Source organism: Anser brachyrhynchus (genome assembly GCF_964034855.1).
Source record: "Anser brachyrhynchus genome assembly, chromosome: 1".
Taxonomy (NCBI): domain Eukaryota; kingdom Metazoa; phylum Chordata; class Aves; order Anseriformes; family Anatidae; genus Anser; species Anser brachyrhynchus.
This window is the reverse complement of record NC_137694.1, coordinates 185,598,061-185,844,396: the sequence shown is the minus strand read 5'-3', so window position 1 is coordinate 185,844,396 and position 246,336 is coordinate 185,598,061. Positions and strand designations below refer to the sequence as shown.

The window sequence follows — 246,336 nt, the reverse complement described above, 5'->3', positions numbered from 1 at the left end:
GGAAAACAAACAAACAAGCAAAAAACAAGCAAAACAAACAAACAAACAACAAACAATAACAACAACAACAACAACAACAACAAACACACAAAAACACTGCTGTGCAACAGCAGATGGGAGAGTGAGGAGTGAGCACCAGCTCTGCAGACCCCAGGGTCTGTGCAGCAGGAGGGCAGGAGGTGCTCCAGGCATGCAGCACAAGTTCCCCTGCGGCCCGTGGAGAGGCCCCTGGTGGAGCAGGCTGTCCCCCTGGAAATGAGGAGACATTTCTTCTCAGAAGGAGCAGTCAGGCATTGGAATGGGTTGCCCAGGGAGGTGGTGGAATCACCATCCCTTGGGGACGTTTAAGGAAAGGTTGGGCGTGGTGCTTAGGAGCATGGTTTAGTGGGTGACATTGGTGGTAGGGTGATGGTTGGGCCAGATGATCTTGGAGGCCTTTTCCAACCTTAATGATTCTATGGTTCTATGCTCCAGAGAGGATCCAGTATAAGCAACAACCTCAGTCCACAGAGTGTATCTGCTGGATGTGACTCAGCAGCACCTAGATCCCCTTGCACTTTCCAAATGTATTGGGCAGACTTTGGAGCCCTGAGCATGCCTCTGGTGGTAGGCTGCTTTGCTTCTTCCAGCACTGTGGTGAGAGGGGGCCCATCATCACTTGCTGGGAGACAGGGTGCAAACATAGCTTTCACTTCTTCTGTGGCTGTGAAGATGGATGCATGGTGGGTGCAGGGCTTCTTGGAGTTTGGGGAATGGCAGCTGTCCTATCTTGTCTTGTATCACTGTTTTCCCTGATGATCCGAAGGGCATCTCCTGCAGTCCTGTCAGCATCTGGCCCAGACATCTAACGAGAAACATCTCATCCAACCAGAACTATGCCACGGCAATGGGTCTGTCTAAACCACACATCTGGTATCCATCTGAAAGCGGTGGGGAAAGACCTGCCCCATTCCAGCCCAAACCAATCCTATCAGAAATAGCTGGAAGACTAATAGTGGATCACATCTTTCTTAATAGGCATTGCCTAAGAAAGGGCAGGAGACACTGTAAACAATTACATTATTAAAGGACCATTTTCTATTCCCCCTTTATGGATAAGACAGGGGTGCCTTCAGGAGCTGGATCTGGATTTGAGTAACTCAATTTGAGTGACCGTTCTACTCTCAAAGATAATTTTTCTTGTTAATTGTGTTCCAGGGCAGAGAACACAGAACAGGGGTATTCTGCCCCTCTGCAGCTGTAGTTTTTCAATTGATAATCATTTGCTTGACTGGGCAACTAAAGACAATGTCTTGTGGCTTTTTCAACTCAGAGCTGCAGTTCTTTCATTCAGCTGGTAACTAAAATCATAGCTGCTTTATATGCATAGACAGTGAAGGAAAACATTCATTGACCGATTAACTATAACGCAGACAGTAATTTCATAGCTTTGATTGCAAATATAAATGTTTCCTACTACTAATTGACTTTGGTTTCTTGCTGTGAGTCTTCATGTTTTCCACTGATAGATTTTGAGTCTTCTATATGTGTGTTTGGAATTTAAACAGGTTGGGTGTATCAGTATCAAGGAAAGATGCCTGGTTTTGAAGAGGTGCAATTTTTTTTATAAGGAGATGCAAATAACACTTCAACAGCAATGGTGCAAACAATCTGGATTCTTTACTGTGGAAGTGGGATAGTTAAATAATTATTCTACACTTAAAAATGGCCTTCATGTTTTCTTCTTCAAACACAAGTAGGAAAAAAATTTATCAAGGATTTTGAAGTCTATTATTTCTGAATCGACATGTTAAAGGTTGAATGTGCTGATTTTACCTGTCATAAAAAAAAAAATTAAAAAATTAAAATGTTAAATGGAAAAATGCTTTATTGATGAGGAGGTGGAAATGATGAGCAGATAAGACAAGGACATAAAATAATTGCTATTTAGAGCAGAATTGATGGACTGTTGTGACAAGCCTGGATAGAAAGTAGGTACAGAACAAGAAAATACATTTTTTGAAAAGTATAAAAATTTAACAATTGTGATGACTTTAGGGTCTGGTGTGGAAAGATCATACTCATGATTATTTAAAAAAATAAAATTATTAAATAAATAAAGAATACCATTAACCTCATGTAGATTTAGACATTTTAAATCTAGGTACCTAAATCTTATCCATTTAACAGAGTGAATTGAGCATCTCCAGAGGGCCTAATTTAACTTGCTAAGGATCATGCTCTACTAATACACCTTCCCAATGAGTACAAAAGAAACCTACGGTGACATTTAACTTTTAACCAATTAAGTTGTGGTAGCTGAACATATAGTTAGTATAGTCTATGATAAAATAAACAGTTATAAGAAAAAAGAATGGAGAATATAGGAAACTGAAAATATATAGTATGAGAAGATGTGCTTTATAGCAAATCCAAAACAGAGATTTTGGAATTAAGACCACCACCACCAACAAAAACAGGAAGAAAATTTATTTATTTAATTATTTGTTTATTTATAATTAGAAAGAATAAATGGTACTGTGCTCCTGCTTTTTGCAGCCAGCCAAGAGGTCAATTATACACCCGTATAAAAATTCAAATGGATTTGAACTATCAGGCTATGAATTTTATACTGCTATTATACAAGGTGCATAGTACCCTGATAGAACTACAGGAAAACAGGAAAACTTTTTTTTTTTCTTTTTTTCTTTTTAAGTTAGGAGAAAATAATACTTGTGCCTTTAATGCCTAATCTGATTCTCATTCAAAATAATGGGAATGCCTTATCTTCCAGGAAGTCATGGATTGTTCTTTTAAACATTAAGGTAACAATACTGATTACTTAAATTATAAGGCTACTGCAGACACTTTTATGCAGTGTATTCACTTTCATTGGATTGAGAGAAAGAGAAAGAGGGAGGTTTTGAGTGAGTTCTGGTTAGTGTTTGATGACTTCTCATCTACAACTGGTTTTTAGTGTTGTGAGTTTTCAGAAGTTCCATCCATGTTTGTCACAAAAATGGATATAGAAATATTTATCGAATTCTTCAGTGACGACTTGCCACTTGCATGGATCAGGCAGCCCTTGTAAGAAATTACCATAATGATAAACAGGTGAAGGAAGAGAGATGCAAAATTCAAGCCACTGAGCCACAAGTTTTGCAGTGCACTATGTTACAAAGAACATATTTCCATTTATCCCAGTTATCATATGACTTTCTATGATACATGTCACACAAGAAGTGTACTGTGGGTAGCAGATATGTATCAAGATGGTTCTTGTTCTGTAGAATGTATATTGTAGAAAATTGACAAGAGAAGAATAACATTGAGTCCAGACAGTCATAAAAAAGTGGCTTCTCCTGAGTTGAGCACTCAGAGCTCCTGGGTTTGAGTTGGGATGATTTTTGTTTGTTTCAGGTTCCAATATTTGACCAGTTTGACGCAAACAAGTCCTTGATGTGAACATCATCAAATTTGTATGGAGTAATACTAAGTCAATATTATGACTTAAGTTACTTTTAACTGCACAATACTCTCCAGTTCTAGGTTGAGTAATAATAATTCAAGCATGAATAATTATCAGTTCCAAGGTTTCTTTTTTTAATAAGAGGTTGTGTTGAAATTAATGTAGAGTTTCTTCCTATGTTCAGTTCTCACAGGCCTAAATTTGGATATGATAATCCAGTCTGTAATTAAAAGCTGGAATTAAATAGGATGAAGAGCAAAAATGAGAAAGAGCAGTTCTGAAGATATTAAGACTGATATTTGTTTCTAACAGAAGGTGTAGGCATAGAGTTAATGCTTAAAAATGCAATGCTTTGCTCTGTCATTTTCAAGCAGTACTTTCAATTTCTTTGCCCTTTGTCACACCATTGCTTAAAAACACTTAAGACCTCCTTTATTTCATACAGCTCCCTCTGTCAGGATAAGGATGGCTAATGTGGAAATGAAACAGACCTGCACACACTTTAAGGAAGCCCTTTAGACTTTCAATGAAAAGTAACATGGAAGACATTGAAATGAGAATGAGGCTTTAGAAATAAATTGTAGTCAGTCCAAATTGTATATAAAGTTCACATCTGAATTTTAAATGCAGTGCTAACATTTAATGAGAGATGAAACTGCATATGGATTTTGAGTCACTGTAGGAAAACTGCACATTTATCTGATATCTTGATCAGACCTTTCTTAAAGCTCCAATTGAAGCTCCAATTGTTACCTTCTAAGAGCTGGGTAAAAAAAAAAAAAAAAATAACCACTTTGGAACCCCTGGACTTTTGAAGTGAATATAGCCATGAAATACGCAACAGAGGGCAGGACCCATCCTCTGAAACCCTGTGCACTGGACAGCCAGGTTCACATAATGTTTAGGAAACTTCCCTTTGCCTGAGGTGCCATCATAAATGGCAGTCTGGGTTGTTCTGGTTCTCTGCCATATCAATAGTTAATTATAAAATCTGGCCAACTCTGTTTTCCTTGCTCATTCCCAGAATCCATCACTTGGTTGACATTAAGTACCATGAAGCTGCTCCAAGTGTTACGCCACCATCTGGCTGCAATGGCATTGCTGTCTCCACTTGCCTTAGCTGGCTTAGCTAACATATGTGCAGGTCTCGAATAACTTCAGCAACATCAGGATCTGCACGTTACGTGGACTCTAATATTCAAGTATTTGAAAGCTTCCTCGAGCCAGGTGAAGCAAAAAGTGTTTTACTCTAATTAAGATCTCATAGCTTTTTTTTTTTTTTTTTTTTTTTTTTTTTTGAGTTGTTGCTCTACACCCTGCACCCTGGTGGACAGGAAGTGGAGTGGAGTTTGTCATGGAGACATGTTCAGACCCTTGCAGCATTCCTGGCTGTGTGTTTTCAGGGGTGACATGTGGCGTTTTACTGAGGCTGTGTATGCATCCTTAAAACATAAGTCCCTATGGCCTGGGAGCAAGGGTGGCATTTGTAATGGGTGCATGTTCAAACAGTTCTTAAATACCTGTTTTATGAAGCAGGGGGTGGGATGTGTTGGGCATCCTTTTGTCTTCCTCATTATTCATAGTGTACTGCTGAATTCTCCCACCCAAGATAATCCATAGCATTACCTGTCTCTAGAAATGTTTTATGCAATGAGCAGGATCTAACAATCCTGATAAAATTCATAGTCTTTTTTTTTTTTTTTAAATTATTTGTGTTTGAAGACAAGAATGGATTTTTTTCAATTTAAATCACAGGTTGTCTTGAGGGCTTTTCTTCTCCATAAGACTTGGCTTAATTTGACTTTGTCAGCACGGAGATTCTCATGAGGTATTTTTTCAGAGTTTACCTGGAGCTGTATGTTTTATTGAAAAAAAAAAAAGTATGCATGCATTTCAGCGAAGAAATCTAGCAAGTTATAGTTTATATTTACTTCTCAACCACTGTTTTACTTATTTTCAATTGAGTGCTAGCACTTGCCAATCATAGGTCCTGAATATCTAAAGACATAAGACTTGTGTCCCAGCTGTGATTATTTCTGCAGGCAAGGTTCCTTTTCAGAAACAACTTCTGAAAACAGCAAGTATTAATAAGGTAGATTTCAGAGAATGATTATGGAAAGTAAATTTGGTAAAACTCATCCTGCAAATACAACTGAGCCAATGAACTTTGTACTGGTCCTGGGTTGTGCTGTTAGTGCTGACACCTGTTGCAGAGGTGGAATGTGTGGGTTTGTGCTGATGTGCAGACAACAGAGGAGTTTTCTCCAGCTGCTTAGTGAAACTCACTAGCTCACGGTATTGGGTTTAGAAGGCAAGGTTTTGGTAGAGGGGGCTGCAGGGGTGGCCTCTGTGAAAAGAGTCCAGAAGCTGCCTCATGTTAGATAAGGGCCAGTTTCAGCCAGCTCCAAAAGGGGCCTGCCACTGGCCAGAGCTTAGCCAATAAGCGATGTTGTTTGCGCCTCTGGGAGAGCAGATTTAAGAAAGGAATAAAAACCAAAAAAAACGCTGCATGGATTCACCCACCATATGTATATATATATTCTTTTTCTGAAACCTAATACTTTTTAATACTTTTTAGGATACTTTCAAAGTCTTTAGCTAAACTTCTTTGGTTTTCATCATTCAGGCCTAATACAGGTGACAGACACACCAGTGTTGATAGTACCCATCTTTCCTGTTGGAACCTAAGCATCTCACATTTAGATAGCGTTCAGTTTCCTCTTCAGCCAAAGGGTTTGAACTCATCCATCTTGTTCCTCATAGTGACAAACATTAAACCCAAACTACTGATCAAGCAAATAGTGTTTGCATCCACAGAGCACAGACATGAAATCAGTTGGACTATTCAGATATACATTTCCTTAGCACCTGCAGGCTCAAGTCCAAATGTTTTCCACTGTAGTGATAATATAATGAGACTTCAGAGTATGTTCTTTGTGAATAAGATTCATATCAGGAATGTTAAATTCCTGCAATGATCTACCCAGAGATAGTAAGAGTTGCACAGTAAATTATTAGGAATCAGCTTTGGCAGGAAGCTCTCTACAGATGGGATCTACATAACATTCTGTGGGAAAATTCATCTGTGGTCTATCCAATGCTGCACAAACGTGGCATTCTCAGCATTTGAAGGGTTATAAAATTTACTCACGATATATATATATATTATATATATATTAGTATATCTTATTAAAATGGCTATTTTATTACACACTGGTTTATTTACATACTTTGTCCAGAAAGGCTGTGGCTGTCTCATCCCTGGAAGTGTTCAAAGACAAGTTGGATAGGGCTTTGTGCAACCTCGTCTAGTTGTAGGTGTCCCTGCCCATGGCTAGGGGGTTGGAACCAGATGATCTTTGAGGTCCCTTCTAACTTAAACCATTCTATGATTCTAGAATCTGTGATTGTTGTCAAGACTTTCTTACACAGATCCAGAAAGTGTCCTGTACAGAATCTCCCACTCCCTCCCGGTGTAGACTGATATGTCATGCTTGGAAGTATTTAAGACTGCTGAAATCTTAAGCTGAAAAAAAGCTAAATAACACCTACTGTAAATAAATAAGCCCTAAAATGCAAAGAAGTTTGACAATAAAATAAAAGATAGATCATTTGTGGTATTCTCACTAGAAAAGAGTAACAAGTCTGTCTGGCATTACAAGAAAATATGAACTCAGGAGTTACATTCAATGTGTTGGTGCTGTAACAATATGTTCACCTTCTTGTGTAATTAAATTTATTTATTTATTTATTTTTACAGTAGGCACTAGATTTGAGGTGCTGACTAGAGCTTGCTGTCTCAGTACAGAGTTCTTACATCAAGGGCCTGCAAAGAGTAGGAATCAGACAGATCTGCTCCTGTTACTCTCACTGTCCTCAGAGGAAAAGCTGTGTCTGAGGAGCTACGGCTATGGAGGACTGTATTCTAGTTTTCCAGTTATGTTGTTTGAGCAGCCCTCTGGGACTACTCAGAACTGATAAAGCTGCCCTTACTTGACTCTGGGCCAGTCGTGTGGCTTAGGATCAAGAAATTATAAATGGAGACTGTATGCAACATTTTATTTCAATCAGATTTACCCATTGTCTAACTGCCGCAGTTTATACATGTTGATAACTGTCATATAAAGGAGATATAAAGGAGTATAAAAATGTGAAGATGAAGTAATACACAGACAGCACAGAACTGAGAAAAGTTCCTTTTGACAATTATAAAAAAAATAAGTCTAGCAGCAGTTTGATATGAGTTAAATGGAAAAAAAAAAAAAAGAAAACAACAAAAAAAAACACTTCATGGTTAAATACTTAACGCTTAAGTATTTTTAAATTATTTTCAGAGAAACACCCTTAAATTTAGCAAAGTTTTTTTTTTTTGGTTGGTTGGTTGGTTTTGTTTTATATAAACTAGCTCATTTTGCTCTTCAACTTTATAGCCAATTTGTAGTTGGCTCATATTTAAAATAAGTGACCACATATAAACATGAAAAGGGAATTTCAAAGGCACTTACTCTATTAAAGAAGGTTATGTTCCAGAACAGAGAATTTTACTTAATTTGTTTTATACATTATAGCCTTATCAGGGTACTGTTTGGTGAAGAAAACATTTCTCTAGGGACTGCAGATATTGGAATAAGAGTAATGACTTAAACAACAGTGATAGTTAACTATGGCACGTGTCCTGTAGGAATTGTGTAAGTATCCTCTGACATAATGAATAGCAAGAGTTTTAAATGAATCATTTATAAAGTAAATAATAGTTGTCTTAACAAATATGTTACTGTATCATTGTCCATGGCAATGATTATGGAGTATCTGGAAAATACACAGTCTGCTGCAACATAAATAGCATGAAATTTAAAATATTTGTATGTATCTTAAATTCTACAGATGCACAAAACTCCTTCTATGCCCACCCTACTTATAAGAAAAAATGCATCACTTTAAAGAGGATTCCACAAGCCAGAAAAATCAGCTTCTTTGCTGTCACCCCATCTTCTGTATGGATGACTTGTTCTCAAGGAGGGAGAGTTGATTATACTGGACATAGACCCCCTCATGGATGAGTTTGTTTCAGCCTGCGCAGAAATTTAGGATTAGACATCTCAGAAGATGTTGGAAGACCTTTGAGGAGTGATCTAGAAGGAAAGGAGTAAGAGAATTGTGATATCAAGTCAGGTTCTGATATTAGACTCCCTTCTTTTTCTTTGATATTGTTAAAAAACAGAAATCCCTTGGAGAATATAAACATAATTTTAAGTTGAGGAAAACAGTTGTGTAAAGCAAAGCAGAAATTAAGAATAAAATACAGTCTAATAAAATAGTTTGCAGCCAGCTGCTTCTTCTGTGAAAAAATTCTGTACACCTAATTCCACAGAGTATATCACTTAGCCCTCTACCTGATTCCACAGGGGATTTTCATTGGAAAAAAAGCAGTAGTGCAAATGTCTTCTTGTTGGTCTGTATCCAGCCTGAACAACTGTGTTTGACTAACCCTGATTAGAGGCATTTGTGTATTAAAAAGTAAAGGACTGTTCAGTGATACAGTACAGGTTTTAAACCATTGTGTCATTTAGTATGAAGTAGCCTACACCACCAGACTCAATACTGTTCTTGTGGTAGGTGGACGAATGAGGGAACAAAAACTTAACTTCTAGGCTGTCTACAAGCATTTTTTTTTCCAAGTTTCCTCTATTGGAGGCTTCTAGGAAGTCATTGCATTATGAATCTAAATATTCAGTAATGAACTTGTCAGTGGAAAACAAATATTCATATGGTAACTCTCTTGTCCTGTTTGCATTTCAAGTTCTTGTGATTTAAAAGAATAGGGCAAGAAATGAATGAGGCTGAAAGGCTCCTCTGGAGATTGCCTACTTCAACCCCCTGCTCAGAGTAGCATCAGCTACAGCAGTTTGCTTGGAGCTGCAATATTCCTGTAATATCTCCAGGAATGAGTCTTAAGCTACATTAGACACCTCCCCATAAATAAGTATTAGATTTTTGTGAACAGTTTTTTAAAAAGCAAGAACAAAACCCACATATTTAAAAATTTGTTTTCCAGTAAAATATTAAAAGCACACACACTAAAAATACTTTATAGATGTGAAAAAAACTTTAAAAGCTGCTTGAAATACTCTGATTTCTCTGCCTTAGGTATGTGAAAGCTTACCAAGGATCAGCTGCTGTGAGACTTGGGTGACTCATCAGAGCCAGTCAAGACCAAAGAGGTCAGTCTTGGATACTGAGTACACAGAAGAAACTGCTTATATACAGAGTACAGACCAAGGTATGTTCATCAGATTTAGTAACCTGGATGGGTTTAAATAATTTAAATAAAGTAACAGGAAATGTATGGCCTGAGCAACAATGGAAATATTCATACCATTGTGTTATGAATTGTAATTACAAGGTAAATTAATACACCCATGTAAAAAGCTGCATGTAAACTGGTAAAAGTTCACTTCAGTCAATGTTATGTTTTAAAAAAAAGTCCTGTGGAATCATCTACATCTGTCTTTCTTCTCAATCTAGTACCTTCAGAGTATATATATATAAAATTAGGATCTCTCCTGCTCTGGCTTTCTAGTGCATAATTGTCTCTAATAATTGTATCAATTCAGATGGTGCCTGAAGAACAGAAAATAACATTTTAATCACATCACTAAGAACCAATATAGACTAATTTTTTAATACTTGATAATGTAACAGATCTCTATAGAAATTCCCTCAATCTATTTTTGCAATTGTAAAGTGAAAGACTTTTTTTCCACACCTATGCTATGTAATGAATGTTGTGGAACCATTATTGTAATAATGTCTTCTTGTTCTTTGGTAAATTGAAACTTATTAAAAAAAACTATGAATAGATTTGCAATGTCCCTATTTCCCGTGTTACCCATTTTGAAAGTAGGATCTGTCTACAGTGTGCCCTGTATTTGCTAGGTACATGTTTGTATTCATGTCTTTACTCACAATGAGAACCAGATATCATTCAGAAGAGGCTGAGCTCAGATCCAGAGTCATTCTTAATATTGTCCCAATACCAGTGCCCCAGATAATTCACTTGCAAGCTGAGAGGAAATTATAAACAGAGAAGAAGGAAATGGATTAAAAAAACAAACAACACTGTTCCTAAAAGCTGAAATAGTGCATCCATGTGTTGGCAACATAAAGCCATGCAGGGAATTCATACTGTTGATATTACTTTCAATGCACAACTTGATCTAAAGCTGGGGTCCCAGCACGACCTGTGGACGGACCTTGTTTTGTTATAATAGCTACCTATAAGTAGACCCTGAAGAAGGAGCAATGTAACAAACAAAAATGAGTCCTGGTCACTGTTATTCTTGACTCCTATATGTGAGACCTAGGGATGTGAAACAGTACATTTTGCAGGATTTCACTATAAAGGCAGAAATAAATCTTCCTGGTAGTCAGAAAGCACATATAGAATAGTACTCAGGAATTTCTGGGGTATTTTCTGTAAGGAGAGACTGAATTTTACATTCCTGTCTTTCCTCGGAGGCTTGGGGAGCAGCTTGTGCTGAAGTAAAAACTTCTGAGAAACATCAGAACAAACTATTTAGCACAAACTATGATGGCCTCCAGGCATCACAGCAGAAGTCTGCAGCTTTCTAGCAAAACCCTGGACAATTTCTGAGGGGAAATCTTCCCTCTGAGTTGCATAGAGCTAGGTACTTCTGAGATATCAGTTTTTCGATTTCATTGCATGGGGCTATCTCATGTTGTTCTTTTGACATAAAAAACTAGTTTTAACTGAAAAACTGAGATGTTGATGGTACCCTGTATTAAAGTGCAGAGAGTCTTCTGTTTCTTCATTGACTAGTTTACAAGTTAGCAATATAGAAATTAAAGAGGGCCAGTCATCTTCAGAGAGAAGCTGCATTCGTACATTCAATGCACAGTTCCATCCAGTTTCAATTTCAGTGGGAGTACTTGTATATGCAAAGCTAAACACACTCGTGTTTGTGGATTAAGGACTGTTTACTCTTGATAAGAGTAAAATCCTTTCAAAAGCAGAAAATAAACCTTTTTGTCAAAGCCTCCCTGAAATAACAAAGTTATCTGAAATAAATACAAGTTAGCAAGAACAGAATATACAAGTTATAATTTTCTGGAATAAAGAGAAGACATGTTTTTCAGTTTAAGTTGTTCTAAAAATAGAAAGTCAAACTTATTTTTCTGTTTATGTCCTAAAACTGTTTTGGAAATAGGACTTCGACTTCCAAGTGTGTTGGCATTAGACCTATAAAGCTGCTCCAATGCATAATTTATTTATTTATTTTTAAATCCATTACTGTAGGAGTGTTTAAAACATTTATTTTATCTTATAATCTTTTTTATCCTATCTGATTTTAAACTTTGTGAACACATTCAATAATTTCAGATGTTCTGAAAAGTTCCTTGAGGCTGAAAAGCCTCAAGTTACCTGGGGTCTGTACTTTCTCTACAAAAGTCTGAAAATTCAATCACTGAATTGATAAAAATAGGTAATAAATTCTTCTTAATAAACACCAAGACTAATCCATCAAAAAATAGCAGAGAATTTTAAAATGAAGGCAGCAATAGCTAGTCACCAAATTCTCTTCGCAGATTCATTTTTTCAAAGGCAAGGTCAAACCAATAGTACAATGCTGCAAATACCATGTTTCCGTCTCTTTCTCTCTCACAGGATATAAAACATAAATCCCATGAACTTGTTCAAGGCAGAAGCAAGGACAAGGGAGAAATGATTTAAAGCTACCTCTTAGCTTCTTTTTTTTTGTCTTTTTTTTTTTTTTTTTTCCCTCTGAGATTCAAATAAATGCTTAGCATCTGATACATTTCTGTTCCCAGGGATTTAGTGAGTGGAACTGTGAGGCTTTCAGAAATGCTTGTGGGCTCCAGCTCATAGCAGAGGTTCAGCTGACAAAGACAAACCAGCAAGTCAGTTCTTTACAAGTAAAGAACTCTCCACAGCTTGGACTAAGGTGCAGCTTCAAGTCAACCATGCCAGAGAGTAATGAACTCTTGGCAAGCCATGGATTTTCCCAGCTAAGTCTGGATTATGCTTGTCTTTCATCCCAGAATAGGTTAATGTTGAGAGAACTCCGGTAGTCTCAGGGGAGACCTAGCTACTTGCTGCTGATGATACTGTGATAAAGCCCCATTAGAGACAGTGTGTCGTATCTGAGACAAGAGCCAAATCCACTGGACTATTTTGAATTAATAAGCAACTTTCTTATATCCTCCTGTTAGATGTGTTCAATTTTACATTTTTTTTTGTTTTGTTTGTTTGTTTGTTTGTTTGTTTGTTTTGAATAAGTGGAGAGACTGTTGAGGGTGCTTAGCTGGAGTTAGTAACATCGTATTCCTTTACAGTATATATTTCATCTGAGAGTGGGAAGCTTGCCCTGGTCTAAAAGTCTTGAAGTATAGACAATCTCTTTGTAGATGTTCAACTCAGAGAAAGCAAGAATTGGAACCTATTCTTCTGAACTGAGTGTCTGTCAATATTTTGGAAGGAAGATCAGTCCTCTTCTTACCTAGGAATCTAAACCAGACAGAAACACCTCCTTCTCCTTTGTATCTTCAGTTTTGCCTGGAGTAACTGAGGTGACTTGACATTCAGAGGTTTTATTTCTAACTCTCATATGTTGTAAAGGAAACTTAGGTGCTAAACAATGAGGCAGCTAAATATCTACATGTTTTTTAATAACAATACCTAGGTCTGGTTCAAGGTATAGCACTGAATTATTTAATTTTCAATATTATATTTAGTTAATAGAACCATAGAATCATTAAGGTTGGAAAAGACCTCCAAGGTCATATGGTCCAACCGTCACCCTACCACCAATGTCACCCACTAAACCATGTCCCTAAGCACCACGCCCAACCTTTCCTTGAACATCCCCAGGGACGGTGATGCCACCACTTCCCTGGGCAACCCATCCCAATGCCTGACTACTCCTTCTGAGAGAAACATCTCCAGTTTCCAACCTAAACCTCCCCTGGTGCAACTTGATGCCATTCCTTCTATTGCTATCACTAGTTATCTGCGAGAAGAGGCTGACCCCCAGCTCCCCACGCCTTCCTTTCAGGTAGCTGTAGAGAGCAATAGGGTCTCCCCTGAGCCTCCTCTTCTCCAGACTAAACGACCCCAGTTCCCTCAGCCACTCCTCACTGCAGTAAAACAAACATTAACTTCTCAATAATGTTAATTTCAAGAACCTCTATGAAAAGAGACGGTCTAAATACTAGGCAGTATGCTTGGATATTAAAAGTATATGCTTGTTCACTGCCTTGATCTCAAATCAAAAGCACATCCTAAACAAGCCCAAGTCATTTGCTGAAAAAATACAAAGATCACAAGGTCACGATTAGCAAACAAAACGTGATCAAGAGCAGAAAATACACTACTAAAATACAAGATATTTCTGTTCCCATGTAAATCCTCTATTCCCAGGGAGTGGAAGGATAGAGCATTTCTGGGAAAGAGGTGAAAAGTGAAAACTTTGTTTCAGAGCCAACAAATAAAAGTATGAAACTAAAAGAAAAAGTGTGTAATTTATTTATTGTTATTATTATTAATCATTTGCATTTTAAAAGGTTAGAAAAGAAAAAAATATCATTTAGAAAATCCTTCTGCAAGCAATGAGAATGCTTTAGTCATTTTCACATTCACATCCTCCTACCATTAACTGAAATAGTTTTATCAGAAAGCACCAGTATGAACCTCAGATTGGAAGGTTTAAAACACAAAACAAGCCCCAAGCTGGAAATTCAAATGATGAAGTATAATCCTAAATCCTCAGTGCTTGTCATCATTAAAAAAACAGATGGTCTTGTTGTGTGAGTAGGTGTCTTAGACTGAAGGTCTTAAAACTGTACTGGAGGTAAATTCCAGCTGCAGTTTCAGGTGGATGTGGTGTTCTTCACTCTCAGCTTAAGCTTTTAGAGTGCTATTCAATATTTGTAGTGTCTGTTTAATGCATTATGTCAGATGAAAAAAGGCCGCAATAATATGAAAACACGGGTTAATGTTAGATTTAAGGTGGAAGAAAGGATTTTTGCACCACTTGAAGTGCCAGAGAATCCTATTACCTTGAACTGATTCATAGGAACATGTAGGCATGGGAAGTGAAGTATCTTCCCACCATCTACAACTGCATTATCAAAAATATAAAGATTTAAAAACAGACAAACAAACAAAGTCCTTTTGTGTTCTACCTCAGGATTAGTAAGAGGAAATACCTAAAAAAAACACAAAACAACAACTTTTGATCACATGACATGATTAATCAGAGAATAGGATAGTTCAGAAATTGTGTGTGAATAAATGATTGCATGAACATGGAGGACAGAGGAGGGAAAAAAATTATGAAAAATGACTAGTAGATAAGATGACAGGAAAAAGAATGGTGGAAGAAGAAGAGAAACTGAAGGACTAGATTTAGAAGTGGGGAAGAGTCATTAATAAATAAAGGTGGAAATGTAAGAAAATAGAATTTGGAATACTAGAGAGGAGCCTGGAAAATAAAGAACCAAATGAACACAGAGGTATGTGTACTGTTCGTCTATGCCATTTACTGATAGAATTGATTTTAAAGATTGAATTGAGTGATTGAATGATTTTGTGTGATTTCCAAAGCAGGTGATGAGGACATGACTTACCATGCTGTATTTTCCTCAAAAATTCTGTTCATTATGGTGTATTTCCAGTCACATTGCACGGGAATTGCTGTATAACCCTACTATTCAAACCATGCAGCTCAGCCTTGCATCAAATGAAGGTATAAATACTTCCCATAGGCAGCAGTTTTGGCTTGTAGATGAAGCAATAATACATTTTAATGTTACTGTAATTTACTTTTGAAGTTCCCAGCACATCTGTTCTCTTACACAGATATACCGAGAGAAGTTATTCCATCTTCCTTGGAAATGTACCTGTCTCTAGAATGAACCATTATCTTTGTTGAATGGGATAGTTACTCTACTCTGAAGTAATAAGATGTGAACTAAATAAATTATTTCTTTGAGTTGTATTCCCTCTCTGTTTTTCAAACTGAGAAAGAAATTTAGTCCAGAGAGGGAAATCAGCCAACATGAAACCTGAAATGTTGCTACTAGTTTGAAGAATCACTTTGGCAGAGTTATAAGATAACATAACTTGTTGGTATTATGCTTTCCTTGATGCTGGTTACAGTGTTAGAGGAGATCAGCAAGCAAATCCTGGATTTAGCTCCTGGAAAGAGTCCAGCGGAGGGCCACAAAGATGATACGGGGCCTGGAGCATCTTCCCTATGAGGAAGGGCTGAGAGACCTGGGTCTGTTCAGCCTGGAGAAAGGAAGACTGAGAGGGGATCTTATTAATATTTATAAATATCTCAAGTGTGGGAGACAGAGGGATTTGGTCAACCTCTTATCGGTGGTTTGTGGGGACAGGACAAGGGGCAATGGCCAAAAAACAGGAAGTTCCGCACCGACATGCGAAAGAACTTCTTGACTGTGAGGGTGATGGAGCACTGGAACAGGCTTCCCAGGGAGGTTGTGGAGTCTTCTTCTCTGGCGATATTCAAGGCCCATCTGGATGCCTACCTGGGCAACCTGCTCTAGGGAACCTGCTTTGGCAGGGGGGTTGGACCCAATGATCTTTTGAGGTCAATTCTGTGATTCTGTGAAATACCAGGTGAGATTTCAGAAGCTGACTAATGAGAATTCTTCAAATGAGATTTGTCTTGGTTTCAGCTGAGATAGGGTTAATTTTCTTCATAGAGGCTGGTATGATGCCACATTTTAGATTTAGGAGAAAATTAATGTTGACAACACACTGATGTTTTACTTGCTGAGCGGTGCTTACACTTACTCAGGGACTTACCAGCTTCTCATACCACCCTGACAGCCGGGAGGCTTGCGGTTGCACAAGGTTAGGGACAGAACCAGTACAACTGACCCAGACTGGCCAAAGGGATATCTCACACCATATGGCACCGTGTTAAACAATAAAACTGGGGTTGTTGGCTGGGGGGGGGAGGGGGAGTGGCTGCTGCTGCTTGGGGTCTGGCTGGGCATCAGTCAGTGGGTGATGAGCAATTGCATTCTGCATCACTTATTTTGTATATTCTTTATTATTATTATTATTATTATTGTTTTTGTTGTTGTTGCTGTTGTTGTTGTTGTTGTTAGTGTTTTCTCTTCTTTTTCAGTCTTATTAAAATGTCTTTATCTCAACCCACAAATTTTACCTTTTGCTGATTCTTTCCCTCATCCCACCGGCGAGTAGAGAGCAAACGGCTGTGTAGTGCTTAGCTGCCTGCCAGGTTAAACTACAGCAGATTTTAATAAATTTACATGAAAAAATATTTCCCCAGGCAAATTGCAATATAGTTCTTTATAAAAACTTTCATATTTTATAATACTTGCAGACAGTTTCAGGCTTATGATTGCTTTCACTCAGTCTTTCATCACTTACTTATCTTGACCATGCTGGATAACTCTTGGCTTGGTATCATACATCTGGTTCTCTCTTCATCAAAATCTGGGTGTGAGTGTGTGGGAATATGTCAGGTTTCAGAGTTTGTGTTAGCAGAAATAGAAAACAAACAAACAAGCAAAGCAGTAGCTTCCAAAATGAAGAGCTCTTTCGCCACCATACATGGTCCTTAATGTCCCTAATACTTTTGCAGTGTTCTTTTCTCTGGGGAAATTAGGGCCAGATTTGGGTTTGAGTGTGATTTTCCAAAAGTCTGGATGTTTGGACTGAGGTTTTGGGTGGGCCTGTTTTAGACAGTCCATTGCTTCAATACTAAAACATGGATCATCCTCTCTTTTATTCAGCATATATTGCTTGTGCCTATTTTTTGTATTGTTCTTTTGACACAATGTTAAATGATGATACTCAATAGGTGACCCTCCTGATAACAAATTCTTAGTGCAGACTCTCAAAATGAGCACAGCATATTTCTCTGTGGCTGAAATCTTAATGCTTCCTCTGTGTGAATCTGATTTCAGATCAGATCCATGTAATTCAAAGACTGTGATTTTATTTGGAATATGGTCAGTGAGTTTTATAACTCGGGGAGGTCACAGTTCTGTAAAAACAAAATCAGTGGGACCAGTTCTCAGATGAGATCTCCCTTAAGTCTCCTGATTTACAATCTCTCAGCTAATGAAACTTTCATTAACTATTAAATACAAATTCTGCATCTTTTGCAAAGCAAAACTAAAAAGAAACTATAATTTTAAAGATGAATACTGAAAAAAAAAAAAAAACCCACAACCTTAATATTACTTAATTAAAATGAAGGGAACTGAGGATACTAAAGCACACTATATGAAGTTTATATTTTTTTTTTTTTTAAATGTCTCTTTTTAAAGTTTATTTTTGCTGCTTACTTCTTGAGTTAGAACTGGATTCAATTGAATTAGTCTTGGAGAAAGATTATTTCCATGCTTTGGTGTCTGGATGTCAGTATTCATGTTTGTGATATAGCTGAATGATATCTCTCAGTATTAAATGTAATTGATCCAAACAAAAATATTTCTAGTATTTCCTAGTAAACTATTCTGTCATGCTATGGACACAAAGTCCTATGTTATACTCCAGATGATGCGACATAAAATATTGCACATGCATAAAATATTGTATCTTAGTATCTACATTTGCAAAGCATATACTGGAAAAATTTAAAAGGTATGGGGAAAAAACACATCCTCTGTATAAACAAATCATCAGAAAGAGAAGATGAAAGAAAGAAAAATGATGAAAATTATTGCAGAAATAAGCATTTGAGCAGAACTTTGTACTTTCTCTAAATGCATATGAATACTTACCATATTTATTTTAAGGCATACGTGACATTCATAAAATGTTGATGTATGCATCTCCCACCTTGTAAATTACATATTGTGTACTAAAACCATTAGTCATTTACCAGAATGAGTTATTCTGCAGTTGTTATTCTCACTTTGCTACATTTAAAGAGCAGTTTATGCTGTCCATTCAATTTATGAAAGGTTAGTTCAATGATTTCAGATGTTGTGAGGGTATTAATTATACTAAGAAAAACTATAAATCTCTGAAATCTGAAAAATCTTTTTTTTTCTTTTTTTGCTTTTTTCCTTTTTCCTTTTCCTTTTTTCTTTTTCTTTTTCCTTTTTCTTTTCTTTTTTTCCTTTTTTTCTTTTTCTTTTCTTCTTTTTTTTTTTGCCTTTCACCAAGCTACTAAATTGAAACACATGGATTTCTAGAAGATTATTATATAATGATGCTTTTTTTTTTTAAGTTGATCGTATGTAACATAGACAGTGTTATCCTTGCTTTTTCAGTTCCACTGAGTGAAAAGTGTGCAAGCTCTTTTGAATTAATTATCGATTTCATGTGATTGAATAATTTCTCATGAGTTCTGCTTGAGTGAGGTTCTATTACTAGTTTTCAGACTAGATAACATTAGTAATAGTAACGTCTTCTAACTCTCTAATGAGAGTCTGTTATCAACAAGCTAGAAGAGAAGAAGAGGTGAGAGAAAATACACTGAAGAAGCAACTTGTGGAACTGGTATCTAACATCAGCTGTTAGAAAGTTAAATTTCTAGTCATAGACAGCTATCTAAACTCCCTTTAGAAAGTACAAAGTGGGAAAGGATCTCTCAAAGTCAATTTGAAATGATAAGATGCATTGGCCTCTGAATGTACCAATTGATTTCCACAATAGAAGGATACTAGTTTACAAATGGCTAAAGGCCAGGCTGAAAAGCCATTGTGAACACCGTGACACCCAATGCTGCACAGCACTCAGCAGTAACTATGATGGTCAACTAAAGAGAGCAGAAAGTGTTTGCTAAAATGTAAACAGTATAATTTCTTTAAACCCAAAGAAAACCAAAGCTGAAGGGAGAAGAATGCTATCAGAAGAACAAATATTAGCTGGAGAAGAGCTGTAAAGTTAAAAGTTAGTGACCACCCAAAATGTATGAATATAAACAGCTGAAACATTTCATAAGTTCAGAACTATATTTAACAACAACAGAGGATTTGATTGATTTAGGATGATAATTATGTGATGGGGCGACTTGTAAAAAAAACCAAGTATATTGTAGGACTGGTTTCCTACAGCCCTATGTTCATGAAGGTGAAAGACTGCAACTTATTATTGTTGTTTAATATGAAGAGACTTCTCTGCTGCATTCTTTTAAACTCGTACAAGAAGGTAACTCTCAAGTATTAAATCAGTGGTTACTGAACTTGATTTGATGTTGTTCAATGGGTTCAATTCCTTTTCATATCTGGAGGGTTTGGACTCGTCCTTAACCCCGGTGATTTATTTTGGAGAACATCCAACTACTTAACTATGAACTGTCTCAGAGGATCTCTAATCTGATCCTGCTACAGTGGCTGTAGGGTTCAAAATTAAAGCTTCAGCTAGCCTAAGAACTGAAACACGGAGAAGTAAGACTTTTAGCCTAGAGGTTAAGAATACTTGTGTGGGAGGAAGAAACTCCAGGTTCCAGTCCCTGCCCCAAGGACAGTTTACTGGTATTATCAACCTCTAGTTTGATGTGGAAGACACAAAGTCTTTTGAATACGGATCAAAACTGAGGAGTTCTGTTTCCCAGGTAAATGTACAAGATTGCTATTATTACAATTACATTTAATATTGCTAGTAATAGTTATTACCATTGCCATTACTAATATTATTTTATGAGGTTGCCCTACTAAGCAAAGGTGTTGGATTTTACTAGGAGACTTTAAAATGAAGATGGGTTATATTCTTCTCCAACTTCTGTCTCCACATTCCCATAAAAAGTCTTGATACCAGATACATACAGATATTTTGAACTGGAAGCAAAAATGCATTGCCTCATCACCCTCTTTAAGCATTATGACTCACTTATTTTCTCTTTTGTGTTGCCTCCCTCACTATTCTCCCTACATTTCCATACCAGAATCTTATTGCTTATTGAAATCTAGAGAGGAAAAGGGGCGTTAGGGCCTGCAATCCATATGTATAGTAGAATTTGAGATGGACTTATAATTGTTTCTTTGCGTCTTTTGTCTACAATATATGTATGTGAGGAAACTATGCAGAAAATCTCCTGAAAGATTGGTTCAAGGATTCTCTTAGGAAGACATTCTTGTTTCAAACATTCTGTTTAAGAACTTTTTGGTGCCCATACCCCAGAATTTCCTTGCCTTTTATACCTCTCAACAATTATAGCTATGATAAAGATACACATTGTCCTGAAAGTAGACACTACTTATTCACAGAAAGTTTCAAATTAGGAAAGTCATCATGGAATGAGAAGGTGGAACTCTTCACAGTTCCTGTCTACTTGGGGCAAGCAATGCTCATGGACAGAAAAGAGCACAAAGTGTAGCCACACTTCACAGACTCATAAGTTCAAATTCTGCCATGATTACAGTAAAATTGCAGATGCCAGTTTGTGCCGTTGCACTCAAGCTGCACTCTACGTTCCCACAGGGAGAAATCTCCTGTAGTGAGATCCTACTCTTTTACATTTTTTAAACTGTTGTAGTCACCATCATTTGTCATTAACAAAGAACTTGTAGAGTCATTATGGTACTAATGCATTTTTCATTTGTTGTGATGGAAGAGGAAATCATTTACAATGACACCTATGCTATGGTTTTCTGTATGTCTATAAAACATCAGTGCTTGGCATGGATACATTTCTCTGTGTTGTGTTCGACTGCAAAAGATCAGGCAACCGTATGAGTTAGTCATCCCAATTGAAATGGGCAGAACTGCAAGGTGCCAAAGGGAAAGGAAAAGAAAGGAAAAGAAAGCTCATGGGAAATCAACCCAGTATCTCTAGGTAGCTGCATTTCTGGAGTAGCAAATTTTAGCATCCCAAATGGTTGTACAGGCCTTAATAAAATATGATGTATATGTTATATGAAATCAGTGATGGTGAAAGACTGTTAACTGGGATATAGAGAAGTTTGTGACAAAAGTTACATGGGAAACATTGGCTTTATGTCATTCTTAGCATAAATGTTACAGTAGAAAAGCGAACTCTCTAAAAGAGTTGACCTAGTAAAAATGATATGAAGTTATTCCACCATTATTATTATTATTATTATTATTTATTTCTTGTTATGCTTGTAATAATTCAGGTGCTTTCCAAACAGAAAAGCTTCAGGCCCTGCCCCAAGGAGCTCACAATCTAAAGGTGGATAAGGGGAGAGATGAGGAGAAGAGGTCCACAGAGCAATCAAGAGGCCAAGGTGGAAATCAACCATAACTTAGTAATCAAATGTGGTGTGAACACAGTGTTGCAAAGCTATACAAACTGTTTCCCAATTACTTTTCCATTTTGGTTCACCTAGTTCACTCCTAGGTCCCATGGCACAGGTACACGTACAGAAAGGAAGCTCTCAATATATGAACTCAGAGAGAGTAGTACATGTGTAAAGCAGAGCAGGAAAACACACCCAAATGTATAGCAATGAGAGGTTAGTCTGAATTTTCAAAACTCAGTAAAGTACAAGCATAGTTTAGGTGCAGAATGGTATGGCTTTAGGTCATGTCCTACACGGTGAGAGTTAATGTCATGGATTCCATCTGTTTTGTCCTCATTTTCTGCTTGTTTTATATTTATAGGGATATGTTATGTAAGTGTACTCTATGCATCTGCACATCCCTTAATACAGGGTAAAATGAACTTCAAAATCTATTATAGCAGGGCTAGGGAAGCTCAGAATGAAATGACCACACTGATGTGGTATATTCATGTTTCCATGGGAGAAGAAGGATGGTACTGGGAGCTCAAGGCTGGTCTTTCTTAGGTCAGTTGTAAACTTATTATTATTTTTTTTAATAATGTAGGACACCAGTCACTGATTAAAAAGCAACAGACTGTTTAATTTTAAAAATACTGGTTTTGACTACGACAATAAGTCACTCAGTTAAGAAAAATACTATTATGTTATCTTTATACATTTAAATGTCTAAATATTTTTTTTATAAAACCTCCAATCAGTTTCCCCCAAACTCTGAAGTTGTCAAAGAAACTCTCCTAAGTTTTACCTTTAAAAACTTCTCAGCAAATTGTCATGTCTTCCCAAGTACTCAGGGGATTGTTGTATGCTTGTTTGTTCCTGAAGTATCTTTCTCTTAGCAAATACAAGTGTATTGTGAAGGCAAAAGCTAATAAGCAGTTGAACATTAAAGTGCATAGGTTGTCCACATTTGGAAAAATAAATGGTTGAAGAAGCAGTAGCTGTTGTGGTTACGGATTCCTGAGGAGTAATCCGTCATCAAATTTTAGCAAGCCACAAATATTTCTTTTACTATAAGAAACGTTTTTACAGTCTTCGGATCCTGCAAAATGCATTTCTAACAGTGGTATCAGGAAGGTAATAGTCCTCTTCCTGGGTGGGAGAAGATGTAATTAAATAATCAAATGATGACTGATCATTCATAATTTACAGGTATTCATATTCCTTCAATAAATAAAAGAATATACTTTATATTTTGTTTCTTCATAGATTTTGAAGCAAATTAACTTTCTAGCAATTTAAATAAATGATTCTAATAGCTTGACATGAATTATGTTGACAGGAACCACTTATGGTAATGATGTTGTCCAGAATCTTTTAAGAATCTATAAAGTTAAATAAAGGCTTACAAGTCTCTTAAGCTACTTTTTATTTGCATAGAAAAATATTTATCATAGGAGTCAACTATCATATGAGAGAAATTGCATTTGTTGTAATTGAAAAAGATAGCTAAAAAGTTTCTGTGGGTTATTGCAACAGTACAAGAATACAAGATGCTTCCATTTATTAAAAAATGTAAAACAAATTGTGAAAGCTAAAGCAGGCTACAAAACAGAAGGTCCCTTTATTATCTTTCTCTTGACTACTATGTTACAAGATCATGTGCCACAGTTGAGTACTATAAAGTGTAATTCTGCATTTGCTAATATGTTCTTAAAACATTCCCCCCCAAAAGCACTATGCAAAATATATATATTTGTAAATGCTTCTTCCTGTAAGCATCACAACCTTGTTATCACATAGTCACCCTGATCAATTGTTTCCTGTTTCCCATCACCGTCAATGCTAATGTCCAACTCCGTGTCCTGCTGATCCTGTGGTGTGGCTGGTTCAGAGTTGTGTAACTCCATTTTCTCTGTTTCTAAAGCACAAATACTTCCCTCATCCTGCGAATCTGAAGTGTCGCTGTTATTTTGTGACTCAGCTAACATGCACTTTTCATCAGGACTTTGGGTGTTTACTTCACAGTTCATGGTCAGCTCTCCCTCTTCCAGTTCATCAGCTTTCTCACATTGTTCTTCTGCTTGTTGACGGGAAACTTCTTCAGAAACGGTGTATATTTTATTTGTACTCTGCTCCACAGAGTTTGTTTTTGACCGTCTGTGAAATAACCCAAAATTTTTTATGTCTGTTACAAAATTCACACGCTTTTGTTTCTCCTTAGAGGACTCTGACACCATCATTGCTGAGCCATTGCTTACATTATGTGCTTCAGAGGCAATAGTGGCTGATCTTGGGTGAATCATTGTAGTTATGTCAAAAAGACTGAAGGCCTTTTTCTTTCCTTTCTTGTTTCCCTCATTCTCACTCTTTTCTTCAGTTTCTGAGAGAGATGCTGCATCTTTGTTCATTTTTGGAGTCTGCAAATTAGAAAGCTTGCTTCCTTTTAGTAGACCCAGGACTTCAAAACGAAAGCTGGAAATATCTTGTTTTAACTCCTGAAAATGAGGAAGAAAGATGAAACATCAGAAGATGAACACTAATTTGACTTTTCATCTTGTAATTAAAAAAAGAAAAAAAAAATTCTTATGGTAGGGATAAATAAGAAGCCTCATCATCTGGACAATACCTGAGATCTTAGAGGTGCTTTGCATACTCTGTCTAATGGATTTCCAGGTGAGGCAAAAAAGTGATAACCAATGTTATCAGGGGAATCTTCAAAGGAAATGTACTTTGGTCTAGCACAGAAATCATCAACAGTGGTGGAGGAAGGAGCAAGGATAACTTAAAGACCTGTAGGTAATCTGCTAGACAGTGTTGTCCCATCATCATAATGGCCTTATGACCAGATGTTAACACTATCCCCAACATACAGACACACACAAAGAGGCATACAGAATCACTGAATGGTTTAGGTTGGAAGGAACCTTTGGAAATCATCTGGATCAAACCCCCTGCTCAAGCAGGGACACCCAGAGCAGGTCACCCAGAACCATGTCCAGGTGGCTTTTGAAAATCGCCAAGGAGGGAGATTCCACAATCTCTCTGAGCAACCCGGGCCAGTGTTTATCCACCCACATAGCACAGAAGAACTTCTTGATGCTCAGAGGGAACCTTCTGTGTACCATTTTATGCCTATTGCCTCTTGTCCTGGCACTGGTCACCTCTGGAAAGGGCCTGGCTCCAACCTCTTCGCACCTTTCCTTCAGGGATTTATAGACATTGATGAGATCCCTCTTAGCCTCCTCTTCTCCAGGCTGAAAGTCCCAGCTCTCTCCTCTCTCCTCTTAGGAGAGGTGCTCCAGTCCCTTGAGAATCTTGGTGGACCTCCATTGGACTCTCTCCAGTATGTCCAGGTCTCCCTTGTACTGGGAGGGGGGCAGAACTGGATCCAGCACTCCAAGTACAGCCTCAACAGTGCTGCGCAGAGGGGAAGAATCACCTCTCTGTACCTGCTGGCAACACTTCTCATAAGGCAGCCCAGGAAACCAATGGCTTTCTTAGTGGAAAAGGCATGTTGCTGACATATTCAACTTGGTGTCCACCAGGACCCCCAGCTCCTTTTCTGCATAGCTCCTTTCCATTTGGGTAGCTCCCAGCATGTGCTGGTGCCTGGGGTCATTTCTCCACAGGTGCAGTACTCTGTACTTCTCCTTGTTGAACTTCATGGGGTTCTTGTCAGTCTGTCAAGGTCCCTATGAATGGCAGCATGACCCTCTGGTTATCAGCCATTCCCCCCAGTTTCATATCATATTAATTTATTGAGGGTGCGTTCTACCCCATTGTCTAGATTTTTAATGAAGCTATTAAACAGGACTAGAACCAGTATTGACCCCTGAGGTACTCCACTCCAATTAGACATTGTACATTGACCACTTCTTTCTGGGTCTAGCAGTTCATCCAGTTTTTGATCCACCTTGCTGTCTGCTCATAGAGTCCATACTTCTACAGCTTCTCTGTGCGAATCTTATGAGGGACATGTGTGCATGCTTCCCTATGAGTAGCACGCAGGAACTGCATGCATTTCTCCTAAGTGTTGGGCAGCTGGCAGATCAGTCAAGAGCTAATCACTGCAGACTGCTTTCTGCCAGTGCATCCTCTATTTCTTAAAGACCTGTATTAGGAGAAAACTCCTTGCCTTTACAACATGCCTATTTCTCTTCATTTTCTGTAAAGGAATATTAGAGCAGCTAGCTCAGGCTCCGACTGTATCTTCTTGCCAAAGCTGAGACTGATGGATATAATTTTGGATATTTGAAGGTAGAGGCACTAATAGTAACAAAATATTTGATGCTAGAAATACACAGTGATTAATGTAAAAGTTGTGGTACATGTGGACCTGTTCACTTAATCTTCCAGATAAAACAGATTTTAATAGTTAACTCCTTATTTAAGTTTTCCATCTATTAAGCCTGAACATCCCCAGAGCTCTCAGCCTTTCTTCATAGGAGAGGTGCTCCAGACCGCTGATCTTCGTGGTCCTCCTCTGGACCTGTTCTAACATATCCACACCCTTCTCTGTACTGGGGGCCCTGGAATAGGATGCAGTACTCCAAGTGGGGCCTCACAAGAGCTGAGTAGAGGGGGACAATCCCCTCCCTCCACCTGCTGGCCACTCCTCTGTTGATGCAGCCAGGGATGCAGTTGGCCTTCTGGGCTGCAAGCACGCACTGCACACACATGCAGTGCTCCAGGTGGAATCTCACAAGAGCAGAGTGGAAGGGAAGGACCACCTCCCTTGCCCTGCTGGTTATGCTTCTTTGATGCAGCCCAGGATACAGTTAGCTTTTGGGGCTGCAAGTGCAAAAGATGTATGAACATATAATTAAATACATACCTTAAAATTTTCTTCTGTCAGTCCTTCCTCAGTTTTGGCATCTCTTATCATTGCTGCAACATATCTCTTAACCAGGTTTCTCATAACTTCCTAAAAACATAAAATATTGCGTTAGTTTTCTTGGTAATAGTTACTAAATCTACATTCACTGCGTCTTCTTGTGTTTAAGGAACATGACAAAAAATGTACAAACCTTTGATCTGGTTAAAAATTTGTCCTACTTTTCCATGGAAAGCGGTGATAATTATCCTAAGAATGGCTGCTTTGGCTTTGATCAAAGGTATGCCTCATGCTAGTAACTTGCTCTCTGACAGTGAGCAGTTGCTGATGCCTCATGAGAAGTGTAAGTCTAGTGCGATTGTATAATGTTTTTTCCAGCTATACTCTCAGAAGCCTCCTGCAATCTGAGATTTAGGGACTTCTTGAATCGGAAATGTTAGCTTTACGTTTAATGGTCTGTGAGAGGTTTTCCCCATGGGTTTTGAACTCATGTAAACTTTCAGCATCCACAAATTCTCTGCTGATGAATTCCACGGTATAGCTAGACTAAAACCTAGATAAAAACCAAGGTATAGATAGAATAAATCCTTGTGGGGTTTTGCTTATTTTTAATCTTCTCTCTGATAGTTTCCAGTGTTGCCTTCTACTTCTAAGAATTTTAAATTTATTTAGGTTGGAAAAAATGTCTGGAGGCAGCCTGATCCAGCTGCCCCATTCCAAGCAAGGCTATCTCTGAAGTTGTATCAGGTTGCTCAGATCCAGTTAAGTGCTGAATATCTCCCAGGCTAGAGATGCTGCAGCCTCCCTGAGCATTTTTTTCCAGTTCTTTACCACCCACACTGTGATAACGATTTTCATTACAGAATTTCCCTTGTGCAACTTGTGTCCATTGACTCCTGTTCTTTTGCTACGTACCTGCAAGAAAAATGTGGCTCCCTTTTCTCTCTAACCAGCATTGTGATATTGAAGATAGCAATTAGGCCCCCCCTTAACCTACTTCAGGCTGAACAAACATGGATCTCAGCTTCTCCTTTTAGGTCAGCCCTCCAACCTTGCTGGTGGCCCTTTGCTGATTTCCTTCCAGTTTGATACATCTCTTTTCCAGCAGGGGGCCCAAAACAGGACACAGTGCTCCAGATACAGACTTACAAGTGTGGGCTGGAGGAGAATAATCACTTCTCTCAAAGCGCTGCCTACAGCCCTATTAATGAAGCCTTGTACACGTCTGGTATTTAGTTTGAGGATAGATGGTAAAGAGCTACTCTGTGTTCATCTTCTCCAGGATTTTATAGATCCCTGTTGTACTCTCTGCAGCTGTCTCTTCTTCAGATTGGAAAGTCCTGGTTTAATCAGTCATTTCCCATATGGAATCTATTCACTACCAAATTTACAAGTGCACAGCCCACATCTTGGTGAACTTGCACTCCTTTTCACACAATGAAAACTGAAAATAAATCTGAAAATTATTCCTTATGCTACAATAATCTCAAAAAATCCAGAGACTGAAGCAGGAAGGATGGAAAACAGTTTACAGGGCATCTAGGCAAAGGGATTATTAAAGAACAAGAAGGTGTCTATGGGAGAGCAGAACTGGAGAGAGAGAGATGGAGCGCTGACTCTGATGGAGCATGTCAGTTAGCTGCATATATGGACTTGGTTAATCCCAGAAGGGAGGTGGAACTGTCTGTTTTTGTTTGTTTGTTTTGTTTTGTTTTGTTTTGTTTTTTTAAAGGGAAGTGTCAATCTGCCGGAGGTTAGGAAGATCTTGCAGAGGGACCTGGACAGGTTGGATCAATGGGCGGAGACCAATGGGATGAGGTTCAACATGGCTAAGTGCTGTGTCCTGCACTTTGGTCACAACACCATGAAATGCTACAGGCTTGGGGCAGAGTGGCGAGAAAGCTGTGCAGAGGAAAAAGTTTTGGGGTTTTGGTTGATGCTCACCTGAACATGAGCCAGCAGTGTGCCCAGGTGGCCAAGAAGGCCAACGGCATCCTGGCTTGTGTCAGGAATAGTGCAGCCAGCAGGACCAGGGAAATGATTGTCCTCCTGTACTCTCCTCTGGTGAGGCCGCACCTCGAGTGCTGTGTTCAGCTTTGGGCCCCTCACTACAGGAAGGACATCGAGGCCCTGGAGCATGTCCAGAGAAGGGCTACGAAGCTGGTGAAGGGCCTGGAGCACAAGTCCTATGAGGAGCGGCTGAGGGAACTGGGGGTGTTTAGTCTGGAGAAGAGGAGGCTCAGGGGAGACCTCATTGCTCTCTATAGGTACCTGAAAGGAAGGTGTGGGGAACTGGGGGTTGGCCTCTTCTTGCAGATAACCAGTGATAGGACTAGAGGGAATGGCCTCAAGTTGTGCCAGGGGAGGTTCAAGTTAGAAATGAGGAGACATTTCTTCTCAGAAAGAGCAGTCAGGCACTGGGACGGGTTGTCCAGGGAGGTGGTGGCGTCACCATCCCTGGGGGTGTTCGAGGAAAGGTTGGCCGTGGTGCTTAGGGACATGGTTTAGTGGGCGACATTGGTGGTAGGGGGATGGTTGGACCATATGATCTTGGAGGTCTTTCCCAACCTTAATGATTCTGTGATTCTATGTTACAGTGGATAAAATACTAGTCAGCATACTGTGGCTTTAGGAAAGAACATCTTGCACCCCAAGAGAAGACAATTCTGTATTTCAAATACTGTTGTTTCAAGACAAAATGTACTATTCTTTTGCTTTTTTTCTATTATTGTTATTTCTTTGCTTTTTTTTTTTTTTGGTATTTTTCTCTGCTTTCTTGTGATTTTTTTTCCCTTTCTCCTCCTGACACTCTTTCACAGGCATAGAAAAACAATTACAAAAATAAACATGGACCTTTACCTGGTACTGATGATGTCTTCTCAGATTATCAGCTGCACGCCTCTGGAAGAAAAAAAAAAAAAAAAACACAAACAAAAATGAATCCCTATCTGGTAGAAAAATGTATCACGGCAAAACAGCAGGTCTGTGCAGTCTGTGGTATCTAACAAGTTGAGAGATGGTTCAATGGTTCAATGTCTGCTGAAAAATTGCAATGCTAGAGCGAAGCCTGTCATTAGCTTTACAGAAGGGAGTATGTCGTCACTGGAAAGGCAAAGTGGATTTTCTACATTTTTTTGTGTGCTGCCAGAATTGGCATTGGTGTGGATGTGGTGGAGCAGCAAGGTCTCTGCTTGCAAAGCTTTGAAGTCACAGATCTGAGACAGAAGATGTGATTGTGTCACTCATTTGTACAAATTGAAGAATACTAATGAACTGAGAAGAGCTTGACATATACAAGGTGTTACCTATGGCTGTCTCCTTACATCTCATTTAGGATAGAGCTATCCACAGCCTGCAACATAAAACCATTTTTAAAAGAAAATTCCCTGCTTAGTTCTTTGTTAAAAAGCCACTTGATACACAGAGAAGTATGAAAGACAGAAACTTAGCTTTGTGATAGAGAGTTCTGTGTTAATAAGGCAGGAGGGTATAAGGGATAGCAACTATGAGGAGGAACAGCAAAAAGAAGCTTGGCAGAATGAAAACACGGTATAGGCTTCAAGAAAATGTTGCATTAGATCATACTGCTATATCTAGGGGGTGTCCAGAAGAAGATGGTGAAAAAGAGCCTTGAATTTCTTAGTCCTTGAATTACTGTTGTCCTCAACATACTGAGTAACATTTCTTTTTATTTTCTACCTTAATTATCCCCAACTGGTGGAAGACAGTCTTACAATTTTTACTTGGCTTCTTATATCTCCTGCTGGTGAGAAAAGCAGGTGTCTGACCACTAACCGTATTTCTACAAAACAGAACACTTAGAGTATCTTAAAACACGATAAAACGGCATCCAGGAGACTCAATAAAATTGACCTCAGTTGCATAATGAGCCAGGCACAATAAGGTATTTTGTCATCTTCTTTTACTTGAAACTGATTGGCAATTTATTTATGATTAACACTTTCTCTGTTTGGGAATAGTTTCCATTTTATGATTGATTTCTTTTTCTAATTAATTTGAGATGCAGTACCTGTGTGGTTGGGGTTGGCAAAAGAGAATAGAAAGGGGAAAGCCATGATTTCCAAACTGCCCAGATACCATGGGTTTGTACATAAACATTGTGCCTTCAAAGTTTTTCCAGATGGTGTTTCTGCATCTTATACCACATCCAAAGGGAAGATGGATGTGATTCCTCATATTTAAGGAGGGAGGGATGGGAGTCTGTGTCTACTGCTGGGGCTGAATGGGACAAGGTAGCTATGGGAAAGACAATACTTTCCCACCACCTATTTTAAAACAGGTTTAATTTTCTGATTTTTTGCAGTTGACCACACGATGGAGATATTTCATTCCTGCTGAGAGAGCACTAGGGGAGTCTGAGGCTGTACAAGAGCTTTCCACAACTGTTCTGACTCACAGGCAAAGGAAAAAAACACCTTAAGGTGTAAGTGAAACACACTTCAGTTCAGGTAAGCGTCTCATAAATGAACTCCTATAAATAAAACAAATGCTAACTCTTGCCTTGGAGGCTACTTTCTGCAGTTGTTGTCTGCTCTGCTTTATTTTACAGTTAAAAGTAATCCATTACTCTGAGAAGCTGAAAGAGAATACATTTAATGGTGTATTTGCATACACATACACATAGACACTGCATAAGAGAATATGCATACACATAGCTTGTCAAAGGTTATTAACCACATCAGTTCATTATCTCTGGTTTAAATGCTCAGATTCAGTCCCCAGATCATAATCTCCTTTTGCTTCCTCTCAAAGCGGAATGAATCTTTAAATAAATGTCTGAAAATCAAACTACTCTCTATACATAAAATGATATTGACACTCATCTCTTCCTTATTTGGTTCACAGCTGTCTTTTCTCTACCTGGTCATAGTCTAACCTGTCACTGTTCACAATTTGTTTAAAGGAACTGCTGTGCTGTGTGCTTGAAGAATTGTTGAAAAGTATAGCTGACAAAGGGTTAAAAGTTAAATCTGATTGAAAAATAGCAACAAGGGAAGAAACAGTCTTGTGATGGAAATATTGTATGAGATGGTGAAATACAAAGAAATGTTTTATCACTTTCTAAAGGGGGATGCTAATATGTTTTAGGAAGCTTTAACAGCACTTTACTGGCATTGACAATCATTTTGGTCTTCCTGTTTATGGCATTGCTAGTAATTTGTACTTTTTTTGGAAGAAAAATCTCTTTAGCAGTAAAAAAAAAAGACAATATTAATTTAGTTCTTTTGATGTGATTTATAAAAACTATATCTTTTATAAAAAATGAATTCAAATTTCACATCTATCTTTGACCACAAACTGCTTGGTGATAAAGGTCCAGAAAACCTAATGATTATCTGAAGTCATACAATATATTCCTCATCTGGAATTGAAACATTACAGGGGAAAGAACTTATCTGTGTTTTCAGAAAGGTTTCCCTGTGAGATGGTCTTTGGTTATAAAACATATGTGCTCCAGATTAGTGATTTCCATTCCAGGTGGAAGGTGTTATTTTTTGCCCTAGTTTTCAGCAAGACACATTTCAGGGAAAATACAAAACACTTGTATTGACTGAGGACTTGCATCATTTTCCACTTGAAGAAAGAAGGCTAAGAGAATGAGAAAGAAGATTTTCTCTGACAAATGCTTATCATTGTAATGTAGATTGCTTGAAAAAAATGGCAAGAAAATCAGGATATCTGTGGAAAAAGAAAACACTAGCTATTTATCTAAAAATCAGGTGCACAAAAAATACTGAAGATATGTCTGTGAAATCCTTTCCATTTTATCCTCTGAAATTCTTAAAATTATAGATAAAACACTTTTTGGTGACTGATCACTGACAAAGTGGAATATAATTTGAGGAAAATAGTACAATTTATTCCAGTGGGCTTGGGGATTCTTTTCTTACATCTCTTCTCTTTAGAAATAACAATAGATTTCAGATGACCAACAGGAGTAGCCTTGAGACACCCAAGGGATTTGGGTAGTCAGAAAAACTTCAACCTAACCAATGGAATTGAATCTGGCTTTTGCAAAGGCAATCTGAAAAAGTTAACAGAACTACTATATATAGCTTAAAGAGCAGCACACACTGTTATTTCAGAGCTTTGAGTGTAGGAGATACTTTGTGATAATAGCTAAAGAGAATGCTGCATACCTGGGATATGTCAAAATGACAAAATAAAAATGTGCTGAAATCTGAAAAGGCAGAAAATCTCTGTCTGATTAATAGCATGTTGAAGTGCTAGTAAATCATGTGTGAACATACTGTCCTTCCTGTACCGAGGAAGCCAGTTGTAGTTGTGGCTAAAGATCATGCCGTCAGCATGGCTGGGCAGCCTGTGGAGAAAGATGCTGTTCGTTGAAAAAGCTCCCCTTGACTGCACCGCCCACCTCTTTATCTGTCCCGGTACAACAAAGGGTGCCAGAAACACAGAACTGACAGTCGAGGAGAATAAAATTCATCAGCTTTCTTCAGAGGCTCCTCACTACCATGCAGACCTTCTTCTTTCCTGTGATAGCTTTTCCGTAAGTAGCACTGTAGACAGTCCTCCAAAGCAATCATGACAAAGGTATCTCTACTGACATTTTTTTTTGTGTGTGTGAGCCACATAAATCTTTTCACTGGGTGTCTGCTGTAAATTATGCCGACCCTGAATCCTTTCTTTGCAAGTTCTACCTACGTATAATTTTTCAAGCGCTTTTTTCTTTATATATATGTATTAAATCAAACATTACATTTATAATCCAACAATCCACTGTGTATATATATAGTCTTTATATATTCTTTATATATATATTTATCTTTATATATTATATATATACTATTTATATATGTGTGTATATATATATATATATATACACAGAGCAGACACATTGGTGACACATTTATACCTCCTTGATTCCTTTTAGCTCTTGATTGCTGCTTTTTTATGCAGATCTTATGCCTGATCCTTGAAAAATGCTGGCTTTAACAAGACACCTATATTCTGTCTATCATTTTTTTTTTTACTCTGTAGCACTGACTCAGCCTTTGGATGCTCACTATTGTTTTTCCTACTGGAAAACACCACAGTATGCCACTGCTGATTAGAGCTTCCTAATAGCAAAGTTAGCATATAGAAATTTCAGGAAAAAAATGTTTTGAAATCTGAGTTCTGCATCACAGACAACCTGGCATTCATACATCTATTTAGCTGATGTAAGAAAATGAACCTGAAATGGAATCAAGTGTTTTTTTCCCCAGTACTGGTCATAAAAAGAAAAGGTATCAGAGTTCATAATGCAAGACTCAGTGAAGAGAAATAGTTCCCAAAAAAGCTTATCTTGTAGATCTGAGACAGAAATTCCAGTGAGCTGGAGTCAAAGAGCTGTCAGCTGAAGTCTTCAAACAAAAGGCAGAGATAACTCTTCATTTCCCTTTGTTTGTAAAGGTATAAAGTTTCTAAATTTAATTTTTGGTACAGTTTGTTGAGACAAATGAAAAAATTCTAGGAACACAAGGCTGAGCTGTGGGTGATGTGGGTGATGATAATAAGTTTTTCAAAATCAGAAAACAGTGCATTCCTCTAGGACAAACTCTGAGATCATGACAATGTGCCCATTTTTTCTTTAATGACTTAATCTCTTTATTGGAGAAAATCCACTTAAGAGTGTATGCTTTATGTCTGCCCAGACAGTGTGTAGAACTGAATGATGGAGTGTGTGGCTCTCACACATGTACAGATAAATTTTACTTATGCAGAAATCATAATGTATACACCAATCTTTGCCCGTTTTGGAGCTTGAGTGCATAGCTGGGCCTAGAAATTGCAAAATGTTCATAATGCAGACAGCTCTACTGGGGCTGCTGTTACACCTGAGCATGGCTGAAGAACTTCATAGTTTTATGAGATGCCCAGATACGCAGACTGAATCTGGCTGGTCAACCACAGCCACTCACTGTTTCCAAGAAGCTGTAATTCTTGTTGCTGTGATGCTTCAGCTGGTGAACACTCTGCTCCAGAGGGGTTTCAGCTTCACTTACAGCTAAGTGTCTGTTCTGTATTTATAATTAGTGATGGGTATGGCCCTATTGTCTCACAGAGCTTCATAGGTACTGCTTTTTCTCATCAAACAAAAATTTTTTGAAGTTTTCTCTACAGAAAATAACAACAACAAACCCCTGCATCTCTCCCTCCCCTATGCCCTCTCCTTCCAAAGAGGTCAGTTATTGGAAGTTCACATTCAGATCATAGGGAAGCTAGGTTCATCTCCTTCTCTTACACTGTCTGAAGAGAACACCTTTTCCCCCAGTGTCTTCACCCTGGTAAGAAACTGGCTGGGTAACTGGGCCTGAAGAGTTGTGGTGAATAGAATTAAATCCAGTTGGTGGACAGTCACAAGTGGTATCTCCCAGGGCTCAGTACTGGGGACAGTTCTCTTTAACATCCTTATCGATGAGCTGGACAAGGGGATCAAGTGCACCTTCAGTAAGTTCACAAATAACGCCAAGTTAGGCAGGAGTGTTGATCTGCTCAATGGTAGGAAGGAGGGCTCTGCAGAGGGCTCTGGATAGGCTGGACCAATGGGCCAAGGCTAACTGCATGAGGTTCAACAAGGCCAAGTGCCGGGTTCTGCACTTGGGGCACAACAACCCCAAGCAGCGCTACAGGCTGGGGGAAGAGTGGCTGGAAAGCTGTCTGGCAGAGAAGGACCTGAGAGTATTAGTCAATAGCTGGCAGAATATGAGCCAGCAGTGTGCTCAGGTGGCCAAGAAGGCCAACGGCATCCTGGCTTGTATCAGAAATGGTGTGGCCAGCAGGTCACAAATGATAAGGAAGTGATAAGGAGACCTTATCATTCACTACAACTACCTCAAAGAAGGTTGCAATGGGGTGGGGGTTGGTCTCTTCTCCCAAGCAACAACCAAGAGGACAAGAGGAAATGGTCTCGAGTTGCACCAGAGAAGGTTTAAGTTGAAAATAGGAAAAATTTCAATGGAAGGGTTGTGAGGCATTGGAACAGGCTGTTCAGGGAAGTAGTTGAGTCACCATCCCTGGAGGCATTCAAAAGACATGTAGATGAGGTGCTCAGGGACATGGTTTGGTGGCGGCAGTGCTAGATTAATGGTTGGACTTGATAATCTTAGATATCTTTTCCAACCTAAATGATTAAATGATTCTATGACTATGATTCACTGTTTTGGGACAGGAATCACCTCTTGTCAGAGCTGTTCTGCTTGGCATAAATAACAAATGCTTACTAGAGAATGGAAGTGAACCTGGGTCTCCCATAGCCCAAACTATTAGTTATTTTTAACATGTGCTCCAATGAGAAATTCTGTCCTGAAGCTAAGTCTTTCCCAACAACAAAGTTTTTTGGAACTGGTATATATTTATGAAAAAGAAAACAAGCAAACAAACAAATAAACAAACAAAAAGGTTGTAAGAAAAATGCTATGTGGAAAAAAGTCCCAACGAGCTTTGTGTATACACACTCTATCTGTTGACCCTTTGCTGCAACAGTTTTGCAAAACCCAAATTGCTGATACCTAGAAGCTGTTATTTATTCCCCCAGCTGTGGGTAGCTGCAGGAACCAGGGAGTGATCTCTCTGAACCCCCATTTACATTTTCACCATGTGTATCAGCAGGGTGCTGGAAGCACCCTGTCTCTTTCTTCCTCCTTCCAGACAGCCAGGAATAAGATTACTCCCAGAGTTGCAGGTTGAGAGGGAAACAAAGGAAAAAAAAATAAATAAAAAAGTCCTTTATCCTGAATTGAAAGTCTGTCAGAAAATATTGTCCTGAAGGCTTTTCTGGGATGTATAAGTGTATTCAGAATTTGTCCCAGTCAAACACAGATATTGTGTTAACCAAGTATAGATACTCAGCTGCTATGCACTGGCATCTCTCCATTAATTTTAATATCATTCTATCAGTTTACACTAGATAATCATACCTACCAAATGCTCAACAAATGCCTACAAGTATTGCCCACTCTCCCCCACACACAAGTACATCAGTTTCTCTATTTCTAACAAAAATTCACAGTTTTTCCTACAGTTGCTCTCTGCACTTCTTTTCTTTGCTAGGTTACACAGTGATGTTTTGTTCTTGAAGTTCTTCACCATTCATTCTCAGTTCACGTGTTTTATTTTTATTTCTGTCTGACTTGCTACTTATTTGTCTTCACTGCTTTTCTAATATTAATCCAAAGGATTTTTTTGGTGTTTCTTTTCTGAAGTTGCTAGTTTGTTTCAATATCATTCTCATGTTTTATAAGCTTCCTTTTCTGTCCCTTTCTTTCCTATCTACAAGAATGACAGCTAAGTGAAGCATACTTTCCTTTCGCAATGTCCAACAAGATCAGGTTATTGCAATAAGCCTGATTAGAAGCTTTTCACAGAGTGCATAATCTACTAATCAGCTAAGGAAATGTGAAATGGTTTTATTTGTCACACTGCCTCTTTATCATATATCTGTGCAACTCTGCAAACTTGTTCCTTGAGGTGTATCTGATGATAAAGCTGAATGCCAGGATATGACAGGAGAATAGATAGGAAAAAATCTACTTATTTCTCACTTTCTCAGGAAACTGTAAAGAAATACACAGAAGAAAAGAAGGTACGTAGAGTAATGGTCTGTAGATAATGGTCCAACAACGAATCATATCATACTCCTAGCTTCTTTGGTGTATTGCTAATAGTTTAAACAGTGTGAAGACTACAATCCTTTCTTCCCCTTACTCATACATGGCAATCATATGGTCTCCCTTAATGCTTTGCTACTTGAGCTCCTAACAGACTTGAAAACATTTGTACTCATCAAATCCCCACAGTATAGGGAAAAAAATTACCCTATTTTACCCACAATAGATTGATTTGTTTGTTCACTTTTTTATGCTGGAGTTGTCTAAATGCAGTCTAGTTAACAAGGTACTCACTTGATTTATATATGAAATGAAGAAAATATTCCTAGAGAGATTTACTTGCTGGTTGGTTAGGTTGTTACCTCACTATTTCCTCTGACAATATAGGAAAACTGTGCTGCTTACTGGAGAATCTCAGCTGAATAAATATATGAGAAGCAAATTCAAATCTGGTAGCTGCAGCTACCAGAGAGTTTGTGGTTCAGATATTACGCAGACATCTGCTGAACCCAAATGCAGGAGTATTCTTGCTCCCTTTGTGTGTCTTTTCCCCTCTTTTTTTTTTTTTCCCTAGAAATTTCCACTGCTATTAAGCACTATTAGAATAGGGCAATAATATGATTCTGAAATAACTCTACCTGCAGATTCAGGTAAGTAATTCTAAGTAAGTGGTTACCTTTCAAAATGCTTTATTTAATGTGAACAGCTTTAGGTAAGAATGATTTTATGTAAACCCATTTCACTACATGTAGAGAGACAGAGAATATACCATGATAAGTTGTTTATATAAAATTCTGTGGTTCATGATACGTTGATCAAAATTGAATTGTGACACTTGAGCTGGAGAGCGTTAACCAGAACTCTGGAATCGGTAGACAAGTATCTGTATTTGATCTCTGTTTATATTGCTTTTAATCTTGAATTATCTATCGATGAGGCATAGTCATGCTTCATACTGTCATTGTGCAGAAATCCAATGATGTTTTCTCTCCAGTCAGATACACTGACATGAATGTAAATAATAATAATAATAATAATAATAAAATCATTCTCTGAATTCTAGAATTACTCTGTAATTCCTATTCAAATTATTTGACAGTTCAGAGCCTTTCCATCTCTGTAAGACTGAGAAAGACTTATCTGTATATAAAAGAGGAGGATTAACAGCAGAGTAGCACATAGGACTTACCCCTATTGTTCCAAAACTTTCAGGCTTTCTTCTAATTTTTTTCTTGCACAAGTGTCTCCATAACCATTTGATCAGATACCAGAGGGACTTTGGACTTGGTATGACATTGAAAGGAGTGGGTAGAGTCCCTCCTTCTTCAAAGTAACTCATCCAGAGTTTTGTCCGAGCAAACTTCCACTCAATGTCTGCATGATCCTGTGAACAAAAAACAAAACAACACATACGTGGCTGTAATTAAGGAGATGAAACAAACCTCTTAAAAAAAAACTGAACCTAAAGCTAGAACAACACTGAAACTCTAATGAATTTTCTTTTTAAAATACTGGAACCTTCTTTTTGCAGAAAGTTTTTAACACAAAGCAAAGCTAAGCTGGTTTACTCCAATAAAGAGATGTTACATACATACAGTATATCTCCACTTTCAACCCTTCTTGCTTAGCTACAGGCTTTTAAATAATTAACAGTCTCTCAAAAAACAAAGGATAATTACAAGCAGAAAAATGTTACATCTCTGGTAGAGATGTTTTGTTATAATAGCAGCTCATCATTATTCCACATAGATCACTCTAATTACTCTGCTGTGTAGCAGCTTCAACAAGTCTGTAAGCCTCATGCACCCTCTCAGTTGTTGCCAGCCCTTGAAATTCACAAATAACCTATCTAACAAATCATGAGGTTACTTAAAACTGTTGAGTTGAGCAGAATTATTTTCTCCTACTTCAAAATTGTATATTTGGAATTGGTTATGGTGTTATTTTCTTTTTTTTTTTTTTAATTTGAATGTTTTTTTCTTTTGAATTCGATATAATATTGCATCATTTTGAAAAGTTAAAAAAAAATCAAAACTAAAACCTAGAGTTTGAAAAGATTGTTAAGTCTTAGCAGCTGAACAAGAATTTTAAAGGAATAATGTTTGATTTGGACAACAAAAAATAGTAGCCAAGAACTTAATCTATAGACTTAACCCTAACTTTTAATATTTAGACAGATTTACTGTAATCAAAACAGTAATTAAGATGTTTTATCAGGAAAGTATTCTGCCTGCAGAATGAGTTCTGATGAACATTAATATGTCATGGTATCATGTAACAGAATTTATCAACTACTGTTATATAAACACATTTCTTTTGTGGAAAAAATTGTAATTTCTGTCCAAAATAGGAAAAAAAAAAAAGGAAGAAAAAAAAAAAAGCAACCCTTCAAAAAATCTTAAGGATGAGAAGTTTTCTTTTATTGTTTGCTTTCTGCATGATCATATTTGAATTATTATACAATACACCAGTGTTTAATTTCATTAGTCTCATAATAGAGAGATGAGAAATAAAAATAGCTCTGGTAAGGAAAAAGGCAGTTTTCATGACACAGGAAAACAAGGCACTGCTTAATGAGGTGTCATGACCTTTTATTTCACTTGTTAATGGGTTCCAAATTGTCCACGAAACGTAGGCATCCAATTTCTATTCACTATATATTCGTACTATATAAGAATTACAAAATAACAGCCTTTTAAAGGCTAATCAATACATTAAAAATAGAGATCAAACAATCTATGTCTGAGTCTTGTTCAGAACAGAGGTCCTGCACAGAGCAGCTGGGGCAGTGCTGAAGCCTTTGTCACTTGCCAGCAGCTTCAGGACACCCTTCTCTAGCCTCAAGCTGGCTTCTGCAGTGGGGCCACCTCTTCCCCTTTCCGAGTTCTGGGGAAATTCCCCTCTGCTCCAACCCAGCTGTGGTCTGATTTCTGTGTCCTTGCAGAATAGTGCAAAATAATTAGAACAAACCCTATATTCAGTCTTTAAAAAAGATTTTCTGACAGAAAAAAAAATGGGATTTAGAAACAGAGAGAAGGTATATATTACAAATGATCAACTTACAGCAATTAGCTGGTAAGAATTATTCATCATGGCTATTAGCATGTTGAGTAGAACAACCAGAGAGATTACATTATAGGTACCAAACATGGTGGCCCCAACAAATTCAGTAAATTCATGCTTTGGTTGCACATTGGTCACATAGAGATTGATGAGTCCAAATATAGACCAGAATAATGATTGCAGCGTTTCAAATAATCTGAAAGACAAAACCCAAAAGGAATAGCTGTATAATACCAATGCATATACTTTTCAGATTATTCATTTTTTCCCCTGACGACAAAATGTTCTTGAATTGATTGAGCTGGATGATTCACAATATAGGCAACCTATATGGAATATTTTTCTGGAGAAACACTGGCTGAATGTTTCAGATATGAACCTCTAGATATCCAATGTTAAATCTATAAGTAAGCCTATGAGTACAAGGCTGATTCTGTTCAAACGTCTAAAGGATAGATATCATTTTAGAGATCTTACTTTGGACACCTGTCTTTGAAGTATTTTGCCCCTTTGCTTTGCCTTTATAGTGTAGAACAAGGATCCAAAAGTAAATCATCAACTGTGTTTTAGCAAGATGTTAAAATAAATATGGTATTTTTGTACCTATTCAGTGTTGTCAATTTATGCCATTTCTACTTTGTGTTGAGAACCATTGAGATAAAAAGTGCTCTATAATTAGAAGGGCATTACTGTCTTTACCATGTGTTTGCTTTTGTAGAGAATGGGGATGGTAAAAAGCAAACATGCCACTCTCGTATAGGTCTTGTGCTTTTACAACTAAATGTTACGATATTCTCTTAAAGAAGTTTGGGACAGCAGCTAGGATGCTAAATAACAAAATCCCACTTTAAAAAAATCCCACTATAGGATGAATATTATTACTGATTGATATAATGTTAATATTTATTTATTTATTATTAGAGTGTCTTTAGGAGTATCTGTCAGGATGCCACTGTAAGAACAACAGGGAACAAAAAGTCAGCCTCTTTCCTGTGAAAAACATCTACATGAGTAAAATATTGGGGAAGGGTTAGAAGTAGATCAGCCACTTACGTTGAAAATGCATTATTCTGCTCTGCACATCGTATCCCTTTACACTTGTTTTCTTGTGTCTCATAGTAGAAGTACAGCTGGTTCAATCCATTTGCAAAAGCTAGCAGCACGAGGCAGTATATGAAGAGAAACTTCAAAATGTCCAGCAACATTCTTCCCAGAGATATCTGCAGAGGTCCCAGGTGAGAATTTGCAGTGAATAATGAGATCAAACGTAGAGAACTAAAGATGTTTGCAATTGCAAACAGGGCCTCAGCCACCAGCGTCGGATGCCACATGTCCCAGCTCTGTCGTGGAACTAACCCGCTATACTGAAAACAAGCAGAAGGGAAAAAAAATTACTCCGTTGTTTATATGCAGAAAAAAAGTGTCTTGTTTTCTTTACGAGCCATTCCATTAATTTGCTGATAGCACAATAAAAATAAACATATTTTGGAGAGAAATATGTCTTTTTGAGATTTTAGCAAAACTTAAAATGGATGGTGTCTGGATACTTCTCCTTCATTTCCACCTGCAGAATAGCCTATACTTTCTTGGGTTTTATTGTGCTTTGCATTTGATTATGATTTTTACAGTAGCAAAAGCATGTCTAACAATTCTGAGAAAATCAACCACTTTTGAACATCTGGAGTTTTAGAATTGATGAAAATTTCAACTGTAAAAATGAGTAAGTTAGATTTTTGCAGAACAGTGAAGATATGACAGTTATGGATAGAAACACAGAAAAACTTTGAAAAAGTTGGAAGAAAACATTTAATCAAGGAATAAGTATATCTATCACTTAATCACAAACAATGGACCAATAATGAAAAAGTGTTTTTTAATGAACCATGGCAAACTGCTTGAGTATCTCATTATCAAAGAGTTTCATGCCTGGGACTATGATTCTTTACTGTTCCAGCTCTACCAAAACATTTACTGAAGATGAAAGATGTTACTTTGAACTAAGACTTAACTGCCGTGTCAGACTCATTATTATTTATTGGGTCTCATTAATCTGCTTTATAGGATGTATCAGAGGACAGGATCTAAGCTATGAAGTACTCTAAAACCGTGGGATAATATAATATGAAGCAAGTACAAACAAGGACAATGGCGCAGTCTGTATTTACCCACTCTGGGCCACGCAGATGCATCCTTCAGAGATGCTGAAAGTGCCCTCAGTAGTAAGGAGAGGTACCCTTCCCTAACACTGTGGCCAGATGTAACATAGCCAGGCATCACAACATTTCAACACCACGCTCAGCCTCCAAATAACATGACTCTTCTTGAACTGCAGATGGGATCTTGGCATTTTCTGGGGCAGTGCTAGTTGGCACAGTACCCTACCACATTGAAGTTGCTTTAATCAACCTGTAGGACAGGTGAGACAGTGCCAGTGCATGACAATAATCCCTGGCAGTTTTATTTGTGTATAAGTAGCCACAGTGTAGTCCCCACAGTATCTGACAGTCTTGCAGTTTGGGGGATGGGAACTGCAGAACTGGAGAATAGTCTACTGCAGAGTTAAGAACCACACTGTCTTATGTTTCAACCACCAGTGATATTTGTTTTCTACAGAGCAGCAAATTAAATCCAGTCCTGCTGGAGTCATAGGTCATTACTCTGTTCATTAGACTATCTCTTTCTCTAATGAGAAATTTCTTACCATGCTGTAAAATCGAGTCTTACTATATTTGACATCATAGCTCCAAGAGAGATGCTATTCTGCCTCATTTACTATTGACTTTCAGTTCAGTTCTGATTGACTCAAGACCGATGATAAAGGAACAGGTAGTAGAAAACAGAATTGAGTTTCCAGAGCCCCCAGCTAAGAGATTAAAGCACAAGAAAATGAATACGGAAAATTTACAACGGTTATTGAGAAAAGAGAGGTGAGAACTCCTCTGTGTGTTTTCTATAATGTCTTTCTTTGCATAATATTATACAATATATTACTGCGAATTCTGGTGGCACTTTAAAGTCCTGGTGTATGAAAACTCATAACTGTTAACTAACTGGGAACAGTTGCCAGTACAAGCAAATATTAGATACTGAACAGTGCAATAAATGCTCAGATTAGGGAAGAGTATACAGGGTGTGTTATAGGAATAAGGTAAAATCTATTCATGAAAAAAGAATATTTAAACTGAGATGGAATTTTTGGTAGGTACAAAAGCATCCAGCTGCAAACATATTTTAGATGAAGGCATGTAGCAGTAGATTCCAAGGACGTTAAACAAGCAACTGAAAAAAAAAGAAAGTAGAAAATAAGAAAAATAAAAGAGTAGAAAACAACAATAATTTAAAAACAAGTAAGGAAATACCCTTCTGAGAAAAACATAGTACTACATGGCAATGATCAGAGATAGCATATGATGTAGAAAGACAACAAGGATCATATTCAAACAATTAGGTGAAGACAGCCACATCCGAGCTCTCTGTCAGCTTCTTTTACACTCAGCATTCACATTTCTAGAGTAGTAGGAAAGCAGATAAATCAAATAGGTCATATGAGTTGGTCTAACATTGTATTTTTCTCATTATTAGTTATATAACTTGGGGTAGGGGACAGTTTTCTTAGATATCTAAGAAGTAGTCTGACAAGATGTCACTTTTTCTAAAGGAAATGATGAAGCTAAAGAAGAAAGGAGAAGAAAGGACTTTATCAGTGATGATCTGGACTGAGAGGCAAAACTGGTGTGTTCAAAGTCAGCTTCAGAATATCCCAGTCTAACAAATTAACACAACCCTGTTTGTTATTTCTTGGTATCCAAATAAGAAAAGATCAAGTGACCTCTGGTCTGTAAAGCGGAAATCAAAGTCACAACACAACAGCGTTATTTCAGCTTTACTGACTCTGCCTTTCTTGGGCCCAAATGCTTCCTTTATGTGTGGAGATGGTGCAAAAGGTCTCATAGTCATAAACAAAGAACGATGAGGGCTAATATAGTTTTGAAAAGATGTGCTTTAAGAGATGAGAAATAAAATATATATATATAGCGAGAGAAGTAAAGGGCTGAGAAGTAGGTTTAAAAATGATCTGTGAAATATACTAGCTGAAAGAAGACAATAAATTTGATAAAGAAAATCATGAGTATGAAATGGCTCTGTCAACAAAACCCCACTGACTTTACTAACCAGAGGAGGCAGAGATATGAGGATATGAAGATGCTGAAATCTAGCAAAATCAAAGAAGAACTAAGACAACAAAGAAGCTTACGTGAAAAGGAAAAGAAAGCAGAGGAGCAAAGAAACTAGGCATGTTAAAACCAGAAACAAACAATGAAAGTATATATATATATAAAATATATATAATATATATATATACACACACACATATATATACACGTACATATATGTATGTGTGTGTGTACATAATATATATAACATATATATATAATACATAATATAATATATGTATATATATTAAGGTAAGAAAAATTGCAGTTTAAGGCCAAGAACTAAACAACCCATATTGTGCAGAATTAGAGAATTAAGCACATATAGCAATGCCAAGCTTGTGGTAAATCAGATTTCAATTCTCTGCAGTTATTGTTTTGTTATTCTGTGACCCTGATGAATTTCTGACTCCACTTCAAATGCAAACACAATCTGTTGATAGGTTATAAAGCCAGCCATTTTTAAAAGCATGATTGAACAATGACTATCATAGGCTTATAAGTTGAAAGAAATGCATGCGGCATGTCAATAGAAAATTAGGACCAGAAAACAATTTGAGCAGCATATAAACTATAGAACATCAAAGCAAGTGTATGAAGAGTGTGTGATATCACTCAAAGAATATAAGGTAACAATTTTTGGTCATTATTCAGAGGAATTCAAATGAAAATCTAATGTCTGAACTATTTGTCAGAAGAATGCTGGGTTTCTTTAGGACTAAAGTCATAAGCTGTAGATTTCATGAAATCACCAAGAGAGATCAAATAGAAAAGTAGATGATCAGGCCACCCCAGTGTTGAATATGCTCCTGGGCCTTGGTCAAATATGACACCCTTGTGTACTGGGTTTAAATGGCAAAGTTTTGGTAGCAGGGGGCTGCAGGGGTGGCCTCTGTGAGAAAAATTCAGAAGCTGCCCCATGTCAGATCAGAACCAGCTCCCACCAACTCCAAAGAGACCCGCTGCTGGCCAGAGCCGAGTCAATAAGCGATGTCATTTGACATCGCCGTGTCTGTAAGAACAGATTTAAGAAACGGAAAAGAAAACACTATGCAACACCAGCTGGGAGAGAGGGGTGAGAAGCAGCCCTGCAGACCCCAAGGTCAGTGCAGAAGGAGGGCAGGAGGCGCTCCAGGCAGGCAGCAGCAGTTCCCCTGCGGCCCGTGGAGAGGCCCCTGGTGGAGCAGGCTGTCCCCCTGCAGCCCATGGGTCCCACATGGAGCAGATCTCCACGCTGCAGCCCGTGGAGGAGCCCCCGGTGGAGCAGGTGGATGTGGCCTGGAGGAGGCTGCGGCCCACGGAGAGCCCCCGCAGGAGCAGGCCCCGGGCCGGAGCTGCAGCCATGGAGAGGAGCCCACGCAGGAGCAGGGGGTCTGGGGGGAGCTGCCGCCCGTGGGGGACCCGTGCTGGAGCAGTTTGCTCCTGGGGGATGGACCCCGTGGTACGGAGCCGTGTGGGAGCAGTTCTGGAAGAGCTGCTGCCTGTGGGCAGCCCCCGCAGGCTCAGTTCGGGAAGGACGGCATCCCGTGGGAGGGACCCCACGGGGAGCAGGGGCAGAGAGGGACCGTGAAAGGGCGGCGGAGAGACGAAGCATCAGGGACTGACCGCAGACCCCATTCCCTGTTCCCCTGTGCTGCCTGGGGGGAGGAGGTAGAAGAGGGTGGATGGGGGAAGGTGTTTTTAGTTTGTTCTCTTCATTTCTCACTGTTATAGCTTGCTAGTAATAGGCAATAAATTTTATTAATCTCCCTATACTGATTCTGTTTTGCCTGTGACAATAATTGTTGAGTGATCTCCCTGTCCTTACCTCAACCCTTGAGCCCTTTTTGTTATATTTTCTCCCCCTTTTCCTCTGAGGACGGGGAGCGAGAGAATGGTTGTGGTAGAGCTCAGCTGCCCAGCTGAGTGAAACCACCACACCTTGACTCTATTAGCAAAAAGAAAGTTTAAATAACTTTAACCACTGGAGAAAAAACAGCAAGAACAACAACAACAACAAACAAACAAAAAATCACCATCAACTGCCCCCCCTCCAAAAAACAAACAAACAAACAAAAAAAAACAAACACAAAGGAAAGTGTTTTGTATGAAAAAACACAAAGGAAAGGACATTGAGTCCTTTCCCCAAAGGCCATATATGCATGTGAACTCTTGCTATTTAAAATATGTGCCTCAATCTTTACATTCATTTTGCTGCGTTTCAGAGTAGGGAAGTTGGAATTAAAAGTAAGAGGAGTCAGGAAGTGGGGAGGGGGCTAGCAAAGATCTTTAAAATATTAATTACACTCTGGAATAGAGTCAATAATTTTTCTTGGGGGTTAATATTCATTTAGATGAACATTTGGTCTGTGAAACCAGTGAAACATCAATCAAAACCATTTTACAATGCAAAGGGAGAAGAAAAACTGTCACCTTCTGCAGAACTTGTGGCAGTAGAGAAATATCATCTTATTTGCTACTAAGCAGGATGGATCTGACATGGTGATCATTAAGATAATAAATATAGAGACAAATAATTTATTTTCAGTTACTTTTCAGAGTTTTTGCCTTGAATAGGAACATGTTTTCCTACTAGATTTTCATGTCAGTGGCTGAGACTCACATAATCAATAATATGAATTTGCATGCTGTCTCTAGTACAGCTGGAAAAAAGCACTGTGTCCAATGCTCAAGCCCAGTAAATATTTAAGATAGAACAAGCGGTGTCTGCACATGACTTAGCATTGCACCTCATTTGACCTATCAGTACAAAATAAATCATCTTCCAAAAGCATAAAAGCATCCATTTTTCTTAGAGCTCAACAGCTTCTGTTTATATTTATAACCCTTGATCGAAACAGATGTGTTGCTTAAAATCCATCATCTTGTACTCATATAAAACATGTGACAGTGCACTATTTATAATCACATGCTATTTATCAAGGAGAGAGCATTTTCAGTGGGTATACTGGATAATTTATAATCTCTCACACTGATAAACAATCAGAGGCAAAAAGCATAGCCCTTTGAAAATTATGAAATATAGTCATTTTATTTGAATACTGACAGTGAAGCAGATAACTTTGAGTTGTCTTAGCAGTTCCCTCATCCTGATATTACACTGTTTGGTATGTTTTACAATATCCCATCAGCTGCTGTTAATAATAACCATCTTCTTATCTAGTGTGTCAGTCAGAGAATGGGCCGCAAATAGTAAGTTTTTCTCCGGGAACATCTATCACAAAGGAGATATGAGGGTGTTCTCATCCTTTTATTCAAATATTTTAGTTAAAAATGGTTTCTTAGGTGGCTTGATCTGCTACAGTGATTCACAGAAAGGTAAAATACATCTAAAAACTTGCTTATAGATTTGATTAAAAAATACAGAAAAGCTGTCTTTTTGAAAAACCTGTGTTCCAAGGTTTAGGAAATGAAAGTAAAAGTTTTGTATCAAAATGTACTGCTTACCTTCAAAACTCCAGCTCAGAGCTGGATAACTCTGCTGTAGCTATTTGAAGCATGGCTGGGGCAGTAAGTTACTTCTGTATTACTCTGCTCATTGTTTGCACACTGTGTTTCAATTGTCTACCAAAACTGAGGCTCTTTTAAAGAAGAACAGAAAAAGTATTTGGGTGCAACATTGCACATGCAGTAAAAAAATATTAGCTGCAGAGCCAAAAATAGTGCTTTATGAACCGTGTTGATTATGATTGACATGCAAGCACTGATTTGGAGAGTAATGGATGCACATTAACACAGATACTGTCACCTTGGAATCTGATTGCCATAAGACGAAACTGTCTGGGAGATGAAAGGATTATAATGTCTTGTAATTAATATCATTCTAAAATGAATAATTGGCCATCTCCAGTGCTTTGGAAACATGCATTTTCAATGAATTGCTTGCTTTGTTACCTGGGAAAGTGAAATGACTATTTATTTTCCAGTCACTTTATGATGAGGCATCCTTGTGTGTAAAAAGGTATTTCATCAGCTTTATATTACAGCTCTCCCCACATCTTTGAGCCTCTTGCTTTTTTAGGCAACAGTTCCAAATATCTTTTAATGAGAAGATTTCCAAGTGTTTGCAATCAGAAATATTCTGTGACAGGGGGAGGCTGTTGTGTCAATTGATCAAGTCTTTGGTCATCCCTGCCCCTGATCAGCTGATGTGGACCCCTGTGGATAGTCATCAGGTTATATAAATTAGAGGTTCCAATATCACTCTCTGCTTATGGCAGGGCTGCAATGGGAACAGCAGCAGTTGGGGGGATAGGGAGCTGTAACCAACTACTTGATAGCTTTTTCCTCTTCTCTTTCCAGCAAAAAAAATGAAAAAAAAAAAAAAACTTGGCAGAGGAGAGACACTCCTTTCACACATATGGGGTAGCTGGTGTCAGGAAACCTGAAACATCTGAAATGCATTGCTGCAAGAGTGACCAGTAAAAAAGGCTTTGTTATCTTGGGTATGACAAGAAATCTGAGACAGATACTAAGAAATGCTTTCAGGAGTGGTTTTCTTGCATTTTGTGATGTAAATATTTATTTTTTACAAGGATTTTATGATATATTATAAATTCACATTGAATATACAGAAAATGCAGCATGTTCCATGGTTTTGCAAAGAAGGGCTAGTTTGCTGGAAGATATTTCAAACATTGGTAATAAAAAGCCTCTGAAACAGGTGAGAAAGTGAACATATCCAACCTCATATCCAACCAATCCCATTCAGTTTTACTTTTTAATCAAGTTGCACTTACCATGAATTTTCAAAACAAAATTAAAATCTTGCTCTTTAGCTGCTTCCCCTCCTCCTCTAATTTTGAATAAATATTTTTCATGCAGTCTTGCCCTGAAGTTTGGCATAGTGGGTAACATTTTCTTAGGGGCAGTAATTTCCTACTGGAAAATAGGCAAAGACTAACACAAAACAACATTGTGCAAGCACTGTAAGTATTAGGAATGATTTGCCTTTTCCAAGATTATCATAGCATGACTATTCAGGACAAAAAAGAGAGATTGTCTGGTCCAAATAAGGAAAAAAAAATAATAATTTTTAATCTTTTGTTTGCTCTTATTCTGGCCTAGCTTCTTGTCATAGTTGCAGAAGATTCAGTGAGCAAATCTAACATCTCTTACATTGTTAGACCTGAGAATCATCAAATACAAAAGGAAGTCTGAACAGGCCCAATCTCAGTTAACTTAAATATCTTGCTGAAATTAAAAAAATAAAATAAAAATTACCTTTGAAAATGCAACAATTTTCAAAGAGATTGTTGCTAAGTACAAGGAGTTCATTACAAAATCCATGAGGTTCCACCAATCGTGAATGTAGTCCTGCAGTCCGCCATCCCACATCTGTTTAATTTCACCCCAGATAAAGCCTGTAAACAGAACATAATTCATTAAGCGTGAATACTAAATAAAAAAAAAAAAGTCTGTGAGTATCCTAGACACTTATCTCACATTGGATTTAGTTTCCTTACAATAATTACAAAAGAAAAGTGGATGAGTGCTCTAAATTACATATCTAGTCACGTGAAATTTTATCTTTCAATTAATGTTTCAGGAATTGTCAGACAAACAAAACATCACCTGCTTGTACAAGGACAATTTCTTTGGTTTTCTTAAATCTCCTTCTTCCTTATAACCTAATAAGTATAAAAAGGGTCTCCAAACCAATGATCATTGCCAACTTTATCCTCAGTATCTGCTGCAATGTAACTCTAACTGTAAACTGTATGACTGCAGGAACCAAGCCAGCTCATTATTTTGTTTCAATTGGAACAAACACGGTAAGTGAGAGGATTTCATTATTGCTGTCAATGCTGAACTAAAGTCTGCCCTTCCCATAAGAACAGCATCTTCAGTGGAATATTTTTTGTTGATTCTTTCCTTTGGGACTGGAAGGAATAGAAGTTGTTTTCAGGTGTGCAAAGTATACATTACTCTGGACACAATGTGATAAAGAAATATTCAATCCCAGTGGGACATTTTGCGAGTTGTCTGACATAACCTCAATTTAACAGCTCCAGAGACAACTATATGGAGACTTTAGTACTGTAAACATTAAAACAAAATGTCTGAAAAGGATACTCCACATTATTTTATAATACAGAATGATAAAATATATAAAAAAAATGGAATCTTTATATGCATACTTTGTATTATTATCTACAAAGCTTTTTGGTTACCAGTCTCGGTAGAGCTTCTACATGTTCCATAGTAAATTCTTTGCTGAAAGGATTTTCATACTTGAGTGCTCATTAAAGGGACAACATTTACAGCAAAGAGGACAATCTAAAACATATGGATGTTGAGATACAGTTAATTCATCATGGCTTTCCTCCAGCTGCTTATCATAAGTTCCTTTAAAAAGTGTTGAACAGATTTCATACACGGATTTTCAGAGTCCTGCATCACTGTAGTCAGGGCTAAATTTACCTTGAAACTCAACATTTTGTTTCAGTGGTCTTCTAGTTGACTACAAGAGCGAAGAGAGTCAGAGGAGTGGAGTAGGTGTGACAAGTACAATTTAATTCTGCAGTGTTTTGGCTGAAGTCATTCTGTCTCCTGATTGCTTTTGAAAGGAAAACTTCCTCACAACTTTGCTCCTTCTGATCTCAGCCACACATTCCTGTCTTGTTTCTGCATGCTATCATTAATCAGGAGCTTCAGGAGTACCTAAATTGTATAATAGATCCAGCAAATTTTATGTTCATAGAGCTCCTTTTCAGACACACCGCCATCACTATTTCACCTGTCTGCAGATCTGTAGGAACACGTTCTGAGAAAGGACCATAGTGGGAACATGTGGACAGGGACATGCCAATTTAATATCTACATCAGCCTAGACAGGCTGATTGCAACTCTACCTTAATTGATCAGAAAAAACTGATGCATAAAATATAACACTGATAAGAAGCTAACATTTATTTTCATGCTTCATCCAAGATGACGATTCGTAGTGAGAAAAGAGTTGAACATTATTACATGGCAGGTATCAGTATCCACTAACAGTGTCCATTGCTACTGTTAACTGCCCAAGCACCATCACAGGGCTACCAGGTGGGCTCCTAAATGCCTGCCACTTTCATCCTGGGCAAAGATTTAGCCATCTACCTTTCAAGGAGCTGCTCACTCCTGTCACACAATATGAACCAGAAGGTCTTGGCTCCCAATTTGCTCCACAATCCCCTCTAGCATTCAGCATGTAGTCCATGTACTTGCAAATATCCCTGCTCAGTCTTTTGCTATGTTTTATGCACAATATCTTGACCGTCATCATGTCATAAAAGCAGTGGTTTTGTGGGCTGCAATATATGCCTCACATTTCAGACACTGCTCTGAATTGCTCCTGCTCAAACTGCAGAAGAGCATATAAAATTAACCATTGTGCCACAGGAGTCTGAGGTGGGGCTCAGAAGAGATCTGGAGCCAAAGGCTGTATAATACAGGTACGGTGCCTAAGCCTTAGTGTCAGAGAGCAGTTTCTTGTGCTTTTTTTATTAAGTGATCTTGACACTGGGATGACTCCTGTGGCTCAGAAAGCAGACAGTTACATTGACAGAACATCCCCCTCCACCCTTCCCGCCCCCAAAAAAAAGAAAAAAAAAAAAGCTTCACAGAAATTGATATGCACATTCATAAAACTAAATATACTCTTTTCTAATTCATCACAGTTAAGCATTCCCTTTAAAATATGTTTTAAAACCAGAGCAGGAATAGGTTGGGGTGATCAGTAAGATGAATGCTTAAAGGAAGCATTCCTCTACTTTGCTTTTGTGAGGCCCCACTTGGAGTACTGCATCCAGGTCCAGGGCCGCCAGCACAAGGATGTGATCTGTTAGAGCAAACCCAGAGGAGGGCCACAAAGATGATCAGAGGGGCACCTCTTCTACAAAGAAAGGTTGAGAGAGCTGACGATGTTCAACCTGGAGAAGAGAAGGCTCTGAGGAGACCTCATTGTAGCCTTTCAGTACTTAAAAGGGGTTTATAAAAAGATGCACAGCAACTTCTTACATGATAGTGATAGATAGGACGTGGGGGGATGGTTTTAAACTAAAAGAAGGTGGATTTAGGTTAGATGTTAGAAAAAAATTCTTTACTATGAGGGTGATGAGGCACTGGAACAAAGAAGCTGAGGATGCCCCATCCCTGGAAGTAATCAAAGTCAGGTTGGATGGGACTTTGAGCAACCTGCTCTAGGGGAAGGTGTCCCTGCCCATGGCAGGGGGTGGTGGAACTAAGTGGTCTTTAAGGTCCCTTCCAACCCAAGCCATTCTGTGATTCTTTGATTCTGTGATTCTATGATTCTAAAGGCTGTAGATTCATTAAAGTCTTCTGCTGAGACATTCCATGAGTCATAATCATCCAAAAACATGAACCGTCACAAATGCAACAGGGCTGTTCTCTGTAAGACTGTTGCTCAGCATCACATACTCTGACAGCACAGACTGAAATATAGTGGAATTATGTACAGACAGAAAAAGAAATGCTGACTAATATTTCTGCATTTGATCTGTTTTGTAAGTGAAATTCAGACTCAGTCCAACAATTTCCTTGGCTCAGAAAATGAAATGTAATTGTAAATTTGACATTAGCAGAGAAATACTGAACAATTAAAGAATTCTAGTGAAATAGAGTACATTGCTATTATAAATTTTTGTCATTTAGAATGAGAAACACAACTAATCCAAACTACCAGTAATGTTGAAGTCCCTTGTCAGTTAAAAAGTTTGGAGTATAGTTTGACATTGTAATGTTGGTGATTCAAATTTTTTTCCTTGGTTCAAGACTACTTTTTTGTTTATCCTGATGCAGGACTTGTTCTTTTCAATCAAATGATTTTAGAAACTGGAAATCCTACATTATTTTTGGCTATGCAGGAGATATGATAGTTTAATCTTTCTTGCCAGCCAAAATCTAAGTGCAGTTTCCTCAAATAAATACAGTTACTGAGTTTTTGTGGGACCCAAGAGAACTTGAAGCTAGGATGACTCTATTTCTCCATTAAGTGTCTTCTCCATTAAGTGATAATTAAGTGATAAAATTTTTCTTTTCCATACAGCAGCTGACATAGAAAATTCAGTGGATAGATCATGGAGCATTGTGGTTGAGGATGAGTTTTTCTTACCTAGCTTTAATTTTCTACAGTACAGACAGATCCATCTGAAGTAGCCACCCTAGTTTCCCTTTAAAGTCAATGGAGAGAGAGAGTTGATTCTGGGGACTGGCTTAGACACAGACACTGCACTGCAGATGTCTACGTCTAGTCGGATGAATCCCAGACTCACAGACTACCCCTAATGCAAGAATTACTGAAAGGTATGATTAAGAGCACTTCAAAGATGCAGAATTTCATTTATTTTCATAATTTTTGAAAAGTTTTACTGTTTTTGAGCAGTTTCCGTGTCTTGAAGCTCAGAGCCTGGGACATTCCAGCCTTGACTTCAGGGCCCATGATGCTATAATGGGATTTGGAGCCAGACAATTCTGTACCTCATTGTGGTAGTTTTCTGTTTTTAACACTGCTTTGGGTGTCAGCTGACTAGGTTTGAGATGGATATTCCAGGTAAATGGATTATAAATTTGTGACATACATGCTATCCATACATGTATAGTAGCATTTCTCAGACATGCCAGATACCTAATGCTCTCTTTGAAGAGAAATCTTGGAAAGTAGAAACTCCTAAGGTAGATTGTATAAGTCCACAACTCCACAGTAGTAACACCATGAAAGCCGAGTTCTGTCTTTGGAGGTACCAGGTCTCTACAGCTAGGTACCCTGAGGGGTGCTGAAGCAGTGAATGAGGGGAGAACTAGAATTTCTGTAGTCCTGTAAGTCCTCCCAGGTATGCCTGGGAAAGTGTACTCTGAAGTTCGATAGCCTTTCTGCAAAGCTGAAGACTTACTGAAGGTCTGATAAGCTTACGTGATGGAGCTATTCTAGGCAAGGAACCTCAGAGATTCCAAGCTGTGCAGTTTAGGATTAATTAGCAGTCACACATCCAGAGGTTTTGAAATCCTGTTGTAGATCATAAAAAGGAACTTTCTGCAAGAAAAGTAATCAGGGAGAAGTCATCAGTCAGCTCTTCTCTCCACAGTGTCTGACACATTTTTTTTTTTTACATTCATTGGGAGAATCAGTTAAAGATATAAATAAATACATAAATAGATGTGTTAAAAACAAAACAAAAACAAACAAAACAAAACAACAAAAAACATCCAGAGGTCAAAGCAGTATTATTTCTGTGACATTGTACACTTCCCTTTTCTACTTGGTGGACTTATGGGTAGCTGGACACAACCTGACATTATTATCTAATGAGTCTTTTGGACAATTCCAAAATATGCCCTGACATAATACAAGAGATGAAGACATGCAGAGACAAGACTGTCTGATGGGTACATTCTTACAGGTAGGAAAGAGATCTAGGGTCCAGGCATTGCCTAATAATGTATCAAAGCAGCAATGCTATCACATAGTGATAGAGCCACGTGTGACAACAAAAAGGATATCTCATTAAAACAGAGGAGTGCACCCCCTCCTTGTACCCTGGTACAGGGGGAAGAGTGCTAAGAGGAACCAGCCAAATACAAGGGGTAGATGTACAAGTGAGCACTTTTAGACAGTTACACTGGGAAAAAGTTCATTGCCCAAAGCTCCCTTTGTCTCTCTGGGAGGAAAGAATCATCTCCAAGGCAATGATCCTGTCATCTTCAGGTGGCTGAATCTTCCCATTGACTGAAAAAGTAGCTGTGGAGGATTAGCTTGAATTAAAACAGATGTCTAACTTCCAGGTGCTTGTATTTAGTTGAAATAATTCCACACAAATCAGATTTCACTGTGGTAGCTGGATAAACTTGGCTTTATCCTGATTGTCTCTTTGCTCCAATTCTCTTCTTCCAACCCTTTCTCTTCATGCCAGCTCTATTTCACACCTGTCTCTTACAGCCTCACCTGTCCATTCCCCATCATTCTGCTTTTATCATTTATTTCCACTTAAAAGGAAATTATCAATATTATGCAGCTATTCCACCTCATTAATCGATGATTTAAATCAAAATGTTGAAGGTGAGATTTTCAAGCATTTATTGACATTATTTATGAATTAAAAGCTAGAATAGTAAAAGAGAAATAGCAACATGGATATTTTGAAACAGGATGAAACGATAGAAATAAATGTGATTAAACATCCCGTAGTTTTAATGGAATTAAATAGACTTAAAGTCAAGGCAAGAGTCCCACAGACCACATGAGGCCCAGGAAATGCCAGACAGCATGGACAGATTTTGTAAAGCACTGTGAATTATTACACATGCAAGCTGATCAATTTGCAACCATTCAACTGAAGTCCAACTTGACTGATACATTCAGCTTGACTGTCAAAGAAAGCAATGAAAGTCAGTATTCTGAATTTTGTTTTTAAAAAGATTTGCGGATCCCTATCTAAGTTTGGCATTACCTTTCCTGCAAAAAGATTTGTTTTTCTTTTCTATTTTTGTTCCTTACCATTTAGTGATGGGAAGCAGGAGGCTCCTCAGGGTCAGTCTCTACATGCCAAGTTCAACAACAACCTTTCAGTATGTTTCTTGAAGAATATTTTCACTGGACTGTGAAACCACTTAACTGAAATACTCAACTTTGCTCTGCAATGCACTCAAGTTTTTCACAGGTACAAGAAATGAGACAAGTTGCTAATGATTTAAGCTCTGTGAACTGAGGGGAGGTCGTTCCAGGGAATTAAATGAGCATCAGTAAGGCTTGAAATCTCTCTTCTATTTTACATCTGGTCTGACATCTGATCTCTGTTGAAGAGGTATGAAGGTTGTGAGAAGAACTGCGAGACATTCTGTTGTAATTCATGGGTTCCCAATCTCTGGGACTTTTTTTTTTTTTTTTTTTGGGTAAAATACAGCTATTCAAGGGAACATGCACAAAATTAAAATCAAGTTTTCTGCTTTCTCCTAGGAATCGGGAAATGGATGTTTGTGAGGGGAACAACTGTGCAGTGTCTGTCCTGTGTCAGGTCAGGCAAGAGGCTGGGAATGGCATAGCCAGAGGCATTGTTGTTCCAGGTCCATTCTCATGACAATGACACTTAAGTGATCTGAATCTGGGAATTATCTCATCACGCAACTCAACATTAAGAATACTTAATATCTAACCTCAGTTCACTCTCTGTCCTCGCTGTCGTGTTGTAAAATTCAGCTTAGTTCTTTCCCCCACGCGAACAGTGAAGATGAGTTTGATAATGTCTCGAGAGTATAGGGAGAATGTAAAGGAAAATACGAAGATTATGAAGCATTTGAGCTTTCTGGATGAAATATACTATATCAGAGCTGAAACTATTCAGTACTGATTTTAAATCAGCGGTACATTTACTTTCTTGTTCAAAGAAAAGTATAATTTCCAAGAAACAGTGATCAGCTGCAAATGAAACTGGTCTAGGAACATTGTGAAGTATGTATGTATGTTTTTCACCCACTATGGAATGGCAAGTGCAAACAGTCTGGACAATCAGCATCAAAAAAACCCTCAAATATTTAAGGCTTAGTTTCACCAACTATCAGATTGTTCAGTTGCTTGAGTACTTATGCAGCAAGGTGTCCATATAACTGGGATAGCTGTTCCATTGACCCAATGTTTTAATTAACAAGAAGTCTGAATTTTGCAGTACTCATAAATGTTAAAAGAAAATATATGTAATTAGCAGTTACTTTTTTTTTTAAATCTTTTAAATTTCCTTTGCAAAATGTTGCAAAATGCAAATGAATTGTTATTCAATTTCATAGTGGAAGATTAAGGGAGATTTTAATTAGTATGTCTATCTTAACTTTATTGATCCTTTTCCTTGTTCTGTTTTTACGCCTTCATAAAACAGGGTTTTACAAGAAAAAAAATAAAAAAGAATTGAAAGAAAAAAAAATATTTAAGATCCTCTTCCTGTAGTGTACGTGAAAATAATTGTAAATCCTGGATTAACATTTCCTTTCCGTGTACCTATTTTTTCCATATCAGTGGACTGTATACAGTGATAATGTAGTTGTCATAATCTGGAGAAGCATGAAAGACACTGTATTTTTGGAATGGATCATGTGCTTAAACAGGAGTGTCTAGTGTTAGTTTAGATGCTCTATGCATATGCAAACTGGCCACCCCATGCATTGTCAAAACAAGGTACAGGTTTCCTGTAGGGTATTTATCATAGGTACAACCTCTCAGTAAGTATATCCAACTCTCAAAGACTTCAAAATTGGTAACAGTTTCATCTTTGTAGGCACCTGAGTTGCTTTCTTTATGTTTACTCTGATTTAATCTCCTAATTCATAATGACAAGACTTGCTAAATGCCTGAGTTTGGAGTAAGGGACTATGGAAATAAATAAATGAGGAGGTACAGTGCAGAAATTCTGTACATTTCTGTTTGAACTCAGGTCTACAATAATGTTGTAGGTAGAAATTTACCTATCCAAAGTATTGGTCCATTCTCTCAGGTACTTTTGCACAGGGGTCTGTGAATCTCTTTAAAGAAAAAGTATATCCTCAATTACTGCTTGCACATCTCTATTAGGCTCTACAAGTTTACATGAGGAGTGGAGCATGCAAAATTTTACTCATTATCCTTTAATCTCCATGGTTTCATTGAAACTTTGTGGCAGGCATTTTCTGAAGTTGATTTAATATAGAAATTATTTTCTTACTTTCACAAAAAGTATTGTGGAAAGGGTAAAGAGCAAAGTTTATATATTACTTCCAAAGAAAGCATTAATTTATAAATATATATATATCCTAGAAGTAGGGTCATGCAGTCTAATACCCATTAAACTGTTGTATCTACAAACATCTATGTATTCTTTATTGCTCCCAGCATTAATTGCATTTTCTTGGTGTTGCCAGAATAATATAATGAAGATATTATGCAGTCAGTAGAAAAAAAAAAAAAGTGTGTGCAAGTCTTAAATTCACAAAGGGATGCAAGACCTGGAGGAAGAATGAATGGATGTATAGCTTGTCTATAAAGCACAGAAAGTCTTTTGTAGTATGGCTCAGAATCTCTTGGAGCCCTGAACAGTGCAGCACAGCGTTAAACGTGCAGGTCTAGGTAAGGCCAGAAGTGGATATTCAGGGATATCTGAAACTGCTCATCTGCTTCTACACTATTAACAGGCATGTAAGGATTTGAAGTTCTCGATCATGAGGATCCAAACTTCATATCTGAGAACGAAATCCTATGAAAGGGTCTAGTCATTGAAATAGTTGGTGCTTCAATGCTTAAATTAAGTACACAGTACTGAATGTAGAATTCATCATGCAGGCACCTAAATTCCCCATAAATTCCATTTTATGCTCATTTTGAGTTTCAAATGTTGAGCTGAGATCCGCAGGTTATGTGGACAGTTATGACATACTGAAGGAGAGGAATAACAAGAAGTGGAAAGAGTAGTGAGTCTCAAACATTGTATCTCACCAGCACTTAGCGTCCTATCTCAGACCTTCATCTAAATGTCCACATGAGACTGAGTTTCAGAGTTTGAAGTACCTTCCTTTCCTGAAATGCTGAAACTATATCCAATACTAGCGTCAACATTTGGCATTGCAGCTTTATAGGTAAAATTCGTTCACAGGGAACAGAAAACTTGCCTTTTCTCAGCCTGAGGGAAGATGGAACCTCTTTCTCAGGAGAGTACTAGGGAAGGCATAAGGGGAGAGGGGGGAGAAACTTTCACCTTCCTGATAAAAATGGGGACAAAGGGAAACTGAAGAAGAGGGAGCTAAAGAAGCTAAATCCAAACAAATGAATAAACAACAACAAACAAACAAACAACCCACAACTTCAGTGACAACCTTAGTGTTTTTAGCCTCCTTACTAGGGCATCTTTTAGGAAGCACAGTCATCAAAGCTAGGATTCACACACACACAGCTTTATCCTGATCAAGTAAACATCCTGATCTCATGGAAGGTATCCCTGCCCATGGCAGAGGTATTGGATCTAGATGACCTTTAAACATCCTTTCCAAGCCAAACCATTTTATGACTCTCTGATTCTATGATCCTTAAGCTATATGATTATAATGTCTAAATGTGAAATATTTGAATTTTAGAGGAGCAAGCACAGTGGTACTACACTGAAAACAAGCCTGAGACCTGAAAATGATCTCAGGATACTGTTATAACCTGTTTTCATCAGCAAATTTCAAGAAAACATTTGATTGCATTGAATACTTGTCTATACTTGAATACTTTTCTATATATGATTATTTTATATTATCATCTACAAGCAGAGTCTTCATTTACTTCTTTGTGGGAGGGAAATTTTCCATAACTAATAAAAGTGTATGCAAATTGAACACTCAGACATTTTTAAGGAAACAAACCCTTATTTTCTGTACTCTATTTAAATGTTGAAAAAGGACAGTAGAGAACTGCTCCATCTAGCCTAAATCCCCGTTCAGCTGCAATTGTTTCTGAATGCTTAGGGAAAGGATTTGAAGACAGGGTAAAGTAAAGTCTCTACTAACTTCCAGGTTTGCTGGGTTCAGGGATATCCTGATCCAGATACCACATCTCCACTACTGTGACTAAGAGCCACTGATCATGGCTGATTGTGACACTAAGGATAGTATTCAGTAACCAAAAAACAGTCTGTAGCTCCATTGTAGATGGAAGACATACTCCCAAAAGCTTTTCAAATTTAGGATAAAGTTTTACTAAAACAGCAAAAAATACATAAAAGCTACCTATGCTTAAGTGGGGCTTACAGCACCAATTAAACTATTTTCCCAAACGAAGTCTCCTGACTTTTTAATCATAATCAAAACAAGATATATCTCTTTGGTCTCAGTTTTGGAAATGGCAAGATGATTCTAGGCTAAATCATGCACACACAAATGCACATATCAACAAACACCACCAACAACCAAAGAATAAAATAAAATCATCTACATAGCTCAAATATTTGAAATGTGGTAAATCTCCAAGTAACTAAGAAAAAGGTACTGTTACAATAAGATTCAGGCACTAGTGACAAGTGACTCTCTGGATGTTTAAATAAATGTCTTCATTAGTGGATCCAGTTTTGGGATCCCCCAAGAAAGAGATGTTATGTGACTGAGTTGAACCTAGTAGAAGACCATCAAACTGACTGCAGGCTGAAAAACGTGATGTACAAGGAAAGGCTGAGGGAGCTGGATTTGTTCAGCCTGGAGAAGAGGACGCTGATAGGAGGATATTAATGCTGTCATCCACTAATGAAAATGCTGCTTATGAATAATTGGAAAAAAGACCTGTCTTAGAGGTGCATATTGAAAGGACAAAAGGTAAGTTGCAAGTTGTGGCATGGGATATTCCCACTGACACCTGGAAAAAAAAAGTCTCCAGTGGCTAAATGCAGGCATGGGCTGCTGAAATAGGTGGTAAAATATACATCCCCGGAGAAATTTCAAGTTTTGACTGGACAAGGGCCTGAGCAACTGATATATCTTTGTAGGTAACCTGTGTTGAGCAGTGGTTTGGATTAAGAGGCCTTGAGTGGTCATTATGTGCATTATCCTTCTTTGTGACTGAAATTGTGTTCCAGCTTTGTTTGGTATTATTTTCCTCCACTACACTTTACTTGTCACTATTGGTTATGTACTGTTTCATCTTACTGGCTGTATTATCCTTTATATCTGCTCCCTAGAACATGTCAATTTGTACTGTTTCATTTTTTTTTACACATTTTTTTCCTATGAAATTTAGAATATGATGTGTAGTTTACATGCCACCTCTATGATCCCTTCATCTGAAGTGTCTTGCTATGCCGTCGGTATGGATGTTCATTTTGTTCAGTACCGGCAAGAGTGTATATTCCCCATAGCAGTTTGTTGACCATGAATGTTTGCAATTTGCAGTTTGCACAGTTCCTGAACATTCTCTGTAGATTCACACATTCTAATAATCTGCATAAATCCCTGACAGAAAGAAGAGGATAGTGTTCTAAATCTACTTTCTTTTAGTTTAAAGCTATTGTCCCTTGTCCTATCAGTATACTCCCTGACAAAGAGTCTATATTTCTGTAGAGCCTATATTTCTGTAATGTGAAGCATCTGGCATGCTTGGGAAATCTGAATTAACAGCTGCTAAGAAGAAAAAGGATAATTTTCCTTACTGACAAAAGCCTATTTCATATTTTTCTGTATGCAAGGACAGGAGATTCCAACTTTTCTTACCTGCAGAGTGTTCCACAACTCTTTCTTAAAGCTATAACATCAGCCTTGTTATACTGACTTATTGTTCCATGGATAATCACCACATACTCTAACACCTCTTGTGTAATCATCTAATCATGTAAAAGACAAAATTAATGCAGAAGTTTCCTTAAGAGACTTTTTAAATGTAAAATTGATAGTCTCCATGGAAATGTAGCCCAATACAGGTTTTTTCCTCTGAACCTCCTACTCTAGTGGCACTTTTAATATGTGCTAATTATGCACATTCAGTCTTCTATTGCGAAGCAGTAGGTAAATGCTAATTACTGTTTGATTGTTGGAGAGCTAAGATCACTATGGACAATCTCAAAACCTCTTAAGTTCTATGAAATATATAAATGCTGAAATTTATTTGGAAGAGAAGCTGGAAAATAGAGCTTCTCTTCCTCTCTTCATTTTTATAGAGGTAGCTATTAAAATGTAAATTACATGCAGAACTATTTTAATTGAAAGAAAGACAAACAAAGAGTTCTATTGTTTAAAATGTTAATAGTTTTGACATGCTGTATTTGTTCCAGGATAACCTTTAGTTTGGGAAAAGGGTTTACTTGGTCATGTTCCCAATTTCAGAGTAAAGCTATAACCCTTGTGCCACATTAGTTTCATCTCAGACTTCAACATTTTTCATCTACATCCATAAATGCAAAGATATATCTTTGCACCTTTGAGATAGGATAACTCATGCAATTCAAGAGTGTTCTATATACTCTTTAAGATAGCGCGTAACAGTATACTATGAAGAGATTAGATAACAGATTAAATTTTGTCCCGGAAACTAACCCCTTAGGTTATTGATAAGAACTTAACAAAATAAGTAATTTAATTTACTAAAAGGTGACCGGACCATAGTTTTTATATATGTGAATAGAAAACATCAGATTTTGGCTGACATTTATTCCTAAAAAAAAAAAAAGACATATTTGTCACATGCTGCAGCAATATTTACCCATGCAAAGGAAAATACACCTTACAGTGAAGACTGGTGGTGGGGACTATGTTACGCTGTGCTATCATGTTAAAAATCCCAGATAGCAGCTTCTTCTGAGAACCTCCCAAATAGTGTGAACATGTTTTTGGTCACGCTTGCTTGTTTGATTAAGTGAAAGAAGTATGTAGCCCTGCCTCATGCTTCATGTAGTGGCAAAGTGCTCTACTAAGGAACATATAGAGGAAAATCCACTGACTCATTCTCCTTCTATATGTCAGACACTGCCGATTAGTGTATTATAAATTCAATACTGCATTGTAAATTATATCACCAATGATGCCAAAAGCCTTGTTGATTTGGTTGCTCTAAAAAAAGCCTAAGAAAAGTTGCAAAACTGAAGAGAAGCAGCATCTTAATGGGAGGCTCTGGAAGAGGTAAGTGTATCGAAAGCCCACCAAAACATTTCAGAGAGTTTGTGCATGAACTTGTCTACGTGATGATGATTTATATGAAAATATTAAACTTAAATCCTTTCAGTTAAAGCTACTAAGTCCTTCTTTCTACAATTTCTTTTCAGTCAAGACCAGGTATATTTGGCCTGATGTGGTTAGGAATCAACTTATGTTGACTGAAATAAGAAACAGGGAAGAGACCATGGCATGCTAAGAGAGGTAACATCTAGCAGGGGAGAAAGGCAAGGACAGGGAAGACCTAAGATAATGTGATTTTATAGGACAGAGCAATCACACCGGCAGACATTTAAAGCTGGCACGGCTTGTACAAAATAGCCTTTCAATAAAACCAAACTGAAATTTTATTTTGAGCTATCAAGACAGAAGGTTAATCTTTTCCCTCTTTTGAAAAAATCTTAGCAGATTTTCTTATGCCTTCTGGTGAGAAAATATTTTGCTTGAAGTTGTGTGACAAGTTATCATCAGTGTTTTGGCACAGAAAAATTACTCTGCATGGATATTTTAATTAAAATAGTCAATTGAAAATGCTGTTCAGCACTATTTGCTACAGGTGGGTCTGTGATATTAAGTATTTGTTACCTTCATAGGTAACAAAGGTCCATGATAACACCAGAATTAACACTGTACCTTGTTCTAATACATGAAAAATATTTCAGTGGTAAAGAAACCCCTTTTTAAAAGCTAGACTAGCAAAGGAAAAAAAAAAGTATATTAGAAAGGAATGAAAGGAATTGGAGCAATTTCTGCCCTAGAGAAAAGGAGAAAATTAAAAATATTATCACTATTTCTTTTTCAGGCCTCTACTTAATCACATACTGCTTAATCTTTTCCCTTGCTGTAGTATGTCAGACACTACTGGGTGGGTACACTTTGGATTTTTAAACACTTCCCAAGTTGTCCACTAATCCCACTAAGTACTGGAGCAGATGTACCATTTGCCTGTTCCAATAGATCAATAACTTGTAACAGAACTCTCCGCCATATCTTCCTGCATCAGAAATGCTTGGAAAAACCACAGGTTTCAAAACACTTTTCACTGTATTTTCTTTAGTAATACATTTACCCAGGACCCACGGTAATATCATCCACTCGACGATGGTTGGTGGCGGTCCCTGCATTCTCACGTCTGACCTGTCAATGTGCTGAGAAGCAAGCAGCAGCAGGAACAGAAAAGTCAAGTAGGATGCAGTATGGCAGATAAATTTGATAAATGGCTTTCTGATGAACAGCCCTAACGGGCTTTTGGGAGCTATCAGGTAGCACACAGAGAAGACGGGGAAAAGAAGTCCTATCACAACACATGTCAACATCTTCACAGCCCAGTGTCGCCTCCTCCATCCAGGGAACTCATCATACCAGCGGGATGCAAGCAGCTGCTGGCAGTTAGGTTGGGCAACAAACTGCAGAGAGAAGAAGAAAGGGAGACAGTTATTTCTCTGTTATCATTATGAAGTTAATTCCATGCTATATATGTTACAATAAGTAACTTCTGGATAGAGATAAAAAAAAAAATAAAAAAAAAATCCACAGTCTTCACACGTCCATTCATGGTGATAATACCAGAAAGGCAGGGCTGGGTCAGCCTTCCCTTCCTTCAATGCAAAAAATATGCTAGAACCCCATATCCTCCCAAGATTCACTTTTCACAGTAAAGCTGGACTTCCCCATCTTATAGTATACAAGGAGCGAAAGGACTGTAAACCACAGATACCTCAAAACCTGATTTCAAATTAAAAAACATATTTACAAAGACTGCTTCCATTATTTAAATAACAAAACTTATGGAGAATAGTTAGAACACCAGGTGAAAGACACTATGAAAATGAAAAGCATGATATTTCTTACCAAAGCACAAATAAGATCTGTAAACAGTAAAACTAAACTCAACAGCCAAAAATGAACTATTCTCAGTATGTTCCCTGCTAATTCTTTAAGAATCAAGTTTATATACTTTTATACTAGACAAAATTCCTACAGATATATTACACAATGCTTGCACAATATGAACTAAGCACTAGCATTCCCCAGTGCTTCACTAAACTTTTGTCAGGCTATATTCCTATCCTGTACATTATTTTATGGTCTGTCTATTCTCCATGATATAATTTCAGTTTCTAAAATGATTTTTAAAATTTATTTTCAACAAAAATAAATCTATCAGTTTCAGCTTTCATTTCGTTTCAGCTATTTTTTCTCTATAAGTATATTCAAGCCTTTTATGTCATATTTTTATTTGATCACTATTTCCTATTTTCCATAATGCTTTATTTTTTAAAAGGGGACATACAGTAGTAGCGTGCTAGACTTGACATAAGAAATGTAGAATAGAAGCAACATATGCACCAAAGAGACCCAGAGTCGTTGTATTCTTTTACTTTTTATTTTATTTTTTATTTTTAAATAAAATTAGCAAAAGAATCCTTTTCCTTCTTATGTTACATGCATACATGCATACATACACGCATACGTATATTGGATTAAATCAGAAGACTTAATAAAGCTATGTAGGAAATTCTTTATCTTATTAAATAATAAAAGTGTTATTTTACACAAAATATTTTTATATTTGAGTCCTAGTTAAATGCACCTAGTTTTTAATTTTACATGATTTTGGCAACACTTATAACCAGAGAAGCCAAATTCTTTTTGGGATGAGTAATAGGCAACTTCTTAAAAAGTTTCTGAAATTACTAGGACTCCTACTAGGAGAAAATGTTATTTAGACTGGAATGAAATGAGAGTCAGCATGCATCTTTCTATATATGTCTGGATCTTGTCAGTAATGTTAACCTGAGCCAAATTAAGACCTGGTATATGTTAATGGAATGCCAGTGTCCTTAGCAGAGACATATTTGCCTACCAGACACCAGTACTGAAACTGCCTGTTGTGAAAGATAATCTACTCAAACCATAAGCATCTTGAAAATAGCCTTAAAAAAGAATAACAGAGTGTTCTCTTCTCTTCTGTTGGGAAAAATGCATTCACAAGGTTTTAGGGTGTTTATTTCAAGATACAAATGCCTAGAATAGTACTACATATAATCAGAACAGACAGTTTCTAAGTAATGTGTTGCCAACTTTTTGATGGGGGTCTCCCTACAAAAAATCTCACCTCAGCTTGCTTGGGTAGACACAGATTATTGCTTTGCTTGACTGGTGAAAATAATATGACTTTTGGATTAATTCCTGAGTACAATATTTTCCTCACCCCTTCTCCCTCCCAAGAGTGGCAGATCCATGTTTGTTTCCCCTTCTTCACTTTCTTCATAATGTATCCCTAATACAAATCCTCTCACCTTCTAAAAGTAGTTCCTAAGTCTTGCCTCTGCCCCTTTCTCAAGATCTTTAGGTGACCCTCATTATTTTGGGTACCCAGGTGAAGGAACAACTTCCAGTGTTTACCTCAAAGGATAGTGGTGGATGCAGGGGGCATACTCCTTGACAGGTTTTTTTTTTTTTTTAATTATTATTATTTTTTTCCTATGTCCACCAAGTAGTGGGCTGCTCTGAGACTGTGTAGACCAGAATTGATGCAGAAGTATCTCTTCTCATGAAGAGAAAGATGCCCGCCGACAACACCATCAGGAAGATGCTGTACACTGTTGGCAGTAGCTACTTAGTCCTAACATTTATACAGATTATAATGCAAAACATCCGGTGTTAATAAAGGAAAGGAGGTATAATTGCAACATTTCTGAGCAGACATAAAAAATGTTTGTTGCTTCCTAATATCCATATAATTCTATTTTTTCAATAAATTATCTCTCATAGTATTCTTCAACTTATGATTGTTACCGATGTGACATGACAATTTATGCACTGCTCAGATCCTCTGACAAACTAGCTTACAAAAACTAACTTACATTATACATTTTATGTGGCTAGAGTTAGGGTGACTACCATTGGCAATGTACTTTAAATGAATTAACAAATATAAAACAAATATAAAGGGAATAATTGGATGGTATGGACCAAGCATATAAAATACTATGTCAGCACTTTATGAACTGCACATGGAGGGAAGCAGTTCTAGTAGTGTGGGCAAGGGACTATAATAGAACTGACAACACAATGTCTACAGATGATATATTCAATTTCTGGGAGATCCAGACAGCTAGTTTCATGCTGTCACTTTTATTGAAAAACACTGTTGGCAATGTTAGTGAACAATGTTCTAAAGCAACAAAACTCTTCATTGCAGTCTTTTCTTTATGGTTCTGAGCTCCATTGGCCATATATATACACTATGAACTATTCTAAAGTGTCTTCAGATATCTGGAAAATTAACCTAAATCTTTTGCTGACACTTCTTTTAGAGTTCTGCTTTGTTTATCATGGAATTGCATAACATTTTTTAAAATGTCTGTATTAGTTTCCACATTTGACTAGTGGCTCCATTTTTTGTGCTGAAGACATTGTCACCATGTGCAGCAAAAGTTGTCGAGTAGTGTTAATTACATTTGCTATATTAGCTGAAGAATGTGGCATGTTCTTAAATGGAGAACAATTGTTCAGGTACCCTGATGGCAGTAGTCAGTGCTGAACCTACTGGCTTTTTCCTCAGCTTCCCAGAGAGGGGGAACTTATTACCACACACTGCATCTCCTTTCTTGTCCTTGGGGACGTGTCTCCCAAGCAAATGAAGGGAAGATGATGTGTTCCCACGCGTTGTTCTCATGTGTTTAAGCACATCATATAGGAACTGGGAGCTGGAAGATCTTCCTGGGCCCCACTGTGTAAATGCTGCCTGTATAGGCTGTCTCAGAGACATTACTCATATGTTACATATGGTTATATAGGTCAGTTTTATTAGTGATCGTGAATGAGCATTCCAGTTGACATTTTGATTAATTCAGTAAAAAAACCTTATTTAAAAAAAAAAAAAAAAAAGCTTACATCAGATTTATACTCTAACTATTGCAAGCTCTTCCATTAGAAAGGACTGAGAGATGTGGATGGAAAAAAAAAAAAAGACATGCTCCAAGCAATAAGATACTTCCTCTATAAGTGGGTTGGACCACATCTAGGATGATATAGGTCCTCTGCTGAACTGGGGGTCTAAAAAAAATTTAAATATATGTTTTGCACAAATATTTTACAACTATCCGAATTAAGAGTACTCTGTGACAGTAATTTGCCAGTTCTGCATTGCCTATGCCAAAATATTTTCACTGTAATGTATTTTTTCTTCCTTAATTGGAAATATTACATTCTGAGGTATTCAAAGTATTTTTTGTACTGTCAGTGCTATGTTATTCGACTTTGACATTGTCTCCATATAATTAGCAATCAGCGTGTTTATATTTTCACATTACAATGCCTTCCACTAGCTTCCAGCAGTTTATAATTATGTGAGGGATTTTGCTGTAATGATTATTCCTAGTTGCACAACTTTTGCTCCTTCACATAGTCTTCTTGTCTGAAAATGTTTTGGTGTTCATTCTCTTCTTCATCAGCAATTATTCACGGTGCCAGCAAAAAACAGTCTGATATAAATAATAGCAGAGCCAGATTCTAATGATACCCAAGTATATACATTGTGCATAATTTCATTTTCACTGCTTATTACATCTGATTTGTAATTTTGCTGTAGAACATACTCTAGTGTCAATGGAAATTATGAAGAAATAACATAAGTGGTACTGTTAACTATATAAAGACTTTCTAGAAGTAATAGTTTTTATCAATATAAGTATTTTTATGAAGTAGATATCAGTCATCATAAGTTGTTAGTTTTTGCCTGTAGCATGACATCATTAAGTATTCATTTCATTATATTAGTAAATATACAAAGACATCAACAAAACATAACAGTTGTTACAGAGTGCTCATTTTTATGCTTACAAAGCAGTCTAACAAAATCTGAGGTCAAAATTAAATTCTCATTCTGAGATTAGTAGGTGTTTTAGTATATGTAACAAGTAAAAAGAATGTGATTTATCATCTAAAAATAGAAAGTCGCCAAAGAAAACTGATCTTTTTGACTTTATGTATAAGTGTTTAAGTATATGCTGTAATACAGAAAACTATCCTTGATATCATTTTCTAATGCATGAATATTAAAGAAGACATTGGGGGTGTGGGGCAGATGGGGGAGGGGTGTGAAGCAAAAATAAATGGTTATCAGAAAGTTTCTTATAATATATTTTTAAAGCCTTGGGTCAGGTTCTCTGTTGTGTTGTTTTCTACTGCCATTACAGCCAAGTTGGTAGGAAAGGTTAGCACTGATGTCTGCTACTTTATCACACACATTTTGCAATGATTATACTCCAGTTCAACAAAAATTAAGCACAGTTACTTTTACTTTCTCTAGAATGTTTTTTTTTTCTCAGTTTACACATTTTTCCAGATACGTTATGAAAACCCAAGCTCTTCTAGTTATGTAACTTCAAATGTAGATGTCAAAATTCTCTCTCTACAGATAGTGAAAATTATATTTGCTTGCCAGATGACTAATGACAGATTCAAGCTCCAATCTCATTAAGTAGATTCCTAAATTTGGTATATTTTTTTTCTTTCTCCTTCTACAGACATCACTACATATTCTCCTCTATATCTCCTCCCCCCCCCCCCCCCCCCCCCAGCCTATTTATTGACCTAAGTCCATAAAGCCTATTTATGGACTTAGGCACTTTGTGAGGACTGGTTCATCAAGTCAAATAACATTGAAATGCAATTTAAATTCTTTAACTTTCTTGACTGGATCAGCACTACATTTTCCTTTCTAAAAGCTAGGAATCATTCTTCGGACTCCTTTGGGTACATTTCTACTGTCTGTTTTCTGCCTCAGGCCAGGAACCCGGGCACTCCTGTTGCTCAATTGCTGTGAATCTTTGATGTCCATCCTGTGCAAGCACTAGCCAGCTGGAGAAGGATGTTGTTATAATGATGATTCTTCCAGCAACCAAATCTGGGTCAATTTTTCCTCAGCTCTGTCTGCAGCTTTGTCATTAATGAAACTAACCAGCTAACTCAGGATACTACCTGAAAGGGCAATCAGCTTCAGTTCAGTTCCTTTAGCAAAACAAATTCACTGCATAGATGTCTTCATAAAGATGCCTTTATACGGCTCTCACAGAGAACAGCATACAATGCCAGTGTTTTTTATAGTACTTATAAAATAGAATCATAGAACTGTAGAATGCTTTGGGTTGGAAGGGACCTTAAAGATCATGTAATTCCACCCCCCCCCCCCCCCCCCCGCCATGGGCAGGGACACCTCCCACTAGATCAGGTTTCCCAAAGCCCCATCCAACCTGGCCTTGAACACCTCCAGAGATGGGTCGCACGCAACCTCTCTGGGCAACCTGTTCCAGTATCTCACCACCCTCCGCATGAAGAATTTTGTCTTATATAAAATCTAAATCTACTTTCTTTTAGTTTAAAGCTATTGTCCCTTGTCCTATCAGTATACTCCCTGACAAAGAGTCCCTCCCCAGCTTTCCTGTAGGCCACCTTAGGTACGGGAAGGCCGCTGTAAGGTCTCCCTGGAGCCTTTCCTTCTACAAGCTGAACAACCCCAACTCCCTCAGCCTGTCTTCGTAGGAGAGGTGTTCCAGCCCTCTGATCATCTTCATGGTCCTCCTCTGGACTTGTTCTAATACTTCCATGTCCTTCTTTTACTGGGGGCCCCAGAACTGAATGCAGTGCTCCAGGTAGGGTCTCACAAGAGCAAAGTAGATGGGGAGACTCATCTCTCTCCACCTGCTGGCCACACTTCTTTTGATGCAGCCCAGGATACAGTTGGCTTTCTGGGCTGAGTTCCTATCCTAATGTTTAACTTAGAGTATGAGAAGGAACAAAAGAAAAGAAAAACATAAAAGCAAATAGCCTTGTTAGACTTTCCAGTAATAAAGAAAAAATAATCAGCTGTTGGGCTTGGGGATAAGCATGTAAATAGCTCAAAATTTTAGAACTGAGATGCGGGTATAATGCTTCTAGTTCCCATTCTGGGCAAGTATTAGGCTTACCACAACTCAAAATATTTCAAAAACATTTCAGAAATATTTCAAAAATATTTCAAAACATTTAAATATCTGTTAATATCTACAGAGAAAATACAATACAAATTTGCTGCCATTATATCAGATTGCTATTTTTACACAGCTAGCTGGTGCATTTCCATGCATAATAATCTAAAAAAATAAGGCTGATATTTATATGCAAGGTCCTACATGTGGGACAGAATAACCGTGTGCAACAGTACAGGGTGGATCTGACTGTCTAGGGAGTAGCTTTTCAGAACAGATATTGGGACAGCGGAAAGGAGGATGTTGAACATGACTGTGCCTGTGCAGTGCATGCTGGGCTGCAGTAATGCAAGTGTAGCCAGCACATCAAGGAAGGTGATAATTTCCATCTGTTTGGCACTTGTGAGACTACGTCTGGAATGCTGTGTTCTGTTTTGGGTCCCCCACTATGACAGAGATATAGGAAAATTTGAAAAAGTCAAGCAGGGCACTCCCACGAGGTTGTGGGACTTGATTGCATGATGCACAGGAAGAGAAGAAAGGAAGTGTGTGAGCCTGAGAGACAAATCATGGGTTTCACTTGCTGTTTTACACAAACAAAAGGGAGGTTATGGACAAAACCAGTTTTTTTGGGGGGGGTACAAAAAGAAAGGATAAGGATAGTTACAAGCTGCAGCAAGACAAATTCTAGTTGGATCTAAGAAAAACTGCCCTTATATTCCCTATGAGCACTGGATGCGAAGGAAAGATACAGATTCTCCATCCTCAAAAATATTCACAGTTTGTCTGGAAAGTTCCTTAGCTACCTGTTTTAACTCTGATATTAGCCTGGTTTTGAGAAGGAGGTCAAATGAGATGAGCTTGTGAGGTATTTTTGAAGTAAGCATTTTCATGATCTTACTTATACTAAAAAACATTTTTTAGTAAGAGTCATAGTAGTTGTGTTTACAGGTTTGAATTAATTTATTTAGGTTTGAATTACTTCTCTAGGAACAGAATGTATTGCTAAGATCTTTTTCATGGTTGGTTATTCCCTTTGAAAAGAGGAAGAGACTTTCTGCCTGTCTGCCTGATATCACTGAACCATATTATTGCCAAATACATAAAACCATTTCAACTATTCCAAACATTTGTGCTGTAATAATATGTGCATCATGTTTAGGTAAAAAGGCATAATAGTCAAAATATTTGTTTAATTCTCTATCACTTCAATCTTATTATTTCCCAAGGTTTTTTTTTTTTTCTTTTTTTCAGATATTTCTGACAATAAGTTTGCTGTTTGCACCAATAGTTTTTACAAAATAAACTAACTGTTGAGAGAATAGAAAAAGCAGATAATCATTCTCCCGGTACTCATTTGAACACTGAATAAAATGAAATTATAAACACATTTGTTCATAACCTTGGGAGACCAAAATCAATATATATTCTAAGCAACCTTGTATATTAACATGGGTAGAAATAACATGCATCACTCATAGCATACAGTTTGTGTAAATCATTCTGTCAAGTCAAATTGATTTGGGAACAAACAGCCACTTATACAAAGGATAGTCTGGAAAGGAAGGAAGGAAGGAAGGAAGGAAGGAAGGAAGGAAGGAAGGAAGGAAGGAAGGAAGGAAGGAAGGAAGGAAGGAAGGAAGGAAGGAAGGAAGGAAGGAAAAGTCTGAACCACTCAGCAAATACCAGCAGCATGTTTCTTATGCTGAAACTGTTTTTGTGTCCTGTATCACTAAGGCTTCTATTACAAACCCAGAGTATGACAGAATCAGTGAGTTCACTCATATCCAGATCATTGTACCATTTTGTCTACTTTTTATAGCTGCCAGATTGCCAGAAGGAAAAGTTACAAATTCATATACCAACCTTTCAAAATTCATGAGGGTACTGCAAATATGTTGAAAGCAACTGAAGCACAGAAAGCAACAAGAGTTCAATTCAAGAAGAATTAGCTGGGAAAGGCTCTGAGTAAGGGAAAGATAGGAAAGGGGCTAGAAAAGTTAGGTTCCTTCTCTGGACAATACTTGCTCATCTGAGAATTTCTATGGACATCACTGGAGACGGCCTTGCTCCTCCTTTGACCAGGGGCCAAACAAGTTAGAGGGACATTTTTAGCTTCATTTTCCTTTTTTGGACATTCTTTCAGATTTGAGCAGGTCATTATTTGGAAGAAAACTGACTAAAAAAAAAAAAAAGCTTTTTCTTTTTATTTTCTCCATTGTCAGGCTCTGCCTTTTTCTGTGAAGAGAATCCTTGGAGCACTGATGTTTTGTCAAGTTATTAGACTTATAGATGAGCTCTTTTTATTTATTTTTTCTTCCTGTAAAAACGATGGTAATCACCTTCCATTAGTACCAGGCAAATTTCGATTTCACTCCCTTAGCTTAGCTTATGAGGTGCCATCATGCATCCTGATGTGAAAAATGGATATGAACACAAATGTTTTTGACTCCAAGCTTATGTGTTCTAGCCAAGTGATCGGAGAGCCAGCAACTGAGTCCTGTTGAACTCCAAGGTTTCCCATTTTCTTTGGAACTAGCTGTTTATTATGTGAAGCTTGTGTGGAACTGTTCTCCCAAAATTCCCCAAAATCAATGTAAATCATGTTTTCAGAAAGCTTGATGCTCATTTGAAGGCTTGACTGAGTACAGAATTAGGGAAATGACAGAAAATAAACACACTGACTGATTACAAAGGCATTTAAACTAGATAAAACAATAAACTCATTTTTTTCTCTGTAAAGTTCTCTATTAAGATGTTGTAGGGAGGGCTGGCTTTGTAGTTTCATTAATATTCATGTAAAGAATATATATAGTCACTCAACTGGCTTTTCTTTCTCTTCAAATACTTCAATGTTTTCTATCTTTAAGTTCCTCTTGTTTAATGTGGTTATGCATTTACCTGAGAAATCAGATAACCACCCAGTTCCTGCATAAAGACTCAGATGAAATGATAGGTCTTTGGCAGTGACCATCAGTAAGCATTATTCTGAGACCATTTGCAGGAGAAATGCATGTTTCATAGTAAGTCTATAGCAGATGCATCAATTGTGTGTCAAGTGTGCACTTCATGAACTTTTCTTCTATACTTCATAGATGGCAGTTTTCAACAGTTCTTTGCAATTCACCATTCTTCCCATTTTTGCCTTATGTGAGTTCAGAACCACAGTTCTTTACAACCACCATGTGCAGCTTATGTGATTTAAACACAGAATATGAAACCTGGGAGAGGTTACAAGAAGTATAATTGCTCCAAAATTTCCTTTATGCTTATGAGCAAATTGTGGTTCAAGAAAATGTCATTCTTTTGTGAACAGACCTAAGAAATACTTGCTTCCCCATAATGTGAAGATATCTAAGATAGCTGTTAATGAAATTCTATGTATCAGGAATCTGCCAGACGTGAGAAATAATGACAGTCCTTTGGTAGTCTTTTTATCCCTTTGAAGCCTTGTTATTTGTAGCTAGCCATTGCAGTCTGGTACCTCAATGAAATATTTCTCACTGTTCTTGTACAGAAAGATGTCAGAACACTACTGTCTTCTTTCATGGTAAAGGACCAGAATGAAGGAAGGAACCAATAAGAGTATACTTGATTTTTTACGTATGCATGACTTTTAGGGATGTTCAGACTATATCTACACCAACATATCAAACAGTGACTGAGTTTGAGCAATGGATCCCAGTCATTCATTCTACCTATTTGTCTGTTTCCGGTTTTGACCACTCCAGCTGGCTTTATGCAAGGTAAATCTGCAATTGCCCTTAGTGTCATTTGGTCTCAGGGCTAAACTATGGTCTTCTTTCATTTAGCATTACAGACAAAGCCTCATATACCAGTTAGGTAAACAGTATTTTACTGAAACGCATGGTGAATTTCTACAGTAGACTGGCATTTCTAAAATTTTGAAGATTTTTTTTTTCCCAACTTCCACAGATATTCTTATGGAGATGGAGTAGAACTCATTCACTTATATTTTTAGGTAAAGAGGTATATTTTATTTAAAAACATGGGATAAAATTACCATATGCCAAAAGCTAGAAGTGGAGGAGACATATTGTGTATATGCACTGATATAAGCAAATGCTGTGTTTTGGTCCCAGTGGGTCTGAGGGCACATGCTTCCTTAAGAAATCATGGTCAATTTGTTCACTGGCAGAGAAATATACTCCATAGGCTGTTATCATTGCATGACATGCATGCCCCAGCTTCTACTCCAGCATGTCAGAAAGGATATGTTTGTAAGAAACAGCTGCTCTTTAATCCATGTGAAATACAGCTCACTGGTGCTCTGAACGAATATTATCTGCTGCTTCTTTTTCACTCTCCTATTGTGTTAAGCAGATGCAATCTGATCATATGCATGAAGTCACGATTCCCTAAACTAAAATTTAATTCAAGAACAAGACATATGTTATAATTAAGAGTAAAGAAAATTATTGTAGAGTGAAAAATAAGGGAATAAGGAGAAAAATTTCAAGCAAACCCACAAAAACATTGGAGTTTCTATGTGACGTGTGATTTAAATTTAGATTGCACATGCCCTTCACTTCTCCACTTATGCATAACATACAGGTGCTAACAAAATCAGCCAGCTGGACTTCTGTCTTGACCCACAGGCAGGCTGGGTGATGCCTTCTGAGCTAGTATCTCGCTTCTTATTTATTCTATCTCTTCAGTATCTATTCTTCTCCACAGTATCCACCCTGCAGCTGTAAATGCCTAATGCTAATAGCATCAAATATGGTAATCAGAGAAACAAAGCTTCTTTCCTACCAACTGGCACTCTCAAATTTACTCCCTAAATACCACCTCACTGAGCATCCTGTTAGGTCAAACCCCAGCAGATGCTGTAATGCTTCTGTTTCAGCTTCTATCACTTCAATGAAAGGAAGAGAGGATGTCAGCCAAAACAATCCATACTTGGAAACTAAACTATAATGTTAACTGAATTACATCTTAATCGACAGGGAAAAAGCAACAGCACTCAAGTTTTAACTCTAAGTTTCTTTAGTGCTTCATTTTAGAATTTCAAAGACAAACTTTTTTTTTTTTTTTTTTTTTTTCTGTGTAAGGGGGATTTAAAAAAACTCAACAAGGTATCTGACCCACAAAACCTTTAATTGTTCAACCTTGACAGATTGCAAGGGCAAAAACTCACCTCCTGTTTTGAAGAGAAGACTAGATGGCAGGTATATCTCACTCCTGTTTTGGGGAAATATTTTTTTTTCTTTTTTTCCTGCACCCTCTGGACCTGTTACAGAACCCAGCTTTTCCATGGAAATTCCGGGAGGATAAAAGCTAAAGGACCCACAGCTGAGAGAGCAATTGTATGGGCAGAATATTTGTATTGGTAATGTTACAACTATGGTCAATTTACATTAATTGTAAAGAAATGAAAGCAGAAATCAAGGGAAACTTGCTGCCTTACTTTCCCTTTGAAAATTACAAGATAATGATTTTCACCTAAGAATTTTGTATTTTGAGGTGGTATCACAATAATTGTTCAATATTTGATAGAGGAAGAGTAATATACATTCGCTAAAGAACCCATTCTTTTCCTTTGTTTTTGTTTTTGTTTTTGTTTTTGTTTTGTTTTGTTTTGTTACTAATTTTAGTTCCAATACTGTGTGTTCCACTCCTGGGGAAAAAAATCTGTAAATGAACACTTCCATATTCTCTCTTCTGATGTGATTTTATACTGATCTACCCTTTTCCTTGTTTAATCATATGAAAAATCATATTGCTTGGTTATTTCAAATGCATTGAACTATATGTAAAGTTAAATGTCCCTGGAGCACTGCTACTATATTAATAACAACAACAATGTTCTTTCTGTACTCTTAAAAGGTGCTAAGAATTAAGAAGATATAAAAATGCTCCTCTTTTTATGATTTCAGCTGAAATGTCAGGACATATACAGGTAAACACATATAAGAAAGACTCACATGACCAGAATTTTTAATACCACAAAAGGAGAGAGAGGCAAGTATCTGTCATCCCCTGTACACTTGATGACAGGTTCACAGAGACTTCCAAGCACACTGGCCTCAATGCGTATGACTCCTTGATTCCTGTCATTGTATCATAGGATAATTGAGTTTGGAAGGGACCTCAGGAAGTCTTTTTTCCAACCTCCTGCTCAGTCCGTGGTCACCTATCAAACTGGGTTGCTCAGGGCTTTATCCAGTTGAATCTTGAAAACCTCCAAGGATGGAGACAGACTTTCTGTAAAACCTCTTCCACTGCCTGACTGTCCTCGTGGGAAAGCTTTTTCTTTATATCCAGACTGAACTTTTCTTCTGGAAAATGATATCCATTGTTTATTGTCTTACCACTGTGCACCCCTGTGAAAAGCTTGGCTTCGTATATTCAATGACCTTTCTGTAGTCATTGGCAGGTGATGTTGTCTCACATGTAGCTGCCTCTGCTCCTGGTTGAATCAACCCCGCTCCCTCAGTCCCTCCTCACAGGGGAAGTACTTCAGCCTCCCTACAGTCTCAGTAGCCCTCCTCTGGACTATCTCAGGTTTATTGATGTTACTTTTGTATTGAGGGCCCCACAGCTGGATGCAGTGTTCACATGTGGTCTAAGGAGTGTTATTTAAAGGGGGACAAGCCAAGCACTTGCCTAAATATACTGGCTATATTCCTGTTACTACAGCCCGTGTTATTATTAACCTTCTTTGCTACTGGCCTGTGCTTGGCTGGAGGTGCTCACACCTCCAGCTTTTCTTCTGCAAAGTTGCCAAGGAGTCAATCCCAAAGCCTGTGTCATTGTAGGGGCTTCTTCCTTCCCAGGTCCAGGACTTGGCATTTGTTCTTGTTGAATTTTATGAGGCTCCTGTCAGCCTCTTACTCCAGCCTGGCAACCCTGTCCTTGAGGATATCAACTGGTCTCTCTAACTTGGTGTCACCTGCAAACTTTTCAAGAGTGGACTCCTTTATCATCTTCACTTCTCTGCTACATCTGTTGAATAAGCAAAGGGCCAGTACAGATCCTTGCAGCACTGAAGTTTTCACTCATCTTCAGGTAAAGTATGGCCCATTAAACACAACCCTCTGACCTTGACCATCCAATCAGTTTTTTACCTATCTTATTGTCCTATCCAGTCTGTAACATCCTAACTCCTAAATTGGATACAACAATATAGTAAGAAATGGTGTTGAAAGTCTTGTTAAAGTCAAGGTAAATGAAATCTCTTTGGCCACAAATCTAGTTAGTGTCCAAGCAAATATGTATACTCTGATTGCAAAAGTCTCAACGGAATGTTTAATTTCAAAAGCAAGCCAACTTCAAATCTATATAATTGTATGTAGTCACTAGGTTTTGTTTAACTGTTGTTTCTACACAATAATTTGCAATGATTATACCTGGAAAGATCTGTCACTGAAAACAAAAATTCTCTCCCTCCCAGATCAATTCTGCCAAGGTTTAGTACAGAGCAAAGAGCAATTTTTCACAGCCAGGCTAGGAAGACCTAACCTTAAGTTACTTTAATGGAAATGACAATGGTCTCTCTTCATTCAAGTTTAATTATTCTACTTACCTTTAATGTGATTTGACTAATGTATTTGTATTGAGAATATACAGTGAAAGAAAAGTTGGTTGTCTTTATTTTTGTTTTTGTTTAATTGCATATAAAAGCTCTTTATTTCAAGATTTTGACTTTGGTTTTGAATAAGCTCACTCCTGATTTCCAGCTTTGGAAATAATGATGAAAAGATGGCTTGACACAAGAGGAGTCTTGCAGGCTGCCATACTTGTAACAGCCATTACCCCCTGTAAACTTTCCATCCAATATTGAAAATCAAGTAAAATTCCCTCAAACAAAACTCTGGAATGCAGCTTTACATGATGTTTATTTCTCTACATGAAATCCAAAGTCATCATTCAATCTCTGTATATTGGTGGGAGCTCCCAAGCACTTGATTTTGCTGGGAGGAAAATGCTACCTGTATGAACAGTATAAATCCTATAAAGCTATTTGCCATGGGTTCTTTGCCAGTTCCTCTGTAAGGTAGATACATGGGTTATGGTGGTTAAAGGAAAGCTATATTTCATCGAAAAGTGAAGAGTAGGTTCAAGTATGGACAACAGTTCAGTAAACACCGAGTCTTGTATGTTTCTATTAAAATTGCTGACTCTTAATCTGTATGTAGCCAGAAACATAACATTGTTTAGGAAAAGTTGATCTGAGACTATGTTTGATCACTTTGTTAAACCAAACACAACCTGTCCAGACTGCATGAATGATACCTTCTCCTTAAAGCAGGACAAACATTTAGCATGTTCCGTCTTTACACTCCAAAGAACTCTAAAATGATGTCTAAGTCCATGCTTAAACACATGACTGTGTATAAACAATGTAGATGAGTCTCTGTGGGAAACTCAATTTTGTTTCTGAACTTTCTGGTTAATATAGACCCAGAAGGGAAGTTGTATCTTGGACTGCCAAAGTGATTCCAGTAAACAGACACTCCAGATTCATCTATCTCACTTTAAGGAGCTTTTCTAGTTCTCAGAATAGAATATCAAGACTTTCATAAAATTAGCTTAAGGCTATTGTTACTTACCTTCCAGAAATTTTGTTCTATCCTTCTTAAATACTTTTACCTTCTCTTTACCCTGTATAACACATCTAGTTATCTCATGCCTCCTCTGCAATCAGTGGAAGGACCGTAGGTGGTGCCAAAAATAATTTTGTTCTTAGACAGCCTGAGTTGCTATCTGGAAATGTCTGTCTCTTCCCATCAAATATGAAGAGACCCTAGGCTAAGATGCTGACAGGTACCTTACTTAAATACCTGGTTATGTGGAAGGACTCACAGCACCAACCAACACACTACAAAAATGGCTATTTCTGGTTCCAACATGCATGCCATTAAAAGGGGGGGAAAAAAGAAAAAAAGAAAAAAAAAAAAAGAGTCCAAGCCTTGAACCACTTTTATTAATAATGTGCCAAACCTTTTTTACCTTCTGTTACATTTTAAGCTTGGCTTAATGTCAAATGCTGCATAACTGAGTCATGTCTTTTTGTGAACCCTAACAGGGTTGCTAATGAAACCTTTAAGGTTAGCTATTTAAAACAACCTCTAATTTAAATGAATACATTACCCTGCTAATTAAATATTATTATCTTTTCTTCACAGCAGGAAGTGTAAAACATTTCCTTTTTCTCTACATCCACCTAAAAAAAAAATGAGCCAGATCTTGTACTTGAGCAACAGAGCATAGGTGCACTACACTCTGTGGACCTTCAGAAATTTCTGTTATGAAGGTCTGCACTGGTCTTTTCTCTTCTACAGATGCTAAGGACCCTACTTTTTTTTTTTTTTTTTTTTTTTTTTCCCCTCAACATTATTCGGGAATGAAACACAGAGGAAAAAAAAAAAGTGCATGATATGATAAAGAATATGCCAGAGGATGTTCGGCTCTGGATTCATTTCTCCTCATATACATTCACCTATTCACCTTTGGCTTTCCCCTGTTCTTCAAAATTTTCTGCAAAATACTTCCTTATCAATTTCTTACTTATTTGCAAGTGCTCACTAACACCAAGCCTATTCTCTCTCTGGCAAAAGAGTTTTCACTTTCTTAAAATCTTCCCTCAAAATATCTTATTTTATCTTATTGAGAGGTCTTAATTCTTTCATGTGTTGTACCATTTGATATGCCCAAACGTACCCAAGATATCTGCACAAGACACATACCTGATATAGGAAAAGTGGGTTATTGTTAAAAAGACAGAACAAAACACTGTTAATCTGTTGATTCCTTGACACACCTTCTAATAGTGAGTGTAAAAGACTGGCTTGCTTTGCTTTTTTTTTTTTTGGTCAATAAACATTAATCTTAATGGAGGGAGACCTACCAAACAGGGGAAAATATCTCACCACAACAGTGTGCAGAAGTTTCAGCCAGCTAACTGTTCAAATGTGTCTTGGTTAAGCAGTCACTTTATCATAGGTCAATTGCTCCTACCACACACATGGAAAGGTTGGATCTTGGACAGGAGGAGAGAAGGCTTTGTGTGACAAAATCCTAAAAGATATGTGAGAGAAGAAGAGTTGCTTAAGAGCAATGTGGGAGCTAGGAAACAGAAAAAAAAATTAGAAAGGAGTTAATGCTCCTCCTCAAGGTGGATGCTCATATGAGCTCTTCCGGCTACTAGGGCAGTTACTAAGAGCTGAAATAACATAAATTATTTGAAGCTTTTGGACTTTGCCAAAATGACCTGTAGAGAGGAATGGGGTTAAACATAGCTGTTGGTGCAGCTACAGTAGCATGTGTGGGGAGCACAAAGGAGTAGCTGCAGTAGGGAGGAGGTGGCAGCAGTCAGGAAGGACTGAAGGTGACTGTGGGAGGATTAGAGGCAGCCAGCAGAAACAAATTCCTCCACAGCTCATGCTGGGGTTCATCCCTCAGCAAAACTAATGAATCTGAACTGTAGATTAGGTGCTCCTGCAGGGGCTGGTGGAAGAACAGCAAAACCACAAGCAAGTACATGGAGGGAGGAAAGAGAACTGTAAAATTCCTATAGGTATAGGTCTACATTCCCAATGAAATACTGTGTGCGCTACCTTATTTATCCATTATGTTAAAGGTTTTTTGTCTCTCATATTTTGCTTCTTAAGCCAAAGCTTTATGGCTTTAAATATTTAAAAAAAAAAAAAAAAAAAAAAAAAGTTCCTGGGGCTAAATATATCCCAGGTTTCTAGGGAAGCTTGTTGATGCATTAGTAGTGACTCTTTCAAACCATGTGCGAACTTCTGTTGCTTCCAGTCACATTCTAATAGAAAGGCTGTGCATTGCTAGTTAGGGATATGCAATACTGCTTGTTCCTGCTTAAGTCAGACATCACAGCAGCATTTCTTTTAAGGATAATGCAAAAAAAGGAATTGAAATGAGAGACTGACACTGTACTTAATTAACAGCAAGTCTCCTCCTTCTTGAGTTAATTATTTCTACCAAGCGTTCAAAATAAAAAGATGCTGGTGTCAGTTCATGAATAGTTTAAGTAGAACTGGGTTGAGATGACTGGAACTTGTGTGCAGCATATAGCATTCAAAGGTTATTGATGCCTTCTGAGACATCATTAAAAAGTTAGTGCTGAGATTCATTTCCCCTTACGTGGGCTCTGAGCCTTCAGAATCTAAAATCTCTATTACCACAGGGTAGAAATTGCAGTTGATGCAATCAGATGTCTAACTTGCATCTATATTTTCAATGTCTACTGAAGTAATTCTTCTAATTGAAGTTCCCTGTTTCCTTACACTGAGAGCAGAAAGAGATGTCTTCAGAGTTAACTTAAATGTCTTATCTTGAGAAGATGGGATCTCCCTGTACGCATACACCTCTCTTTTGACTGTATATGGAATTTGCTCACATACTTTAGGATTGCTTCACCATGCATTTAAAATGTAGGAAAAATTACATACCCACGTGAAACAGATGTGCTCCCACCCTGTAATTAAATATATAATTTTTTTATTTTTCTTTTCCAGCAGCAATAAGTGCAGCTTCCACTGGGACACCTATACTTCATTAAGTTCTGAGGTAATAGATAACCAGTTAGAATAAGACTTCAAGCATATGTAGTAGATAAGCTACCTTCATAATTTATGCTTTTTAACAGTCTGTGGAGTCTATATCTGTAAACACAGAGACATTTACACGATCTACAAAGCAAACATATGACCTGCTTAAGAATACCTGGCTCTTGCCTGGCAAAATGTTTATCAAACTTTTTGAATACTATGGCTGAGAATCTGCAGAAATAAGTCTTTTGGAGACACGATCCTAAACCTACATACATCACTCCTCTCAGTTACGAGATTCATAGACTAAACACATCTTCCTTTGGTGTTAAAAACGTCCAAATATTATCGGTCTTTTGTGTGTGTGTGTGTGTGTGTGTGTGTCCAAATTCGTTTCTCCTCACATAGTCATAATTCAAGCTTTTGCATCTCAAAGAATTTTAATCAGAAACGCATTATAATGGCCACTAAAATTACTCAAAATCAATCTGTGGTTCTAAAGGAAAATTAACTCGGACTTTTAAACTGTATTGCTGCCAGAGGAGCTGTATGGAAATTTCCAGTGTTTCCAGACATATTTTGTATTCCATGTTAGCAGAAAAAGCCAACATTTCCAAAAGAATGACAGTTTTAACACTAGAACATATTACTTAGAACATGATAAATTTTTATTTTAGTACTTTCAAATATAGTTCTCCAGCCATTGTTGAAATATTCAATTATAATAAGGAATATTTTTTACTTTTATAATATTTACACTGTTTTATACAATAATGTGATATGTATGATATTAGGTATAAACTTTGCTTTGTCAAAAATGGTGAAGTCCAAGCAAAGTAAGAAACAGTGAAACAAAATGCTTTACTGAAACGAAGTATTTAGACATCAATGTGAAATGACAGGTTTTAAATGATTTGACATGTTTTCATTGAAACTTTCACTGAATTTCTGACATTATTTTGAAACAATTCAATTCCAGAGAGGCTTTATTTTATATAGAAAACTGGTGAAAAATGGAAGATTGCGTTTTTAAAAGTTTTGTACTGAAAAGAGCATACAGCTTGTATTATCAGTGACAAAGCTAACTTTATCTTGTATCCTCATTTTCTTAGAAAACAAGAATTGATCCATGTAATATGAATATTATATTATTGTGTTTAAGATTTAATTAACCAATTAATATTTTAGTGACATAATAATTTAGTGATATAATAATTTATAATGTATAATAATTTATAGTGATCATGATATAATAATTTAGTATATAATGTAGTATGTAATATAATGCATAATATATTTATGGATATATATAATATATAATTTATAATATAGTGATATATTAATTTAGTGATATAATAATTCAGTGCAAATAAGTGAGCAAGGTAGTTTGAAGCTGATTTCCCTGAAATATTTTCCCTGAAGTTCTAATTAATAAATTTTGTACATTTTTTAATCTAATCGTCTTTAACCATGCTAACTGTTAAGACCCTGTCCCTCTCTCCCTGTTTCTGCGTCTCTTTGCTAGTTCAGGCTCTACAAGTACCAATGACTCAGAAATAAGCCTGCCCCTGGGAACTGGGAACTTTCAGAAGACCAACAAGAGACATTTGGAAAAGTTTTAGTAATTAGACAGCTAAATCCTTATTGAAAAAAAAAAAGGTTTCAGCTGAAAAAAAAAAAAAAAGTACTGGGAACAGAAATGAAAATTTAGCAACTGTTCTATGTTTTAAATCAAACTTTTGAGAAATAATTCAGGATCAGAATAAAATGTCCTTCTTAATCTTCAAATATTCTGATGTTTTTATTTCCTATCCTGCCATGTGATAGATCTGCCTTCACGTTGCTTTTGATTTCTCACTCACTCTTCTACCACAGAACTGATGTTTCTCAGTAGAACATAAAATATTTTTTATTAGATAGAAAATATATATATTTGTATAGAAACCCTAATGATATCAAAAAGACAAAGTAACTGTAGGGTCTCAGGAAAAATGAAATTTGCAAAGGTATTTCTTACTCATTTATAATAAATCAATATTTTAAAATGATTTTTTTTCTTCTTCAAAAAACTGTTGCACTAGGAGCCAGAGACAAAGAAGGTGTCTTGGCCTTTTACCTATTACTTACAGAGGAATAAAAAGATGATAACAGTAGAATAAGAATGAGAAAACAACAAACAAAACAAACAAAAATAAGCTAGTATCTATTTATTTGAAAAGTGTTGGAGAAAAGGTTAACAGGTTAATATTCAAAATTTCATGTTTTCTCTTTGTTGGTAACTGAATGTCTAATTAAAAAGCAAAATGAGATAGTACTGCCAGTAATGACAACCACACCCTGCTACCATGTTTGAGTTCATACTACAACTTTAAATGACATTGACCAGTTAGTATTGGACAGGCCAGGCAAGACAGAGATGTAAATTACAAGTATAATTATTCAAATTGCCCTAACAAAACTTATTGTGAAACCAGAGGATATTGATTCACTCTGTTAATCTCCCTGCTCTTTATTTCAGGTATGTGGGAAAATTAGTAAGCATTTTAGTAAACACTTCTTCCCAATTGTGTAGGTATATGAGTAATACCTAAACAGAACCATAGGTAAAACAAGATAATTGAACAGTGGGAGACAATGTGGTTTTACTGGGATTTCTCTATTATAAATTCCCAATATATGAGACACAACATGTATTTCGCAATCAGTGGCAAAAATGACTATATCTATTCCTTATTATAGACTGTTATTATTCTCTGATATTTAATTGCACTGTTTCACTTAAGTTTTGCAATTTGCTTAAGTCAGAATGACATATGAGTCATATGGGACATATGAGAATAACTTTTGCTTGTGAATCATATACAGAATTGGGGATTTACCTTCTACATACTCAAATGAAACAACAATTATATCACTCAATGTTTTTATTTGCTTCAGGAAAACAAGAAACTATTTCTCATTGTTCACTGTATGCCTAGAATCTAGCACAATGAAAACATGACAGCCTTTATAAAACCAAACTCTCCCTTAGCTGAGATAATATTATACAGTAGAGAGTTAACAAATTGTTTGTACCCAATGCAAAGTAGTTGCATGACTTCAGGGAATCTCTTTTATTTGCTGCTAATTGTAGCCCAGGGAATGGTAGGTGTCAGGAATGGGTACCATAAGCATTATCAGCTTGTTTTTTCTTACAACCAACCACCAACAGTGGTGCAAAATTAACAGGAAAAAAAAAAAAAAAAAAAGTTGTACATTGGGTGTTCTGTCCCTTGTGCTAAAAAAAGCTGCAGCTAAGCACACAAAATGTACATGCTGATGGACACTGGTTCTGCCACCAAAAGCTGTGGAGATGTTCTTCACAGTCTTGTCAGACTTCATTCTGCAGTGCAAACTTGAAACGGTACATCTCTTTCTGCATGCATGTAAAAACTTCAATATTTTTAAAAGAAATGCAGGTATCCTCTGATTCCAATTGAATATCTGTATCAACAAACCAAACTCATGAATTTTTAACTGTTATGAAAACCAGTGCTCAGGTATCTCTATTTTGGATTTTATGGAAAGAAAAAAAAAAAAAGATCTGAATGTCAACATTTTGGGGAATCATTCATTGCTATTAATCTTATGTTTCAGTATCTATTTATAATAAATACTTTCAGAAGAAACATCTCTGTAGATGTACCTATAGTATTCTGTAGCTGTTTAAATACATATCCTGCTTTTCCTCTCAGACACAACTAATACATAAAGTTATTTTGAAGTATGTTGTCTATATTTCTCATCCTCCTATTGAAGTTTACCTCAGAGCACAGCTACTGGAGACAGTGTCTATTCAGGTGTAAAAGGAAAAGAAAAGTTTCTTTGGATCTGTGCTATAACAAAATATTTCAGATTCTGATACTATTAAACCATAAAAGCTTACTCAAATTAATCTAATTAAAAATATAAGAGATCTGTAGAAGAAGAAGAAGAAGAAGAAAAGATAAGCAGCAATTTGTCTCATTTAAAAGGATGTATTTCAAGCTATTATCTATCACATTACTACTACTAAATATGCTTAAATATTCTCCATCACACTCACCTCTTTTTGACGGTACTTAATTGCCAGTTTCAGTCTTGCAAGATCATTGCCACTTTGTTCTTCTATCAGGCTATTATCATCTCTGTAATTAAGAATAATTTCCAATTCCCTGGAACTTCGTGTCTGATCCAGGAGATCTTTTGCAAATTGCTTGCACTGCCGCGACAGTTCCTCATATTCCGACTTAAATTCATTTTCGACTTTACTCAGTTCCTGCAACTCCCAGCTCAGCTGAAAGGCAGTAAGGAATGGATCCTCACTGGACAAAGCAATCAAGGATGGGCTTGCCAGAGCCTTGTAGATATTGAGTCTGGATCGAGAGTGCCGAAGGCTGTCCACATCTGAACTTGATATGCACTCAACGCAGTTACAGCGGACCTCATGTGGCCTGGGCACAGAGACCCCTTTTTGCACAAGGAGCTTTATGATTTCATAATTGTTGGTGTGGGCAGCCAGAATAATGGGTGTGATATCTGGTGTAAATTCTGAAAACTGCTTGTCCAGAAGTATTGGTGGCACCTATAAAAAATGAAAAACTATTATAAGCCTCTAAATAGAAAGAAAACTACAGAAAATTATACCATGAATAGTTTACCAGCTTCTACCCTCTCTGATGGATCTCTGCTTCCGACTGGAGGTGAAGGAAACACTTTAAATATAACAATTCAATTAACCATCATAGCCTCTTTTCAGTTCATAAATTGCAGTAAACAGGGTATGATTTTTCATAAAGCCTTTTTGTACATAAACAGTCCATAGGCAGCAATTCATTAGAGCAAATGATTAGATACACAAGGAAGAGTTAGACACAAATGTTCCTGTCAAGTCTCTTGAAGTCCCAGCTGTGAGCAAGATGTAAACACTTTCTGGTCTCTCCCTTGTTAATTTCAGTTTTATAGAGGAAAGAGATTCATGGAGGCATAATTGTGATACTCTGAAGGAAGCAGTGAACAGGGGGCAGGAAAGCTGGAGTTACAAAATAAAAATGGCAAGTAAATGAGGAAGAAAAGATACATTTCCTGAAGGAGAAGGTTAGAAACATGACATGCAGAGAAGCAAAGATACCTGTTGCAAAGAATTTACTATCTCAAGGTTCATTTCTATATTTGCATGCACAAACATACTATTTTTGTAGAAAAATGGGACAGTTGGTAACACAGGGCTCCCAAAGAAGAAACATTATTTTTAAATTTCTGCTGTGTTCTGTATTTTATCAGAAGATTGTAAGATCTTTCATTTTACGTTTGTTTCTGTATTTTACAATATCTGACTCATAACGTCTTTTATATATCAAGACATCTTATTAGACTAGTATAATGAAGCTGTGCAAGTGTGATTAGCCAATGTTAATCAAAAAAAAAAAAAAAGGTATTGGCAGCATTGCTTATGGACTACCTTTGGTTCTTAGTTCAGCAACCAAGTGCAAACTCAATCTGCATCAGGTGGAAGGTGACCAATATTAATCCAAGCTCATGAGTATTATATGTATCTGGATATGTAGATTTGTCTGATGTATGCATCCGTCACCATATAATCACGTTTCTTCAGTCTGTTTTCCTTCCATATTTTAGATCATTATATGATCTAGAGCACTTCTCTTTTATTACTCAATTTTAACTTAAGGACTTGTTTTCTTTTTCAGTCTATTCACTACTGAGTCATATAGTTGCGGAAGAGAATTGACAAACACAGCACATCTATTCCATTTCTGGATTTTCCAAGCTGAAAGTCAGCACAATGTTCAAAGTACAGAATACACAAAAACCACTTGCTAGCATTATCCAGAAGTTGAAGTGCTTGCCTTGTGCATCTCTGCTCACTACTGATATTCCCATGTAAGACCTTATAGGGCAATTCTACAACACAGACTGGCAATGAGAGACAGGACAGGACTGCTTGCTCTTGATAGATTTGCAGTGCTGCTAGAAAATAGTATTTTTATCAGTATATCAGCACAACAAGTAGAACAGTACATGGAGAGTATTCACAGTACTACTCTCTGATTTTGTAGCTATCTTGGAAGCAGATGCACAGTGTGACTTTTGTCATGCTACAAGAAGGCAGCAAGGTGCTTCGAGTGACAATGCTTATTTAGGAGGAGGAAAGGGAAAACATCTGACTAAAAGTTAGCTGAAGCCTAGGGAAGTATATGGCTACTGGAGGGAGGAAAAAAATATTTGAAATTAGTCTTATGACAGCAGTATTAGCTCATTGCCAAGTGGAAAAACTACAAACGTCCAAGAGAAGCTAATAAGAAACAGGTAAAACATGTGAGAGCAGTGTTAGAATGAGGTGAGATGAACTACATTTTGAGTCTTGGGAGGGAAAGAAGTGGTGCAAAAAATGAAATGCACAGAATCAGGCAGAAATGCAAGACAAAAGAAAACTAGAATGAAATTAAACTGAAAACAAATAGTAGTCTGTGGATCTAAATCCATAATTAAAATCAACTGATCATGGCTTTTTCGTTTTATTTGTTTGTTTGTTTGTTTGTTTGTTTTTCCTCCCTCTTTCTAATGAGTGTGTATTTTGTACGTTTTTTAGCTGTTTTGCATGTTAAACAACTCATGTTTGTTCAATGGGACTGCATCTATGTAGAAGAGCTGCTATGTGTGTGGGCTGTAAAACAAGGGCCTCAAGCAGTAATTAGTTGAATCAGAATTCCTTTGAGAGGTGGCCACTTATTTAAGTAAAATGGGGTAGAAAGTCAAGAGCGTAGATCCAGTCTTCAGGAGTATAATCATACATCCCCAGGGAAAAAATCTCTGCCTAGCCATAGTGTATTGATGACCAGATCTGAGACAGTGTGTGGAGTCAACAGGCAGAAACACCTTCTCCCTTCCCACACTTTCAAACATACACACTTGGCTGTGCAGCACTGGGTAAAGCTGGCACAGAGGTTGTTTCAGAGCAGGGCTGCAGGGTATCTTGAGCTAGCCCACCCTCCCTCATGACCACATACAGAAGGAGCTGCCACCTTCACGGTCCTCCCACATGTCTTATGGGGGATGTTTACAGCAGGCAGTTGTGAACCCAGTAGTTCCTGAGCAAGTTCTTTTCTGCTTTCATGTTCCATATTCTGAACTACAAATGAAAAGTAACACCTTTGCATAGTGTGTGTATAGAATCATAGAATCATATCATAGAATCATAGAACGGCTTGAGTTGGAAAGGAATTTAAAGATCATCTAATTTCAACCCCCTGCCATAGGCAGGGACACCACCCACTAGATTAGGTTGCCCAGGACCTCATCCACGCTGGTCTTGAACACCCCCAGGAATGGGGCATCCACAGCTTCTCTGGACAACCTGTCTCTCATTCTCTGTCTCACCATTCTCTGAGTGAAGAATTTCCTCCTAACTTCTAATCTAAATCTCCCCTCTTTTAGTTTAAAACCATTCCATGTCCTGTCATGTGACTGAGCAAAAAGTTGCTCTCTATCTTTTTTATAAGCCCCCTTTAAGCATTGAAAAGCTGCAATAAGGTCATCCTGGAGCCTTCTTTTCTCCAGGATGAACATCCCCAGCTTTCTCAGTCTTTCTTCATAGGTGAAGAAAGTTGATCAGCCCTCTGATCATCTTTGTAGCCATCCTCTGGGCCATCTAATATATGCACATCCTTTTTGTGCTGGAGGCCCCAGACATGTACTCCAAGTGACGCCTTACAAGGGCAGTATAGAGGGGGAGAATCACCTCCTTCAAACTGCTGGCCACTCCTTTGTTGATGCAGCCCTGGGATGCAGTTGGCCTTCTGGGCTGCAGGCGTGCATTACCGGCTCATATCAAGTTTTTTGTCCAGTAGAACCCCCAAGTCTTTCTCTGCAGGGCTGCTCTCAATGAGTGCTTCTCCCAGTCTGTACTCATGTCTGGGATTGCCCTGACCCAGGTGCAGTACCTTGCACTTGGACGTGTTGAACCTCGTTAGGTTCACATGGGTCCACTTCTTGAACTAGTCCATGTCGTTGTGGTTGGCATCCCTTCCTTCTGTTGTGTCAGCTGCGCCACTCAGCTTGGTGTCATCCGCAAACTTGCTGAGGGTGTGCTTGGTCCTACTGTCTATGTCACTGATAAAGTTCTTAAAAAGTACCGGTCCCAGGATAGACCCCTGAGGGACACCACTTGTCACCGGCCTTCACCTGGACTTGACCAGCACTCTCTGGGTGCGACCTTCAAGCCAGTTCCTTATCCACTGAATGGCCCACCCATCAAATCCATCTCTCTCCAATATGGAGACCAGGATGTCATGTGGGACCTTGTCAAAGGCCTTACAGAAGTCCAGGTATATGATATCAGTCACTCTTCCCATATATGGGTTCAGAGATTACTCAGGAAGTAAAGAACCTGGTTGAGAATTTACTAGAGTTACGTAAGGCTGAAGAGGACATTCAGATACAAGAACAAGCAGAAGGTCTCTGCACTACTCCTGGTGTCAGCTATGGTCAGGACAAGAGCACAACCCAGGCATGTGACTTTTCAGAGAACTCTCTATGTCTGTCCACATTGTTCTGTCAGGTCTCTCCCAGTGCTGGAAACCCACAGTTATCTGGCACCTCCAGGCTAGCTACTGCATGGAGCACCTTGCGGACTGGATTGCTTCATTATGCCTGTCCAGTTTGGTCTGGGACTTGAAATCCATATCTGTTGTCTTGCTTGTTTGTAGTGTCAGTGAGCAAAATGAGACAATTCCAACCCCCAAACCTCACTGGTTATTTCAATCATAGATTTATCTTCTCTGTTACTTACATATTACATAGGGAAAAAAAAAAAAAAAAAAAAAGAGCACACGCACACACACTTTTTCTGCTCTCTAAATTGCAACTGTAATCAACAATTTTATGCTAAAGAAAAAAAAAGAAAAAGAAAATGGCAGTAGAGGTTCGAAATCTGCATTAGTAGAAGCAAGCTTTGGGCTATCATTTGGCTGAACAAACGTTACTAGGAGGAATATGTTGTGCTTTGACAGCATCTGCCACAACTAGTGAGACTCCCCTCTTAGCCCTGGGGTCTGGGTGCCACAGCACAGAGGTGAGAGCTGGAAGGGCAGAAAGCTCAAGGATAAAAAGACATAGCTCCAAATTCACTGACTGCTCAGGGTATTCCTGTGTCACTTAGGATGTTATTATCTTTGTACTGTCTGACAGTACTAAACTAATATTTGTTTCCAGCCCTTCCAGACTGAAGGCTATCATAACATGTCATTAACCTCAATCTTCTCTGAAATGTTAACAGAGACAAAGCTCCAAACAACATGGCATTACAACGATTGACTTGTATATGGGGTCCTTTAATTCAAAAGCTGCTTGTTTTTCTCATAGTTTATCAAAATCATTCATGTTAAAGGAACTCAGCTGATGCACACATTCTGGAATTCATACCATCACAATTTACCCAAATATAGTAGTGTGCATTAAATCATTTCAGCCTTAACTTACAGAAACATTTAAGCTTAAAGGGCAAACCCTAAGACTGCAATTTTAATTACATCATGAGTTTAACCCCTGATCCTTCACATCCTATTTTAAGATTTCCGACTCATTTAAACCAAAGATATAAAGAAAGCCAAAGCAATAATGTCAAATTATTCCCTCATCTGCAGCATAATGAAGTACTTATATTTTGAAGTTTTGAGTGCTCTCAAGACACTCAGGAAATTTCTGTATTTAACTGTTGATCTTGTACTTGCTCTGAAGTCACCAGACTTATGAAGAATTTTACTTTCAAACTACTGAAAACAATTCTTTTTAAATAAGCCAAAACAAATAATCAGCACTCACAGATATTAGCCACCCAATCTTAATCTTTGACAGAGCAGTCACAGAAAACGTATGAATATTCCTTAAATCCTGGGAGGATGGAAAGCTACTGGGTTTTACAGTCACTGACTGTGACTGTAACTCTCCGAGGCTTAGAAGTTGTGTGAATATATGATACACTTTGCAGTTAATATATCAAGTGTGAGGCTGCTTAAACTTAGAAAGGTCAAATGATTTTTGCCTTCTTACATTTTGCTGATTTTTTTCTACTTCAACATTATTTATATGGCTGAGCAAAGCAGTTTGAGGATTGCATACTTGCATGCATATCTGTATGGGGATGAGTAGGAAAAAAACAGAAAAGAAGAAAGCATAGTTCAAAGTCTGTACATTTCATTGCTCAAGGACATGAGCTTTTTGTTGCATTCTTTTCCCCTGTGCTTGCTGTAAGTGGGAATGAGTCAGTCGGACTTAGATATCTAAGAATTTTTTAGGTACCAAGTGGAACAACCCTCTTAAATATGTGTTTAAGTTCCTTGTATGGTCTGTGTGAAGAAAACTCCCTTTGCTATGACAGAAAGAGTCTAAATTAACGCCAGTCAGGTCTGAGACATTTTCTGTTCCTAACAATATGATATCAAGGTAGAGAGACCAATTTCTCTGTTATGATCTGTTTTCTGTATTCAGGAAATAAATAGCCACTTTGGAAAGAGGAACTGAAACCCCAGGTCTGTCCATACTTCTATCTAGGTTTCTCATAGCCCTCATTCCTGCAGTATTCTAACAGAAAGACTGAAAAATGAAATGCCCGTTTACTTAGTTTTTAAGTGCAGGAGCTCAGAATCTATGTAAAGCAATTTATTTCCTTGGATAGCTCAGCTCCTATTTAGTTTTCTTAAGTCTTGTCTTCGTTTATTTATTTACAGTTACTTTGCCTGTTGTTTGTAAAAGGGAAGAAAATCCTGCAATGGCTGCAAGTAGTTAGATGAATGAATTAGTGAGCTATGTCAATCATGACAGCATGAATGAAGGAATCATGGAAAAAAGGAGGAAAAAAATAAAGCAAAGGAAATACGTATATATATGACAAATAACAAAATGAATGCATATGTGTTCTGATGCAGTACTACAAGATATTAGGAAATTAATATTATAAAGGTGTGTTATCAAGCTCATCAGTTATTTCATAACTCTTGCTCTGTAGCTGTTAATCAACTGAACACCTTGAAAATGCTGAACTCTGAATTTCAGTACAGCCCACGGCATACAAGATATCTCTATGCATATACATTTATCTGATTCAGACTCTAGTTTTTTGAATTCTTCCCTTCTTTGATTCCATATTATTATAATATCAGCTGAAACACATTATGATCATGGAAGTTTTTCCACCAAGAAAAATTGAAAAAAATCACCCTAATTCTACTCCTTTCAAATGTACCAAGCTGCTGATAAACTGCTATATATATGATTTGAATAACTTGAAGATATAATTTCAAGACAACTTGAATTCAGTTGTCACACCACTGAAAGGGGCTGGATTTAGTCTATCCTGAAAGCTCTGCTGAAACCATCCTCACAAGTCTGCAAAAACTGCAAGGAGGCAATGGTGGCCAAGATGTGGTTGAAGGTCCTACTCCCCATTCCAGGGTATTCACCGTGCCTTGCACAGCTGGAATATTGCCTGGTTACTGAGCACCACTGGCAGACAAGTGGAAGGAAGTCATCAAACTGAGCTAAGGAAAAGCATAATTTCAGAGCAGTGTGTGTGATACATGCCAGATAACAGCCATCTGGCGTATTTTCTTGCTTTCCATAGGCAGCTTCCCTGGATTCTCTGAAAAGGATTCAACTTGTTAATTGCCCTTGGACTCATTTCATTTCCTAAACTATTTGGGGATGTAAGTACCACATGTTTTATGTGCCACTGAAATATTTTTCTTTCTTTTACAAAATCCTGTCTCTATACCTTTTTTTTTTTTTTTTTTCATAGACAGACATATTCATAAAAGCTCACCCTTGCTCAAAGGAACTGTAAGTTAACTGACAACAGTCTGGGGGGGGGGCTAGATGGCTAGATGTAAATGTACAGGAACCTATGAATGAGTACTGAAACTTTTTAGAGATATTATAACTTCTTCAGAATGCACACTTTGAATACTAATTAAACAGCTGAAATGCTGCCTATGTAAATTCAGCACATAAGGTTTCATTTCAATTTGTGTCCTTTAACATTTTCACACTCAGTTCAGCTCAATGCTGTCAAGGTGCTTAATGCTCATCTTTCACTTTTCTCTGTATTCAAACCACAAGCAACAGAGATAATAAAAATGGAGCAGTACATATATGAGGTTAAGGGATTCTTATCTTTTTGAATCTGAAAGAAATGTTGATTTTTAAATAATGTATGTTTAAAATATTAAGATACTGATTCTTATATAAGATATATGAAGACCTCAAATTAACATTCAAAATGCTAGACACATAAAGCCATAAAATAACCCATTTGGGTTAAATCATGGACTGGTTCACAGCAAAATGGAAGGAGCAATTAGCTGAAATTCTAATCACAAGTTCAGCTTTTGTGGTGGGACGATTTCTTTGGGTTGCACCTTTGAGATGGAAGTATATTCTGTCAGATTCTAAATGATGCTGTGAACAGAAAAAATGACTTATTCAGGAGGAAAACCAGTAAATTTGATTTAAGGCAATAGCAGCTGGACAACTCATCTGGATGTCAGAACTCAGGTTTTGTTCACAGTTCTGCTAGTAACTCCAGGTTGCGTAGGAAGAGCATCTCTTTCAGCTTCTTTTCCCAGCTGGGTCCACTTTTTTGACCCAGGATATAAAGGCAGTTATGAATTCATGTCAAGAAGATCTAGCAAAAAATAATTATTAAAACATCAGATTTCTGTGTGGAATTTTCAGAACAAAAAATTCTGGAGTTTGTTTTTAATTATTATTATTATTATATTTTTAATTATTTTATTATTTTCTCGGCCACAAGGGCACATTTCTGGCTCTTGTTTAACTTGTCGTCCACCAGAACCCCCAGGTCCTTCTCCACAGAACTACTTTCCAGCAGGTCAGCTCCCAGCCTTTACTGGTTCATGGAGTTATTCCTCCCCAAATGCAGAACCCCGCACTTGCCTTTGTTGAATTTCAAGAAGTTCCTCTCTTCTCATCTCTCCAGCTTGTTGACATTCTTCTGAATGGCAGCACAGTACTCTGGGGTATCAGCCACTTCTCCCAGTTTTGTATCATCAGCAAACTTGCTGAGGAGGTATTCTATCCTTTCATCCAAGTCATTAATGAATAAATTAAGCAATATTGGACCCAGTATTGAACCCTGCGGGGCACTGCTTTCTACAGGCCTCCAGCTAGACTCTGTGTCACTGATCACAACCCTCTGAGACCTACCATTCAGCCAGTTCTCAATCCACCTCACCCTCCACTCACTCAGCCCACGCTTCTGAGTTTGCCTGTGAGGATAGCATGGGAGACATTTCAAAAGCCTTGCTGAAGTCCAGGTAGACAACATCAACTGCTCTCCCCTCATGTATCCAGCCAGTCATTCCCCTATAGAAGGCAGTCAAGTTGGTTAAGCATGATTTCCCTTTGGTGAATCCATGCTGACCACTCCTGATCACCTCGACTTCCATATGCTTACAGAAGTCCTCCAGAATGACTGTCCCATTACCTTGCCAGGGACTGAGGTGAAGCTGACTGGCCTGTAGTTCCCTGGGTCCTCCTTCTTGCCCTTTTTGAAGACTGGGGTGACATTAGCCTTCTTCCAGTCCTCAGGTATCTCTCCTGATTTCCATGAACTTTCAAAGATGATTGAGAGTGGCCTAGCAACTCCCTCAAAACTCATGGATGTATCCCAGCAGGACCCATGGACTTGTGGATGTCACATTTGCCTAAATGATCCTCCTCAATCAAGGAAAAATTTTGCTTTCTCCGTACTTTCTCTTTGCTCTCATGGGTTTGTGATTCCTGAGGGCTGGTCTTGGCAGTGAAGACTGAAGCATTCAGTATCTCTGCTTTCACTCTGTCCTCTGTCACCAGTTTTCTGGCCCCATTCAGTAGCAGGCCAACATATTCCCTAGTTTTTCTTTTGTCATTGATGTATTTGAAGAAGGCCTTGTTGTCCTTGACATCCCTAGCCAGATTTAATTCCAAATTGGCCTTACTTGTCACATTTCTGCATGCTCTGACAACATCCTTATATTCATCGCAAGTGGCTTGTTTCTGCTTCCACATCTTGTACACCTCCTGCTTATGTATGTGTTTGTCAGGAGTTCCTTGTTCATCTATGCAGGTCTTCTGCCCCATCTGCTCTATTTCTTGCTCATAGGAATGCACTTCTTGAGCCTGGAGTAAGTGATCCTTGAATATTAACAATCTATCTTGTATTCCTTCTAGGGCCTGATCCCATGGGATTCTTCCAAGATCCCTGAAAAGGCCAAAGTTAACTCTCCTGAAGTCCACGATTGCAATCTTATTGCACTGCTTCCTCCTTGCAGGATCCTGAAATACAGGATCTCATGGTCACTGCAGCAAAGGATGCCCCCAACCTTCACATCTCCAACCAGTCCTTCATTGTTTGTTAGTACGAGGTCCATCAGAACGCCTTTCCTCACTGGCTGCTCCATCATGCGTCAGAAAGTTATCAGTGCTTTCCAGGAACCTCCGGTATTGTTTGTGCCTTACTGTTATTCCCCCAGCAGATGTCAGGGTGGTTGAAATCCCCCATGAGAGCCAGGGACTGTGGTCTTGAGGCTGCTTTTAGCTGTCTGTAAGAGGCCTCAGCTACTTCCTCCTCCTGATCAGGTGGCCTGTAGCAAACACCCACAATAGTGTCCCCATTGTTAGTCTGTCATTTAACCCTTACCTATAAGCTCTTGACTTGCTCAACAACCACCCGGAGGCAGAGCTCCATACGTTCTAGATGGTCTTTCACCCAAATGGCAACTCCAGTAAGAAACACCTAACCTTAGATAGCTCAAGTTGGGTAATGCTTCCCTTAGCCTAGGGATCAACAGAATTTATTTAGCAGTCTATGCTATGAATTAGCTCAAAATGTGTTGGCTGAGCTATCCCACGCTAATACTAACCTGCAACCAACCATAATGCATGCCTCACACCCTGCACCAGTAGGATACAAGTTGGATATTTTTTCAAAAGAACTGGGTTTATAATTCTATCCACTTTTCCAGAATTTGCAAGGAGAAGATATTAACAGTTTATGCTAAATATTTTACCTTTAGGAATTTGCTTTTTTCTATCTCCTTTTGGTAGGGCAGGGAGCTGCCAGTTTTGCTTCTCCTTACAGCCTTTCTCAGTGTACAACATAAGGTCCATAAATATGTCCAGAGATCGGGCATATATGTCTTTACTTGCTGATAATATGCATTCCTGTTCACAAGGGTTAACTCCCTCCCCACACACACTCCACACCCAGTTAGTTAGAATACCACGTGATATCACGTCCATTTATTTTGCTGAAAATTTGCTTTCAGCTTAGCTGGGACATGACAAGGAACAGGGATCTTGCCACAGCCAATACTAAATCCCTGTCACATTAAGTTGTCCTCAGTGCTTGTCATATATATAGGAATTTTGTAGTTCAATTTACAAGTCTGAGTTATTTTAATTCTATTTTATCCAAGTACAAGGTGGGTTTTCAAAACCTTATTTTTTTCTCTTATCAGTTACACTGAAACTGCCATAAAGTTTTTTAGTGCTTTATCATGCTCATACTATTACAGCTAAATCAATTTCTGTGCCTCAATAATCACAGCATGGACTAATGACTTCCACATTTACTGTGCCAGCCATATTGCACAAAAGGTATTGATATATTTAAAATAAATAAATAAACAAATACAATAACATTTAGTAATTCACTGAAAATAACATCACTTTTCTAAATAAGGATGATTTGCATTATCCCGTGATGGCCTGCAGCAGTGAGTGGATATGTTGCACTCTTTCCAGGTAACTTTTCTGATATTTGTTTTACCTTTGTGCAGGTTAAGCCTATAATGACCCATTCTATAAAATGTGGATACAGAGAATATTTTATTTCTTTACTGTACCTTCTGTTTTCTTTTTTAAACACCCTTTTTGCTTCAGACTTCCTTACGGGGTATATTTCCTAATTTTATGAAGGTTCTTATTTCCTTCTGCACATTCTTTACCACTTCTCAGTATAACAGAGGACAAATTAACATTACTTGTATTCTGTGCCCTTTTTGATGCAACTGAGTGTGATATTGACTTCTTCACACCAACGTGGTATTGTCTAGCCATTTTCTGTTGGTCTTGTTTAAATTGTCCATGCAAAATTGTTGCCTTAACCATATTCAATTTCAATTTATACTTGATTATATCTGTTCATTTATAACCTTGTACTCCTTACTGAACAATTTTATTTTTTACAGAAATCATTTATCTTGTTTGCCAAGATCATCCTGAATTCTATTTGTGTCCTGCAACAGTTTTGTGATCCCCTCAGTTTTATGTTTACAGATCTAACATGCCCTCTCTCTATTTCATCTTAAATGTCATGAATGAATATATTGATTGGGATACACCCTTACAGAATTGCTCATTTCATCCTTCTGTTTGATTCACTCATCATGTTTTACAGAGGACTGTTGGCAACTTCTATGATTGTGGTTTTCTTCTTAGACCATATTTTGATTGACAGGTTCTGAAATCTTAAAAAACTCAAGCTGTATGATATGCTTTGCCCCAACCTACATAGCTTGCTGTCTGGTGATGAATGAAAATTATATTGTTATGACAAGATTTGTTCTTGATAAATCCAGGTAGGCTGCTACTCATACTCAGGTTTTCTTCTCGGTGCTTATAAGGAGTATGTTTGATTACTTTCTTCAGAATCCTTCCTGCTGTGATAAAAGTATGGATTTATTTTATTGAAAAAGAGGAGTAGAGAATGGAAAGAAAATATTGCAAAATGAATTGATGACAGTTTCCAGATGGAATCAGAGAAAAAGATATTTGAGTTGATAGATTTGGGACATGCATTTGTTGGGTGTGACTGATGAGAAAGCCTTCAGCACTTTATCTCTCCTTTTTTTTTTTCTTTTTCTATTTTTTCTCCTCCCTGTATGTCTGGGAGCTGATCCAAAATACAGCCTGTACATAAAAATGGTCATTTTCAATTAATGTTTTCCTGTGAGCATTATTAGTGGATGGATATGTCCTTCCTGCAGTCAATGTCAATATCTTGTGCAACGGTGGGAAATGACTTGAAAATAGATACACAATAAGTGACTGTCAGGATAGTTTGAGCTTGTTTCCAGCTCTGCAACTCTTACCTGCTCTCTCACTGCATATCTTTTTGAAACAAGACAAAGAAGAGTTTCTCAAGTAGGAATTCTGGACATTCCTTGAGTGTTCATAATGAAAAATGACAAGCAAATAATTTTGTTTTCACTCAACAACAGTGAAAGAAGAAGATGGAAATGGTTTGGAAAAAAAATATGATCTGAGGAAGAAAAAAGATCTTATTATGGAAATGATTAAAGGAGAACTCAAATTATTTCTGTCACATCATAATAAAACTCATATAAGTCTCTCACAAAGTTATCATTATGAAAAAAACAAATATCAAAACTTCCTGAATATTCAGAAGTAAACGTGGTTGGGTCCTTCTCAACAGAATTTTCTTAAATGCATGCACAGATTATTTTCTGAAACGCAAAATGGTTTGTAAAGGCAAAATCATTTTAACTATGTTTATGTTTGATATTCTCTTTTCTGAGGTCCTGTGTTTCTGCTTCAGTTAGAAAAATTAGGTTGATGTGGCAAAGTTTTGGTAACAGGGGTGCTGCAGGGATGTCTTCTGTGAGAAGAGTCCAGAGGCTGCCCCATGTTAGATAAGAGTCAGCTCCATCCAGCTCTGAAAGGTACTTGGCCAAAGCTGACTAATGCTAGTTGCACATCTGTGAGAGCATATTTAAGAAAGGGGAAAACAGCGGCTGGGAGAGGAGGGAGAAAATGTAGGGAGAAAAAATTCTGAAGACACCACAATCAATGCAGAAGGAGGGCAGGAGGTGCTCCAGGCGCCAGAGCAGAAGTTCCCCTGCAGCCTGTGGAGAGGCCCCTGGTGGAGCAGGCTGTCCCCCTGCAGCCCATGGAGTACCACGGTGGAGCAGATCTCCACACTGCAGCCTGTAGAGAAGCCCACGGTGGAGCAAGAGGCCTGGTGGTAGCTGCTGCCCATGATGGACCAATGTTGGAGCAGCTCAGTACTGATGGATGGACACCAAGGTACAGATCCATATTGTAGCTGTTCTTGAAGAACTTCTGTCCATGGGAAGTCCATATAGCTTCAGTTCGAGAAGTACTACATCTTGTAGGAGAGACTCCAGTTTGGAACGGGGGAAGAAAGCAAAGATATAGGAGCAGCAGATAACAAAGCATTATGTCTAAGCACAACTCCCCTTCCCCATTTCCCTGCACTGCTCAGCAGGAAGAGATAGAGTGTTGATGTGGGATGAGGGTGAGCATGAGGTGAGCAGGTGTTTTAAATTTGCTTTTAGTTTCTCATTGGTCTAGTCTGTTAGTAATAGGAAACAAATTACTCTCCCTAAGCTGAGTCTGCTTAGCTTGTGACAGTAATTGGTGAGACATCTCCTTATTCTTATCTCAGTCTTTGAGACCCTTTTCACTGTATCTTCTCCCCCAGTTCCTTTGAGGAGAGGGAGTGAGAGAGCTGTGTATTGTAGGTTAGGTAGCCATCAGGATGAATCATAGAATCATTAGGGTTGGAAAAGACCTCCAAGATCATATGGTCCAACTGTCCCCCAACGACCAATGTCACCCACTAAACCATGTCCCTAAGCACCACGTCCAACCTCTCCTTGAACACCCCCAGGGACGGTGAATCCACCACCTCCCCGGACAACCCATTCCAATGCCTGACTGCTCTTTCTGAGAAGAAATGTCTCCTCATTTCCAAACTGAACCTCCCCTGGAGCAACTTGAGGCCATTCCCTCTAGTCCTATCACTGGTTACCTGTGAGAAGAGGCTGACCCCCAACTCCCCACACCTTCCTTTCAGGTAGTTGTAGAGAGCAATAACGTCTCCCCTGAGCCTGCTCTTCTCCAGACCAAACACCCCCAGTGCCCTCAGCTGCTCCTCACAGGACTTGTGCTCCAGGCCCTTCACCAGCTTTGTAGCCCTTCTCTGGACATGCTTCAGGACCTCGATGTCCTTCCTGTAGTGAGGGGCCCAAAACTGAACACAGTACTCGAGGTGTGGCCTCAGCAGAGCAGAGTACAGGAGGACGATCACCTCCCTGGTCCTGCTGGCTGCACTATTCCTGATACAAGCCAGGATGCTGTTGGCATTGGCCATCTGGGAACACTTCTAGCCTGTCTTCAGGTAAGCATCAACCAACACCCCCAGATCCTTTTCCTCTGCACAGCTTTTCAGTCACTCTTCCCCAAGCCTGTAGCACTGCATGGGGTTGTTGTGATCAAAGTGCAGGACCTGGCACTTAGCCGTGTTGAACCTCATCCCATTGACCTCTGCCCATTGATCCAACCTGTCCAGGTCCCTCTGCAGGCTCTTCCTACTCTCTAGCAGATCAAAACCACCACAGAAGAAAAGCTCTTGCTCTTCCCTAGTTTTTGCCTTCTCCCAGGCTGGCTCCAAGACTCAGTGGGGGAGGCAGAAGGAAACTGACTTGCTTCTCCAGGGAGGTCTTGAAAAAAATGGTAGAAAATGAGTTCTAACAGTCTGAAATGGATCCTTTGTTTATTTCCTGAGCTTCACAGGTCTAGAAACAGAAAAGGTGTCCTGCTGGCTATGGAATGAGAGAGATGGTTTTTAAAAAGGTGTTTTTGAAAAAAGAGGAATAATAGATTTGTGGCATCTCTAGAAATCAACAAACTGCTTAGGAGATAAAAGTGTTTCAGAGGGAAGGGCAGGAATTAGCTAAACTTCTTTACAGCTGATTGCAATTACTTAGCATTATAAATTAATTTGAGATATCTTCACAGCTGGGAAGTAAACTTCACATCTAAGAAAATTAAAAAGGTTATACACTCAAAGAATAAATTGGGAATCAGACAAATTTGCAAAACACTTAAGGAAAAAATGTTCTGTGTATTTTCAAAATATTATGACAAATGAATGCAAAAGAGTACGGCAGAGAAAAACCCCCATAAACCATGGAGAGGATTTAGAGAAATATTATAGTGAGCAGTTTCATAACCATGTTATTTCTGGTATGTTGCTCAGTTAGTGGTTTGTTATTTAGCGGCAGCTCTAACTTTCCAACCATCAAACTATAAGTTTTCCAACTTTGACAGATGAAGAACAAGACTTGTTTGTGTGTGACAGAGGAGACTGAAGCTTATGCAGCCATGCTGGCATGGAAAAACTGAACTTTCTTTGAGAGGTAAAGGATTGGCAACTACATTTTGTTAATGATAACTTCATCCATGTTCAGTTCCTTAATGATGGATGCTTTAAGATCCTCCCCTTCTGCTCTGCTCTCATGAGACCCCACCCACAGTACTGTGTATGGCTCTGGGGCCCCCAGCACAACAAGGATGTGGAAGTATTAGAGTGAGTCCAGAGGAGGGCCACGAGTATGATCAAAGGGCTAGAGCACCTCTTCTATGAAGACCAGCTGAGGGCCTTGGGGTTGTTTAGCTTGGAGAAGAGAAGGCTCCAGGGATACCATATGGTGGCCTTTCAGTACCTAAAGGGGGCCTACAGGAAAGCCAGGGAGGGACTCTTTGTCAGGGGGTGTACTGATAGGACGAGGAATGGCTTAAACTAAAACAGGGTAGATTTATATTAGATATTTGGAAGAAGTTCTTCACAATGTGGGTGTTGAGGCACTGGAATAGGTTGCCCAGAGAAGCTGTGGATGCTCCATTCCTCAAGGTGTTCAAGGCCAAGTTGGATGGGGCTTTGGGCAACCTGTTCTAATGGAAGGTTTCCCTGCCCATGGCAGGGGGTGTGGAACTAGATGATCTTTAAGGTCCCTTTCAACAAACCATTCTATGATTCTAATTCTGCGATGCTCTAAGATGTAAAAAGTTTTTTTGTTTGTTTGTGTGTTTGTTTAAGAAAATATATTTTTACTCTATTAAGTACATGGTAGTTACAGAGAACTAATAAGCAGAGATTTAAATTAACAGGAAAGAGAAATTTCAACTGGCCAGCCAGCTTACTTGTGCTTATAGGTGATGTCACAAGGCTGGTAGCAAATAAAAGAGTGTCAGAATTTTTTCAATTTTCTGTAAATTTTCAACTACACCTGGGCCAGTACATAACATGAAATACAAGGTTTTGGTGGTGAATATTTCAGGTTTCCCTTTTTCCTGCAGAAGGCTTAACACATGGTGACAAGCCTGAGGACTTTGATAATATTTTGGTACCAGCCTCTACTAGCTTAATTTGAAGGAGAAATAATTTTGCCTCCTGCCAGTCCAGGGTGAAGATGTGGAAGATATGGATCTTGACACTGGCATGATGTGCAATTAAAAGACTTCTATCCGTACAATATGTGACGTGAATCTTCCATCCAGAAAGTGGTTGGTAAATTGACAGGGTAAATTGGTAGTCATCTAAGAAAAATACGCCTCTGTAATCATGTTAATGGACTCTGTCAGACACCCCACTGTGATTTTTGAATTTGTTGTGCTGTTCCAGCCGAATGTTAACAGGAAAGAATATTAGAAGTAATAAATTCCCGCAAATTTCCTGAAAATGCTCTGGAGGTGGATGACTGAGGTCTTAAGAAAATTCTGGAGTGTCAGCTCAACTATACTAATACCAGAAAAATCATACACACACCTACCAAAGAATATATATATATATAATGAGAGCACCAACTTCTTAAAAAGCTTTTATGAGCATTCATAATTAATTAAAAACAAAGGTAATTCTATCATGATGCACATGGTGATGTGAAAATCAGATTTCATAAATTTCACTTGTAGAACAATTTGACAAAAGATGCCCTGTGACGAGAGCAAAGTTGATGATGGAGTGTTGAAGGCTAGACATGAGCAAGCTCCTCAACAATAGCATGTTTCTGTGGTTATTGTTGTTGTTGTTGTTTGCTTTGTTTTGTTTCTTTGATTTTATATTTTCATATTGTTTTCCCATGGTTGAAGACTTGGAAAGCCATTCATTTTAAAGACCAATTTGATGATTGCATGGCTGACTCTCAAAGACAGTCACTTTGAAACAGTCCCTCAAATGCTACTTTTCCTTGCATATAACTAATTTAGAAGGTATCTCCACAGACAAGTTCCGAGCAAATGCACTTCAGCACATGGCTCACAGATGAGGAAGAACTCTTTAGAAATGTTCTTTGAAAAACAATTTCAGCAAACCATTTTGCAGCATTGGATTGGAAGATTGCATCCATGAGGATTTGCTGTGCCTTTGAAAAAAATGTTTCTTCCAAGGATAGGTCTCTCTAGTAGTCCTGTTCCTAGAATCTTTCCTGGGCTTCTTCATTGGCTATTGTCAGAGCAAGGATATGTGGTAGATGGACCTACAGGACGGGATTTATCTCCAGTTGAAAACACTTAATTATAGTGTCTACATATGAGTTAGGTTTTTGAGCTTCCATTAAACCCAGTGCAAATCTAGGACCCAGCTCACTTGTCCCCATGTAGGTGCAATTGCAGATATCTTTGTAGGTGTCCTGTCTGACTTCCACCTGCCACTCCAGACAGGCACTGGTCTCTCAGAGGTTCTGTGTTGTAATTTCCAGCCCCATATTAATCTCTGAGATGTCTCTAGAATGCCTCACATATCAGTTGGTAACAACTTGTGAGCCCCCGATTTGGGCCCCTGGTCAATTCAGTCAATAAGGTCTAGAGAACTATTTTTCATAGCTTAAGGTAAACACAGATTTGGACGGCAGGGTAGGTGGAGGCCAGTAAGGCTGTCCTGAGGCAGAAAACATCTCTTCACAAAGACACGGCTCTAGTAGTACATTGCAGTCAGCTTCAGGAATCTGAATCATGAGCTGGACATCCCAGCCCTTACATAAATATACCTGTATACATATTGCTTATATATAATGCATATCTTAGTCTATCTCATCATGGACAAGACCATTAATTGTCCTCTGAGAAGCTGCTCTAGTCAGAAGAGACAGTGGATTATTTACATTGCTTCTTGAATGTTTATGTATTTGTTAACTTCAAAAGTTGACTTGCACAGCCAAATGAAAAGTAATTGGCTGTGTGCATTTCTAGACCTTACCTCAGTCAAAGAAGGTTTTGTTTGTTGAGCCTCTCAGTTTTTTTTTTTAATAGATTTATAAGACTGGTGTCAAAGCTGGGTTTTTAGATTGTTTTCAAGCATCAAAAGTATCAGAATCTTTAGTCAAAACTGTCTGCATAGCTGTTGAGTTAACAGGAAGTAAAGGCAGGCAGGTTTGGCAAATGGATTCCAGGCATGAGGGTTTAGGAAAATGACAGTACAGGGTCTAATAACTGTAGAAGGCAGCGATTTTGGAATTTTTGTTTGTTTGTTTGTTTGTTTTATATTTGTATGCTGTCCCTATTCTGATAGTAAACTTGGGTGAGTGTCATAAAATGGCAGTCAACAAATATAAAAAGAAGGGAAAGGAAGACAGCATTGAATATGGGAACTGTTGAGAAGAAATATGACTTTTCTACAGATCTCATTTTTGCATAAATCCTTTAGAGATTTTGATTTATTTTAAATTTTCTAAAGATTTTAATATATTTTAGATTTTCAATTGTTTATGGCTAATCTTCACGCATCTCCTTGCAGTAGAAAAGTGCTTTTATTTGCAGGATAAGTTAAAATCAAGAAGTGTGAAAAAGCAAGTGAATAATGACAGAAAATAATTTAATCATTCCAAACTGATAACATTTAGAGTTTGGGTAGAAGTTTAGTTCACCAATTGTCTTTGAACTAAATGTATATTTGTCATCATCATTTTTTTTTTTAATTCTGCAAACTGCTAAAATGGAGGATTAGATTATACTTGGTTTAAATTACCATTGATATTGCTACCCGCCAATAATCTAGTTTTAAGGATCCTGCAATATGTATATTGCCAATAACAAAATGGCTCATCGTTTTGTACAGTTCAAGAAACTATCACATTCCCCCCATATTTTGGCATGTTTATTTTTTGTTTGTTTGTTTTTTAGTTTGTTTGTTTGACAGTGCTTCACATTTGGAATTTATGATTTAGCATTTGTTACCAGGTGATGGGTACATATTGTAGAATATTGAAGTTGCCAACAGCTCTATTTGATGGCACCAATATCAGCTTCTGAAGTCTTTCTTTAGTGATTGTCACTTTTTTTTTTTTCTATACAGCCACCTCCTCTACCGCTGATGCATATAAACATAGAAAATGTGAGTTTATTGCCAAGATGTAATGTCACTTGTGGCTTATTTTTTTAATTATTATTATTTTTTGAACTTGAAAACAGTTCTCTCTAAAAAAGAATCAAAGAACATTACTTTTCTAAATCCATATCTCCATCTCTTGTGCAATTAGTCATTTACGCCTTTATGGTACATTTCTCCTTAAGAGTTACATGTTTTTTATTCATGTGCCCAAAATGTTGTATTAAAGACTGAATATGTGGATAGGCTTCTATATCAATTTCATTAATAAACTGATTTATACTTTACACAGCCTCTCCCATTCATCTCTGTCTATCAATATTTTAAAACCTGCCAGAGAATTTCAATTAATAAGATGCCACTGGAAAAAAAAATAATAAAAAAAATAAAAAAAACACTCATCTACCCACTTAGAGCGGGAAGATTCAACTTTGTGTCCTCACATTCCACTTCAAGCCTATGTACTTGAAGTCTTACAGAATAGCTTTGCTTGCCTCCTCCATACTCCTTACTAGCTAGACTGTCATTAATCAGAACATTCAGAAAGGCACTTAGTTCATGAACTTTTGTGGGAGACATTTTCAAAACAAAAGGGATGCTTTAATCTCAATAGATGAAGAGCATTACACAAGTGACTGTGACTGATATTTTCCAAAGTTACTGGAGAAACATAAGAAAAACTACAAGGCATCATGCAGTACTCATAAAATCTTTCTCTTTCTGCCCCAGCTTCATCAAAATAAGTCCCAGTTCTGTAATTAGGTGAAAATCTGAAATAACCTTTTAAAATATCAGATCCAACATCTTTGTGGTTAAAGTCCATTGCAGGTAAGCTAGGCCTACAACCTGTACATATTTACTTGGTCCTCTCCATCATGACCTGCACTTTTACTATGAGGAGGTACAACCCCCAAACACCACCAGGCTGTGGGGCAACACAGAGCTGGGACAATGATATCATCTCATTTGGCCTGAAAGGAAAATAATGGACTGAAACTAACTGAATAATCTGGGTCTACTAAGAGTCTACTAAGTGGGAGATGAGGCCACATGTGGGGAATTTCTCAGGAGCCAAGAGCTCTGTCAGCCCCAGAAGCTATTAAAGAAGTGTCAAATCTAGGCTGCTACCATCTCAATCAAGGAAAACGACTCTTAAGGCTCTGTGCTGCTTTCATGCTATTTCCTGATTTTTCACCTTTAGACTTTTTATCTGTTTTTGGGATGCTGCCAGACTGAAGGCACTTTGCCTGAAAAGCTGCCTAGCTTTGCTATTTGTGTCCTTGCCCAGACAGTTTAAGTGAGTGCCTGAACATCCAAGTAGCACAATGCCTCAGTGGTTTAGATACTATACTGTGCAACACTCTTTACACATGCATTCATGGGACCAGTCCTCTCCCTAGCTGTTCTCCCACATGCTTGCATTCCTCCCCAAACTAGATGGCAACATTGCTAAAAAGAAACAAAATAAAACAACAAAACAACAACAACAAAAAACAAATGTTGAACATATGATCAGTCTTGTTTTATTCTAATCAGAATTGCATGCAATAGAGTCAAGTGAAACACAACTTTTTTTGTCAACACCTCCTCTTCTCTTCTGCCTTCCCCCGCTCCAAATAATAATCAATCAGCTAAAGACATCAAGATTTATAAAATATAACTTTAGCTTGTGACAGCACAATAATGTCCCTTCAACCCACCTCATAAAAAGTCCTGGGACAGCCAGCTGATCCTCTGGCACAACTCTTCCTGTCCAGGAGTACACGCTGGTTGCTAATACACATAAATGCCAGAGCAAGCTCTGATGTGCTGCTCTGCCTGTCATCCAGAGCAAGGAGTTATCCAGACCCTGCTGTAGCTGTCTTCTAGCTCTTTCAACACCCAAATGTGGGACGATGGATTAGGGCCTCCCAGAGTGAAGGTGTTGCCACACCATGCTCTGGGACCCAGAATTCCAATGTGTCCTGGATCCTCTTGTTCACACATAGATAAAATATCCATGTCAAGCATTGTGCATGTGGCATACAGCACCATTAATATATGTTTGGCTGAGTTAGATGGCTGGATTCACATCTAGTAAGAAAAGTATCAGAGCTGTCATCTTCTTGAATACTTATCTCACCTATCTCTGCCAGATGCTACATCTGTGTAAAATAAAAACATACAGTCAAGATTGCTGTCCTAACCCCCATCACCAAACTTTAATCCCTTTAATTTCAGTCCTTTCGCTTAGTCATAAAGGCTAAAACATACTATCCCTTTTATTCGGCTGCTCAGAAGTATGCCCGTTGTAGTCTACCATGCCTGGAGAAGCTACTTGAAGAGGTCCTTAAAAACCGAGGAAGAAGCATTGCTCACGAGTCTACCTGGAGAGAAAATGGTAGCTATCCTTATACTTTTCCTGAGGGAGTCTCAGAACACTGTAGTGAAATCAGAAACTTGAACAGAGAGCTCTGAGTGCAACCTAAATGATAGCTAACCAGGTTAGTAGAAGGCATAGAAAGAAGTGGGGTCGTGGAAGAGGATTCTGTAAAGTGAATATATGTTACTTTGGGGTGGTTGGGTGGACATTTCCAGGTCCACTATAGCCAAGTGGCATTGACAAGCCCTGCTGCAATCATCTTCATCTTCACTAACTTGTAGTCTTGAAAGGGCAAGAAAAAATTATAAAGGTGTTGAGATGCTAATTCAGGTATCAGTATCTTCTACCACTTCCTAAACACATGCCAGACTCTTACCTCGTCTCTGGCACCAATATGCAATAGGCTCTTCATCAAGACACGTGCTGAGTGTATTTAACTCATTCTGTAGATATGAAGTTTTTGAGGTTTGAGTTTTGTTTTTTCTAATTAATTATTTTTTCCCCCTTTTGTAAATGAAATGCACATCTCACAACATTTTTGCAAAGGTGGAATTAATTGAAGCAATTCTGACAAGCATTTCCTAATCTAGGGCTTCAGAAAGTATGTACACAAAAGATAAGAAAAATTTAGTATCATGTACCATGAGAGGACACCATGTAAATGAAGAGGTGATGTATGAGGAACTAATGTACAAGGAAAAAAATCCTCCTATTAATAGAGAAACAGAACAGTGGACAGGAGACAGCGATATGTCTCACTGAAGACACGAGCATCACTGCTGAGGACAATGCAAGAGTGATGTTTGATCAGTGCATCCAGCCACCCACACAACAAGCAATCTGCTGTATAGTAGATGTACTACCCAGGCTGCTTTGCTGGCTACTAAAATTTCAGTTCCAAACGGACTGAAAAAGTGCTGCAGAGGTCAGAAACTCACACCCTCCAACTTCCTTGCCACAACCCTCCCTCTGTGCCCAGCAACATTTTCATGTTAATCGATTTCCACACCATGGAATGAGTGAGCCAGCAACATGCCACTGTGATCACTTCTTTCCCTGTCCTGAAGTACTCCTTCCACTAGCAAGCCCCTTAAGTTTGTGAATGCTAGTCTGGCATTAGCCTGGTGTTTTTTTCAGACACCTGCAGAAAGCTATCTCCAGGGTGTCCACTTGTCAAAATACTGACAGTGTCACAAGATCATTTTCTAACAGTAAACAGGGAGGCACTACCATGTGCTTTTGCTAGCCAGACAATGCCTGTAAACACTGCACTTATGTTCCAGTGCCCTAAATCTAGACTGTCAGGTAATATGGTGCTACATAGATTCAAGTTAAATAACTACAACTTCAGTTTCACTTCTGTGTTTTGTAGCATCCTTAGGAGGCTGCTATCGTCTTCCCTGAATATAAATGCATATCTAGGCAGTCAGCCACCCAGGTAGAGACTGATGCCTGGGTTTGTCAACCAGCAGAGCATATTGTGGTTTAGATACAGATATTGTACTCCTTTTTTTTTTTTTTTTTTTTTTTTTTTTGTGCTTCCTAACCCACATCCGATCTGTGGATGATGCTGTACGTGGTTTAATAATATAAAAATATTTCTGACAGATACTAATTTTTAAAGAACAGTGGTCTTTTTCCCTTCTTAATTTGGCATTTGACTATCAGGGTAAGCAACAAGTGTCTTGGCAGATAATTCAGGACATATGGCTTTGAAAAACTGATAATTTAAAAGTACTCGGGCAAGTTTCTTCAATTCATTCACCTTAAATTGTATTTTCTTTTACATGCTCTGTAGCAGCTGCTGCAGCTAAAATGTGTAGAAAATATAATGCAGTTGACAAATAACCTTTTCCTTAGTTATGTTGATGTATACCATAAAAACCTCACTCAAAAACTGAATAACAGTAGGAGTCAAATACAGTTCAAAGCTGTTAAATATACATGCCTCATTTGTAGTCACCAGATGGCACCAGATGTATCCATGTATTGATAATTAGCTTAAAACTACTATAACCTTTGTGGCCATTGAAATGCAAAGCACATCACTTATGGATATTAAGTAGCTCCCAATAGCTGAGTGGTCAGTAGACTGCAGAGCTTATATTAAGTTTTAACAAGATTTGATTTTTATTTTATTTTATTTATTTTTTTGAAGAAGGGAAACATTAAAGATGAAGATTCAGTGGCACTTCCAAATCTGAAGATAATGGTTGGAAAATTTTTACAAAAATGAAGGAATATACCATTATTTTAATTAAATGCATTTATTCTTGGTTATAATTAGGATCATTTCATTTCATTTTGGTTGGAAAAGACCTCTAAGATCATCAAGTCTAACCATTAATGTAGCACTGCCAAATCTACCACTAAACCATGTCCCTAAGCACCACATCTACATGTTCTTTGAATGCCTAAAAGGATTCAAAACTACTCCATACTCCAGGGACTCAACCACTTCCCTGGGCAGCCTGTTCCAATGCTTTACAACCCTTTCAGTGAAGAATTTTTTCCTAATATCCAGCTTAATCCTCCCTGGTGCAATTTGAGGCCATTTTTTCTTGTCCTATTTCTTGTTGCTTGGGAGAAAAGACTGACCCCCCACCTTGCTATAGCCTCTTTTAAGGTAACTGTAGAGCGCGATAAGGTCTCCCCTGAGCCTCCTTTTCTCTAGGCTAAATAACCCCAGTTCCCTCAACTGTTCCCTAGAAGACTTGTTCTCCAGACTCTTCACCACCTTTGTTCCCCTTCTCTGGACATACTCCAGGGCCTCACTGCCCAAAACTGAACGGAGTAGTCAAGGTGCTTCCTTGCCAGGGCCAAGTACAGGGGGACGATCACTTCCCTAATCCTGCTGGCCACACCATTTCTAATACAAGCTAGGATGCTGTTGGCCTTCTTGGACACCTGAGACACTGCTGGCTCAATATTCAATCAGCTAAATGCCAGTTGACTATCCCCTGATAGACAGTACTGCTGATAAATGGTGTCAGGTGGCCTGGTGAGCACTTCCACCAGCTCCTTCATTACCCTTGGTTGGCCCCATAGACTTGTGTAAATCTAAATAGCGTAGAAGGTCACTAACCATTTTGTCTTAGATTCTGAGGGCTTCATTCTGCTCCCTGTCCCAATCTAACAACTCAGGGGCCTGGGCACCCAGAGAATGACTGGTCCTACTACTAAAGACTGAGGCAAAGAATTAAAATCTCTTTACAGATTTTTCTTTTTTCTTTTTAAATATTTAAATGTTTTAAAGAATCAAAATTTGGAGAAAAATAATTCTTTCAAAAGACATTTCAACTGTCTTAAAGAATTGTAGCTTTCTGTTGACCACAAGCAAAATAAAATTTTTTTTTTTTGGCTTTCTGTTATTGCAAATAAAATCTTGAATTATGCATGAAAGCCTATGCTTAAAAATCCTTTAGTTTTACAAATATTATCACATTATTGCATGAAGATGAAGCTGAAATTAGCTATATCTCATATATAGGATATTATCTCATTAATATAAAACAGTGAAAGCTAATTGATTTAACTGTAAATCATAAGTCATGCTTATTAATATTGTTACTTTTTATTATATTATTCTTTGTATGCTTGTAACTTTCATCACCAATAAAGTATTTGGGAATCTAAACTCTTTCTTGAACTTGGCAATATTTAACACACACATTTTTCTAATTCCCTGTTCATCTGTCTCCTCTGCAAATAACTTCTCTTCAAGGGGAACAAAAATAAAAAATAAAAAGGCAAGAGGGTGAAATCTTGACCTCACTGAATCAGTGGCAAAACCCCCACTAACATCAAGGGCTGGGATTTTACCACACATGACCAGCTTTACACAAAGGAGAAAAAAACCAAAGATATCATGCTATTTAAAGTACAGAGTCTGAAAATGAATCATCATCTAAACAATATGGCAAATATTTACAAATTACAAAAGTAATCAAAGAAAAGTTTGAAATAGAGTTTTGAAAGGAACTTTATTCTCCAGGGAAAATGTAGCTTTCTTTCTGAATACTGAACATATAAGTTTTAGTATATAATTCTAAGCATCCAGATTTTATATCTTTAGTCCGTTTTAATGAATTTTCAGCCAGAGTGCTGCTTTTGATTATGCTAAATATTCAGTATTATCTGCTTCAATGCAGCAAAATGCTTACTGCAGAAATGTAATCTATATCTGCATTCACTTCATCATGAACTGTTCCTAAAAATGAACCAATGTTATTATTTACATTTATGACACCCATAGAAGCTTAGTGGTTGGTGGGGTCCCCAGTGCAAACAAAGGTGTGAACATGCAAATAATCACAGCTTTTTTAAAGGTCATTTTTTGCAAGCACTAGCTTGCAGGCAATATTTTCATTTACAATGGGCAGGCCTAGCCTTGTACAGACACAAATGGAGATGTTACTTTTCGAGTGATTCGTGATTATTCTTCATGCTTTACAGTAGCGGGCAGACCCTTAGCAAATGCTGTTGTGAAAAAAGAGTATTACTTAGCTTTTGTAAACACTTTGCCATGTTAAATGTGAGGAGGATGTTAAAACTGTTATCCCACGAGGAAAGACAGGAAGAGAAAAAGAAGCAGTACTCTTCATACCATCCAGTCTTGGAGTGTGGCACTGAAAAAATATTTTTAAGTTTGAGCCCAGAGTGCTAACCTCCACTTTGGACCAGTTTGCGCCTAATTTAACAGTGTAGTATGTACTCAACAGGTAAGCCTATCTTTTGTCTTCTATAGTATGCTGTAGCAGGGGCGACCTTATCGCACTCTACAGGTACCTTAAAGGAGGCTGTAGAGAGGTGGGGGTTGGTCTGTTCTCCCACGTGCCTGGTGACAGGACGAGGGGGAATGGGCGAAAGTTGCGACAGGGGAGTTTTAGGTTGGATGTTAGGAAGTACTTCTTTACCGAAAGGGTTGTTAGGCATTGGAATGGACTGCCCAGGGAAGTGGTTGAGTCACCATCCCTGGAGGTCTTTAAAAGACGTTTAGATGTAGAGCTTAGTGATATGGTTTAGTGAAGGACTTGTTAGTGTTAGGTCAGAGGTTGGACTAGATGGTCTTTGAGGTCTCTTCCAACCTAGATGATTCTGTGATTCTGTGAACTTCTACTATTTGTACTCAAGCACTGAGTCACTGTCCCCAGAGAGCAGAGCTCAGCGCCTGCCCCTCTGCTCCCCTCGTGAGGAAGCTGCAGGTCTCCATGAGGCCTCACCTCAGTCTCCTCTTCTCTGAGGGGACTGAGTCTCCTCAGTCTCTCTCTTCTTTTGGCTGAACAAACGAAATGACCTCAGCCGCTCCCCACGTCTCCCCCTTTAGACTCTTTGCCATCTTTGTTGTCCTCCTTTGGATACATTCTAATAGTTCATGTCCTTCTTATATTGTGGAGCCTGCACACACCAGCCCTGAAAATCTAAAGAATAGTTTGAAATCAAGAGCCTAGTACAAGATAAATATGCAGGCTCTCTCTACAGTCCAAAAAGTGGTTTATGCTGTTTTAAGACACGTAATTTGGAAAGGCAGCATGAATTCCTCCCCGGGTATCTCTATTTTTCTCCATTGGTAAGGGGATCCCAGGCAGCCAGATCAGAGATGAAACACAGCTTTGGATAGCTACTGCTCAGTGAAACAAACTGCTCTGCAAATGGCGGCTTCCATTACAGAGGCTGGAGAATGACGACACAGGTGATTTAACTGACTTGGCATCGGGCTTTGCACTGAACCTTCTGAGTTCTGGTACTTCACATAGAGAAGTCCCATTTGTTGTATTCTTATCTGTACTGTCAGTGGAGAAATAATAAAGTAAGCCCAAAACAAGGTGAATCTAGTTCTCTTCCCCTTCTCTGACATAAATCTGTTGTCATATAAAGGAGTTCTACTTTTACTGTCTAGAAGATAAGGCAGACACTCACATTTGTACAAAGACCTACTATATTTCTTTCTTTCCATAACAAAAAGATCATATAATTCATGTTATTTTATCAGCAAAAATTATACACTCACTTATCATCTGCAATTCTACCTATAGCAAGTACATAATACTGTAATTAAATTTTATTGTATGCATTATCTGAGAGATCTCTAATCACTTCAACTTATTATTCATTGAAATGCATTCATACAGTAACTGTAATATACAAAAAATGAAACAGAGGAAAATAGAACACAGCATTATAACTACTTATAAGGATTCTCCTCCTGAAATAGTCTTAAGAATATCAGAATTTATGGGTTATGTCATCATCCATAAATTGAAGACAGGGCTGAAGTTCTGATTAATTGGGTCATGTCTTCCAGTGAGCAGAGAGATGCCTCCATTACACGGAGGCATTAAAACCTCCACAGAATTTAAGAAATTCTTCACTCTGAAGGTGGTAAGGCAGTGGAACAGGTTGCCCAGAGAAGCTGTGGATGCCCCATCCCTGGAACTGTTCAAGGCCAGTTTGGATGGGGCTTTGAGCAACCTGGTCTAGTTGGAAGGGGTTTGGAACTAGGTGGTCTTTAAGGTCCCTTCCAACCCAAACCATTCTATGATTCTATGATTCAAGGGAATCTATGATTCAAAGGATTTCCGTAATTAATTCCAATAGACCATGTCTTAACAGTACTATTCTCTTTGGAATGATTTGCATCTTTGAATGAATAAGGATTTCCCACAAATATCTTTTATAACCAATGAAATGGCAGAATGGCCCAACAGCTGGAAAATAAGTCATTCCCTGGTGATACCTTCATATTAGCTGAAAGTCATTGCTTCTCATCTGTTCATTTCTTTTCCTTTCTCTTTAGATGAGACTTGACAAGCGACTGCATGAACATTATTTGCCTAATTCACAGAACCACAGAATCACAGAATGGTTGAGGTTGGAAGGGGCCTCTGGAGATCATCTGGTCCAACTCCCCTGCCAAGCATGGTCACATAGAGCATATTGCACAGAGTGCATCTAGGTGCATTTTGAATATCTTCAAAGAAGGAGACTCCACAACCTCTCTGGGCAACCTGTTCCAGTGCTCTGTCACCCTTACAGCAAAGAAATGTTTCCTCATATTCAGCCAGAACTTCCTGTGTTTCAGTTTGTGCCCGTTGCCTCTTGCCTTGTTGCTGGGCACCACCGAAAAGAGTCTGGTCCCATCCTCTTGACACCATCCCTTCAGATACTTGCATACATTGATCAGATCCCCTCTCAGTCTGCTCTTCTCCAAGCTAAACAGGTCCAGCTCTCTCAGCCTCACTTCGTATGACAGATACTCCAGTCCCCAAATCATCTTAGTAGCCCTCTGCTGGACCTGCTTCAGGATCTCCATTGTATCATTGTCTATCTGTCCATGTCCCTCCTGTACTGTACAGCCTAGAACTTGGCACAGTACTCCAGGTGTGGCTTTACCAAGGCTGAGTAGAGGAGAAGAATCAGCTCCCTCAACCTTCTGGCAACACTCTTCTGAATACACCCCAGGATACCGTTGGCCTTCTTGGCCACAAGGGCACATTGCTGGCTCATGGTTAGCTTGCCGTCCACAAGGACTCCCAGGACCTTCTCCACAGAGCTGCTTTCCAGCAGGTCAGCTCCAAACCTGTATTGGTTCATGGGGTGATTCTGCCCCAGGTGCAGGACCCTGCATTTGCCTTCAGTGCAAATTCAGTGCAGACTAAAGCAAGTTTATGTAAACTCTTGCTGAAATAGAAGCAAATGTGTTTTATTTGGCTTAGAAAACGAGGGAGTTATGTGGCAGTCTCGAGCAGTCTTAGCTCAATCTATGCTCAGAAGGTGGCAGTCAGTGGGGAGTTACTTTTTTAAACCATGTCAGCGTCTTCACAAGCAAAACCTAACAGTTTTATCAACTTCCAGATTTTCCTGAGTGAGTTTATCCTGGTTGCAAGACTCTGACTTGAAGAATTTTGCCTTTATTTATTTATTTATTTATTTTTACTACGCTATTCCAAAAGAGTGTTTTGAGAGTGTAAAAAGGATGCAAGATGTTTTTATCCTTACTTGTTGGAAGTCTCAAGTGACAACTACCTTAAGCCAATAAACCTGTGGACATGTGCAGATTTGACTTATTGAGAGAGATGTCTAAGAAGAAATAAATACAGTATCAAAACCATTGATTTTCTGATTTGAAATACTTGTGCGCAAGGATGACAGTTGACTTTGTGTGTGTGTGTGTGTGTACTCCCTTTGCAAATTCTTCTCTTTTCATCAGAGCAGACTACAAACCTAGAGCAAACCCGGTACATACCTGTTTCTCCCCACTGGGCTTCTTGTGGTTTAGCAGCAGCTCCACAGCACCAACTACCTCCTTTCGTATGGCATGCAAAAGAGCATCTCCCACATATACATTAAAACTTAAGAGCAGTTCAATTAGCTCAAGGTTCTCATTTTCAATTGCAATAAGGAGTGCAGTTCTTCCCAGAGGATCAATGCAATTAATATTGATCTTGAAATAAATTTCTGCTTCTTCTAAAGCTTTCTTCACACTGGCATAATCTCCTTTCTCCACGGCATTCAGATAGGCTTTCTCTGAATGGGACAGTTCAGATTCTGCTCGTACAATACGAAGAGGGATACGATCTCTGTAGGGAGCATTGACACTTCTTTTGTAGTAGAACTGGGCCATATTTTATGCCATTCTAATACTTTATCTCTGAAATATGAAAAGAAAGAATAAAATAATAATGTATTTTGGGGTACAGTACACCAAATTAATATTTTCAATATATAAGTATTTAAAAATCATAATAAACTGATGTTGAAAATAAACATAACATTAAGAAGTATCCAGAAAAAACCCTTGTGAGATCACCAACAAAATGTGCAAAAGAAAAACATGTAACCATCTTGCTCAAACTTACCAAGCCAAAGCATGTCAGCACATCATTCATGTGTATATATCCCTTAAACATGTAGTATGAGATGATATAATGCATTTTGCACCAAATGTGTAGTCCCACTTCATCCTTTATTTCTATAGTAAATTCTGCTACCTCACGTTAAACACAGCTTGAGAGTATGCTCATACACAGTTACTGCTGCCCACTACTACAGGGCATTTATACTTTTTGAGCCTGATTGTGGTAACAGTTATGTCACTTAGAGGCTGTTTCATCTGCCGTTTTAAAGGTACCTAGTCCTCTTTGAGATACACTAGTTACCCCACCAGCACTCCATTATGACATGGGTCTTTCACATTTATGACTTGCATGCATATCTTTGATACCCCATGCAACCCAAGTGTCACTGGTGGTTGTGTGTGGACCACTGAATACAGACCATTTTGTCTGAATCTTTAGCTTGGGAAGAAAGAATAAGTTAGAGTTGGAATGGCTTTAGACTTTAATTTTTCTGAGTGCTCCTGAAATACCCCTTAAACCTAAATTAGTTTCTCCTGACTTATCTGAGATAGTTAGACCCAGATTCCACAGTTCAATGGAGTGCTTTCCTACTAAGATTTTGATTCAGTCTCATATGTTATAAAGAAAAACATTCACACAAAGTACTTTTCCAGCCAGTACTTGCTAACATATAAATTAGAATTCAGAGCATGAAAGGAAAAACAAAAGCCATATAAGATAAAATCACAAGGACTAGTAGATAAAGATCATGGCTTTGATTCTGCGCTGTTAAAATCTAAACTAGAATGAATACTGAGATGCTGCAACTATAAAGCAACTCTAACGTCTTGCAGTTGATAAAGCATTTAATGCCTCTTTTGGTCTGTACATTTTGTGCAAGAACTTTGCAAAAATAGTTCCTTCTAACAGGAACAATTTATCCTGACTGTACCTACTACCTTAAAAAAATGAGAGAGAGAAAAAGATTGACTTAAAAGAACAGAGCAGACACACACACACAAAAAATGCTGTTCCACTAATGGCTGAAGAGTTTCATATAATCATAGAATGGTTTGGTTCCAACCCCCCTGCCATGGGCAGGGACAACTCCCACTAGAACAAAGCCCCATCCAATCTGGCCTTGAACACTTCCAGGGATGGGGCATCCACAGCTTTGCTGGGCAACCTGTTCCAGGGCCTCACCCCTCTCCTAGTAAAGAATTTCTTCCTAATGTCTAATATAAACCTACCCTTTTTTAGTTTAAAGACAATCCTCCTTATCCTGTCAGTACACCCCCTGACAAAGAGTCCCTCCCTGGCTTTCATGTAGGCCCCCTTTAGATACTGAAAGGCTGCTATATGGTATCGCCGGAGCCTTCTCTTCTCCAAGATAAACAACCCCAAGGCCCTCAGCTGGTCTTCACAGAAGAGGTGCTCTAGCCCTTTGATCATACTTGTGGCCCTCCTCTGGACTCACTCTAATACTTCCACATCTTTCTTGTGCTGACGGCCCCAGAGCTGAACACAGTACTGCAGGTGGGGTCTCACAAGAGCAGAGTAGAGGGGGAGACTCTCCACCCTCAACCTGCTGGAAACACTTCTTTTGATGCAGCCCAGGATATGGGTGGCTTTCTGGGTTGTAAGCATACATTGCCAGCTCATGTTGAGCTTCTTATCAACCAAAACCCCCAAGTCCTTCTGAGGTCAGGTCTCAATCTATTCTCCACCTAGCCTGTATTTGTGCTTGGGATTGCTCTGGCCCACGTGCAGGACCTTGCACTTGGCCTTGTTGAACTTCAGGAGGCTTGCAGAAGCCCACCTCTCTAGTTTGTTAATCAACGAAAACTATAGTTTCTTGTCTTGTTCTCAGCTGACAATGCAAGTTTGGTTAACACACTGACTCTTCCTCCATTTCCTTCTGTCATTAAAAATCATACAAATTTCTGTCAAAATCTAATTTAGGAAATGCAGTGTTTATTTTTACTATGTGAGGTTTTGGTTGATCAAAAATTTCAGTAGCCATTGTGAGAAACAGTGATTCATCTGCTCCAGTCTCCATATGCAGTTCAAGGAGAAGTAAGTGCAAAGGCTGTTACCAAGTTGTTTTCTTCGTTTTCTGGAGCAGATCAACAGGACTTGAGGCAGGCATGTAGCAGCAAAGGAGATACATTAGAAAGAATTTCCCTCCAAATCCACGTACAGCAACTAAGTAATTGCACTACTTTGCACCCAAAATATTTCTGAATTCTGCCTTGAAGGTGATATCTGTCTGCACCATGGACTACTAGAGGTTATACAGCCAGTTGATTATGTTCTGGTAAACTCACTGTATGTAGAACACATATCCATTGCACATTTTTATGTCCCTGGAACAGATATAGCATATTCTTATTTTAATACATTTATTTAACAGTTTGTCTTTCACTCTTACTTTTTAGGTTCAAGAAGAAAAAAAGGATGTGCAAAATCACTTCCAATTTAACAAATCTAAATGTAGATGTTTACGTGTAGATATCTACTTAAAAGATAAGGTGCTACATTCTCATTACAGCTATGGAGATTTAGGGCTCCATTCCATTGCCCATAAACAGGCATTTGGTGCTGGATGCTGAAGGGCATCCTGCCTGGCTCCATCTGCCAGATCAGGATGACTTAGGTCTCACATGGGGTCTCATTCCTAATTGTCAGTTCCACAGAGAAGTTTTGCTTAATGCTATGACTTGTGAGAGTCTCTCTGATGTTTGTGAGAGAGGATAATTAAATGTCGTCCTAGTCAATTAATTTAGTTTAGCCTAGAAGTCTGTACATACTACGCTAAAATAGACACCTACACTTGGTCAGCTGAATAACTCCCTGATTTTTGCTGAATGTAGGATTGCACAAATATTGTTCAGTTTCTTAATATCTACAGAGAGTTCCTCAAGACCCCTGGAGAAAAATGAGTGACTGCAATTTTGACACTATTGCTGAAAGTTCCTGTCTCTTGAAAGAACAGGAAAGAATAGATGCATAGATGCCTACTCATTTATTGGTAGTTAAACCAGAAACTAATTTGGATCAGTGAAACTGGGCATCATAGAGATGTTTATGGTAGAAGAAGAGTACTGTGATTTACAGACAGGATCTATTATGATTGCATTAGTATAATTTTATTTGTTTGTTTGCTTGCTTCTTTTTAAAAGACTGAAGAGGCTCTTATATTGCTTCACAATAAGCCCTAAGGAAAACGCTTGCTGGAATCTCTTGTGTTTACCTCTTCATGATTCTCAAATGGGGAAAATTAGATTTAAGCGTAGTTTCTCTCTTACAGAAGAGATACCTCAAACAGACATTGTCATTCTCCTAAACAGACATAGTCATTCTCTTCTGCTAGTCTTTCTCTCAACCCCAACACTTCCTGAAAATATTCATCCTTAAATAAGATTGTCATAACTAAAAATATACATTTATATGCAATTAGAAAGTTAAGATTAACTGATGATGCAGTACACTGCTGGAAGATGATATGTACTATAAATATAATACCTCACAGGCGTTTAGAGAAGTAAAATATTTATTTTGGTTTTATCTACAGATAGTTTTGTGTGACAAGTATACTATGCTGTCACATGCAAAGTTATATATGACATCTACAAGGGCATACCATGAAAGCTGTAAGAGCTGGGAGTAGCCAGCTGAGATGAGGAATGTCTCAATTTGCCTTGAGTTCCTCTGCAGTAACAAGATTTTTAAGAAACAAGAGGTCCAGCACACCAGACCAGTGAGAGGGGGACGAAAGAAAATATGAAACATAAGGTCCAAAATTTAGCAAGAGTGGAATTACAGTTTCTGCAGTCCACACACCTGATACTTAATAGAGTAAAATTACTTCAGAGAAGAGAGAAAGGAAATATAACTTGCCCCGAAAATATGAATGTAATCATCTATGAGAAACTCATTACAAAGTCATCCAAAAGCCAATAAATGAGTGTGACAGATTCTTCCTGAGCCATACAAATACTTACACCTGTAGGGTTCAACTTCATATTTTGGAGGAATGCTTTTGGTGTTGTGAATTTATTGAACTTGGTGAGCAGAATTAGAATCTGGGAGAGAATTTCAAGTCAAGAAGTGGAATTACCTTCAGTGTTGTTCTGGTCTTGCCTGTCGTCCCCATAATTCTGACAGGGTATGCCACATTTATAATAACTCATTAAAAACGTAGAGGAATCATTCTGAATTTAGGAACAACATAAGACAAACTTGTAAACAAAATAGTTATTTTGATCAATTTGGGGTAATATAGCAATACCTTCTTTCTGTATAATCTGTTCTTCCTTCCTTCCTTCCTTCCTTCCTTCCTTCCTTCCTTCCTTCCTTCCTTCTTTCCTTCCTTCCTTCTTTCCTTCTTTCCTTCTTTCCTTCTTTCTCTTTCTTTCTTTCTTTCTTTCTTTCTTTCTTTCTTTCTTTCTTTCTTTCTTTTTCTTTCTTTCTTTCTTTCTTTTTTTCTTTCTTTCTTTTCTTTCTTTCTTTTTCTTTCTCTCTCTCTCTTTCTCTCTCTTTCTCTCTCCCTTTCTCTTTCTCCCTTTCTCTCTTCCTCCCTTTCTCTCTTTCTCCCTTTCTTTCTTTTCTCTCTTTCTCTCTTTCTTTCTCTCCTTCTCTCTTTCTCTCCTTCTCTCTTTCTCTCTTTCTCTCTTTCTTTCAAGAAAAACAAGTTCTTACAACTAACTTTGCAAGAAATTGGATTTCACTATGACACCTCTAATGCAACTCATAGCACTGAAAATTACAACTATTTAAAAATTAATAGTATTTTGATCAGTATTCTTCTCTACTAATCCATGATCTTTTAATCCAGATAAGGGAGTTTTAGCACTTTCAGTAAAAGAGCTAAAACTTAATAACTGTGCAAGTATGATACTCACTCTTTAAGACCCTGCATATGAAGAGATAATATTGTATATTATGTTTTGGGAATACCTGAATACACATTCTCCTTATTTACAAAACATGCACAGGATAATTTGAAATTCTGGTGACTAGCTGAAAACCCAGCTGTGGAATGTTTTAAGATTAAGATTCATGCTAGGGATTTAAAAAATGAAAATAAAAATATATCATTGCATGAAAAAAGGATTCATGAAAAGGTATTCATTTTGAAATAATCTTTACTAGATAATTATGTCATAGCTGAAAATATATCTGTTTTAAAAGTGCATGTTTCTCCAAATAGAATTAAAAACCAATAAAAAACTGAAACTAACTTTCCCACAACTAGATAAAACAAATCAGCTTCAAATAGTGCCAAATAATTTATCTTTGTTCTTTTCCTTAGCAGTATTTTCAATTGTGCTATTCATGCTAGTTATAGAAATGATAGAACAAATATTAACACAAACATTGATTAATGTTATATTCATTATTATAAAAAGTATTCAATGACTTTCATCCCATTAGTCTGACCATGTAATGTATACTCTAATACCATGTACTACATACTCTAATCTATACTTATGATATACTTTAAGAATCCCAAGGAATTTTTCAAAAATAAGGTACTAAATCTACAAAAAAATGCAGCTCAACATTTGTAAAATGTTTAGCTATAGGCTAGGTAATTATAACAAATGAAATATAATGGACTAACTGTAGTCCCTCTAGAGTCAAGCAGTTTCTAATGACAGGAGGCTATGCAGTATGCTTTAGGGCTTCTCCGGTGTCATGAGACACATCTGAATGGCGCACAACCTCCTATGGAAGATTAATCTCAATTAATTTTAGGAGCACAATTCATTTATTTAAATATTGACATTTATCATCATGGCATTGCCTAGAGTAAGCCATGCCATCTTCTGCTGTTTCTACAGAAGGGCAGAGGTCTCCTGCAGGTCTCATGTCGCACCTGCCAGCCCTGTGTTGAAGTCTTGGCCATCTCAAATGGCCCCAAACACCCCTATTCTGCTTTGGAAACTGATTCCTGCCCTCAGAGTTTAAAGCTGAGAGTAAGGCACTTCCCAAGAGTGATTTGTCTGGCCTGTTTTACACAGATACAATAGAACAAAAAAAAGTCATACCCTTCTTCATTAACATGGTTAAATACTAATTTAGATATAATTTCCCTTTCAAGTGTCTCATCAGCTTGATTTATGATGACTACTCTTACAGTATTGCACTTTTTGACCTATAAAACCCATCTTACTGTATTGATCAGTCCTTTCTCCTTTGTTTGTAGTCTCCCAGTTATTCTTAATTTCATTTTTAAACAGTTGACTAAGAAAATTAGGTTTTAAACCCTTTTCCACACATTTTTAAAATCTTTATTTTGGAAGCAAAATTTTAAATTACATTTGTGCTTTTATCTTAAAACAAAACAAAACAAAACAAAACAACAACAACAACAAACAGCAACAAAGCACTCTAACACACCTTTGCATTAGTGAAATTAATTTGAGTTGGATATTGATGTAAGGAAACAAACCAGTGTCAGAGAGCATATTGAACTTCAGAAAGCTTAGATTTTCATATACACTGGTAATTATAAATAGTGTGTAGTAGTCTCAGCAACAGAGTCTGTTTTTCAATGGTTTGATGTTATTTCCAGCAGAAAAAAAAATAAAAAAAATCACAGACCTGGAATAAGCAGTAGCTTAGGGCTCAGAACAGTTTTTGAAAGAAAGAGGAACTTATTTAAATCTCTTATCAGGAGGGCCTGGTAATTACTGAGTTACTGGCTTTTCCAGTGTTCTTCCCTCTTTCAGAAAGCCAGCATTAAAAGAAAATAAGCAAAAATAACTATGATATTGGAAGACAAGATATTGACTGAGATATTCAACTATCATTGTCCCACAGCAGCTGTAGCCATCAAAGTGTGTGTACGCACACGTGAACATACATGCACTGTATAGTGCTCCCTGCCTTTTGCAGAAACCAGGAAAATATCATCAGTATCTGAGCAGGAGAAATTTATAAAAGGAGAAAGCCATAATACTTAATGGAAAATTGATGTGAAGTCAGTCTTATGAGAACAGATTTCTTTATTTACAGAAGCAGTTTCATGTAAACCTGCTACAAACTAATATTTCACATGATTTGAGGCAATTTTTCATGTATTTTTGTTCCAGGGAACAATAAAACATTCTGTAAATATTCAGTAAAAGATTCTGTCTTGTTTTCAAACTTAATTATTTTTTTTCTACTCTGTTTATCTTTATTTGGATGATATTAATTTTACTAATTATAGCTGATACTAATTTTACTGATTTTAAAAGAAATCACCAGAAATTACCTTCTGCTGCTATATTATGTGCATATACATAAACATACTGTAAACCAAAGTTACTCAGAAGTTTCCCAATCAAAGTTAAAGCTAAAATAATGCAATCTGAATTCCTTGGATTTTATTCAACCTTTGCTTTTGCCTCATTTGCTTTCCCTAAGTACACAATCATACCCTCACTTTTTTTTTTTTTTTTTTTTTTTTTTTCAGGGGAATCTGGAAAACCTGCACCACTCTTCTTTACTCAGAGAGTGGTGAGGCCCTGGCACAGGTTGCCCAGAGAAGCTGTAGATGCCCCATCCCTGGAGGTGTTCAAGGCCAGGTTGGATGGGGCTTTGGGCAACCTGGTCTGCTGGGAGGTGTCCCTGCCCATGGCAGGGGGTTGGAACTGGGTGGGCTTTAAGGTCCCTTCCCATACTGTCTTATGATTCTATGATTCTGTAACCTTGACTTGCATTCCCTTGCACAATGTTCCTACCCAAAAACACTACTGTAGCCCGCAGTGTGCTGGAGGAGAGAGCAGGGTTTCAGAGTGACCTACTAGCAGGCATCAAGGGCTTCCATAACAAGCCACTTTTTCTGCCAACCTCAGTACCTGATTAAGTATTATTATCCTTTCAGAGACAGTAAGAGACACCCAGTCACACATCTCCTTCAGATGGAAAGCTGGATCGACACAGGCATGCTCCACAGTACCTGCACGTGCAACTTCTCAAATTATCATTGTTACTGACCTGCTTTACTTCCAACACTGATCTTTAAGTTAGACATTATGACACTTTATAGCTTCTACTATGATGTCATCTGAAGTACTCTTCTGACTTCGCTTGTGAGTTTGTTTTACAGACTGGGTGAAAAAAAAAAAAAGTGAAACTTCAGAAGTAATTATGGAGGTACCCTTCTCAGGAAACCAGCACAGTTATGACAAGTGAATAACTCATGGATTTAAGTGTGATTTCCTGAAACTATTTTATATGCACTTTTCATGACAAAAGAGAGATTCTGACATTTGATATATTCATGAGAGTATGAAATTTTCTTTCTAAAGTAGATCTGTGACAGGCCAGCTTTAATCTGACACAGAATCATATCTGATACACAGTAAAAATGATATTCAAAGTGAATTTTTGAAAACAAGACTACAGCTCTTATAAGCTTCAGTCCAAAAGAAGCTTGAAGTTCCTTCACTTTCCGTCACCAGGACACGGTTAGATTTGAACAAAAACAAAAGAAATGCCATTTCTGAACCCAGCATCTGTCCAAATACTTGTGTATAAATGAATGTTTAGACAGGTAAATTAAGCATATCTCTAGCACTGAGGTCAACTGGATAAGCTGTTCCTGTACTGTTAAACTCTCTCAGTCCCAAAATAAGACAGCTGAATGAAAACTGTCTACTGGGAATAATTTGTGGTCCATGCTAACTCCCAAACTGTGTCTGAAAATTGCATGGGACAATGTAATTTGCTAGAGCCAAGACCATTCCTGGGACTGGTAATGGAGTTCCGCTGTCCATATATGTCTTCCAGCACTGTTTATTATACAATTGTTATAGCTGACAATATAATATACAGAGTCCTCTCCTGAAAGTCATTTGTCATTGTTAGCTCTATAGTCAGCTTCAGACTTGAAAGCTAACGAGAACAGAAGTAGCAATCTGGACTTTAACATGTAGCCATGCAATTAGGAGATAAACTGAATAGCATAATATGGTATACATTCCTTACAAGGATGTTGATTCATGTGGAATAGAGCTAAATCTCTTGTTTGTTCTCTGGCTCAAAGTACCCTGAAACCCAAGTTGCAGTAAAGAAAAGAACATGACATAGTACGCAGCTGTCAGTGGATGATGGGAGGCAGGTCGTCATGTTTTCTGCTTATGTATATTCTGGCTTCACAATCAGCAAAGCAGGACATCAGCTAAGAAGTTGTTCTTAAATTCCAGAGCTTGAGACAGAATGGATACACAACTGATGAAATTCTACCAGCTTCTTACATTAGCATCTTTAAAGACTGAGTCCCAAGGGAATGCAATACTGACACTGAATGTGGTAAACCTTTAACATAGTGACATGGATTACTTGCTTAGATGGTTTTGTGTCAATTTTGAGACAGAATGCAATTTCATAGCAATATCTTGGTTTTAAAGTATAGTGCTTCCTCTACAGATTAAGGATGTAAGTATGTTCACTTAGGCTACACAAATAGGAGAGAACTTTCATCTCCTAGGGCTGACATCACATCAGATCTCAGTGGGAAATGACAGTTTCTTCATGTAACAGTGACATTTAAGATTAGGATTCTTATCAACATGAGAAATACCAAAAGATCAGATTCAGGGGCTTATGGAAAAAAATACTTACTGAGAGATATTAGAAATGCCATGTACAGGGCAAAGGATCATATCGGGGTAGGATGATTTGGGGACAGGCACTTGCCATTGTGAATCTGCATAAGTGTTAAAAACAGAACTCAATTCTTCAAATTCTTCAAAAGAACTCATTTCTTCAAATACAGCTAAAACTGAGCATAATTTCACTTAACTTATCAGAGAAAATACAGCTTCTCAAATTAAACAAACAAAACAAACAAACAAACAAAACATTATTAGATGATAGCAGCTCTCTAGTACATAATATATTAGTTCATCTTTCCCGTTTTATGCAAACTAGAAAGAGGCATTCCTTTAAAAAACCCAACAGCATCCATGGTTACATCTTGATGATGAGTAGCAGTATGCAAATACTCAGGAAAGTAAGGGAATGAGCCTGAAGCCTGAACTATTTGCTCTTGCTCAGAGGAGAATATTGAAGCATACTAGCAGAGCAAAGGAGAGAAAGAATTCTTTCCATGGACTGACACATACCTGTTCTTTGAAATGATGGAGCACGAATGATGTAAGCCCAGGCTACATGGAGTAGGCAGACAGTTTGAGGGGGGAAGGACAGAGACGGCAGTAACGCAGATAGTGATCTTAATGAATGGCTGCACCATCCAGTTGAGCTGACCTCCCTGTCTGCTTGGCTGGTGTTATTCTCCTGGGTAAACTCAAGGAGCTCTCCAAAATAATTTTCAAGATAATGTACTCCAGTGTCATCTGGCTACACAGAAGGTCTTCTTCCAGCATTCCCAACAGTAGCACTGACCTTATGCTCTGTGGGTGTGATCCTGCAGTATTCTTACAGTGCATCAACATTTCTCAGAAGATGTGGGGAGGGGATTGTCCTCTGCTTAAAGGGTGGGTGGAGGGTTTCTCTAAACTCTCCCCAAGCATGGCAGAAGCAGCAAGTACACAATTTCTGCTGGGAAATCACATCGTGGTTGGGCAGCAAGGGAGTGGATGTAAATGTTGGCTTGGGGAGGAAAGGGAAGGGGAGGCAGAACAGCTTGGGAAATACAGGGCAGGAGCCTTTCTGAAGCATTGCTTGTAAGAGTTATGCTACAAGTGGGAGTGAGATTTCTGTGCTTCAGAATGTGTTTACATGCAGATCCACGTCTTTCCATGCTTCATATGAAGAAGCTCCAAGCAGCATGCAGTCTGACCAGAAAAGGGAGGTTGTGGGCAGACTGCCCAAATACATTTAGTAAAGACTTGCTAATAAAAACACTCCAATGGGGGTCCATTTTCAGCTGTACAAGCTAAGCCACCCCGAGAATAAGTTAAGAAGCTTTCTAGTATTTAGGACTGATAGCAAGCCAGCTGTGAAGAGATCTGTGTACAAATATACGTGCTCACATAAACATTTCTTTACTGGCTGCTGCCCTCAGAGTGGTATGTGTATTTTGCAGGGAGCTCTGAAAGAGACTGAACTAAAACAAAACAAAAGCTGGTAAGAAATGAAGACTAATTAGGAGAAACTGGTCAGTCTTTGGAATTTATTGGCCTGTTTCCATTCAGACCCTTAATGGTTTTGCCCTTATACTGCTTATCCAGAGACACATAAGTCAGTGCATTTTAGTATGTTTAACTAAAAGACTTTGTTAAAAAATAAAATCAGGAAAGCTTTTCACCTAAGCCCAGCTACTAATAATATCACACTAGCTCAAGCAAAAAGAATTACAAAGATAAGTCAAAATCAAACTTAGTTCACAGCAAACCAATTAGACTCGATAGTAGACAATGTTCCACAATCATATTGGATAACAAAAACAACAACAAAAAATAGCTATACAACACTAAAAAATATGATTGTCCATTGGCAATAAGCCCCAACAACAACAACAGCGACAACAAAATGGTTAAAATGACTCAAATCTGTACTTTGGTTGGTTAACTACATGAACACCAAAAACAATCTACTGTCTGGACCAAAGCCTGACAAAAATAATGATAACTTTTTTCCTTAATAAATTCTATCTTACATGATGACTAACCCCTTCCTGCCCTTGTAGCAATAAGGGCTTCAAATAATAGAATATAAAACCAGAAGTCTGACAAATTCTATTTACCAGAAGTCATAAAATGACAGCTTCATGTCACTCAGGACCTTTAAATGTATAGCACAGAACATACCTTAATGAATACTTTGATGAGGTATTACATAAGGCTGCTTAAATCCAGAAGAACATTTCTTTTCAGAAAATTGTCTGCATGGCCAAATTGTGATTTATGCATTTGCATAAATGGAGGATTAAAAGTCTCCTGCTAAATGAGAACAGGAGTTAAAAATATAAAGAGTAACAATAAGAGAACTTTCATTCCCAGGAAGTGGTGAAACCAGAAAGTTTTCATGTGGATTCCCTGACTAATACAGGCATGTTTAATACACTGCTGTATAGACAACCTATCTAGCAGTAATTATGGTAGCTTGGTAATAGTCAAAATACTCTGAGTAGCCTTCAGGAAGTTTGTATTTTCTTTCTTGGGTTAAAAAGTCAGAAGAATGTAAGAATGTACATCACCATGTTACAACACAAAGCCTTTAAAAACAGATCACCTGAAAATCTTAACAACAAATCTAGCTAGCTATCTGGCACTCACTTATCAGATGCTTTCTCAAATGTTATGTGAAGCCTTTTATCCTAAATAATGACTCCTCTTGCAGGCACATAATTATTCCACTATTGTATTCAGGGAAAACTATATTTGACAGCGATAGAAAAGGAAATAAATAATTGATGTAGAAACTTTCACTGTGGAAAATATGTCTTGCCATGATTTCCAATTAACAGAGGATTAATTCTGTGCTCATTTAGGCCATGATTCCACTCATCTAGCTTAAAAAGCAATAATTCAGATCTATCCCTGGAATTAGGGAGTAGGCAACTTCATTTTGAAGCATTTGTGGTATGTTTCCTGCACCTAGAGCCAGAATGGGACAAGTTCATCTAAACACAAACTAACCGAACTCAGAGCTGCAAACATTATTCTCAGTATGGGAATTCTTGCTTGGCAAGACAATCTAATAAAAGCTGAATGGCACAAGGAGTCCTATGAAAACCTCAGCAAACTTAAACTTAGTTAACAGGAGCTCTTTGAGTCAGGCATTGGAACATGTTGTCCAGGGAAGTGGTGGAGTCACCGTCCCTGGGAGTGTTCAAGGAAAGGCTGGACGTGGTGCTTAGGGTCATGGTTTAGTGGGTGACATTGGCGGTAGGGTGATGGTTGGACCAGATGATCTTGGAGGTCTTTTCCAATCCTAATGATTCTAATGATTCTATGAAATATTTTTTTAGCTATCAAGAAGCTCAGAAGTTGTGGTAAAGTCACAGATGTAAGGATTAGCTCAAATATCTCAGCTGAAATTTCTCATCAGACAGGTCTAGAGAAAATCAGCACTGCTTCCTGGTCCTGAGAAGCCAGAACTAGAAAAGTCTGGGTCACCAAACCCAGCTTCTTTATCACAGGCAGCTCTTTCAGACAATCTTTGCTAGAGCAGATCAGACACCCTGTTAGAAGTAGCTGGGATTCCCCGGTTTGACCCACCATCTTCTCCTCTGTTCCTGTTAGCAGTGGCAGACAGAGCCTCATCTCTCTGATGAGACAATTTCCTCAATCCTAAATAAGGTTCAGCTGCTGAGGACTGCTGTCAGGTTTATCCTCCCATATCTGCAGAGAAAACTCTCTCTTCTCTTAGACTTCATTTTGCCAGGCTGCACAAATCTAGATCCTTTATATTTCTGGCCATCTGCTCATGATTCGATGCCACCTAAAATATCCCAGGGTGCCTTGATCTATGACACAGCCACTTCCCTGGATGGACATGGGTTCCCATCAGCTCTTGGTGTCAGACACCAAACACCTTGGTACCCATAGTCATTCAAATGGCAATAAATGTCTGCAAGTGGGCTATCAGATTGAATTTTCTGTCTCCTTTCACATTTGTACTATTGCTTTGCCACATAATCTTTTTCTGTGTGACCTGAAGGATGCATTTTGCTCCAAAACACACTTCCATGCCCTCTTGGACAATTATTTTAATATTTCCATATCTCATGCTTAGATATTTTGCATGATACAGTTCTAGACCTACAATTGTCTTGTTTAAGGATGTATCATAATTATAACCTCCAATCTGCTGATAACTCATGTTCTTTTCTTACTCAGATGTTTTCTGTCAATAAGCTTCCATTTTTGGGAAAAGAAAAAAAAAATTCTTCTATAAGTCTTTGAATTAATTTTGTATTTCATTCTGCTAGATAGATTAGACTAAACTTCTGTACTTTGCTTCCTGCAGTAGTGAAATAACTGGTCTCAAGGGAAAAGCAAAAGAAACCTCTTGATGAATGTATTTAATTCTGTGGTGAAACATATATATAAGTTTTGCTATTTTTTTTTTCACCCTTGCAGTAATCATTTTCCTCCCCAGTGCTTGACTTTTAGTCAGTTTTCTCTTTACTTACATGCATCACATACTTCTCTGGCTCTCTTAGTACTCAGTAAGTCTTTGACTCTGTGACCTCTTGTAGTTATGAATGTCAAATGTTCCCTGTGAACTGCATGAACTTTCTTCTTGAAAACTTTGTTCTAAATATACCTGTCATCATTTTACTTTATCGAGCAAGATAGGTAAAACATAAATATGAGACAGTATTTTGTTTTTTGAGTTTTAAAATCTTTTTTTCTTCCAGTATATCAGGTTTGTCAGTGACCAAAACCAGACACCAATCATCAGGAAGAGAAGTTTATAGTGTTTACTGTTTCTCAAGTCAATAAAATGAAGCCATCTCATACTAGTAGAATATAAGGGGTCAGTACTGTAGATAAACATGTTAAGTAGGGCTGCACCTAGATTCGACCTACCTAAACTTAGATACCTTTCTAGAGTTGCTTATCTGGGATGTATTTATCTTGGAATCCTTCTAAAATTAATGGAGAAAGAGAATGAGAGGCCTGCTGAAAGCAATTCAGTTAAATCCACATTTTTTTCTTTTGATAGGTGGGTTTGAACATCATAGGCTTGAACATCTTCATGGTAAGACGTTTCTTAAGCAAAGATGTTCAAAACATTCATTTTGAAAAGAAGAAATTGTAAATATGACCTGGAATTTTGTCAAAATTAAACAAAGACGAGTAGACGATGGAAGATATGCCCCTGCCTTGATTAGGGATACCTCCTCTTATGTGGGATAGTGCCTTTCACTATTTTAAATCAGGTAAAGCAATGACCTAACTAACTCCAAGCCCTGAGATGATCAGAGTTTGGAAAAAAAATCACTTTACAGAAAACCTACTTCCTATCTTAATTCCCTTCTAAATACGTATGCATATAGCAGCAGTGATGGCCTACACCATAAGTGTGTCATACATCCTCTTTCATATACTATGCTAAACCATCATTCCAAACCGTTGGTAAGCACTGGAATTCTCACAAAATACCTTGAAAGAACGAAGAAGCTCACCCATGTTCAAAGGATATATATATATATACAATATAAGGGAAGTAATACCTACTTTTCCTTTAAGTTAGTTTTCTAAGAGGAAAAATTGACCCTAAGGTACATAAAGGTGCAAATACAAACAATTAAACATCACTGTGCAGGTGAATCCTATATTTCTTATTGTCCCCAGCATGCTAACATTGCACAGTTAACATACTGAATGTAGGAATTTTTTTCAAATTCAGTTGCTATTGATGGAGTTTCCATTTACAAATAACTTTTTCTTCTAAAGATGAGAGTCTGGTAACTGAAGCTGATCATAATCCACATAAACCAAAGGGAAAACTATTAGTAAAAACAAAAAGGTTATTTGTAACACTGCTATATACTTTTAAGAAATCTATCTTGAAAGTAGTTAGTTTCTTGTTCTCAAATATCTGCTGCTTCTAGAATATCATTGCAGAACATGCTTCTTTAAAAACCTAATTTCAAGTCTAAATTTGCTTATAGCCACTTTTTCTTCTTCAAGCACCTGCTTTTAAAGAAAGTTTTCTAACTCCCCAACTTCATGATGCATTTGTAGAAAACAATAATATCTTTGACTCTGACTGAGTTTCTGAGTCACTCTGGGATTCATTTTAAATGGAGGATTAAAGTTATCTTTAGCAGCAACACATAGGTTACCTGCACTGTCATTTTCCATTTAGGAAGGAATTCACCTTTATCTCTGTCTTCAGGAAATAAGGAAAAGATGAAATAATGCTATTTTAGTACTGAACTGCTGAAACAAACTTATTCCTGTGAGCAAGGAACAAAGTAATATTACTAATATAAAAGAAAACCATCTGATGTAGCTATAAAAGACAGTGAGTTTGTAAAGGCAATATATGTTTAGACACAATCTACAGCATTTCTTCTCACTTATTAGATTGCTATGTTAATATGAGAGCAGGCCAATGTTATGAATTATATGCACGCTGTTCCAAAACATGGGTTTAAACATTCATTTGAGCACATTTTAACATGATTAAAAACAAACAAAAAAACAAACAAACAAAAAAAAAAAAAACAAAAAAAACCTAACATTCATCAGGTTCCATCCAAGTCAATACAGACTTGCAGAAAATTGTATTTTATAAAATCAGAACACATCTCAGTGTTTACACATAGATTTTGGAACACAAGTTGATCAACATTGAGTAACTTGGCTTCAGGTTCCAGTGCAACACAGAAGACAAAAACCTAGGCCAAGATGAATTTGAGTTGCCAGGAAAACTTGCTAGAGTAAAAGAGAGAAGCAAAGCCACAAAGAAAATTGTCCATGAAGTTGGTAGGAGGGGACATATAAGGACCTAATGAAAGAAAAACAAGTATTCAGGACACATATATAGGGAGAACAGCAGAGCACAAATGAAACTGCAAATAAAATGCTGAAAAATTAATGATGACTCTGTTATGATTTCTATGCTCATGGGGTGCATTAACTAAATGAAGAACACATTATTCTGGGTCGACAACAGCATTTTCCCTGAAAGCAGAGCTAGTGCATTTTATCTCAGAAACATACACTTCAGCCATCACTTCCATATCACCAAACTGCCTCCTGGTGTCCTTGGGAGGGATCTCCACCAGTCCTTGCTGGTCTGTGCTTCCCCACTGTAGTGGGTTTACGTGACAAGGTTTTGGTAGCAAGGGGCTGCAGGGGAGGCTTCTGTGAGAAGAATCCAGAAGGTGCCCCATCTTAGATAAGGGCCAGTTTCAGCTGGCTCCAAAGGGACCCACCACTACACAGAGCTGAGCCAATAAATGATGTTGTTTGCGCCTCTGTGAAATATGATTTAAGAAGGGGGAAAAAACCTGCTGTGCAACGGTAGCTGGGAGAGCAAGGAGTGAGAACCAGCCCTGCAGCCCCCAAGGTCAGTGCAGCAGGAGGGCAGGAGGTGCCCCAGGCAGGCAGCAGCAGTTCCCCTGCGGCCTGTGGAGAGGCCCCTGGTGGAGCAGGCTGTCCCCCTGCAGCCCATGGGTCCCACACGGAGCAGATCTCCACGCTGCAGCCCGTGGAGGAGCCCCCGGTGGAGCAGGTGGATGTGGCCTGGAGGAGGCTGCGGCCCATGGAGAGCCCCCGCAGGAGCAGGCCCCGGGCCGGAGCTGCAGCCCGTGGAGAGGAGCCCACGCAGGAGCAGGGGTCTGGGGGGAGCTGCCGCCTGTGGGGGAGCCGTGCTGGAGCAGTTTGCTCCTGGGGGATGGACCCCGTGGTACGGAGCCGTGTTGGAGCAGTTCTTGAAGAGCTGCTGCCTGTGGGCAGCCCCCGCAGGCTCAGTTCGGGAAGGACGGCATCCCGTGGGAGGGACCCCACGGGGAGCAGGGGCAGAGAGGGACCGTGAAAGGGTGGCGGAGAGACGAAGCATCAGGGACTGACCGCAGCCCCCATTCCCTGTTCCTCTGTACAGCTTGCAGGAAGGAGGTAGAAGTGGGTGGCTGGGGTGAAGGTGTCTTTAGTTTGTTTTCTTTGTTTCTCAGTTCTCTAGCTTGCTAGTAATAGGCAATAATTTTCTCCAGTCTCCCTACACTGAGTCTGTCTTGCTCGTGACGATACTTGTTGAGTATCTCCCTGTCCTTACCTCAACCCTTGAGCCTTTTTCATCATATTTTCTCCCTTTTTGAGGAAGGGGAGTGAGAGAGCGGTTGTGGTGGAGCTCAGCTGCCCACCTGAGTAAAACCACCACATCCACATGGCACACATGGCCACTGGGCAAGCCACAGCCAACTAAAAGGAGTGCTGAACAGTTCTGAAATGGGTTAGTGTACCGATGCTCTAGCCAACACTGGTGGTTTCTATTTGAGGAAATCTAAAATTATGTAATGACATTCTTTCCATTGAGAGCTACAGTTCCAGATGTGCAATAGCCCTTGAGAAATGATAAGGAACTGTTAACCTGTCATCTACCATAAAAACAGTTAATACTGTTTTACCAGGGCCCTGAGAGAAAAGGAAGGCAATTATCTTTAAATCACCCCACTTAAAGTGAAGGTTTGTGGATGTAAAGAAGATTCCCTTTGGGAAAGATTAAGAACTGAAAAATTCAAAGTAATATTTTTACAGCAAGAAAAAATGCAAGGCTATCAGATGCCTAGGATAGCATGTTCATGAAGTACACATTCCTCAGTCCTCTGTACTCACTACTTGGAATAAGGGGGGAAATAAAATTGCCATTGGTACATGCTCTTCTTGAGTGCTTATTCAACTCTGGTTGAGGAAGTAAATGTTGGAAGAGGTTTTAATGTCACTCACAGTAACCACTCATGGCAAAAATCATCAACCTTGTTTTTCAGAGGTCAAACTGTTTCTAGAATAATTACACTCAGAGCTGCTTAGCTAGTGAGACAAGTGGGACTAATTCAAAGGTAGTATAATTTAGATTTCTTCTGCAGAGTAGTTCCATTCCTTTTTGCACAGTGGAATGTCAGGGAGAACTTAATCAACCTAATTTTATAAAAACATAAGGTCAACCCCGAGGCAGAAAAAACAGCTGGCAATAAAACCCTCCTCTTCTGAGACACAATTTTTCTGTTTGACTGAACGAGGGTAGCTTGATTCTGTGAAATGTGGAGATCAGTAAGAGTAGAAAATATTCACCAGTTTTAGCAGTGGCTTACCAACTGGCAGGACTGGGCCATACATGACATTGTAACACACACACACACAATGGGCAGTGGATCAAGCAACAGAATGTATCCATCTGAATACAGTAAATTACACAGAACTGAGAATCACACCTACTGCCAGGGACCCTAAAAGTATACTCATATTTATTTACGAGAAGCAACCAACTGTTTGAATGAGAGCTATGTCAAAGTGCTGCATATATATGACAATCATTTACTGGCAAGTTCTTGTCATTTTGCTTCAGGCAATCTCATCCCTTTAGAGTACTTCTTTTTGGAGGGTAAAACTGGGGGTGGGATTCAGCTCAGGGTTAAGACACCTACGTTAACTGTCTAAATGTAGACACCAACATTTGAGGTAAGTCCCTGAATGACCTCTGTTGTTGGATAGCCAGGATTGGATTAATTTTCCAAACAAAAAGTCTAACGACCTTTAAGATATCCTTTAAGATAATCTTTGAGATATGTCTGAGTCACCCCTGGGGACTAGCCAAAAAGAGTATATGCTTCTTTGGCCACAGGTAGAAGGCAGACAAGATGACATCTCAGATGGCACCAGACACCTATCTTTAGGCCACTTAACAACTACCTTAGTCAGTAGGATTAGGAGAACTTGCAAAGTTGTTCAACTCATCTTAGGTAAGCTGCAACACTCTCAAGGCTACACTGTCACCTAAGATGCTCATATACACCTCCATACAGACACTGTGTAGATCTGGAGCCAAATCTCACATGCTGAGCAGAATTCAGTGAATTCTCGACACGTCTGAAAAGTGGTGTGTAGAGGCATAAGATGGTACATTAGGCTGTCAGAGATGTCCACAAGTGACTAAGAGGTATGAAACAAGCCCAGTGGGAGACCCATGCCCTTCTGGAGAGACAGGCAAGACATGTTTCTGCCTCACGCACATCTGCAGTGTGGTTCTGCCCGAGAACCAATGCTGCTGGTGAGCAGTCCCAAGTCTCAGATCAGCAGTGCAAGCTCTAGTTCACATATTCTCCACATGGCTGCCCAGAGTCACCTCAACTTAATAGTTGTTAGACATAAAATGTCAGTAGAGAAAGAACACTGAACTGGGTAAGGAGAAAGTCATGACAGGAAGGACACAGGCTGCCTCCCCAGCAGGTATGCTCTGCCAGGTTACTCATTAAGACAAGCCAAGGAATACACTGAGTGTAGATGTCCACTGGGGAGAGAGGAATACACATGATGCACAGCAAGGCAGTTGCAATGCCAGGGGTGTTACTGTCAAACTGCTCCCTGGCTGTGCAGTCTATAAAATGCCCTGGGGCAGAAGGCTGGAAAGGAGCATGTCTCTTCCTCCTGTAGTGCTAAAAGGCCAGAAAATATTGAGAATTCAAAGAAGATGCTGGCAACACACTGGTGTGGATGGGAGATGCTTGTGCAGTTGTACCTTATTCCATGAGCTAGTTTACTGTGCACTTGTTGCTTCTAATAATGAAGTCAAGAATGTCTCCCATTAAATCTATATCTGATGAGAAAATGAAGACAAGATGCATTAGCAGTCATCACTTGGCACATACAAAGCTGTTGCAGGCACTTTGGGGGCAATTAAAGTTTTTGCCTTGACACAAAGTGCTAGCAGGCAACAGGGTGTCATCATCCCACAGTTTGGTACCTTGTTACTCCACATTTGAGAAGACGTCAGAGCCCTTCTGGGCTGCCATCTGGTTGCTTCTGATCTATGATACTTGGCTCACTATTTGCCCCATTAGAGCTATATACTGCTAGGATTAGAGGCAGCAAGATTTCCTAATAATTTTCATAGATACATGATTTTCATACCACATTAGAAAGGCAAAACACCACAGAATATAAATGATGAATACATATGCAAGTATTTCAACACCAGAGGAAAAAGTTTCACAGTCCAACACAGGTCACTATTCAAAATACTTTTGAGATATTTAGCTGATATTTTATTCTGCTAACTTTTACCCTGTTACTTCTAATTATAATCACAATGACCTACTTAAATAAGTTTTATTAACTGCCTGCTTAATGACAACCATTCCACCTAGCTATTTCTATCTATGACATCTATTAACTAGAAAGATTTAGAATACACTATTATGTGTGCCTTTTGCTACGGGACAATGAGCAATGATTTTTAGTGTGTTCACAACTTGTTGCTGTAATATTTTCAGAGGTAACAACATAAGATGACTTCAATATCATGTGCCACCTCCGAAGCAAGAGCTTTTATCCTTACCTTTTCCTTCACACTTCTTCAATTAAATTCTCATTTTATTCACACCTCTCCTCCAAAATAAATAAATAAATAGATAGATAAAACAACCCAGACTAAAACAAAAATAGTAAGTGTAAGGAAATCAAGTCAGCCATCTTGAGAAAGCTGTTAGCAGCCTATCTACCAAACTTCAATTTGTGTCAGGTGAGAAGTTAGAAGTGAAGAATTGAATTGGCTGGTGACCAGTTCTGCTTCTCCCCTACAAGTCCAGTCTTATTTGATGAGAGAAGCTGAGCAATTGCTAAAACAACTAAACATTCCAATCTTGCTTTTAACTGTGAAAAGCAATCAAGCCTTATCAAGAGCAACCACCAAAGAGGAAGCAGAAGCAGGTGTACACCTGTGCCTGACATGACAAGAGCCTGTTGTCTTGGCTATATTCAGAAAACCACCTGTGACCACATATCCACATGTGACAGAACCAGGGATAAAAAAAAGGCACCAGTTTGCTAGCTGAGAATTGCTTTATGCTCCTTAAAAGCATCTGCAAGCCTTTAGTGGGTCACAACAGTGCACTAGAGATTGTTATTTTTTCTTTTTGTAAGGTGCAGTGGAAAAGATACTCTAACACTGCACCTTCCTCAGCAATTAATGTAATGCAATAGTACCAGATACCTGGAGTGACAGAGAAGGTTCTGAGAACCCTATATTTCGGGGGACTTACCCAACATGAGCTCTGTCCCGGTGCTATTAACTGTGCAGCAGCAGCTGTGATGCACTAGGCATATGCTTGGAGTGCATGCTTTGGCTTTGGGTCATTGGGAAGGAATCTAATTCTCATGCCACAGGCTGCTCTGCAGTATCAAACAAAGCATGGTAGGAGAAAGAAAACGAAGAGATTCACTTAAATAGTACTTTTTTGATATGATAAACTGATGTAGATGCAGTTACAGCAGCTGAATTCATTATTTTCAGAATTGAAACTATAGCACTGATTTGAATTGCTCTGATCATTAAATATGCAAGAAAGTTCCCCGTCTCACTGGTACTTGAGTGTATTATGGGTTATTTTCATGGGTTCTCGAGGCTTGTACACACAATTAGGTATGTTTTAAAGAAACACTCAGCTTGATCAATAGAAGGCTTCAGTTATATGACAGGATTATCCTGTATTTCATGAATAGATTCCTTACTGTGTGCATAGAAAAGCTTAAATCCTTCAAGATGGGGTCTCAAAGTGACAGCATTGCAAAAAGACATAGCAAAGGAGAACAGATGCCTGTAAATCCCACTTCTTTGTGGGAAGATAGTTGCCACCCTCATTTACGGATCTAGAGGAAATTGTTCCTTTTCAGGTAAGACCCAGGGTTAGAAACTCTTTATTAAAGGTAAGACCATCTAATCTGTTTTTCAGGCAAATGAGTTGGGATCACTGCTTTCAAACCAGAAAGAGATGTTATTCTTGGTTTTCATGAAATGGTTCAGTGTTCATAGCACTGGGACAAATAATGCAGAAATATCTGGAAATGGTTTAAACTTGTGTCTCCTAATGACAGTGTTGCAATGAAGGATCATATCTTTCAGTGTTCCTTCTGAATTGCACCACTGAAGAAGAGATTCAAAACTGACTAGGCTAGAGACAAGGGATGAAAGTGTGATGCCAAAGACAAGTGCTTACAGCACTTGGAAGAGTCAGTCTTGGGTTCTACATTCAGGACTGACTGGTACTGAAGGGTCAGGAGGTAAAATAAAAATAAGAACCTCTTCTCCCAGACTTGCCTTTTACCAGGCACAATGCTAGAATTACAGAAGAATGCTACTAGGAATGCATTCATTTTCTACACATAGAGGAAATGAATTGATACAGTAGCTTGTTTTGCCCAATAAACTCTTCAGTTATAACTAGGTTTACCAGTATGTAATCTTGATTTTGAACAGCATTGAAAAGAGTTTGGATTTATGCTTTCTATGCACTGTACAGTACAGATTAAGAAAGTAGAATATAATCAAGTAAGTAGAATTTAATTGCTAAACAAAGAAAAGGCATTCTGTTTTGGATGGCAATGGACACTTTTCCAATTATATTCATTAAACTCTGCCCAAGGTTTTGTACTGACTCCCAGAACAAGTCAAGAGTGATTTGTCTCTAGCTACATCTATTTTCTGTTTCTTCTTGATTGAAAACAAATCTCTGCAGGTATTTTGTTGTAGTTGTTTTTGTTGCTCATTAGTTTGTTTTTAAGTTTATAAAAGTATTATATACAATGGAACAACATAGGCAGTAATGTTCTATGTTATAACCATACTAAAGGATTCATTGGCTTTAATAACTATTCTTCAGAAATTCTGAAAATCAACCTTGGTCGTGAAATATTGATTCAGATGGTAAGACAAGGAAAACTATTTTATGCTTAAAATACCTCCAGAAAAGCCTCCGAGGAACAGTAATTGAGATTTCTATTGCTTATGTTCAGTTGCAGGTTAGAACCAAATCTACCATCTAGAAAGCCATAAAAGTTCATGAATTAATTACCTCGTGGCCTTTTAAATCTAGAAGCAAATTGTTTTAGTTGTTTCTAATAATTGTTTTAGTTGTTTCTAACTGAATCTGAATAAATATGCTTTGTATATTTTTCTTAAGATAATATTCTCCCCACACCACCTACGAATGCCTAAATGTATTGTGATATTAATTCTAGTTATTACTAAAAAAAATAAAAATGGCTCCTTGTATGATGCAACTTTGTTCTTTTTTAAAGTTTGCTTCAGTAGACATGGATGTATTCTAAATTACAGGATTGTATGGATTGAATACATTTTCAGCATGGATGTTTCCTCTGAAATACATTCACGTGACTTGAATCTTCTACTAGCATAGTTTGCAAAATGAAGTTGGAAGATGGAGGCAGAGTCTGGGTAGGTTGCCAAGTAAAAGGAATGGAAGATGTTTTTTGCTGCTTAAACAGTCTGTAAAGTGGATCTGGTTATATCTTTTTTAATAGCTGGAGATTTCCAGAATAATGAAACTTCAAGGACTATTCCACCAAACTTGTAATACAGCATAAAAGACGGGTCATCATCTTGCATCAAGTTAATGCATTACAAATAAGTACCACTCGTGTAAGACCGTCACTCTCAATCCCAAACAGGTCAGGTCAGTTGCCAAGTGCAAAATTCTACACTTTGTCAGCCAACAGGTGAATATTTCTAAGTCCTCCATTCTGACCTTGTAAATCAAGAAAAAGTGCAGCTAAAATAAGCTGTTCTTAACTACACTTTCCACAGTGGTCAAAATGGGGGAAAAAAAAAAAAAGACAAAACCCTGTTACATATGTACACACATATATATATATATATATATATAATGTTATGGTGGTTTTTACCCAGTTGGACAGCTGAACTCCACCATAAATGCTCTCTTACTCCCCTTCCTCAATGGAAAAGGGTAAGAAAATATGATGGAAAGGGCTCAAGGGTTGAGATAAGGACTGGGAAATCACTCATCAATTATTGCCATGGGCAAAACAGACTCAGCATTGGGAGATTAATGTAATTTATTGCCTATCACCAGTGGACTGGGAAAGTGGAAAACTAAAAGCAAACTAAGAACACCTTCCCCCCATCCACTTTCTTCTACCTCCTCTCCCCCGAGCAGCACAGAGGAACAGGGAATGAGGGCTGCGGTCAGTCCCTAACGCTTCGTCTCCGCCGCTCCTTCATGGTCACTCTCTGCCCCTGCTCCACGTGGGGTCCCTCCCACGGGATGCCGTCCTCCCCAGACTGATCCTATGTAGGCTTAACCACAGGCAGCAGCTCTTCAAGAACTGCTTCCCACATGGCTTCGTACCACGGGGTCCATCCGTCCGGAGCAAACTGCTCCAGCATTGCCTGTAGCCTCCTCCAGGCCACATCCACCTGCTCCACCGGGGGCTCCTCCACGGGCTGCAGCGTGGAGATCTGCTCCATGTGGGACCCATGGGCTGCAGGGGGACAGCCTGCTCCACCAGGGGCCTCTCCACAGGCCGCAGGGGAACTGCTGCTGCCTGCCTGGAGCAGCTCCTGCCCTCCTTCTGCACTGACCTTGGGGGCTGCAGGGCTGGTTCTCACCCCACTCTCCCAGCTGCTTTTGTGCAGTAGATTCTTAAATCTGCTCTTGCAGAGGCCCAACCATCATTGCTTATTGGCTCAGTTCTGATCATCATCAACAGGTCCCTTTGGAGCTGGCTGAAACTGGCTCTGAACTAATGTGGGGCAACTTCTGGAGTCTTGTCACAGAGGGTACCCTGCAGTCCCCCTGCTACCAAGCCCTTGCCACATAAACCCTATACATATACATATACACATACACATACAAATACATACATGTATTTAGTGTGTGTGTGTATATACATACAGTGTGTATATACATATATATGTATGTATATAGTGTTATTGGAATACCTAGAAACTAATAGGTGAAATGCAAACTACCATCATGGTAGTTACTGCAAAAGTTACTTTGAATTGCAGTAGAAGTTGCATGAAAAAGGAAACAGAACCATAAATGCCTGATGTCACATACCATGCCAAAAACGTATTGGAAAAAAGAACTGAGATTTTTCTGTAGTGTTCCTGGTCCCTGGCCATTATTTCACACTGTAAGTGTACCCAGAGCTGTACATTTCAAGAGTATACCAAACTATTTCAACTTGAGTGAGAGGATACATGTGAAGAAAATCATCTAATCATGATAAGATTACAATGAAATGACTATCAGTTTTAAAATGAATTGTATGAGGAACATACTGGAGTGACTAATTCAAGTCTCTAGCAGCTTCTCAAAACAGACACAGAACAGGGCAATTGTGAAATCCTCCCTGGGTCCTGACAGTATGCCTTCAGTCTCATCAAGACAAACAGCCAGTTTCATCTTTGCCCACGACAGCGAGAGCATAATTTCTAACTGCCACGTAAACTGCTGGGGAGGAATTCCTCCCACCTAAGTTTAGTTGTCTAAATTTAGTTGTCTACAGGAGGCTTAGTCAAATTTAGTAGATTAACTAAGGGGAGTCCTCCTTTATACTCAGTGTAGTGAAACAGGCTGCTACAGGGGGAGATTCCTCATGCATGTTTTAGATACTTTCCTTAGGATCAGATTAATTCTTTCTGGAGGTCTTGAGGACTACAAGGGGGGCTGAAGTTGATTTGCTTCAATTTAGACATGCCTAAATGAAGTAGGAAGACTCTTATCTGGTCATCTAGAAGATGGATTTATCTCCAAAACTCCTTCCATTTGGGCCACAGATTAGTGATGAAAGGAGGAGGAGAAGGCTTAATAAATATTAAATTGTGTTTTGGATAGATAGTTATTTAGATGCATAGTAAACATTTTTTTTATATATATATTTAGAATTGATTTGCTCTGTGGAAGTCATGTTAACTTCTACAACAATGATACTTTTAAAAACATTGTGACATGCCTAATTTTAACACATTATTTGTAATTTAAACCTTAATTAAAATAGGTCTTCATTTAGTTTATGTTTCTGAGCAGTTACTTTGAAGCTTGACATGCTTAGGGACATGGTTTAGTGGTGGACTTGGTAGTGTTATGTGATGATTGAACTTGATGATCTTATGGCTCTTTTCCAACCTAAATGATTCTGTAATTCTATGATTATCAGTGTTGGGAGACTATATTATTGTATGTTTAAGAAAACTTTCTTTTATTTTTAATCTCTTATGAAATAATTCTGTACTAACTTCTTTGACCCCAAACCATGTTGTCCTTTATATACTTGGTATATAAGAGAAATGATGATCCATGAATATGTTTTTTTGTTTACTTATTAAATGAACACAATGTCCCTGGTACAGTGTGTAACTTAAAATTATTAAGTCACCACATGACAATGCCAGAGACATTGGAGAACTCATAACTAAAGTGGTACGATTCTTGGATTTTAAATCTTTCATTCATGCCAGTGTGTGAAGGTCAGATGTTGATGTTTGAGTTGGTTAAGGACCGTGGAATGTTTTGCTTCTCAGCTGAGAATATTCTTCCCAAGTGGCTGCAGGGCTTGTTCCTGGGCCTAAATTGAGACTCAAAACATTCCATGACCCTTCACCTTGCAAACTGAAACATCAACATCTGTCTCACATAACGCCACTTGAGACAGAGTACATATGGGCTGAGACATCACTAGAAGTATTCTTGCATATTACTTAGGAAGAGCCATCCTCAAGCCAGGGCAATAGTTGTAAACAACTGGATAAAAACTACCCCTCCTCCCAAAACAAACAAACAAACAAAAAAACACGCTATACATTTATTGTTAGGATTTTCAGCTGGTAAAACTCTGAAAGAGAAAATTTAAGATGTTAGCTTCTGCAGATTTTTTAAAATTATTTTTATCTTTGTAAATAATTTGGTCTTATGAATAACCAGAAGGAAGAATTATCCAGAGTTTCTGCTGTAATGGAGTGTGCACTTCAGCTTTAAAAATGTGGTGGTGGGAAACTAATTTACTACCTTTAATTTAACATCTTTCTGTTGAGTTTCTCCAGAACCCTTGTCTTCCTAGAGACAGAACAAATAAACTGCTACTAGAAAGGAATCGTTCAGTAGCATTTATACCACCGTTTCCTATTTTTAATAATGATATTCATCATTAGGCTTTGTACTTCAGATGGTTGCTTATGTACAAAAGTATTTCTTTTCTATTTTTGGGTCTGATCCTTCAGCACTAAGCATTTCATTCCCACACAACAGCCTTAAAGAGACACTAAGGCCACATAGAAGACTACAAAATAAATAAATAAATAAATAAATAAAAATCTTTAGAAATAACTGCCTTTGCAGCATGTACACGAATTATATCTGCCATTTAACATAATTTCACCAGCTGATAAATGATAAATCAGTTTCTTTCTTGTGGTTCTATAAAAAGATCAAGGTCAACCAGATGACACCTTGAGAGTAAGCCATGAAAATGCCTGCTTATTATTTAATCCACTAAAAATTTCATGTTTGTTTTTGAAAGCTCTTCCACACAGACAGTCATTTTGTTGTGACTACCTCTTTTTCACCTGCCTTTACTAAATCAGAAGACAACACCTTTCATTTTATGATGAGCTTCTGAATACATAGTTCATGTTTGAATATGTTCAGCAATGAATTGGAATCAGGCAATAATCATGATGAGTCTGAACTGAGACAAAGGAAATGTGTTCATGCATGAAGTTGTCACCATTTCAGGTGTGCAAAGAGTCATGAGCAGATCAGGAGACCTGCAGAGAAGGAAGCAGGTGATCCAGTACAATGGCTTGAAAAGTTCAGATACCAGCATCCAGGAAAACCAGTTGCAGAAAAGTGACAGAAAAGTGTGCAGTCCACGGAAGACTGGAGAATGTATGGAGAAAGAAAATCTTCACTATAAGGAAAGAATAAGACAATGGTTTAGGAGGAAAGCTGCATCACTAACTTAGCTTAGAAGACTGCACTCTGGTTAGAAATATGCTAAGTGAAGACTGGAAAGTGGAATAAGTCTCACATTTCAGGGGACTACGCATCTGAAATAATTTCAGTACTTCCATAAATGACTTAATCTATGCCAACAAAAGCATTCAACCATTGCAATAGCATTTTTGTAAGTATAGCTGTGTTTGCTGGTGGGTATAGCCTTTCTCATCCAGCTAAATCACATAAATATGCAAGGAAAATAGTTCAATAGACATCTCTCAAAATTAAGCAAGAAGTCTGTGAAGGCTTATCTACCCGCTGTGTTTCTATCCCTTGCTAATAATTAAAGGTTTTCTTCCCTTTCTCTGGATCATGTTAACTTCTTAACTTCTTATCTCTGTGTTTTAGAGACTCTGTATTTAATAACCTTTTCTAAGATTATTAATTAAAAAACAAACAAACAAACAAAAAACAGTGACATATACTCACTGAATATACTATGTCCTCTCCAAAAGTACATTTCTGAATGTACTGAATGTACTTTTTTCAGTCTTGAAAACAGGATCTTAAACTAAAAGCACTGATTACTGGCACAACCTTAATTGCTAAGTATAATAGGAAACAAGGCTGAAATGATCACTAAAATGATTATTAAATGATTCCTAAATTTATTTGTAAATATTCAGAATATATTAACACAGAGGATCAAATATGATATCTTTACATACAGTTATAATAGCTGATCTTTGGTGCGATTCTTATATTTAAAGTAAAACTGACAAACTTTTGCCTATAAAGCAAAACCATAGTGACCATAAAAGGTCACTAATAAGGCACAACCTTAGTGACCATAAATGTTTGTCTCATAAGGTGAGAATCAAATGGTGTTTATTCTTTGCTACAAGGTCTTTCAAATAAACTATAGAATAAATGTTGATTCAGGAAGTGCACTGGAAGGGGAATACAATTGAGTTCGAAATAAGAGCATTTTTTTTTTCAGAACGAACTTCTTGTGTCAAGTCAGACCTGAGAAAGCATCTCCATACCCATTTTTCTCAAGACCCATCATAACTGTCCAAAGAAAATAATACACATAACTGAGATTACTTTAGTAAATTGAAGAGTCATATTTCATGATATTTCTCTATAAAGATAAGACTCCAGTTTTTTTTTCTTTTCTTTTCTTTTTCTTTTCTTTTGTTTTTTTCTTTTTAATCCTGTGTATTAGCAAATGTAAAACAGATTACGCTGCTCATAATTTTTACGACATCAGGTGTTTTTCAGCTTGACCTTTGAGGTGTGCTTATTATTATGATTTGATCAAATTCAGGTTTGAGATGAGTAGCCTTACTGATAATGACAAGTTATTTCATCACCTTCCACTGCCATGAATGTGAACATACTCCTGCTTGTAGAAGAAAGTTTATGGAAAAAAACTTTTGACAAATAAATTCTATTCTACTTACAGAAAGCTGTATTCAATATATTATTTTCAATCTAAGAAAAACGCCCAAATTTGAGAAAAAAAAATATCAAATTCTTGTTCACACAGATCTAAGGGTATAAGATACTAGGGTATAAGCTGCTACTGCCAAGTACTACAGTCTAGATGTACTGTATTCATATACATGAAGGGCTGCTGTAGTAGTTCTTACAAACTACGTCCATTTCAATAGAAGAACAACAAAGATTGAGAAAGTTACTTGGGGTAAACAATAACCTGAGAGCTAGATGGTGTAGAAATATTTAATTAAAGTTGGAGTAATAATCTCCTCTTTGCTGATTGCCTTTGTATGGAAGAAGAGAAATGCAGCAATTTTCATCTGAAATAAATTACACTCCCTATAGCCCTTCTGAATGAAAACAGTGTTCTGTGTTAATATCTGAAAACATAACCTACCCCTGTGCTTCGGATCTGCTCAAAAAGTGTGTTTTAATAAAAGCAATGCTGATGGGCTTAGGATGGGTTTAGTTCTTCATTGATGCTAGGGAGCATCTAGCGACCCTGTGCTGAGTGGCGTGAATGCCAGCACATGGCTGCACAGCCCTTTCCCAGCACTCACATCAGTGCCTGTTTAATATAAGTACATGTCACATGAGCTATGTTCAGACACACATCTCCCCTCCCCTGTATTTTCATCGGAGCTGTTTGCTCTGGACTTATTTGCTGTCAATGTATTAAATGTGGAGTTTCAGCCTCTGATGTGAACATGTAGCTTGTTATGGACTGGTGCAGAAACCTGTTGACCTTGAGCAGAAATGGGAAAAAGGACCCTTCCTTTTGTATTCTCAACAAAACTCCAGCTTGTGGAGACTGTAACAAAGCATGTTGTCAAATCAGCCAATAAAAACAAGCTTCCTCCTTGGTATTTTCTCCTCCTCCTGCTTCACAGTATTTAAAAATTAATCTTTCAGTAGGTAATTTGTTTTTAAATTTTCCAGTGTTGCCACTTGTCCCACTTTGGTTTAGTTCCAACTAGGGAATGTTGCTGCAGACAGAGCTCTAAGAATCATTTAATTTAACCCTGCCGAGAGCAGAGGGAGAGCTTATAACTGTTAAATGACACTAGTTAATCTCCACTCTCTTCCCCAGGGCAGAAACAACCCAAGGAAATGTTCAGGAAAATAAAGTTAATGTGAACAGACTGTCTGTGTAGTTTCTTTCACCTTTCCTTTGCTCTCTCTGTAGAGAAAACCTTGAACTCAGAGCCAAAGAGCCCTCAGCACTGCATTTCTTTGGAAACTTATGCAAATTTTGATCAATGTGCACTCAGTTTGTCCTTCACTAATCTGTGTATCTGTTATCTATTACTTAACACAAAGTAATTTTGCAGGAAAAATTAATCATATGTAAAGTCCATGCCAGAGGTGGTGACTTCACCCCCTCTGCCTAGAAAGCCAGCTTGAAATGCACAATACTTGTGACAGTTAGTTAGTCAGAGTGCATTATTTGGGCCTTGTTTTCTCTGCAGATTTTATGTCAATAATTCATAACACAAATTGCATTAAAACTTTGTCATCATTACATCAATAGTCTAAACAGCTAATGAATGTGCTAATCAGTTCTTAAAATTTACAGATTATTCTGCAATGTGCTGCCAAAAGAAATACAATTCAATCTACAAGCTGAAATCATAGAATCACAGAATGGCTCAGGTTGGAAGGGACCTTAAATATCATCTAGTTCCAACCCCTGTGCCATAGGGAGGGACTCCACTGACTAGATCATGTTGCTCAGGGGCTCATCTAACCTGGTCTAACACCTCCAGGGTTGGGGCATCCACAACTTCTCTGGGCAACCACTGGGCAGGGCGAAGCTAGAGGAAACTCTGGTGGAGGTCCATAGTGGTCAAGCTGAAATACTGACAAGTTCTTTCAGTTTGGGGTCATTACTTATTGACAGGCTAAGGCTCTGCTGAAGATCAAAATGACATTTTACTGTGAAGTTCAAAATTTCAAAACTGGGCTTTGTTCCAAATGAAACTTTTTCAATATTCTTCAGGAAGTTAAAATGCTGGGAGATAAAAGTATGGGGAGAGAGAATATGTTGATTAATCAAAAGCAAAGAAAAATGTTACAATACTGACATAAATAGTGCATTTTAATAAATAGAAAATAAAATGAAAAATCAAATAACTTCTTGAAACATTGTTCTAAAAATATCAAATCTGATTATTTAACATTGTGAGAATATTTCTCTCCTCCTGAAGTTTTCATCCAAAATACAATTCTAATATAAACCATTCTGGTGAATGTTGAACACAATTTTAATGTCTTTTCATTTTTACCACCTTTAAACTTTACTGGCTTTGATTTACACTGAACAGCAATTCATGGGTCTCATTAACAGAATGGATTATGTTCATTACTTTCTGCTTCATAGTTTGGAAGCAGTGATGTAAGTTGTTATATCTTTTCATTTGTTAAATACACATTACTAAATCTGTAGACACTGAACAAAATATAACATCAACAATAATTAGTAGAGATGCTCTTACTGTATAACAGGTCTGTATTCCTACTGGGATGTTTATATTTAAATACTTATACATATATATTTTTCTATATCCTATTAAAAGTGATGATATTTTTATTATAGAGTACAGATTTAAAGACAAAAGTCAATTGCAATTATGTTATAAAAGACTAAAATAGGTCCAAATCTCTGTAACATTAAACAGACTTTTGGATCAAAATGTAAGGTTAAATGTATGGTATATATAGCACTTTATGTGATTTATTTAAGAGAATCATAGAATCTTAGAATCCTAGAATTATAAACTATTCCAAGTTGGAAAGGACCCACAATGATCATGGGGGTCCTGGATCCACACAGGACCACCCAAAAATCAGATCATATGTCCGAGAACATTGTTCAAATGCTTCTTGAACTCTTGAACTCCAGCAGGCTCAGTGCTGTAAACACTGCCCTGGGGAGCCTGTTTCAGTGTCCGACCCCTCTCTCGATGAAAAACCTTTTCCTAACACCCAGCCTGACCCTCCCCTGTCCCAGCTCCATGCCGTGCCCTCGGGTCCTGTCGCTGTCCCCAGAGAGCAGAGCTCAGCGCCTGCCCCTCCGCTCCCCTCGTGAGGGAGCTGCAGGCCGCCATGAGGCCTCCCCTCAGCCTGCTCTGCTCTGGGCTGAACAAACCAAGGGGCCTCAGCCCCTCCTCACTTTGCTGTTGAGACCCTTCACCATCTTCACAGCCCTCCTCTGGACACTCTCTGATAGCTTTATGCCCTCCTTACACCGTGGCACCCAGAACTGCACACAGTGCTGGAGGTGAGGCCGCACAGCACAGTGCAGAGCAGGACAATCCCTTCCCTCACCCGGCTGGCAGTGCTGAGCCTGATGCACCCCAGGGTACGGTTGGCCCTCCTGGCTGCCAGGGCACACTGTTGAGTCATGTTCAGCTTGTCATCAACCAGAACCCCCAGATCGTTTTCTGCAGGGCTGCTCTCCAGCCTCTCATCTCCAAGTCTGTGAATATATTCAGGGTTGCCCCTTCCCAGATGCAGAATCTGGCACTTGCTCTTGTTAAAGTCCACGTGGTCAGTGATTTCCCAGCCCTCTAATTTGTCACAATCTCTCTGTGAGGCCTCTCTACTGTAGAGAGAGTCAACAGCTCCTCCTGATTTAGTATCTTTTGCAAACATAGTATGCATTTGAGTCCTACGCCAGTATCATTTATAAAAACATTAAAGAGAACTGGCCTTAAATTGGAGCCTCAGGGAACCCAACTACTTACTGACCACCAGCCTGATGTAACCACTTTTGCTATAACCCTTCGAGCCTGACCCATCAGCCAATTGTTCACTCATTGTATTGTATTTTTCTGGCTGTATGCTGGGATTTTTATCCAGAAGGATACTGTGAGAAACAGTAGCAAAAGGTTTGCTGAAATCCAAAAAGATTTCATCAACTGGTTTCCCTTGGCCAACTATATATAGAATATATTAATTCACATAGACACCAAATCATATTAAAATAAACTTCTATCATATAACAGGAATGTAGTCTGAGAACATATTTCTGTAGAAATATTCCATTATAAATGAAAATTAGCTAATAAAACCCTCTGATTTGTGTGTGTGCTTGCTTAGGAGGGACTCCACATTGAGATTCAGGGTTCTTTATATAAAATATGCAAATGGCAGCCATAAAATATTCAGGTGATCTGCATAAAGCACCCTAAGGCAACGTCCATTACACCTTAATGGAATTAGAAATGTGAGAGGGAAAAAAAAATAAAAGAGGTCCCATGTGCCCATGTTTAACTGCCTGAAATAAATCCAGAATGGGACTGTGCAATGCTGATACATTTCCTGAGGTAGATATTTTGCGCAGGTAAAGACCCTCATGAAGAAGACAGAATTTGCAAGAGCCTAGGATACACAACAGGCACAATAGAAGTATCATTAAAGAATCTCCATAGAACCAAAAATGTAAGTTCAAGCCTTATTCAGCTGTTTACTCATCCTCACAGTGCTTAACTACGCTGGCCTGCCACCATTCCTGCTGTCTGTGAAGATCTGCCAATGGTCCTTTGTTGCTCAGAGCAAAATGCTTTCAGAGGCCATGTACCACATTGCCATGAGACCCACTAGCCTCTGACTTACTGAGGACTACAGGGAGGATGCCCTCTAGTTTTGAGGGGATTTTGCTGTTGCTAGACTGTCCTGCTCACACATAGTCAACCCATTTGCGACCTTCTCCTGTGTCCTGATATCCAAGGATGGGGACAGAAGGATAAGGACAGAGCTGAGGACCCAGTTTCTTTCCTTGGGCCAGACACAACTTGTGTCACACTACTTTTCCACCTTCTGGGCAGATCTATGCAGAGGAATTGTATATGTCTTCCTCCCTGGGCATCTTGACCTCTACAATTACTATGATGTTTTGGTGTTTTGTATGTTGTCTACAGAGGTAAATAAGAGAATAAGCTTCAACCATACTAAGCCTTGTAGTGAGGTAACAAAATGCCATAAAATTAATATTAATATATATATATATATATATATTTGTTTTCACTATTCTTCCATTTGGGCAAGATAAGCAACCAGACTGCCTGGGAAAGGTCCTATGCAAATCTTATAAGGTTGCACTGGCAGAAGCTCTGATACGCCATAACATGTACTGTAAAAGGACTAAAATGGAACAGATCTCAAACCCTGCCAAATATGATGGCAACTTCAACTAACAGACATTTACATGTTTTTTGAGCAACTTAAAATTCCTATGATGGGAATAATGAAGCAGTTCTGCCCACAGGGCACAGAGCCCTGTTGCTTGGGATAACACACTCTTCACAGAAGCTGTGCCTCGTCAGAAGCAATCTGGCCTTGCTGCTCTACAAGAGAGTTCTCCTCATCAGACAATGGAGCACTCAGGTGCCACACAGCCCAAATTAATTTACAGATGAGTTTTACTATCTGCAAAATGCTGAACAGCTTTCACTGTGTTCACACAGTGCTTATTGGCAACCTGGCTGTGAAGATTACTTCCAAAGGCTGAATTTTTTGTTTGGTTGTGTGGTTTTAGTTTGCTTGGTTAAAATTTATTTCAGTTGTGCCTTGGTTTTCATTACCTGAAGGATATATGAGGCTGGGTGACAATTCACATTGCAAATCAGCTATATCAAAGTAGCGATAATAAATAGTCTCAGTCTATTCAGAAGTCTTCTGACAGGGAAAATGTCAGTGAAAGACAGAGGTTTTCTCTACTAATTATTGTAAAAAGTGTAATAGTTAAACATCATTTAACTGTAAAAATTAATTAGGAATGACACATTTTTATATTACATATCAAGAAATAATCATAGGGAAAATAAAATCAAGAAATATTGAATAAAAACTGCTACGTTTTCTTTAATTTATTGTAATGCCAAGAGATTGCAGCTGAAATGGAGGCAAGATTTTGTAATATTTTGAAACTCCTAATGCACTTATTGGAACACTTTGTTTTAATCACTGATATTAGAACAGGCACAAGTTAGATGAGATGCTTTGAAAGAGAAACTTGTAGCTTTCACTTTTTTTTTCTATTTTTTTAATTATTTTTAATGTAAATTATTTTTTTGTGACATATGGCACTGACATTCAAATATCATAGCATACTGAAGCAACATGACAATAATGACTTCAAAGTACAGTCACTGCAAGATGTACAGTTAGAGAGCTTCTACCACTTACGTTCTTATTACTTGGAAAAATATGATAAATAATATAGCCTTCCTTGCTGTTCCCCTGAGCCCATGTACAACCGAAACTGGCATTGCACAAGGCAGGGAGACATGGACATCTCCAGCTAGGTTGGTTCCTCTAACTCCTGCATAAGCAGGATGCTGCCTTTTGTAAGGAAATGAAGAATGTGAGAGTGTCTGATTCAGTAATTTATCCTTTTAAGGATTATTCAGTATAATAGAAACAAGGAATAACACATAAAGTGATCAATTAAACATTCAGGCAAACAAAACAGAGACACAGGTGACAAGGGTGACAATAAAGACCAGAACTCGTTAGCCACTGACTGATAGGCCATTAAAAAATTGCTCAGGCACAAACTCAAAGAGGGTCAACCCTGAAGAGGGTTATCCCTAACTTAGTAAATCATAAGAAGGGGGAAAAAAAGACTAACATGATTATTATGGGATATTTTATGGTACTATGTGAATTTTTATTATGGGATGGAGGAGAAAAGAGAGAGGAAAAGGTGAGAGTCTTGGCTGAGCAGGGAGAAACAAACATGAGAAAGAATATAGGAGGGGACAATCAAAGGAGCTGGTCATGTGTAAACAGGGCTGGACAGCACGCTTGAGAGTCCATGCTGATATCTGAGGGAATGGTGATTGTGGAGGTGCCTGAGAATCTGGGCAGTGATGGTGCATGTGTTCTCACTAGTAAACTTCAAGCCTGATCAGCTGTCAAGGAAGAACAGGACTTGGCTACCTGTACAACATGTGTATGCGAGCTCTGGTAGCGTTAAGTGTGGGTGCTGTTGAAGTTTGTGCCGTCTGTGACAGTTGGCATGGCTAGCAGTTATTGCCCTCTGTGTGCAGTTGTGTGTGCCTCTGGGATACACACTCAGCCTCACTACTGATTGAACCTGTACGTGGGAAATCAACAACTGTGGGACCAGGATGCAGATGCCTGGGACTCAGGTGCATCCCACTGGTGTCCAGCGAGTGAGCTCTACAGAAGGAGCTGGACTTCAGATAGCTGGATCATGAAACAAAGATACAGTGAAAGACTTAACAAATCATAAAAATCTCTTCAACCACAGCCTTTCTTAAAATTCCTTTAAAATAATTGTGCCACTATGCCAACATCATTTGATCGCATCCTAAGTAGAATTTCATCCATAAAAGTCAAATTACATCCCAGAAGATGTTCTCCCAGTAACAACTGCCATCTGTTTGCCCAGGTGCTAGGACTGCTGGAGTAAGCAACAAATGGAAATCCATGCCCAGAACGCAGAAGTCCCTTCCTCCATCTCCCCAAAAGTAAAAAGAGCAGATCCTTTTCTCAGACCAGTAAACCTGTTGTTTGCCTGGGTGAGTGTTTCCACATTTCCTACTTGATCTAAACTAGGTCTATAAAAGCAGGGCCAATCATCAACAGCTTTCAGATAGGAGTATGGCAGGAACAGCCTAAGTCTTCTACTGTCTCTATACTCGAGGTATCAATGGTCCTTGCCTCTCAGTTGTCTTCCTGATATTTAGTCACAAGCAAGAGATCTGTGATCTGACTGAGATGTTTCAGTGCAATGATATGGGGCTGTGTAAAATATCCAGAAATGGAAGGGTCCTACAGGGATTACCGAATCCAACTCCGGTATTAGCACTGCAGCCTTGGGGAGAAGAGAAGGGCAAAGGGGCAATGGAGACAGAACATCACAGGGCATTCTCTGTCTGCATAAAATGACAATTCACACTTAATTCTTCTCTACCACCTCCCCCATTTGCCCATACATGGCTGCTATGGGTAGGGCCAGTGGTTCTTCTAAAAAGAACTACTATGATGGATTTCAATTTAGAGGTGGGGCATAATGTATTTCCCACTATTTTCCCAAATGCTAAATATATATATATATTTTTAATAAAAATTATCCTCCAAGCAGAGCTAGAAGCTCCTTGATTCAGAAAACACTTTGGCATCTGCTTAAATCTCAGTGGGATTTAATGGGCTTTGCCCTACACAGCCATTACAAGTGTTGTGGATGCATAGGGCAATAACATAAATGACACAGAACATTTGGATTATAAAAACCTTTGCATCTTCCCTTAAGTCGCACCACTTTACATGAAGCAAAATTCTAAGGAGACCATTATTCTAGGTCATTTTGTTACCTACATTTACTTACTTACATCACTCCCTGAACACTGGTATCCTGAAAAGCAAAAACATACAAACAAAAGCACACCACCACCACCACCACCACCACCAAGAAAACACCCACCACCAAAACAAAACAAAACAAAACAAAACAAAACAAAACAAAACAAAACAAAAAAAAGATCTAGGTCAAACTGAGGTAATGCATTCCAGAATTAAGCCATACATTTCTGGATTTCAAGATTGGGTTTCTGGATTTCATAATTGGACTTCAAGAAAAGTGTGTGATATTTTCAGAACATAACTGCCTTGTGATAAAAAGTACTTTAAAAGGAGAATTTCCTTCTGAACATGCAAAAATTTCAATTGCATTTAAAATGCAAGCAACGTAGCTGATTAAAAGGAATTAAATGTGTAGTCAGTGTATTTAACTTTGACCTCTGTAACAACAACAGTAAAATTATTGAATTTTTTGCTTACAGATCAGTTTATCACACTTTCTTTTTTCCCCTCTCCTCCCTAAGACATTAAAAGTTCACTGTGCTAGCTTAGTGTTAGTTTAACCCTAAATTCATGCTTAGGAATTGCAAATATGTTTTAGTTCCAGAATAATGCTGCATACCACCTTCACCTCCATTCAAAGATACAAAAAGACATAAATTTTGCAACAGTGAATAAAGAGAACTCATGTATGCAGCTCCATATTACAGACTGTATATATGCACTCATATATAGTCACGGCTCTTCTTGCATCAGTGAAAAGTCTGATCATGCTTATATAACGTACTTAGAAGGGGCTCCTAGAAGTGGAACAAAAGACATCAGAATAGCTACACTTGTGTTCAGTTACCTGGTGAGCAAGGCATTGGGCTGGAATTCAAGATATCAGTGAGATTGGGTGAGTCACGTTGCCCAGTGACTCATAGAATTAGGATTATGAAACTGATTTACCACGGGACAAGTGCTGCATGCAGAAGAACTATTACTGTCATTCCTGTCAAGGGAATAGTGTCCAATACTGCCCTTATTTAACTTAATGAACAAATTGCAAATTGATATGGCTCAAAACTCAAACTAAAGTCAATATTCACAAGTTAGAATGAATTTGGGATGAAGCCACTGAACCTACTTGTATATGCATCCAAACTGCACATAGGCTGCTGGACTGGCTCAACAATGCTGTTTTTACCCAATTTCCAAGAAATATTTAAAGAACTTTAAAAATAATATCTACTAAAATTCCTTTTAGACTCAAATAGAGAATGCCTCAACAATGAGAGAAATGTTAACCTCATTGCAGCACAGTAGAAAATCTCTAAATCTCCATTTGCTCTCAGATTTCTTTTGAAAATTTCTAAATCTCCATTTTCTCTCAGATTTCTTTTGAAATATATACGTACAGGTAGCAATTACTTTAAGTATATCATTTTTAAAACATTTTTTCTATTTTCTAACTTTTATTCTACTTTTTTTATTTATTCGTTTCCACTTAGCTGTGACATCAATAGAAAACTTTAATTCTAAGTACAGTGAAGGAAAGGGTGCGGAATCACCATAACTAAGAGTATTTTTAAAATGTTTTAAAAATAACATCTGTCTTTAGCAACACAGACGGAGCAGCGGGCATGCTTATTGTAAGTGTACTTCTTGTGGTCAGTTAGCATTGCCTCTGTTCCTTGATTAAGTAAGCTTAGCTCATGTAGTCAGGAATGTCTATGAAGAACAAGTTTTAAACCCCATCATGCAAATTTTCATGGAAACTGAGCTGAATTGTGATTTGAAAAAAATCGTAGTGAAGAAACATCCTTCTGGGGAAAAAAAAATATATATATATATATAATAAAATAAAATAAAATAAAATAAATAAAATAAAATAAAATAAAATAAATATTTCTAATCAGATTAAAATAATTTCCTCTTATTAAAAGTAATCAAAATAGTACTAAGTCATGACTGATACTACTGATACTAGATCAGACCACAAATATCCATCCTGTATCTGTCTACATGATGGTTAGGAAATAAGAAATAATGTATATACGGGTTTACGGGTTGTTTTTCTTTCTGTTATATCACAGAGTACTTTACAAATGTTTACAAGAGTACTTTACAATCGTTAACAAAAGGAAGCTTGACACAAAACTAATCCCTGCTCTAAAATCATTTGGATGCTATCAGATACAAGGGCCAGCACTTTCCTTAAGAAATTATTTAGGAAAATTTTCATTAGATTAGATATCACAAGCTCTCAAGCTCTTTTTTTTTTTTTTTTTTTTCCCCTGCATAAGTAGTCCCTCCTACATACTACAATGTTTATTATTCTGTTCACTGCTAAAAGTCTAGTGCGGCCTCTGGTTTGGAAGGAACTACTGACAATATTTTTTGATATATATTGTCTCTTAGTTCTTAACTTTTCCTACTGTATACTAAAAGTACTGTGATAAAACTAAAGCATGACTTTTCCTTTAGGTACTTTTTCTTCTAACAGTCAGCTAGGTGAAATGTGCAGTTCAACAATACTCATCTGCAATTGTATGTCCCTTACTAAAACATGATTTTTTTTTTCTTTTCTTTTTTCCAAGGCAGTAGTTATTAGCTACCTGCAGCTTGTAAATGCATAGCTGGATGATTAGAATGAAGTACGACCTCAACTCTCTTAACATAAGCAGTCCATTTCAGGTAGGATGACTTACTACCCTGTTCTGTTATTGCTATGACTCCTGTTTTGTCCTGCCTTCTTCCTCCTTTTTCTTTTCTAGTTAACATTTATGATAAGTATAAACAGGCCACACTTGGCAACTGCAAGATCCAGATGCCTTGCTTGGGAATGTATTTCCAATGTCTGCCTTTGAGGTTTGTTCCTTCATTAGCTATGCTTCTAGCAATGCTGATGGAGCACAGAGGTCTATCTGAGGTGGCTCATAGGACTTTCTTCTCCTGCTTCTCTTTGACTCATTTCTGAGTCTCAGGATAGCATATTTATCTTAATTCTTATATACAAAATAATAATTTCTGTTGATAATTACCTCTAAAGTGTATGTATAAAACTTCTCATACCAAACAGCCTTCAAATGGAAATATGCTTAATTTTTACTTTACGTCAATACACAATTAAAATTCTGGATGACTATTTCTTTATTCATCTTTGTAGAACTAAAAAACAAAAAAAAGAACAACAACAACAACAACAAAGCCAAAAACAATGTAGCCAATCAGTGACCAATTCCTGTCTTATAGTGTGTTATTGTTGATAATAATCATGTCATTAGGATATATCATTCTTCGGGGTAAGTAATATATGTTTTGGATCATGGCAGATAAATACAATGACATCAAGGAGAGAAGGGAGAAACTGGTTAATCAGAAGTGAGATCTTTTAATTGTAGAGCCACTAAGATCTAATGTAAGGAGTGTGTTTTTTGAACTATTATCATGAGTTTAATAGGCCTAGCCTTAGATTAGTCTGGGGCTCAGCGGAGCCCTAGCTGGAGTGTGTAGCTCTCATCACAGTAGAAATGATGAATTCTGGTGAGTGATCACAGACATTTTAAACGATGAAGGAACAACATTCTTTTCAAGCAACTTATATTCACCAGAAGAGAAAGCAAAGATATGGAGTCTAATAGACTTTTCCAGGTAAACCAAGATTTTATAAAATACCAAACAGTCTCTAATGCATGCGTTGCACAGAGAGAGTTTAACATCACGTTAAGCTATAAAGAAGCTGATCTCTAGATAGCACACTTGTTGCCTTCTGTCCAGGAAGCTGAAGAGCACAATATTATCTCTTATTATTATGTATACTGAAAGAAAAGAATATCATATCTATGCTGACCCACAGTACAGAGGTGCTTATTTGCCTACCCCAAAGCTCTTGAGACAGGTCCAGTTATGTTTTATCGGCACTTTTCCTTCGTGAAACAGTGAAGAAAGCAAAGGATTACAATGTGCATAAACAATTCTGCCAGAAGACCAACAGCATCAGCTTGAAGTAAAAAGGACAAAATCTAGTCACTTTTTTTTTTTTGGGGGGGGGGGAGGTTGTTTGTTTGTTTTTTGCATTCATATAGTTTGCCTTTTTCTGAATGATGATTTGCTGCATATTTTACACTTTTAGTGAGCTGATTTTATTCAAACATGGTACAAATTGCAGTGAGAACTGAAGAGTTTTCATAGGGAGAATTAAAAAGGTGAAATTATCCTCTAGGACAACTACCAATATATTGGCTGATTCATGAGTTTAACTAAGAAGATACTAAGTGTTAGATCATCTGATTTAAGGCTAATTGCAATAAACAGTGATCCATGAGAGCCAAAGGAACCATAGCAAGTGAAGGAAACCCAATAACCCATCTGAACCTGTCTGCTTCTTAAAACCCTCAAAGGGGAGCAATTTGACCTGCTGCTGTGAAACTCATCCAGAAGAGTCAAAGCAGAAAACTCTCTCCAGAAGTCCATGCAAACAAGAGGAGTTTATTGCCTACAGGGCATAGAATTTCTTGTGAGATGCAGGGAGAAGAAATTGTTAGGATTGTGTAAAACTTATTGCAGAATGTTCCAGGGAGTTGAGAGTTGTGCAAAACTTATTATGGTGTGTTTGGAAGAAGGATCAAAAATAGGGGAAGAGAGAGATTATGTTGGATTGGGAAGAAATAAATATGGGAAAATAGACAATGCGATAAGAAGGGTTGGTCAAGTTTAGACAGGTTGCTGGTCAGCACACTTGTTTGACTAAAGCCTGCACTTGATTGCTGCGGTCTACCTCACTTTCTCATTAAATTCTATTCTTCACCACCTTCTGCATGGGTGTGCTGTCTACTCTGAGTGGGTGTGAGTAAACACTTGCAAACTTCAGACTAACTAGCAGGCAAGGAAGTTATGAGGTCTGAGTAGCAGCACTTGGAGGGGAACCATGAACTTCAGGAGCAGGTGTCAACAACAGGGAGAGATGGGATCTGGAGCTAGCTACTGGCTACATTGAGTGCCTAAGGTCAGCAACAAAAGGGAACCACATAGAGATGAGGAACAGGACCAGAACTTCTGCAGCAATCCTGCTTTTATGTGAATATAGTTTATAAGCACCGGTAGAGGTGTTATGTTCTGCCTGTGTTGATCTGTGTCGCCAGCCATGTTCATCTTCTATATGTGCATATGTTTGCACATGCACTTTTGGGGAATACATGGGTTGGGTTGGACATGTGGACATGTAACTGCAGCCTCCCATCCATTGGGTTGGAGCAAGAGGAATCCCTCTGGGTACAGTAATCAAAGTTGGTCACATATAACAGTCAGGATTTTTAATTACTCTTGTCCAGCAGAGAAAACCGAGGGACCTCAAAGATGCTGTGCATGTCTCCATTTCATTTTTATTTTCACCATTTTTTTCTTGAGTCAAATATGACTAAATCTGTGCGGTTCTGCAACCCTGTCAAGATTTTTAGCAAAAGTAGGACTGAGCCACTGCAGACTGAACCTTTTTCTTTCTGAAAGAGTAATGCAAATGTTCCAAAGCTTTGCATGGAGAAATGTTATCAACCAGAAGGATCTATGTCAATAAGATCAAGATGTGGGGCACTGCTGTAATCAAGTGAATGTTTGAATCCCAGATCAAAACACATCAAAAGCAGAATAAGCTTTGCCATGCAGCCACTGAGAAAAGAACTCTGCAACACAACATGAAATGAAAAGCACAGTCGACTTTTTTTTTTTTTTTTTTTTTCCGGATTATATAGCAGTGACTGGAGTTATAGACTTCACGGAATTTCTGAGCTACAAGATTTTCATCCCTAGGGCTATGCCACAGATGCATGTGATAGAATCATACTACCACTATATTTTCTGTAAATAAAAACTGGATTATAAGGCAGGATGGGAAAGGTAGACAGTGAAACATTTACAAGGTTGGTGGTATTCCTCACAAATTGGAAATGTCTCAGCCACAGGTTTTCTGTGGGGCATTGGTCTACTCAGCCTTCCCTGTACTTCGGCTGTTCATATATTGTGTTGTCGAACACAGACGGCACCTCACAGTGTTAGGGAATAGACAACACTCTGGCAGGCACAAAATCTTCTGACACTTCTCTGATGAAAATCAAAATTTCTCTAGCTCATGGCTGGGTTATGTTTCTGTCAATGCCAACTGAGTAAGAACTTGACTGTGAATGCATCTCAACAGTACTGTAATATCGATTCTAATTTTTCCAGGTAGACATGAGAAAAATGAGATTGAATGATGATTCCTCTTCCCTTAATGGACAACTGGAAAGAGAAATGAGGTATTCTGTTAACTTTTTATTAAAGGATCTTCAATTTATTTTCCTTGGATTTCTTGAAGAGGAATACATGTACTGAAATTACATTTCAATGAGTGAATGTAACTTTGTGATATATGTAATTAGAGCATAAAAGACAGAAAAGAACTGCAGTTTCTGAATGGCTCAGTGGGTAGCCTCCCTGCTTTCATTTTCAGTATTAAGTGACTCAGTAAATTCCTATTCTCTTAAATTCTACAATTTCACAGGCCTGGCTGTTATGTTTTTTTAAAAAACCTCAAAATTACAAGATCAGCTGGGTAAAGAGTCATTAGAGTGCAAAAACAGTAAAAGCTCAACTGAATAATGAAAGTTTTTATGCAATTTGCATTTGATCCATATGCTACAGTGAGTAATAAGCAAAATTTTAACAAATGTATGGGAATTAAAAGGCCTAATTACTGATATTAACAAGCATTTCCAAAAGATAATGATTCAGATTTTACAAAGCCGTTTGATCTGTATTTCAAACAGAAGAATAAAAGTTATGCTCCCAGCATTGAAATAGACTTCCATAAACAAAATAGCAGATATTTTATAAATCTTCTTTTCTTGTCTAAGCTTAAATGAGTCATGACCAGTTACATTCCCATGTGTCTCAGCTACCTCTGCCAAGCTGGCTCCAGGAAAAAAAAAAAAAAAAAAAAAAGTATTCTGTTACTCTTGTTTTATAACAAGGGGCAAGGCAAAGAATTTGCAGTCATGGTTCCAGAAAGATAAGATGAATTTTCTGTAATTAATATGTCCATTTTCTGTCAAAAAAAAAATTTGCTTCACTCATACTAATGGAAATGTATATTTTTCTTTCATTTCAGAGTGGCACAAAAGATTGAACATGCATTTTTAGTGTCCTCCTCTCAAAAATTAGCCAGAAGAACTGAAAAACATTTAGAGAAGGGCAACAGAATAAATAAACTTACAGAAAAGCTTCCAAAAATTGAATGACTAAGTTAAGTTAGAAATCTTTGATATGTAAAGACTAACAGATGGAAGGTGTAATATCGATCTGTGTAATTATGGGTGTCAAGAAGAGGACAAACATGGATTAAATGTTCACTGTCTTTTCAAGTATGAGATCTAAAAGCAATCGAATGAAGGCAGTACACATCAGGTTCAAGAAAAACAAGAGCTGATGAATTTTCACATTGTGACCTGAAGAATTCATTGCTGAAGGATTGTGAAAATGTTAAAAGTGTATATGGCTTACACAGAAGACTGAATAAATTTGTGAAACAAAAATCCAAAGAAGATTACAAAACATGTAGAAACCATATCTGTCAAAGTAAGCCCCTAATCTGTGGTTAGTCTGGGAGAGCACTATAAGAAATGATGGTGTACACATTCTGTCTTACTGTACTCCTGTCCAGAACTATGCTTTTTGCCACTGTTAAACACAACTACTAGGCTTAAAAGGGATTAGATGGAGTCAGTAAAGATGTAGCTGTGTTAACATTAATTGAAAAAAACTCCCATTAACTTCAACACAAGTTATTTCCTTCATTTCAGTGAATCAGTTATTATCTTCCAGGCTTTAATTCACCAAACATTTTGAGTTCACCGCTACATTGCACAAGTAATGAGATTTATACACCCTATACAAGGGAAATCAACACTGTCTTTTAGTGAAAGTAACAACAGAGTTTTTTAAGCACACAGAAAAACACAATTTAATCAAGAATGGTTTACACTTGAAATGGGACTCTTACACTTTGAATATAAATTCATGTGAAAAAAGCATTGCTTCTTTTTCTCAGTTTCATCTACCTGTTCAAGTAGAGCATATTCATTTTAAGAGATTTCTTACAACTCTTTCTTTCTTTGGAGTTTCTCCTACTTGACTTCCAAGACTTGGTGTAGATCTTGGTCTGTGTTACTTCTTACTCAACAGCTAGTGAATGTTTTGAGAGCTAAATGCCATTAAGAATTTTGTATCACCCAAATATGTAATTCCTTTGCTTCTCAAAAGCTGCTAGGCCTGATACAGTTCAGCAATTCCATCCATGTTTATTGGGCTTATGTGGAAGGGTTTTGGTAGCAAGGGAACTGCAGGAGTGGCCTCTGTAAGAAGAGCCCCAAAATTACCCCATGTCAGAGCCGGCTCCAGCTAGCTCTAAAAGGGACCCAGCACCGGCCAGATCTGAGCCAGTAAGTGACTTTGTTAGCACTTCTGTGAGACCAGATTTAAGAAAGGAGGAAACAAACAAACAAACAAACAAATAAAGAAATAAATGCTGTGCAGCTGGGGGAGAAGAGTGAGTTGACAGATATGCAAAACATTTCAGCCATCACCCAGGTGAACACATTGTCACCTTGCTGTTCCAATGGTGGGATAATGGGGCCAGTTGCCAGGACTTAGAGGACGGAGAAGCCAAGCAGCTGGGATCCCTCTCTAGGGAAGTGACCATTAACAAAGCGATTGAGAAAGGGACACCAGTCCTCTGACTCTGGAGGCACCTCCTGTTAGGCATGAAGGACTGGTAACCCTTCGAGGAAGATGTTATACGTTTCCCAGGCAAGTGGACCACCATGGAGAAAGATATCCAGTGCCTGAGTGAGATAGCTGTGCTGGAGGTGATTTATAGTGAAATGGATGACAAGCAGGTATCCAAAGATCCAGTGCATGCGGTCCACATGGTGGAAGTTTGTACAGAGCAGACCATCCTCATATGCCAGTGGCAGCAAAGGGCCGGAAAGATACAGAGGAACCAACAGTGGACTTAGTGGTCAGCCAATTCTTTCAATACAAATATCTCTTTTCTCTGCTATAGGCCTGCAGCTCAGTTGTGGAGAAACTGTCCCAACAGGTTCAGCAGCTTGAAGACCATAGATTTTTCTCCTCACCTATATGGACCAGTACCTCAGCTTTTAAGAGACAGTGCTTTTCTGCTCAAGGAAAAGGATACTGTGGATGTACACCACATTGCACCCTGTGGTTTTATCTGAGTGGCCATAAGGAGGACATGAGGAAGTGGAATGGCAAACACACCTTGACCCTAGAAGCTTGGGTATGTGAACTGCAAGGAAAAATAGCAGCCAAAAGGTGTTCTTCTAGGAAAATTAATGCTCCAGTTTCTACTGGGAAGTTTTCCAGAAGGAGCAGAAGGGCTCATCTTACTGCTGACCCTTAGGAAGGGACTTCTGTTTCACATTTGAAAGAATTAAGTGATGGATACTATGATCAGGACTAGAGGGACCTTGCCTCTGGACAGGTAGAAGAAAGGGACAACCAGATTTATTGGACTGTGTGGATCTGATGACCTGGCACATCAGACCCACAGGAGTACAAGGCCGTAGTGGACAAATTTTGAGAAATAAATGTGTGTTTTTGCAGTGGAAAATTCCACTAAACTTGTATATTCAAAAGTGATTGTGCAGGCATAACAGTGGCATAACAGTGGGGAGTATGTTAAGTAGAAAAGGGGAAGGTCCCATTGTCCCAAAATAAGTAGTACTCAGCCAATTAGGAAACAGGGGAAGAATCAAGTGTTGGGTAATACAGAATATAAGGTTATGATATACTTGTGCTGGGTGCTCCTTCTTGCAGGACGCTCACCATTACAATTGTGAGTAAAAATGCTACTTCACTGAGATCCTCTCCCGAGCCTGTGTTATTGGCTACAGATTGTTTCTCACAACCTGCACACAGAGTACCCTAATGTCAACAAGTTACCAAGGGCCAGAACCCCTCTGTATTTCTAGAGTGGGGCCTAAGGGTGTCTACAAGAAAGCTGGAGAGAGACTCATTATCAGGGAGTGTAGTGTATTGTGGCAAGACATTGCCGCCTGAGTGGAAAGCATTGATGTAAAAGTATGAAATACACATGTTCACATGTCCAAGAACTGAAGAACATCAGCATAATGAGCAGGTGGAGCTGACCTGAAGGAGGCTGCAGCCCATGGAAATCTCTCACAGGAGCAGACTCCAGGACAGAGGTATAGCTTGTTGACGAGGAGCCCACGGTGGAGCAGGAGGTCTGATGTAAGCTGCTGCCTGTGGGGGACCCATGCTGGAGTAGTCCATTCCTGACAGATGGACCCCGTGGTACGGAGCCATGTTGGAACAGTTCTTGAAGAGTTGCTGCCTGTGGGCAGCCCTGCAGGATCATTTCGGGAAGGACGGCATCCCGTGGGAGGGACCCCACGTGGAGCAGGGGCAGAGAGTGACCGTGAAGGAGTGGCAGAGACGAAGCGTCAGGGACTGACCCTGTTCCCTTGTGCTGCTTGGGGGGGAGGAGGAAGTAGAAGAGGATTGATGAGGGGGGGAAGGTGTTTTAAGTTTACTTTTAGTCTGTTATCAATAGATAATAAATTACATTTATCTTCCTATGCTGAGTCTGTTTTGCCCATGATGGTAATTGGTGAGTCATCTCCCTGTATGGTAGTCTCAATCCATGAGCCTTTTTTTCATCATATTTTCTCCTCCTGTTCTTTTGAGGAGTGAGAGCAAGAGAGCAGTATGGTGGAGCTTAGCTGCCTATCAGTGTGAAACCACCACACCATGATACTACATAGCTGACTTTTGGTGTCACTCATATAATGTTATTTAAGGCTGTAGTGATATTATCATGTTTGTTTTCCTTTTTGCTTTCCCAGGCAATTTCAAGTACATTCTTGTCTACCCTTTGATTTCTTTAATGTGAAATCTCCAAAATGATATATGGTAACATGTTCCATCCTCAAATGCCAACACTCCACTGAGCCAGCCTGACTCACCATTCATACTATCTTTCAATCTTTATTGCTTCTAAAATATCAAAGGCCATAGGACTACTCAGTAGTTGAAGTAACGTCACAGCTGAAGTCACTGGTAAAGCAAACTTTGACTTAGCTGGGTAGGAGATTACTCAATGCATGGAAGAAATTTTTGTACGACTGTGGTTAAGGAAATGACAAATTAATTCATGAATCTATGATTTCTGTTTAAATGTGCCAGATGTTATAGATCAGAAAACTATGAAGACATGCATGTATGTAAGTATAACAACAATACTGCTACATTACAATTGCAGTCGAATAGCTCTGGCTACCGTACACCCTAAAATCTACTGTTAAATTACTACTACCTATTTCACTGTCATCTACACTAGCAAATGACAGAGCTAGTGTTTTTCTTCGCTTTTTGACTCACTGTGATCTGGCTTTAGTGTTACCACTCAATCTTTTAATCTTCTACTTCAAGCCATCTTTTTCCTCTTCAACAAACCACATCTTTTCTACTCTTAAAACCTCTTCCAAATCTCTTCAGTATTTTTCTGTTCCCTGGCATGCTTCCTCCTATTCTTTGTGCTTTATTTAAACAGTCTCTTAATTGTTTGGAATTGAACAGCTGTTAAACCTTCTTTTAAGTTAGTCTTAATTACTACTGCTTTCTATTTTCATCTCTAATCCATTTGATAACTGTAATCCTGTATCAATTAATTTCCAATTTATCTATCTATCTATCTCTCTATATATAGATATAGATATATAATGTGATGTAGAAATTCTGGAAATTTCCTCTTCTTGTTTTCAGCAATATAGAACACTTGAGGATGCTTGCATTTATTTGTATTATTTCAGTCATGTTTCTGACAAATACTGAAACCTAGAAAGACAATGGAGGAAGATGGGAGAAGTGAAGATGACAGTTGTCACACTTTGCAACTTCAGACCTCTGATTAGGAACAGCTTCATTGTCAGAACTCCGGAGATGTTAAGCTAAGACAACTTAAGATCTGTCACTCACTAAGGGACTTCCAGAGGTTGTTTCAGCCTCTAGTATATTTGGAGATGATGATTTGCCCCTGAAGAGTGCTTTTCAGTTTCTTTGCACTGGCATTCGAGGTTTATTTAGACAGATGAAGGAAGAATCCCAATGCTCTCAGTGTCACTTTGTGTTCCAACATTGGGATAGAGCTCTTGTGTTTTGTTTGATGAGACACAGGACAATTATTATAATGATTAAAAATTGAATATATGATTATGAACAATAAGGACAAAAGTGATACAATATTAAAGGAGAGAAAACACTCTGAATATATGTCTGAAAATCTACTTCCCTAATAATGATGAAAAGAGCCTTCTTTATAGACCTGAGCAAAAGTCAGTCTGTGCTTTATCTATGTTATTCAGAACAGCTGCAACTGACTTCCCTTGAACCAGCAGTTCTGTTTTGCAAACTACTTTTGGCTATCATTCTGTTTCTAATCTGGCAGCCCAAGCCAAATCTTTACATTTAATCCATTTTGTTTTGGTATTAGCAATTACTCTAACTTGAAGTTACCAGTTCCACTGTATAAGTTATTAGCTAGCATTCAAAGGAAATACTATCTATGGATGGTATATTAATGAGTCAGAAGTCGTTTAACCTTTCTGTGCCACAGTTCGGAAAACTTTTAAATATTTTTTAAAGCATGATATCAAGATCTGAAAAGTAATTGCTATGGGTGAGTTTGTGACTAACTCCAACAGTGTTATATAGACAAGTCAGAGGAATTGTCTGGTTTTGTCCTCTTCAGCCCCTTACACTCGATCACTCTGCGCAGCTACTTCATAGACCCATGCAAAAAGAGTACCGCTTATTCAGTGTTCTATAGATAGGTGAATACAGGGATGATCAAGAAGTCTAAGTAAACAAGTTGGAATATCAGCTATGTGTTTCTGGTTACACTGGAGAAGGTGATTTATTAGATATTTCAAGTAACTGCTAGTCTGAACAAATTGACAAGGACCATACTCAGGTGCATGTCACAGGGGGGTTGAAACTATTGGGCCAGGCTGTCATTTTCTACATTGGCTTAGATGATACACACTGCTTACTCTAAAATTCCCTTTCTCATTGTATCCTGTATCCTCCTTCTCTATTCTCATTACAGTTCTTACCCGTGAGTACAGAAGATCAGAAAACACAGCTCCCAGGCATCTGCCATTGCAACACCTCTGTGAAACAACCAGCAGGATGATGAAGGATCACTTTTTCCTTTTACATCATGCACACTGTGGTCTCCAATCTCAGAAGCAGGATTCTGAGGAAGTTTGAAGCTGCATAGCATGAGAGTATCCTGTCTGCTTTCAAAACCTTTCCTTAACAGCTGCGCTGTACAGTTCACATTAGGATTGTACGGTTAAAAATGTTGTTGCTAGATTTATATGGATGTGATTAATAGATTGCTGTGTTTTTAAATGTGTGAGTTATTATTTTTACATAAAAGTCTAGAAAAAAATCCTTCTTGATAATAAACAAAATGAAAAATACTGGCTCCATCTTAGTCAAGCTGTTTTTGCTACCAGATTTAGGAAAGACATTCCCTAGTAGAAGCTGTGACTGTTAGCACAGTGTCAGGGCTGTCAGCTCCATGCCCAGAAGTTGCTGGCTGTTAAAGAAGCCTCTGTCTCCTGGGAGTTTCTAAACTTGTAAGGAAAGAAAATGTCTCTGGACTACTATTAATTTTCCATACCCTGGTAGGTTGCCACTATAGTTAAATTTACAGCCCTTATTTGCTTGTGGGGGAAATTAAACTACAGTTGGCCAAGAACTTGACTTAAACACTTATCATTTAAATCATATAAGCCAGTGCAGAGAGAGTTAAATATTCCCAGCCAACAAGATACAGATAGCTTTCTGCATGTGCACACACAAGACAGAGAGATACTTTAATAGGTTATGTTATGGACCCCAGGATAGATCTTCTCTTTCACTTGCAGGAGCAAAAATTAACTTTTAACGTGTCCCAGTAAAAGGAAAGCACATAGTGCACATAAATATCTATGCATATGTAAACTTATGTATGTGTTTTTCTGTTATGTGTGTATATATAGATATATGTGTATAATGTACAAATGTACATGCACATACATAAATATCTATAAGCATATTTTGGCACAGAATACGATTTGGACATCCATAAATCTGTAAATCTTTCAGATTATAGATGTAGACACTACCGTTTCCTTCAAAATACTCAAACTATAAACATAATTGCTTGTACTTCCCATAAAATATTCCATTCCTAATGGAATCTCCACACTGGAAATTAATTTTATCGCAATGTTTTGAGCTATTACTGTGGATAGTTATTGAGATATCACAAGACATAAAGCAAAGTTGGGGAAACTGAACAAAAACCTTGATGATTCCTACATTACACAGCACCTGGTTTCATAGTTGACATAAATAGATAAAACATTAACTGAAAACTGTGTTTCCTTATGTTCAGTGAAATATATGTCATTTACTGGAATTATGAATAACAGCTTGAATGTATTGAATATGTAAGAGTACATTAGAATTTTGCTTATAACTGAGACTTCCAAGACTGATTTGTTGCTTTGATATGCCATAATCTTGAACTAGCAACCAGTTTTCTAGTGATGCTAACAAAAACTGTTCAGAATGGTTCCTGAATGTTCTAGAAACCATTAAAAAAAAAAAAACAATAAAAAAAGATTGTTTTAAAAATTACAGGTGTCATCATCTGTTTAATTTGGTTTCTTAAAATTAATTTACCAGCAACAGAAAAATGCAGGGATTCTTATAATCAGATACAGTGAGATTCTAGTTCTTGTCAACTATGTCTGTATATGTAAAGAGAAGATTCACTGCTTCCCTCCAGTAAAAGATTCAATGTGAACTGCAAAAAAAAAAAAAAAAAAAAAGAAAGAAAAAAAAGAATTTAGATAGAGAATGAAATGACAGAATGGTTGCAAGCCCTCCCCCCATTACACATGGTAGTTGTGTGGGTTGCAACCATAGGTGGTAACAATGACGGCAAACAGATGAGTGTTTTAGGCCTACATGCTTTTCTAAAACACTCTGCAGCAGCAAGTTTTTAGAGTAGGTTCTCCCCAGCTTGTAACTGCATTGGCTGCACTGGAATGGAGAATGAGACCCAATTTATTTTTTATAAACTGATGAATTATTGAGAAGAAACAAGAAGCTGCCAGAGTATTATAATTCTCTTGGAACCAAGGGGGCAAATTTTTGAAATAACATCTTCTGTCTAAACCAATGCATGTATGACTGATGAGAAGACACAATTGTTTCATTTTGTATTTCATAGACTTTCACAATAGGGAGCTAGAATTTCAAAGGAATTTTGCTATTATCATAATTTTAATTAACCTGTTGTTTTCATATTCTTCACCCCAAACAGTGCACACAATTGCAATTTAGAGCAAATAAGTAAGCAAATAAATAGAAGAGCAGGTAGCTTGTGGGATTTTAGGAAACTTTATGATATGCAAAAGCTGCTAAAAATTTTTTTGAATATGGCATCTTTGGCTATAAAATGGACTTGTTAAATCACAGCTACCCATACAATAAAAATGAAAATAATAGGAGTTTTCTCAGACATTTGTGATAAAGGAATGGAAAAAAAATGCCAAAAACAAAAACAAATGGAAAAAAATCATATCTCTGTGAATCAAAGTAATCTTTCCACAGAAAAATGCCAACATGCAGATTAGAAACATCTTTACCATAATTACATTGCATGTGAAATTCTTAAATTTATGCTGGATTCTCCATAACAGATTAATATAATACTAATATTTTCTTTGTTATAATATAGAAAATATTCACTTGATCTTTCAAATTGTACCACTTAGGCCTATATTCAGTCAAATGTCTCATACTGAGGAAAGGAATAAAGTGAACACTTAACAAGAAGCACCCTATGAAGCATTGTTATCAGTAGAATACCAAGACTTCTTTAAAGTTCCTTGAATCAAGACCTTAATTGCAAAACACATGGAGCATTTTATTTCTTAAAATCTGTTGCATGCTGACCATAAACTTAACTATTTTGAGCTGTTGACTCATGTAGGTAATTCTTATTGCAGAATTTGTTTTTAAGAAAAAGGTTTTAAGGAAAGTGTTAAAATAACAGTAAACATTGAGTTAAGCAAGAAAGCACTAATGGAAGATGACTGAAGTGTCATTTTGTCCTAGAATACTTGTTTACCAAACACGTATATTTCCAGAAGGAAATCAAGCCTTGAAAGATGTCTATTATCTATCTATCAATGGGAATATCATGGAGAATATGAGCAAGAGATGACCTATTTGAATGTGCTAGTGTCTCAACATTCTTCACTGTCTTTTTTTTTTTTATATATATACGTATATGTATATATATATGACTGCTTTGAAATGAAAACTGTTTTGTCTGTTATTGTTTTGAAATGTAGGCTTATTTCTTTCTTCCTTGAAGCCTCATTCATGCACTTGCTACTTTGTCCAAAGTAAGTAAAACCTTGTTTAAAGGACAAGTGTAGTTGTATGTTACCACTGAGAAGCAATGATTACCACAATGATGTTACCACATCAGCAATGATTATTCCTGAAAGTAAGGACCCTGAAATGTGGACTTTAGGTAGTGCAGGATACTCTGTGCAACGTTACTGGTTCCTTGGGTGTTACTAGCAGTGTCTTAAAGAACTACAGATGCTTTGAGGACTGACCAGGTAAAGAGGTCCTTGCACGTATCTCATCGGACAGACACTGCAGGCACACACATGGGTACTGTTGTCCTAATGGCTTGGGTGGCTGGTTACATCCCAGAGTCTAGTGCTTGGTGACGCTAAAGCCAAAATGAAATCACTTCAGCGTCACTAAGAATTCAACTACAATTTCTGGACTTAACATAATGAGCGAGTGGGTGGGAAATCTGACATTAAAAAGGGGCAAGGGCAAAAGATCAAAGGCACATCAGTAAGAAGACATCAGTAAAACAACGTGGTGCTTCACCAATGGCCCTAACAAGGAAACAGCATGTGAGAGTAATGTCCGTTCAAAAAAATACAATGAAAGGGAGGATTAAAAGGCTTTCATCCAGACCCTATCTCATGCTTGGACATTTTTTTTAATTATTAAAATCTAAAAAACTAGATCCTTGTCCGCAGTTAACCCAAAGGAATTCTTCAAATAGAGGAAAGTTCCCAATGGGCCTGAAGCCAGCAGAGGCAGTTGTGAAAAGCAGGTGGTTCCTAGTAAGTGGGTGAAGAGGAAGCATTTTGACAGTGAGAGAAAAATACTTCTTTTATCCTGACCCACCCCTATAAAATCTAGTGTGTCAGTTAGATCAGGCAGTGCAAGCTCTCAGGTTGGACAAATACCTGACCACTGAAATGCAACCTAGCTCACCAAGCATCCTCTACTTTGTCCCTGTGGACAAAGGTGCTCTCAGAAGAGGGGAGATTCAAACCTTTGGTCAGAGCCCTTGTTTTAAGTATTGTGGAAGAAACAAACCCTCAAAAAAGAGATTAAAAAAAAAAAAAGTAATAAGTATAAGGAAGTTTAGTTATACATGAAGATACTGCGGTGATAAATGTACTTAATCATCTCAAATCACTTCCGTATTTGGTACAACTGGCTTCAGTCCATAAACAAATATGTTCAAAGTTAATATCTCTAAGTTAAACAATCATAAATAAAATGTTTTTATGTAAGTGTGCAGACCAAAATATGCTTTTGTAATTGCTCTGCACAAGGAAAAAAAAAAAAAAAAGAGTAGTTATAGCACAAGACTAAGTACAAACTAAGGACTAAGTACCTATGCCATCAATTTGCAACGTGACCTCAGTGCCTTGTGTGTTAGCTTCCTGATCAGTTTTTAAAATACTAGTATATTCTTTATATTATTGTTATGAAGCTTTATTAATCATTATGTGCCATTAAGAAGTATTTTGATCAAAAACATTTCAAGAAAAAAGGTGAGATTAGTATTTGCTAGCCTAGGAATCCAAAAAATAGACATACAAAGTTGGTTTGTCATCCCAATCCTCCTTTGTTAGTAACGGGAAGAAATGCACTGCCCTGCACAGGACAATTAACCTTCTTCAAGACAGGTCACATCAATCACCCTACAAAGTTACTAGGTTCCTTCCACAGCCTACAAAGTCTGTCATGTTTAATGTTAAAGTGTCTAAATACATTCAAAGACAAGCAGTTATTGGTTTTGGAATGTCAACTTCGTAGCTAAGATGCATAAGGAAAACTAGAGAACAGTCTCTAGGCAACTTGGTTTTGGTTTCATTCATGGCCAAAATCCCTTCTGTATGGTATCTACTAGATAGTTAAAGCCACCATAGTGAAAGTGTATGCTTTTGAAACTGGTGGCAGTAGTTTTTGCAGGTGCAAATGTGCTATAAAACAAAATATATTTTAAAAACAAACTCACCATGCCAGCACAAAATTCAAGGGATTTACTGCAGGTCCAATCACTTTAAGTGATTACCATAAAAAAAAAAAAGAAAGGTAAACATCTCTCCCAATTTAAAATAAAATGTTCTCAGTATAAGCAAAATACAAATGGGATATTTTAGTTATTTTCCAGTAGAAGATAAGCTGGGTATATGCAGCAGTCAGCGCTGAAGCGTAACAGGAGGATTTATTTTGAAGTGTTTTGCTAATAACAAACATATCTACAAGAACAGAGATTCAAACAATGTTATCATCTCTGAAATATAGTTTTCATTGTAATTATGTATTCATTTCACTATGGTTCACTGTAGAAATAGCAATGTTGAGAGCATTTAAGAAGAATCTATCCTTGCTTTCCTTTGCTCTGCAGAAGCAGAATGTGCTCTCTGGAAGAGAGACATCTTGCACTCACAGGAAGCAGGCTGTGAGCACCCAGAACTGTGTGTTCTCCCTTTACAAAGGTCCAGTTGACACTCCCATTTCCCTTGGCACAACTACAAGATGTATTTCAGATATTTAACCAAACCACAAATTCTTAAAAACTCTTGGAACAGACAACAGGATATTTGAATTCATTTACCATGGTGGAGTCATCTAGTTAATGCTAAGATGTCTGCATCTGTACCATGAAGGTCAGTAGGACCTTGAGATACTTCAGAATTAAAAAGACACTGATTTTCTGGCCCCTCTGAATGTGGGTTTTATTTTCCTTTGATACCATTAGGGAAAAAATCATCTCACATAACTTTAGCTGTATGAAATCCAACATCAGAAACAATATATACCTGCAGAGAGCAATTCCTTCCACTCTATTACAGGTGTATGAATTAGATGGACTAGTTTGTCCACTGGAAGTTTCTGTATCTCTCCAGTGACTATACAAGGAACATAGATGGTTGGTTTACAAATGGCAATCAAATTTGTAGTGGCTAGGTGAAATGAATCCAATTTTTGGTGCAAAAATCCCTTTTTGGCACTTTCCAGGACCTGTCAGCAAACATATCTTTGACATAGATCACAATATACAAATTTACTGGGGCTAATCTTAAATCAGACATAAAATGACCCTGTATCTTCTGCTACAACCCTATTGTCGATTCCTTTACTCAAAAATTAAATTGATTGTTTGTAGTTTTTAAAATGGAAAGACTATATTTAAAGCATTTCAATTTTTCCAATAAATGTAATGTTTGATTTCAGAAAACAATGTAATTTTCCTTGGAAATAAATTTGGTGCTCTCTCTTCTTAGTCCAGTACACTTAGGTCTGACATTAGACTGCCAATCCACTAAAGACAGTCTCTATGCTGTGGAATACTACAGTTTTAATCTTCAAAAAAATATCCTTTAGTATTCTCCTGATTTATGGCAACACAAAAGGAACACAGGCAAAAGCCTGTCCATTAATCTAATGAACAGAAGACTGCATTGATTTTCCTAGGATTGCTAACTTCCTGTGATGTGAGCGGGTACTTTGATTAAATGATGGTTAAAGTGAGCAGATTGAATTTTCAGTCAATCCAACACAGAACCTACCGTAGGAAGGTCCTTACTGGCAGAATGCCCACATCTTGTAAGGAGCTCCCAGGCTCTCAGGCCAGGCCAGCTTCACATATATTTTCGGGAGGGTAAATGCAGAGTTGCACTGATGCTCCTCTCATGCCTTATGGCCTGGGTTAGTAATCTTCCCTGACACTTGGCCATCACAGAGAGTATCATTGTCTCTCTCGACTGTTGCTACCTCTTTATGATGGACATAAGACCAGACATCGAGCCAAAAAGTGATAGAAGCTTTAGGTTGCTATTGACAGTTTGCATAAGATGATGTTTTGAAGAATCCTCTGTAAGGAAAATGGGTTGCAGAGGTAGTAGGTGGCAACCTTTCGGAAGTGTACATCCAACAAGTAGTCATAAATTCACACTATTTACAGGTTGTTTCAAAGTTAGCGTAGCAGTTTGGTGTATGTATGTGCATGTCTTTTATTTTTCACCTGCATTTTAGTTTGCTTATAGCAATCTTCATGCTATACTATCACAGTACACCCTACACAGCTGGGATTCAGCTAACCCAGCTTAAGAAGGCAGGTTTCTTATCTCAGTTCTGCATAGTGAGCAAAGAGAGGTAGACACTCCCGGAGGATGTTTTTTTTTCTGTTCCAAAGGAGATGTAAAAGTACAGAGGATGGCTTACTCTTGTCTTCTGCCCTTCTTTCTCCAGGAGAGAAAGGATTCGGTAGCCAACACACAAGTATTTCATGTCAATTCAGGCATCAGTTCAGGGTATCAGAAGTAACCACAAAAGGCTGGCCTGTGTGGTACATGACCTATAAGAGACTGGTGTCCTCCTAGAATAAGAGGCAGTAGGCAGTCAGGGAACATACCTTAAGTCAACTGAAAGGATAGGATGTACTTCTGTATCGGCAACTGAAATGCACATTGCATGACTAACTGGCACAAGGGCACAAGGGGCAAGAGCCCATAGAACTGTTTTTCCTGTCTGATCTTAAGTGAGAGTGTAGATGGCATGAATTTTACGTTTCTCTGAGCCAATAAGGATGTCTCTTAAAACTGGTATTAGAAGGAATCACATAAAAAAAAAAAAGAAAAAGAGAGAACTTGTGCATCAGGCACATGCATGGAAAACAAGCACGTGTTGAGGTAGGACTGGAAGAGTGCAAGGGCACCACCGCAAGGCTTGGCTGCTCACCAACCATCTATGCACAACTGATAGGATGGGGCCTTTGCCTTCTTGTGGAGGGCTGTTTGCTCCTCAGAAGCTTTCCACAGTATGTGGGAAGTATCCCTGGAATAACCCATAATATTTGTTTCAGAAAATCCCAGGAGAAACTCTTTCTCCATCTATTGTTTCCCTCTCTACGTGTTACATAATATACCAGATAATATTATTGCCATAATATTCAAATGGTTCATCTGACATGTACATGGATGAGAGAAGCTCTTCAGGTGAGTGTATCCAGAACAGGCTCAATCAATGACCAAGCAATTGCAGAAGTTGCCATAGACTTTACAGGTTGAATTTGACTGGTTCAAACTCCCTGATACATGTAAAATTCACCCAAACTGAAGTAGTTTTTCCTGTCCTCCTTCAGCCCACAGTCACGGAAAAAAATAGCTTAGCTGTAAAAAAAATATAATTTTTATTGAAGGTTCCTTTCAATTCTTGTCCCACACCAGTCACTACCTATTTTAGAAATAAGTGGTTGAGAATAAAACAGAAATTTAAAAAATAAAATGAAAAGGAGAAAAAAAAAACAGCCCTAAGAAAAAAATTAGAATGATTTATTTTAAAAGGTGCATTATATTTTTTTTGTTTGTTCAGCACACTAAAATCCTTTAATTCCTTTGTAAACTTCACTGTGCAAAGCAATTACCATTGCTCTTTACCATTTTCAAAGTCTATTTGACAGAGAGCTAATGCACCTATGAATGATTTTTGCATGGATATCTGTTACAAAAAGAAGACTCAATTTGTTCAGCCTTTCTCTTTTTTCACTGTATAAACTAAAACAATTAATATCTTTTTAATCATGTGAATTTATTTTCCAGCAGCAAATCTCAACAGGCATGAAGATCCTGGCACCCTTGTTGCTGGTGTTATACTAATGCTATGCCCCAGTACTTAAAATTGGAGTAAGGGCACATCTCTGTCTTTTATCTTCCTCAGTGGAATCAGGGCTTCTTAAGCAGATAGTTCCTGGAATTTTGTTTGTTGAAACAAACATGGTAATGGAGAACTGGTTTATAAATGATGTTTTATCTTCAACATGAATTCAGTAATTTAAAATATTATGCTTGATAAAATAACCATACTATAACCCGATACACCTTAAACCTGAACAGAAAAGGTAATGATAAATCTGACATACATAAAGCCAATAAATTATCTCAGTAGAACAATGCTTTCTATATTTTTATCTGCTTTTTCTTGAAATAGGTTGTCTTTTCTTCCTGCTTCTACGTTGCCTTTCCATAAGACAAGTCATGCTGACTTACTCATCATTTTGAAAAGGAATTCAGTCCTTTTTAGCACTGATTACCAGAATCACCAATGCAGCAGATCAGGCAGAGATGCTACACAAGATTTTCCCTGTTGATTTTGCCCCCTCACTGCAATGAATCACGTCCCAGAAAAAAACTGACAGATCAAACAGTGTACTGGCATGGAGAAGGGTCTCAGGTGTTAGGAGGCGCTGTCATGTTCATTTTTGCTTGTCACCTAAGGCAAAATACACACATACACAAAGCTGAAAACTAATCTCTTAGTAGTTTTCTCTACATGTGTCCTCCAGTATAAACTTGATGGGCTTTCCATGCTGGATTAATGCAAATCCACTTCCACCAAGAGTGGAGCTACGTTGATCAGGACCCGGTATTTGCAGTGGGCATACTCAAAAAGAAGCAAAATCATACCAGATCTGGAGTGACCTCAACTGACATAAATTTCAACTAGCAGTATTTGGCTCTAAATAAGATGAGATAAGAAGAAATGAGATTTTTTTCTGGAGCTATTTTAAGTGCATTGACTACTATATATAGTGTCAGAATAAGTGGCTGAAGTTAAATTTAAAAGACAAGCATGTTTATGCTTTGCTGTTTCCAAATACAGCCTCATCTGTTCCGAAGTCTGAACAACAGAAGAAAACCAAAAACTGTAGTAAGAAACCTCATCCTTGTGCAAAAACAACTTTTTTTTTTTTTTTTTTTTTTCAGTATAGAAGGTAACACCAAAAGAAAAACATGAGAGTGTCATGAAAGTTTCAGGTGTTTTGATATTAAAGGACTATTTTCGAGTCCTGCCTGAAGAAGTGGTGTAAACTTAGGGCCTCTGTAAATCCAGAATTTGCTATTCCAAGACAGTTGTAAAGTAGTGTCACTCGTGTTTGGCTTCTCTGTATGTAAAATTCTTGCTTATGTGAATGAGGTAAAATCATAGAAAAATCTATATATTTCCATAAGTAACCTTGCTAAGCTATCAAGGTCTAGGTTTTGAAAAAGAAGCATAAACACTGAAACGTGCTATGTCACTGCAGTACAGTTACATTTCAAATTTCAAGTAGATTGTGTTCAAAAGTGCTCTAATGTTGGCATTAATCTAGCATGTAGGACTTAAAAATGACTATTTCCCATTCCGTGCTTGCTGTATGCTACAGAAAATCTATACGTGAACTGATTCTTGTAAAAAGAAGTGTTGCTTCCTTAAATGAAATCAAGATGCAATTTCCATTTTATCATCTTTTCACCCATTTTTTCAGGAGTGCCTGTTCTGGGGAAGAAAGGCAGAGACTGGAAAGTGGGTTTATTTACTTTCACCTAAAAGGTGTTTTAGGACTGGTAGAGCCATCTCACTTTTGAGGCATGCTTCGATAAATGTAATTTTTGGTTGCCATGCTAACAGGAAATCACTCAACAGAGTCCAGTAAAACAAAAGTGGATAAATGACATTTCCTTGTAAAAACGGGGAAATATATTAGATTAAAAAGACTGCAGGTTTCTCCAATAGCAGCGATTTTTGCAAATCTGCCTTTTAGTAGAGTGTAATTTTCTGTCGGCGTTTACGGTTCCAGGGCATCAGCTGCTTCTTTCCAACAAGACTACGGCCTCTGTCCTGTCGCTCCAACAGCGAGCACCTTGCAAATGTAAACCTAACTCACGGATGAATCCCACCAGGAGCTTTATCATGCTCCTCTCCTATCTACCTCGCATTTCTCCATCCTCCAGGCAGGAGATCCTTCCCGGCAGGACGACCTCAACCTTTCCAGTAAGCTCCCTGCGGGCTGCACCGCGGCTCTCTGCGGGGAGCGAGGTCCCCTCGGGGGGCCGGGAACCTCCCATTGCAGCCTCCCTCGCTTTTTGCCCGGAGCCGGGGACAAATGTGGGACTTTGTCCAGCTCTGAGCCGCCGGGGAGCCGTCCCCTGCCCTCTCTCTGCCCGGCATCCCCAGGCCCCCGGGCGCTCAGCTGTCCTGCAGGTGTCACACTTCACCCAGCCACCGAGGGATGCCGCTTCCCACGGTGGTGGCTGCGAGACAAAAAACCACCTTTATTATGTACAGGGGAAAGAAAAGGGTCCTAATTCTCCCTTGGGCTGTGACCAAGGAGGTGCGCAATATCGTTCAGTGCTTGTGCCGGCGCAAAAGTTGGCTCAGACCGTCCTGGGGACTTTTATTTATTTATTTATGGTAGAAGGACAAGAAGGGAATTCAAGATTCAGAAGGAAAATATAACAAAGTTAACGAGAACTTACTTGGTTTAGGTGCATGCGTTGACAGCCGGCATCTTCCTTCAACAGCTTTAACAGGTCACATTTTCCCTCGGCAGTACCCTTCTCAATCCTTTTTGTAAGTTAAATCCCTTTAAGAGGTGTTCTTTTTAGTTCACTGGCTCTCGTCCGCCTCAGCCACTTTCCCCCATTATTTTTCTTACTTTATTTTCTTCATCTTTGCCCCCACGCTCAGACGCTCGGACTCACGCCCACGAGTTAGAGGGTCTCCATCACCCCCAGCCCAGGGGACCGCGACAGCCGCCCGGCACCGGTGCAACAGATGAGAGGCAGCTTCATCCCCGGCTCCTCAGTGCGGCATCTCCTCACCGCCTCGGAGAGCCTCATGCTGCCTGCAAAAAGTCCCCGCTCCTTCCGACGCGACTATTCCTTCCCCCCCCCCGGAGCGCAGCTCTGCGAGGCGTGGGGCGGGAGGAAAGGCGCAGGAATGAAGGCGAGGAGACCACGGAGGGGCAAACACCGGGGCTTTCCCTCCTCGGCGCTCTCTCCTCGGCCGGCGGCACCGTTTGCCTCCGGGGGACCCCTCCCGCCGCCGCCGCCGCCCCCGCGGCGCTGCCCCCGCCGGCCCCCGGCGCCCGCACCCGCGCCCCCCCGCGGCCGCACCGCGCTCCTGCGCACCCCCCCGGCCCCGTTTCTCGGCGGAGCCCTGGCTGCTCTCACGCCGAAGTGCCCCCCCGGGGGGGTGAGGAGAGGGAAAAGGGCCATCGGGAGGTGAGGGCGTGATGGGTGAGCCGAGGAAAGCACCGCGCCGGACGGTGTAACTGCAAACTTTGCTGTCGCATCTTTGGGGAAGACCTGGACCGCTCCGAGCAGGGCTGTCGCCGAGCTGCTGCCCTGTCCGGAAGGGTCCCTGCCCCTTTCCCTGCCCCGGCACCGCCGGGTCCGGCCGGCCAAGAGTCGCACTTGATGGATCCCGCACTTGCGGGACCGAGCCGGAGCCTGGATCCACAGCAGCAGAGCGGAGAGAGGGAGGCTAGGTACCATTTCCTCACTTTTCCTTTCCCTAAAATTAGGACATACACGAGCTTAGAAATGGCACGAAAAAGACGCAGCGTGTTGAGCCAGTTTCCGAGATAGCACGACCAAAAAATTTATTTATTTATTTATTTAGTTAGTTAGTTATTTGAGACCTTTTCGGGGGCTCGGTCCCCGTGTTGGGGTCAGGCACGGAGCACGGCAGGCACCTGCCGCCCCACAGGTGTCGGATCCTACCCCTGGCCTGGGCCAACAGCCCCTGCAGCCCCCCGGCCCTGCCTGCACCGCCCCGGCCGGGGGTTGCCTCTGGCCTGACACTGTTGCTGTCCGTAGGGATACACCACCACCAAGCACCGCTTCAGCGTTTCCCGAGTTTGCCCGAAGCACTGGATGGCTATCTTCCACCCCCGGGCTCCCGGGAACAGCAGGAGTTGCGGGGGAGGAGGCGGAGAGGGAAATAAGCACAGGGGAGCAGAGGGAAGGAGACAGGGCAAAGCTGTCCAAGGAGGGGAGAGGGGATGCAAAAAAATGTGAAATGATGTGAAATGCATCACCCCACATCTCTAGCGGAGACCTGAGCACACTGAGACGTGAAACGCTTGATGAAGCAGGCAAGAGCACACGCCTGGAAATGCCATTACAGCAAGCGTTAAGCAACTGCCAGATGCACCGCTTTCGATGGCAGCTATTTGTACAAGCACCAGACCTCCACGGGCAGCAGAGAAAAAGGAAGCGATGATGCAGCCACTCTGCATCACTGCTCAGCAGGAGCTGAGCGGTGAAAATGCCAGATTAACTCTGCTCTGGGACTATCACGGTTGCAGCACCGAGCCTCTGTATCAGAGTGCTCCTGGGTGAACCACTGTGATACATATTTCAGATGTGCCCCAAATTAGTTACTGTTAAGATTTTGGCAGAACATAGCGCCTTTGGGGAGCCCCTCAGAAAAAAGCCTGGTGCCACTGAGCAGTGTAGTGCGCAATCCAGACACGTTGTAACAGGTCTCTGCCTGGCTCTTCCTGAGAGATGTTAATTGCACTCATGAGATCAACTTGTGTTGATTCAAGTACAGATCAAATGCCAAAAGCAGCTGCTCTGGTAAGCTGATCCACTCATTCTAGTACACACTCATGCATATAAGCGTTTATCTCTCTATATATACACAGACACATAGTCGTACACCCCAAATCCATTCAAAGACAGGGAGAGAGAAGTAGTACCCCATAGAGACAATGACAATCTGCAGTGAAGTACAGAAAAGACTACACCGTTTTAGATTACATTGGAACTGCTACTGAGAGCTGATCTAGATCTTACTGGAGTATTTGTACACCTTGTGCATGAATTCATCGGCTGCTATCATCACTAGTGAGATTAGACTGCATTACTACACACTAGAATTGTAGACAAAACTTTCAGAGGTTTTTGATGCTCACTTCCAAGAGCAGAGCATTTTTTTCCCCACACATTTCCTTATTAGATCTTGAGAAGCAAAGTTCTATTTTGAGTGTATCGTGTTTAATTTATCACTAGCAAATACCTCTATAATTAACAGTATTTCCTATGCCTTTTTATGTGTATCATGACATTTCTTCTTTTCAGGGGTGAAAGCAATATGGCACTATCAATGTGCTTTACGGTTTCTGGCATTTTACATATGATAACCCATTAGCAGTCTCCTGTGGGTCTTGCCAGTGCTTATAATTCCCAATAAAACTAATGTTCAGATAAAATCTCTGCGGTCTTACTCAGAAGAAAACAAAGTAAATAGAAATTTATTCAGGATTCAGGACAGTGGTGTCTGGATCTTTGCAATGTCCTGAATATATGTTAGTATATTTTATTCCCAGCATGTATCTAGGCGCCAAATGTTTCTCAGCAGTAGGTACTGTATCAGGGAGAGAGTGGTATAGGGAGAAAATTAAATATTCTGTGAAATGTGTAACACATACTGCGGCTTTAGAGGTTATGCTGTAACAGCACGGCTGGGCCTTCCGTTATCTGTGCACAGTGTCACACCAAATTACGTTTCCCTTGGGACGTGCATTTCTACCACTCCCGTTATACCACTTTCCTAAGAACACCTACTGATGAATGCCCAGCAGCTGATCATTTTCAGTTCAGCTAAATTTTATGTATCTGCAATACCAACCATGCTGCTTTTTCCCCCTTCTTTCTGCAGTTTGTGTGAATAATACTAGGGTGTATTTTATTTCATGAACCACTAAACACAGGGAAAAAAAAAAAAAAAAGATTAAAGGAAGTTTGAAAAATAAGAGAAAGCTGCAAATTTAGCAAATGATAATTGATTTAGCCTTGCAATATCATTGGCTACAGGTAAGAACATCTGCAGCAGGTGTGAGACAGGATAGCTTTATCAAAACCAGTGAAGCTGAATCAGCTTACCCGAAGAAATAGCTCATTATTTTTATGTCCGTAAGGAAAGAAAAAGCACAGCAGAAATGCTAGTCAGGTTTGCTCAGTGCCAGGTAAAAAGTATCGCTAATATTCTTCTCTCTCAGATTCTTTTCTTTTTGTATCAATGAAAGCTTTTCTTAATATTAGCATGAAAGTGTAAAGGATCATTTTTACTAAGAGGAAAATTTATATGCATTAGAAAAAAAAATTACAGCAAGTATTTGAAATAATCTAGTCAATTAATTAAAATGAATTTTATTTTTTATTAATTTAGGATAATGGAGGAAGATTTCCTCAGGTCTCTATTGTGTAAGTATAATTTTAAGTATGGTTCTATTGATATATTACCCATTAGAAATAATGTAACTTGAAATCACAAAGTACAGTAATATGTCTTGTTGCAGTTTAGAATTTTTCTACATTTGTTTTGGAGACTACATTGTTAGAAAAAATACAGATTATCATTTTTTCTCTGTATTACTCTAATTTAGGAAATCTGTAACAAGTTAGTTCAATTAGTTCTATTGTTATAGGCCATGCAGTTCCCCCAGCCAGAACTTTTTGCAAATGGTAAATTGTTCTTGCCAGCCCACACCAGGCATTCCATACTCTTCAGTCTTTTCCTTCCACATAACTCAGTGTATTGCCATTTATGTACTTTAGTCAAAACTAAAGTTTCCTAGACTATAGACTTGAGAAAAAGAGATTCTGTTTATTGAATGATTGAAGAACATTAAAAAAAAAAATGTGAAAGGAATGGAGAAAAAAAAATTTAAAAAAAAACAGCATAAATATTTCATTTTTAATTAAGCATTTATTGGGAATGTTTGGGGTATAAATTGTTCTTGTGAACAACAGAGAGAAAAGGGCCATGAGAGAAAGTGATAGGAACATGTGAAGGGAAGGATAAGTAGAAGGTGAGATGTTGATCTGGGGATGAGAATAAATAGTCCTTAAAGCAGGCAAGTACCGATCTCAGCTGTGGGACTATTAGGCTCAGCCTTTTTTTCTATCCCAAACTGTTCTAGAATCTGGAACTGTGTTTGTTTGTTTGTTTGTTGGTTTTGGCTTGGTTTGGTTAGTTGGTTGGGTGTTTCACTGTAATAATAAAAATATCGACAGGGTAAAACACAAACTAACCACTGAAAAAAAAATCCAGTACCAAATTTTGGTATTTCGTCAACTTTAGTGTCAAGTCATGACATATATAGTGCAGGTCTTCATGTGACCTCCTCCAGAGTTCCATGCTGTTCAGGTAAGAGAATAATTGTTTCTCATATTTTAATAGAGGGATACAGGTCCCTTAGCTTTATTAGGAGCTAAATTACTACTTTATTATTTATTTTTTTCAGCTTACATTAGGGACTTGCAGAATTCTACATAGACTTCTCATTTCGTTACTATTTAAAATTTCATATTTTTAATGGACAGCAAGCAATTAAACTTCCTTTACCTAACTACATTTTTCTGTTCTCCAGAATTCACATTTCTTATTTTCACTAGCATGCTATAACCTTTTTCTCCTTTGTTCTCTTACCCTGAGTTTTAGAATTATTTATACTTATTTTTCCGACATCAGAGGGTGGAAATTGGTACAATAATTGGCTCTTTTGCTATATTTTAATGAATAGTAGAATGACATCATTTAAATTTTTAGTGTTTTTCAAAGCCGTTTAGTTTTTGTCCTCCATGATTATTCTCAGATGTCTGTGCTTTCCAGTAAGCCCTTATATTCTTTCAGAAGACCCAGCTGTTGCCTTTTTGATCTATTTATTTATTTATTTTTGACACAGTCTTTTAGTAGTTTTAGTAAAACACAGATGTAATGGAACAAATCCAGTGCTAGATTGGGATTCAGCTCCAGATTAGAGACATCTGAATTTAGGTGTACATATTTGAACTGATGAGCATCTTACGCTCCCTCTAGAGTCAGTAGAACTCTATTCAATACAGTTAAGGAATCTTATAGAAAAGTTCATCTTTGAATATGGATTTTGACTTCAGGATATGCTGAATAGTCTAAGCGCCATACTGAAAGGGAGCAGACACCAAAACAGAGGTGCCTCATGCTGTCTGAGGTTCCCAAGCCTCTACAAGACATCTGCAGTAGGTGGGCAAGTGGGATTTGTTTCACTTTGTTTTAATAAGATCTACTCTTACAGGTGACCTGTATCTTTTCTGAGATGCTCTGCGGCATCTCACAGGGCATTGGACACCTAGGCACAGGCACCTGAATCCACACTCAGTTCCTCTTGGCTGTAGTAGGAGATAAGATCCCTATCTCACATGTGAATGCCAGCATTACAGATACATAAAATCAGGTGTATGAATCATGATCCTTACAACTGCATGACAAAAGCATTAAGACAGTGATGGAAAAGGTAATTTTGTTGAAAAGGAATAGAAAACAAACCTAAGCAATGATCCCTTTCTCATTTTCTGAAAGAGCTGAAACCTTTACCTGTGTTTATGAGGATGGTAACTTGGTAAAAGGTTTGAAATTGTGGAAACAAATGGGATATTTCAACTGGGAGATAAAGGTAATCAAGAAACAGAATTCCAGGGCAACTAGCCAAATGTTTTAGGTATCTCTAAGAGTATGGGGAATAAACAGAAAGAACGAGATGTCTTGCTGCACAAACAAAGCTATAACTTAATTGGCAAGACAGAGACTTTGTAGGATAAATCAAAGGACTGGAGTGTTGATATAGAAGGGTACAGGCTGTTCAGGAAAGAAAGTCAGGAGAAAAAAAAAAGACAACATTGCATTACCAGAAATGTGTTTATGATCTTCTGAAAGAGATGACATACGACAAAAGTTTCTAGAAGGAGAATGAACAGGGTTTCAAAAGAAATGTTTAACCAAATTTAGCTCACATTATCAATTTGAGAGAAGAAGACATTGAACACCTTAAGCAATCAAAAAAAAAAGTAATGGAATCTTTTCTGGAAACTTTTTGGAGATGTGGCTTTGCATCTTCAATACTTAGAGTGTATAACTAGGTTTTATTCTGTCTTAATGGAGAGAAACGACTGAAAATGCAGATGGAGGCCCTTCAGACAAATCTGATAAAAGAGACTTTGAAATAATAGAAATAAACAGTGGAGTAATTGCAATGTACTTAAAAAAAAAAAAAAAAAGGAAGGGAAGGGAAAGAAAAGGAGGTGGTGACAACCTTAGATGACTGGAAAGAAAGGCTTGGAGATTTTAGTGGAACATACACTCAGGGAGAGAGGGAGAGGCAGCCATACCAAAGCTATTGCAAATAGTAATAATATTTTTTTTTAAAAGCGATAACTGCAAGAATGCCATAGGCTTTCAGAATATATTAGCAAGAACTAATGAGAAGTTACGACACATGAGAAATCGTTGTTCTGCTCTACCTAAGCATCACTTTACATCAGCTTTGGACTTCATGTTTGATAGTGGTGTTAAGAAAAACATAAATAAATGCAGAGAGACTAGAGGCCAGGTCACCTTTCAGAAATGTTTCAATGTATTTGGCTTGGTCTGTGTAAGAAAAGATGCCTTTAAACTATAGTTACATAATTACATAGTTTATAGTTGTATAAAAAATAATTGTAAAAAGACAGCTAGCATATTCACCAGATAGAGGAGTAAAGTAAACTTTGGATTTTAGCAAGGAAAATCTAAGCTTAATCATAAGTAGGATGTTTCAGACTATAAAAAAGGAGTTAAACAGTGGAAGATTTCACTTCAGGAAACTGTGGAATCTTTATTTTTGATACTCGTGAGCCTTTTCCTGGGAGTAGCTTTTTTTCCTATTTTAGGATTCTCTAAGTGGCCATAATGAGACATTTTTCTCCAAAGCTTACTGTACCCCTTTTTTTATATGACATTTTGGGAAATTGAGTTTTCATGCTTTTAAAAGACACATGCAGCCAATCTGTTTGCACTCTCAGATGCCATTTGAACAGTGTGACTCAAATTTGGAAGCATATGTAGCTTAAGAGAGCAAATGTTTCTGTCCTGGCCTTTATGTATGGAAATGGTGAACTCTATCCTTCAGATAGAATCTCATGAAAGTTAATAGGACAGTAATGTACATAAATGCAGGTTGTGCCCATTATGTTCTAGGACAATAGGACTTTAAATGAGGATTAATATGCCTAACCATAGGCCACGTTTTATTCCTTAGGGTATTGTGGAGGTTCACACAGGGTCAGCAGATGTCTGACAGCAGATCCGCACCCACCCAGAAGAGCAACTGGGATATCCCACCAACCAGGTGTTCCACTGTTCTGTCTTAGCATTAGTTTTTCACTTCCTTTTTTTTTTTTTTTTTTTCCCAGCTAACATTTTGATATTTTTCTTTGACCTCTATTTGTAACGGATATTGATACTAAACTGTTTTAAAAGCAAATCATAGACTAATTACTCAAACTTTAATAAATACATATATAAATATTAACCCCACATGATTCTTCTGCTTCTCTCTCCATCAGACAAAGAAATCCACCAGTAATGCTTTTAATGCATCAAAAAGGGACATGCTTTTAGAAATGAATGGCTTTTACAGTATACTAATGTTCTGTTTCCTACTGTCTGAAGAATAACAACAGTTCAGCTTGGTGGTGGGATGTGTTGAAGGTATCTAAAACCTGAGACACAGAATATAAAATTCAGTCATTTGCAGAAGGACACTAGAACAAGAAGGGGAAGGAAGATATTCAGGCTTGAAATATCAGTTCTGTTCCTACCTTGTAAATGCTTCTTTTGTGTTTTTTCTGATATTCGTTTTTCTTACATGTGATGTGGCAATCATTTTTTTATTTTTTTTTTATCAGAACATTATTACTGTGCAGTCAGTTTCTAGGAGGAAATCATAAATGTCTGTAAAGCTATTAAACCCCCTGTAAATAGTAACAATGGTAACAACAAGAGACTTGCCCACAGTGGATGCTGCACTGATTCTGCATTTTAGATAACAGTAGTTAATCTTTGTTTCTGATGTTTTCGTGAATGTAAAACACTGGAAGAAGATTATTTCTGTGTATAAAATATTTCTGATATCCAGTCTTGCTATGCATACTGAGGCACCCTACTAGTTAAGCTTACTGATTATATGTGTGTGCGCGTATATATACATATATATATATAATTATTTTTTTTTATAGCAGATCATATTAGTGAGCTTAGAAAAGTCAGAGGGTATTAGGAAGGTAACAAAGAATGTTTAGAGGTTGAAGTTACTTTCATTTAACAATTGGAAATAATTTCTTTTGCCAGATCTTTTATGCTTGTATATAGCTAGGCAGAAATAAACCAAAAGAGAATTAACTCATGTTTTTATTATTATTATCATTTTAGAGTACTTTGGTAGTTTTTTAAATATTTTTTGTGTGTTTTTGTGTGTGACAGAAGAATATCAAATGGTCTTGTTGGATTTTAAATTGCTTAATGCAGTATTTAGCTACATTTTTGGTATATATTCTCCAAGCAGTGTTAAACCCAGAAAGAAATTTACTTAATATTTGATTATGAGCAACAGAAAAACAAGATAATTTGTTGCATAGATTTTCAGAATGCTGCTTAATGAGTAATCCTGAGAGAGGGAACTTCTATTTTTCCTGCATTAAATGGATACCATTATTTTCCCATTACTCTAGTGTGTTTTGCCCATAATTATTAGCTCAAGAGAAGTGACAGAAGCTGGGCAGGGGGAAGGGAAGAACAAGCATTCAGAAAGTATGGGAGTATTAATATTCTCAGCCATGAGGTGTATAGTTTCTCGGTGTGTTTACCGTAGTATGATTTACCATCAATGAAAGACCGATAGATGGTGCTATAGAGACAATTTGCAATCACTGCACAGATGTGCAAGGTGCACATCATTTTATTCATACACATCTGTGTAAGGTAGGAAATAGGCTCAAACAAAGAATTAATTCTACCCTTCTCTCTCTTTTTTTTTTTTTACACACCCTTTTCTTACACACACCTTTGGTTTATAGAGTTTCATGCTCAATTCTAAGCCAAAGAACAGAAATCATGTATGTTCTTGTTGAGAAATAAGTATCATGTGTATGTATGTATCTAGGTATTTTCATTTTTATTGAAGCTTGCCAGTATTTTATTTCAGTTTGGTAATTTTTCTGGCACTGTACTCACTGTAAAATTATCATAGATCTTAGTTTGATATGCTTTGGTGAAAGTCTGTGGTATAGGATGTCACCTCTCTGTGTTTTGTATAGGTGTGTCTTAGTGCACAGAGCTTTGTGCACAGAGCTCTTGTCACTTAATCACCAACTGTGGAATCAAGGGATAGTATCTTTGTTGTGTCTGCTTGCTGCTTCTGGTCACTGCTGCTCTTGCTGCAGGAAGGCTGACTGATGTAGACAAGAAGAGTTTATATTCCATCAATGCTATAGTGGGATCGCTACTGGGGATCAAGAAAATAGAGATGTATGACAGTCAAACTGTCATCTCCATGAGATCTTGAAGAGTTTGTATCCCAGGATAGTCTGGTACTTAATGTGATGCTCAGATCCTGCTTTCATGGGTGCCTAGTTTGTATGCAGTTCCTAGGACCTCTGGTGAGATCCACCCAACCAAATGCTAAACATCTACAGTACAGACGTCTGCGTAAGGCACTTCCTTGCATATGCAGACAAAATGTTTCGGCATATATTTTCATAGATAAAATGAATCTTGCCATAGGACTGCCTGTTTTTCTTCAATGACTACAAAAATAGAACACCACTTTTAGCCATCATATAAACATCTGCAATGAATCCCATCCTTGCAGACCAAAGAAACACAACTGAACATGGTCCTTTGGAAAAGGACATGTAAGAAAAGTTGCAACTTGGAAAGAGGAATTTACAAAAATGATATCCATAGTGTATAGAGTAAGCTGGATTTGTGTTACCTCAGATGGAATCTTTAAGTCAAGATTCATTTCGTTTGATAAGTAATGAATCCTTCTTTTTCTAGACATCATGTGGTCTATAAATGTGTGGGGGATTGGTCCCTTCTGCATCATCCATAAAACTATACAATAATTGGGAGTTGATATTAGTAAGGACTTCATCAGACAGCAGTGGTTTGTGTCTCCTGGTCCTGTAACCTAAACATGGTCTGATGATGACTGTATACTACATCTTTCAGTAAGAAAATTTAGATGTGTCAGATATGGAGATGGGATAAGTAATTAAGAGAGATACCATAAGGGAGCAACTGCATTTAATGGCACCATTTTTCAGCTGAAGATATCTGTGAGGGAACAGGATATGATTTTCATATCTTTTGGACCTGTACTGTCTTGTTCTACCCTCAATGGTGTACTCTTAATGGAATTACTGGATTGCCTTTCTCAGAGTCTATAAAGACTGTAATCACTGTTACGCAGACATCAGAGATAGAACTGAGCAAAATGGGGAAATGATTATTTCATCTCTTTGACATTAATTACTTGTTCAAATTCCACTCTTTAATGTTTTTCTACAATAACTCCAGTTCATTCAAGGTCAGTAATGAGTATCTAGATTTTGTAAATACTCTGCTGTATTCTCTTAAATTCACTAAATTTCTGAAAATTCCTGACTATGAATATGTTAACTAGAATTATTAAGGAGATAAGCACACAAAAGAAGATGTAGTTAAATACATTTTTAATATCAAAATGAGAGATAATGAGGACATGTTTATAGTAATCTTCCAACTTTACTCATAATGCTTCTCTAGGGGAGCAAAATATTTGAATCAGCTGTTTGGATAATTTGGATTAGAGTTGAAAGTCTATTTGGAAGGCAACTATTTGTAAGTTATACACGTTGCTGTAGAATGGTAATAAATAAGCATACTCACTGAACAAAGGATATTTATTGCAATAGATTAGTCTGTGCCTATGTAAACTAGCACAATGCTTTTATTAATAATGACTTGTAACAGATGATCCTTGACTTTCATCCAGTAGGAGTTAATGGAAAAAGAACTTGGAGACCTGGTTTTATAAAACAACAACAAAAACAGAATAAGAATATCCAAAAGCTTTATCATTAAGTGCCTTTTTGACCATTGGAGACATCATATCGATTGTCAGAAATAATATAATGCTGTCACTTTAGTTGAGATTTTATACTCTGCACTACTATCCAAATTCTTTGCTTAAATACATAAAATATCATTTCATGGTTTGCTAGAAGTGGTTTTTTTTTTTTTTTCTTCCTAGATAATTTTGTGGGTGGAAATACTTCTGTGTAATTGTATCATTTATACAACTGATTGCCATTATTTTCAATAATTTTAGGTTTATTATGCATGTTAAAATTTATGAATAGTTTTCCAAACTTAAAAAATTACTTGAACTATGGAAAAAAATCAAAAAAAAAAATCAGAGATCTTGTGACTATTAGTTAACCTTCTTTCTTTGTAGTGACTTCTGTAACAGTTTTAAGTCTACAGAGACCTTTCCCTCTGCTAAAATATTTGTATTTTTTATCAGTTAGTTTTAATGTACGAACTGTTTCATCTGTCACTCTAGAAAAACTTCCTATGCACTAGCTGCTTTCATATCTCACACATGAATAAAGAACGTTTTTCCTGCTTTGTCTCCTAAACAACAGTTTCCAAAACAGTCAATACCAGCCATATAAAATGCTGAATATGAAAATGATTAAAAAGTAAATCTGACACTTATGTCTTGTTTCTATTAGAGAGAAAAAAAAAACAAAAAAACAAAAAAAAACCCTTGCTGAGGTCTGACAAGTCATGGAATTCATATATTTAATTTAGAGGCAATAAATCTTTTAAAAGTAACCTTCTGCATGTTTAATCTTAACAGGTTACTGTTAGTGAAAAGACGACATGGAATTAGAGAATGTTTTGGGACCTTAAAGATCATCCCCCTGCCATGGGCAGGGATTCTTTCCTCTAGATGTGTTTGCACAAAGCTCCATCCCACCTGGCCTTGAACACTTCCAGGGATGTGGCATTCACAAATATGGCAACCTCTTCAAGACAAGGCTAGTGATAAGGGAGAGATCAGAACACAGGCATATGGAATCCCAGTCCAAAATTACAGCAACAGTAATTATATACAGAATTTTTCCAGCTTTGTTATAGAGATAACCAGCTTGCTACAGGACTGGCAACTGGATTTTCCTGTAATTCTTTATGACCATTTTTTTTTATAAATGGGGAAAGAGGATCAATAGCATCGAGCTCTGACATATCCATTATTTGTCATCCATCTTTCTTCTGTCAGCTGACCATATTTAATCCTGACTACAGCTAATGAAAGAGTTAATGTAACATCAAAGATTGTTCTCAGCTTTGAAGCCTTGTTTCTATTTTATTTTTAAATTATTATTATTATCTATGACAATGTATTACTAGAAACTTCCTCCACAAACAGGGTTTTCCCAAGAGAAGAAACAACCATATTTAGAGAAGTTTTTACAGAAGAGATATGGAAAAAAAGGACTGACGTGACTAACATTTACTTTTGAAATGGCTTTCTTTAATATAAACAGTTTGTGATGTTTACTTACTAGCCAAGCTTAAAGGGTCAGGCAAACGCATATTTCATTAGTATTTTCTTACTAGTAATAAATTTTCAAACTGAAAGCAGTTTAATTCCCTGAGGTCATCCTAAAAACACTTCTTAGTATAGCTGGCATGTTACTTGAGATATGTGTAATTCTTCTAATGAAGACAGTGCTTCATTGACTCTTCAGAGCTAGAATTGAAGCTTGAGGATCCCCAAAATTAGGTTACAGTTAAACTTCTTTTGGTAAAATGATCCATGTAGAGTAAAAATAAAGGCATAACGCCATTTCCTTTCAATAAGCAAGTTTTTTAAAGCATGTATAGTTAGATTATTCTTGGACTTTGGAGAAATCCTGCAGGAGAGAAATGGGGTAGAAATCCTCTTCATGGAGTTCAGCCTTAAATTTCACAGTTCTTTGTTCTGCCAGTCTCAGCCATGTGAGAAGACAGCGCCGGTGCCAGATACAGATAGCACTGGTTTTAATTTGTGCTATTAGACAGGAAACAGACCACCTATCATGGTGAAAAAGTGCTCTTTATGGGTGACATTGCTCACTTTGTCACTGTGTTGCAGCCACAGGAGAAGGCTGCTGGAACCAGGAGGAGAGAAGCAGCCCCGAGAGGCACAGTGATGATGGAGGAACAGAGAAATGCACTCAGATCTGTTTCAGCTTCGACGGGCAAGTTCTTCAAAATAAAAAAGCAGCTGGACAATTATACTGCTAGAGGAAAGGACTATTACAAAGTGAGGATGCTCAGCCTTAGGCTCTGCATTAGAATCTGTAAGTCCTGAAGCACATCAGGCTTGGTGACTGCAGAGTCTCACTGGAGAGGAACAGTCTGGAGCTTTCAGAAGGAGCAGAAGTTCTGTGTCAGGGTACCTAACGGATCCTAAAACAGAACTGCCCACCCCTGAAACATTCCTGACAGGAGCTTGTGCAGCACTGTTTTTCGGATGGAAATACCCCAGTCCTGCTACCTAAATCACTCTAGTGCTTGACTATCAGTATTGAAAGAGAGCTTTCCTGAAGCCTAGACTAATTCCTCATTTTGTAATGTTAACTACTTCATTCAGGTCCTGTACAAAGACCTTATCCAATTTATTATGGCAACTCTCACATGCATGCTTAAGAACTGTTTTATGTATTTCTTCTTGATTTTATTTTCTCTAAATGGGCAATACAAGTACTTTGGGCCATGTATTTATATTACTGACCATTTCTATACAAATAAATGTTCATCTCTCCTAGCTGAACAAGCTGTGCACTTCTATATTAATGTTAAAACATTGACTTATATCTTCATTTTTTATTTTTTTTAATCTGTTTTTCTTACATCGATCTGCAAGCATCTGAGGTATTCAGAATTGTCTTTTATCTTCTTTCAGAGTGACATTTCTCATTCAGAGTGACTCTGCATCTGCTCAAAGACACGGATAGTAGTAGTAGCTCTACTGTCTTGTAATCTTGCAAAGACTTTGCCAGTGATGTTCAAGCATGAGACAGTAAGAGTCAAAAGGCTGGATGGGTCTGAACAACTTTTCGTAACATTTTGGTGTCCTGTAAAACAGCACATACCCACAGAATTTGTGCCAACTCAGTGGGGTGAACTTTTCCATCCATAATCAGCAGAGATTTACTGACTGCAGGTGCCCATACAAACTACGTTCACCTACTAAAAATAGCAGAATAAATCCCCCCCCCCCCTTTTTTCTTGCATATTTCATCCAATTATCCTCTTTCCCTCTTTTCCTCACTTCTAATTCTTAAAAACAAAACAAAACAAAAAACAAAAACAAAAAAAAAAGACATGATCTGTGGAGAGTGCATACTGCACTGTAGTTGATTCTTTAGCACAAGAAGAGAGAGAAAACTATTTTAGAAGCCCAAAATATTTTATTGATAACCCTTCTAGGGACACTAAATCACACACATATGCTTAAACTTCCCTGGCTATTTCATTCTGTGTTCAGACATTATACAGAAATCTCTTAAGGAAGCAGAATGCTTATTTTCCATTGGTATTGTCTCACACAATTTAATGGGCTTCTACTAAAAGATCAAAAGCTGTTTAGATGTGGAAATTTTTCACCAGGAGCAGAAACAATAATTCTGAAAGTCAAACTCATTTGACCTTTGTAGGTGTACTCCAATAATACTCTTTAATTTTGGTACTTTGTTTGACATATTGTTTCGAAGAATTACTTTCAGATATATTTTCAGAAATGTTTTTCACAGCTACTGAAGCTCATGGGAAGGTTTAGAAGAAGCCTGCTTAATCCAGAATTGCCTTGCATGGAAAATTAACCCTATGCTGTGAACCCTCTTTAGGAAAATAAATAAATATATATATATATATACACAATATATATTTCTAAGCAACAAATGGTCTCAGTCACCATCTGCTTCACCTTGCCAGCTTAAGTGAAGAGATAAATATCCTGTAATAGCAGGACATGATCCAGACTCTGAAACGTTGGCAATTTTCTGTTTATCCTCTGTAAAAGCATGTCACTAATGAAAAATAAATCTATCTTGGAAAATAACAGGGGAGCTGAAGGAAAAAATATATGATTTTCCTTCCTGTGATTAATGTCTCTTCATGTAATAAAGAGACAGTATTTCAATTCTAACATTTTGTCGGATGTATTGGTGTCCCACCTGTAATATTCTACTTAATGCAATAAATGGATATGTTTGTTGGTTTTCAACTCTCTTTTTTCTTCATTAATCTTCATTAGACAGTCTCTAAGCCATGATCTAGGAGGACCCAGGACATTAATGAATACTTCACAGACTGATACCCAACCTGTATGAAGATGTGGGTGACATTCAAGAATTTATAACTGTCTTGTTCAGCAATTAGCCCTATATTTAAAATGTAGTTTTTGTAAGGTGTGTGTCATTGTTATCATATTATGTCATTAATGATGCACAGGGAGCATCTATATTTTTTTTTTAAACACAGCTCCTCACCACAGCAGCTCTTCATTTAGTGGCAAACCTAAAACATAGTATGATATTTTACTTATTTGAGTTCTGTTTTAGTTTTGATTTGGTTGGTTGGTTTTGTGCATTTTTTTTCCCATTTTAAAGCATAGAAAATAATTGGAGTGCTGTGCTACAATGCTATTTATATGTCAAGAAACAGAAGTGGAATTTGAATGTTCAGACTTGTGACCTAGGTGGGTCAAGCACACACACAGGCACAAACCTTGTTGGGATAATGTTGGAAAGGAGGGGAGGGAGCTGGAGCTGGCTCCCATCCTGCCATAGTAGGTTTTGCTGTGAGCAGAACACTCAAAAAAGAAACTCCAGCATAAAACAATGTTAATGCTGTATGGACAATCTGTGAACAAAGGCCAGGAGTGCAATAAGGAGAGAAGTGTTTTGACAGTGCAGAAATACCCAGAGTATCACAGATAACAGCTACCATGTTTTTCCTCTTAACTGTTTTTAAAATAGTCACAGAGTGGCACAATGAATATAACCATGATGGAAAATATCCTTTAAAAAAAAAAAAGTCATGGAGTGAGCTTGAACCCAGGACCTTACCTGTCCACACAGTTCAGTTTTTAGCTCATTCTCTAGCTATATTTTGGACCCACAAATTAGCTGTAGCACAAATGACAGAATAGTCCACTGAGTAATGTACTAAATTTCATTTTGCATGTTTAATTTTGTCATCTATTTGCATGGAGGTGCCTGTTGTAAGAAGACTATGTTGATCTATGACATCAATCCGTGATGAATAAATGTACTTACCATGCATGAATGAACATAGTTTGGCTATAATAATAATGTTTCTAAGCTCTGCTGTGTGTATTTGGTGGTAATCATTTTCTCAAATGCATTTGCAGAGTTCTTTTTTGGACTTGGCTATTGCTGAGATTCCTTGTAGCACCGTATATTTGAGGTTTTTGTTATGCTCATTTACTGCAATTCAGAGCAAGGATATTGGTTGTTTATTTCTTCATAGATGTCTTTTTTATTTCTGTGGGGATAATACTGTTGCTCACTTAGCAAATATGCTCATAAATAAAGTCATGCAAATGCCTCATTATCCTAAGAAGGAATGTTATAACACTTCAGAGAGCCAACAGTTCACATTATCTATTTCATGTTGAAGTCACCAATATCCTTAGCAAGATACTTGCATAGATTTATTTTTACATAAGTAGCCTTTGCTCTCATGAAAATAATTGCAAACATTTTAAAACACATTTTTATCTGTGATTTACTGTGCTTTTATATCCCACTTTGTGTGGCTTAATGATCAAATTTTATACATTTACAATATTTGATTTATGTTTTAACTTTTACATTAAAGTATTTCAGAGCTGGACTTCAGAAGTTAATACATTAAGTGGGTTATTGCATGTATTAGTACAGAATTCTGTTCAATCATCAATACATCATAAAACTACCAAGCTTATTTTAAATTTGTAAGATAGGAAGCTATTTATTTTTCTCATTCTTTTCTATTGCTATGTATCCTCTTTTCACTATTTCCTTTTTCTTACTTTCTACTGCAGGCACTTCTGGTTTGAGAAGCAATAAGCACACAGGAACACAAACACACAGATACAAGATGGGAACCACTGTGTTGCTTTATTTAAATAGACACTAACTCAACGTCCCCATTTAAAATAAGAGATTTTTGATCTGTCTCTCAGTAAAAAAAAAATATTTTATTTTATTTATTTATGTATATATATATACATTTTTAACAGAATGACTGTATGCATTTGTGTAGGATCCACGTAAATGTCAGAATGGACTGAAAAATACTGTTGCTTAGAACTACAGAACTATGGTGTGTAAAAATTACAGAGCTTTTTATATATATTAAAAAATAACATCCAGCAGAACGTAACTGGTGTCAAGGGGTGATGGGGTGCCATTTTTTCATTACAGTGACACTGCCATCACCTCTACCTTTCATGAAGAATTATAACTATTTATCAGAGAATGCTTAAACATCTCAATATGAAAACTAAGAACTTGCTATGCTTCTGGCAATCACTGCCTATCTGTCCAGTGCAGGTGGCTCCATGTAGCAACATGGCCAGTGGTCAGCTTTTGCTCTTGTCACAAGCACATGATCTCACTAGGGACACCAAAGAAGCACTGTCCTGTCCCACAGACCTTTTGGCCTCATAATCTGTGAATTTAGAAAGCAATGCCAGTTTGAAAACAGCAATGAAAAACATGGATAAAACATACTGAAAGATTATTCAGGCAATCCAGCATGTCAGTAAGTGGGTGAAAAAATAGTTTTATTGAGGCCACTAAGAAAGTTGATGAAAGACCTCCTAACCACAAATATATACTTAATTATGAGAAGCACACTGAAATGCCTCCTATTATAAAGCTAGTAGAAACCTGTAAGCATGGTACTAGCAAAACATAATTATCTGACACTTTCTTTGCATAAATGTAAGTGAAGGCCTTTCACTCAACTGTTGTAGAGAACATAATCCAATCACTCAATAATTTATTTAGTTCAGCACAGTCAGAGGACAAACATCATGACAGAAACTTGGAAAGAATCAGTGATCATCAACTGGCCCCAGGCAAAATGTATAGAACAAAATAGGGCTGTCTGGCAGGCAATATCAGTCCCTAGGGAAATGGTAACAACTACAGCAAATACCATATTAAGAAAAAAAAATAATATCAGTGATAGAATATAAAAATAAGCATTGATAAAAACTTAACAATTCCTAGTAAACAATTAGGTTAACTAGCATTTTGAACAATAAATATTGTGTGGGTGTGGAGGGGGTGTTGCTTATTTATTTATTTATTTATTTAAATATACATTTGGTATACATTTTTAAATAAATTGACAGGAAATTATCTCTCAGCTAAAGAGCTAGGTAGCCTGGTCAAGAATAAAACAGTTAACAGCACAATGAGAAAGACATTCTAAGTGATAGCTGTGATGATATAAGGAATGAATTTGGGGGGGTTATTATTACTATTATTAGTATTATTTTTAAGTTAGCTTGCAGTTTTGTAGAATTGCAATGGACAGCTCTTTTCTTCTGACACTGAGCTTTTCAAATTTTTCTAAAGATAAAAATAACATTAGTGATGACTAATGAAGCAAGAGTAGGAATAATGAGAGGGGTCTGCAGGTCTAAAACACTGTTAACTATGCGAGCTGTGATAAGGATGCTGTTTCTTAGAACCACATTTGCAGACAGGAATATTCCTGTTCAAAGAAGTTTTGTACAATTTTGCTCATCCAGAATAATGAAATATGTCGATGTGAGACAGCATCATACATTATCAAACCACAGTTGGATACAAAATAGTAAGAATGAACCCCAAATACTCTACACATATTTAGAATCAAGCTTTTGAAGCAATGAACCAAACCTGACGATGACATCAAAGTGAACATAACTTTTCTCTAGCCAACTTATGTCCAAATTATCAGAATTCTTCCACAGTCGTTTCTGCAACACGAAATATGTTTGACCTGCCTGCTCTTTGGACATCAGGTTTTCTAATAGATATATTTGTGACATTGACTCAAACATGGGTTACACCAGCATGTTAGCTGTGCTTATAGGTTGTTGATTGATGATGCTTTTTATTCTGGTACAGGTATAGAAGGGCCACACTAAGAAAGGAAGCATTGCCCCAAATACTGCTGGTGAAGATTAAATAGTCTCCATAGCCACGTTACTAAAGAATTTTGGAAAAGCATTATGTCTTGCAAAACACTGGGACTACATGTTTTGCTGTTGCCAAGGGCAAGAACCTCTGTAGAAATTGCTTTCTGGTTCAGTACCTCTTTGAAGGAAGAAACGTTAAATCTTTTCTTACCACATCTATGACTGTAACTATTTTTTTTGGTCTTCTACCCGTTTATGCCTAAAAGAAGTATGGAAATAATGAGTGAAGGAAAACACATTCATTTCTTAAGTATGATTTTAATCTTTGTTTTTGAAAGCAGTTGCTTATCTCCATTCTTTCTGTTTATTAAAATTGTAAGCATTACTGAACACAGATGTTCTTTTATTTTTATTTCATATGTAGTGAAAAAATCCTGGAATAAAATAAAACAAGAGTAAGTTGTTAATGAATAAGAACTCTTTCATTTGCAAGAAAAAAAAAAACACACCATATTCTATTTCACTTTTAATAAAATAAAATAAATAAATAAAATAAAATAAAATAAAATAAAATAAAATAAAATAAAATAAAATAAAATAAAATAAAATAAAAATAAAGTAATTGTTTTTATTTATTAACAAAATTCGTACTTCTGGAAAAGAATTCACAAAGAGAAAATGTTTCTCACCATCAAGATAAAGATGTCTGTATTAAAATCAGGAAACAGATAGTCATTAAACATAAAATAACATCTGTACCCAACTGATTTAGGCAGGAAGAATCTCACATTCAACTGAACCTCAAAGATATTTGCAACATGCAATATGTAATTATCCAACACAAATTTCCACCAAGAATCAGGTCTATTGTCCTGTTGCTACAAACAATTCCACTGATTGGTGTATTTGTAACAGTGCTTCAAGAACACTAGTTCAGTGTTTATGTAGAAAGACAATTTCTTCTCTTGAAGTTCCCACAGATAAAACTCTAACATATATAGCTATATAGTCAAGGGACATTTTTATGCTTGCTGTCTCTTTTTGTTTAATGGAGTAAGTTTTCAAAATGTTTTTTATCAAGAAAAGTTCTAGGCTTCAATGGATAGATTCTGTCAAAAATATGAAAAACAGAAAAGTCAATTTTTTTATTCAAGTCACCATTTGATCAGAGTATCACAGAATCACAGAATGGTTTATATTAGAAGGGACTTTTGGAAGTCATCTGACTCAAGTGGGGGCACCCAGAGCAGTTTGTCCAAGACCTTGTTCAGCTGTCCTTTGAAGATCTCCAAGGATGGAGAACCCACAATCTCTTGGGGCAACCTGAGCAGTCACCTGCACAGTAAAGAATTGCTTCCTGATGTTCTGATGGAACCTCTTATGTTCCAGTTTGTGCCCATTGCCTCTTGTCCTGTCACTGGGCACCACTGAAAAGAGCCTGGCTCTGTCCTCTTTGCACCCTCCTTTTAGGGATTTGTATTCATTGGTAATATCTCATCTGAGCCATCTATTCTCCAGGCTGAACAGTCCCAGCTCTCAGTTTCTGCTCATAGGAGAGATGCTCCAATCCCTTTATCATCTTTGTAGCCCTTCATTGAACTCTCTCCAGTACGTCTATGTCTCTTTTGTATTGGGGAGCTCAGAACTGGACACGGTACTCCATGTACAGCTATACCAATGCTAAGTAGAGGGAAAAGATCACCTCCCTTTACCTGCTGGCAATACTTTTGCTTGCGATACTTTGCCTAATACCAGGATACCATTAGCCTTCTAGTGGTAACGACACATTGCTTGTTCATTAGGACCCTGTGGTCCTTTTTAGTAAAGCTGTTTCCCAGCAGTATGGAAAGTGGCAGAAATTTCACAGACAATGTGAGAACAGAGACACTTTGAGAATAAGACTGTAACAATAATATCAAAGTGAGGAATTACAGTGATCCTAAGAATCAAACTAGTCCCTTTTTTATTTTTTATTTTTTATTTATTTCTGGGCTCATCCAAAGGATGAGGATCCAAACAATACTTACCCCAAACCTGGAAAAATCTGGTTTCTTAGTGTGGTCCTTCAACACATTTTTCTGACTCTGTTGTATATGTGATACTGTATACAGTATACAAAATTGTCACTCTTCTGTTTCTTTAAGACAACAGTTCCTCCATTCCACACAACAAAAATCAATCTTTACATTAGTGTGTGATCAGCTACAATCATATGGGGCCTTTTGCCTTCTCATTTACTGTAAAACAGATGGTGAGATTTTGGAGGGACCTGTAGCAAGATAGAATAAATTGTGTGGCCATAGTAGAAAAATTTACACCACTACTTCTAAAAGCAATTTTGAGTTGTCCAGAAAAAAAACAACTGAAGTGTTCCAGGAACCACTGTTGGTATTCCCTAGAAAAGATGATGGTGAAGGTAGATTACTTTACCCACTACAGTATAAACTTTTCCTGAATTGCACGTAGTCCCACAGTCCCAAAGATAAAGAGGATGCATGCAGTGGTCGGAGGTAAGGGTACTCAAACGTATACAGTATTCTTTGCTAGTGGGTGGAAACACAAAGGTCAGTGCATAAAGATTCCTTGACAAAATAAACTAAAACCAAAAGCACCATCACCACAGATGACAACAAATATGCTTGGGTGAGTTTCTGAAGGACAAATAGGACAATGTCCAAGGCAAAAAACACAGACAATGCATGCAACCTCAAACATGCTAACTATAATCCCCTTCTCTGCTCCCCGCCCCCCTCTTTACAGCACTAATGAAGCCAATGGAAAACACATGTAGATTGGCAGAAGTTAGTTCTGACCAAGGTTTTGAAAACTTCAGTAGTCATTATCAGAGCTGCATGACAATCTTCAAGTGGCTTGCTGGACTCCATATAAGCATTTTCTTTTGTTCCTTAGACTCACTCTGGGAGTTCTGGCTTCATAAAACTCTTAACACTCAAAGCAAAACATTAGGATAATGTGTTATGTTCCCATGCAAAACTGTAGAGATTTGTATGGTTTCCAATGGAAACTGCAATGCCTCCCCAGCATATCCTCCCCTGGTATCAGCAGGTGTCATGTTTTGTGCATTATTTAGATCACATTGGAAGGTTGTAGTTAGGAGCCAGCATGAGTATGGAGAAAGGGAACAAAAGAATTTCAGTAACTTATCAAAACTGCTATTTCAACTTATATACAGAAGAAAAAAACTGAAGTCTTTCAATAACAATTGGCAAGTCAATGAGCTTAATATAGATCAACAAAGCACACCTTGTTAGAACCTGTCACTAACAGAAACACTTACTATAGTGGTAATAATTACAATGACTTCATCTTACTGACTGTGGTGGATAACATTAGAAACTCTATTCCTAACTTTACAGCCAAATGATAGAAATATAACCTAGAATTGGTGATAAAAGTATATATCAGTATCACAGATAATGCCTCATAAATATAATGCTTTTCTCAATGTGATTATTTTACAAAATAATTTAATTCAGGACTTCTCTATGAAGAACTTTGCAGTGCTGCAGAAATAGTCAGTTGGAAATTCTGACTACAAATTAAAGCCCTAAAACAATTAGAAAATATTAAATTGGGAATATGCAAAATACAGGAACACACTACCTCATCCAGAGAAAATATTGCCAGATGTGAAAAGCCTCTTATACCAAAGAAATGGCATATGTTGGTTCCAGTAACCAATGGCAAGGAAGAGGAAGTTACTTATAACATTTAGGAAACAAATTGTCAAAACTCAAGATGGTATACCAGTCTTCTGGCACATCACTTCTAAAACATACTGGGTAGGAAGCTCCTGGATCTGAGAATGGACATGATGATGATGGTACCCATAAGACACTCTAGAACAGATTAAGAAAAAGAGGGGTGTTTATAATTTTAATTTTGATGTGTTTGCTGTGGTCTGCAGTCCATCCCAAAAGGTATTTTTTCTTAAGGGTGCCCCAAACTCATCTACTATTACCTGATTATGATTGATTATTATTTAGAGCTTGGGCTGGCTCAGAGCACAGAAAGATACATTAAAAACAGAGAGGTAAATTGCATGGCATATCAACAAAGGACTGTCATTCTGTCTTGATTCTGTTTGCTCACTGTGAAGGGGTTGTATGTGGGAGAAAGGGGAGTGCCAAACTCTTCACTGCTTCTGTGTTCCTCTGTGCTGCTGGCATGCAGTCATAGTGAATGGCTTTGCCAAGTTCCTCACTGATGGGTAAAATCTAAAGTCCAGTTACTTCTTATGAGCTAGCATTTAACTGAAGACCTAGCATTCTATCAATAAAAACAGCTAGTTGCAGGTTGCCAGGTGTAGGAAGCAAAGAAATATTACTTCAAGAGCTAGAATAAGATTATGTGACGCATCATTGAACAGTATTTCCCAGTTAACACTGGGGGGAAGAAGGCCAAGAAAAGAACAGATCCCGAAGCATTGCAATGGTTGTTTTGTTTCTTATCAGGAAATCATGGGTGGTCCTCTTTTCACTCATACTGGGAATAAGGAAAATGAATGTTTCTCAGATCTCCATGAATCTGTTTATGTTTACCTACAAAAAGAGAGCCAGAATAAATATTCATAACACTGGCAAAAGAGTATATCTTCTGCATTTAATTAGGATTGAACCCAGGTCAAAATGATGTTCTGTTTCCTGCTCATGTTATGTCTTATCAGGAGCAACACCAGTTACCTAGCTGATTACATTAGCATGAATCAATGCAAGTAATTTGACATTTGGGTCCTCATTTCTCAGTCTGTGAAAACAATTTGATGTTGAAGCTCATTATATACAGGATCATAAAACTGTAGGGCTAGGGAGAGCTGCAAGAGACCTTGCAGTTCATCCTGTTTTGTAAGACAGAATCAAGTATATCTCACATATGATACCCTTCCAAATATTTGCTTAATTAGTTGTTGAAAATCCTGTTTGATAGGAATTTGTTGACCTTCTGATACAGTGAGCTTTAGTGCTATACCTAACCTTAAATTAGAAAGAATTTTAATAATTTCATTAATATTTTGTTCAAAATCAGATTTTCTGCAACAAAAGTTTTTTTGCAACTCATCCTGCCTTGAAGGAAAATTGAAATAGGACAACCAGTGACTTCTTTTCAAAGACATGTTGGTGTCACTTCTTCTGGTTGTTTTTCCAAGTCACACAAAAATGCAACCCACGCATGCTTTGCTCATATATTTTTTATTTTTATTTTTTCACTTCTCTCCTTCAGCCTCCTAACTCCTCCTAACTTCTCTAAAGTTTTAAAGGTGTGGTTTACAGAACTGAACATAAGTGCTCTCATCAAAACGTAACTAATTCTGGGGAGTTTCTATGTCTTACATATAACGTGTTCATCAGTGCACTTCAAGATGATAGATGTGGTTTTTTTTGGTTTGTTCTTTTTTTTTTTTGTAATTCATTATGCCAATGACTCGTTTTTCACCTGTGATCGTGGACCAAGATGCACTTTAATGGCAGTTGTATCTAGCTAGTTTTTTCCCCTTTGTATTCTTGTCTTTGAATTTTCTTTCTCTTTTGATTTCTGTGGAAAAAATATCAGGCAAAATTTGAGGGAAGAGGAGGTTCACAGTGTGTTCTAGCCAACTCCTGTCCTGGCATCCTGGGGACCCAAATTCCGAAGTTCAGGAACACGTTTCCCCAGTGCTACATTTCCATTTCCAACACATTTCCAGAGGTAGCCTGTGAGACTCTATTGGTAGACGCCTTCAATATGACTGAAGTATTTTACTGGTCTTTGAACATGATCTTTCAGTTAGCACTTACCTTACAATATCACTGCATCCAAATCATAGTTCTCCATTTTGTTTACAAGAGTAAAATCTGGGAGATAGTAAAGCCTTATTCAAGGCAACATGTATCATATCATTTGTGTGTCTGCCACCCAATGGTTTAAAAGTTATGTTAAAGAAAAAATATATATAACTGGTATAAAAATTGATAGTAAATTCTCATTCTCACTTAATATCATCTGTATAAGGTGTATTTCAATATTTACAAATATAAAATTGCAGATTTGTTGCAGGATCCCTTTTGATACTGATTCTTGTCTACCTTATTTATAACTTCCTAGATCACCATTTTATATCTTTTTAAAATACTTAATGGGATTGTCTAATATTTTGATCCAATTTTTCAGGATCTGTTGCTAAGGACACTTTGTTCTGGATCCTGCAGTATGTCTTCATAGAATCATAGAATGGTTTGGATTAGAAGGGATCTTAAAGTTCACCCAGTTTCAAGCCCCCCTGACTTGGGCAGGGACACCTCCCACTAGACCAGGTTGCTCAAAGTCCCATCCAACCTGGCCTTGAACATTTCCAGGGATGGGGCATCTACAGCTTCTCTGGGCAACCTGTTCTAGTGCCTCGCCACCCTCTGAGAGAAGAATATAATTTCTTCCTTATATTTAATATAAATCTAATCTAATCTAATCTAAACAGTTTAAAACTGTTACTTGTTGTATCACTATACACTCTGACAAAGAGCCCCTCCCCAGCTTTCTTGTAGGCCCCCTTTAGGCACTGGAAGGCTGCAATGAGGTGTCCCTGGAATCTTCTCTTCTGCAGGCTGAACAACCCCAACTGCCTCAGTCTGTCTTCAAAGGAGAAGTGCTCCAGCTCTTTTATCATCTTTGTGGACCTCCTTTGACTCATTCTTATATGTCCACATCTTTCTTGTTGGGGCTTGAGGCTGGGGAGCCTTGAGGGCTCCCCCTCGAGCCTGGGGACCCCAGAGCTGAACGCAGTACTTGTGTTGTCAACAACTCTAGATACTCTTAAATATTGTCTTTTTGGTTTAATCTGTGACTCTGTTGTTACTTTTAACTGTGCTGAATGTATGGCTATCGTTAACCTTTTTACAGTTTTGAAACAAAGTAAAAAATCACAAAGGCAAATAAAAATTAATTCTTTTACATGTAAATAATTTATTGTCTTTCTAAAAAACAAGCCTATACTGCTCTGCCTTTTCTAAAGTCATTTAATATTTCTCAATTCTATCAAAATAACTAACAAATATATGACAATATGTTCTTAATAGTTTTCATTCATTCTTATAAGGACAATAAGAATTAATTAGTACTGCAAATGAATTATTTAAATTGAACTGAAGTTAATTTTATAATGTATTAATTTTGTGAAAATAGAAAATGTTGCTATGGAAAGTCTTTTGTAGGCTTTTTAAAAATAAGTTTTGATTATTTTTTTTTAATCTTGATACATGAAAACTATGACCACATACATCTGTAACGTCCTGTGTCTCTCACAAAAGGGGAGAAGCTAAACAAGGTATTTCATGTCCTTCAGGATTTGTGGCAGCACAGCTGAGGGTGTAGAATGAGCTGGAAATAATTTGTCATGGGAAGGGGATTCAGAGAAGTGTGAAAGGGAATGATTTATGCTGGTTCTGCTGCTGTAAAAATAGTCTGTAAAACTGCAGCTTTCAAAGTGATTCTTCCATGTTTTCTCCTGGCATGTTACATATACACTTTGTAGTGAGAAAAAAGATAAATCATAGTGGAAATCGCGTTTTGGTAAAATTTATTTTTCTTCGAAACAGACTTGCCTAAGTTTTAATTACAAGGAAGAGGAAGAGGAAGAGGAAGAGGGAGAGGAAGAGGAAGAGGAAGTGCACAAGAGAATGTAATTGAATGAAAAATTAATTATTTCAGTTTAGAAATACTTCTGTCATAGAAGTTCTCGTATGATTTCTTGATATCATCATTTTCTCCTTCTTGTTGTATTCCCCAGGCAGACTCAGACTTCAATAATTCAGTTGAGATAGAAGCCCCAAGAACAGGCAATAGTGCATTACAGGAAAATGTATTCTGGCCAGGGAATGAGAATATCAGAAAGCGTGTGAACTACTTTTACTATCAGGTTGGGGTAAAAGCTCTTATAATATTTCCATATTAAAATATCTTTTTTCAAATTTTCAAAAATTTTAATCACTTGACTTTTCAATGAAATATAAACAGTTGTTGTGAGGGAGAAAAAAAAAAAAAAAAAAAGCTGTCATCCTTGTCTGTTTAAACAAAATATCCAAGTTTGAATGCTTTATCCACACAGGAATGAATGAATCCCAAACACTTCTTATAAAACGTGAGTAACAGAGTTGCTTTATTTATATCAATCTAACCCTGATTTTGAGTCTGCATAAAATGGGATCAATACATAGTAAAACTCAGTTATAGCTAGAGTGGTGCTAGCTGGGGAGCTGTCTCTGAATCTGATTTTACAAACCTGATAAAAGAGAGCTCATGGCAAAATCACTGGTGGGAAAGGAGAGACAAAATACAAGACCTCTACTTTGATGGAAAATATTCTGAGTTTCTACTACCCTACGTATTACTTAGCACTTTAGACATATACCAGAAATCTGTTTTACTGGTGGTCCTCCACAAAGGAGGATAATAATGACAAGGAACAGTTCCCAGCAAAAGAAGAGCCTTATAATTTCAAATTAATGGAACAGAACCATGAACTGTCTGTCTACACGGTTTGAGCAGCAAGCAGGCAGAAAAGGGTAGATATCTATAGATCTACTTTGCTTTTTTATGAGTCTGCAAACTATGTAATTTGCACATTCTCAAGACTATTTATTTATTAGTTACTAATATTACTATTTATTACTATTTAGTAATTATTATTACTATTTATTAGTTAGAGTAGCAAGAAAAAAAAAAAAAGTATTTTATTTCCAATATTGCTTAAGCAGATGCCGTCCAGAAACTTGACTGTCAGAGACAACCTGAAGGGTTCTGAAACTGCTGACAGGAGACTATGACCCATCCAATAAAATGAGCAGCTGTAATGGTAATTTCCATCTAGTCTGATAGTACTGTCTTGGTGCTATCAGAGTGTATTTACATTATTTATTTTCTTGTTTCCTTGTTAGACTGTATTTCTGAGAGCTTGATTAATTTCTTCATGTGTCTTTTAGCAGTAGCAGTAGCAGTAGCACTAGAATTAGTAAGATAATTCCCAGAGGTCAAAGCTAGATTCTTTAATAATATTTAAAGAATCAATTATCTATGTCTTGAAGGCTCAGAGATTTTATTCACAGTGGAGTAAGACATATGCATATATTGCAATTTGTCCTAACAATGCCAGCTTTAAGATAGCTAGCATGGAAAAAAATAGTAATAGTAGTGTTCGCTATTGATTTCAGAATACACTAGTGACCTGGGCACATGCACAGGATGTGCCTTGCTATGCATCTAGAGATTTCACTGAAGCCTGTGACATCATGCCTGAATTAAAGCTATCTGGAGCATACCTACCTGCCCACAGGTGGATAAATAGAAAGGATAGAGAGAATACAAGAATAAGTATTAACTCATCAGCCTGATGAATTTAATCATAGGAAACCTAACTAGATTTTATCCTTTTGGTGGACATCTTAGCAGAAGAGTACTTCAGGGAAGGACAGTGGGAAGATAATGAGGCAGTGTGATTGCATGCAGCTGGATTTGTTATTCAGACAGTCTTTTTTTGGACTGCTACCATCCATAGGAGACCATATGCAACAACACAGAAAAGATTTTTTTTAAAAGATTAAATAAGCAAGCATGGGAAATCTAATATTTGTAACACTGAAGTTTCAAATTATATTTAAAGCAAACTACATTTTTTTTTCTGCTTATAACATATCATAGGCAGTCAATACTCTCAGTGCAACATTCTGTCTTGTGTGGAGAACCAGCAGTAAACATATGCAATGCCTTAAAATCTTATTCTGGGCATACAATAGAACTAAATGTACGTTTCATTGCCAGAAGAGAAATGTCATGATTCATTGCCCCTCGTCATTTCTGAGAAGTACAAATATAAGTCTGATCTCATCAACTACATCTCTGAATCAAACGTTGCTAAAGCCTCTGATATTTTTTCTTGTCTATATTCAGTTTCCTCTGAGACAGATTTATGCAGTTTTCTTCTAAATTTTAACCAGTCTGGGTATAAAAAAATCCATATCAAAATGCTTAAAAATGGAGACTATCCCTTCACTATAATATAATCCATTGAAAGATTTACTCTTTACACACCATGATACTTTGTTATTATACTACTACTGTTTACGTGTATTTTCCCCTAGGAACTGTTGAGCAGCCTATTGTAGATTTATCAAATCTCCCAGATGCACTGAAAAATAAATTTGGAGAATGCAGTTGGGCCTATCTTTTATTCATAGCAGGTGTTGGCTCACTAGCACTTTTAAATTTAGTCCCTCTTGACTATGAGAACAAAATGTTTCCAATTGGCCTGGTTCTGGCTCTAAAAGTACTGTTTACATCCGAGATTGTAGATAAAACCAAGGGATTTTACGACTTTAAAGTAAAATGAATGGCTTTAAGAGGTTTCAGGATGATGTCTTCTAAGACAATACTCATACATCAATGGCCCAGTGATGGGCAAATTATTGAGCACAGACAGTCATATTTCTTATCCCATTAAAGCATTCAAGGTTTCAAAAACATCCCAATTTTTAACCCAGATTAAAAAAAAAAAAATCACATCCAAGTTTTCCACAACATAATAGAGACAAATTCAGTCCCAAATGGTCAAACCTCTGTGGTCATGGCATTCTGCATTCTGCATAATTTTTTATCATTAGATTAGTTGGTCTGCTGGGGTAGGTCTCCCTTCCTCTCTTCTGTAAACATTTCCAGTAGAAGCTCTCCCTGTCCCCATCTTGGATTCAACTTTTGATCCGTCACTGCTTTATCACCAGAAAACATAGAATGGAAAACACTGAAAGAAATTCCTGACTGTATATTGTAAAGCAAGCGGGACAAGAATGTGGGTCTGTGCTTTGGTCTGTGGTAGGATCTGGCCTGCTCCCATACCAGTTAGCACTGTCTCAATCTCACATATTTTGCTTGGAAATCCTGGGCAATGAAGAATTACTTGGATGTGTCTCCTGCAGACAGGGCTCACATGGGATCCCAACCATCAATAAAGATAAAAGTCTTGGCAAAACAGGTGGAAAGAAAATGTAAATTTACAGGATGGCTTTTCCATGTGGATACACTCTTACATCTACACAGATTAATTTTTAGGTCACACGGTTTGCCCTACCTTTTTCACAACATATGGGCTCTTCTTTTGGAGTGTCAGTCTAATTAAAAAGGAAACCATTTGTGTCACTGTGGCCAGAGGGAAAGTTTAGTTAGGTTTGATCAGTTTCATGGTTGTCTTCTTATCTGTTAACAGAAGACAGAAGCACACACAAAAATGCTTTGGGAAAGGAAGATTTAGTGATGCTCTGGCCCAGCACACGCGTATTACTATCCACCTCTTTCAAGGAGAAGCCAATGAGAAAAATTCTTCTCAGATGAAGAGAATAGGAGCTGTGAGTATGGTGATTCAACTGATATCTCATTTAAGCCTCTGACTGGAAAATATGGAGAAAGTTAAGGGAGAAGATCTGTAGAAGCACTTGGAGAAAGAAACTGACATAATACTAAGTATAACTGCTTTTAATGTTTTTGAGGAATTAGTTGAATTCGGGCCTTGCTCTTTCTTCATCTGTACACCTTCACTTACTCTCCTCCAAAGCAGGAGAAATATCTGAGAAGGACAAAGCTTTAGCCCAGCATCTATTCTCTAGTCCAGAAAGATGTCTGTAAAAGACAAACTGTGGCGTGGGCTAAACAATTTTAGGTTTTTCTTGGTTCTTTGGGAGTCACAAACTCTATCACAGATGGAAAGATCACCAACATCAGTGATGGAAAAAATGAAGATGTTAGCAACAAAACACAATTAGTCAGAAACCCAGTTCCCCAGTTCTGCAAAGGAAATTTACACCTTTTCTCTGTGCAAAAAAAGTCCTTAGTTTCACCATTAATCTCAGGGGAAAAAAAAAAAAAGTTTGGATTTGTTACCAGTGGTTAAAAGGAGTTGAAAGTTAGATTCACTCTCCCAACAGCGTAGCACATTATATTATACTGCTATATAATAGTACTCTGATAATGTTATAAACTATAATATATTGTATAACAGTATGTTATAGCTCTGAATTAAGTGTATTAAGTAATCTTAGCTTTAAATTTCACTGACTTGTATTTACCTCCACAGATTTTCCTATGATCTGTGAGAAGCTAATGTAATCTAGATTCCATGCTGAGTTTGTCTTGAAAGCCAGTTTAGAGATACTGACTAATGCATACCGTAACAAACCCCGAAATCATGGTCCCTGACTACAGTAAAAAATATGATGGCTTCTCCTTGGAGAGTGGGAAGTTATCAGAGTATATACATAGACACTGAAACTATGAAAAGCTTTCACTTCTGTAATACTGAATACACTTCTGTAATACTGAATACAATAATAATGATTTTAAAGTCCAATATTTGCAAGCTTTTGCATAGTTTGAACACAGTTTCAAAGAGGATTTATCTGGATTTACATTTGCACATTATTTTTCTGATAGCTATAATGTCTATATTTTAACTGTTAATGCAAGGTATCATCATGATGAATAAAAATATGATGTAGAGCCCAAAATGACAAAAAAAATATGGATAGAAAAATATGTTTTTTTCATGCTAAGTAGTAAATGCAGACACATGCATAATAGTGTGATAGTGTTCAACTAAATGTAGACTAATAATTTCAGCCAAGCTGAAAGGATAGTCTTGGAAGAGTCCCTTATAATAAATGGATATACATGAGGAAGGCTAGTAGAATAGAGCCCATGATCAAATTATAAAACACTAGACTTAATAATGTTTGAAAAACCTTTTGAACATATGTGCTTTCTTCTTCCTTATGGATGTTTGAAGTAAGTCAGGACTTTATAATTACAGCATGTCACTATTTTGTTTCAAAATGTAATTATTAAAACCCCAAACTGATTTTCTTACATCTGTAACTTCATACAATTGAATTATACAGATTAACTCATTTTTCTACCACAGTTACATTTCAAACAGTCTAATTAAATCATGATAAATCCTTATATTTAATGGTACAATAACATTAGAAATACTTTTTCTCTTAAAATGAATCTGGTTTAGAGTTGTTTTTAATAGTCAACGTTTAGAGTTATTTTTAATAAAAACAGAGTTGCTCTAATAAACAACATTTAGAGTTGTTTTTAATAGTCAAATCATATTTAGTGAAATAGTGATAAACCATACTTCTTTAAGAAATACAAATGTGTTTTCCTTTGAACTGTGCAAATAAATCAGTTGCTCTAAGCTTAATGGTTTTCCAAACATGCAAATAATCAAATTATTCATGGTTATATCAGATTTATTTTCTTACATCCTGGCAGAACAGACTAAGAGGTAGAGGAGTGATTTATCATTGTGAATTAATTTAACATCAGAAGATTTAGTATCAGATTGCTTGAGCTTCAAATATAAATGAAGGATTAAAAAGACTGAGTCATAATACAGTTTATTCTTAAATGTAAAATCAAAGACTGTAGTTTAGATATATAGCAGATTGTCTTGCCTTTCATGTCTGAAACAAATGAATATGGAAAAAAATATTTCTTAGAAAATGATAACTGATATGAAATCTGGTTAACTAACATTTTGAATGCACTTTTGCATGGAATATTAAAAAAATAATAATAACATTTTAGAAAGTAGTACTATATTACCTTAACTTAGTCCATGTATTGATTGGTTATTGACTTGTACAAACATAGTTCTGAAGCTTTTATTGGCAGTTTTCAGTATTTACAAGCACCGAAGCAAACATTTCAAAGAATTATTATTTTTTTATTTCATCAAGTGAAACAATTGGAAAAATAGATTATTATTTTTTTCTTCATCATAAAACGTCTTCTTTGGGTTTGAAATGGTAAAACAAAACAAAACAAAAAGTCAAAGCTAGTTACAGATTGAAAAACATTAGTCTGATTCTAACCTAAATACATTACTCAATCAAAAAAAAAAAGAAAAGGTGATTGATACAAGTAGAGCAACAGTAACAATCTGAGAACTGACCAGATTGCCAGCCCCTCTGGTCAGTTGGGGAATCTGTCTAATTATCACACATATCTAAGTGAAGAATTAGCAAAATGGTAAGTACAAATGGTACAACAAAAATTATAACATGAGACAAAATTGCTCTTCCTGATTATAATACTCATATAAGTAGTGAACTTTAGCTCTATGATATGTCTTTTGAAGTTCTAGAGGATCAGAACTGAGGGAGAAAATTTTCAACAGACACTCAAAAATGTTCTCCCATAGGAATGGGTGTTCTGCGTGTAATCAGTCTTAGTGAATTCATTCTGAAACTTGCATATTGCTTGTTCATCCACACAGTTATTCTTTTTTTTTTCTTGTTTGTTTGTTTTGTTTTTGTTTTTGTTTTTTTATGTCAGAATAAAATTTATAATCTTCTGGACTGAGACAGCACAGGTTCGATGAATCCTGAAGTTTATTTACTGGGAAATGAATGTTTTTCTATGGTTATGAAGTTGAGATGGCCAAATCTGCCATAGATTAGTCCAAAGAAATGTAGTTATTATGAAGTAAATTATGTTAAAAGGCTGTTTCAGATGTAAAATCACACAGAATCACAGAATAGTTTAGGCTGGAAGGGACCTGGTCCACCGCCTTGCTCAAGCAGGAATACCTACAGCAGGTTTCCCAGGCAGCTTTTAAATATCTCCAAGGGGGAAGATGCCAAAACTTCTCAGGGCAACCTGTGCCAGTGCTCTTTCACACTCAAAGTAAAAAAGTTTCCTGATGTTCAGACAGAGCCTCCTGTGTTTCAGTTTGTGCACATTGCATCTTGTACTATCTCTGTGTAACACTGAAAAGAGCCTGTCTCCCACATCCTTACGTCCTCCCTTCAACTATTTATAGACACTGATGAGATCCCCTCTGAGCCTCCTCTCCTCAAAACTCAACAGTCCAAGAACAGACTGAAGTCTATTTTTGGAAGAGATGCTCCAGTCCCTTCATCATCTTAGTGGCACTTTGCTGGAATCTCCAGTAGCTTCATGTCTCTTGTGTACTGGGGGAGTCCAGAACTGGCCACAGTACTGGACTGGGCAGGTGTCCTAGTGATGACTAGAGGGGAAGGATCACCTCCCCCACCCTGCTGACAACACTCTCCTAATGCAGCCCAGGATACCTTTGGCTTTCTTTACTGCAATGGCACACTGCTGGCTTACATTCAACTTGGTGTCCACCTGGACCTTTAGGTCTTTTTCTGCAAAGCAGCTTTCCAGATGGGTGTCCCCAGAATGCACTGGTACCTGGTTTTGGTTTGGTTATTGTTGTTTGTTTTTTGTTGTTTGTTTTTGTTTGTTTGTTTGTTTTGTTTTCCTCCAGTTGCAGGATTTTGCACTTCCCTTATTGAACTGTGTAAGGTTTCTGACAGCCCATTTCTCCAGGCTGTCAAGTTCCATCTGAACGAAAGAATGATCCTAGTGTATCTGACACTCTTCCTTGTTGTTTTTTTTTTGTTTGTTTGTTTTGTTTTTTTTTTTTAAGTGAACTTGCTGTGGGTACACTCTGCCAATCATCCAGATCATTAATGCAGGTGTTGAACAGAATTGGACCCAGTATTGACCCTTGGGTTACTCCACTTGTTACTAGCCTCCAGCAAAACTCTGTGCCACTGATCATCTCTCTGCATTTGGCCATTCAGCCAGTTTTGAATCCACCTTTACTGTTTGCTCATGAACATCTTCTCTATGGAGATCTTACAGGAGAGCTGATGATTGTCTTGTCGCTCATGTGCCTGGACATGGCTTCTAAGATTAGTTGCTCCATCCCCTTCCCACGGATCAAGGTGAGACTTGACCAGCCTGTAGTTCCCCAGGTTCTCCTTCTTGTCCTTCTTGAAGGTAGCAGTGACTTTTGATTTCATTTGAAATCTTCCCATATTTCAAACTGCAAATAATTAATAACTTGCTGTATGAGGTTTGATCTAGGAGAACATTTGATAGGCAGGGAAATACTATTAATGGCAACAGCCATGAAAATGAGGATGGGCTCCTGTGTTTTGGGATGGTTCATTCAAAGATGGAATCTGTTTTTAAAGAGTTTTCTTGCTGAGTGAAGACTGTCCTTAAATCCATGAAATATTGCCTTTTGTTTAGAATAAATTCATTGCCATCAGGAGGCCTTCATGTCTACCAAAACTTTCTGTGATGTTTTCAAAAGCAGTTCCCTCTTTAAAGATTAGCATGCTGTTCCATGAACATCTTTCACAGGTTAATTTATAGTTAAAATTCTTATGCAGAACATTAATATTTTTTTATGCCTTATTCAGAGAAAGTTTGTACAAAACGTGATTTTTTTTGAATTTTAGAGGAAAGCAGTAGGACAGTTGAAGTCTTCAGATTTGTTCCATGTGCTACAAGCTGTCTTCAGGCAAATTATTTGTAAAATATCAGCTAACTGGACTGTTGCTTGCACCTATTTAGAGATTTTTTCGGAATGTTACATGATTTCCTGCCATATGCTTTCAAAAGCAAAACCACTTCTAACTAATATAAGATGACTCTGATTCATCTCTGTCTCCCTTTACTGCAATCCATATAATATTATTCCTCAAAAAAAAAAAAAAAGAGGAAAACAAGAGGTTATTTAATACAAAAAAACCACAACTTTTAATATTAAAAAAAAAAAACAAATTGCTAGTTCATGGCTCCACAGTAACTCTAATGAATTTATTCTCTGATTCTCATCTCCTTCCTGCACATTCAACCAGTAAAGAGGCTGGATTTGTATGAAAGTGAAGTCATAAAATTCTCTACTTTTTTGACTAAAATAATCCTTTCTGACATTATAGTGAATTTAATCAACTAATGGAGGGATCTAGTGACTGTCAGAGCTACTTCCAGGTGAAGAATAAAATGTTTATCTGGAAGAACAGGTGTGGAGTGATGGGACGGAGATCCGTGTCTTCCATGGAACAGGACAGTAAGTCAGAGCCATAATGAGCCTTGAGAGTCCCATTAGGCTAACGGCCAGTGATCAGCTTAGCCAAACTATGAGTCTATGTGCAAAACGTTGTGCGAACAGTGGTAGATGTGAAAAAGGCCGATTAGTTATTTAAGCAAAACAGAATGAACATGAAAACCTTAAATAATAAATAAATAAATAAATATGGAAACCAGTTTTGAGAAATATCAATTGTAACTTTCTCTTCAATATCAGGAAAATGATGTTTTATTTCTGACAACAGTCTTCCAGAGGAGAGACCCTCATTTTTGTTTTTGGACACCTTTCTTTCCCTATCTCACTCAATAGAGTACAAAAAAAGTAAAAATAAAAATAAAAATAAAAATAAAAATAAAAAATAAAAAGATTGACTTTGTTTACATGCCTTCGTGTAACTTACCTTCTGACAAATAGGTTGTCAAAATGTCTAAACTCCCCTCTTGACTTATTGAAGTTGTAAAGTCTGTCTTAAGATCAAATATGTGATTTAATTCGATGTATACAATTTAAAAGAAGTGTTTCATTTACTTGTCGGAGCTCATAAAACTTAGTAGAACTGATCTGAGTCCACTTTTAAAATAATATATTTCGAGATTTTCTTGTTTGTTTGTTTGTTTGTTTTCCTCATTCAAAAATTGCCAGTCCTTTGCATCTGTAGGATTTACTTTCAAATGTAGACATAACAGACAAAAAGGAAAGGGGATAAAAAAATAAGCCATATGAAATATATCCCAAAAAAGAGGAACACAGCAAAGATACACAGGTACAAAGATACAGATAGGTACAGATACAAAGATACAAAGAGGAACACAGCAAAGATACTTCTGCAGTATAAATTATTAATGCCAAAATGGCAACTGGTCTGGCCAAACTTACTAGAAATGTGAAGGCTCAGAGAGACTCTGGTTGACAGGAATCCCTGCAAGGCACAGTAACAAATATGCAGGGAGCTGTCAGTGCTGTGTAAATTATGACTACTCTTTTTTTATCCAAAGAAAAAGCATAGAAATTGATGATGTATTTACAGCAGAGTGTATCAGTCACAGTGACTGGAACAAATCTTTGGATAAAAATCTGGAATAATCTCTTTTTATCAGTGTCAATCTAGAGTTTACACCACTGAAGAAAGTGTAAATAGTAAAGAAAGTACAGGGTCATTAGGAAGTAAATTGAGCTCAGTGTATGTCTAATGGAGGCAGTTTTCCCCTTTTGTTTTTGTGTCCAATTGCTTTTGGCTGTCTTATTGATTCCCACTATCAGAAAATGTAGCCCATTTAGTACTTAAAAGTGGACCAGTTGTCCTTATTTTTGGTAGTGTCTTTTAGTTCATAAACCTTCAGAACAAATGCTGTACACTATATTTGACATTCACCATTGTGTTTTGTCCCTTGCTGTCCCATATTAACGTTCTGTAGCCTTTTCATTTCTCCTTAAATTGGACCTGGAAAAACATCTTTTTTTTTTTCTTCATTTACTACTGTCTGCTGATTAAGGGGAGTATGATGGCTTTTTCATTGAGTAACAGTCTGTGCAGAATTTGTCCTGACAAGAGGAATGCCAGTTTTTCTCTGACACTAATAAATTGTCTTTGGCTGTGATAGATGATGACTCTTAAGGGTAATGGATTATAGCCTGTAAAGCCAACTCTTTTGATATATTTAGGCATTTTATTTGAGTCTACAGAAACTTGAGAAATGCTATCATTTTAAATTACAGATTTGGCGTGAGCTTTAAATCCTGAATATTTTGAGTAACAGAACCTAAAACATGGGCTCTGGTCGTATTCTTCTAGTTCTTTCTATGAAATGACAATAAATACCACTCTATCCAGGCAGGCATGGAAAACCAGGGCTGAACAGAATCCACTGCTTACAGATCTCTGTTGGCTAAGGGAGAGCCTTCTTTGATTTTTAATATCATCTGAGATTATTTCAGCACAAGGCAAAGCAGCAGACCAGTTCATACACAGAGCCATATAAACATACATTTTGCTAATTTTTTCCTGGATCTCTCATTTTGCAGAAGGTGGGTCAAAGGGCATTTTTTCAGGGATCCATGTAGTGGCCTGTCCTTATATCAATATCACAACTGGTGGGTGCTATTCTGACAACACCTGTGTCTTGTTGTCATAACAATGTAGTTTATTGGTACCATTGGTAAGCAGTTTTCTTATTTCTTTATTGGGATATCAAGCTAGTATTACACTCAAAATCTTGGTTTGAAGAAAAGAAACACACCTTATGTAAAGTCAAGAATTTATTGTTAGTATAATTAAAATATTAACAGTCCAATATAAGAATCATTATTAGTCCAGAAGTAATTGTTGTAGAAAAGATATATCTATGCAAAAAAAACTTCCTGAGATTATAATAATTCAGTTAAACTTGTTTTAAACCATTTCTTATTTTCTACTTCTTTTCCTGTTCTCCTCACCCATCCTCTGGATATTGACATTGATGGTTTCATCCTGGTGTTGGTCACACAGGTGTTACAGGTAGTGGTTAGCAACCGGCATCCTTCGCTCAGTGAAGGCTCATGTTGATCATTTCTTCTTCCTCATTCTAGGATCCATACAGGGCTTTTTTTTTATATTTGCTAGCATGCTTCCTTCTACACTTTGATATTTCTTCTCTGGTCTGCAAAGCTGTTACATATGAATTTATTATGCACATTGCCTGTTACACTTAATATATACTACTTCTTTGTTCTGTTACCACCAAAACCTGTTTTGTCAAACTCCAGTCTTACATTTCTGTAGCTGATCACTGACGAGCTGTTTATAGCAATGAGGTCTCCAGTGCCAACATGTGCTCCATGTCTTACTATCCCATTTCTGCACTCTGTCATCCTGCATCCTGTGTATCCAATTTTCAGAACCTCTGCTGTCGTATCAGGCCTGTATTTCTTCATACTGATCTGCAGATTTGGGGAAAAAACAAATATCCGTCACTACCAACACACCATGGTGTTGCAACCTCAGAGTAAAATATCCACCTTGGAAAAACAGTGGTACTAATTTGTGGTGGCAAGAGGAGGTGTCAGTATTTCCACAAAATGTGTATGTCCCCAGGCATTCCTTTTGTTAAAGGAGAGGGATATGGAAGACAGGGTCTCTGTCATCAGAATTCAGAGGTATATACAGCAGCCCCTGCCCCCTCTTACACACTGATATCACAATCCAGGTGATGCCCAAATTGGCAGATAGAGTGGAGCCAACATGGGCCAGATCAAAACAGAAGGATATAAATGTGAAATACCCTGCACAGAACCAACAGAATGCCTTGGATCTAGATTTTAGTGTTTCCACACCCTGGAAACAGAGGTGGAAACAGTATTTCTGTTTTTTCAACAGAAAGCATTCAATTGCGATAAAAGAACTGAGAAAAATCCTAAGGGTTCTTAGTTTTGCATGCCTCTACTCTTTGGAGAGGGTAACACAGTTGAAAAAAAGTGGAGTGTCAAGATATAAAAAAATGTGTTTGTTTATTTTTTTTTTTTCTGGAAAAATTCACAATGCCGGTTACTAAAAAAATGGAGGACACAATACACTGTAGGCTACTAACAAGCTCGTGAACCTGACTTTTGTTGTGAAACATTTTTATTTCAAAGAATCAGAGCACAGCAAGCACACATATTTAGCCTATTTCAGCAAAGGAACACTTTGGAAGAAACACTAACAGGAAGTGTTAAAGTCAGTTAAGTAGCAGTGTCAGATTGCTACCAGTTTCATGTTGGAAGTTTTTCTGGATCAAAGTAAAGAACTTGAACTCACCTTTTTCTTAAATTCAGATCATTATATAGAAAGCAAAACAGCTTCAAGAAAGGTAAAAAAAAAAAAAAAAAAAAAAACCTTGATTTGTAACACCAGGTATAGCAGCAAAAATAAAGACTGGTAGACTGGTTGTAGCTGAAACTTCTGGAAAGATCTGCTGAAATTTTCTGAATTTTCTGTTTATAGTTTGTCTTTCCCTTCTGCTTTGCTTTTTTTTGTTGTCTTTCCATCGTTGTTTCCCAAAGGATCTTCCTTCTCTGACAACAGTTTAAAGAAGGGAACATTTACCTTGAATCATGGACTGGTAGGAACTGAGAGTTATGAAAGATTTAGGCAGGGAAAAGGTATTTAAAATTTTAATTTGAAGTGAGAACATTAAAAAAATAATAATTATACATATGTTTATCAACTAAGACTGGGGAATTCTATTTTTTCCATCAGAAATTTGTTTCATAAGACATTCTAATTTCATTGGTCTTATTCCAGTTCAGAACATTATTATTATTATTAATAATAATAATAATAATTTAATTGAATAATTTCCCACTAAACCAGGAATTCAGTTCTCTCTTATATCTCCCTTGGTTTCATTTTTTTTTAATAATTAAAAACAAGAAGAAATAAAAATTGAAACACATGGAGGTAATAAACAGGGGATGCAAATAAAAGAATAGCATATTTTCTATATTATTTATCTTTATTATTCCTGGTATTCTAGTCCAGGTATTATTGCGAAAGCCAGTAACAAATATCAGTGCACTAACAGATTTGAAAAATAACTAGAAAAAGAAAAGCTTACACACATTCTGCCTAGGTCTTAGGGAAGGGGTCAATATCATCAACATTATCTGGTGAAATTTTCTTGTACAAATTTTAAGTTCCTAACTCTTTTTTTCTGCTTTTTACTCATATGTAACTTCTTTTATACTCTGAAGTATAAAAACTTCCCCTATAAAATTAAAAAAAAAAAAGGCTTCATATTTTGTAGATGCAATTTTTAACGTTAGCATAGATCAAGGTTACTTTGATCATATGATCCTGTTTTGAGACTTGAATGTACAAAATTTTAGCACCTAACAGTCAACATATTTGATTTTTCCAAGTTAATTCTTTAAGCTGTTGGATTCTTATAAGTAATTGAGTTAACCATTTAGACAGAGTGTCAGGTGTGCCAGTTAGCTGTTATAACTGATGATATACTCTGCTAGGTCTGCTGGGTAGATCACTTCCAGAGAAATGTTGTTATGAAAATGGTCACTGAGATGTGGGAGGACATGAGTCATAGTGGAAAGGACACTATTGCTGGGCAGAGGCTTGATCAGCTTAAAAAAATGAATAATAGTTAAGTTCTGATTCCACGACTTTGCAATGGGTGACTGTACTAAGGCAAACAGCACTTTCAGAGTACCGTACATGTTAGCATAAATTAGGAATGAAATCCTGTTCTTTACAAACGATGGACCTGAGAGAAACATTTTTTAAATCCAGATTCAATGTGACAACGTTCCTAGCCTGGATACCGCTGTGCAGAAATGCAAGGATCTTGCTATGACCACTCAAGATCCAGCTTTTAAAGTGTTGGGGTTGTTGACAGAGGGACAGCTGAACAAGTTTGCTTCTCAGGTCCGTGGGTCACTTCTTGTGAAATAGCTCCATGATTGCCACAGTCTGGAGTGTAGAATTTCAAAATTTTTGCTGTTTAACTTTGAGAAACTGTACAATTTTGACTGTAAAATTCAACAATGGAGTAACTTCTTCAGTAACAATTTGACTGTCTTTGCTACAGTGCCAGAAGTTTGGATTACAAACCCAGCATAAATCATCCTTGCTGCTATGTTAGAGCTATTCTTATGTATCTCCTGAGTTTGGGACTTGTCATTTTGCACTGCTATTTTTGTATGTCGTGTAGTATGTGGCGGATCTTTCTTCTGTTCTTCAGAATATATATGCAGTACTTTGGATGATATACAGTATACAGTAATATGAAAATTGTATTCATTAGGAGATTTGGCACAGATTGAGACTGCTTTGAAGTTTTGTTCTGTAACAAATCTTGCATAAACTCTCTGGTTCAGACGTTGATTACTTATTAATGGTCCTTTCCCTCTAAGAGAGATATGCAATATTCTAGTCTGGATGATGTTCTACCATAAAGAAGATATTGAAACACCAAATACTGCTAGCTGCATGTCACAGGGTTTACAAACATAGTAGAAAATATATAAATAAATAAATAATGTGAACAGAATACAATTGTCAAAAGTAAGGAATGCAATTTAGAAATACTGTATAGAGAAAATGAGACCTAGTCATTTGTTGCCTCAGTTATTCAAATCTTATTCCAAATATTTACTTACAATGTAAGTGTTGCCCAATGAGACAGACATCCTAAGAAATTGATTGCTCTGCAGAAATAACCCTAACTGACCATATCATTGTAGTGATTTTAATCAATGCTTATGATGTACAGAGTTAGAGATAGTAAGAAAAATCTATCTAAATCTAATTTGGCAGAAAATTCTAGTTCATTGAGCCTGAAATGTTTACTTTCTAACATGTCAGGTTTGAAATATTTTGGTCTGGATGCCTGATGTACTACCCTATAAAAAATGTGTGTTTTCAGAGTTCCTAGACGTGAGTTAAGCAATTTGGCACATCTGTTTTGGAAATGAAAATGAATTGCTTTAAGACCCTAAAAGCAGCATGTTCCTAAACCTACAACAGCCCGTCTGCCAGAACAACAGGGTTGACGACTCTGGGTTATCTATGTTTTATTCTAGGACTGACAGTTTTAGGATAATGAAGCATACCTGAAAACCCATGGTTGAATGGTGACCTTAACTAAAGTCAGAGGCTTGAACTAGCAGGGATTCTGGAACTGCTTCAGACTCAAAGTTTCCTGAAAAATATTGTTTTCTCTCTCTCTTCTCTCTCCACTCCTCCTCCCTCTCCTCCCCCTTTCAATTTCACTGCAGCTATTAAAGATGTTCAGAGAATGTGGACTGTGCAACAAGTTGTGTGTTAGGCATGGATGCAAAGGCACATGCTAAAACATACTCCTGTTCTTATTTCTTACCTGGTACAATGAGACAAGTAATGTTTCCCATGATGGCAATCTTTAACTTTCTTATCTGGTGTAAGTTTTCAGGATAAAAATGTCCGTGAAAAGATAAAAGAGCTACTATTTGACATAACTTACATAACATAGTGACTCCTAGGAAGCGGTTACAAAGAGGACCTGCTGCTTGGCTGAGGAGCTATCATTTGCTTTGGCTAATAAGGCTTGAAGAATGGTAAAGGTGACAGTTCTGGATGCAAAGTCTTGGTCCCTAGTTGAACTCTGTATTTTTGGATCATTAGAAAGCATTCCTTCAACTAATATGCTTAAGAAAAAGCATCCCTAACAAACAATACGGACTGATATGAACTCTGCTATGGGATGATCACAATCTGTCTCCTGAACTGTACATAAAGTTCCCAGCTCCCAAAACATCTGATATTTTCTGTACTGCTTTTGTAATATAACAGCTTAAATGGAAGATAAAAGAAACCAGTAAGTTTCAATTATACTATGCCAGATCAAAATACCAAAACACCAGTCCTAAACTATAAAAGCCTTCCTGTGTCCAATTAACAATTGCTCAGTGTATTGGGTATGGCATACAGGGAAAGAAGGAAGGGTGTTTTTTTTGTTGTTTTTTTTTTTTTTTTTGTTTTGTTTTTTTTTTTGTACATTAGGCAGCCTGATAAGCCAGATTTGGTTTGCAGGCTGGCTGAAATATGAATACTGATGTCTCCAGCTCCTTTGTCAGGAAGGCTGTGGGTGAACGGTTCTGATTTGAACCCAGTTTTATGGGGGAGGACACACTCACACTAAGAAATATTTGGGATGTTTTGAGGTAATGTTTTAATGTACTGAGCAATTATGTTGGCACCACATGAAGAAAGAAGCTGAGTAACTCTTTCTTTGTAGGTTACTACATACCTAACAGTTTTCAGCCACCTACACCTTTACTGATGTACATAATGAGAACTTGTAATGTGTCTGTAAAACATGTTGCTATTCCACTTTTCTCTCTCTCTCTCTTTTTTCTCTCTCTCTTTTTTTTTTTTTCTTTTTTTTCTTTTTTCCCCAGTGTCTACTCTTGTTTAACCACCTCTAGTTAGGAAGTTAGAAAAGAAACAGCAAGCATCTAGAATAAGGAACTGAAACTATCTTTCTAGTTTCCATGCATGTTAAATTAAGAAAAGTGTTTCATTTTTAAATAAACAAGAATAAAACTGATGTAAAACAAATGTACCACAGAGATCCTTGGAAATTCATGACTGTATCTGGACAGATAGATAATTAAGTTTTAGGGGCCTTCATTTTTGAACATCTGAAGTGTGGGTGGACTTGAGGAAACAAAGCATTAAAGCTCAGTTTTACATATATTTTGTTGTCTTTGCACATGTCTCTATTTCCTGTGGTGCCAGCCATCTGTCCAGCCCCCTGTGTTTGATAGGACAAGTCATGGTATACCACAAGGATATTGGGTAGCACTACGTCTAGTCCAAATATCAAACTCTGAGTTCCTCATGTAATTCTCTTTTACTTTGATACATGTCTTATGTCTGGGTGCCAAGTCAAATATAAAACATCAAGGCATGTTATTCTTAAAAGAATGACAATTCTTTAAATTAACAAAATAGATAGTATCATGGTGCCAACAGTTCGGCTAAAAAAAAAAAGAAATGTGTGTGAAAGGTATAAAGTGCTTCTCCATGAAGTTGCATGGGCCATTTTGAAGGCTGAGATACTGGCTGTTGGTACAATAATTTATTTATTTATTTATTTACAACTAACATTAGGTAGAGGCTGTAACATATTAAGCAGTATAGCTTGCATGGAAAGATGCCTTAGCAAGTCTATAAAGAATATCAGAGCTATAAAATATGCAAAGAAGAGATTTTTGCAACACTCCCTAACCCTGAATGAGTTAACAATATCTTATATAGCATACACTGTGGATTGAGTTCTGCTTTGTTTGCTTAAAAATCATTTGAAAATGAATCAGAAACAAATGCTTTTGCAAATACATTTATATTTCCGTTGCTTATTTCCAACACTTGTTTTCAAAATGTGGATGTTGCTGGATCTGAATGGTGCCCAAATGGTGAGAAAGACAAGTTTATTCAGAACACCGGAGACCATGATATAGTGTCTGATTCTGCTGCACACATCCTGTATGATGCTGGACAGGTGACTGAACTTCAGATGTTAATAGCTTTTTTAAAACCTTTTCAAAACTAACATTATTTGCATCTCATAGGTCAACTACATTCATTCACTAACTTCAAAAAAAAAAAAAATCTGTTGAAAGTTCCCAGTGGAAAAACCAGTCTGATTTTGTGTGACATCATCCATGAGATCTCACCAGCTTTTCTTTCAACTTCCATTTTTTAAAATAAGTATCTCATCTTAGTTTTAAGCTTCCAGAGGCAGAAGAACACATTGAGAGCTATTGTACATTGTCTCAGTGAATCATTAGACTGAAAGCTGAAATACACCTCTCTGTCTAAGCAATCCTTTGTCTAGGTTCAGCTTCCAGTATGGATTGGATTTTGTTAAAACTTTGTCAGCTAGATTGAAGTACCCATTATCTACGTTTTCCTTTCTGTGTAGGTACTTAAGGGAAATCTTTATTAGTCTATAGTTTTTGATAAACTAAATTGCTTCAGCTCCCAGCATGCTTTTACAAGGCAAGATTTTTGATTTCTTAGTCTCTAGGCTACCAACATCCCTCATAAATTGTAATAAGTGTGTGGGTATACAGTGACAGCCACAGCCTTGTCATTACAAAGGAAAAGTAACCATGCAGGTCTTGCTTGGGACAGCACATTGATCTTCCAATATTCTGTAAGAGATTTAACTGCCACTCCTCTGTCACTCCAGAGTCCTCTCCAGTAGCACTGCCAAACAGCACAAGTTTTGTTCTGTCAATGACACCTATTTTCAAAATCTTTAACTCCCACTGACAGAATAAAAAAAAAAAAAAAAAACACTTCATTTGCTTCTATTCAGCAGACAAAACAATCCATTTGTTCAAACCCGGGGAATCTATCCTCTTCATTTGCATTTGTCATTTTCCAATAAAGTGCTATCGGCATTTTTTAGTAGTGATTTTGCTTTATTCTCTGTTTTTTGTAAAGAAATAGATGGTTTATAAAACTAAGAATCAACCCCTACAGATCTTTCTGCTCTCTCAGAAATACAGTTGGCTGGTTCTATAATTATCTTTGAGATCTTTCAGGAATATTTTTAATGCCTGCATTTGGTGCATCATGTTAATTTCAGGTCATTATAGTTCTTAATCAAAATATCAAACAATACTGAGTCATGAGCACAAAAAAAAGTGGAGCTATGTTACATTAGTGTCCATTACCTTTATTAACCAAACAGGGATCATTGAAAGAGCAAACTAGTTGGAAAAGATCTAATGGTTTTCCATAAATGATTAATCATTCCCTTAATTGCTCATTAACAGAGTGTCAGTCATTCCCACATCTACTGATGTTGGTCAGATTGGTCTATTTTTAATTACATTGAGCAACACTGTGAGTGCAATATTAGCCTTTTCCAGTCTTTATGAACTTTCGTGGTATTACAAGAATTGTTTCAAATCAATATTCTATAGCCAGAGAACTCCTTAATCAAATCTTTTAAAATTCACGAATTGAATTTTAAAATGTTTTTATTAGTTGCTGTCTAACATTGTCCTAAGTTGTGGTTGGCATTTCTGGGAAAATTCTGAAAATTTAGATTTTACTTTATTTTTAAGGTAGTTGCTGGTTAGCCCTCCTTTGTCATCTTAAGAAAAGGCCAGAGAGAATGAACAGAGCAGAAAACAAAATAGGAAGAAAATTTTCCTCTGGAGAATAGAGGACAATGAATGATGCTGTCTTATTATTTGAAAAAGGTAAGTGGAAGTGCCCTGTCAGTAAAGATGTATGTAGTCAACATATAATTAGAATCTGTTGTGGATTAGAATTAAAAGTCCAACATGAATTTAATGATGAAATTGTAGTGATAAAAATTGAGTCATGCTGAGAAAAAAGAATGGGGTTCACAAAGCACAACTCCAGCTATGGAAAATGGCTAAACTAGCCATTTACTCTTTCTTTATAGTTACCAGGAAAATGTAAGATGATCTAGAGTACAATTCATCCCATATAGACGCAACAGCTGAGGATGTCTCAGCTGTCTTTGTGGGTGCCCATCTGTCTCTGGGAAATCCAGAGAAATTAGATAAAACTGGATGACTAACATTTAACTGGCTAAAGACAGGGGAGATGAAATATATCCAGCAGGACTGATCCAAGAAGATATATACTGGGAGATGAAATAAATAAATAAATAAATAAATAAAAATCTTCCTTTCTGTACAAAAACATAATCATTACAAAATTCTTTCCAACTGAGATCAGAGGTTAGTGAAACAGGACAAGAGTGACAGTTCTAAATGCAATTTTCACTTCAAACTTTTTTATTTTAATTGCTTTTTCATAGAAAGCAACTCTTAGAGAAATGGCAATTATTGTAAGGTACTTTGCTCTAATTGAAACAAATCATCTCTCCTACATAAAATATGAATACTTTTATAATCATTTTATGACTGTTTCATTGTATAACTGTATGTCATCCCTTTTATTAAAAGAAAAGCAGTACTCATTTAAAACTATTAACTCGAATTTATATGGTAGATGTAACGTGTATGATAGTTCACTCATAAAGAAAACATTTTTTTCTAGTTTATAAGTACTAAATCTAGCCTGTAGGTGCTTAGTCAGAGAGAGATTGTCCCTCAGGAAAAATAAATAAACAAATAAATAAATACAAAATTACTGCTGAAAAGCAGAATTTTGAATCTGTTTCTTCTGGCAAGATGGAGACTGTGATCCTGCTTCCAAGACTGACTTGCTCTCTGCCTTCTCTGCCTCATCAAGCCTAGCACGTTGTCTTGTGTTCTAAAAAGGGCAAAGAGAGCAAGACTGCACTCAGTTCACACCCAGTAAAGAGGTAACATGCTACTTGGTTAATCATGGCCACCTCCATGCCACTATCAACAATTCAGAGCACCTGTGAAGAGGACTGGAGTACATCTTTATGCCTCCCACTTGATTCACAGATTCAGAGATCCTGATTCAGAGAACAGTCTGAATTTTACTTTGAGTGTTCATTAATGAGTGAATTTCCCCTTAGCCATGTTGACTCTCCCTCCTCACTGCCCCCTGCTCCCCCCCCCCCCCCCCCCCAAAAAAAAATAAAATAAAAAATGCACCTTTGGGGCAGAGAGGAAACTATGGATCTTTAAATACCTCAATGCTATTAAACATCCTAGACATTACCCAATGACTGACAATATTTCAGCAGCAGGGAAATGGTGACTGAGACCTTGTCTGTGAAAACAGATGGTCCCTGACAGTCCTCTGGAAGAATTCATCAGCCCCATCAGAAGATCAGGTCATGTAGGCTAAAAGAAAATCTGATTATGCTTATAAAACACTGACTGCTTAACTTCCCAAAATAATGTTACATGGTGAAAAATAATTTGCATTAATTGTGCAGGAAAGGGCTGGAGAACCAGCTATGGTGACATGGTATAGCCTATGGAAACTATAGGTGGTGGAACAGTCTGGAGAAAGCTTTTTTTTTTATTTCTTTTTCCTTTTTTTAAAGGAAAGTGCATTTACATATGGATACTCATACATAAATATATATTCTTATCTCCTTTGACTGTGTGGATGGCATAAGTACATAGCTGTATACATGTACACACGTGTAAACACACCAAAAATTATACTTCAGCAATATTGTAAGGACTGGACTGACTTATTCTGTAGGCATTTATTGCTGTTTAAAATGTTCTGTTTTATCCAAGATACCTGTTTACAGATGGCACATAATTACAGGGCACTTAAAACTTCCTGAAGCTTTAACCAGAACTTGGCAACTACCCCCACAGTGCCAAAAATGACAGTAGACACTTATGTTTATATGGCTGAATCACACCCTAAATACTGCAGTGAGGGATGTAGACTGCCACACTACTGTTTTATGCATGAATCTTGTGTCATACATCCTCACGACCAAAACACAGTAAATAGTGGAGATTTTTTGTTTGTATTTTTCTTCTGTTCCCAACAGTTTTGCTTCATTATTAAGATTAGGTTCTCTGTCACTAATTTCATCTGGTCAAAGTGTGCTGTGATTTGTTACTTTTACTTCTGAGTCACTCTGTTTCCACTGTGGCTTGCTCACTCAATGAAGTGTGTGAAGAAACATGGCATAAAGCAATGAATCTATCTGGCTTCAAAACAGGCTTTGTTGTTTGAGGCTGCAGGAGAAAGAACACTGAGTTTATTTTTACTAATCAATGCGAAATGACTGTCAACTTATTAATTAAAAACCACATAGTATCTGTGGGAAACTAGATCTGATACCCTCCACACCCCCCAAAACAAAGACTTCCTCTATTAAAAATATATATCTTACCAAGGAAACACATAAAATAACTCAAGGAATCCTCAAGGACTCCTCAATGATCTGCTTTAGTACTGTAGTACTTTGGTACTTTCTATTGCGTAATTTTATTCAAGAGTAAAGATATAGTTATCCAGTACACAATTTCTGCATTGAAAGATTACTGGATAACTAATTCCCAACTAATGCATTGCATCCAGAAGCATCACACTCTAGGGTTTTCTTCTGGAACAAAAACAAAAGTACAGAGATGACAAAGTCTAACACAGTACAAGCTGTAGAACACAAAAACTACTCTTACCTTCTGACTCCTTTTAATTGAGTACAACTGTAATAAATTATTATTCAGAATCTACTTTCTGAAAACTATTCTGAAATATAACTTTCTATTTTATTGGGGATTATCTTCTATTTTGAAACACAACAATCTAAATATTATGAGAAAGTAGATACTGAAGAATTTATCTTTCCCGTGATGCTCAGATTAATGTCGAAGAAAGAAAGGGAGGGAACAGAGCTATTTTGCTTGGAAGCTTCCTAGAAGAACTAATGCTTTTCAGTAATCGAGTCATATACTGCAGAAAATCATGCAGAGGGGTCATTGCCACAGTGAACCAAAAAGACTAAGGAGATAAAATTATGACTACACTATTTTGTCCTTCAGGTCTGATTTTTTTATTATTATTAATATTATTCCTTCTTTTTTTAAAAGGAGTAATTGAATATAGAAAGTGTTGCTTTTCTGTTTATTATTATTATTTATCTGTTTTCCTCAAGACAGAATATAATATTGCGAGAATTCAGCTTTCTAAATGGGCCACCTCTACAATTTAAAGTTCTTAATTTACTCACATAATGCAGTACAGGTTATGAAATGGGTTACAAGACTATTTCAGAAGATATATCACTAGATTAGCCCAAGTATGTATCCAGGTTTGCCCTATGTGTAAGGCAACATCACTGCAGTTTACAGGTCATAAACATACAGAAAATGAGGATGTAGAGAGGAATTAAGGGATTCACCCAAATACAGTCACAGGATGTTTCAATACAAGTAAATTAAATGTGGCTGACAATATATTCAGGTGAAGCAGTATTTATTAGAATCAACTCATTCAAACAGATTTGACAGCAGTTAGATCATAGAATCATTAAGGTTGGAAAAGACCTCCAAGATCATCTGGTCCAACCATCACCCTACCACCAATGTAACCCACTAACGCATGTCCCGAAGCACTAGGCACAACCTTTCCTTAAACACCATAACACCAATGCCTTTAGACTCACACTTGTTCACAATGCTAGTCTGGAACTGTTCATCAAATCACTGAACCTCTGTTTTGACTCAAGGACCAAATCCCATGGTTGTCCACATTACCCAGCTCTTGGAATACCATCACAAAAGTCCCTTCATGGGTTAGTAAAGTATCCATCCTCCATAATTCCTTTTAGCACACTTCTACATGCAGTTTTCAGATAGTTCAGAAGAAACTGGGGATCATTACATAGCAAATAAGTCCGAACCACAAAATCGTCTTCCACCTGCTCACTGCTTGTTGAGCGACTGCTAATGGCAAGATATTTTTTTTTGGTTCTGGATCATTGCTGGAAGATCTTTCAAAGCCATTAAATTAGCCTTCTGAGGCTACTAGAAAGGCAGAAATGGATTGATATTAGTAACGAAGAGCATTTTGTGAAGACTTCATTTCTTTTTACTAAATAGAAGAATGAGTTTAGTTGTCACACTTTTAAATTATTCAAATTTCATGTAGCAATATATTAATTATCTTAATTTGCAGCCTAAAAGGGAGGTAGTGTTATGCTTATACATGAGAAATGACAGTGATTGATATATCTTGGGGAGAGCTGTAGCTTTCCAACAGTTTTCTGATCTTTCCTTAAATTCTGTATTTTACTTGACTGTAAGAAAAAACTGGTCTGTGCTGGTTGGCTGCTCTCTTAATTGCTTATTTTCTCCTTCCAGATTAGGGAATATGCTGACCTACTTCTCTGATTAGATAACCTAAATTCTCTGCAACTTTTTTCTTTTTTGATAACTAGCCAGTCACTGTGTTTTATATTTCAATAGCTAAACAAGGGAGTCAAGGTGGGTGTTTTTTAATGTCTGCTCTGCTGATGATTGTGGAGATGTCTTTAGCTTATATTACATGTAGCATGCCAACTATAACTATATGATTATGGTACACAACAGTGTGTAAAAACTGATTTCTCTCTCCCACTTCAGCTGTGGAGATCTATAGCTGGGCTAATCCTCTTATCAATATCTCTTATGTTTTAGGAAGAGATTAATTACACCCTGATAACACTTATTTCTCTCCACTGTCAGCATGACTGCATCACTTCTGAGATAGGTTTTTGTATGATAAACATAAGCATCACATATTTTCCTACTTCATGTATTTCTTAAGCTGGAACTATAATACACACATGTGTTGTGAAAACGAGGTACCAGTAGTTTCCAAAGCAGTTACCACTGTTTTGCCAAGATTTGCCAAAATCCCAAGATTTTGCCAAACTTGTGGCTTCATCTCCTGACTGTGCTAGCAAAGAAGTGCAAGAATGTGAGTGTCTGGAAATATGGAATTACATTTCCCAGATTATGTGTGTGCTTAACAACTGCCTTGTCTCTCTTTTGTAGTCTTGTCTGCCTTTGTTGCTACAGGCTCCCATATACTCTCTAAGCCTGAATATTTCTTAACTTCACATCCTCAGTTTTAAAGCGTGCAATTTATGAGCTTTGTGCACTGAAAAAAAAAAAAAATCTCCAAAGTGTGCATAAAAATTCTGCAACAAAGACAAAAGCTTTAATTGTAATGCTCCAATAACCTCCATAAGCTATATACCTCAAAGAAAGGACAGCATGAGGTGCAAATTTGTTACTTCTTAGCAACTCTTCTTTACATATTGGTACTCACTCATCGAACAGCTAGTTTGAGACGGAGCTGGAGCACAGTTTCTGATGTTCCTATATGCTATGAAGAGAAGGTTAAATCCTTTTGTCTCAATATATATTGAACACCACAGATGACTAGATTTTTTTATTATTATTATTATTATTCAGATATTTTCAGGACAGTGGACAGGCCCATTAAAAAGAAGAAAAACAGCAACAACCCACAATTATCTCTTTCTCTCAACTGCTCCAAGTATTAAGTTACTTTACTCTAAGGCATTTACTACTTGATGCTAATGCCATCACATGAGGGCTTTCTAAATATTGGTCTTCCTTCTTTTCATAGGAAAAGCAAATAAGTTACTGATAATCATTTTGAGAAAGAAAATAAGGCAGAAGAACAAAAACATCTGCTTCTTTAGTGATCAGTCATGTTTAATGCTCAATGCATCATCAACCTTTTTTTGTTTGTTTTTTTAAATGACTGTTCCTATCTGAAACTTCTTACATTCCATCGAATGTGTTCTCATTCTCAGATTTAGCAAAATTAGTTTCCATCATAGGTTATGAAATTGATCATCTCATCAAAGAAGTTCATTCAGATCCTAGTATTTTGGTTAGTGTTAAATTTACATGGGTTTATGCAATATATTTTTACTCCAAAGACGACACAAAATATTTTTGAGATGAGAACTGCAGGAGAAGAGGATAATATCACAGGATTTTGTGAAACCCTCTTGACTCACCCTTAGAGAAGTCACTTCTGTAACTGGATTTTTTTGCCAGCGTCCTTCTTGGTTTCAAAAGTAACATCTAAATTTACTGCCTGTCTACATAAAGGTAGTGCCACTCCTCTGTTTACAAGTCTCTAATTGTGGCCTGTATCCCTCAAACACTCTTAGACAAGTCATTTGTTTTTGTGAATTCCTTCAGAGTATGTATAAGCTGAAAAGGTTTCACTGAGACAAAGGAAAGTTGAAATACATTTCACACTTCTAGCCTTTCTTAAAAGAGTTTAGGAGATTTATATTTATTTATTTATTGAAGTGGGAACTAAATAGGCAATATAAAATGTAATGTAATTGCCTGTAGGAAAAAAAATCTCCTTGAAAAACAGTTAAATTTCAGAAGCATAGGAAATATTTATTGCATTGTATTCAGACCTGCTACTGTCAAATGTCCTTTATATCTAAAAGCTGTTTGTCTCCATTGCTGCATAGGAGTAAAACACTAACAACCAAGGATGGACTGAGTTAGGTAATAAAAATGTCATTATGTTTAAGGTAAATACCAAGGGAAAGATTATATAGAGAACATTCAAATGTGTCTAAAATATCTCTTAAGTATCAAGGGGTTCTGAACTGACGCTTCTAGGAAATTCCTTCCTCAATCTATACTCTTTTGCTAAATATGATTATACTTAGAAAATCAGAGAGAAATGGGCACATGTTGGCTCATGACCCAAAAGAAAAAAGCTTAGAATTATATTAGACTTCTTCATCCTCTTTATTAATATAATGAATAAATGAAATCAGAATAAACCACATCCTGACACCTCAAACACTTCATGGAATAAATTCTTTCATATCTAAGTACTTTTACATATTCTATTTGTTGAGCTGACTAGATTTCCACATCTATTTAAACACTGACCAAATGAAGGCCAACAACCTCTCTAATGTACATCAACCTCCCTTGTGAGCACTGAAATAATATAAACCTGGAATTTAATTAAAATTCCTGTTATGAAGCTATCTCTCTAAATATCTTGTTTTCAGTCTGACAGGTATTTAACTTCTTTCAACTTGTTTGGTTTTGATCTCACAGCAGAGCTTTCTTCTTTTCAAGGAAAAACTCAAATAAGAATTAAATCCTCTTCTTCTGTTTCCTGATGAAAACATATTGCTGATAATGCTTTTAATGCATGTTTTCTCTTCTTATCAGCAGTTTTAAGCACACACACACACAAAAAAAACTCCCTTGTGAGTCAACCCTTTCACCATGTTGAACCTAGTGTCAAAGTCAAGCTGAAAGAACCAGCTACAGATGTCTTAAGCTCTGTTTAAAACAAGTTGCATTGAGTGCTTTGCATTACACTTGTGGAAAAGCATATCTAGAACTTCACAGTTTGATGGCTAAAGGACTCTTTTTTTTCTGATTTCACATGTGAACTAACTCAGTCTCCATTGATACATGTTACACTATTGTGTTAAGACTATTCCTTACCTTTAGTAGACATTGTTGTCATTTGTTTACCTTACCAGTGAGTTTACTCCAAGAACATGCATGTCTTCCTTGATATATGAAAATTAATTTTTTGTTATAAATAAAAACTTGATTTCGTACCTTAAAAAAAAAAAAATCAGTTATATGTCATAAGTATTCATGGCATTAATCTTTGCTATTGAAAAATTATATTTCTTCTTGCTTGAGACAGTTTTGGGTTTCTGACTGAAGGAAAAAAAAAAAAAGACTTTTTTTCCTAAAGCTAATTTATTCAAAAAATAGAAGCTAAATTTTTCAGCCTCTGATAAGCCCTAATTAATGATCACTTCAAAATCAAGCTCTGCTAGAGACATTGGGCAGGATTCTCTTCTTTCTTTCCAAAGGTGCACCTGCATCCTGTTAGAACATGTTAACAACTTTTTGTTTGTGTTTTTTTTTTTTTTTAAGATAATTAGCTAGCTCTGCCCACCTGTTGAATGACTGTAGATTATGACAGCATGACTGTATGACTGTAGATTATGACAGCATCATAACCTATTTACCATTTTAAGTATCTTTTTTTTTTCAGAAAAGCTGAAAAATTACACCACTAATTTCACATGAAAATAGAGTGGTTTTTTTTTTCTAGCACATTTTTTCCCCTTCCCATTACTTGCAGAAATGACTGGAAGATGGAGTACCTTAAGAAAATTCAACACACAGGTGTATATAGGAGTAGTAGGATCCTGGAGGAGTAGGTAGATGTGGCCTGGAGGAGGCTGTGGCCCATGGAGACCCCCCGCAGGAGCAGGCTCTGGGCCAGAGCTGCAGCTTGTGGAGAGGAGCCCATGCAGGAGCAGGGGTCTGGGGGTATCAGAATCCCATGGGAGGGACCCCACACTGGAGCAGGGGCAGAGAGTGACCCTGAAGGAATGGCGGAGATGAAGTGTTAGGGACTGACTGCAGCCCCCATTCCCCGTTCCCCTGCGCCAGTTGGGGGGAGGAAGTAGAAGAGGGTGAATGGGGGGAGGTGTTTTTACTTTGCTTTAGTTTCTCATTATGTTTGTCTGCTAGTGGCAGGCAATAAATTATATTAATCTCCCTGGGCTGAGTCTGTTTTGCATGTGACATTAATTGGTAAGTGAACTCCCTGCCCTTATCTCAACCCTTGAGCCCTTTCCATCATATTTTCTCTCCATCTTCCTTTGTGGAAGGGCAGTGAGAGAACATTTGTGGTGTATTGTAGCTGCCCAGCAGGGTGAAACCATCATATCAGTTCATCTCCGTCATCCCTCCTTTCCAGTCAGTGTGGCCCTTTAACCAGCTCCTACCATCACTGTTTCCTGATCCCTTTTCTAGTTCTTTCAAGAGGAGAACCTCCTAACAGCCATCCCCTGCCTTGATTCCTTTGTAACACTATCTGGGAATGCCATAAAAAAATCAAAATATTTCTTTTTATTTTTATTTTTATTTTTATTTTTATTTTTATTTTTATTTTTATTTTTATTTTTATTTTTATTTTTATTTTTATTTTTATTTTTATTTTTATTTTTATTTTTATTTTTATTTTTATTTTTTTTCCTTAAGACAACACATTCAAAAAGTGTATTAGAGAAAAAAGAATAATCTTTATGAGTTTATGTTATAATGTGAGGTGAGGTGAACAGGAATGTAGTAAGAGAGACCCAAAGGGAAAGCTGTTCTATAACCCACGGTGCTATTTTTGCAGTTGCATTGTAATCACTGTGCATACAAAAGGCTTTCTTTCCTAATATTTGGAGAAATCACCTGGTGGTGATAAAAATCTAGATAAAGGTGAATAGAGACATTTTATTTTAGCTTCTGCTCCAGTGGTAATACTAGCCTGGCTATTAGTGGAATTGTCAACTGAAAAAAAAGGAAACTGATTTTTTTTCAGCATAACTTATTTTAGCATATATCGTGCATTAAAAATGGAAAGAAAAATCCATAAAAACATATTTTTGGCACCTGTTTGAACAAGTTAGTAACAGTATTTTGTTCTGTAGCTATAATTCCTATAAGATTAACTGCTTGCTACATGCTCACTTCCAATATAAATGTTGACAGGTTGAATAAACAGGTGCCTGTCATTTCTGTGACTGGTTTTATTCTTCATGGAATGCCTCTTCCTAAGCTTTGTGTGAGGATGAACTGGCATTAAATGGGAAAAAAAAATATGTTTCAGATATTATTTTAAATACAGAATTCAAAACATAATTACTGAACAAAATCTCACATTTTGAAAGAGGTCATTGTATGACATTTTGTTTTATTCATGACAAGATAAGAAAAATAATTAAGACATTATAATACTACTTTTATCATCTGACTTTACAATTTACCGATATTTTGCATGCCGAATTTTTTGGATACCTAAAACAACTCAATCAGTTTTGGTTTGCATGGTCCAAATTATACATTGTATTTAGGAAGTTTATCTACTGTATGATTTATGAATTTAAATAAGGACTGGTTACCCAAAATCAATATGTACAACATGACTGAAAAAGAAGAAAAGATAAAAATGAAGTGAAGGGGAAAAAAATTATTCAGATGGTGACCCTACTGCTGAACCTACTTTATTTTTTTCCAGTAAGTACATGCAATTCTTTTCACAGTTTTTGCCTTTATAAAGAATAATTTACTTCTTAAATCTCTAGAGCTGCTAAAATGTACACACAAAAATAAATTTTGATAGTAATTTTCTTAAGTGAGGTAGGTCAAATAAGAAAGAAGGTGCCATGTAAAATGATTTGAGAAGGAGGATACAGAGCAGGGTAAGATCCATGTGTTTAGGAAAGGAGCAGACAAAAAAAGGTTCGAGGTAACTTCATGTGAGGATGGAAGAAGATCCTGTCATTTTGCTCACTCTCACTGCAATATATATTTATATATATATATATATATTTTCAGTGTATCTCTGTTTTCAGTTTTCATTCTTGCAAATTTTGTAGGATATAGGTGATAAGGTTTAGGTATCTGGGAAGGAGGACAGCATCTGCAAGAAGAGTCCAGGGGCTGCCCCATACTGGACACAGTCAGTTCAAGACTGTCCCTAATAGAACTACTGCAGGACACGTCTGAGCCCATCAGCCAAGTTTATGGCACTGCTGGGAAGGTGCATTTAAGAGAGGGCAAAACACCAGATAGCACTTAGTTTGGAACTGTGTTTCTGTTTCAATTTATCTCATAGGTTATCCATCTAATACATTACCGATGTTGACATTTCTGTGCAAGTCTGTTTTCCATATTAAAAGGTATTAAATGTTTTTACCCCAAAATGCATGGTATTGTATTCTAGCAATGCTATAAGAACTAGTAGAATGGATTGTGCACTGAGATCTCCTCACGCCAGACCTCCTTTCCTGCAGAAGAAATAAACAGTTTCCTATTTAAAATTGGACCTGGCAGAAGACCCCATTCATAATTGTTGAGAAAGGACAGACTATAAAATGCACTCTTTTTCCAGAGGCTGAAGACGTCCCAAAGATGAAAGAAATGTCTGAAGCTGAGCACAGGCTTTGAGATAAACCTAAATCTGTTGAACTGTGAAAAAGGATAACCTGTTCTCACTGAGCTCTGTGGCTAGACCTCTCCTGGTGTGCATGACAGTCACTGAGGTCTGCACCCCCTCATTCAGTGCAGTTCAGTGTTCTCCTGTGATGCCCAGCTGGACATGAGTGGAGCTCTTCGTATGTTACCAAGTGGATGTATGGGTACCATTTCTTCACCAAGAGACCATACATTTTGCTGGCTTTGTTTACATTTCATTTGCAAGCAATGTTGTGAGAATCAAAAACAAAGAAGCTTAGTTTCCTACATATTTGTTATGCAGAGATGAGATTCTCTGCCTGTGTGACCTCTGGTGGTTCATACAACTGTTCTGCCATGGGGACCTTAATAGAAACTCCCTTCTCTACCCAGCATGTTTGCATAAAACTGGTATTTTTGAGAGCTTTATCTGTCTGTCATACTTTGTTGAAAAATATTTTACATGACTTTATGTTTAGATAACCTTTGGATAAAAAAGACCTGGTTTCTAAAATAAGTAAGAATGTGAAACATATCTAAGAATCACAGACCCCTGATCATGGAGAAAAAAAAAAAAAAAAGAAAAAAAAAAGATCTCTAGAACAATTGAAACTAACATAGCTTGGGCTCCAATGGTTTAGTATCTTATAGTTAAATTAAGGCTCATATCTGCAAAGGTGTGGATTTGGATCAAAGCTTTCATTGTAGCTGGAGTCATTACCTTTCCAAGTAGAGTATTGAGTGCAGAATGTAGTTGATCTCAGCTGTTACGCCTGCTTTAGCTGGGTTACAAACCTCTACACAGCTTCAAATTTCTGTAAAAGATTTAGAAGCTTTAGACTTTCCTCTATGAAATTCAGCTGAAATTTACAACAGACTCAACAGTTAAGGTGAAAGGTGAAAAGACAGATAGACTGATACACTCCTCTGTAAATAAACAGCATGACTGTTTAGGTGTCATTTCCTTGGAACACTCAGCTGAAAGGTGTACACACACACACATGTTCACATACAGTCACTGGACCTACTGTAGCAGGTCCTACCACAATATTTAGCAGATAGTTAACAACAGCATAATATTTCTGTTACATGTGCAAACTTGTTCCCCTTGTCTGAGGTCACTGTACTGTACATGTTTTTATGTTAGTAGAAGGTCTGATGTAGTGGGCATTCTCAGGTTCCCCCTGTTATTATTCAGACTCTCACTGAGAGCCTATAAGATAAGAAAATAACTCTTCCCTCTTGATATTTTTGAGCCCGAAGCCTTTTTGATTTATTTCATAATTTTGTGTCACTTGTCAGTCTTCAATCACCTCTCTTCTTATCCAAAATGTGGATGACAAACAAGCAGAATTCTCACATTGTGACAGGCAGGGAACTTGATTACACTCCATCGGCCAAGCTTCCAATATAAAATGAAATATTTTTCATTGCTGAAAATGAAAACACTTAGAAAATATGAATGATATAAGCAGTTCATGAAAATGTGCTGGAGGCACTGAACAATTCCTGAAATTCCAGAAGAAACTCCCTAAAACTTGCTTATAAAGTTATTAATGAAAATGGTATGAGCCAGACATGCTTCATGTGCAGAAGCTTCCAGTAGAATGGCTTTGAGCTGTGTCAGTGTGTGTCTACATGAACATGGGAGGGAAGGGAAGAGAACGGAAGGCAAGGCAAAGATAGGCTTAAGCCAGTAGGTATGAAGGGTGAATATGTCTGTTACAGCAGAGAGACTGTCACAGTGTATTGGATTTATGTGGCAAGGGATTGGTAGTTGAGAGGCTGAATGGGCGGCTTCAGTAAGAAATCAGGGGCAGCCTTGTGCTGGGCACAGCTTGTTCCAGCTAGCTCCAAAATGAATCCACCACTAGCCAAAGCTAAGCCAATCAGTGATGTTTGGTGGTGCCTCTGTAATAACATGTTTAAGAAACGGTGAAAAAAATAAAAATAAAAATGCTGTGTAGCAGCTGGGAGAGAGAAAGATGAGAAAATGTGAGAGAACTGGCCCTGCAGCCCCCAAGGTCAGTGCAGAAGGAGGGCAGGAGGTGCTCCAGGCATGGAACAGAAGTTCCCCTGCGGCCTGTGGAGAGGCCCCTGGTGGAGCAGGCTGTCCCCCTGCGGCCCATGAAGGACCACACTGGAGCAGATCTCCACGCTGAAGCCCAAGGTCATCCAACAGAAGCTGCAGCCCATGGGGGACCCATGCTGGAGCAGTCCTTTCCTGAAAGACTGTACCCCATGACCTGGACACATGCTGGAGGAGTTCTTGAAGAACTGCAACCCATGAGAAGGATCCATGTAGGAGCAGTGCTCTTCATGAAGGACTACAACCCATGGGAGGGACCCCATGCTGGAGCAGGGGAAAAGTGTGAGGAGAAAAAAGTATCAGAGAGGAACTCTTATGGACTGACCACGACCCCCAACCTCCATCCCCCTGTGCCACTTGGGATGTGGAGAAGGTAGAAGAGACAGGATCAAAGCAGTGAAATTGGGCCTGGAAAATATGTGGGGCTGGAAGAAGTTGTTTTGACTTTTGCCTTTGCTTCTCAACATCCTACTCTATTTTTAATTCACAAAAAAATAAATTAATTCTCCCCAAGTGGAGTCTGTTTTGCCTGTGATGGTAAATGGTAAGATATGTCCCTGCTTTTCTCTTGACCCATGAGTTTTTCCATCTTACTTTCTCCCCTGTCCTGTTGTGGAGGGAAAGTGAGAAAGCAGCTAGGTGGGCATCTGGCAGCAAGTCAGGGTCAGACCCACCACACGCAGCAAACAAGGAGTTGGTGGAATAAGTAAGCTTTGATCACTTCCTCCTCTTAAAGAAGCATTGCTGTACTTTGGTTTTCTTCATCTCACTGTTCAGACCTGTACGTTTACAGAGTCAGGGAAAGTAGCAAATGCTGAGGGTTCCCAAAGAAAAAATGCTTTTGGTTACAGTGAACTCCTCAAAGACAGGTGTCTAAACTGTGACCGCTATCAAGGACACTTGGATTGCTGTTTGAGGACAGTTTACAGTGATAGAGAAAACAGGGTAGCTGCATAGTCATAAAATCTGTAGTGGTTATATATCACTAGGAAGGAAGTGAAATCCTCCCAGTTAAACCAGCTGGGTGCCGTTTTGAAGTGTGATCTCAAACAGAAATGCTGGCAAAGGCAAATTTTGCAAGTAGAACTGTAGGAATAACTCTCATTCATGGTGAATGTAATCCAAGGAAAACAAAACTGAAAAAAAAAAATAATTGCCAAATAGAAGTGTAGATAAAAATCAAGCCAAAAAAAAAAAAAGTATTTATTCTAAAAATGTTATCATTTTTGTCACTGAAGTAAGAAACATCCTAAACTGCTGACACTGATGCACTCTTAGGAATCTTTCCAGGAAGCCGTGTCTGCTCCTTTCTAAACATATCCAAAGCTAGGATCCTTGGCTGTTGCCTGTTTACCACTTAATTCCCAGTCAGCTTTATCTCCTGCCTACCCTGACTACTGCAGTACTTATTGATCCAGCACGAGAAGAGTCATACTTCTTTACGTGATTATTGTGGGCAAAAGCTTTTCAACAGCATATGAAAAATATATATATATATATATATATATATATATATGAATCAAACATTTTTCAGTATTTTATCCCAGATTTTGGACACACTTAAATGTTTCCAAGTGCAGAAGTATATGAGAAAAAAAAAAAGGGGGGGTGGGAATGGGGCTTCTGGAACATTCGCAACACTTGTTTTCTTAATTATTTTTGTTAGTTTGCAGCAAAAATAAGTCCTTGTTACCTCACAACTACTCTTTAAGTGCACCCAACTCTTCCTATGCAAAGCTGTTTCTAATCAGACAGCCTACTTTACTGCATAGTTATTACATCCGATATGCAAAAGGTACTACATTAACAAAGCTTAGTCTGTTGCTGGACATTTTCGTAATATTACATTTTCAGCTTTCTATTGCATATACAAAGAAATACATCTTTTTATTGCTTTTTTTTTTTACAAGTAAATTATTATAGGAGACATGCTATCATATTATTTTTTAGGTAAAAAAAAAATAATAAGAGACATAGAGGTCTGATAGTTTGCCCAATATTATTGACTACATTTGTGATGTGATGGAAGTTAAATGAATCTTTGTGATTCCTCATCCACATTTTGTTCTCTGAGAGTGAAATTAAATAATTAACCAGAAAGGAACTATGTTAACAGCTGGCTCCTACCCGAATCTTAGTGAGAGATCTGCCATTCATTTTAATGGAAGAACTACTGTCCTTTTCACAAAGAAGGCCAGTGGTATCCAGGAATGCATTAGGAGGTGTATTGCCAGAAGGTTGAGGGGAGTGATTCTTCTCCTCTATTCAGCACTGGAGAGGCCACTCCTGGAGTGCTGTGTCCAGTCTGGGGCTCCCCAGTACAAGAGAGACATGGAACTACTGGAGAGAGTCCTTCAAAGGGCCACGAAGATGATGAATGGACTGGAGCACCTCTCCTATGAGGAGAGGCTGAGAGAGCTGCCACTGTTCAGATGAGATCTTACCAATGAATATAAATACCTGAAAGGAGAATGTAAAGATGATGAAGTCAGGCTCTTTTCAGTGGTGCCCAGTGACAGGACAAGAGGTAGTTGGACACAAGAAGTTCTGTCTGAACACCAGGAAGCATTTCTTTTCTGTGCAGGTGACTGAGCATTGGCATTGGTTGCCCAGAGATGTTGTGGAGTCTCCTCGCTGGAGATCTTCATCTAGATATGGTTGAGCAGAGAGGCTGGACCAGATGACCTCCAGAGGTCCCTTCCAACCCCAGCCATTCTGTGAATCTGTCAGCTGCTCAGAGGTTGAGCAATCTTGATCTGTTGGATAAGCACTATTTCTGAACATGTCCTGTGTTTGGCTGGGTTGGAGTTAGCTTTCTCCATGGCAGCCCATGTGGTGCTGTGCTCTGCACCTGTAGCTGGAACAACCCTGATATTGCACCCATGTTTTGTCTGTTGCCAAGCATTAATGGCACAGCACCAAGACTCCCTCCAAACCCTCCAGAAAACAGTAGGTTGGGTGTGGGCAAGAGGAGGTGAGGGGACATATCCAGGGCAGTTGACCTAAACCAAACAAAGGGGTTTTCCATACCATATGATGTCACACTCAACAGTAAAAGTGGGAAAGGGGAAAGAGAAAAGAGGACTCCTGTTATGAAAACATCTGTCCTCCCAAACAATCACTGCATGCATTGAGGCCCTGCTTCTCAAGACATGGCTGAATATTTCTCATTGATGGGAAGTAGAGAATGATCTTTTTCTCTCCCTTTGCTTCCATGTGGCCTTTGCTTGTCTCTCTCTTTCTTTTCCCTTTAATTAAGTTATCCTTATCTCAATCCATGAGCCTTTTTCTTTCCTATCATACTTTCTTCCTCCTCTGTGTCTTTGAGGGGTGGGAGTAAGAAAGTGGTTGTGGTGGAGTTTAGCTGTCTGTCAGGATGAAACCACAAAAAAGTGGTATGTGATTAGTAAAAAGATGTGTGTGTCTGGTAAGTAAGGTGTGGTAAGACTATTTGTTAATGGAAGGAGTAGAGTATCTGTAGTTTTCACTCCAGTAAAGTGTTTCATCTCAATTTTCAGGACATTTTTCAAGATGGATAAACTGATTTTTGCATGATAGCGTCTTCAAATTTACCAGTGCTGTAACATGAATAATCTTTAGGCCCCTGAAAATGCAAATCTTTAAAGATTTGAAAATCATATGGAAAAAATAATCATAAGCTAGTCAAATATTTTACTCATTTTTGTTCTCCTATTTCAAATACAATAACAGCTCTTACCTTCTCAGTCAGACCTCTAGCTCTGCCTCATTAGTGAAAAACTCTTGCCTATTGCCATTATGGGATCTGTTCTTATTACCTGCTAATCGGGTTCTGACATAAATTGTGCATAAGTAATCATAATTGTAGCCATAACTATCGCTTATCCTTAACCAGGGGAGTTCAGAAACACCTTCTCTAGAATTCACAAGTAATAATTTTGTTTTTCTCTACAGGTGTTGAAGTCACTCACCCCAGTTTCATAATTTTGAGCAAATGGAATTTTAGTTTTGTTTTCATGCACATGTGCATGAAAAATAAAAATCAGTTTTTATAGATGAGCAAAATGACCATTTTTGTAAACTTATGAAAATGGGAAATATTGGGGTAAACTGTTAAAGAAATATGGGGAAAATTATCCATGTGTTAGAGGTCATTGTACCCTTGGGAAACGAGCATGTGTTTTTCATTGGCTACAAATGCCAACTAGTTCCCAACCCTGTGAATTCATAACTGTGTTAACCTGCATTTTTAAGATGCTCTCAGATCACCAGGGGTAAGAAAGAGTTGCATTACAGTGAATTCATAGTGCCAACTAATTAGAAATCAATGCCTGACTGGATAAAAGGCCCCTCTGTCAGATTCAGATGCAGTCAGTTCTGTTGGCTGAGTGAATTTTGAAGAGCATGAAAGTGAAGGGAGTGAAGCGAACAGCTTCCCTGGGGCCTTCCTGGCCATTCTGGTAGGTATGGCCAGGTTTTGGTACCTAAACTTGGCTGACTATTGTTTGCCGTGCTGTCAGTTCTCCATGGGATTGCTCTGAGTACACTGGTCAAACACAATTTTTTTCTGTTTCTCTGGAAAACATCCTTCAGCAGAACAAGAGGGTTCTTTGAAGAATGTGGGATTTATCACTGAAGTCTGTTATCTTTGTTGAAATAGTGGAAAACAACAAGTCTTTAAGCACAGCTTTGTGCTTTTCTTTTTTTTTTTTTCTTCATAACACTTTGCTTTATTCTACTATCCAAAAAAAAAGAAAAAAAAAAAAGAGAGTCAGT

The 246,336-nt window shown here is 37.7% G+C and overlaps 2 protein-coding genes and 1 long non-coding RNA gene across 7 annotated transcripts; 2 read left to right on the top strand and 1 right to left on the bottom strand.

Annotated features, from left to right (window-relative positions):
* Nucleotides 1-21,559: 21,559 nt before the first annotated feature.
* TRPC4 (transient receptor potential cation channel subfamily C member 4) lies at nt 21,560-181,603 on the bottom strand. 2 transcript variants are annotated; one of them, XM_080575860.1, is made up of 11 exons: nt 181,002-181,603; nt 117,425-117,829; nt 86,658-87,176; nt 64,127-64,463; nt 49,654-49,793; nt 41,270-41,580; nt 40,217-40,412; nt 38,343-38,537; nt 29,379-29,420; nt 26,520-26,609; nt 21,560-24,180 (listed from the first exon to the last, which is right to left on the bottom strand). In XM_080575860.1, exons 2-11 carry the CDS (start codon nt 117,800-117,802, stop codon nt 23,464-23,466), a joined length of 2,925 nt encoding a protein of 974 aa, XP_080431986.1. In that variant the 5' UTR covers nt 117,803-117,829; nt 181,002-181,603; the 3' UTR covers nt 21,560-23,463. The 2 variants fall into 2 exon arrangements, with proteins under 2 accessions (XP_080431986.1, XP_080431987.1); XM_080575861.1 differs by lacking the exons at nt 86,658-87,176; nt 117,425-117,829; nt 181,002-181,603 and having other exon boundaries at nt 64,138-64,276.
* LOC308187668 lies at nt 100,415-117,398 on the top strand. The gene is made up of 3 exons (XR_013944848.1): nt 100,415-102,679; nt 102,764-102,852; nt 103,894-117,398. It is a non-coding gene; the product is annotated as an uncharacterized lncRNA (long non-coding RNA).
* A 22-nt stretch (nt 181,604-181,625) lies between the features above and the next one.
* On the top strand, nt 181,626-194,815 carry LOC308187666 (uncharacterized protein). 4 transcript variants are annotated; one of them, XM_080575862.1, is made up of 4 exons: nt 181,633-182,014; nt 184,705-184,739; nt 188,591-188,680; nt 194,519-194,815. In XM_080575862.1, the coding sequence occupies exons 1-4, from the start codon at nt 181,944-181,946 to the stop codon at nt 194,668-194,670; spliced, it is 348 nt and encodes a 115-aa protein (XP_080431988.1). In that variant the 5' UTR covers nt 181,633-181,943; the 3' UTR covers nt 194,671-194,815. The 4 variants fall into 4 exon arrangements, 2 of the variants coding, with proteins under 2 accessions (XP_080431989.1, XP_080431988.1); XR_013944847.1 differs by lacking the exons at nt 181,633-182,014; nt 194,519-194,815 and adding exons at nt 184,318-184,501; nt 191,389-191,519; XR_013944846.1 differs by lacking the exon at nt 181,633-182,014 and adding an exon at nt 184,322-184,501.
* Nucleotides 194,816-246,336: the final 51,521 nt, after the last annotated feature.

What these genes read in the sequence shown, in the direction of transcription:
- TRPC4 (XM_080575860.1), bottom strand. Translation starts at nt 117,802, where the DNA reads ATGGCCCAGTTCTACTACAAAAGAAGTGTCAATGCTCCCTACAGAGAT. An exon ending in TTAAGTACCGTCAAAAAGAG is followed by an intron (nt 64,464 to 86,657) that starts GTGAGTGTGATG and finishes TTCTCTCTGCAG; the next exon opens with TTTGTTGCCCAACCTAACTG. An exon ending in GAAGACATCATCAGTACCAG is followed by an intron (nt 26,610 to 29,378) that starts GTAAAGGTCCAT and finishes TTATGTTTTTAG; the next exon opens with GAAGTTATGAGAAACCTGGT.
- LOC308187666 (XM_080575862.1), top strand. Translation starts at nt 181,944, where the DNA reads ATGGATCCCGCACTTGCGGGACCGAGCCGGAGCCTGGATCCACAGCAG. An exon ending in AGCGGAGAGAGGGAGGCTAG is followed by an intron (nt 182,015 to 184,704) that starts GTACCATTTCCT and finishes TTATTAATTTAG; the next exon opens with GATAATGGAGGAAGATTTCC. An exon ending in TGGGATATCCCACCAACCAG is followed by an intron (nt 188,681 to 194,518) that starts GTGTTCCACTGT and finishes ACTGTGTTGCAG; the next exon opens with CCACAGGAGAAGGCTGCTGG.